Source organism: Trichosurus vulpecula, chromosome 7 (assembly GCF_011100635.1).
Source record: "Trichosurus vulpecula isolate mTriVul1 chromosome 7, mTriVul1.pri, whole genome shotgun sequence".
Taxonomy (NCBI): Eukaryota; Metazoa; Chordata; class Mammalia; order Diprotodontia; family Phalangeridae; genus Trichosurus; species Trichosurus vulpecula.
In genome coordinates, this window is record NC_050579.1 from 191,206,200 (window position 1) to 191,494,557 (window position 288,358).

At 39.1% G+C, this 288,358-nt stretch overlaps 1 protein-coding gene across 1 annotated transcript; it reads left to right on the forward strand.

Annotated features, from left to right (window-relative positions):
- Window positions 1-6,129: 6,129 nt before the first annotated feature.
- Window positions 6,130-228,432, forward strand: UBE3D (ubiquitin protein ligase E3D). The gene is made up of 10 exons (XM_036767613.1): window positions 6,130-6,291; window positions 11,478-11,674; window positions 15,817-15,907; window positions 27,677-27,905; window positions 58,798-58,867; window positions 67,020-67,089; window positions 70,100-70,208; window positions 72,413-72,582; window positions 152,749-152,887; window positions 227,698-228,432. The coding sequence occupies exons 1-10, from the start codon at window positions 6,236-6,238 to the stop codon at window positions 227,716-227,718; spliced, it is 1,152 nt and encodes a 383-aa protein (XP_036623508.1). The 5' UTR covers window positions 6,130-6,235; the 3' UTR covers window positions 227,719-228,432.
- The last annotated feature ends 59,926 nt before the right edge of the window (window positions 228,433-288,358 follow it).

Below are 288,358 nucleotides of genomic sequence, written 5' to 3' on the forward strand. Positions count from 1 at the left end.
GTTCCAGTGCCCCCTGGGGGTGGTATCACATACATTGGAAACCTATGTGTAACTGCTACCTATTAGGGTCAAATGGAAAGAGAACTGGATTTAAAACCAGAGGACCGGGTTCCAAATTCAGGTTCTGTCACTGATTCCTTATGTCACCTTAAGTCACAATTTTCTGGACCTTGGTTTCCTCATCTGTAATATAAGGGTGAATTAGATGACCTTTTAAGGCATCTTCCAGCTCTAAATCTATGAACATATTAGTAGACATAATACATAGGAGGCTTCGGAGGTTTGGACTCCAGCCTCCAACAGGTTCACTCTTGATCTGGTTAGACAGGAAAGACAGTTTCAAAGGGGTTAATAATAAGCTTTATTCTAGTCTAATTTTTTCTAACACTTTATTGCTGATAACAGAAGCACCACAAACTCCTATAGTATTCGCTCATCACCCTTCTTGCAGGGACCAGCAAGAAGGGGCGGGGCAACTATCCCTACATCTCGATGGCACCACTTGAGATGGGCACAACTTTGTGCATTCCCTAAATCTCCTCAAGCCTCAATGGGGACCGGTTGAGGCAAACACAGATTCCCCCTCCCAAGCCTCGATAGGAGCTGATCAAGGTACACAGCATTCCAGCTTGTGTATTCAACCATAAAGGTTCCCCAACTCACTGATTACTGACCACCTGTTTTATAGGGCATCATACAAAGAAGGCATATTGCCAGCAATAGCCTCACAAGTTTACATCAACTTATCCCTATATCTCACTGCACAGTCGCAGTGGATATTTACAGTTTCAGCATACATGTTTATATTATTTATCCTTATATAATGCTGCGCAAGCGTGGTGTGATGTGCTTCAACCCCAGTTCTAAAATCACATCTCTCCCCAGCTTCAAAGCATTGGCCCTAGCAGTTTCTCTCCAGTTCAAGGGAAGCATTCCTTAGCAAAATACTTATCTCTCCTCCTGATACTGTGGCCAGCTGAACCTATAGAATTTATTAGTTTGGACTCCTTGTGTATTGCTAATTGACTGTGTACTGGGACATAACAATATTTACTACTTACTGACCTTCCTGATATGTATCCCAGACATAGTCAAATATATACTCCCTTACATTCATCTTGTCTAACAAGACATTTGATGGAAACAACCTGGATATCTCCAGCCAACCCTGACCTTTGGTTGACTTAGTGCCCTTTCACAGTCAAAACCACAACCCCAGGTAGCCCCACCTTGGGCTATTTCCCAGTGAACTCTGGGTAAGATACCTGCATAGTAGATACAAAAAGTGCGTGTTCCTTTAAGAACTGACTACCCCTTAACCACTCCCTTATCCCACCCCAAAACACCTAATTGACAGGTTTCACCCCCAAATCTTCTATTTAAACTTTCACTGTAGCCCTGTAAGGTTGCAGTTTCCCTAAGAACTCTTACATAATAAATCTTTGCCACCTTGACTTAAAGAATGTTTGAGATTGTGAATTCATTCCAGATGACCCAACCCTCTCTAGTACCCGGGTCTTTGAGGCGTCTGGGAACTCCAGTCTCAGGGTTCCTGGACCTCATCTCCCCCAACCCTCAACAGCGGAGATATTTTGAACTATGAGCCTGGGAACTCATATCTAATACCTGGGAAACAAAGATTGCTATGGCCATGGATCCTGGGAAGTTGAACTCTAAGAAATAATAACAAAAATCCACTTTACATACACTAAAATCTACCTTACTTACACATATCATCACTTAAACTTCTTGTTCTCCCTATTCAAGAAGGTGCTCATTCAATGCCCATCACTGATTAGAGCTGATTGTGGGGTATAAATAGGATTTTTAAAATTCATGGCCAACTTTAAGAATTATTTCTTACATTTCAATGAACATCTATACTTTATACAACTTTATCTGTGTTTACCCTATCATCTTCCTCATCTTCACTTGTAGGCAAGGATTTATGGGAGCCAACTCAAAGAGCTGATTATTAAATTTTTCAGTCTGAGGACTTCAAAAATCAGCAAACACTACAAATCAGGGCTTGATTTATTATCTTGTTGATTGTCTAAATTTAAAAAAGTAATACTGAAAATATTAGTAGTGTAAATTAAACTTAAAAATGTGTCCTTTGTACTTTTTTTTTCAGAAAGTCAGTTGTTAAACTTTTAACCCCAACTTTTAGCTTGTTAAACCCCAACTTCACCTCCAGGCTCTTGTTCTTACCCTAAGACAAGACTTCCAAGGGATTTGAAGGGGTAAGTGTGATGGAGCAGTAGGGAATAGTTTCTGGGTCAGTAGTTATATGCCTCACCCCAGTTGAATGAAGCTGAGATTGCTTGATTTCAGGGCTTCAAATTGCCTGAGGGATACTGAACCCAGTTAAAAGTATTAACAGAATTTTACTGAGCCAGTCTCTAACCTGGGTATGATGAAACAGAGTAGGCCAGAGACAAAGTGCCAGTAATTGAGTAGTGGTTTAATTAATTAGTTTCATTACAAGGAACAGCTTTGCAATTTGGGAATTCTCCTGATCAGAATTCCACAATGCCGTAGTGAAGGCAGAGATTTTTATATATAAATCACAAGTGGGAAGGGAGAGGAGACAGTGGATTACAACCAATCATTTCCAAGGCCTGAGTGGCTTCCCACAACAAGCCCACCAGTCCACAGTACAGGTGTTCTGGAGTCCTGTGGGAAAAGTATTGTTTCAACTCTTTGGGGGGTCATTGCTTGGTGGGGCACAGGACCAGAGTTTTTTTTTGACAGGAACAGGTTCTACAGTCTTCGATTCGCTTCAGTTAAGGTACACAGGCACAAGAATGTAGTGATTGTGAGAGCACTGATTAATCATTTCAAGCTGCATTGTAAGCTTCTGACTTAAAAGCCAGGAGAGGCAGCTCTGAAAAATCTAAATTATTAGTACATTCATTATACATATCGTATCAATTAATATGAAAATCACAATTCCCTTTGCAAAAGAGAACTACAGAAACCATTAAAAAAAGAAAAGAACACCACTCCCAAGCCTCCCCCAGGCTTCCCAATGGGCTTTTGGTTGTTATACAAAACAACTTCTCTAGGCTGTGCCTCTAATGAGACTCCCTTCCTACTGAAGTATATTTAACCCTGTCCCACCTCTGCACCCTGGTTCTGCCTGGTGGCCCTGGATTGTAATTCCCTTGCCTGGGTTAGAAGACCGGAGCTTTTGCTGTTTGGGCAGTTTTCTTTATTTCAGGTTGACATTACATTCTTAAGCTTGTCTGCGTTAGAGTTACTTGCTCTTTATTCTTTCCGCTTCATTCATTTTTTTCTCTTAACTTGAGCCATTGGGATTTGGCATTTTGTACTTTATCTGTCTTGATCACTCCTTAAAAGACAAATAAAAAAAATGGCTGTGAAGGTCCTGGCATATATACACTAATGGACACCCAAATACTTTTTGATACCACTAGGTGCAAAATGAAATGAATAGTGATCTTCCAGTCAGTAGTTGATATGCATTTATTAAGCACCTACCCAGTGGCAAGTGCTGAAGATACAAATACAAACGAAAGAAAGACAATCTGTGGCCCCAGAGAATCTACAATCTAATGGGAGGTTATGGGGAAGAGAGACAGCCCACAAAAGGAAGCTGAAAAGCCAGAGGAGGAGGGAAGTTACCTGTGGTAGCACTGCGGGAGTTCCAGAGGAGTCCAAAATCAGCGTAACTCGTGGGTAACAGGGAGAAAAACTGTGCTGAGAGCCCTCTTTAAATGAAGTCCCTGTCAATGGAAACACTTGGGTAGAGGTTAGATGACCATCTGTCATAGATTTTGTCCATTGAGATGATGGAGTACAAGGGGTACCATTAGGGGAGTCATTGATTGTCAGAGCTATGAGATAACAATAGGTGACATTTTATAATGGTTTTCCAAGCAGATTAAATACATTATCTCATTTGAGCTTCACCATGGCCCTGAAAGTACTATAGATATTATCCCCATTTTTCAGATGAGGGAACAGAGACTTTTAGAAATCATATGACTTTCATGAGTTGGAGGTAGTATTTAAAGGATATTCTCTATTCCTAGTTTTGTTGTTTGTCTTTCATTCTAGGACCCATGACATCAGGAAGATGATGCCATGACTTACAAGTGAATTGGATTTAAGTGAGGGAAGGCTGTTCAAGGTTACCAGCCTTACTCTCTCCTCTGGAGCCATCTGGGTCCAGGGGCCAGATATAGATCAGGATGACTGGAGATGATCCAGTCTAGATTCCTAATCTAATGCTCATTTGGCTGTATTACAATACCTCTTCCTGATCTTAGTGGTTATCTAATCCAATCTTTCATTTGAAAGATAAAGAAATTGAAGCCTTAAATGGTTTAGCCATTTCCTAGTCAATGGACATTGTTTCCAAGTGTGTGCTATCCCAAAAAGTGTTGCTCTAAATACTTTCTTCACTACCATTAGCCTCATTGGGGTATAAACCTAATACTGGAATCTCTGGGTCAAGGGTATGCACTTTTAGTCATTTTATTTGCATAATTCTAAATTGCTTTCAAAAAATTGTTATAATCATCACAGCTCTAATAACAACTGTGAGACTCACTTGAGCCCTCATCACCAGAAGAAGCCGAAAACCTGAACTGGCCAGCCAGAGAAGATGATTTGAGTTCTTCTGGACTGACATACCAACAATCCTTTTCGATGCTCTCTGAGTGAACCCAAAAATCCTCCTGCTGTGTCAGCAACCACAAGACCAGATTAAGCTTGCATAGACATCCTGAGTCAGAGGCACTTCCTTGCTTATTGGGAACTATAATCTTGGCTGACAAAAGGCCAGACATCCTAAGTCAGGGGCACTTCCTTGCTTCATGGCTTTATAATCTGTGCAGCCTAACCCCAAAGCTCAGTTCCAACTGCAGCTCCATGTGCATGCCCGCCTGCCTGAGAGAAATAAACGTATGTATAACCTAAATCTGTTTGTCTTTCTTAGACTGAACTCTGGAGTTTGACACATTGCACTAGGGTGTACAACCCCTCCAACACGGATTCTTCCTTCTTTTTGTCATCTTTGCCAATTTGCAGGGTGCGATGCGAAGTATCAGAGTGGTTTTAATTTGTAGTTGTCATATTATTTGTGATTTGGAACACTTGAAGATGTTTGTTAATAGTATACATTTTTTCTTTTGAGAATTGTATATATCCATTTACCATTTATTTAATGGGCAATAACTTTTGGTTTTATATACTAGCTCATATATTTTTTATAACAAATTTGATACAATTTTTTTTTTCCTATTCAAATGCTTCTCTTCTTATCCTTGGTGCCCCAGAAGGTTAAGTGATTTGTCCAACAGTGAGGAAGGCTGGGGTTTTAATCCCAGCCCTGCCCCTAATTCAGAAGTTTCCAAATTTATTTGGCTTACTGCGCCATTTAAAAAAAAATTACTCAGCCCTCCCCTGGAAATCTACTTTCTTTAACCCTTCTCTCACTGACTTGCTGAGAGGAAATCATCAACCAGAACGTTTCGTATTAAATATCAGCTATTATTAACCAATTAGTAATTTTTCCAGGGGGTGGGGGTGGGGAAACATTCAGGAATCTTGGATCCTGCAACTTGTCTGGAGGTCGTCCCACTCAAAATCATTTTCTGCGCCTCATAGGATCATAGATTTTGAAATGGAAGGGACCCGAAGAGACCACCGAATAATTAATTTTACAGATGAAGAAACTGAAACTCGCTTAGTCCAAAGCGGAATGACTCCTTGATGGCAGGGATCAAGTTTTTGCCTTTCTAGGTATCCTCGGGGCTTACCACAATCCCTACCTAGCACGCAGGGATCAATAAATGTTTTTGATTGACTTTAAATCTATTGCCCTAGCCACCACGTCATCACGCTGCCTCAGTTTCCTCATCTCCGAAATGAAGGGTTTTGATTAGATGTCTCAACAACTTTGAATCCTATGTGCCTAAGAAAACCCCGCCCCCTGGACACTCGCTCCTCTAACCCCGACCCTCCCGCCCGGGCTGGGCAGCGCAGTACCCAGTCCAGGCAGCAGTGAGCAGTCGTAGCCTGCGGTGCTAGAAGCTGCTCCGGATAGGGCGGAGCGCCCGGCGCGCTCCTCCTACTGCTCTGGCGGTGAAGGTTAGCCACGCCTCTCTCGAGTTGCGGTAGCGTGAGTCTCTGTACCCCTGCCTCCTTTCCCCTCCCCCCCTTCCCGTTCATTGCCGTACAGGGAGAGAGGCCGGGGACGCTGGCAATGGATGTTTTCCTGGAGATTAGGAAACGGCTGCAGAACGCACTGCTGATCATCCGGTACAGAGCTACCCGCCTCTCAGTCCCTACCCTTATGGTGGCTGGGCCAAGGAAGCGGGTGGGCGCCCGAGCGAGGGGTGGGGCGGGGAGGATTGTCTATGGCTCTCCGACCAGGGCATCCTATTCTTCCCCTAGGATGCAGATGCGACCGGGCAGGAAAAGGCTACAGATTTGCGTAAAATGACGAGCTGTGGGGAGGGAACCTAACGCGTGGTTGATGAGCCAATAGACTGTGCACTGGCTCAGGAGAGCTTCACCGCGCTTAACTCGCTGACGCCTGCGGAGGCAGGCTCCAGCCTAGCCCGGCGAAGCCGCAGGAGCGCGGGAGCAATTGTTTCTGACGTCATTCCGGCTAGGGGAACTCCGGGAGCCCGGCCACCTTTGCTCTCCCTCCCCCCTCCCTTCTCCCCTCCCATTCCTTCCCCTTACCTCTGTCATCTGAAACTCTTTAACCCTAAGCCCCTCCTCTTTGGTCGAGATCCTCCTTTGAATTTAGCTCTAAAGTCTAATACATCACGCGAATCTCTAGAATTTTTCCAGAACAGACAGATGTTTATTTTGATAGTCACGCGATTATCCTCATTTGCCCCTGTGGGTTGGTTGGTTGGTGTCCTTCGTTCTGGAAGAGGACCAAGACGACATCACTATTCTAGAGTCAAGTTACAATGTGTCCCACGACTGTGGCTGCTCAGACAAGCTCCCAGTGCTCTACCACTGGTCTGTGAAGAGATGCCTCGTTTTAGTTTAAAAAAAAAAGTGGAACTTGTCAGAGTAATGCCCTGGGCCAAGCCAATGTTTTATTGGCTTCTAAGTCCATACTGACCTGTTTGTCCGTGGGTGCTTTTCCTTTGAATGGAGGGAGTGGGATGAGTGGCTCAGGGTGTGCCTTTAACCTCTTCACCTTTGTTATTCCTCTCACCCTTGTTACCTATCCAGTCCCAGGGCGAGTCTGACTTATTAAAACAGGATTAGAAACCAGAGTGACCTTACCCCTTCTTCTTCAGCCGCCTCATTTTGTAGATGAGGAAATGGTGGAAGCAGAGGAAAAGGTTTACCCTAGGCTTCACTGGTAGTTAGACACACAGATAAAGATAGCATGACTCTCCAAATTCAGCATTCTTTCCACTATACCGTGCTGCACGGCTGGTCGTTTTGGCAGCCTACTTAAATTAACTGTATACTATTTTCCCATTACATTTTCAAATTGAATAGAAAAGAAAACACACGTTTTACATTGTTGTTCAGTTGCGTCTGACTCTTCATGACCCCATTTGGGGTTTTCTTGGCAAAGAGACTGGAGTGGTTTGCCATTTCCTTCTCCAGATCATTTTACAGATGAAGAAACTGAGGCAAACAGGATTTAGTAACTTGTCCAGGATCACAGATAGTAAGTGTCTGAGGCTGGATTTGAACTCAGGAAGATGAGTCTTCTGGACTCCAGGCCCAGAGCTCTGTCCTCTGTCCAGCCTAACTAACCGGGTTTTATTACCTCTTTTGGAGAAAAGTGTGCTCTCCTTCCTTTGTTATCTCTTGACATGGTGAGGTTGCTGTTGTACATACATGCTGTTCTTCAGTTGTCTCTTACACTGTCAATGTGACAAATCCATCTTTCAAACATATATTTCTCTGGTAACATCCTTTGCTTCTGTTTTTTAATTTCCTTTTGTTTCATGCTGTCCCCTGCTCACACCCACCAGAAGCCCTCTTGTGATATTCATTTTCATCTATTTAGAGTTAGACTTCATGCCCTGCATTCAATGATAATTAGCTATCATTAAAGAAGTTTTGTAATTTTCTGAAGGCAATTTGGCTTGCTCTTTTGTTTAATTCTGGGTTCCACTTATCCGTTGTTACTTTTGGTCCCATCCATATATATTGATGTGTAATCTACATCGATATTTATATCTACAACTGCATCCATATTTATACTAATGTATAGATATAGATCTATATGTATGTACATATTGAGGCAGCTTTCAGCCATTGAAATATACCTTCTTTTGGTTAGAGCAGGGAGAAGGAGAGGGAAGGGCCCCTCACAGGTTGTTTGTCTTTTGTTTTCAAAGGAGACCATGACATCAGGAAAATGATGACATGACTTGCAGTTGATTTTGATTTAAGTGAGGGAGGGCTGTGCAAGGTCACCAGCCTCACTTTCTCCTCCAGAGCCATCTGGGTCCAGTGGCTTAATGTTCATCAGGGCGACTGGAGATGGCCCAGGATGCATTGGGAGACCCTTGCCCTTTTAGGCTAAGGTCTTTTCAGACCTTGAGTGAGGTAATACCCATTCAGTGAATAGGCCTCTTTAAGAAGTTAATCAAGGGATGGCCTGTTTAATCAAAACTAAAAAAAAAAAAAATAAAACTGAGAGGGGAAGACCCTCAAGGTCTTAACTTCTGGTTTATTGGCTAGGTTTCTTTCTCAAAAACTAAGCCTTAAACTCAATTCATTCTGGAGCTTATAGATTGGACAATTGCAGATCTTTTATGTTTTTCTTCTGTTTGTTCTCTTAAATACTCTCTGGATAAATTTACTTGGTTAGATCTTCCCCAAACTAGTTTGGTATAAAAGTGAACCAACAGGTGTCAGAATTGGAAAGAAACATTTCTATTCTCCTAATTGAGGTTGGATTAATTGCTGTGGATACAGGGTAATTTAAATATTTTATATCAATGTAAATCTGAAATAACCCACCAATAAAATCATCAGGCAGCTTAACCTGGAAAAGGCAGCTATGTGATTTTGGAGAAGTCATTTGACTTTTCTGGATCTCATTTTCCTCATTTATAAATTGAAAGGGTTGGGTGATCTTAAAGATTTTTCTAGCTCTAACCTTCTACGACTGTTTATTATGTAATTATATTGTGACGAGTGCAGGACGCTTAAGAAAAGTCACAGACTTTGGAGAGTTTTTTCCTACTTCATAAACCTGTGTTTTTGGCTTTTTGAACTAGACATGTTACTTATAGGCTCATTAACATTATTAGCATTGGAAAACACTTTAGAGACGTCTAGTCCAGATCCCTCATTTTACAGGTGAGGAAAGTGAGGCCTAGGAAAGAGAATGAATTGTTCATGATCATAAAGATTGTAAATATTAGAGCTGGGATTTTAGCTCCGCAGATCCACTGAGATTTCTACTAGGAGACTGCAAGTTTTTGCCATATTGCAGTTTTTTTACAATAAGTAATTTTCTCATCTGTAAAATGAGGCAGTAGGATTAAGATGTTTTCCAGGTTAGGATACTCAGTGACTTTGTCTCTGGATTTGAATGCGTGATACAGCTGTTTTGTTAGCAGGATCCATGTTTTCTTTATAAGAAGGGCCAGCCTGGTGGTACAGTTGGTAGAGCACTGGCTGTGGAGTCTGGAGAACCTGAGTTTCAAATTTGGCCTCAAGACACTTACTAGCTGTGTGACCCTGTTCAAGTTGCTTAACCCTGTTTGCCTTAGTTTCCTCATCTGTAAAATGAGCTGGAGAGGAAATGACAAACCAATCCAGTCTCTTTGCCAAGAAAACCTCAAATGAGGTCATGGGGAGTTGGACATGACTGACAACTAAAACAACTCAAAAACAACAACGTGAAAAGTTGTGTTAATTACATTCTTTTTGGCCAAAGAATTTTATTTGCTCAGAATTAGAGAATAGGGAAGAAGTACATATATAATTTGTTTTTTTTTTTTTAGAAATTCCACTGTAAGTGAGGGTAAAAACCAAATCCAAACAAATTTAAGTTGTTAAAATCATCCTTCCCCTTTCAAGCATCATCAAATGACCTAGATGCAAGTCTTAACTCTGCTCCCTAGATGCTGTTTTACTTCAAGAAAGCTAACTACTCAACCTTTTCGACCCCAGTTTCTTCTGTAAAATAACATTGCTGGACTAGATGACCTCTGAAATGCCTTCTCTCTCCAGATCTATGATCCCCTGCACCACATATATTTAAGTTGGCTCACAACAATGACATGCAACTTGTGAGATTTTCTAAAGCCTTTTCTATTGCATATTCAAAATGATTTTTGTTAAAATATTGCCTAATGAATCATCTGAATTATTATCAGCAAAACAAAATTGTAATGGTCCTGCCCCTACCTAGACACATTCCTCTCCCATTTCTTATAGGTGAAAGTGATCTCTTCTTTCCAAAATCTCTCAGTATTTTGCCTAGATCTTTCCCTTTGTACTTATCTCATCCTCCCTGTATCAGCATTATTTGTATATTCATCCTTCCCCTGTATCAGACTGTAAGCTCCTTGAAAACAGAGTCTGTGTCCCTAGGATGAAACAGATACTTAATAAATGTTTGTTGAATTAAACTCCCTTTATTGCTATATAAGTAAGCCATTATAGATAATAATAAGCATTATGGTACAGTGGTATAGAGAGCCAATCTCAAAATCAGGAAGACCTAGGTTTGTATCTTGCCTCTGACACATAACTTGTGACCATGTTCATGTCATTTAAGCCCTGAGTACTTCAGGCAACTACTGCATACCACAAGTTGCAAAGCAAGTACCCATCTGCATTGGTAGAAGTAGTTGCCTCACCTGGGAGAGTTCGTTATATCAATGAAATTACAGGTCCAGTTCAAAACTAAAACCAAAACACACATTATGATGCTGGTGTCAGTTGTTGTTCAGTCATTTCAGTCACATCTGAGTCTTTGTGACCCCATTTGGGGTTTTCTTGGCAAAGAGACTGGTTTGCCATTTTCTTCTCCAGCTCATTTTACAGATGAGGAAACTGAGACAAACAGGGTTAAGTGACTTGCCCCAGGGTTGCACAGCTAAGTGTCCCAGGCTGGATTTGAATTCAGGTCTTCCAGGCCCCAGATACTTTATCCACCACGTTATCTAACTGCCTTATATATGAATAAAACCTATATTAGAGGCTTTCTTTGTTATGAGAATAGAAGATACTTCAGGGGTTGAATACGTAGTTGATTTTGAGATAGAAAGAAACTCATAGAACGGTATTCTTAGAGGATTTTACTGTTGGCATGGACCAGAGTTGGATGAGGTGAAAAGATATGTGTGGACCAAGATAAGACATTGATAAGATTGTAGAAGTATGGTATGATTTGGTACTTTATAATCAATTTAGCTGCACTTAATGTTGGATTTTCTTAATCAGTATTCTGAAAGTTGAGCTAATGGGAAAAAAAAGTTTTATTTTTCACTCAACAGAGAGCCAAAACAAGGAAGTTTGCCCATGAATATTTCTATAACTCCATCAGTACTGAAGATGAAAACTCTCGAACAGTGCAGAGAAATCAACTTTCCACCAGAGGTCAGGCTTGTCCCTTCTTCCCTTCGCGGGCTGCAGTATGTGTCTGGAGATGGGATCCATATGAGACTTCTCGTTCAGGCTGATTCAAACAAGAGTGAGTAAAATGAACACTAATTACTGGGATAGTATTGACTTACTTGTCATGAGTTAAAGATCATGTCTGTCCTGAAAAGTTAAACTTCATCCATCAGATGATAACTTCCAAAACACCTGATTATTTATTCTGAAGAAAATATATTTGGTTCTTAAGAATGGATCGAACAAGGGGATAGGATGACTTCAAAGACAGCTGTGAAGGGCCACCTGGCTGGTCATTAAGAGGGGATTGCTCTTTAGGAGGGGATGGACAAAAACACTCAGATGTTGTGCTGAGTCTGTAAACAGGCTGAGACACTAACAGTCCCATTTCCTAACAACAGGTAAAAGGTTTCTAGGTGAGCCCCAGGAATATAGACCCAGATTGGAAAAAGTTCTGGACATGCTAGTACAGATTCCTTTAGCAGTGACTTATTAGATGCATAATGCTACGAGCTTCAATCAGAATATGTCTTAGGAGGTGATTTTTGGAAACACTGACATTTAACCCTATTCTAAAGTTTCAAAAAATCTGAGTATTCAGTTCTGGGAAACCTCTGTTTGGATTTGAATAGACCACAGATCAAATCATTGATTCATAGATTTTAGAGCTAAAAGAGACCCTCGAGGCCATCAAGTCCCACACTCTCATTTTACAAATGAAGAAACTGAAGCTCAAAGAGGTTAAGTGACTTGCCGAAGGTGACACAGCTAGGGTCTGAGGCAGGATTTGAAACCAGGTCCAAGCCCTGTGCTTGATCCACTATACCACACCTATCAATTTGTAGCTTTTAGAATTTGGTTATTGATAAGATTGTGTTTTGAAGCAAATTTTATACTTTTATTATAACTAGTTGCTACCATCACTCAATTATTTTTTATTTTCTGAAAATGGAGTTTCACCTACAGTGAAAGAATAATAAATTACGTGTTAGTATAAAACATAGGCATCAGACCTGTCCCCAGGCACCAGTTATTGAAGCTCTCCATTGTTTCTTAAAGCCCTTCTCTAGGTGGGCAAACAAGGGTTTTCCCTCCTTACCCCCCCAAAAAGGACAAAGTATGAAGTTTTGCTTGTTTCACCAGCAGATGGTACTGCTATACTGGCAATTGACCTTTGGGTCTTGGACAGCTCTTTACAGCACATAACTGGAACAGCCTACTCTGGTCCCTTCTAGCTGCTTGCAGCTCAGTAATACTGTTTGTTTCCATGATCGCTTAGCACCGTTAAGCTGTGTTTCCATCTTTGTAATTTGTCAATTTATTTCATTGGAGAGAAACGTGCAACTAGATTTCCTTCAGTCCTAAGTTTCTTAAATGCTTTTATCTGTGTGGGCACTCCCAGTTCTTATGCAGGTTGCAAATTCCTCTTCTGTGCCCAATTTTATTCAATTTTTTCACCATTATCTGTTGTATCTGGAACAACTCTTTCACTTTGTAAGAAGTTCCAGGAAAAAGGGATGATGTAAACCAAACTGCTGCATTCTACTGGTCTGGGGCCGGGAAAAGAGTGGGAGTGGGGAATAGAGAAAGTCATTTCTCTAGAGAATTTAAATAAACAATTGTACACTTATCCTTTGTTCTATTGCTGATGATTGAGAAACTGAAATTAAGAAATGGACTGACTGTGTTCAGATAATCTTGCAAATGGCTTGGCAAAAATAATACGAATCACTGAAATTTTCACCAGAATTGATTTTTGCTTCTGAGAATGAGAAATGCTCACTAGGAGCTAGCTATTTCCATTCTTAGGCACATGCTGAAATATAATGATACTTTTTTATTGTCAGTAAATAATATTCTAGAGCAAACCGAAGCTTTTTTTGAATTCTGTGGATCTGAATTAAAATGGATATTATTATTTTTTTAAACTAAATCACTTCAGAAGTGATACAGATCTACTGGTCTGGCCACATTGTTTTAGGTCCTTGGTGTTTGGAGAGGAAGGGAGAGGAGAAAGGAGGAGGGGAGAAGAGGGAAGAGGAGAAACATTCTGGGTCTATGGCATGTGGGGACCTGCATATTTACAAGATATGTAATGTGGGCCAAATGAGACAGACTGCGTTGAGAGAAATCTAACATCCTGCCCTGATTAAGCCACATTTGGAGTCTGGTGTTCAGTTCTGGGTACCATATTTCAGGAAGGACATTGATAAGCTGATGAGCATCCAACGGAAGGCAAGCAGTGTAACTTGAGTCCATGACTTACAAAGATTGTTCCAAGGGCTGTTCAGTTGGGGGAAGAGAAAATTTAGTGGGGAGGAGCTTTTCCCATGGGAAGAGGAGTGAAAGAAGAGAGTTATATTTCAAGGGCTGTTATGTGGAAGAGTGATTCACCATGTTTTGCCTGACCCCTGAAGGCAGCACCAGTAGTAATAGGTAGAATTTGCATAAAGGCAAATTTGATTTTGATGTCAGGAAGAACTTTCTGATAGAGCTGTTCAAATGTGTAATACAAAGATGTCACACTCGTGGCCCATGACTGTCCTGAGTGCTCCTGAACCAGATTAAAATGTAATTGGGAAATATTTAGCAAAATAAATAAAAATACAGTAGAGCATAGATAATGTGAGGTTTTGTAAGTCAATATTCAAGGGGCAGCTAGGTGGCACAGTGGATAGAGCACAGGCTTAGGACTCAGGAGGACCTGAGTTCAAATTTGACTTCAGACACTCAATAGCTGTGTGACCCTACGCAAGCCACTTAACACTGATTACCTCAAAAAAAAAGTCAATATTCAGTTTTCCAGTAGTTTCTGACTCTTCATGACCCAATTTGGAGTTTGCTCGGTAAGAATACTGGAGTGGCTTGCCATTTCCTTCTCCAGCTCATTTTACAAATGAAGAACTAAGGCAAATAGGTTAAGTGACTTGGCCAAGGTCACTCAATTAGTAAGTATCTGAGGCAGGATTTGAATTTATGAAAATGAGTCATCCTGCACCACCTAGCTGCCCCTATGTGTGCCCTTATTTTATCCTTATGTAATGTTTAGTGGCCTCCATTTCTCTTTGAGTTTGATACCACTGGTGTAATGGGCTGCCTTGGGAGGGGAAGGTTCCCATTCCCAGGAGGTTTTCAGCCCAAGGCTGAATCGCCACTTGTTGGAGATATTGTAGAAGGAATTGTTGTTCAGGTAGAAAAGATGGTGTCTGAAATGCTGTGCTTCTGTCTTAATCTCTTTTTGTTAGACTCATTCTACAAAATAAGGGGTGACATCTTACTTCAAATAACCTGAGGAATAAATACTTAAGAAGCAGCTTGCAAAAGTTCTTTGACGTTTTTGGAGACAACGCAAAACACTTTATATTGTTTGCTTCTGGTTGAATCAACAAAAGATTATTTGTAAAATGTATCTGGGGAAGGTGTCAGCATTATTTGGTGGTAGGGGTCTAATGCTGCTGTCTGATCAGATCTAGAACTGTAAGAAACTTTAGAATCTAGAATTGTAAGGAGCCTTAGAGATCATCCAGTCAAGGGGAGCCTGAAGCTTTTTTTTTTTTTTTTAGTCATTGCTCCCTCTGGTAGTGTGTCGACCCCTTCTCAAAATCATGTTCTTAAATAATTGAAGGATGTGCTAAATTTCAGGACAGGTAGGTAAAAATAAGGATGCAATTTTTTCCTTATTCAAGTTCATGGACCTTCTGAGATTCTCAGATAAAGAACCCCAGATCCAGTGCAACCCATTTATTTTATAGATGAGAAACAAAGGCCCTGGAGGCTCAGTGATTTGTATAGAGTCACCAAGAGAATGGGGCAGGTAGGTGGTACAGTGGATAGAGTGCTGGCCTTGGAGTCAGGAAGACTCATATTTCTCAGTGCAAATACAGCCTCAGATACTTACTAGCTCTGAGACTGTGGACAAGTCACTTAACCCTGTTTGCCTCAGTTTTCTCATCTGTAAAATGAGCCAGAGGAGGAAATGGCAAACCACTTCAGTATCTCTGCCAAGAAAACTCCAAAGGGGATCAGGAAGAGTCGGACACAACTGAAATGACCAAAAGACAACAAAACACACAGAGAATAAGTGGCAGAGGCGGTATTTGAACTCTGGTCCCATGGCTCACCCCTCTGACTTCATCATGCTTTCCACTTCACTACATGGATGTAAAACATGTGTGTCCTAAAGCCAAAATGATTTGCTCTTTCTTTTCATTCCTTCAGAACTGGTTTCCACTTTGAACCAAAGCCTACAAGCCCTGAAGTGCTACGTGTTTTATTGCCAGTCCTGTGGTGAAGTCATCATCAAAGAAAGGTAAGGAGCACATTTAGTGGTGGTTGGTGAGGGCTGTGTATGCTGGGGGTTGTTGGTTCACTCTGTGGTGCCTCAGATCTTCCCAGGGTTCTACTGCAGGGCCAGCGTGTGACAGCTTAAACACGAGCGGGCTGGTGTGGTCAAATTTAGACAGGACCAATCAGGAGCCCCTTCCTACAGTCACGGCAGAGTGGTCAAATATTTCTCTTGCGAAATGGTATTCGCTTTTGTGAATCACTGCAGACCTTCAGATCAGAGGATGTGCGTGAAACCCCTAGGCAGCGTCTCTCTGTCTCCAAAGATGCAACAGCTCTTCTTTATGTACCCGGCATCATTGAGGAAGTGTAGTGTTTCACAGAAAGGGTTTTTCCAGGCAGATGGCTGGAAAATTATTCATTTCCTTGCCACTTTAAACAAAGTCTGCGTGAGAGACAGCATGATGTGTTAGAAATAGCCCTAGATTTGCAGTTGAGAGACCTCCATCTCCATCCCAAGGCCCAGGACTCACTGGCTGTGTGACCCTGGGTAAGTCACTTTGTCTCTTAGCCCCCATTCACTCATCCACATCATGAACATACCAAGATCTCCTGCACCGTCTACTTCATAAGATTCTTTCTGAGGGAAGTGCTTTGTAAACCGTACAGGACCATACAAGGGTGAGCTGCTATTCCATTTAGACTTTTCTTGATGAGTTTGAATCATCATCATGACCACTGATGTTTTTTGAACTTAATTTTTTTTTCCATTAACAAACATTTTTTTCCCCTTTCATCTTCTCTCTCTTCCATTTGGAAGAACAAAAATGAAAACAGAAATCCTTGTGACCAATATTTAGAGTGAAGCAAAGGAAATGCCTGTGTTGACCACATCCAAAAATGCGTGACTCATTGTCCGTTTCAAGTTTGCCACCTGTCTTTCGGGAGACGGGTAGTTGTGCTTCATCTTCTTTCCCTTGGAATCGTGGTTGGTCATCGCATTCATCAGGGTTTTTAATGACTTTGAGAGTTGTTTGTTTTGTGGTGTTGTTTTTGTCATACAAATTATTGAAAACTGGGAATGCCTGTAGGAACTGGTGCAGAGTGAAGAGAGCATGACCATTGGTTTGTGATTTCATAGGTGAACGTTGCCTTTCACCCTTCTAACAACCCAGATGACCAGGCTTTTTGACTTTTTGCTCCTCCTGAAGAACTAGAGCGGTGCCTTCCCTTTTCTCTACTCCGTTCTCATTTACTGCTTCTAATCTTAAATTCAAACATGTTGTTAAAATTCTGTCTGAAGTAAATAGGTCCTAAGAATGAAGTTCACAAGCCCTTTCTAAGGTCAAGAAATTTGTTCTGTTTTTTTTGGCGTTTCCCCCTTCTTGATCCTGACTTCCTTACTTCTTGGCTCTGTAGGTTAGGTTGCCAATGAGGGTCTTCAAGGTTATTGAGGAGTTATTGTTTTATTATCCACCAAATGACTACTTGATAAAGCTGTGGTGAGAATGGGGGTTCATTAAAGTCTGCGAAGATAGAGAGAAAGCACTCTAGGTGCAAATTTAATTCAACAAACATTTATTAAGTGTCCAAGGCATTATGCTTTGCATAGATAATCCAAGAATCCCAGAAAAATGAAACATTTTCTGCCCTCAAGGAATTTATATTCTTCTATATTTGGGGGTGGTGGTAGATACAAACAGGTACACAGATGAATTAACACAAGATAATTTGAGAGTAGGAACAGCTGGAGGAGATCAGAGGCGGCCTCTTAGAGGGGGTGCCACCTGAACTAAGCCTTTAATTCTGAAAAGTAGCGATGAGGGAGTACTTTGGGGGAAGGGAAAGGGTCGGAGAAGAATGCATGGTGGCAGGTGATGGAAAATTATTAGCCCACCTGTTAGAATTTTGACTAGCTTTATTTAATTTGGGACTATGTCTAGTCTGTGGCCATTATGACAAGCTTTGGATTCTGGGTCCCCACATCTGTGAGAATGTGTGAAAATGAGGCTTTCCCTTTTCTCAGCTTAAGTTTTGTTGTAGTCTTGTGTGTCACCTGATGGCTGGAGGTTTCCTTTCTTATTTTGAGTTCATTAAATATTCTTCCCCTTGGAGCTTACCTAGCCTTTATACCTGCTGTCAAGTTCAATGGCATCTTATCCAAATACAATTGATAGTATTGTTGGTATTTGAATGGAGAAGGAATGGGGAGAATAAAATCTTGTTATGAAACCTGAATCTCTTGGTCCCATTTTGCCTCTTTAGGAATCTTGTAGGATTGTAGCGCTAGAGCTGGAATGGACCTTAAAGGCCATCTAGTCCAGCCTCCTCATTTCACAGATGGGGAAGCTGAGGCCCAGAGAGGTTAAATAATTTGCCCAATGTCACACAGTTGGTAAAAGTGGCACAACAGTGATTTGAACCCAGGTCCTCCAACCCCAAATCCAACTCATGCTGCCTCACAAATTTTGCTCTTATCCCTCTTCTAGAATGATCTGGAATCATCTACTAGTTAGAGCTAAAATAAATCTTCTTAGCTAGGGAACAGAAGGGAGGAAGAAGACTTTGTAGGACTTTTCCTCCTTTTTCCACAAGTTCTTCAAATGACGTCAAGATACAAAGTGAGAAGAAATTAATTTCTTTGGAGCGGGTCATTTTCTGGCTTAGTGTTTCCTAAGCTTTTGTTATTTAAGGCTGGCCTTATTTCTGACTTCTTTCATGTTTGTATGCCATGGAAATTAATCATCTCTGTCTCTGTCTCTCTGTGTCTCTGTCTTTTTCTCTTTGGCTATCTCTCTTCCTCTCTTCCTCTCTCTGCTCTGTTTCTTCTTCTCTCCCTTTCTCCCTCCTTCCCTCTCTTTCTTCCTCCCTTTCTCCCCCTCCCACTCTCCCTTCATTTTTTCCTCTCTCTCTTTTCTTTCTCTACCCCCTCCCTTTCTCTTTACCTCTCTCTCTCTGTGTCTTCTTTCTTTCTCTCTCTCTCTCTCTCTTTCCTTTCCCTTTCTCTTTCCCCCTCTTTCCCTTCCTCCCTTTTTGTCTCTCCTGGGAAGTAAACAGTATGGTTTATTTAGTGTCTGCCTCACTTAGGCAAGTCCTACCTGGCCTGCCTATGTCACACCTGCTGTATTGAGCTTCTTCTGGCTTTTGTTACAGAGGTCATCGTCATTAAGTGCTTACAGTAATTAGTTTGTGTTCAGATGGCTGCCTCTGAGGCTTTGCACTATCACCCTGCGGTTCCTTTTCCCGCCCTGTTACAGATGCTTTCCCCAAGATGTGTGAATTTGTGTACACGGTTTTTGTGTTTACTGACTATATTAAATAACCCAGTAGCTTTCTACTTAAGCTTCCTGCCCAAGGGGGAAAGGGACAGCAGTGGTAGGAGAGGAAAACCCAGCATCTGTGCTTATTAAGGAGGTCTTTCAAAGATTTGCTTATGGCAGCCACACATTCAGGACTGCTTTACCTGGGCAGGTGCCATAGACTTATCTGGTTCTCTTTGCTGGAAACTACTGCCCTAAAACCTTACGTATTTGCATCCCATTGATTGGGAACTCACACTCTCATTTGAACAAGTCCAGATTAATGGCTGAGTTTTTTTCAGTGCAATGGAAAAATAGTCTTGCTAAGTAAATTGTGTAATTAAAATTTTAAGGGCGCAATGTTTAACCTACTTTGGGAGCCACCTGTTTTCAAGCCTTTGGCAGACACTTGCATGTAATATTGCCAATTACATGCATCCATCTTCGAGTGCTATAATAATAGCTCGAGTTTATATAGCACTTTAGAGTTTGTAAGGGTCTTTACATATGTTATCCCTTCTGGTCCTCACAACAATCCCCATACAGATGATAAAACAGGCGCAGAGAATTAGTGACCAGGCCAGCTAGTAAGTGTATGAGACTGGATTTGAACCCACATCTTCTTGACTTCAAAGGGAACGCCCTAACTACTATTCGGTGCTGCTGATCCATATTCAGGGTGCTGTGTTAGACTCTGTGTGAGGTTGGGATGCAGAGGAGCACGGCATAAGAGTGTACAGAACTAAGGATCAGAATGCTTGGGTTTTGCTAATTTTGTGACCTTGGGCATGCCATTTAACTTCTTCATTAGTAAAATCGAGTTAATAATTCGACCTTATAGGGCTGTTGTGAGGATTAAGTGAGATAATATATAGGAAAGTATGTTGAGAATTGTAAAGCTGCTTATTAGCTGTGTGACCTTAGGCAAAGTTGCTTAACTTCTGGGGGCTCCTTGTCCAGAAAATGAGAGGGGTGGATTGGAGGGAGGCTGAGGTTCATTTTGGATCCAAAGCTCTGGTCCTGAGCCCTATACTAGTATTAGTAGTTATATTTTTATTACAGCTATTACTTTATGACCTTGTCCCCCCCACCCCGCCCCAGCCCCTAGGGTACTTGGTCTATCAACCTTAGAACTCCTTTGGTGGGACTGAAGTATTTTATTGCTGACCACCTTGGGCCATCTTGCCATCTCTCCTTCTCTCCCTGTTCCTTCTCCTGTTTCCTTTTCTGAATCCTCTTCTGGGTAGTGGAATCAAAGGGCGTATCAGTTGGCCACCCTATGAATCAGCTCACCATCTATGGGATTCCCTGACCAAAACCTCTGTATGTGCTGTCTTCCTCAATAAGAACGTAAGCTTCTTATACATCCTTTCACTTTTTTTTTTCCCTGAGGTGGTGGGGTGTGTGTCCATAAGTGTGCAACATAGCATATACTATCAAATTTTTAAAAAAAATATAGATCATTTTGCTTTTCCCCCCCTTTCTTTTCATCTTTGTTTTCTTTCTTTTCTCTTATAAAGGACCAGCTCTCTGAAAGGGGGAGGGCTAAAGAGGGGAAATTTAGGTGCTATTAAAAACAAAATATATCAATAAAAATTTATTTCTAAAAAAAAAAAAAGTATAAGCTTCCCCAGGCCCATACTGCTCTAACTTTTGTATTTATGTTCCTAGAATATAACAGAGTGCCTGCCCCATAGGAAGAGCTTAATAAATACATTTTTGTTCATTCATTGCCTTTGTCTTTGTGGAACCTTATAGCAAGTTACTTAACCTTCGTAAGTTAACCTCAGTTAACTTAAGTAACTTCAGAAAACTTCAGTTTATTAATTGACTTAATTTGTTAATTAATTTAAATTGAGAAAACCCCAGTCTCTTAATTTGTAAAAGGAAAGAGTGGACTTGGTGACTTTTAAAGTAGCTTCTAGCTCTAAATCGTACAATAATCCCTGATGATAATAGAGAAGATAATATTGATGGGCAACAACTGTCATGCAAGACAGACTTTGAAAATGCAACAAAGGGAGAACGAGGATGAGACAGCCTCTGAGGCACCTCCCCCCAGCTCTGAGGTTCTGTGATGCCGGGGGAACCCAAAGGAATAAGATTATTCCTGGCAATAATAGCTCACCACTCTACGGGTTGCAAATTTTTTCACAAATCACCGCCTTTCATTCTCACAAAGGCAGAGTAAGTGCCCTTGTCATCCCCATTTTACAGATAAAGAAACTGAGGCTCAGAGAGGTTAAGGAATTTGTCAGTGGGCTCTTAGGCATTAGCTCACTGCGTTTTTTATACTTGGAAGTATTAATTGTTGTTGAATCATGTTTGACTCTTAGTGACCCCATTTGGGGTTTTGTTGGCAAACGTTTCCTTCTCCGACTCATTTGGCGATGAGGAAACTGAGGCAAACAGGGTTAAGTGACTTGCCCAGGATCACACAGCTGGTAGGTGTCTGAGGCCGGATTTGAACTCGGGAAGATGAGTCTTCCTGACTCCAGGCCATTCATTCTGTCCATCGTGCCATCTCGCTGCCTTTCAGCAGTAGTAATAATTATCACGTTAAGGTTCATATTGTGCTGTACATACAAGAGGTCCCGAAAATCTTAGTATAGTAAACTTTAACAGCTTAAAACTACACTTAGACTTTTGGGACACCTTATACCTGATTTCATATAATCCTTATAGAAACCCTGTGAGATAAGTGCTATAGCTAGTGTTACTTTCATTTTATGGATTTTTAAACTGAGGCACAAAAAGGATAAATGACATGCCCAGATTTGTACAACCAATAAGGGTCAGAGATAGAATTTGAACCCAGATCTTTCCTAACTGGAAGATCAGTGCTCTTTCTGCTACGACACACTGCTCAGAGCAAGTGTAGTTTCCTTAATAATTTTTTTTAAACTAAGGTATTTTTTGTTTTGCTTTTTTTTTTTTTTTAACAAACTTGGACAGTTTTTCTTTTTCTTTTTTAGCGGCTTTTCTTCCAAAATCAGCCTGAATTATGGAAGTTTTGCTGTGTTTTGTGTGCTCGAGACCACAATGTAAAGCCTAGAAATGAGTACATCCTCTAAGATCTTAGTTTAATGGAATTTGATATGGATGCCATTCCTTTAAGGTCAGCTAGGTGGTACAGTGGATAGAGTGCCTGGCCTGGAGTCAGGAAGATTCATTTTCCAGAATTCAAATCTGGCCTCATACACTTATTAACCGTGTGATCCTGGGCAAAGTCGCTTAACCCTGTTTGCCTCAGTTTCCTCATCTGTCAAATGAGCTGGAGAAGGAAATGTCAAACCGCTCCAGGATCTTTGCCAAGAAAACCCCCGATGGGGTCATGAAGAGTTGGACACAACAGAAAAACCACCGATATTACTTTTAAGAAGATGTTAACTTATGATGGGGAAATCAGCCTCAGAAAACAGATCTGTATAGCACTGAGATGAAAATGACCAGGTTTGGAATTGGAGGACTCATCACACTAGGATCAAACCACAGACTCTACGGCTTTTGGGGGGTTCGATATGTAAGCAGTCACTCAGTCCTGTCCAGTGTGAGCATTGTGCTGTCAGAGATTCAGAAACACGAGGCCTGGGCAAGCATTTTTGCCCTAATTGGGTCTTTCATGAATAAATCCAAGGCCAGTTTAAGCTGTGGTGATTGACTAAACGGACCTTCTGATTCTATACCTTTTGTCAGGAGGGCCTCATTGTCAGAGGCCTTCCGAATGAGCGTGTTCTCCTGAGTTCTTTGGAGAGAGACAGTGCCCGTACCACTTTGAGTATACCTGGCAGTTCTTGGGATCAGGCCAGTCTCTCAAGGGGGCATTGTAATTCTAGAAAGAAACAAGTAGACGTGCTTTATAGAAATATGACGGATGTTGGACTCTCTAGGCGAAGACTGGCCAGCTTGGCAGATGAACTTATAATATATAGGCTTAAAATAACCACTCGCATCTGTTGAGGCCCCCCCCCCTTTTTTTTTTAAACAAAGGAGACTCAAACACTTGCATGTAAGCTAGGACCTCACTGGCAACTGACATTGTACCTAACTCTGGGTGAAGTTGTTCTAGTGTTTCCCCATTCATGCCCCAAACATTTATTAAGCACCTGCTTGGTACCAGATAGGATGGATAAGCACTCTACAAATGTTAATCTTATTTGATTCTGAAGTAGGCGCTAGTATGGTCTCCACTTTGCATTTGAGGAAATTGAATCGGCCACAAGCTAAGTGACTTGTCTGGGGTCACGCAGCTAGGAAGTGTCTGAGGGTGGATTTGAACTCAGGCCTTTATGACTTTAGGTTTGAAGGAGCTGGCTTTGGTTTAAAACGCAAAGCTCTTTTTATGGCTCTTGTGGCTTAGCATTTTTTTTTCTTTTAGACTTCAATACTAAAACTTAAATATGTAATAAGAAAGGAAAAAGAAACATGACAAACTTACATATTAAAACTTAAATATAAAATAAGAAAAGAAAAAAATGTCATGTGCGCAGCAGAATGTAAGAGAGGATTCAAAATATATAACAAAAAATTTCCACTGTGGCTCATCATTTTGATGGTGTCAGCTAGATTTGTACTCAGGCCTAGTAGTAGTTCCCAGATCTTTAAGAGATGGATATCATTTTAAAAATTGGAAATGTAGACCATGCCTAGGGGGAGGAAGTCCTCTTTCCTTACCACTGAGGGTTGGGGAGGGGGGTTGGTCAGGAGGAGATGCACCTGATGTATGGTTTATGTCAGAGTTAATAGTAATTTCATTTTTCCTTACCTTGCTTATGGTATTTCAAACATGAAGCCTTACCTGATCTGCCCTACTGCTACCAAACTATCCTTTCTCCTAAATTACCCTGCATATCACTAGATTGTATATATTTGTGTTTATTCTCTTTGTATTTATTCTGTATGTGCTTATATGTGTTCCTGTTGTCTTCCCATTAGAATGTAAGGTTCTTGTGACTATGGATTATTTTATTCTTTCTGTTCTCAGCACCTAACACAATGCCTAGCACATAGTAGGGGCTTAATACATTTTGTTGATTGATTGAAACATTATTTACCCCTCAATAATGCTAAAATAGTTCATCCTTATCACATTTTCATGAATTTTTAATTGTAATCCAATTGAAAATTGGTCAGTAATTCAAAAACTCATCTGAAATTCAGCTATATTGCTGGTTATAGGATCCTGAGATTAATCCGTTCCTTGCAGATTTTTATCTAAAAGCCACCTAGATGAATAGTTATCTACTTTCTTTTAAAAACCTCTCCAGGGAAGTAAAATCTATAACTAAATGGAGATTTTAAAAAAAGATAATATCAAGCTTTTCAGGCTTTAAACTATATTTTAAAAAATATTTTGTGTTATCTTTTGTTTTTATATCACCTACATTTCTCACTGTATTCCCCACTTCTCTGTCTTATAATAAAGAAGAAAAAGATTCTGCAAAATAACCAATATAAAAACAAAACCTTGGAGTCTTCTTTGACACTATCCTCTTCTTCACCCTCTTTCCTATAGGGAAGGAGAATAAACATTTTCTGTAACATCTATGGTGTGCCAGGTACCATGCCAAGCTCTTTACAGATATGATTTCATTTGGTTTTCACAACAACTCTATTAAAGTAGGGGGTTGTTATCATCCTTATTTTTACAGTTAGGAAACTGTGGCAAATTGAGGTTAAGTGACGTGTCCAGGGTCACACAATTAGGAAATAATTGAGGCTAGATTTGAACTCAGGTCTTTCTGACTCCAGGGCCAGTACTCTATTCATTGCACCAGCTGGCTGCATCTGTAGCTCATCAGTTGTCAAATCTTGTTAATTTTAACTTCATAAGCCTTCCTTCCTGTCTGGTCTTTCCTCTTTCCATTCCTCTTGTCTTTATTCACACTGCCATCATCTTAGTTCAGGCCCTCATCACCTTTTTCCTGAACTCTTATAATAGCTTTCTAATTGATTTCCCTGTTTTCAATCCCTCTCCTTTCCAATCCATTTTCCACCCAACTATCAAAATAATATTCCTAAAGCAGGGATTTAACCATGCCACTCCCCTGCTGAAAAGCCTGCAGTAGCTCCCTGTTGACCCTATCATAAAATATGAACTCTTTAGCCCAATGTTTAAGGCTCTCCAAAATTTGGACCTGGCCCTACTTTTACATTGGTCCTCTTCGTGTATTCTGCCATCCTGACAAGTAGAATTACTGATTATTTCCAGAATACAACATTAATGTTTCTTTTCTTTCCTTTTTTTTTTTTTTTTTGCCGTGGCACGCAAACTAGGCATTCACACAAGCTATATTTCTTGTCTAGAATGCATTCTTATCCTCAGTTTTCAGAATTTTTATTTCCCTCCATCCTTGGCTCAGCTGTCACTTCCTCCATGAAGCCTTTCTTGGTCTCTAAGTATTAGTGTCTTTCCTCAAAATTTTCCTTCATCACTGTCTGATTCTTCCCTTGCCACCTTTACTCAGCGTACCTCATGTTACATTTAAGTACATGTTGAATTTTCTGCAGGGATATTGTTCTTGTCTTTTTATCCCCAGGGTTCAGCACATAGTAGGGACTTAATACATTTTTTGTGTAAATTAAATTGAAGTGCTTATCTGCTCTTTTATGTGATAAACCATTCAAAGGATGTATCCGTCCTTTAAGTATATATGTTACTGTTTATGACTGCCTCTCTCACTTAACAAGTATTTGGTTTGATGGATGTCATTTCCTGTCTCTTTTGTTTGTCAGGGGAAGCTATAGTGCTGTCTAATTAGCTTTTCTTGGCAAGATTCTCAATGTCACCTTCTAAATATTGTGGACACCAAAATCTTCATTTCTTCCTGTCCTCATTTCTAGGCAGGACTCAGAAAAGATGGGTGTTATGACTCTGTTAAGGCAATGGCTTTCTTTTGCCCTCATGACCAAATTATTTTTTTTTCCTTTTCTTTCTTTTTTTATTGTAGCTTTTAAAAATTTTTTTAAATTATTTTCTATTTTTACTTTATAACACTCAGTTCCACAAGTTTTTGAGTTCCAATTTTCTCCCCCTCCCTCTCTATCCCTGTCCTCCAACAAGATGGCATGTAATCTTATATAGGTTCTACATATACCTCCACATTAAACTTATTTACACAAGAGTCAAGTTGTAAAGAAGAATTATAACCAAAATGACCAGATTCTTTCATTTGAAATTGGTCTTTTCCTTTTAAGGGGGTGGGTGTGGAGGCTGGGGGTGAGAATTCCCATAGTGAAGCCAATGACCATCAGATTCGAAACAGAATTGGATTGTAGGAGGTGTGATTTTTGGTTCCAACTCCCAAAGGCCTTAAAAGGATCATTGCATTTTCAGCAAACATTTGTAAAGTGCCAACTGTGCTAGGCACTAGACAAAGATAAAAATGAAACAGAACTTACCCTCAAGAATCTTAACTTCTTTGGAGAGCAGACTATAGGGATGTAGTAGAAAGGAAGGGAGATTCTGCTGCGTTCATTTACATGTGATGGGAGTAAATAAGGAGTGGAGACCGCTTCTCTGTTTTTCTCTGCCAGGCCAGTGACCAAACCACATCTCTTCTTTCTTTCTCTGTTTTTTTTTTCTTTTCATTCCTGTTTCATTCTTCCAAATGCCTGCAGCATGGAGCTTCAGTGGGGTCTGGAAGATGTACTGATTTGTTATGGAGATTCAGTCTACTATGGTGTTCCGCTGGTCAAAAGCTAAACTTCCCAGGAATTGCTGTTGGGAAAAAGGGAGTTGAAGTGAACCTCAAATCCCTTTCTGAAACAGTACTGTCCCTAGGGATAAACTACAAGTCCAGAGGGCTGAAGATAAAACATACCATCCACCTACTGCCAAAGACTTAAGATACAGAATAATAAATATCTTTTGGGACATGGCTAATATGGGAATTTGTTTTGTTGGACTATATATATTTGTTCTGAGGATTTTTTTTTCTTTTAGTATTTAATCGGGAGGAGGGCAATAGGAGGGAGAAATAATAAATGCTTATAAAAATAAATAAATAGCATCGTAGCCCTCAACCCCTATGTGTACTTAGAAAAATACTTTTAAAAAGAAAGTAGATATAATGAAAACTCTTTTGTACAGGAACATACATTTTCTTTTTTTAAATTTATTTTTATTCTGAACTTAATCACTAAATTATTTCTATAAACATGGTAGACCAGGAAAAGAGGATTGCACCTGGCAATAAGGCTGTTTCGAAGAAGAGGCATTTTAATATGATAGAGCTCCAATTTTTTTTTCAGCACTGTATAGATGCTTTATTATGCATTTGCCTAGCCACATTATGGGAAAAAAATAGTAGAAAGAAACAGCAGTGGGTGCTGCTTGAAAAAGACGATTAATACAGAATGTAGGTTTAAAAGACAAAATGAAGCAGATCTAGCCTTTCCATCTTTTTCATTGTTTCATTTACGTAAATGTTAAAGACCCCTGTTGAGATGTGGGGGTGGTGGGGAAACTCTTAACATTTTTCTCTTTTAACTAGGAAGCTCCTCAGAGTTCTCCCTCTGCCAAGTGGAAACTGGAATGCCTTAGTTGAAGAATGGTGTTGCCACCCAGATCCCTTTGCTAATAAACCACTTAATCCTGGAGAGAACGACTGTTTCATCGGAGACACTCACTTGCTGGTGAATTTAAGAAGTGACTCATGTGTGCCAGGACCTGAAATAGCCCAAGTGGAGACTCACCAGCCTTCAGAGAGCCATTTGGAATCGGTAAACTCCTGTCTCAAAAATAAATGTTAATTTAGATGTTGTCTTTGACACTGGTTTCTCCAACCTTTCTTAATTCAAGGCTTGTTATGGAGATCGTCCTATCAAATGAAATCCTTTATTTTTAGCTGTTTTTGTTCTTCTAGGCTATGTTTAAATGCTACAGAATGCATATATGGTCTTTAAAAGCTAAAACTGCTTTGGAGGTAGGAGGAAGAGGAAGAGATGGTGAATACAAATATCATATCTCCGAATGCAGGGGTGGGGAACCTGCAGCCTTGAGGCCACATGTGGCCTTCTAGGTCCTCGGGTGAGGCCTTTTGACTGAGTTCAAGTTTTACAGAACAAATCCGTTTATTAAGGGGATTTGTTCTGTGAAGTTTGGATTCAGTCAAAGGGCCGAACTTGAGGACCTAGAGGGCCACATGTGGCCTTGAGGCTGCAGGTTCCCCACCCCTGTCCTAATGGATAGGCATAGACTGGAGTACTCTCTGTGACCCTGCAATGTGATGCTGGCCAAATATTGCAGGCTGCATTAGGGAGGCATGCAATCCAGGAACCAAGGATTGATGGTCTCACTGTATTTTGCCCGTCAGACCACAGCATTCAATCAACAAGCATTTATTAAGTGTTTACTGTATGCTATCCACTCTACTGAGGGCTGAGGATACAAGGAAGCAAAAACAGTTCCTGCCCTCAATGAGCTTAAATTCTAGCGGGGGAGACATTTTATACACACATACATACAAAAAATATAAATATATATTTATATTATATAATATTATATATAGTATGAACATAATAAAAACAATATATTCATAAATCTAACTATATACCATTTATAGAATTATACACATCTTATATAAAATATGTGTCTATATGTATATATAACACAATATATGTGTGCATACTTGTATGTATATGTGTATGTGTATACACACTGTATGTGCAATATGTAGATAAGCATATATACAAGTACGCATAAATATGCACATTACATATGTAATATAGAAGCAATAGATTCATATATATGTGTATATAGACTTAACATATATGTATATGCATAATATATAACACATGTGTATGCATATATAAATATATTATATAAATATATGTATTATATAGATATATAATATATACATGTATATATAAATATATTATATAAACATGGAATACAAATATACATATATTATAAATATAGAATATAAATATACACATATATATTATAAATATAGAACTATATTATGGAAATATGCATATATATATATATATATATATATATATATATATATATATATATATATATATATATATATATATATATATATATATATATATAAATTATGTGTGTGTATAGATTCATACAGAGTTGCTGTAAGGTAACCCTTGAAGCGAAGGCTGCAGTATCTGTGGGGAATGGGACAGGCTTCCTGCAGAGGATAGCTTTTCAGCTGAGTGTCAGAGGAAATGAAGGGTTTCTAAAAGGCAAAGGTGAGGACGAGAAGGGAGAAAATCCAGGAGTGGGGACTAACCGCTGGGAGGGGGAGCATCATGAGTGAAGAAGGGCAAGCAGAGAAGGATGGCTAGGCTGGAGAGTTTGTGGAGAAGAAGGATGTATAAGACTAGAGTACTGTATTCAGTTTAGAGGAAGGGCAGTGATCAAGCTGGGGAACATCATAGTCAGCATGATGAAAGGACTTTAGATAATAATAAGAACTAACTGTACCTCATTTGATCCTCAGCAACAACCCTGGAAGGTAGGTGAGTTATTGTCTCTGTTTTTACAGGTGAGGAAACCGAGGCAGACAGGTTAAGTGACTTGCCCAGAGTCATGCCGATGGTCAATGTCTGAGGCTGGATTTGAACTCAGGTCTGCCTGACTCCAGATCTAGCTCTCTAACCACCACTCTACCTAGCTGGGATACTATATGAGTCACCCTGGACAAGTCACATAACCTCTTTTCGCCTCATTTTCCTTATCTATAAAATGAGGGAGTCGTTCTTAATGGTACCTTCTAGCTCCAAGTCTATGATCCTGTGACTCTGTGACTTGATGTGTGATCTCTCCAAATCCAAATGGGTTTCTCGTACTTAAAAAATCAGGTTTAGTTGTTTGTTTTTTGAAACTTTAGCATAGGATTAAATGTTAGTGTTTCCAAAAACTGACTCCTCAAACACATTCTGATTCAGACTTGTAGCATTTTGCATCTATCGAGCAAGTCCTGAGCAACTCGTTCTACTTCTCTCCCTCCCCTCAAAAATCCAAAAACAAAAACTTCCTAGAGATGCATGCATTTTCAAAGAGACAAATTTGGGCCTTAATATCAAGAAAATTTCCTAACAATTAGACCTATCCTAAAAGTAGTGGTGAGTTCTCTGTCACTGGAGGTTGTCACACACAAATAAATAAAAACTTTGAGATGTGTGATAGAGCAGGGATTCCTTTTCAGGTACAGGTTAGACAAGATGGCTACTGGGGCCCATTCCAACTCTGAAATTCCATGGCCCATTTTTCAAACCACAGAAAGTCACGCTTTCTCATTTTCTCACATCAGTTGGCTGTCCAGGTGTGTGTTACATTTTGCCCTCAGGGTCTGATTTAAATTAAGGTAGTGTTTCGTTGCTCTAGGATATATATTACATGAGTAGGTTTGGGTAATTTCCTCTGTCTGCCCAACGTCTAGACTTCTGATGTGATAAAGACAGATGCCATTTAAGGAACAAGCAAAGGAAGCACTAAAATAGAAGGCTCTAACATGCAAAATTTCTATTTTTTAAAAAATTCATTTCTGGACTATGTCAAGCTAAGTTGGCTCTTGCTCGAAGTTCTTTAAGAAAAAGGGGTAGCTTCCTCCTCTCCCCAGAAAGAAGAGATTGATTTGATTTTAAAGACTAATCAATGCCATTGGATTAAATCATAGTATCACAGATAGCAAGAGAGGGATTTTAAGGGTTATCTAGTCCAATACCCTCATTTTATAGGTGAAGAAACTGAAGCCCTCACGTGGGTAAAGTGACTTTCCCAGATCCACAGGTAATAAATGCCAAAGTTGGGATTTGAACCCAGATACTCTGACTTCAGATTAGACTGTGAGCTCCTTGAGAATGAGGAATTTTTTTTTTTTGCCTTTCTTTGTATCCTTAGTACTTAGCACAGTCCCTGACACATAGTAGGCACTTAGTAAATGCCTGTTGATTATTGTTGACTTCAATTCAGCACTCTACTCTGTAGCATTCTGCCATTCCATGAAACCAAACTGTTATAGCTAAAATAGACATAGCTAAAATGGTGGCTCTGAATTGTTGCTAAAATTTATTCTAAGTTCTAAACCATAGTCGTCAATAGAAATAAAAGTAATTCTGACTTTGTAATTTTTTTTAGAGTAGGGACTAATTACCATTAATGTTCAATAAATACCAGTCAATCAACAATTGTTTATTAAGCCTCTTCTATGTACCAGGCACTCTGCTAGTGGCTGGGGACCCCAAACCAAAAATCGGACAGTTCTTTGCCCTCAAGAAATTTATTTTCTATCAGGAGAGACGAGATGTACATACGGCACATAATAGAATAAATACAGAATTAATACAAGGTAGTTTGGAGGGGATCTCTCTAGCAGCTATTTGGGGAATGGCTAGATAAGATATAAACGGATCAGGAAGTAGAGAGGAGCAAACATTTATTAATAATAATTATTAATAATTTATTATTAAGTGCCTACTATGTGTCAAGCATGGTGCTAAGTGCTTTACAGATATTCCTTATAGATATTATCTCAGTTGATTCTCGTAATAGTCCTGGGAGGTAGGTTTTTATTATTTTTTTTCCATTTTAGAGTTGTGGAAACTGAGGCAGACAGAAGTTAAGTAATTTGCCCTGGGTCACATAGTAAGTGTCTGAGGTCACATTAGAACTCAATTCTTCCTGACTCCAGGCCCAGTATTCCACCCACTTTGCCATTTAGCTGCCTCCAGGAAAGGCTTCATGTAGGAAGTGGAGCTTCAGTTGAATCTTTTGAAGGAAGGCAGATAGTGGGGAGGAGGAGGTGTATTCCAGGTAAGAGGGAACATTGTAAGTGAGGAACAGTAGGGAGGACCATGGAGAACAGAAAGGTCAGTGATGTATAATGAGGCAGAGAAGTAGGTTGAGGAGATAATGCGGTAGAGTTGGGCCCACGTCTTACTTAGTAAATAGGTTTATGAAATCTCTTTATGTGTAGAAAGAGATTTCAGAATAAGGGATTTCTTTGAGAGTATCAGTCAAATTGTTATCAGTGAGAATTATTTAGGTACCTCATCCATCATGTTGAGCCTAAGTCCCTTTGCCCAGATAGAGTACATTATCAGTGATGACACTTTAGTAGCTTGCATTGGTAAGAGATAAAGGGTAGGATCCAGCCCAAGGCTATTGACAATAACTTTGAGGTTGTTTCAGACACTCTACCTTTTCATCATTGTCATTGGATTTCAAATTAGTAATCATTCAAATATCTTTATTGTGCTGGTGGTGGGGGGTTGGTGTCAAGGTAGGGGGAGGGTTGTTTAAGTAAAGAGGAACTGTGGCAGATGCCCTATTTAAAAAAAGAAAAAATTATAGATAGTCTGAGACTTAAAATAACTGTCCCTCTCCCTTCCTCCTAAACTTCCAGAGGTTCCATGTCACTGCCCGGGGAACTCTTGTGAAAAACCTTGGGATCTTGTAGAGATTCAGTGAGTTCAGAAGTTGAAGAAGGGAGCAAGCTGTGAAAAGCAGGAATGACAGAGGGCATCTGACCCAGGGGTAGAGTCCCAGGCAGGGTTAGGCTGTCTGTGTTTGGCCTCCCTGCCCAAATATGTCTCCCTCCCCTGAATCCCTCATTCTGCCTTAATTCTTTTCTCATCTTCCAGTTGGAGATTCATTGGGATTACCAATTATCTTCTTTTAAAAATCATTTTAAATATTTCAGTTGATGCCTTTTATTTTAACATCACCTTCAGATGCATCCTTCTTCCTCCTATCCAGTGAGCCATCCCTTGACACAGAAGTTGGAGAGGGAAAAAAAAGGCAGTTCGGCAAAACTAACCAACACCTCAGTCAGGTCTGATAGAATATACAATATTTCATGTGCATAGGCCCCCTCCTCCGCCAGGAAGAGGCAGAGGTGCATTTTCTCATCACTTCTTTGGAGTCAAGTTTAGTCACTCTTGATAGAAAGTGTTTAGTATCAGAGTTATTGTTTTTGTGGGGTGGAGGTAAAGGTATTGTTCTTTTCATTTGCCTTGTTGTCATTTGTATAAATTGTTTTTCTGGTTCTGTTTTTTTCTGTTCATTCATGGAATCGAAAAGTCACTCTATTTTCAAAGGTCCTGGAGTTTGGGGGAGATTGGGAGGGTAGGTGGTTTAGGAACATTTGGAAGGTAGGACAAGTTTGAATGTGGAGAAGGGATGATTGGTGGTGGTAAAGTTATATAGAAAAGGATGTTGGACGAACTTCATACGTTTCAAGTTTTTATCTAGGACTGTAGCTTTTCCCAGCAGAGGAGAAACAGCTAAGTGTCTCAGTGTATAGTCAGTCAGCAAGCATTTGTTCAGTGCTTATTTTGTGCCAGGCAGTGTGCTGAGGGCTGGGTGGCTTTCCCAGGCAAGGATCGGGGTTACCATGTCAATTGCGGAAGACCCGAGTTCAGTCCTGCCTTAGACACTACTTGTGTGACCCTGGTCTCCCTCAAGTTCTTCGTCTCTAAAAATGGGACAATGATAGCACCTACCTCCAGAGTTGTTGTGAGGATAAGTACTTTGCAAACCTTAAAAATGTGATGATGATGATATTTTAAAGGGCATTTAAAAAAATATCCTTCTCTTACTCTTTCCCCCTCATCCCCTTCCTTCTACCTATTTCCCTTCCGTCCTTATAACTCATTGGTTTCAGAGTCAAGGACTCAGCATTCCAGCTGCAGTCGGGGCTTTTGGAAGGCTTATCTGAGAACCCAACCCCCATTTATAACCTTCCTATGGGGAAATGTATCCCCGAGTTCTAAGCAGTCAGTGTCTAAGAAAACTTTTGGAATGGAAACAACCCATTTGTAAATTGCAGACTTGGCTGTGCTTGTCTTCTGAAAGCCATGCTTCATTTGTATCTTTAGTAACTGTGGCGCATCACTGCCATAGCGTCCCATTGATTTTAAAACCCTCCCCTGCCATGCCATTAAAGAAAAGAGCCTGCATTTAGGCATGATCTTTCATCATAGCAAGCAGAATATCGGAAGCTAGTAGCAAGACAAACCGATATTGGCAACACCATTCTTGAAGTTTTGAAGCCTGCCTTGATCAGTTTCCCCTCTAATTACATAGTGTAACTGTTGTAAGACTGTGCTTGTGACCAAAATAGTAACATAAATTTAGGAGGGACATATTTAAACACTGATCTTGCAGCTCCTGGGGGAACCAGGCAGCTCTCTGCTATTGAAAACCTATTTCTCATCTCACCTCGTTTAGCCATATAGCAGTACTTTGAAATGTCACATGGTGACATAGCATCCTAATGGTATCTCTTGGGAAACATTTTCTTGGCGAGACGATATCAAGGGTCCTTTGGAGCTGAAACGGAACAAAGGAAAATAAAAACGAAGACTGGGAGGTAATCCACCTTTGTGTGCAGAACCCTGGCAGCAGTGTTTCCTCTCAGATATATTGATTTAATTAGTCCCTGCAAAGGTGTCATTCTCAGAGGTTGCTCCAGAAAGTTCCCAGAATGTTCAGCTACTTCCTTACACAGCTTGTTTTTAGGATTTTCTGTAAGTCGTAGGTCAAGAAAATGAAATTTGGAAGGACTGTTTCTCTTTAAACATAATTGCAATCTGTAAGACCCTTTTTATTAAAACATGTCTCTGACCAAAGTATCGGAAGGCCTCGCCCCTGTCCCCCCACAATCCTTTTCAGTTTCTTAATTCCTTCAGTCCCTCTGTCTGCTCGATGTAGACGATCTTGCTTCTTATTCTGAAGGGGTGCCCACTCATGCTTTTCCTTATGCTTGAATCCGTTTTTCCCCTCTTTCGATTATGGTGGCAGTCACCAAAAATAGGACGAGGCTCTGCATCTTATACAAGGACAGCAGAGAGGGGACCTCGACCTTCTGTAAGATTCATAAATATTCATGTAGACACAGTCTATCTAGACACAGGAGTGGCTTTATTCCACCTCAGTGAGAGCAAATGGAATCAAACATGTTGAATTTACATGATCCCATTATAAGTAAACATAACTGGAGCGGTTGTTTTGTTATCTCTTTCTTTTCTAAGGGATGGGGATGGGACATCTGTTTGGTTTGGTTATTTGCAGTTTAAGTTATGAGATATTATAGTTCAGGTGAGAGACAGTGGTTTTTCCCTATACAAAACATATTGGTGACTTCATTAAAAGAGAAACATTCTTTGAGAGTGATTATGATTGAAAAAAAAATCATTGAAAGGCAGCATGCTATAGTTTATAAAATGCTGGACTTGGCACCCGAAAGACCTGCTTTCAATGCCTGTTCCACATACTTACTAGCTATGAAACTCTAGGCAAGTCACTTAATTTCTTGGAGCTTTAGCTTCCTGGTCTGCAAAATAAGAGGGGAAATAAAAAAAAGTAAAGAAAAAAATAAAATAAGAATATTTTGAGAAGATAATGGTACTTTACCTATTTGTAGAGGTGGGGGGGGGCTGCAGGTTGGGTTTGGAAGGATCTGATGGGTGTGAAACATTGCATGTGTTATCAGATTATTTTAATGTATTGATTAGTTTTACTGATTTTAATTTAAAATATTCAAAAATTTTAAATTAAAAAAATATTCATTATATGAGATGGCTCTCTAGGAATTGGTAGGGGGATGTATACATGGGGAAATCTAAGTAATATGAAAACAAAAGATATAAGTAATTGCTTTTATTTTTAAAAATCGTATGTAGCACCTAGCTTTGGTGAAATTCCTTCTTTGAATAAATAAGGTCCTTTTTTGTCTAGGATTGCTAGTCTAACCCCATGATTTTAGGTCAGATTTTACTAATGAAATTTTCAGTCTTCAGTAGGAAAATCCAGGGGTAAGTTTGTGCATACTTACTGAGATCTTTATCTTTACACAGGCTTGAGCCCATGCAGCTGTGTCTCACTGTAAGAGATGAAGTACTATTAAAAATCTATTTTTAAGAAAAATTTATCAGAGTGTGCCTAGTTCTTGCAAAGAGATTCCCTTTCCAATTCACTATGCCTTCAGTCTGAATCCAGGACAGAGGTCCTTATGTTACCCCAGACCAGCTGTAGGTACTTGATCCAATCTGCAAGGATCACTTGCCTTGGCCAGCCTGTGAGCTTCAGTGATTGGCTGGGGCTAATGTAGCTACAGACCTCAGGGAGCGTAGGAACTCCTTTCTCTGATGTCCCTGTTCATTCAGGTTTCTGAAGCTTATATCATCAGTCTGCTATGCTGAGCTTTTTTTTCTTGTGTTTGATGCTGTTCTAATCTGGCTCTCCAATGGTGTTGGGTTTCCCCCAAGAGAGGAGGTCTTAGGGGTTATTAGAAAAGCCTTTCTGCAACCGTGACCCAAAGGACAGATGGGGAAGGATTAGTTGTATTACCAAAGGGCACTTTGATTTTTCAGAGTTTTACTTTGACGGACTCTTAAAAGAACAAGGTTCATTAAAACATTTATTTCCAGGTCACTAACTATTTAATAGATACTCAGTGTGGCATGATAATAATAATAAAAACAGCAACAATCACCAGTATTTATATAGTACTCTAAGGTTTGCAAAGCACTTTACAAATATTTTTTTTTGCTTTTTTTTATTTTAAATTTATTTATTTAACATATTTAGTTTTCAGCATTGATTTTCACAAGAGTTTGAATTACAAATTTTCTCCCCATTTCTACCCTCCCCCCAACTCCAAGATGGTGTATATTCTGGTTGCCCTGTTCCCCAGTCAGCCCTCCCTTCTGTCATCCCGTTCCTCTCCCATCCCCTTTTCCCTTCCTTTCTTGTAGGGCAAGATAAATTTCTACACCCCATTGCCTGTGTATCTTATTTTCTAGTTGCATGCAAAACTTTTTTTTTGTTTTTGAACATCTGTTTTTAAAACTTTGAGTTCCAAATTCTCTCCCCTCTTCCCTTCCCACCCACCCTCCCTAAGGAGTCAAGCAATTCAACATACGCCACATGTGTATCATTATGTATAACCCTTCCACAGTACTCATGTTGTGAAAGACTAACTATATTTTGCTCCTTCCCAACCCATCCCCTTTTATTGAAATTTCTCCCTTGACCCTGTCCCCTTTTCAAAGTGTTTGTTTTCGATTACCTCCACCCCCATCTGCCCTCCTTTCTATCATCCTCCCTTTTTTATCTTCTTCCTCCTTCTTTCCTGTGGGGTAAGATACCCAATTGAGTATGTATGGTATTCCCTCCTCAGGACAAATCTGATGAGAGCAAGATTCACTCATTCCCCCCTCACCTGCTCTCTCCCCTCCTCCCACAGAACTGCTTCCTCTTTCCACCTTTATTTGAGATAGTCCACCCCATTCTATCTCTCCCTTCTCCTTCTCTCAATATATTCCTCTTTCATCCCTTAATTTGATTTTATTTCTTTTAGATATCTTCCCTTCATCTTCAACTCACCCTGTGTCCTCTCTCTCTCTCTCTCTCTCTTTATATATATATACACATACATATATACATACATACACATTCACTTATATACATATATACATAAACATATATCTATATCTATATATATCTATATATCTATATCTATATCTATATCTATCTATCTATATATATATATATGCATATTCCCTTCAGCTACCCTAATACTGAGGTCTCATGAATCATACACATCATCTTTCCATGTAGGAATGTAAACAAAACAGTTCAACTTTAGTAAGTCCCTTGCAATTTCTTTTTCTTTTTCTTGTTCTTGATTACCTTTTCATGCTTCTCTTGATTCTTGTGTTTGAAAGTCAAATTTTCTATTCAGGTCTGGTCTTTTCACTGAGAAAGCTTGAAAGTCCTCTATTTTATTGAAAATCCATATTTTACCTTGGAGCATGATACTCAGTTTTGCTGGGTAGGTGATTCTAGGTTTTAATCCTAGCTCCATTGACCTCTGGAATATCGTATTCCAAGCCCTTCGATCTCTTAATGTAGAAGCTGCCAGATCTTGGGTTATTCTGATTATGTTTCCACAATACTCAAATTGTTTCTTTCTGGATACTTGAAGTATTTTCTCCTTGATCTGGGAGCTCTGGAATTTGGTGACAATATTCCTAGGAGATTTCTTTTTGGGATCTGTTTGAGGAGGTGATCGATGGATTCTTTCAATTTCTATTTTGCCCTGTGGCTCTAGAATATCAGGGCAGTTCTCCTTGATAATTTCTTGAAAGATGATATCTAGGCTCTTTTTTTGATCATGGCTTTCAGGTAGTCCAATAATTTTTAAATTCTCTCTCCTGGATCTATTTTCCAGGTCATTGGTTTTTCCAATGACATATTTCACATTGTCTTCCATTTTTTCATTCCTTTGGTTCTGTTTTATAATATCCTGATTTCTCATCAAGTCACTAGCTTCCACTTGCTCCAATCTAATTTTTAAAGTACTATTTTCTTCAGTGGTCTTTTGGACCTCCTTTTCCATTTGGCTAATTCTGCCTTTCAAGGCATTCTTCTCCTCATTGGCTTTTTGGAGCTCTTTTGCCATTTGAGTTAGTCTATTTTTTAAGGTGTTGTTTTCTTCAGTGTATTTTTCAGTATTTTTTTGGGTCTCCTTTAGCAAGTCATTGACTTGTTTTTCATGGTTTTCTCACATCCTTCTCATTTCTCTTCCCAATTTTTCCTCTACTTCTCTAACTTGCTTTTCCAAATCCTTTTTGAGCTCTTCCATGGCCTGGGGCCAGTTCATGTTTTTCTTGGAGGCTTTTGTTGTAGGCTCTTTGACTTTGTTGACTTCTTTAGGCTGTATGTTTTGGTCTTCTTTGTCACCAAAGAAAGAATCCAAAGTCTGAGACTGAATCTGGGTGCGTTTTTGCTGCCTGGCCATATTCCCAACCAGCTAACTTGACCCTTGAGATTTTTAGCGGAGTATGACTGCTTGTAGACTAGAGAGTTCTATGTTCTACGTTTGGGGGGGATGCGCCAGCTCTGCCACACCAGCACTCCTCCTTCCCCAAGAACCCCCAACTCGGACTGGGCTTAGATCTTCAGCAGGCTGTGCACTCCTGCTCTGATCCGCCACTTAATTCCTCCCTCCCATCAGGTGGGCCTGGGGCCAGAAGCAACTGCAGCTGTAGCTGCCCCACCTCCGCTGCCCCGGGGTGGTGGCCGAACCTCAAACTCCTTCCACTCCCGCAGCTTTTCCCACTAACCTTCTCCGCAGTCTTTGGTGTTTGTGGGTTGAGAAGTCTGGTAACTGCCGCAGCTCACTGATTCAGGGCGCTAGGGCCTGTTCCACCCAGCTCCTGGTCTGGTTGGTCCGAGCGGCTCATGCTGGGCTCTGCTCTGCTCCCAGCTCCCAGCTCCCAGCTCCGTGTGGGATAGACCTCACCCAGAGACCATCCAGGCTGTCCTGGGCTGGAGCCCTGCTTCCCTCTGCTGTTCTGTGGGTTCTCAGCACTTTACAAATATAATTCCATTTTACTCCAACAACACTGGGAGGGAGGTGCTATTATTACATCCATTTTATAGATGAGGAAATTAAGGAATTACGGCAGCTGGAAGTTAAGGAGATTCCCCAGGGTCACATAGCTAGTAAAGTATTTGACGTTGGATTTGAACTTGGGTCTTCCTGACTGCAAGGTCTAGGACTCTATTCAATAGGATACCTTTTAGCTGCTTCAGAGTCAGGAAGACCTGGGTTCAGATTCTACTTGGTACACCTACTGGCTGTGTGATCATGGGAAATTTATTTACACAGCTAGATGGTGCAGTGGAATAGAATGTTAGACTTGGGGTTCGAAGATCTGAATTCATATCCTACCGTAGACACTTACAGGCTCTGTAACCCTGGGCAAATCTCTTTACCTCTCTCATCCTCAGTTTTCCTTATCTGTAAAATGGGAATATAATAGCACCTGCCTCACAGGATTATTATGAGGTTGAAATGTGATACTACGTGTAAAGAAATTGGGAAATTCAGAATAGGGTTGGTTTTGCAAGAGAAGGAAGGGAGATGATGAGTTCTGTTTTGGACATGCTGGGTGATATTTTTTTATGGAACCTCTAGTTTGAAATGTCCAGGAGCAGTCAGAGATGTAGTGCTGGAGTTGATGAGAGAGCGTAGGTCTGTATATAGATAGGGGAGTCATCTGTGTGAAAATGAATATTGAACCCGTCCATGATAGCTGATGAGTCAAAGGCCCTGGACAAAACAGAGTCTTGGGGTATGCCTGTAGCTAGGGTGCAGGACATAGATGATGATTCTGCAAAGGTCAGACAGGCAAGAGGAGAACCAAACTACAGCAATGTTATGAAAATCTAGGGAAGATGATCCAGGATGAGAGGGTAGTCTACAGTGTCATATGCTGCACAGTGTTAGACCGAGAAAGGGACGTCAGAGTTGGCATTTAAGAGATCACTGGTAACTTTGGAGAGAGCAGTTCAAGTGGGTAGGAAGCCAGATTTCAAGGGGTTGGGAAATAAATGACAGAGGATGCACCTCTTTCTGATAGTTTGGCTGTGAAAGAGAGGTGATATGTAGGATGATAGTTTGAAGGGATGGTAGGGCCAAGAGAGGGTTTTTTTAAGAGTAGGGGAGATATAGGCATGTTTGTGGGCAGTAGGAAACAAACTAGATAAGGAGAGATTGAAGATGAGAGAGAGAGAAGGGATGCTTATTATTATTATTATGTAATGTTATATAACATGTAAGTATAATATATTGTGTAACATATATGCATTGGTAACTAAGGTGGGACTTTCTTACTGTTTTAGAATGATAAATTAAGTCTCTTTGATTGAGCCTTACTAGGTGCAAAGCTCCAGGCCCAAATCCCTATCTACTAGGTGCTGAACCTATGTGGGTGTGAAGCCCTCAGGGTCCGAAGGGGAGTTGCTAGGACCAGAGCCAATAGTAGGAGCCTGAGTTCTGGTCACTCAGATGACCGTTTGATGATGGCTAAAGAGTGTATAAAAAGAGAGAACAGAGCTATTTGCTTGGGGCTCTCACTCTTGGAGGAGTGTTGATGTGGAGACTCTGGGCAGCTGTAGTTAAGAGCCCTCCGGCTTGTGAATCCAGATGTTGATGCCTTCTTGGTAACCATGAATTGTATTTGGTCTGTTTATAATGTATGTTTGTAATTTGTTTTTATTTGCTCTGAAGTTCAGGGTGCTGGCTTTTTCCCCTGAACTAAGTGAATGATATATGTATATGTTGGTTTAAAGTAAAATTGTTAGCCCTTTAATGTTACTTTCCTTAGTAAAGCAGATCAAAGAACCTGTGCTGGCAGTGTTCTTGTTGTTGGGCTTGTGTTGGTCTTTCACCCCCACAACAGCTGCTAGCTGAATTGTTGCAACAATATAATACATGATGTAAAATATATGATTATATATTCATTATGATATATCGTTACAATATATCATATTATATATCGTATCATATGAGGGAGAGAGGGAGAAAAAGAGGGAGAAAGAGAGAGAGAGAGAGAGAGAGAGACAGAGAGAGAGAGAGAGAGAAAGTGAGAGAGGCAATAGCTTATAAAAGACAGCAGAAGATGCATTTAAGGATACAATAGAGTGGTTGGCCTTGATAAGGATAAGGGCCTTGGTAAGGAGGATAAGGGCCACATTTTCGTTAGTGACTGGAGTGAAGGAGTCGAGAATGGAGGATGATATCAAGGGGTTTTGAGAGTCAGGGACCTCATAGAAAATGGTTTATTTTCTCAGAGTCATGGATCTAGAGTTTGAAGAGACCTCACAGGCTGTCTACTCCAATTTCATTTTATAGCTGAGAAAATTAAGACCTGTGTAGGTTAAGTGACCTAGTCAAGGTCACACAGAGTAAGTGGCAGAGGTGGGATTTGAACCTAGGTCTTTTGACTATAGTGCCAGTGTTTTTTTCACTGTATAATAGGACTTCTCAGTAAGGTATGAGAGTGGGTCATTGTTGATTTGAGGGTGGTGTGGGAGGCTTGAGCAGGTTTAGAATGGCTGCTGTGGGAATGGTGATTGAGAATCATTTGAAGAGGAATAAAAGGGTGGCCTTGCTACAGTGAGGGCCCAGTTGACATTAGATAACAAATCTGCATTTAGTACCTTATGTGACTTTTAGCACCCTTCAGCAGTAGAGAGTGTCCTGGCAAAGGAAGATGAGGGGTTGGAGTTTTGGCAAGGTGAGAATAATGATAAGACAAGGTGCGAAGGAGAAAAGTTAAGGACTTTATTGAATACTTTGGTCTAAATAGTTTATGTTCTTTTTTTCAAATTTAATTTCATTTTAAAAATTTTAGTTTACAACATTTAGTTCCACAAGTTTTTGAGTTTCAAATTTTCTTCCCCTTCCCCTCCCTCCCCCCTTCCCCCAAGATGGCATGAAATCCAATATATGTTCTACATATGCCTTCGCATTAAACATATTTACACAATAGTCAAGTTGTAAAGAAGAGCCATGATCAGTGGAGTGAATCATGAGAAAGAAGAAACAAAACCAAAAAAAAGATATAGAAAAAAAAAGAGAGCAGATAGTTTCCTTCAATCCGCAGTTATACTCCACAGTTCTTTATCTGGATGTAGATAGCTCCTTCCACCATGAGACCTTTGGGGCTGTCTTTGAACCTTGTATTGCTGAGAAGAGCCAAGACTATCAAAGTTAGTCATCACAGAATCAATATGTCTGTGGCTGTGCACAATGTTCTCCTGGTTCTGCTTCTCTCACTCAGCATCATATCATGTTCTTTCCAGGTTATTATGAATTTTGTATCTTCCCCATTTCTTATAGCACAATAACATTCCATTACATTCATATACCACAACTTGTTTTAGCCATTCCCCAATTGATGTAATAGTTTATGTTCTAATATTATCTTTTTATTGTAACATCTTCTACTAATTATAAACTCCTTTGGATTAAGCCTTTGCACATTGTGTATTGATATATGTGTTTATTTATTTTTTCTCAACAATTATTTTATTATTTAATATTTTAGTTTTCAACATTGATTTCCATAAGATTCTGAGTTACAAATTTTCTCCCCGTTTTTACCCTCCCCCCCCACTCCAAGATGCCATATATTCTGTCACCCCACTCCTCCTCCCACATCCCCTTTCCCCTTACTTTCTTGTAGGGAAGGATAGATTTCTATGCCCCATTCCCTATATATCTTATTTCTCAGTTGCATGCAAAAGCAACTTTTTTTTTTGAGCATCTGCTTTTAAAACTTTGAGTTCCAAATTCTCTCCCCTCTCCCCTTCCCACCCACCCTCCCTAAGAAGGCAAGCAATTCAACATAGGCCACACATGTATCATTATGTAAAACATTTCCACAGTACTCATGTTGTGAAAAACTAACTATATTTCCCTCCATCGTATCCTGGCCCCCTTTATTCAATTTTCTCCCTTGACCCTGTCCCTTTTCAAAAGTGTTTGCTAAGATACCCAGTTGAGTGTGTATATTATTCCCTCCTCAAGTCAAATCCAATGAGAGCAAGATTCACTCATTCCCCCTCACCTCTCCCTCTTCCCTTCCAACAGAATGGCTTTTTCTTGCCACTTTTATGTAAGATAATTTACCCCATTCTCTCTCTCCCTTTCTCCCTATCTCAATATATTCCTCTCTCATCCCTTAATTTGATTTTTTTTTAGATATCATCCCTTCATATTCAACTCACCCTGTGCCCTCTGTGTGTATGTATATATATATATATATATATATATATGTTTATATATATATATATATATACACACACACACACACACACACACATATATATATATGTATATTCCCTTCAGCTACCCTGACACTGAGGTCTCATGAATTATACACATCATCTTTCCATGTAGGAATGTAAACAAAACAGTTCAACTTTAGGAAGTCCCTTATGATTTTTCTTTCTTGTTTACCTTTTCATGCTTCTCTTGATTCTTGTGTTTGAAAGTAAAATTTTCTATTCAGCCCTGGTCTTTTCACTGAGAAAGCTTGAAAGTCCTCTATTTTATTGAAAGTCCATATTTTGCCTTGGAGCATGATACTCAGTTTTGCTGGGTAGGTGATTCTTGGGTTCTGCAGCTCTAGAATTTGTTCAGAGCCATTTTTTACAGGTGTTTGGAGGGATTTGGGGGACAGCTTAAGCAAGTCCCTGCTTTCTAGCTGCCATCTTGGCTCCGCCCCCCCATATTGATATATTTATAAGGAGCAGTGTGACTCTGGGCCTTAGTTTCTTCATACATGTAATGAGGGGATTAAACTAGATGACTTTTCTTTTTATTTTCTTTTTTTATTCAGTATTTTTTTTCCCTAATTACATATAAGAATAATTTTTTACATTTAAAAAAAATTTTGAGTTCCAAATTCTCTCCCTCCCAACCCTCCCTCCTCATTGGAAAGGCAAGCGATAGATGACTTCTAAGGTCATTTCCAGCTTTAACTCTATGGACCTTTGATTGTCTAAAGCCCACCCCTCCCCCCGCTTGATGTACAAATTTCTATAAATTGGTGGTGGTTTTTGTTCAGTTGTTGTGGCCACCTCTTCGTGACCCTATTTGGGGTTTTTTGGGCAAAGATATGGGAATGGTTTGCCATTTCCTTCTCCTGCTCATTTGACAGATGAGGAGATGAGGCAAATAAGGTTAAGTGACTTGCCCAGGGACATACTGCTAGTAAATGTCTGAGGCCAGACTTGAATTCAGGAAGATGAATCTTCCTGACTCCAGGTCTGGCACTCTATCCACTGCACCACCTATCTGCCCTCAAATTGGTGGTTATCTATTCTCAATTTGAACAGTTTTAGTGATGGAGAATTCATTATCTCATTAGGCATCTAGTTTTCATTTTTAGGACACTTCAACTGTTGAAAAATTATTCCTTCTGTTGAGCTATATATCTTCCTTATAGCTTTATCCAACTGGTGCTAAGTTTCCCCTCTGGAATCATACAACATAAGTTTAAGCCCTTTTTTGTAAGATAGTCCTTCAAATTATTTGGAAATAGATATCATCTTTCTCTTAAGTTTTTCTAAGCTAAACATCACAACTTTTGCCTACTGATTGTCATCTCTCATGGTTTTAGGACCTCTTACCATTCTGGCTGCCCTCTTCTTGGCGTAATCTGGTGTACCTCAAAAGTGGTGTCCGATACAGAACATAGTAATACTCATTTGCCCAGAACAGAGAACTGTCACTCCCCTTCTCTATGCTGTACTTGTTTATTTTGGCATTCAAATCATAGTTGCCTCACTGAACTTGTTCTCACCTAAAATCTCTCACTCTGTCTTTTTCACATGAAAATGCTAGTTGTTTTCTGCCCATCCAGCACTTATTTGTTGTTGTTCATTTATTCAGTTTTGTCTGATTCTTTGTGACCCTGTGGACCATAGCACACCAGGCTTCCGTCTTCCATTATCTCCTAAAGTGTGTCCAAGCTCACGTTCATTTCTTCCATGACTCTATCTGTCCATCTTGTCCTCTGCCATCCCTTTCTCCTATTGCCTTCAATCTTTCTCAGCATCAGAGTCTTTTCCAATAATTCCTGTCTTCTCCTTATTCGGCCAAAGTATTTAAACTTCAGCTTCAGTGTTTGTCCTTCCGAAGAATAGTCAGAGTTGATTTCTTGTGCTTATGCAGATGAGTGTTTTAAGTCTAATTGCAGGATTTTTATTACCAAATTTTATTACCAAAAAGAAATGACTACTGAACCATAAGCCTACTTCCCCATCTCTACAAATTCTTTATGAGAAGTCTTATACGTATATTTAGGGTATACTTGATGAAGCTATGAATAAGAACACTTTTGAAAATGTTATTCTATGATGGATTACATCTTTATGTTCATATATTTAGCTAAAAGATATAGGGCAGTTGTGTTAAACTGAAATAGAAAGAGACCATTAAACCATACCTAAGGATCTCTGCAGGCCACGTATTGACTTAGAAAACCATATATTAACATCATGTTCTATTATTTTTTATTTATTTTGTTTAATATTTCCCAATTACATTTTAATCTGCTTGGATGCACTGGGGAGTATTGCAGTCCTTAATTCCTCCGTTGTAGAGGATACCAGATCCTACTGTGATTATTTTTTGTTGACAATAAAAAATTGATGAATAAAATGCTGCCTTCATATTAAAATCATACAAGATTTCTTTGAAATTGTACCAACAGATATGACTTTGTTCAAATGACCTCTCATTATTATCCTCAAACAGAATAAAAGAGGGAGACATGCTGAATAAATGGTATTTGCCACCATTGTGGAGGACGGAGTCCAAATGAAACAGGGAGTCACTGGAGATGGTGAGATCCTCCAGAAGGACCTCCTGTTTGTAGATGACATTGTAATGATTCCTGCAAGCCCTGATACATTGCTCTGTCTCCTTAGTGAAATGAAAAATATTCATCCTAACTATCCTCACAGGGAAAATCAAGTGGGCGAATAATACTTTTTGGGCAGACCATGATATGCAATTGATGTATTGCCCATAGCTCTGGTCAGTCAGTGTATGTATCTTGGAAAGATACCGTTGGATGGACAGTGAGCTCTGGCCCTGCATTGAATGGGAGGATAGCAGGATGGATTTCTTTTGTGAAATCTTTGATTGTCCAAGCTTCTCTATGGAATAGAGGCCCATTTTTTAGCATCAGTATTCTCCTGGTCTTATTAGCTGGGATTCATGTATTGCCACAGTCTTCAAAGATTTTAAGTTTAGGGTCATCCCAAGGGCAATGAAAAGGCACTTATTAATCATGAATTATGAAAAGATATTCTTGATGAACAATCACTCTGAAGTGATGTGAAGTATGTCATCACAGAAAGATAAGACTGGAAGCGGAGGAGTAGTAAAATAGATGGCTAACCAATGGACATCCTTCATGTTCCATGATCTATGTAGTACCAAAAGAAGTAGAAGAAGGTGCCTAGTGCATCAATTGGAACTCCTATAGAGAATTTATGGGAAGAAATAGACAGAAGTTGCACAGGATATGAATAGGTTGTGATCTATGTTATTAGAAGGAGTGAATTTTGATGATATTAGTCTATTGAAGTAATGTAAAACTAGACATTTATCCCTATTACATCTGTTCTTGTTAGATTGAAGGGAAGGACCAAATGTAGGAAGATTCTTTCAGCCGACATGTAATAGATCCCTCCCCATACCCTGTCATCCTTCTACCTGGTAAACCCCTCATTTGTCTTAATCCAACTTAATGATGAAACTTTTGAACAGAAAAGAGCCATGGATAGATCCCTGGGGTGTTCCCCTAAAGACCTGCTGGTTGACATCTGTCCTTTAATTAATAATATTTTGGTTTGGTTTTTCAACCAGTTATGAATCCACTTAACTTACCATTTGTCTGGTTCCTGTCACTCTAGTCTTGTTCACAAGGATGTCATGAGGCACTTTGTCACATGCTACAAAAAACATCTAGATGTACTGTATGTAGTATTCCTCAATTCTACTAGTATAGCAATCATGTGTATTAGCAAGGCAATAATCACAATATAGATGATAATTGTCAATATGTATATGTGGTTCTGTATCGCAAAATATAAGGGACTCTCCATATAGAAGGTAGAAGAAGTGAACCATTCATTCAGACACCAGACAAAGAGATCTCAAAACCAATAAGCCCAATCCACCACAGTAGCAAAGAATTCAATGCACAACATCACAGCAGAGAACCACTCCATCCCATAACCTTCCACCCTGCTGCTGGGGCCTTGCCACCAACATACACACTCATGGTACAGCCAGCGCATCTGCTCTCTCCCTTAGTTCTAACTGCTTTCTCTCTCCATTTCCTGTGGCACGCTTTCCTTTTCCTCTCAGCAAGCTTCTACCCCTACATGTGACTTAGGCTTCCTGTGATGTAAGTAGGTCATATGGCCTATTAATGGGTGGAAAAGATCTTCAAATTTAAAATACCATTATACCATGTCAAAAAAGAAAATGAGGTTAGCCTGACATGATTTGTTCTTAATGATCCTGTGTTAGCTTGTAGTGATCACTGTTTTTCTTTCTAAGTGCTCACGAATTCATCCATGTAATAATCTGTTCTAGAATTTTGCCAGGGATAGACATAAAACTCACCAATTTTCACAATTTACCTTCTTTCTCTTTTTTGGAAAATTGGGACAGTCTTTGCCCATTTCTTGTCCTATATCACTTCTTTAATTCTCCACTCTTTTTCCAAGAACACAGATGGTATTTCAGTAGCCTCAGCTGCAGGTACTTTTTAATTTGTATCTTGGCATGTAATTCATTGGGCCCAAGTGACTTGAACTCATTTAGAGCAGCTAGGTTCCCTCTTACTCTCACCTCACTCACTCATCTTGGCTTTCTCTTCCCTCATAACCATTTTTATTCTCCACACCCCCCTTCAGACTGAAGATCATTCTTTTTGACAAGGAAGGTGAAAGCACAATAGAAATTGAATTATTTTCTGCTTTTGCTTCCACCTAGAGCAGAGCTTTTCTCCCTTTCTTGTTCTTCTTCATTCAATGATAACATTAAAATAATATTAAATTAAAAAAAAACAACCCTTTTTGTTGTCTTAATAAGTGTTGACTCCTTCTGGCCTTTAACTTTCCTGACATGATTCTTAATAGAATTGGGCCAATCTATGGCTTCATTTCCTTGGTTACATTCATGCAAACACTTGTTTAAGGGAATTCTGTTTGCAAGACATCGTGCCAGTTGTTGGGAGAAATACAAACTTAGGCATTGTCCTCTTTTTCTTGGAGTTTATCATCTAGCGGAGGTGATAAATTATGTATAATGATAAGTAGAAAACAAATTAAAATGTTTGTGCATAGGGATGGGGACTGGACCTTTGAATTTAATTGGTACAAGGAGCTCCTGGTTAAGGAAACACTCTCCACCAATGTAGGTTGGTACCTACTATGCAATTTACAGTCTTCAAGAGTGAGAGATTAAATGACTTGTGCAGAGTCACACAACCATTATGAGTCAGATGCAGGGCTTCAGCTCATGTCTTCCTGGCTCTATCTGTTATGCCATGGTGTTTGTATAAGAGCACTAAAATAACATAAAGAGCTTTGAGACCTACTGAGGAATAACTTACTTTCAGGTGGAGGGATCAGGGAAAACTTCATGGAGGAAGTAGCATTTGAGCTAAGCCTTGAAGGACGAATAGGATGTCAGTAGGCAGCAAGAGAGGAGAATACATAAAAGGCTCAAGATATGGTGTGACTCTGCCATCCCTTTGGTTTAATAATGATGATAACTCACATTTTTATAGCATTTTACTATGTACCAGGCACTGCGCTAAGCCCCTTAACATTTGAATCTCACAACAGTCTTGTGAGGTAAGGGCTATTATTATTTCCATTTGATAAATGAAGAAATTGAGTTAAACAGAGGTTAAGTGATTTGTCCAGGGTCACACAGCTAGTGAGTGTCTCAGGCCAAATCCGAGCTCAAGTCTTCCTAACTCTCAGCCTGGTGCTCCAGCTTCCCTTGTATCTTGTCTTTAAAAAAATATAATAATAACTCAGGTTTATATAGCACTTTGTAATTTACAAAGTGTTTTATCATAGTGATTCTGTAAGGTGGCCAGTGTACCCAGTATTATACCTAATTTTTATTTTATTATTGTTTTTTTAAATAGTAAGCATTTATTTTTCTCTAGTTCCCTCACTCCCATTAAGAAAAAAAGAAAACAGAGTGCTGGTAATGAATCTGCATTGTTAAACAAGACTAATTCCCAATTTGGCAATGTTAAAAAATGTGTGTCTCATTCTGTATCTTGTGTCGTTCACCTCCCTTTTAGGAAGCAGGTTGCATGCTTTATCATTGGTCCTTGGGAATCATGGCTGGCTTTTATTTTGCTCACAGTTCTTAAGTCTTTCAAAGTCCTTTGTCTTTACAGCATTGTTGTTTTTGTATATATCATACTCCTGGTTCTGCTTACTTCACTCTGCATCAGTTCGTACAGGTCTTCCCAGGATTCTCTGAAACTGTGCCTTTTATTATTTGGCATTATTTTCATTGATTCTTCCCTATGCCTGGAATTCTCTTTTTTTTCTCATCTCTGTCTTCTGGCTTCTTTGACTTTCTTCATGTTTCAGCTAAGGTCCTGCAAGAAACCTCTCCCAGTCACCTTTAATAGTAGTGCTTTCCTTTTTTTTTTATTAGTTACATTATATTCTGCATATTCCTTGCTTGTACGTAATTGTATGCATGTTGTCTTATTCACTTAGATTGGGCAAATGAGCTCTTTGAGAACAGAGACTTTTTGCCTTCCTTTGAATCCCCAGTGCATAGCACAATGCTTAGCACAAAATAGTTGCTTAATAAATTCTTATTGCTCTAACTTCCTAAAGTATTGTAGTATTCTATTTTTTTTTATACATAATTTGTTCAGACATTCCCCAAGTATTGGGCACCCCCTTAGTTTCTTGTTTTTTGTCATTACCAAAAAGACTGGCTGTACATATTTTTGTACATATGGATCCTTTTTCTTTTTTTTTTTTTGATCTCTTGAGTATTATCCCTCTTCTACAAATGAGGCTTAGAACTTAACAGACTTTCCCCATCATCACATACCTAGTGAATAATACAGCTAAGATTAGAACCCAGGTTTTTTGACTTCCAAGTCTTGTATTCTTTCATTATAACACATTCTGTCTTAAAAGCATGCCCTTCCTTTACCATATTCTTACCGTAAGTGGCATACCACCAAATCTCAGAGATAGAGGTAAGCCTCTATTTTCCTACTTGTGGTCAAGATATCCATTTCATTTTTGTTCATTTTGCATTATTTTGTGTATTGGTATATGAACATTTGAGGCTAATAGTAGTATTTTTGGTTTTCTCATTAGTTTCCGCTGGCACTTCTGTCTTTCTTTGTCAGATATTGTATTTTGCTTTGGATCTGGTTTGACATGTGCACCTTGGCATTTTCTCCCTCTCCTTTCATTTCAGCTTAAAGCCCTCTACATAGGAACATAAATTTATTATTGGCTGTTCCAAATATCTATATACTTGATAGATCCCATTAAGAGATCTTAAAATGGCCTTTAGAGGTCATGAATTCCAACTCCTTCATTTTACAGATGAGGAAATGGGAACCTAGAGAGATTGTGATTTGCCCAGGATTGGTGTTTACTCATCTCTCTTGCCTTAGTTTCTCATCTAGATCTTTGTTTGAGGGTCAGATTCTTCCCCTTGCTACATTTTTAAGTGAGATAGTTGGCCCAGCTTGGTCTTGCTCTGGGTCACCTAAGTTCCTGTACTGACTTACATGATTGGATGAGAGCACTTTGGATCTTTAGGTTCAGAGTGCTAGCTCTTCAAGGTCTTGTATAGAACCTTAGGACAATAATACTGTGGACCTCCTAGACTCTGGCCTATCTATCTGGGTCAGAGTACTGACGTGCCTTTGCTGCTTGCTTTCACTCTTCCTGGCTTCCAAAGTCTCTACTGAGGATTTCCAACCACCTTGAACCATCATTCAATCAATAAGCTTTTATAAATGCCTACTGCTGTGGTAAGTGCTGGGGATATAAATACAAATAAAAACAAAGACAGTCCCTGCCCTCCAGGAGCTTACAGTCTAATAGAGGAAGTTGTTGAGTTGTTTAAGTCATGTCTGACTCTTCATGACCCCATCTTTGGGGTTTTCTTGGCAAAGATACTAGAGTGGTTTGCCATTTTCCTTCTCCAGCTCATTTTACACATGAGGAACTGAGGCAAATAGGGTTAAGTGACTTGTCCAGGGTCATACAGCTAGTGTCTGGAGCCAGATTTGAACTCATGAAGGTGAATCTTCCTGATCCCAAGTCCAGTCCTCCATCCACTGCATCACCTAGTTCCCAATAGGGGAAGACCAGATACCAAAAGAAACAGAAAAGTGGGGAGGAAGAAGAAGGTATCTGATGCCAGGGCATGATGGAGAGTCCCAAAGAAGTGCAAAAGCAGTGTAGCTGGTGGGAAATGAAGAGAAAAACTGCTGAGTTCCCTCATTAAAGCCCCATCCAGTTTAAAAAACTGGAGCCCATGGACCTGTTCTCCAGTCAGTGGGTCCAAACATAGGGTCCCGATGAAATGGGAGTACCAGGCTGATTCAGTTTTGGAGGATAATGAGATTTCCCAGTGATGAGTTTCCTGGAGAAGGAAGGCATGATAGAGACTTTTGGATAAATTCAAAAGCAGAATAGTTAGTGGGAAATGTGGAAACCCTGGGAATGTTCACCAGAGCCTTGCTGTTCCTGAAGTTGGACACAGATTTCTGTAGGCTGTAGTGTCTCTGGCCTACCTCTGGTCCATCTGAGATCTTGTTGACTTGTCTGCCTGTGGTGGCACTGGCTTTGTTAATGGCCCCCTTTCTAGTTGCCACAGTCTGACTTGTGCAGTTCTGGGTAGAAAAATCCACTTACTGTATGTAGTTTCCCATTGGAATTCTTAATCATTTATTCAACCTCCTGTGATTTTTAGTTTTTTGTTGGACTAAGTCTTGGGGGAGCTGATCCGTCTGTCTCGGTTCAGACAGGCATTTGTCCAGAACCCCTCTCATGATAAGTTTTAACTTGTACTGGAATTGTATATTTGTTATAGAGGTAAGAATTTCCCCTATAGTCTGTATACTTGATATAATTAAATCTTTCTCTTGATATCATTAAATCTCTCTCTCTCTCTAGCAAAATTGTATTTTTATTTTGTGGGATTTGGTAGGCATCTGTTGACCAATGCCAAGAAAATACTGGGATTTCTAGCCACCAAAGGATTGTGCTGCAGACAAGCTTGTAACATACCTTTCTTGCCCTTCTGATCTTTCATGCTTCAGTTGGAAAGTATGATGAAAATACCAACCTATGCCCCTAGTATCTTTACTTGTATGCCTAGGACTGCCGAGTCCCTTGCGAGTTTCTGCAGGTTTCTTCTGGGAGTATGTCACTTGAATCTCCATAATTTTCACTTGAATCTCCACGACTGAAGAACAGTCTCAGCTGTATCTTCATCATGCTAGCATTTCTCCAGAACACAGCGCACCGTTGGATTGGCTGTGTCAGATGTATGTACAACCACCTTCTATCTCCTCAGCTAACAGACTGCCACGATTCGTTTCTCTTTCTCAAGCCAGCCAGTTATGAATTGGTTGATATGTCAGTTCTCTGTCACAGTAATAATAATATGCCTGGAATGTTCCCCCTCCTCTGCTCCAACAACTGATCTCCCTGACTTCCTTTATGTCTCCATTAAAATCCCACCTTCTACAGGACCCTTTCCGCACCCCTCTTAATTCCAGTGCCTTCCTCCTGTTAATTATTTCTTACTTCTCTTGAATATAGCTTGCCCTGTATATATTTGTTTGCAGGTTGTCTCCCCATTAGCTTGTAAGCTCCCTGAGGGCAGGGATTGTCTTTTGCTTCTTTTCTATCATTAATGCTTAGCACAGTGCCTGGCACATTTTAAGTGCTTAATAAATGTTTATTGATTGATTGATTAATAAGAATAATCATACACACATATGTATACAGGTTGAAGTTTTGCAAAGCTCCTTACATTGCTTGTCTCATTTGATCCTTATAACAACCCTTTAAGGTAGGTGATGTTTACAGATGAGGAAACTGAGGCAGAAAGCGATTACATGATTTGTCCAGGGTCCTACAGCTAGTAAGGGTCTAAGGCAGGTTTAATACTCTGGTCTTCATGATTTCCAAGCCCAGCATTCTATCCACTGCATCACCTAGCTGTCTTTTTAATCTTTTCTATGGAGTTTGGTAAATCACTTGTTCCTCCAAAGGTCCCAATCCATAATTTATTTTAAATATTTCCTGCCTATTTTATAATAACAACTCCAGTAGTTGTCTCTTCTCTTTCCCTCTCTACTTTGTACTACGTTCTTCTTTCCACCAGCCTATCAGCCCTTCTTTTACTTCTCTTCCACCTCCTTGAGATGTTGTTTCTTATTTCCTTCTTGGATCAGTCATTCCCGTGTTCCAAACTCCACTTCCCCCCCGTAACAGGGAGACCAATTTTCTCTTGACACAGACAAAGTTGTCAGTCATCTTGCACAGAAATGCAGACACAGCACAAACCTTTCAAGTTCCTAGATCAATTTTCTGGATTTTGATACATCTGAGATTTCATCCTTTAGGTCTTTGGGCCCGCCTGTGGTAAATGTGGTGTTACCGATAATCAATCAGTAAGCATTTATTAATGCCTTACCGTGTCTCACTGTGGTAAGTGCTGGGGATACAAAGAAGGAGTAAAAGTTGTCCCTGCCTTCAAGGAGCTTATATTTGAGTGGGGGAGACAATATGTACATAAAATAAGTATGTAGGATATACATATAGAGTGTATATGATGTAACCTGGGCAAAGGAAGGAACTAGTAGCCTGGGGCACTAGGAAAGGCTTCCTGTAGAGGGTGGCATTTGAGCTGAATCTTGAAGGATTCTTGGGTTTCTAAGAGGTGGGCAAGAGAGGTGAGAACATTCTAGTCTTGGGAGATGGCCCATGAATGAGCAGAGATGGATGCTGCAAGTAGACTGGAATGGTTAGATTGCAGATTGCATGAAGGGAATAATGTAAGAAGACTGGAAAGGTAGGTAGGGATGAAGTTGTAAAGAGCTTTAAATGCCAAACAAGAGTTTATATTTGATTCTAGAAGTAATAGAGAACTGTTGAGGTTTCATGGTGTGTCTCAAAGAATTCAGAGTCAGACCACCTCTAATCCAAGTACAGGTATTTATTGAAGATTGATGTCCCTCAGAAGCAGGCTAGGTTCCAAGAGGAACCGGCAACTTAGTAAGACAGGACAGGCAATTTTATACTGTATTGATGCTGATTACACAATGAGAATTATGAATATTAAAAAGGCAGGAGAGGTTTGTTAAGTGATCAGTAATAGGGGAGGTGTCCATTCTGTGGTTCGGGTGGTCAAACATCCTGGTCATGCTGCTTTCTGATTGGCTAGCTATTGTGGTCCTGTCCAGTCAAGATGGATAGTTAGGTATTGTGGTCCTGTCTTGGGCTAAATGGGTGATGTGATTGTGGTTGAATACAAGGACACACCTGTTCAAATATGTGAATTGGATCTGGGGGCAGTGGCTAGCTAGGGGCAGTGGCTGTATTGAGGCCGGGGGCCTGAGGTGTGGTTAAAGCCAGATTATGTGGTTAAATCAGGATGTGCCTGCTGTACAGTGGGGCCCATAAGGAAGTTAGAATGTTGGGTCTGGGGGCAGCTTTATTAGGATTCCATCAGAACCGCTAGAGTTTATTTAGTAGGGGATGTGTGTGACGTGGTGTTCTGGGGCAGAGCCTGACTCAGTCCAATCCTCTGATAGTTTAGTTTTGATAAAGGAACAAAATGAGATGCTTTGTAAGTCATTTAATAGTTAACAAAAAAGAGATTTACTTAACCATAGTGGGAGAAGGTTATTCCATGAAGATAGGTGTTGAGGATACCTCCAGGTGAATAAAGCTCCTTGTCTGATTCACCAGCCAAGAATCAGAGAAAGGACTTGGAACCCCTTTTGACTGCTTTGTACTCAGGTGAACAGGGAGTGATCTCAACAGCCCGACCTTTAGTTTTCTGAACCAACCAAGTCTCAAGGATGGTCTCAGTATTGTTTAAAGAAAAATTGGCCGAACTTGCAACCTGACCTCACATAGATAACTCCCAACGCTGCCAATTAGTCTCAGCAATAAATAATACCTTACATTCATATAGAGCTTTATGGTTTTCAAGGAATCACCATATATATTTTGCTGATTCTCATATAAACTTTATGAGGCAGTCAAGGCAGGTCCCCATTTTATAGACCTAGGAAACTGAGGCATAGGCAGGTTTAGTGGCCTGCCTAGGGTTAAGCTATTGCCTCTACCACATGCGGTCAGACCTGAACTTTATGTTATAGTGTAAAGAACACTGGATTGGAGCTACGATCTAGGTTCAAATCCTGATTCTGCTACTTATTATCATTGTGATCTTGAAATAGTAATTTCACCTCTTGGTACCTTTTTATTGTCTCTAAAATGAGAGAGTCGGACTAGATGTTCTCTGTTGTTCGATCTTTTTTTAGTCATGTCCCACTCTTTGTGACCCCATTTCGGGTTTTCTTGGCAGAGATACCGGAGTGTTTTGCCATTTCCTTCTTCAGCTCATTTTACAGATGGGGAAACGGAGGCAAACAGGGTTAGATGACTTGCCCAGGGTCACACAGCTAGTAAGTATCTGAGGCCAGATTTGGACTCATGAAGATGAGTCTTCCTGACTCTAGGCCTGGAACTCTGTGCACTATGGCCCTGCCTGCCTGCCTCAGATGTTCTCTAAGTTTCCTCTAAGTCTATGAACCCATGAAGTTTGTTCAAAACTGGTGTCTTTTGAACTGATGTTGCTCATTAGTGGCTCTTACCTGTTTGCTGCTCCAGATCTCTGTTCATCTGAGGGTCTCTCAGGTAGTTCCTTCTCAAAATTTCTTAGGTTTTCTTATTCTTGTTTGACTGGGCGTCAGGAATCTGTTAAATACAAGCATACAAGATGTCTTTATAGAATAATTTTCAGTTTTAGTATTGAACATAATCATTATTCTTTATTCTGTTAGAGAAGGATCTCAATAGGAACCTATATGGGATTTTCTCAACTTTTTTTTAAACAGTCACTAACAAATAGTTCAACATACAAAGAATAAAGGGTTTGTATAAGTGAACTTTACGATTTTAATTTTTTAAAAAAAATATATATTAAATTTGCTAGATAGTAACAAAAGTGTTCCGTTTGTATCCCTGTCTGGTCTTTTTTGTTTTCTTCTCTCTCTGTTTATTGATATTCTTTTTTCCTTTTATTTTTTGCATCTCTGTTCCTAGCCACCAAATCCCATCTCACTCCTTCTATCCCCAAATCTCTTCCTTATAAAAGATAAGTATATGTAGCTAGGTGATATAGTGGGTAAACCACTGGTCTTGGAGTCAGGAAGACCCGAGTTCAAATTCAGCCTCAGATAACTTACTAGTAATATGACCCTGGGCAAGTCACTTAACCCTCATCTGCCTCAGTTTCCTCAACTGGGGATGAAAATAGTACCCACCTCGTAGGGTTGTTGTGAGGATCCAATGAGGAAATATTTGTCAGAGTGCAGTTCCTGACACTTAGTAAATGCTTAACAAATGCTTATCCCCTTCCCTAGTCAAGGAAAACAAATCAACACTTTGGCCACATCTGAAAATGTTTGTCTTGTTCCAGACCTCTAGTCTCTTTTCTTTGCTTTTTCACCAATCTTCTGAAGTCAGGATTGGCTCTTTGCTTTCATCGGAGCTCTGAAGTCTTTCAAACCTGTTTTCTTTTATTGTGGTGATCGTGTAACTTGTTTTGCTTGTTCTCCTTATTTGTCTCTGTATCAGTTGATACAAGCCTTCCCATTTTTCTCTGAATCTGTCATAGGGCTTCCTTTACATCTATGTTGGACCAGCAGATGTTTTTCCATGTACCAGTCATTCCAGCTTTTTTCACCTGGACTGATACAAACTAGTCCATTGATTTCCAGATGGGCTCCACCATTAAGAACCATTAACCACAGGCTACTTTCCCTCAGCCCACTTTTTATTTGCCTCCTACCCCTTCCGTGTGGAGTTCATTGTGTCACTAATAATGTTTTTGTGCTGTAGATGTGAAGAGGAAGGCTCTCATAACTAATTTCGTTGATATCTTGTTCTTTAGGTTAATAGTCCAATAGCAAAAGATGGCCTCTTTTAGAATATGTATTTTTTAATATTAAAAAAATAATTAAGCATACTCTTAAGGTTTATTTTAGGATACTTACCATCCCTGTATATTAGCAACGTGTGTAAGCACTGGGTGCAAACATTATTCTGGAAGACTAATAATAGGGTGAATTTGAACGAGGCAACTAGGTGGTGCAGTAGGTGGGCCTAGAGTCAGGAAGATCTGTGTTCGAATCTGGCCTCAGACACTTACTGGTTGTGTCACCTTGGGAAGTCACTTAACCATATTTGTCTCAGTTTCCTCATGTGTAAAATGAGCTGGAGCAGGAAATGGCAAACCAAGAAAACTCATGAAGAGTTGAACCTGACTGAAATGACAGAACAGCAACAAAGTTGAATGAACATCTGTCAGAAATCTGAGTAATGGGCTGTTTCAAGCGATAAGCAGCTCATGGCAGAGGCAGTGTGATACGATATAAGGAGCGCTGTACTCTAGGTGACAGAAGGTCAGGCTTCTAGTCTTTTATATGCCTCTTACTAGCCGTGTCAGGATGGGAAGGGACCGACTCTTACTAGCTTATATGATTGTCCAGAAGAGGGAAGGTCACTAAATCTGCCCGTGCCTGTTTCCTCAGTCTATAAAACGGGGACAGTAATACCTGTCTTGACTACCTCATAGAGTTGATATGGAGATCAAGTGACAGACCGTATACTGTGATTCTTTGAAAACCATAAAGTCTCTCCAAATGTAAGGTACTATTTATTGTTCAGAAAGATGGCAATGTTGGGAGTTATCTATGAAAGGTTAGGTTGAGGGAAGTTAATCTATATATTGATGAGTCTTTGGAATGTTGTACTTGATGTGGAAAAAAAAGTTCTATCTTTATGTAAATTTTATATACACATCCAAAGTAATCTCAGTGTTTGAAGGGCAGATAGAACCATAAAGTTCAATCAGTACTCCGGAGAATAGGTTAAAATTATACATTCCTTTTAGGAAAAGCTGAATGACATTTAAATGACATTTTTTTTCCTCTTCCACAGAAACCAAAGGCAAATACCAAGATAATTTGCAAGCGTTGCAAAGCAATGCTAGGAGAAACTGGATCATCAGGTAAGAATTTCATAGAAAATACCAAAATGGTTTCCCTCATTTGCAAAAATTTCTCTTAGGGAAAAATGAGGAAAAAAAAACACATGAAAAAGATCTGAGGGTTTTAGTGGACTGCAAGCATTATGTGATTTAAGTGATTTGCACCAACTTTTTTGACTACCGTCTTAGACAGCAGTAAGAAAGTCAAAGTGTCTAGGACAGAGGCTGTAATATTCCAAAGGTGTGGTCCTACTATACCCAGAGGACTGTGTTTAGTTCTGGGCATCACAGCTTAGGAAGAGCCTGGATAACTTGACAGGAAACCAGAGGAGGGTAGCCAGGATGGTGAGAGGATTTGAGACCAGGCTGTGTGAGGATTGATTGAAGGAACTGGAAATATTTAGCCTGGAGAAGAGAGGATATGGGAATGAGGGCATGATGAAGAATCTGAAAATGAATCATATGGAAGAGGGACCATTTCTTGTTGGCCCCAGAGGGCAGAAGTAGACGCACTGGGTAGAAGATGTGGAGAGGGAGACTAAGCCCAATACAAGGGGAAAGACTTCAGAACAATGAGAGCTTTCTAGGAGTCATACGGGCAGCCATGGGGTGGGGGGCAGTGGTTATCCCTTCACGTAAGGACTTCAAACAAAGACTGAATGACTAATTATTGGAGAGGTTGTAGAGAAGATTCCTGTGCAAGTATGAATTGGACTAGATGGTCCCTTCCAACTCTGAGATTCTGTAAGGAAAGATTTGTATGTGTTATAGAAATGTTTGTTCAACATACAAATTTTATATTATCAAACAGTTTTATATATAGTGTAACAATATCAGAAGTTGGTGGTGGGGGAGCTATGGAAAAGAATAAGCATTTATATAACGCCTACTGTATGCAAAGCACTGTCCTAAGTACTGTACAAATATTATCATAACTAATCATCCTCGTTGTGTCATTAATAATGTTTTTGTGCTGTAGATGTGAAGAGGAAGACTCTCATAACTAATTTCATTGATATCTTGTTCTTCAGGTTAATAGTCCAATAGCAAAAGATGGCCTCTTTCAGAATATGTATTTTTAATATAAAAAAAATTGAACATACTTACAACACATCCTCACAACAATGCATTTTACAGTTGAGGAAACTGAGGCAGATGGAGTTAAATGACTTGCTTAGGGTTATACAGCTAGGTCCAGCACTCTATCCACTGTGCCCCACAACGACTTCATTTGTTTTTGTTGTTTTTATTTTGACCCTTGGAAATGCACTGTAGGATGTTTTTAGCATTTAGAAATACGGAAAAGGGCCCCTTTCAGAGAGTGCACCATAAGGTTGATAGAGAGCTTGCATCAGAATCAGGAAGTCCAGGGTTCAAGTCCTGTCTCTGACACATACTTTCTGTATAACCCTGGGAAGGTCTCTTAGGTTCTTAGAGCTCTAGGCAACTCTCGGAAATATTAAGTCGAAGAGCATTTGCTCATCTATGGTCAGTAGAGGGAAAGAACTCCTCCAAAGAAATTCCTTACACCGGTGATCTTGTTCCACTCCCTCTGTACTCTTTGAAGAGTCAAAGAAGCTCTAGGATATAGGATTCAGTCTTAAAAATATCCTTCTTATTCCTAGATTCCTTCCAATTCAACATCCATCTAGTGTCAACTCTGTGCCTCTCTCACTGGGAATGCAAAGATTTACATTCTATTGAGAAAGCATTAACAACCTGGTACAATGTATGGAAGGATCAGAAAATATCCCAGCGTGTATAGTGTATAGCAAATGTTTACCTGGATCGATCTAGTCTGTAACAGTATCATCTGTGGTGCTCTTACTTCCTTCTCTTACTGGCCCCCAGCATTTAGTCTTTACCTCTCTGGCTCTTTTCCCTTTAACCTGCCTTCATATTATCAGGAAAACGGGCTACTATGTCTCCCTACTTCTAGGTGTAACCCATGTGGGTGACTGTTCCTGTTAACACTGTAGCTCATGAGCCCCCATTGGTGTACTTCCCTCTAATAAATAAGTCACTTATTCTCAGTTAACATTAATCAAAACATTTACCGAAAATACAAAACAAACATAAAATGCTTATATAACATACCACACGTGAATCTCCCACCATCGCACATACTGCCTTTGGCGAGAGTGAATATACCCTTTAAGTCCCAGGGTGGTATTGTACATGTACATAGGTAGGGAATATGTGTGCTAGGGCACCTTACAACTCTAGAATTATAGAATTCAGTACTCTTTTTTTGGAATATTGATATACTTCAATAGCCTCCTTCCTATCCAATTTTAGGAACTGTCCATAAGAATTCCTTGATCAAGTGTAGCTTCTGTGTCACAAATGCTTCTACTGCTAAGCTGAATTGATCCACTCTGTGCCAGCCTAACACCTCACTAGACACAGGCTCTCAGTTGGATGAGTCGATTTGCTTGGCTGCTTCTTTGATGTTCCACTTCTAAGTCTTTCCTCTCCTCAGCTGGGCTTGCTCATCAGAAGCAGCTTTAATATCTGCCACTTCTAGCTTCATGCCTTCAGCTGACATAATGTTATGTTCTTTTGGGAAAAGGCAGTGACCTTTATCATAAGATTAGCAAAAGCCTCTTCATCTTTGTTCCTTTGGCAGGATTCTTCTCTGTCTCTCAGCAGTAACAGGTGGTTATACAATAAATATCTCCTGTCTCCTTTTTTCTCTTCCTTCTCAGCAACAAGTGGCAGTATAGAGCATGGTATCTTCTCTTCTTTCCTCTCTTCTTCTTTTTCCTACTCTTCCTTCTCCCCTCTATTTCACTTTTCTTTTCCTTCTCTTTCTTTTCCTTCTTTTCTTTCTGGTCTTCTTCCTGGCAGTGGATGGCAGTTAAGAGAGCAAAATTTATCCTTTCTACTTCTTCCCAGCAGGTCATTATTATATATAGATGATGAGTAAGTCCCCTGTAATATGCAGGTTGGTCATTTTTTTTAAACATCGAGGAACTACTTTTCTCATAACAGTTAAAGAGATGTATGCCCCAGATAAGTGAATTGTCATAGGTCACGCAGCTCAAAAGTGGAAAGATACTTGGGTCTGGACTCAGAGGACTGGATTCAAATCTTAACCTCTGAAGCATGTTGCTTATATGTTCCAAGGCAAATCATTTTATCACTATCGGCCTCAATTTCCTCTTTATAAAAAAAAGAGGGAGAGAGAAAACTGGAACTTGAAGGTTCTTGAGGCCCTTTCTAATTCTGGATCTGTCATTCTGTGATCCTTAAAAACCTTTCTTCCATATCCCCCGCACCCCTGACATGGATTGACAAAATAGTTTTTCTGAACTGCTCTGGTCTAATTTTATATGTAGTTTTTTTATGGGACATTATGCGATTAAAGAGACCTAAACAAAGTCTGCTCTGTGTCCCTCATTTGTTGTTTTAGTGTTAATTGAATTTCATTTAAAATCTCTGTTAAACCATTTTAAAGTCTAGTAATGAAAATTCTCATAATTGAAATGAATATCATTATTTCAGTGTGTGCTTTTAAAACATCTCAAGTGCTATAACATGCTGTGCTCACGCTGGGTGTGATGACTAATAGCTTTTAATATCATTAATTATGAAAAGTTTGAGTTTAAATGAAACATAGTTTCAGTTACGCATAAAGGCTGAAGGTATTTGCTCCTGAATATGGCAGTAATCTTGAAAATAGTTACTGAACCACTTGCTAGGATTAATGATGACTTGTTCTGAACAAGTATTAATGAATGCTACAGTTAATGCCTCATTTATCCAGTATTGTCAGGACATAGAGTATGCACCCTAAGTGAATTTTTCCAATTACTGAAATTTTTCCCTGCAAGCAGCAAAACTTTATTAACTTTACAAAAAAAATCCCACTTCATAAAACATTTTTTTAGTGATTAACTTTTTCTTAATCTTAATTTTTTAAGAGTCTTTTTATTTTTGTCCAGATCTGTGCTTGATATATATATAAGGAGCTCACAGTGAGGAAAGTTAACCAATTAACTTTTGTTAACAAATATTCTAGAATTTATAGTCTTAGAGAAGCAGATTAACAAATGTTCTATAGCTTATGGTCTTAGAGAGTTCTCTGGAGCATTGAGACAGGTGGTATATATCAGAAATAGGACTTGAACCCAGCTTTTTCTGGTTCTGAGAGCAGCTCTCATTCCATTATGCACTACATATGAATACAAGTTAAACTTCATGGTGTAGGGATATCAATCAACAAGCACTTATAATGTTCTAGATACTGCAGCTACAGAACATTTTAAAATGTTTTAAGAACAAAACCAAAACAAAACAGGCAAAAAAAAAACCCAGCCTCTACTCTCAAGGTGGCTCACAGTCTAATAGGGGAGACAATAAGCAAACGACTCTGCACAAGCAACATATATACAGGAAAAAGTTAGAGATAATATCGGAAGGAAGGCACCAAGAGGAAGGAGGACCGGGAAAGGCTTCTTCAAGGAGGTAGGATTTCGGGTGAGACCTGGAGGAGGCCAGGAAAACCAGGTGGTGGAGATGAGGAGGGAAAGAGTCTCAGGAATAAGGGGGAAGACAGTGAAAATGTTTGGAGTTGGGAGATGGAGGGGCATGTGTGAGGAACAGCAAGGAGGCCGGTGTCACTGAAGGAGACCGAGGTGTTAGAAAATTGTAAAGGTTGGAAGGGGCCAGGTGATAAAGGGCTTTAAAAGCCAATTTTGTATTTGATCCTACAGTTAATAGGGACCTGTAGAGGAGAGAGGGTGGCATGGTCAGTTCTGTGCTTTAGGAAGATCAGTTGGACAGCTGAGTGGAGGATCAAGTGGAGTAGGGAGGGACTTGAGAAAGCACCCCAACCAGCAGGTTATTGCAATAACGAGGCACGAGGTGTTGAAGGTATGCACCAGGGTGGTGGCAATGAGGGATGGTGGGGAGTATGCCAGAGGGGTTATGAAGGTAGAGACAACAGTACTTCACAACTGATTAGATAAGGAGAGGCCAGGTGAGATTGAGGATGACATTAGAATGAGCGTTTGTTGTTGTGCCGTGCAGTTATACCATTCTCTGTGCATTTTTTAGCTCTTTTGTCCCTTATCCTGATGATAGAATGTCAGCTGCTCCTTGTCCACTCTCATTGTGCCTGCTTGTGACAGCCTGACTCCCATTTCTGCAGATTCAGAGTCTCAGAGTTTGAAGGGAAATCAGAAGGCATTCAGGAATCCTCTTTCCCAGTATTTCAGTCCCTTCAAGGTCATTCACCACTGTAGCACCTTTCCTCTTTTGTCAACATACCTCTTAAAGAGTGATATCCATAATTCTATGTCAGACTTTCGATTGTTGTTGCCTGGCCAGGGAAGAAGTCAGTACACTTATTATTTCCCTTATCTTGGCCCTGTACTTTGATTAAGGCAGCCTAGATTGTGTTATTTTTTTAAGCTGCCATGGCATATTTCTGGCTCATTTAAGTTGCTACTGGGTCCTTTTCACATGTCAGAGAAGGTCTCTCCCAAAAGGACTGGACCTGTAATTGTATTGGTATAAGGAACTCCAGGATGAGGAAACCCCCTTAGCCTATTCAGATTAACACCTTCTCTGCAATCTGCAAATGTCTAATAATACTGATAATTTAAGTGACTTTGCCCAGGGTCACATGGCCAGTGTTTGTTAGAGGCAAGGCTTGAACCCAGGTCTTCACTAATCAAGATGGTCTGGCTTTTTTTAAGGATATCATGGTGGTTTCTGAAGTGACTCCTATCAGCAACTGGTCATTTCCCTTCTGGTAGGATGGAGCCAATTCCACATTTTGTGATTTTGTTTGCTGCTTGCAGTGTTTTATGACTCTCCTGTTGGAAAAAAAAATTCTTGTTAAAGAAGCATCAGGCTCCTGAGTCCTTGATGCCTTTGAACATTTTCATTCCTACTTTGGGCAGCTAGGTGGCTCAGTGGATAGAATTTCAGGCCTAGAGTCAGGAAGACTCATCTTCCTGGGTTTCATTCTGGCTTTAGACACTTAATGTTGTTTGCCCCAGCTTCCTCATCTGTAAAATGAGAAAAGGAAATGGCACACCACTCCAGTATCTTTACCAAGATTACCTCAAATGGGGTCCTGAAGAGTTGGACACACCTGAAAAATTCTTAATATTCCAACAAACTTTTTGCCATCCTCTCCTGCCCAACTCTATATGGCAATCATAGAGTATTAATATATATATGTATGCATACATATATATTTTAACTTTGAAGGATCTGAGTTTTTGTTTGCTATCCAGATGTTGGCATATAAGCTGCCATTGTTATTAGAGAACTCTTTTTGCTTATGTTTATAAGTGCAGCACAGTGAGATGAGTGAGCATCCCATGAAGTTCTTTTTTATTGCATTGATAATTAGCTTTGCCCCAACTTCTCTACTTTCCTCTCCAAGGAGATCCTAAGGAAGAGGTACAACTTCACCTTGTCTTCCGATTTTGCAAGGATAGTCTTGTGAATTTTGCAATAATCAGCTTTTGAAATTGATGTAGTTTATTTGCTCCAGTGGCATATCAATTCAATCTTTGTCATTGGACAAAGATTTCACGTTTAGAATCCCAGTATTTAAACTGATGTTTATTGATGGTCTGAAAACTGGTATTTTCTTTAATATCCTCTACCCTTTTTTCTATCTTTTCACTGCAGTGTTCTGTGGAAACTGAATTAAGAGAGCTACCAGGACTAACATCCCATTTTGTATTTGTCTTTGCTTCATTGGCTACCATTGATAAAGAATTTTCCATCTGGTATTCTACCAGCTGCTGATGAGCTTCTTCAAATTTAGCCACACTGGTCCTCTGATAACAGGTTTAGTCCGTCACTGATGCTCCACTGAAAGCCTTTCCAACATGGCAGAGTGTGCCAGAACTTATAGTCCACTGGTATAGCCTCTGATAATACAGTGTTACCTCTGTGCTGTGATAGGACATTGAAATAGGACGTGGTAGATGTTATGGAAGGCCCCCTCCCCCATCATGTTGGGTAGATCCTTTGTGGAGGAACTTTGGAAGAACATGGAAAGAGTCTTGTAGGAAAAAAAAGGCCCGGAGGAGTTATACAGTCTGTAGGATCCACATCTGTAAGGTCATAGATCCATTTCAGTCAATCAGTAAACATATATCAAGCACCTACTGTGTGCCAGGCACTATGCTGACCCATGGAGATACAAAAAGAGGCAAAAGACAGTTTCCTGCCAAATATGGAGGATTCAGGTATATTGGTGGGAGCACGAACTCTGGTAGATCTTACCCTGATGGAAAACTTCAGATATGGGCTGGTGAGGGATATGTTTCTGTTCTTGGATGACCAGTCTAATTAATTAGGAAGGCTTATTATCAGAGCTTTGGCTACCAGATGACAAATTCAAAGGATCATAGATTTGGAGGTGGAAGGGATTTTAGAGGTTATTGGGTCCAGCTCCCTAATTTCACCGATGATGAAATTGAGATAACAGGTTAAGTGACTTTCCTGGGGTCACACAGTGAGCATTTGAGGCAAGATTTGAACTCAGCTCTTCCTGACTCCAAGTTCAACCATCTAGTTGTCTCTAATTCTTTGGGCCAGTAATAAGTTATCTAAATGGGAGGAGAGGAGAGAGTTCCCATAGGGATGAAATCTGCATTCCTTAGGGACAATATATCTATGAGTGTAGCTCTTTAAATAGCAAATATATATATGTGTGTGTGTATATATATATATATATACACATATATATACACACATATATATTTTTTTTATGCAGGTGGCTACACTATGTACCTGTTGGGTCAGAATGGTTCTGTGGAATTGTATGATCATAGATTTAGAGCTAGACAGGATATCAGAGGCCATATAATCCAAACCATTTTTTACAGATGAATTCAAGACAAGTCAAGTGACCTCCCTAATGTCACACCTACAGGTAGTATGCAGCAGAGACAAAATTCAAACCCAGATCCACCACGGCAAATCCCATACATTTTCCACTGAAGCCCCATAGAAAACTGATCACTGGTTTTGACTAAGGAATTCTGAAAAGATTTACAGTAATGTTATTTCATTAGGGCTTTAAATATTTAACTTGAAAATGTTACGATTTGGTTTTGGGATGTATGAAATGAAAGTTTTATGTTTTAGTATTATTGTGGGAATTGCTTCCTCTTAAATTTTCTTCTTCCTGTTTTAGGGACCACAAAGTTTTATATCACAGAGATAATTATCCAGCCATCTGGGAGAGATTTTGACATGATACCAAGGTACAAATAGCAAATTGAGTTTCTTTTCTAGTCTCAAATGATGCAGGGAATTGCAGAGAGAATTTATTCTATCCTGGAATTTGTTTTGGTTATATAATGTAATGGATAAAAGTGTATGGATCCAGATTTATTCACACTTTTTGTAGCATTGAAATAATAACAGTGCCTTACATTTATAGAACATTTTACAATTTTCAAAACTTATTTCATACCATATTTGGTCCTTACAACTAACTGGTGAAGTTGGTTAGGGCTGGTTTTATAACAAATGAGGATACAAAGGCTCAGAGATGTTATGACTTACCCAAGGTCACACAGCTAGTAAATGACAGAGCTAGGATCAGAACCCAGGTCTTCTGATCACAGTCTCCATGCTCTTTGGACTGTTTCACAATGAAAGAAAAGGTGTCCAGAGCCTATATTATGGATAGCATTATGCTAGGCCAGCCATTATTCCTGTGAATCTGTGATCTCATTGATGTGAGTACAGTCTGTTCTGCTATGACAAAGCATATAAATTCCTCAAATGCGCCTTATTACTCAGAATTGCTTAATAAAAATCAGGGAGCTTATGGAAAAAATAGGGCTAAGGTTATAATGCTTAAATACTTTGTCAGTGATACCTAAAGAAAAGATAGGAGACTGATAACAATGCTACCACTCTTCTATATATGTTAAATGGTTAAGAAATACATAAATATTCTAATAAATATATAAATACTGCAACAGTGGTGTCCGTGGCTTTAGGTTGCTGCTTGGCCTGGGCCCCAGGTGAGTAGGCTGTGGCAGATGGTTATAGAGGGAGTAGGGGAAAGTGTGTGGACCCATCCTTCTCTGCCCATAGGTCCTACTGTACCCTGAAGATATACCATAAATATGGCACTTTACCTTGAAAAAGACCTGAAGTTTTCTTGTGGAAGTGGGTGTTAGAAGGGTTGCAATTTATGAGTTACTGAAATGGTAAAGTTTTCTATGTTCTCACTGTTTCCCATGGAAGAATTCATACATAAGCAAATTGAAATTCATGTTAGGCTCAAAATTTTACCTAATATGTCCCATTGCACTGGGATAAATTTGAGGTTTTGAAAGAAACATTATAGCAGAACCGACTGTATTTTCTTCACTATGCCAGATTATCACCCATTCATGCGTGTCCATCCTGTGCCTTTTTCCCATGAGACTAGGTCTTCCCATCTCACCCAGGCTGGAAATGCCACAGCCTCTCATGGGCCTGATCACAGTACTGATTGGCATGGAAGCCTTAACTTGATCTATTTTTCCAACCTGGCTCCGTTTGCCCTTTTTGAGGTGACCTGGTGGCCCCATCTTGCTGTTGGGGTTCACCATATTGGTACCAGACTTAGTGTGGGCACCCATTGGCTTTAGTCCTCTTGCAGCTCAGAACTCCCATACTCAAGCGTTCCACCAACCTCAGCCTTCCCAGCTCCAGGGACTACAAGTGAGTGCTGCCCCATGCTAGGCCATCGATATTCTTTTACAAATTTGCCACAGATGGTCTGCCTGACATACTAGACTTCTTCTCTTGACGTTGGGTGGCTACTGAGAGAGAGTGGAAACTCTCCGTCAATTATTTCTTGATGTGCAACTGACCCGTGTTTTTCCCTAGTCATAGGTTTCCCTGCAGACATGTTTTACTCTTTTTAGATACCAAGTATTCAGGGGGATTTATTTTGTGAGGGTCTGGACTTGTATTTTCATTGGTATGGGACGTATCCAGTGAGGAAAGCCCCTTCACTAGTATAAATCAGCTCCTTACAGACTCTGTCTTAGAGAATTGTTTGAGGACAAAGAGTTTGGAGACTTTCCCAGAGTTAGTATCAAAGGTGGGACCTATGTCCTCCTGATTCAAGTTGGCTGTCTTTACCCTAATTCCACTATACCTTGATGCCTTTCTGTGTGTCACAAAAGAAATATATGATATGGTTTCTGCTCTCCAGAAACTTAGAACCTGTTCCCCCTTGTGTTCTTAGTAATTAACCATTGGCTATTTCATCTAACTTATTTAAAATTAAAGAGATATTATGGGTTAACTTCTTAGTAATTAACCATTGGCTATTTCATCTGACTTATTTAAAATTCAAGAGATATTATGGATTAACTTCCCAGTGGTTCCTTCTATTTACATATCATTGGAAGATCCATTATGGCAAAATAATACTTCTGTTGCATCCTAGAAGGTTCAGTCTTTCAAGTCTTTCTGTTCTTATAGTGAAATTTACTGTAACATTTCTATATCTTGGTCTTGTTGGTATCTGAAGCTATGGTCATCTGACCATATTCAGCCTTGAGTAGGTTGTAAGTATCTTCACCTCAGAATTCACATTCTGTGTAAACTAAAAGAAAGCCTACACCATGACAAGATTAATAATAATAATAATAATAACGTCAGCTACGATTATTATAGACATTTGCACAATGCAATGTCTATGTGATTCATAAGAAACCTGTGAGGTAAGTCTGACAGATACCTTCTTTCCCGTTTAACAAATGAGGAAATTAAGGCTGAGAAAGTTTAAGTGACTCGCTCATATTTACCCAATTCCCAAGTGTCAGAGGCCAGGCGTAAATGAAGGTCTTCCTGACTTTTCAGGTACGACACCCTGTCCTTTATGTCATGCTACCTTTCAGATATATAGATGGCAACGCCTAATTTCCTTTGAAACTTCACAGTTCAGAATTGCCCGCTAGTGGAGCTGTTCTTTTGGCTTGGTCTGCTGGGGCATTTTCTTCGATTTTCAATTAGCGGTTAGGTTCCTGGGCTAAGGAATGGGTCATCGTAAAAACTGGGAGAAGAAAGCAAACATGTTACCACATTAAAATGTATTAAATCCACATCTGCTCCAGATTGTGAGAAAACCAGCAGTAGGCAGAGAAGTATGGCATCCAGATGTCTCTGACTTTCAGGCACCCTGTGGGTATTTTTGGCTCATCTTGCCAGTTACAGTTATTATGAGAAACACGCTGTGAAAATGGATTTCTGTTCAAACAGGTCTCAGTTTGTACAGAGCGTTGTTGCTCAGTGTCTGGTGGAACTGTCCTCTACTAGAAGCACGTTTAGATTCACTATTCAAGGACATGATGGAAAAACCTACATCTTGGTAAGAAATTCTCTTTTCTATGAGGGTGGGCCCTCCCTTCCTTCTTTGCCAAGGTGGGGGCCTGTGGGTGTGGAACACTGCATATAATGTCAGATTTGGTTGATGAATTGGTAAGTTTTGCTAAACTGATTTTTTTCACCCCACTTTTTTTTTTTTGGAGGGGGAAGGCAGGGCAATTGGGGTTAAGTGACTTACCCAAGGTCACACAGCTAGTAAGTGTGTCAAGAGTCTGAGACTGGATTTGAACTCAGGTCCTCCTGACTCTAGGGCTGGTGTTCTACTCAGTGCACCACCTAGCTGCCCCTCACTTCACTTTTGTGCATGGCTCTTCAGGTGGTGAAACGGAGGGAAATAGTGGGAAATGAAGATGATATAAAAGGATAGCTAATTAAAAAAAGTTATCGTTTCTAGTTATTGGACTTGGTTTCTTTTAAATCGTAAGCTCCTTAAGGGCAGAGACCTTGTCTTGCTTGTCCCTCTCTCTCTCTCTCCTACCATACCCAGGACCTAATACTTTTGTATTGTATTTAAATAGGCACACAATAGATATTTGTTAAATTTATTTGAGCTGTAGTCTTCTGTAATAAATTCTCCATGGGAGATATGTTTAGATCACAGATTATGAGCTTTTATTGAACATTTCTGTTTGACTTGTCATGTTGATGGATCCTCAGAGATGTATCTAGTAATTAGGTGGTGCAGTGGGTAGAGCACTATTCCTGGAGTCAGGAAGATACTTACTGTCTGTGTGACCCTGGGCAAGTCATATAATCCGTCTGCCTTAATTTTCTCAACTGTAATGGAAGTGTTAATAGCACCTACCTCCCAGGGTGGTTCTGGGGATTGAATGAGATAATATTTATATAGAGCTTTGCATAGTGCCTAGCACGTAGTGAATGCTTAATAAATGCTTTTTTCCTCCCTTCCTTCCTTCCTTCCTAGATAGTGCCCTTCCTTCACCTCCATTGAGTTGGAAAGGCTCGGTAGTTGAACAGGATCTTGCTCTGTGGGTATCCCTGGGTTATATGGATTAAGTTTTGCAGAGGCCTGCCAATAGTCCGGTCATCCTGCAAAGAGGATTCTGAGGTGCCATTCAGCAGCCCTGAGTGGAGTGTCCTCACATCACTTTTGAACTTCTCCCAGGACACAGCTTCCATACTTCCAAAAGGCCTTTCTATGAAATGCTGAAACCTTGACTTAAAACAATCTTCAAGGAAATCTCACAGATTGTGAAATCAGAGTTTTGATTTGTTTTTGCTAGATTTTCTTAAAGACCTACTTGTCAATCATTTTTTGAAATTAAATTTTATTTTTTTAAACAAATTTATTTTCTCTCCCTTCTATCCCCTACCTTATTGAAAAAAGAAAAAAAGACAAACAAGATCCTTGTAGCAAATATTCATAGTCAAGCAAAACAAATTCCATCATTGGCCATCTCTCTCTCTCTCTCTTTTTCTCCATATACATACATACATATACACATATTCACAATACACATATACCCATACATGCACACATAAATATATACATATACACACATATATGTTTTATTCTTTATCTGTTTACTATATGTAAGGCGCTGTGCTAAATACTGGGGAAAAAAAGAAAAATCAAAATTAGCCCCTGCCCTCAAGGAGCTTCTATTCTAATGAGGGAGATAAAATGTACATGAATAGATATATATGAAGTATACAGAGAATAGGTGGATGGTAGCCTTATAGAGGAAGGCACTAGCAGCAGGATGAACTAGGCCAGGCATCCTGCAGATTGAGGACTTGAGTTGAGTCTTGAAAGAAGCCAGGGATTATTATCCACGAAGTAGGGATGAAGAAGGAGAGCATCCCGGGGATGTCGGGAAAACCGACAGAGTCATGGAGATAGGAGATGGAGCTTTTCTGTCCGTTGCCCTTCATCATTCATTCCCGTGAACCATGCCCATATAAGACTGAGAACTTAAATCACTAAATGTTGTGTATGTTCTGACACCCACTGGCCCTTCTCCATCTTTCTCTCACCCTCTCCTTGGGCCTCCCTATTATTCCCTGAGACACATTGCCTTGCGCATAGTAGTTACTCACTCACTCAGTTTGTTCATCGATTGGTTGGTTGGTTGATTTCAGGTTTTAGAAGAGCATAAGGAGAACCATTGCAGCTCTTCATTTCAGTTTTGGTGGTTTTTTTTCTTTCCTTGCTATCATCTACAGGTGTGGCTTTTAAACTCAGACAGTTTACTGATTGAATCTCTGGGAAATTCAGAGAGCTTCCAAGCATTCTCATTATTCGGAGACATGGAGAGGTTGGATTCCAACTCTGTAGGCATCTGGAATGCTGTCAAGGTTCTTTACCATCCGTGTGTCAAAAATAGAAACAATGAGTAAGTTACAGTTCTTTGTTTAATTATATTATGCTTTGGTTTCTGTTTGCGTGTTTGCAGTTCAAGGGATTACTATTTCAATATTTCAGTAATGAGTTCCATAAGAAATTTGAGTTGTTATTTTTGCTAGATAAAAATATTAAATGAGTCTTTGGTCCTTCTTCTCTTTTGAAAACCTAAGAACCTGACTGTGAAATTCCATATTTTAAGATTGAGGGGAGAAAGTTGACCTATCAACTTAGATAAAATATTTGTTGTTCAGTCTCCTTTAGTCATGTTCAATTCTTTTCTTGGCAGAGATACTGGGATGGTTTGCCGTTTCCTTCTCCAGCTCATTTTACAGATGAGGAAACTGAGGCAAACAGGGCTAAGTGACTTGCTCAGGGTCAGGCAACTAGTAATTGTCTGAGGCCAGATTCAAACTCAGGAAGATCAGTCTTCTTGATTCCAGTCCCAGTGCTCTATTCACTGTGCCACCTAGCTGCCCTTGAATTATGCACATATTTAATTAAATTAAAACAAATTATCATTTTTTTTACTTAACATTTAAAAAAACTTCCTCTTCCCACCACTTCTTGCAGATTTGTTTTATGGTTGTTTCAGCTTCATGCAGCAAAGCCTTCCTGTGTAAATTGGGATTTCATCATTGTCAGAGCTATCCCAGTTTATAATGTACCTCTGTTCTCAAATAGGCTTTAGCTTAACATTATGTTCTTTATAAATGTTCTAAGAAGAAAGGGCTCCAGGCTTAGACCATGGAGCACATCCAACAGATAAAGATGCTGTTGACATCGTTAATACTACGTGGTCATGCAGTCAGATTCCAAAAGAATAGAAAAGAAAGGACAAAAAGTTGTAAATAGAGTATTAAAAAATGGAATTCTTTTATGCTTTTCTGCCACCATATGCCTTTTGAAAACAAGGGAAGTGTTGTAGATGCAAGAAACTTTGACTGTCTTAGGAAAAAGTGATGGTTTGTGGAGTTGTTGGTAATAGGGGTGATTATCATGCCTCTTCCTTATGTAGCCCGTCTTCCAAAGGGTTTTAGGCAATTCATCCATTTATCCCATCTTATTACACTTATTCTGTCAGAGTAGTAAGAATCATATTGAAAGTGTTAGCTTATAATGAACTGAGGCTGATGAGAAAAGTGAAGGCAATGCAATTTTTTTTAAGGGAGGAAAAAAAAGGATTAAAGGATGGATTCTGCTTTGAGTAGATGGGATGATAATTAACAACAACGCTCCTTCATTCTTAGTTTGCAGCTGCCTTCTCTTCCAGAGTATGACTCTTGGACTGGAAAGGACAGGAAAACAAATGGCTAATAGAGACTAATATGAAGGTAAATAAGGAGATGGATAGTAAGAGAAATACGTAGCTGTACTTGATGAATTCAGGTCGTCTAGCTCAGGTGAACTCGGTCCTCAGGTACAGAAAGAATGGGTGAATGTGATGAAGCCATTTTCAGTGATACTCTGAAAGGTTGGAGAGAATAAGAGATAATGGAGAAAGTTGTTGAATCATTTCAATTGTGTCCAAATCTTCGTGACCCTTTTTAGGAGTTTCTTGGCAAGGTTACTGGAGTGGTTTGCCATTTCCTTCTCCAGCTCACTTGACAGGTGAGGAAACTGAAGCAAACAGGGTTAAGTGACTTGCCTAGGGTCACGCAGCTAGTTTCTGAGGCTGGATTTGAACTCAGTTCTTCCTGATTCCAGCCGTGGCACTCTATCCGCTGAGCCACCCAGTTGCCTTAGTGGGGAAGTAGAGAAGGCAGATGTTTTGATTTGCAAATATAGGACCAGAATGGAGTCAGGGAGCTTGACTTCAATCTTAGCCAAATCCTAGACCATAGCTTTAGAGGGGTGATTCAGGTGGCAGAGTGGATAGAATGCCAGGCCTGGAGTCGGGAGGATTTGAGTTCAAATCCGGACTCAGATACTTGCTAGCTGTGTGACCTTGGGCAAGTCACTTAACTTTGTTTGCCTTGATTTCCTCATCTGTCAAATGAGCTGGAGAAGGAAATGGCAAATCACTCCAGTATCCATACCTTTCCCACCTATTACTTAATCCACCCCACCTCCAAGGATCCCTCCCTTATCTTCCCTGCAGTACAACTCTCTAATAGTGTATGGGCTAGTCCTAGAGAATTGCCTACCAGCAAGAGAAGTTTAAAAGAGGAACAAATAGATTGCTACTCATTTACTCTGAAATTGCTACAGCTTACTTCTTTCTAACTTTCCTTGCTTTAAATGTTGCCCAACACTCCAATAACCTTCCCCCTACTCCCCATAACTGATTTCTTCCATACTCACAACCAACCTTATTATTCATCTTTGGTCTTAAATATATACAGAGTGTTTCTGCTGGCTGGGAAGCCAGAATTGATTTTTAATTAGATTATGCAACATACAAACATGTAAATGTTTTCTTTATTCATTTTATTTGTTTAATCTCCTTTAGTTTTTGTGATCTGTAGGTTTTTTGCTTTGTTTTGGTTGTTTTGTTGTCGTGGTGGTGTTTCAAACTTCCTCAGGACATAGAGCAATTCAGTGTTACTCATTAATAGAATTTCTGGGCCCCTCTGGTCTTTTTCATATTTAATTTATTTTGATTTAAACTATTCATTGGAAGGAACAAATACTGAAGCTTAAATATTTTGGCCATACACTGAAAAGACAGGACTCATTTGAAAAGGCCCTGATGTTGGGAAAGATTGAAGACAAAAGGAGAAGGAACGGCAGCGGATGAGATGGATAGATAGTGTCATGGGAACAGTGAACTTGGACAGGCTTCGCGAGATTGTGGAGGACAGAAGGGCCTGGCATGTTATGGTGCACGGGGTCACGAAGCATCGGACAGAACTGAACCACTGAACAACAACAACAAAGAATGGTCTTTTTTTCCTTGAAAGCCCTTTTTTTTTCTTTTTAAAAAACAAAGATATTCTCTTGATGCCTTTTGTTTTTCAGTTATTTTGTTTTTCAGTTATTTTTGAATATGATTTCCCTCTAGCAAGAACTTAACCCTCTCACATAAAAAAGAGCTCAATCCAGTGACAGTCTGACCGAAGGGAAGTATGTTTCATTATCTTTTCTCTAGGACCATGATTGTTTTTTCACATACTTAAGAGTTTTACTTCCTTTTGGTGATTTACGGTCTTGCCGTAGCTGTATATTATTCCCCTGGTTATTCCTATTTCTTTCTGCATCAGTTCATACAAGTCTCCCCCGGTTTCTCTGAATTCTTCATAGTTGTTATTTCTCGAGGCATTATAATATCCCACGACACTCTTTTATCAAGATTTATTTCGCCTCCTACTAGCTAAGGGTAACTCACTTTGTTTCTAATTCTTTGCTGCCACAAAAAGGGATATTACAAATATTTTGTTGTTTGAAGAACCATTAACATTCAGAATTTGTTCATCATGAATTAATTAAGATAGGCTGGTCTTGTGACAAGAGTGAGGTATGACTGGTGGATAGCCTCTGGACTCCATTGCCAAGAGACCTAAAGGAAGGCATCTAACACATGAGGTGGACCCCCTGTGGAATATTTACAGGAGGTCATGGACAGGAGTCAGATACAATGAGATGACACGAATGGGTCAAGATCTGAAATGTGGAGAAGGAATAACCATATGGATGGGTCACAGATCCATTGACATATTCATTAATCTTTATATTAGAATCTAGTTTTTCTACTCATCTAAAATGTCAGTTTTTCTCCCAGTTCTTTACACTTGTGTAACTTAAATTTCAACATCGTGTCTCTTCGATTCTGTCAGTTTTTCAATAACTTTTTCATGTCCCTTAGTGATGCTAACAGAAGCAATTTGATGAGTCTTTTTCCAGGGTCCTGTTGCTCACCCTTTTCTGGGAATTGTTCTTGTCTTTGGGGCAGCAAATGTGAGAGAGAATATTATGACGTGAATCAAACTATCCATAATTACACATGCTGCATATCTTAGAATAAACAGGATAAATGGTGAGGTACAGTGTAAATGTTTAATGTTATCTTTTCCTCTCTACTTTAAATAAACATGAGAAATAGATATATTTTCATTAAATCCTACAGAGGGATTTTATAAACATCTGACACCTTGTTCTGCAATTTTTTACAGAAACAGGAAATTAGAAAAATGAGACCATTCACTCTAAATATTTTGGAAAGTGAAGAAAAAGTTTTTTTAACTGCTTAAGTTAGGTAAGGCCCAAGTCTATAATTTGTTGGGTATTTTTTCCCTAAGGAAACATCTGATTTTTAGCATTCTGGGGAGTTTGGATTAAGAACCAAAATAAAAGCTATAATCATGCTTTTAATAGCACCATTTCCTACTAAAGTCTATTAGGGATTCAGAGGGAAAGATCCTGAAAGGTGATATTCACCAACACTTTCAGTGTTAGCCCAACTGAGGAAAAAAAAAATTATGAACTAAGTAGATTTGAATTTTTTGCCTGCATTGTGATAAATATAATATATGTAATATATTATAATATAGAAATGTTTCTGCCACAAATGCCAGGTCATTGTTTTTCTGAGAAATAATAGATAGAAATTTTTTTTGGAAAAAAAAAACCCAACATGCAATAAAATTTAACAAAAAATTTTAAATTAAATTTTAATTAACTAAATTGAAATGAATATTCAATTAATTTAAAATGTAATTAAAATTAAAAATAATTCTGTAATGACATTTAAATACAGAAAATGTAGGCAAAGTTCTCTAGAAAGAAATAACAATGTGATATAGTATGATAACAGCATAGACATCTGTTAGCATTTCCTATCACACTTTATGAAAACACTAATACTTTTTTATGTGTGGTCAGATCTTGTGTGATTTAGTTATTTCTCACACTTTTTTTCAGTGACTTCGCTAGAGTAGGTAAATTTGGGACATAAAGAAATATAAATTCATAAAATATTCTTATGCAATTTGCCCAAAGTGCAACATTTCTGGTGTTAAGATTTTTCTGGCTGAGAGAGATGATTTAATCAGGGTTGGGTGAAATGTAAACCAAGATTCCAAATGCCTTCAATTCCATAATTTGAGTCAGCACTAAAAATTAAATTTTTTTTAAAAAGTTTTAAGACTTCACCGTTTAGGTAGAGATCATAGATTTACCCTTGCATGTTGGATGCTGGTACAACACTTTGAAATGCATATGTGTGTGTGTGTGTGTCTGTGTCTGTGTGTGTGTGTGTGTGTCTGTGTCTGTGTGTGTGTGTGTATGTGTATTTGTAATTTTACAAACTACTTTAGTATAATAAATTGCATGCTAGGTATAGAGGAAAATCAAAACTAATTGTATGTAATGTGCAATACATACATATATTTATATCACAACATAAACAATTATAATAGGTTTTTGGCACTTACAAATAATATACAGACTGATAATTAGAATATTACTGGGTTGAAGGATCTGAATTTTGAAAGGAGCAATGTAACTTTATCCACCTATTTATTCAGAGACAAGATGGAAAAAGCTTTTTTGTCTTTTTGTGAAAAGAGCAGGTTGAGTGTGTGCACAGCTAAAAGCCAGGAGCTACATAGGAGACGTGTCTGCCTTCCAGACTAGTCTATCTCCATTGTACATATTAATATATTGAAATTTTCTATTTTTCAGATTAAGGATCAAAATATTTTTAAAGCTACATTATTTTTAAAAGTGTTGGTATTTTCTTAGTTGACTTAGAAACTTTGTTTCAATTCATCTTTGTTGAGTTAGAAACTTTAACAGACCCATTGAAATATATGTAGTAGATATATTTGTCTACTATATATGTATTTGTGTCTCATTTTTAGGGGATGAGACTGTGTGCATTCTATTAAAGATGATTTTTTTTGAAAGATAGAAATTAAAAATTTAAGAATTTTATCTGAAAAAAATTGCATGCTTGAGCAATGAGTTTATTAATTTCTGTATTGTTTCTGCATTTTTTGCCTTGCTTCTGCAGAATTTCTGCATTTTTCCCTTGAGAGACATTCAGTGGAAAAAGAATGGGGGTTTGCAGCTGGAGGACCTAGGTTCATGCCTTGGCTCTGCCACTTTGTGTGTTATATGAACCCCTTTGGTCTCAGTTCCCTCCCTTGTAAAATGAGAATATTGAACTAGATATCCTCTGAAATTTCTTCCAGTTCTAAATCTTTGAAATTGTTTTTTTTTGAGATTTTTTATTTTTAGTTTACAACACTCAGTTCCACCTAATTTTGAGTTCTAGATTTTCTTCCCCTCTTCCCCCCTCCCTCCCCAAGACGGCATGGAATCCGATATATCTGCTACATAAAACTTTGCATTGAACTTATTTACACAATAGTCAAGTTGTAAAGAAGAATTATGACCAATGGAATGAATCATGAGAAAGAAGAAGCATAACCCAGAAAACCAAACCAAACCAAAAACAAAAACAAAAGAGAAAAAAAACAAAGGGAAAAAAAAAGCAAACATAAAGTGTGCCTCAATCTTCATTCAGACTCCATAGTTCTTTCTCTGGAAGTAGACCATCATGAGTCCTTTGGAATTGTGTTTGCACCTTGTGTTGCTGAGAAGAGCAAAGTCTATCACGGTTAGTCATCACAGAATCCATATGTCTGTGGTTGTGTATAATGTTTTCCTGGTTCTGCTCCGCTCACTCAGCATTATATCGTGTAGGATTTTCTAGGTTATTATGAAGTCCGTATCTTCCCCATTTCTTATAGCACAATAGTATTCCATCACATTCATATACCACAACTTGTTGAGCCATTCCCCAATTGATGGGCATCCCCTTGATTTCCAATTCTTTGCTACTACAAAAAGAGCCATTATAAATATTTTTGTACATATGGGTCTTTTTCCCACTTGTGTGATCTCTTTGGTATACAACCCTAGAAGTGGTATTGCTGGATCAAAGGGTATGAATATTTTTATAGCCCTTTGAGCATAGTTCCAAATTGCTCTCCAGAATGGCTGGATCAGTTCACAACTCCACCAGCAATGTAACAATGTTCCAATTTTCCCATATCCTCTCCAGCATTTGTCGTTTTCCTGTTTTGTTATTTTAGGCAATCTTACAGGAGAGATGTGGTACCTAAGAGTTGTTTTGATTTGCATTTCTCTAATCAGTAGTGATTTTGAGCGTTTTTTCATATGCCTATAGATATCTTTGATTTCTTCCTCTGAAAACTGCCTGTTCATATCCTTTGACCACTTCTCAATGGGGGAATGACATTTATTCCTATAAATTTGGCTCAGTTCCCTGTATATTTTAGAGATGAGGCCTTTATCAGAGACACTAGTTGTAAAGATTTTCTCCCAATTTTCTGCTTCCCTCCTAATCTTTGTTGCATTGGCTTTTTTAAATACAAAAACATTTCAATTTAACATAATCAAAATTATCCATTTTGCATTTTGTAATGCTCTCTGTCTCTTGTTGTGTCATGAATTCTTTACTTTTCCATGAAGGTGATAGGTAAACTGTTCCTTGCTCTCCCAAATTGCTTATAGTATCAGCCTTTATTCCTAAATTATGAACCCATTTTGACTTTATTTTGGTATATAGTGTAAGATATTGGTCTATGCCCAATATCTGCCCTACCATTTTCAAATTTTCCCAGTAGTTTTTGTGAAATAGTGATTCTTAGCCCAGAAACTGGATTCTTTGGGTTTCTCAAAGAGTAGATTGCTGTAGTCATTGACTACTGCATCTTGTGTGCCTATCCTATTCCACTGATCCATGACTCTGTTTCTTAACCAGGTAGTTTTGATGACTGCTGCTTTGTAGTACAGTTTAATATCTGGTATGGCTAGGCCACCTTTCCTAGCATTTCTTTTATTAATTCCTTAGATATTCTAGACCTCTTGTTCTTCCAAATGAATTTTGTTATTATTTTATCCAGCTCTGTAAAATAAATTTTTGGTACTTCGATTGGCATGGCACTGAATAGATAAATTAATTTAGGTAAAATTGTCATTTTTATTATATTAGCTCGGGCTAACCATGAGCAACTGATGTTTTTCCATTTATTTAGATCTGACTTTATTTGCGTGAAAAGTGTTTCATAATTATGTTCATGTAGGCCCTGGGTTTGTCTTGGCAGATAGACTCCCAAATATTTTATAGTGTCTACAGTAACTTTGAATGGAATTTCTCTTTCTATCTCTTGGTGTTGGGCTTTGTTAGTACTGTACAGGAATGCCGAGGATTTATGTGGGTTTATTTTATATCCTGCAACTTTGCTAATGTTGTTTATTATTTCAAGTAGTTTTTTACTTGATTCTGTCGGATTCTCTAAGTAAATCATCATATCATCTGCAAAAAGTGATAATTTAGTTTCTTCTCTGCCTATTCTAATTCCTTCAATTTCTTTTTCTTATTGCTACAGCTAACATTTCTTGTGCTAAATTGAATAGTAAGGGTGATGATGGACATCCTTGTTTCACCCCTGATCTTATTGGGAATGCATCTAGCTTATCCCCATTACAAATAATGCTTGTTGATGGTTTTAGGTAGATGTTATTTATGATTTTAGGCTCCATTTATTCCTATGCTTTCTAGTGTTTTTAATAGGAATGGGTGTTGTATTTTGTCAAAGGCTTTTTCTGCATCTATTGAGATGATCATATAGTTTCTGCTAGTTTTGTTGTTGATATGATCAATTATACTCATAGTTTTCCTAATATTGAACCAGCCTTGCATTCCTGGAATAAATCCTACCTGGTTGTAGTGTATTATTCTAGTGATAAGTTGCTGCAATCTTTTTGATAATATTTTATTTACAATTTTTGCATCGATATTTATTAGGGAAATTGGTCTATATTTTTTTTCTCTCTGTTTGACTCTTTCTGGTTTAGGTATTAGTACCATATTTTTGTCATAAAAAGAATTTGGTAGAACTTCTTCACCTATTTTTCCAAATAAAATATGGGAATTAATTGTTCTTTAAATGTTTGATGGAATTCACATGTAAAACCATCTGGCCCTGGAGATATTTTTCCTAGGGAGTTCATTGATGGCTTGCTCAATTTCTTTTTCTGAGATGGGGTTATTTAGGAATTTTACTTCCTCTTCCGTTAACCTGGGCAATTTATATTTTTGTAAATATTCATCAATTTCCATAAGGTTGTTAAATTTATGGGCATACAATTGGGCAAAATAATTCATAATTATTGTTTTAATTTCCTCTTCATTGGAGGTGAATTCACCCTTTTCACTTTGATACTGGTAATTTGGTTTTCTTCTTTCTTTTTCTTAATCTAATTGACCAAAAGTTTATCAATTTTATTGGTTTTTTCGTAAAACCAGCTCTTGGTTTTATTTATTAATTTGATAGTTTTCTTGATTTTAATTTTATTAATCTCTCCTTTGGTTTTCAGTATTTCTAACATGGTATTTAATTGGGATTTTCAATTTGTTCTTTTTCTAGCTTTTTCAGTTGCATACCCAATTCTTTGATCTTTTTACCTATTTTATTCATGTAAGCATTTAAAGATAAAAACATCCCCTAAGAACTGCTTTTGCTGCATCCCATAAGTTTTGGTATGTTGTCTCATTATTGTCATTCTCATGAATGAAGTTATTAATTGTTTCTATGATTTGTTCTTTGGCCCACTCATTCTTTAGAATTAGATTATTTAGTTTCTAATTAATTTTTAGCTTATTTTTTCATGATTCTGTATTACAAATAATTTTTATTGCATCGTGATCCGAAAAGTGTGCTTTGACTACTTCTGCCTTTCTTCACTGGATTGTGAGGTTTTTATGCCCTAGTACATGGTCAATTTTTGAGTATGTTCCATGTACCACTGAGAAAAAAGTATATTCATTTTTATCCCCATTCAGTTTTCTCCAGAGGTCTATCATACCTGCCTTTTCCAAAATTCTGTTCACCTCCTTAACTTCTTTCTTATTTATTTTGAGGTTAGATTTATTAAGTTCAGAGAGGGGGATGTTGAGGTCTCCCATTATTAGAGTTTTGCTGTCTATTTCTTCCTGTAACTGCCTTAACCTCTCCTCTAGGAATTTGCATGCCATACCACTTGGTGTGTATATGTTAAACAATGATATTGCTTCATTGTTTATGATGCCTTTTAGCAGGATGTAGTGTCCTTCCTTATCTCTTTTAATTAGATCTATCTTTACTTTTGCTTTGTCTGAGATTAGGATTGCTATCCCTGCTTTTTTTACTTTAGCTGAAGCGCAATCTATTTTACTCCGGCCTTTTACCTTTACCCTGTGTGTATCCCCCTGTTTCAAATGTGTTTCTTGTAAACAGCATATTGTAGGATTATGGTTTTTAATCCATTCTGCTACCCGCTTCTGTTTTATGGGAGAGTTCATCCCATTCACATTCACAGTTACGATTACTATCTGTGTCTTTTTCTCCATCCTATTTCCCCCCGTTTATGCTTTTATTTCTCCCTTTCCCCTTCCACTCCTCAGCAAAGTTTTGCTTTTGAATGCTGCCTTAGTCAGTGTACCTTCCCTCTTGATTCCCCTCCCTTATCTTACCGTTTTCCACTTGCTACTTCTTTCCTCCCTTCTGACCACCCCTTCCCTTTTTTTTTTCTCCTTTCCCCTCTTACTGCCTGTAGGACAAGTTAGATTTCTATACTTATCAGGGTGTGTTATTCCCTTCTTCAACCAAATCCAATGAGAGTAAGCTCAAATACTGCTCTTCTCCCTCCCTTCTTTCCCTCTACTATGATGTATTTTTGTGCCTCTTCATTTGATGTAATTTACCCTTTTCTACTACCTCCTTACCTCTTCTCCCAGAACGCTCCCTTTATATCTCTTAATTATGTTTTTATCCTTATTTCAGTTATTTTGTACAGACATCCACAGTCTATGTGTATCCCTTTCAATTTTCGTAATAACTGTACTATTCTCAAGATTGACATATATATCATATGTAAGATAATATAGTCCTGTATAAAGATGTAAATAATTTTCCCTTATTGATTAATAACGTTTGTGGGGGTTTTTCCCCCTGTTTACCTTTTTATGTCTCTCTTGAGTTTTGTATTTGAAGATCAAATTTTCTATTGAGTTCTGGCCTTTTCGTCAGGAAGGTCTGGAGTTTCCTTATTTTGTTGAATGTCCATCTCGTTGCCTGAAAAATTATGCTCAATTTTGCTGGGTAGTTGATCCTTGGTTGTAGTCCCAGCTTCTTTGCCCTTTCGGAATATCATACTCCAATTTCTCTTGTCATTTAATGTAGAAGCTGAAAGATCCTGCATTATCCTGACTATAGTTCCATGATATTTGAATTGTTTTTTTTTGGTTGCTTGCAGTGTTTTCTCCTTGACTTTGTAATTCTGAAATTTGGCTATAATATTTCTTGGAGTTTTCAGTTTGGGATCTCTTTCAGGGGGTGATCGGTGGATTCTTTCAATGACTATTTTACCCTCTGGTTCTAGGACCTCTGGGCAGTTATCTTTGATAATTTCTTGAAGATACTGTCAAGGTTCTTTTTTTTCATTGTGGATTTCCGGTAGATCAATAATTCTTAAAATTTCTCTCTTGGATCTGTTTTCCAGGTCAGTTGTTTTTCCAATCAGATATTTCACATTTTCTTCTATTGTTTCATTCTTTACATGTTGCTTGTCTACTTCTTGATGCCTCATAGAGTCATTAGCTTCCACTTGCTCAATTCTAATTTTTAATGAGTTGCTGTCTTCATTTTACTTTTGAGTCTCCTTTTCCAATTGGTTGATTTTATCTTTCAGGGTGTCATTTTCTCTGTTTTGATTCTGAATCTCCGTAGCCATTTCACCAATCTTATTTTTTAAAGACTTGATTTCATCAGTGTTTTTTTTTTTCCATTTTTTCTTTTACCTCCCTAATTTGGTTTTTAAAATCCTCCTTTAGCTCTTCCAGTAATGCTTTTTGGACTTGAGACCAGTTCACATTCCCTTTTGAGGTATCAGATGTGGGTATAGTGTCAGTGCTATCCTCTTCTGAATTGGTATTTTGATCATCCCTGTCTCCATAAAAAGAATCAATGGTCCTTGGTTTTTTCATGTTCTTCTTCCTGTTGGTTAGCTTTTTCCTGGATTTACAGTGGATTTCTGCTTTTGGGATTCAGGGGTCTCTGTCCCAGGTTTCTTGTTCTGGGGATTGTGAGTCTAGTTACTGGCTTTGTGTATGATAGCATTCAGTTTCCTGAGGTATGGGGGAGAGTTCTGGCTGCCTGAAGTCTCGTTTTCCCCTGGGGCTGCTCTCCAGCAATGGTCTCAGCTGTTTGTTGTCTGTGCTGGTGTCTGCCGTTTCTCCTGGCTGTGCAAAGGTACGTCTGGGCTCCTGGTGTTGACCCCTGCTGGCTCTGCCCCTCTGGGACTCAGGAACTCCCTCTGCTCGGCCGCTGAAGCCCCACTTCTATCTCCTCTATTCCAGCGTTTTTCCTGAGGAATTCTCTGGGTCAGGGAGGGAGGGATTAGAGTCGTTTTCCTGGCCATTATGTCTCCCAGAAGTTCAAGAAGGTGAGTTTCAAACCTTTGGGCTGCAAGCTTTAGGAGTAGATGTCTCACAGCAGGAGGTGTTGCACTGCTGCCTGTCATCACGTCGACAGACTGCCGTCCTGTGTTGAGAGGCCTGGGGATCTCTGCCGGTTTCTGAAATTATTTATTGATGAGTAGCAGCATGATGTAGTAGATGAAGAGTGGCTCTTGGAATCAGGCTGACTTGGGTTCAAGTTCTGATTCTGATACATATTAGCTTTGTGGTCCTGGATAAGTCATTTGACTTGTAAGGGCTCCAGATAACTTTCTAACACACTTAAGTTACTGAAAATCTGTATCTGTGGAGGGAGCTTCCTCATTGGGATTACTGTAGACTGATGAAATCATAGGTTTAGACCCTCTCCTTCCCCAACCTACTTCTCACCTCAGATTCATTATATTTAAGCCTAACTTTAAGAAAAAATCTCAAGAGCTCATAAGTCTAACCCAAGTTTTGTTCAATCCCTTTAATTTTCTAATTTCAGCATTTGTTACAATAATGCATTATTCAAAGCAGGATTCTATTATATGCATCTGGAAATGAAGAAGGTGTCCTTTGGATAAACTGTAATAAAAGTCCTTTACATATATGGATTTTCTTTATATCAGATGGTTATAAATGTTGTACCTCAAATTTCTTTGTCATCTTTACCCTGATGATGTCCTAGTGACATTATAAAAAGTAAAACTGGTAAAAGAACAGGTAAACAGGTGTTTGTTTTAGAGTTTAAACCCCTTGCTCAAGCTCATTCTTATTTCTGCTAAGTGAAATTTCTGAAGCTTACTGTTTATTTTCTACCCTATAAGTTTCAGTTGGAAGAATACCCTGGTAGAACATTGAAGAAATAAATGACTAAAGTGTCAGGATAAATTAAACGATTGTTAGTATTGATTTGTGAAGCTTCATTACCTTATGCTTTTTAAAAACAAAAAAAGGTTGAATTACTTATTTCTGAGTGCTCTGTACCTGCAATGAAAAAGATAATCTTTTCCCGAAATATTTTAGAGAGAAATTTAGATAAAAGAATGTCATTAAGTTGCTTTGGAGAGGATTTCAAAGAATTATTTATTTATTTATTTTTAGTTGATGACATTCAATTCCACAAGCTTTGAGCTTTAAATTTTCTCACCCTCCCTCCCCCCTCCCCAATTGGGATGGCGTGCAATCTGATATAGGCTCTACATATACATTCACATTAAACATTTTCACATTAATTATGTTGCAAAGAAGAATTATAACCAATGGAATGAACCACAAGAAAGAAGGAACAACACAAAACAAAAAAGAGAAAGAGCAAATGGTATGCTTTGATCTGTATTCAGACAGTAATTCTTTCTCTGGATGTGGATAGCATTTTCCACCATGAGCTTTTTGGAGCTGTCTTAGAACTTTGCATTGCTGAGAAGAGCCAAATCTATCAGAAGTTAGTTGTGGCACAACTATAACTGTACAATGTTCTCCTGGTTCTGCTCCCCTCACTCAGCATCAGTTCATATGAGTCTTTCCAGGTTTTTCTGAAGTCGGCCTGCTCATCATTTCTTATAGCACAATAGTATTCCGTTACATTCATATACCACAACTTGTTCAGCTGTTCCCCAGTTGATAGGCATTTGGAGGAGATTTAAAGGACTTTTTCCTTTTGAGTTACAAAGTAGTAAAATATCAATATGTTACTTATGCTAATTTAAAATAGAATAGAATATTTAAGGCTAGAGGTATTTATTTAATGATTTTATATAATTTTAAAATAGTACAAATTAGTTTTAAAAAGAATTTGATAATGTGGCATTAGAACAGTTAAGTTACTTCAAGTTGGACAGAGGGTGAGGTATAGATATATTGATAAAACTAGATAAAGTATTTCTTAAGTACTTGCTCTGTGCCAGACACTGTGCCTGGAAGAAAGAATCCTAGTACCATGAGTCATTAGTGCTGGTTTCAGATCGTGGTGTTGCTACTAACTAGCTGGGTAACCATCAGCAAAGTAAGTCATTTAACTTCCCTAGTTAAACTTCAGTTTACCATTTGTAAGGTGTGGGAGTTAATATAGATCCTTTCTGACATCTTTTCCAGCTCTGACATTTTAGGAGTCTAAGGTATTTATTCTTTAGACACAGGTGAGTAGCTCAGTAAATATACATACATGTCAGAGTGATTGTCAGTACAAATGTATTTTCCAGTTGTGGACACTGTTTTTTTTTCTGTAAAGGCAGAAATGGCTTCTGAACAGGAGCATCCCTGAGAACTAACTTAAACTTAAGATTTTCTGCAAAATTTCAACTCTGAAATAGAACCATAGCATTTTAGAGCTGGAAGGGGACTCTGGGGAATTTACTTAATCCAATGATTTCACTTTGCAATTGAGGAAAGTGAGAACCCTCAAGTCATACATTTAGTAAGTGGCAAGGCTGAGACCAGAACCTAGGTATTTTGATTTCTGTTTTTGTATTTTTTCTCCCTAGTACAGGATTCTGTTGCCTTATTATGAAAATTTGGAAGACCTGAAAACTCTATGAAAAATTGATTCTTCTTTCAAAAAATACCTAGGATGGCTTAGAATAATTCTGTGTTTCGATCAGCCTCTTAAAATGCAATGTTCGCAATACTATTATGAACCATTTAACATTGCTAAATGTCATCTTATTCGAGAGTCTCATGTCTGAGCTTCTTCAAACGGGAGTCTGTTGAATGGAAATTAATCTAACAACATGGGAAGGTAGCCAGACACCTATGGGAAATGTAATGATTCTTTGGATGCCACTTTATACTCATTCATCTCCTAGCACCTTTTCATCTAGTAAGGCTCATCCATCCAAATCCTAGATTGTGTTTCTGGGGAACATTCTTCATCGTTAAGCAAGTTGAGCACATAACTCCTTTGAATGTAATTGGAAAAATAACTCCTTTGAATTGACTGCAGTATGAGGACCCAAACCCCAATCCATTTTAATTGGAATGTCTCTTTGTAGCCATAGAGAACAGTATCTCCAATGATCAAAGAAGATATAGAAAGCAATACCATAGTCTTGATAAAAATGTGTTCCTTTTCTTGGGGAATCCGGCGTAAAAGCAGACTTTATCTCAAGAGAGATAAATCTCTTAGGATGCTTCCTAGAGTAAGGTCTGTTTTCTTTCTTCCCATGAGAAGTGTTAGAGATGAATGTAGCCATAAACTGTGAGGAAAGGAAGGGTGGGAGAATGTATATACAAAATGTCATCCTGCTTCCTCACAGGCTTTCCCTGAGCTAATTTCAGGTATTATTATTAGTCAGTGTAAATTGCCCGAAGGAAACAGCCCCCTGGGAGAGAATTCATTCATCAAGCATGTATTACACTTCATATGAGTGTAATATGTTACTAATATATGCATGAGAAGCAGTGTTTGTGGCAAATGGACTGCTAACCTTGGAGTCAAGAAGGGCCCTGTTCAGGTCCTGCCTTTGACATTTAGTAGCTTGGTGCCCCCAGTAATTCTCAAAGACTAAATTATAGATAAGCTTGCCAACCTGCCGATCTGTGTAGATGGAGGGAGTTTTCACATTTTGAGTTCTCAGGTCTGGACCACGACAATATGAATGACACTTTTAGAAAAATTTGCAGTTTAGAGACATCAAGCAGAACTTGGTAGTCAGTAGTGAGGGAGGGAGGAAAGAAGGAAAGAAGCAAGGAAGGAAGGAAACACATTTATTAAGCTCCTACTATGTGCTAGGCATTGTGCTAAGCGCTTTATACATACTATGTCATTTGATCCTCAAAACCACACCAGGTGGTAGGTGCTATTGTCATCTTTTTATAGTGGAGGAAACTGAAGCAAACAGAGGTTAAGTGACTTGCCCAGGGTTACACAAATAATAAGTACCTGATGCTGGATTTGAATTTGGGTCTTCCTAACTTTAAGGGGGCCATCTCCAGTTGTCCTGATCTGTATCTTACCACGGATCCTGGATGGTTTTGGAAGAAAAAGTGAGGCTGGTGACTTTGCACAGCCCTCCCTCGCTTAAATCCAAGTCACTTGCAAGTCATGACATCACCTTCCTGATGTCATGGTCCTCTTTGAGAATGAAGGGCAAACAACAGCAACAACCAAAGCCTTGGATATTTCAGATAGCATTAATGACAATGCAGAACTGGGAAAGATAGGGGCTGATTTGTCAGGGAGGATGAGGTTAGTTTTTATTATTCTTAACTGTAAAATTTCTGAAAATGTCATTAAAAATTCACAAAATTCTGTGAAAGCAGAGTTAACAACTGGAAAGTTTTCTATAAGACTGGTGTCTGGAAACTGTATGTTTAAAATATATTTAAATAAGGAAACCACTAATCCCTTAATGGAGTTTTAGTACTCAGTGGAGTGTGTGACCTTGATTTGCCCGTATGGTTGATTTTTTTTTTTTTGTCACTCCTCCATGTAAAACTAGATTGTTGTCTTTCAGTTGGAAAAAATGAGACTAGGAAGAAGGTTACTAATCTCTCAGGTCTGCTATAGCATTAACTTCATGCCTGCGATAGAAAGCAGCTGCAGTGTCATTGGTTAATTCCACTTTTATACTAGAGGCTTAGAGTGACAAATGAACCTTGGAGACAAACATTCGTTGGTGTAGAACGAGACAGCCAAGTTCTTTGAACGTTAGATGGAAGAGGACTCTCGTCCAGATGGCTAGAAGAGCTGTGAAGGTATTTGAGTCATTTTTGAGATCAGAAGAAAATTGATTGTTACATAAGTAGTCCTATCATTGAGGTTGGGTATTATTGTAATTTCAGATGATACCGAAGAGCTATGACGTTCATTTTGTTTGTCTTTTAACGTCAACTAGATTTATCCTTATACTCCTCTCCTCCCCCTTCCAGAGAGCCATCCTTCATAATTTTTTTTAAAAAGGAAAAAAAAGAGAAAAGGAAGAAGAGAAAACTCAGTAAATGATTAGCCCATCAAAAAAAATATGATTTTATGTGCTGTGTTCCGTATCTGTGGGCCTCTGTAAAGGAGATGCGGGAGGCATCTTCTCATGTCTTCTTTGGGGCCAGGCTCTTTATAATTTTGTAGCAGTTTGGATGGTTGTATGCTTATTGTTCTTTTCGATTACATTATCGTTACTGGGTATATTTTCATGGCTCTGTCGACTTCACTCTGCATTAGTGCAGGTAGGTCTTTCCACACTTCTCTGTATTCATCACATACATCATTTATTTCATCACAGTAATATTCCATTACATTAATGTAGCACAATTTTTTTTAGCTCTTGCCCAATCAATAGGCATCTATTTTGTTTCCAGCTTATTTGCTACCATGAAAAGTGCTTCTATAAATATTTTGTTGGGTGTGTAATCTTCAGGGAAGCCGTGTGGCACAGTGGATAGAGTGCGAGATGTCAGGAAGACTCATCTGCCTGAGGTCAGATCAGGCCTCAAACATTTACTAGCTGTGTGACCTTGGGCAAGTCACTTAACCCTGTTTGCCTCGGTTTCCTCATCTGTAAGATGAGCTGGAGAAGGAAATGGCAAACCATTCTAGTATCTCTGCCAAGAAATCCTCAAATAGGGTCACAGAGAGTCAGATGTGATTGAAAAATGACTGAACAGCAAATAGGGAATTTTTTTTTTCACTAAATGACCTCTTTGGAATATGTACTAAGCAGTGGAATTTCTGGGTTTAAGGACATTTAGCCACTTTATTTTTCATTAATTGAATTTTTTTTCCAGAATGATTTTTGCCAATCCACAGTTCCATCAACAATGCATTAGTGTGTCTATCTCTCCACAATCCCTTCCAACATTAACTATTTTTGTCTTTTGTCAATTTTGTCAGTTTTGTTGGGTGTGATATGAAACCTTAAGGTTGTTCTGATTTATATTTATCTTACTGGTAATGACTTGGAACATTCTCTTATATCATTGCTTATAGTATGCAGTTCTTGCAAAGAGCTATTACATAGAGAGGGATTGTTTGTAATCATACTGATCCTACCTTCTTTCTGAGAATGACTGTAGTCAGCAAGTATTTTTTATCGTACTATATTTTAGAGTGTAACAGAGACATGAGAGCCTGCGCTCTGGCACTGCTTTACAGAAACAGAGGAATCATAGTATAATAGATAAAATGCTCCATGTGGAGTCAGGGATATCCAGGTTTGGATCTTGCCTGGAACACTACCTGTCTGACCTGTCCTCTCTGAGCCTTAAATTCCTCTCGCAAAAAGGGAATAACAAACACATCTAGGGAATTTATTTAAAATAGAATGGTGGTGATAAACTGTGAGAACAATAAGGGATCCAGGCCCTGATGATAATGAGCAAATTTGGGAGGAGTTAAGACAAGGAAGAGGTAGAAAGTGAGGTTGTGATTAGAGATGAGAATTTCAGAGTTTTAAAACTTTGAAGTGGAATAGTTGGGGGTGGTGGTAAGGTCCATGCTGGGGACATGTTTGTGGGTAGCTGAAATACAGTGGAGATGAAAGTTATTGAAATTTGTTAATTTCTTCAAATCAAGGCACTATACTTGGCACTGGGGACATAAGCTTACAGTCCACCAGGGGAGACAAGTCATACATATTTTAGTATATACAGTTAAATGCTTGGTAAAATGTGGGCAGGCGGGCACTGTGGCAGATAAGGAAAGACATCATGAGAGTAGTGTTTGAGCTTAATTTTAAATTTAATTTATTTAATATATTTAGTTTTCAGCATTGATTTTCACAAGAGTTTGAATTATGAATTTTCTCCCCATTTCTACCCTCCCGCCCACTCCAAGATGGTGTATATTCTGGTTGCCCCGTTCCCCAGTCAGCCCTCCCTTCTGTCACCCCACTCCCCTCCCATCCCCTTTTCCCTTCCTTTATTGTAGGGCAAGATAAATTTCTATGCCCCGTTGCCTGTGTATCTTATTTCCTAGTTGCATACAAAATTTTTTTTTTTGTTTTTGAACATCTGTTTTTAAAACTTTGAGTTCCAAATTCTCTCCCCTCTTCCCTTCCCACCCACCCTCCCTAAGAAGGCAAGCAATTCAACATAGGCCACGTGCGTATTATTATGTAAAACCCTTCCACAATACTCATGTTGTGAAAGGTTAACTATGTTTTGCTCCTTCCTAACCTATCCCCCTTTATTGAATTTTCTCTCTTGACCTTGTCCCTTTTTGAAAGTGTTTGTTTTCAATTACCTCCTCCCCCATCTGCCCTCCCTTCTATCATCCCCCCTTTTTTATCTTCTTCCTCCTTCTTTCCTGTGGGGTAAGATACCCAATTGAGTGTGTATGGTATTCCCTCCTCAGGTCAAATCCGATAAGAGCAAGATTCACTCATTCCCCCTCACCTGCCCCCTCTTCCCTTCCTATAGAACTGCTTTTTCATTTGAGCTTAATTTTAAAGGAAAAAGGGATTCTAAGGGAACAATGGAGAGGAGATATTGCTCCTCAGGTATAGAGTATAACCAGTGAGAAGCACAGTGTGATGGTAAATGAAGTATTGTCTCTGAAGAACAACAGGAAGGCCAGTTTGACTGGACCATAGGGTACAAGAAGGGGAGTAATATTTAACAAGGCTGGAAAGGTAAGCCGGGGCCAGGTTGTGAAGGGCTTTAAATGTTTGATAGAGGAGCTCACATTTTGTTCTAGAGGTATTAGGAACCACTGGAGTTTATTGAGTAGGGTAGAAACGTGATCAGATCTGCACATTGGCAGCCATTTGGAGGAAGGACTAGAGTCAATCAAGAATCCATTGCAGTAACGTAAGCAAAAGGTGATGAAGGACTGAACTAGGGTTGTAGCTTCTTGAATCGACCGAGGTGGGAGATGTTACAGAGTAGGCCTGCACAACATACGGCCACCAAAGGATTTTGGGTGGCCCGTGAAAAATGTAGAGGATGTAAAAGAAAGTAAAGATGGAATGAGTGCTTTTGTCAGTGCCCCACTTAACCCGCTTTCCACTAGTCATCATGTAACTTGGTGGGTGGGTTGCTGCTGCTCACTCTCCTGCTTGTCATGTGACCCACAACAAACCACCATTGTCGGTCTGTCTCTAGTCTGAGAGGAGCAATTTCATGAGAAATAAAAATCTTAAGCAATAAGTGTGATTAATTGGTATTAATTAAAATTTCCCTTTTTAAAAAATATGGTTTATTTGCAAAATAGTTTAATCTTTGATTATACCTTTACTTGGAAAGTGAGCCGCTAAAAACCTCTCTGCATCTGCATCCCGAAGAAGTTTAGCCTATTTTAATTTTGGTCCCTACCTACTGCCAAGTTGTGCAGGTCTGTTATGGAGGTTGGAAAATCACTTCAGAGACTATATGGAAGATGTGGTTGAAGGGAGAAGAGGCTTGAGGCAGGGAGACCAGTTAGGAGCGTATTGCTATAGACTGCCTAGAATGTTCCTCCTTCCTCTCCTTTTGCATTTCTATTTTCCAGAAGCTTACATATCCTTCAAGACCCATTTTCCCCCACTTGCCAAATGGGATTTGACCTTTTCTTCCTCGGAACTCCCATAATACTTTGTACTTCTGTTAAAGTACTTATCATTGTCTACCTTGACATCCAGATTTTATTTTGCTCCTGTTTGTGTCTTTCTTCCCTTTGTGGTGCCGTGTTATTGGCTTCGGTACAGTAGGTGTTCAATAAATATTTGTTGAATTGAAGTCAGAAGAGAAGAGGCTTTTAAGTGGGTGGTAGGACAGTGCCCTGGAGGTGGTGTGGGAAGCAGAGAGAAGGCTGATTTTTCTCCTTCCTTGCCTGTCTTGATTAGAGGTGGTGCTAGGGAAGTGGAACTGGAAGACATTTTAAAGGAGTTGTGGTTTCTTCATGGGAAAGCTAGGTTTTATTTATGGTGAGGAAGTAGAAGGAGCACCCGTGAGAAAGGTAGAGAATGTAAGGGAATTTGCTAATTGCTCAGGGCTTCCTCAGTGGAAGGAACCAATGGAAGGAAGCATCTGCCTGAGAGAAGAGGATAGAGTGGAACATGGGCCCCGTGACAGTAATAACTCACATGTACGTAAAAGCTTGAAGGTCTGCAAAGCACTCGGTTACATTTCTGTATACTACAGGTCTCTTTTGTCGGTCACACTTTGTGAAATTTTTTCCACTTGGGAAACACTGTTGTTATCTCATGCCCTATACAGCCTCCAGATAGAGCATTTATTTATTTGACTGCACATAAAGAAGTATCCAGTTCAAGTTCAGGCACTCCCTGCTTATTTGGGTTTTCTTGGCGGTGTACTATAATCCTGCAGTGATTACTATTCTGAGTTACAGCTGCAATCTTTGCTCAAATCCGAATCAGAGCAGGTGACAAGGACAATTTATTTATTTGGAGGGGGGAGGCGGGGCGATTGGGGTTAAGTGACTTGCCCAAGGTCATACAGCTAGTAAATGTTAAATGTCGGAGGCCAAATTCGAATTCAGGTCCTTCTGACTCTAGGGCCAGTGCTTTATTCACTGCGCCACCTAGCTGCTCTGACAATTTATTTTTTGAAGCTATTATAACTAGTGGAAAGAGCACAATCAGCCTAGTCAGGGGTGGGGAATCTGCGGCCCTCTAGGTCCTTAAGGGCAGCCCTTTGACTGAATCTAAAGTTCACAGAACAAATAAAAGAATTTTATCAGCCAGCATTTGTTAAGCATTTGCTCTGTGCTAAACTCTGTGGAAACAGAGACATGACTAAATAGCCCTTACCCTGGAAGAACTTATGTTTTAATGGGGGAGATATGTACATGTGTAAGTATATAGAATATATACAAAGTAGTTTTGGGAAGACTCTGGGGTGGGGAATCTAGAAAAGCTCCATGTAGGAGATGGTGTTTGAGTTGAGTTTTGAAGGAGACAAGGGATACTGAGGTAGAATTGAGCAATCTCCCATTTAAAACAAGCTATGCAAAGGACAGAGGTGAGAGATGGAGCGTCGTGTGTGAGGAACAGCAAATAGGCCGGTTTGGTTGCTGCTGCTGTTCGTCCCGCATTCTCAAAGAGGACCAATGCCATCACCGGGGTGATATCTTGACTTTTGAGTGAATCGGATTTAAGTGAGGCAGAGTTGAGCTATCAACCTCACTGTCTCCTCCAGTCATCAAAATCCAGGGGTAAGCCAAAAGTCAGGACAACTGGCCGTGGCCCAGGATGCAGTGAGTCACCTTGGCCATTCTAAATTAAGGTCCTTCTTGGGTCTCAATTTGTCTGAGGCCATGCCCATTCATTGAGTAAGGGCTAGATGAGAACTGAGTCAAAAGATTGCCTTGTAGAGAGTGTAGAAGAAGTAATATGTAAGGAGACTGAAAATGTAGGAAAGGGTCAGGTTGTAAAGAGCTTTAGATATCATACACAAGAATATATTTGATCTTAGAAGTAATAGGGAGCCATAGAATTTGGATACAGAAGGCCTGGGTTCAAATCCTGATTCTGTCAATTATTACTTTTGTGATCTTGAGCAATTCACTTAATGATCTGAAACCTCAGTAGAATAAGGGAATTGCTTTAGGTGATCTCCAAGGTCCCTTCCAACTGGAAATCCTATGGCATGTAGAAATACAAATTGATCTCAGAATGCTGCTCAAATGGTTATGTTGTCCCTTAACTAAATATGGTAATTAAGAACCATCTGGAAAGAACTATAAGAATAAGAATGCATTGCAATGGGTTGGATAATTCTTGTAACATTTCATTCGTGGTTGAGAAGAAAGACAGATAATAGAGCTGCTTAAACATCACCTCGTTTATTGAACCTGAAACAGTATTCTCTAATTTACTCAGTATTGTTAATTCCACCATTTTCCTCCTTTAAGCATCAGAAACTAATGATACCTCTTTTGGCGAAGTGACTTTAACCTTGCTAATTTTATCTTGCACTTTGTTTCTAAATCAATAAGGACAAAAGAGGGAATTGGAAGACACAGCTGACATTTCAGATGCTGGGGTGATCAAGTTAACTTTAAAAGTTATCCAGGCATAATTTTGTTTTCTAAATAGACTACGCCACGTGTTTTCAGCAGTGAAATTAGTGAAACCGAGGGCTTCAGTTTGCTATTTCTTCATTGATGCAAGGAGTCATATTCCTGTTTCCCCCTGCTCCCCCTCCCTTCATTTATTCATGTAATTGGATAATTAGCTATCATAGAGGTGGGGAACATCAGTTGTAAAGTTTAATATAGTTCATACCTTTTGCTCTAAAGCCTTAAAGAATGGATCATTTGGATATCATTATGTGTTTCTCATGACCCACTTGTATAAATTTCACAAACCTTGATCAAACATGCTTGGCTTTTTTTTTTTAACTATTTCCTCTTAGTGAATTAGTGATAGAGGAAGGAAGGAAAGAAAAAAGGAAGGAGTATAGGAATGAAGGAAGTGCATTTATTAAGCGCCTAGTGTGTGCTAGGCACCGTGCTAAACACTTTACAAATATTATCTCATTTCAACCTCACAACAACCCTAGGAGATAGGTGCCATATCATCTCCATTTTACAGTTGAGAAAGCTGAGGCAGGCAGCGTTTAAGTGTCATGCCCAGGGTCGTACAGCCAGTAAGTATCTGAGGCCAAATTTAAACCCAGGGCTTCTTGACTACAGGCTCAGAGTGCTCTCCACTGTACCACTCTAGTGCTAGAAATATACTTCTAAGTCTGTGCTCTGTATGAGGGGTAACTGAAAGTTCACCCTAAACCCGGCTGAGCCGTTGGTCAGAGTGGAGATTGGAAGCTTGGAGCAAGATTAAAATGTGTGAAAAACTTGATTGGAAAATTTAGGTGTAGGAGTTCATGCTGTTAATCAATGCCCTGAATAGCTTCACTTTGGTCCCTTTGAAAAAGAAAAAAAACCAACTCTTTGAAAAAGCCACATACAAAATACCCATCCTAATAGTGTAAACAAGTCTGGCTCAGCAAAGAAATGGAATGCTGCAAATCCAAGATTCTGTCCATGAAAACAATGATGGTGCATCTTTAATACAAAAAATTTCGGAGCCATAGAAAAAAAGTGTTCATTCTCAAAGCCATTTTTCCAAAGCTTATTTGTGCTCCTTTGTTGGCGCATAATAAAGTTCCATGGGTTTGTTCACTTGCCAATAATGGAAATATCTTTTAGAAAAAAGCTGTAATTTCTCTCATTGGCTGGTTGGTGGTTTTCTATTTTTTTTTTTTTTTTTTTGTGGAGAGACAAAAAAAAAATCTGAAAGAGAAGGGAGTTAAAATTGGTAGGGAATTGCTTTAGTATCAGGCCATGGAAGAGGCTAGTCACCAGAAATTATTCTTTAGCTGATGATAGTCATCAAGAAAGGGCTTTTTAAGGTCAACAAGCTCAAATTTAACAAATCACTGTTTAGCACAGAGTATTCTGCTATATGCTAGGGGAGAGATAAAGTTTAGGTAAGAACCTAAACCTTACTTTATGGATACTCCATGAGGCCTAGATGAGAATCAGGATGAGTTACAAAGAAACCTTCTAATCCAGAATTGGAATAGAATTCATGAAAAAGTTACCAAATTATACCCAGTTCATTTCTTTAGATGTTTATTTATTTAAATCTTGATTATTAATTCTTTCTAAACATAAAATGAGGCCTTTATAAATAGGCCATATCCTAAACAGTTATTTGGAATTGAGAATAACATTTTTTATATAAACAATGTGGTAACTGATAGCAAATTTGATAGGCAAAGCTCATTTGAACCATTGTGTAGCTACAATATTGTACATCTGCCATAAAAAATAATACAAAATAATACTTATCACAGTGTTGATTTTTTTTTTAATTTAGCACTCTGTCTTATGGTGGGTGTGGTGGGAAAAAGCTAAATGGACACAGACCCTGCTTTCTTAAGCTTTCATTAAAGGGACAACTGTGATGTAGACCCTGCATAAAAGGACATGTGCCCACAGACAAGTACGTAAATAAACTAAATGAAAGTCAGCGAGATTTTCTTTGTGCCTTTGCTATTTTCTGACAGTGGGGTTCTTTTGAGGAAAGGATCTACTTTTTCTTTCAGATCAGAAAAGTATTATTTAGTTCTTACCTTAACTTCCTTCTTAAAAAAATGCATTGATACTTTTTTTTTTGTTTTTTAAAACATTTATTTATTTTAAAACATTCCTGGGGGCGGAGCCAAGATGGCGGCTGGTAAGCACGGACTAGAGTGAGCTCCGTACCCGAGTCCCTCCAAACACCTATAAAAATGGCTCTGAACCAATTCTAGAACGGCAGAACCCACAGAACAGCAGAGGGAAGCAGGGCTCCAGCCCAGGACAGCCTGGATGGTCTCTGGGTGAGCTCTATTCCACACGGAGCTGGGAGCTGGGAGCTGGGAACGGAGTGGAGCAGAGCCCAGCCTGAGCGGCGTGGACGATCCAGTCCAGAAGCCGGGCGGAGGGGGCCCTAGCGCCCTGAATACGTGAGCAGTTACCAGACCCCTCGACCCACAAACACCAAAGACTGCGGAGAAGGTTAGTGGGAAAAGCTGCGGGAGTGGAAGGAGTTCGAGGTTCGGCTTCCAGCCCCGGGGGCAGCGGAGGTGGGGCAGCTACAGCTGTTGTTACTTCCCGCTCCAGGCCCACCTGGTGGGGGGAATTAAGTGGCAGATCACAGCAGGGGTGCACAGCCTGCCGAAGATCTGAGCCCAGTCTGGACTGGGGGTCCTTGGGGAAGGAGGAGTGCGGCTCTGACAGAGCTGGCACCTCCCCCCCAAACGTAGAACATAGAACTTTGTAATCTACAAGCAGTCATACCCCACTGAAAAACTCAAGGGTCAAGTTAGTTGGTTGGGAATATGGCCAGGACGCGAAAACGCGCCCAGATTCAGTCTCAGACTTTGGATTCTTTCTTTGGTGACAAAGAAGACCAAAACATACAGCCTAAAGAAGACAGCAAAGTCATAGAGCCTACAACCAAAGCCTCCAAGAAAAACATGAACTGGCCCCAGACCATAGAAGAACTCAAAAAGGATTTGGAAAAGCAAGTTAGAGAAGTAGAGGAAAAATTGGGAAGAGAAATAAGAAGGATGCGAGAAAACCATGAAAAACAAGTCAATGACTTGCTAAAGGAGACCCAAAAAAATACTGAAAAATACACTGAAGAAAACAACACCTTAAAAAACAGACTAACTCAAATGGCAAAAGAGCTCCAAAAAGCCAATGAGGAGAAGAATTCCTTGAAAGGCAGAATTAGCCAAATGGAAAAGGAGGTCCAAAAGACCACTGAAGAAAATACTACTTTAAAAATTAGATTGGAGCAAGTGGAAGCTAGTGACTTTATGAGAAATCAGGATATTATAAAACAGAACCAGAGGAATGAAAAAATGGAAGACAATGTGAAATATCTCCTTGGAAAAACCACTGACCTGGAAAATAGATCCAGGAGAGATAATTTAAAAATTATTGGACTACCTGAAAGCCATGATCAAAAAAAGAGCCTAGATACCATCTTTCAGGAAATTATCAAGGAGAACTGCCCTGATATTCTAGAGCCACAGGGCAAAATAGAAATTGAAAGAATCCATCGATCGCCTCCGCAAATAGATCCCAAAAAGAAATCTCCTAGGAATATTGTTGCCAAATTCCAGAGCTCCCAGATCAAGGAGAAAATACTGCAAGCAGCCAGAAAGAAACAATTTGAATATTGTGGAAACCCAATCAGAATAACCCAAGATCTGGCAGCTTCTACATTAAGAGATCGAAGGGCTTGGAATGCGATATTCCGGAGGTCAATGGAGCTAGGATTAAAACCTAGAATCACCTACCCAGCAAAACTAAGTATCATGTTCCAAGGCAAAATATGGACTTTCAATAAAATGGAGGACTTTCAAGCTTTCTCAGTGAAAAGACCAGAACTGAATAGAAAATTTGACTTTCAAACACAAGAATCAAGAGAAGCATGAAAAGGTAATCAAGAAACGGAAATTGCAAGGGACTTACTAAAGTTGAACTGTTTTGTTTACATTCCTACATGGAAAGATGATGAGTATGATTCATGAGACCTCAGTATTAGGGTAGTTGAAGGGAATATGCATATATATATATGCATATATATATGTTTATGTATATATATAAGTGAATGTGTATGTATGCATGTATCTATGTGTATATGTATGTATGTGTATGTATATATATATATATATATATATATATATATATATATATGTAAAAGAGAGAGAGCAGACACAGGGTGAATTGAGGATGAAGGGAAGATAGCTAAAAGAAATAAAATGAAATTAAGGGATGAGAGAGTAACTTACTGAGAGAGGGAGATAGGGAGAGATAGAATGGGGTGGATTATCTCCCATAAAGGTGGCAAGAGGAAGCAGTTCTAGGAGAGGAGGGGAGTGGGCAGGTGAGGGGGGAATGAGTGAACCTTGCTCTCATCAGATTTGGCCTGAGGGGGAATACCATACATACTCAGTTGGGTATCTTACCCCACAGGAAAGAAGAGGGAGGAAGATAAAAAAAAAAATAAAAGGCAGGGGGATGATGGAGTGGAGGGCAGACGGGGGTGGAGGTAATCAAAACAAACACTTTGGAAAGGGGACAGGGTCAAGGGAGAAAATTCAATAAAGCGGGATGGGTTGGGAAGGAGCAAAATGTAGTTAGCCTTTCACAACATGAATATTGTGGAAGGGTTATACATAATAATACATGTGTGGCCTAGGTTGAATTGCTCAACTTCCTAGGGAGGGTGGGTGGGAAGGGAAGAGGGAAGGGAATTTGGAACTCAAAGTTTTAAAATCAGATGTTCAAAAACAAAAAAACTTTTTGTATGCAACTAAAAAATAAGATACACAGGCAATGGGGCGTAGAAATTTATCTTGCCCTACAAGAAAGGAAGGGAAAAGGGGATGAGAGGGGAGGGGGGTGATAGAGGGGAGGGCTGACTGGGGAACAGGGCAACCAGAATATACGCCATCTTGGAGTGGGGGGGGGAGGGCAGAAATGGGGAGAAAATTTGTAATCCAAACTGTTGTGAAAATCAATGCTGAAAACCAAATATGTTAAATAAATAAATTGCATTAAAAAAAAAAAAACATTCCTGACATTTAACTTTTTACATCTGTAGTCATTTTCAAGTTACCACCATACCTGCCTTGTGCCTTTTTTATAAAAAGAAAACAAATTAGTTAAGTAGGTCTGTAGCAGCTGAGACTGGTATAATATCTAACATTCCACTTAGTCTGCCTCCTCACTACTATAATATTGTTAATTTTAAAAAAATCTGAAGCAGGAAACATGAAGATTGAATTAGAAGTAGTCTTATTTTTATTGAATACTAATACTTTGTTGAGGAACAGAACAGGATGAGGACTTAAATGAATACTTGTAGAGATTCCGAAGAGATTTTCTGGGCAATTTTAAAGAATTTTGAGGTTGAAGGAAATGATTCTTCTTTTAAATTCTACTTCAAAACTTAGAGTTCTTTCTGTTCCTTTACCAGCATCACTTTTATCCTTATTATCCCATTAGGATCTTTTTTTTTTTTTTTTGAAGTTTGTAGTGGAATGAAGGAAGAAGGTGGTAGGAAAGAAGACAGAGAAAGTTACCAGTATAAATTGGAACAAGCTGGAATAAAGGGCAAGGAAGAAGCCATATTGAAGAGGTATCTACACATGTGGGAGAGATTGTGCAAGGCAGAATTAACTTAGTTGTGAATGATGAAAAAAGAGCAAATGAAAGACCCAAATCTTTGGGCTAGCCATTAGCTTGGGCTGCTGGCCCAGAATGGATTTGCTGCGGAGCAGAGATACCCAGGAGGAGGTTCTGTGTAATTAGCAATTCATATATTAAGACTGTTTGCAAGTCAGATGCTTGGGGGGCTGGGGGGGTAAGAGGATGCTCTGCAGTGACAAGCAATAAATTATTGTGTTTGTACTGCAGCACGTTGGTGGCTGTCACATTTGTCTGTTCTTCATCCAGCAATGCAAGTTACCATCCATTCTTATCCTTCTTATATTTCTCTGATTCTCTTCCATGGCCTTTCCTAGATCCTCGCCAGGGAGTTCATCAGATATGCTGAGGGCATTTTCTTTGGCTCTCTTAAAATTATGTGGGTTACAGGGAAGCACGCAGAATGTCTACCTTCTATCTCTTCTTTATTTCTGATCATGCATCTCTCGCTTGACATCTTTTCCACTACTTTGTGCATGCAAATCGTTGTTGCTAATATGACATAGCCTATTTATGCCCATCCTTTGTATGGCCCATAATTTTGATTCCTTAGATATTACAGTATTTTGTGATTAATGACTATATTGCATCACCAGAAGAATATCAGAATGAAAAAGATGTCATTTTTTCCCAGAGAAATGAGGTTGTTGGAAGTACTGTTCAATTTCCCAAACTCAATTCAGCTTATCACTATCTCCCTCTTATTCAGTTCTTTTTTTTTTTTTGGCTATACATGTACAGTCGTATTAGACATATTTCCACATTAGTCATATTGTGAAAGAAGAATCAGAACAAAAGAGAAAAACCATGAGGAAGATAAAACAAAAAAAAACACCAAAAAGGGAAAATAGTAGGCTTCGATCTGCATTCAGACTCCAGAGTTCTTTCTCTGGATGTGCATAGAATTTTCAATCACGAGTTTTTTGGAATTGTCTTAGATCATTGTATTGCTGAGAAGAGCGAAGTCTATGATAGTTGATCATCTCACAATGTTGCTGTTACTGTGTACAATGTTCTAGTGGTTCTGCTCAGTTCACTCAGCATCAGTTCATGTAAGACTTTACAGGTTTTTCTAGCTCATCTTCTCTTATTCAGTTCTGAGCCTAGTTTATTGCCCATCTGTTAATTATCCAGCATCTCAATGGTTTATCTATCTAAAGTCTTTTTTTTCCTTTTTTTCTTTTATTTTTTATTATTTATTTAATATTTTTAGTTTTCAGCATTGATTTCCACAAGATTTTGAATTACAAATTTTCTCCCCATTTCTACCCCCCCCCCCCCAAGATGGCATATATTCTGATTGGCCCATTCCCCAGTCAGCCCTCCCTTCTGTCACCACTCCCCTCCATCCCCTTTTCCCTTACTTTCTTGTAGGGCATGATAGAGTTCTATGCCCCATTGCCTGTATATCTGTTATCCATTTGCATGCAAAAACAACTTTTTTTTTGAACATCTGCTTTTAAAACTTTGAGTTCCAAATTCTCTCCCCTCTTCCCTTCCCACCTACCCTCTCCCTAAGAAGGCAAGCAATTCAATATAGGTCACATGTGTATCATTATGCAAAACCCTTCCACAATACTCATGTTGTGAAAGACTAACTATATTTTGCTCCTTCCTATCCTGTCCCCCTTTATTCATTTTTCTCCCTTGACACTGTCCCTTTTTGAAAGTGTTTGCTTTTGATTACCTCCACCCCCTATCTGCCCTCCCTTCTATCGTCCCCCCTTTTTTGCCCCCTTCCTCCTTCTTTCCTGTGGGGTAAGATACCCAATTGAGTATGTATGTTATTCCCTCCTCAAGTCAAATCCAGTGAGAGCAAGATTCACTCATTCCCCCTCCTCTGCCTTCTCTTCTCTTCCAGCAGAACTGCTTTTTCTTGCCACTTTTATGTGAGATAATTTACCCCATTCTATTTCTCCCTTTCTCCCTCTCTCTCTCTCTTTATATATATATATATATATATATATATATATTCCCTTCAGCTACCCTAATACTGAGATCTCATGAATTACACACATCATCTTTCCACGTAGGAATGTAAACAAAACAGTTCAACTTTAGTAAGTCTTTTATGATTTCCCTTTCTTGTTTACCTTTTCATGCTTCTCTTGATTCTTGTGTTTGAAAGTCACATTTTCTATTCGGCTCTGCTCTTTTCACTGAGAAAGCTTGAAAGTCCTCTATTTTCTTGAAAGTCTGTATTTTGCCTTGGAGCATGATACTCAGTTTTGCTGGGTAGGTGATTTTTGGTTTTAATCCTAGCTCCATTGACCTCTGAAATATCATATTCTAAGCCCTTTGATCCCTTAATGTAGAAGCTGCTAGATCTTGTGTTATCCTGATTATGTTTCCACAATACTCAAATTGTTTCTTTCTGGCTACTTGCAGCATTTTCTCCTTGATCTGGGAGCTCTGGAATTAGGTGACAATATTCCTAGGAGTTTTCTTTCTGGGATCTTTTTTAGGAGGCGATCTGTGGATTCTTTCAATTTCTATTTTGCCCTGTGGCTCTAGAATATCAGGGCAGTTCTCTTTGATAATTTCTTGAAAGATGATATCTAGGCTCTTTTTTTGATCATGGCTTTCAGGTAGTCCAATAATTTTTAAATTCTCTCTCCTGGATCTATTTTCTAGGTCAGTGGTTTATCCAATGAGATATTTCACATTGTCTTCCATTTTTGCATTCTTTTGGTTCTGTTTTATAGTATCTTGATTTCCACTTGCTCCAGTCTAATTTTTAAGGTAGTATTTTCTTCAGTGGTCTTTTGGACCTCCTTTTCCATATGGCTGATTCTGCCTTTCAAGTCATTCTTCTCCTCATTGGCTTTTTGGAGCTCTTTTGCCATTTGAGTTACTCTATTTCTTAAGGTGTTACTTTCTTCAGTATTTTTTTGAGTCTCCTTTAGCAAGTCATTGACTTGTTTTTCATGGTTTTCTCGTATCATTCTCATTTCTCTTCCCAATTTTTCCTCTACTTCTCTTACTTGCTTTTCCAAATCATTTTTGAGCTCTTCTTGGAGGCTTTTGATGTAGGCTCTTTGACTTTGTTGACTTCTTCTGGCTGTATGTTTTGGTCTTCTTTGTCACCAAAAAAAGATTCCAAAGTCTGAGTCTGAATCTGAGAGTGTTTTTGCTGCCTGTTCATGTTCCCAGCCAACTACTTGACCCTTGAGCTTTTTGTCAGGGTATGACTGCTTGTAAAGTAGAGAGTACTTTGTCCCAAGCTTGAGGGCCTGTGCTGCTGTTTTCAGTGCTACTTCTACACAGCAGTCTCAGCCACACCAGCTCTTCTTCTCCTCCAAGAACTGCCAACTACGATTGTGGCCCAGATCCAGGTAAGGCAAAGCAGGCTTTGCACTCCTGCTCTGATCTGCCACTTAATTCCTCCCACCTGGTGGGCCTGGGGCCAGGAGCAACTGCAGCTGTAGCTCTGGAAGCAGCCTCAGAGCTGCACCACCTCTGCTGCCCCTGGGGCAGTGGCCAACTGAACACTCCTTTCGCTCTGTCCCAGAAGTTTTTCCCACTAACCTGCTCTGTTGTCTTTGGCGTTTGTGGGTTAAGAAGTTGGGTAACTGCCACAGCTCAATGATTCAGGGCCCTACGGCCTGTTCCGCCCGGTTTCCGGTCTGGTTAGTCCTGGCGCGGCCCATGTTGGGCTGTGCTCTGCTCCCAGCACCGTCCAGTAGACCCTTCCCAGCGACCATTCAGGCTGTCCTGGGCTGGAGCCCTGCTTCCTTCTGCTATTTTGTAGGTTCTGCAGCTCTAGAATTTGTTCAGAGCCATTTGTTATAGGTGTTTGGAGGGACCTGGGGAAGAGCTTAAGCAAGTCCCTGCTTTCCAGCCACCATCTTGGCTCTGCCCCACCATCTATCTAAAGTCTTGTAGTCTGTGCAGAAACTTTTCTTCATCCATTTGGTTTTGTCTTTGTAGATTGCTAGATTGAACTCCTTTTAGTGGTTATAGATCTCATTAAGGAGGTCCTGTAGTATTTTGGGGCTGGGTGTGTTCAATGGAGTGTCATCCCCAAAAACCATGTGATGTAGAATCCCTTTTCTGCTTGGACCCTGTGTTGGACATCATCCATGACATGATAGACACCTTTGGTGAGTATGTCTCTCCTTGTTTTATTCCTTACTTGATATTAATAGTCAGAATTTTTGACCAAAGTTACTTCTGTGACAGCTTTCAAAGAATGCTGCATGAACTTAACATATTTGTGGAAGACAACTTGTTGAAGAACCTTAAAAAGTTGTTTTTGGTTCTACTGATAAAAAAAAAAGAAACATAGGGAGATTCTATTTTATGTACCATTAAGTCTCTTAGGTGAAAGTGAATATGTGATCTGCTGTAGAAGACTGTTTGTCAAAGGCTTTGTGTTAACTTCCAGTTTTCATAAAGAATACTTTTGCTATGGGTGGAGATCATTGCTGTACCTGAAGTCAGGAAGACCTGAGTTCAGATTTGGCCTCAGTCTCATACCGGTTGTATGACCCTGGACAAATCACTTAATCTCTGTCTGCCTCGGTTTCCTCAACTGTAAAAAATAGGGATAATAATAGCACCTACCTCTCAGGGTTGTGAAGATTGAGATATTTGTAAAGCATTTAGCATAGTGTCTGTCACATAGTCGATGTGTTAACGTTTGTTTCTTTCTCCCTCCAAACTTAACACAGGAGCACCTTGGAGATAGTGTGGGTTTGATTCCAGACCGCTGTGATAAAGTGAATATTGCAATAAAGCGAGTCACATGCATCCTCTTGTTTTCCAGAGTATATAAAAGTTATGTTCACACCGTACTGTAGTCTGTTAAGTGTTCATTGCCCATCTGTTAAATGTGAAATAATATTATGTCTAAAGAACCAATGTATATACCTTAATTACAAATACTTTATTGCTAAAAAATGCTAACTATCATGAGGGCCTTCTGCAAGTCATAATCTTTTTGTTGGTGTAGGGTCTTGCCTTGATGTTTATGCCCGCTTGCTGGTCAGGGTGATGATTGCTGAAGGTTGGGGTGGCAGTGGCAATTTCTTAAAATAAGACAAGAACGAAGTTTGTCGCATAGATTGCTTCTCTCTTTCACTTAAATACCTAGAGGCCATTGTACAGTTATTAATTGGCCTAATTTTAATATTGCTGTGTCACAGGGAGTAGGAAAGGGAGAGAGCCCGGGCAGGTCAGGGGCGCAGTCAGAACACACACAACATTTATTAAGTTCACCCTCTTATATAGGTGATCACATCAAAGATCACTGATCACAGATCATCATAACAGGTCTCATAAGAATGAAAAAGTGGGAAATATTGTGATAATTGCCAAAATGTGACAAAGAGACATGATGTGAGCACATGTGGTTGAAAAAATGGCGCCCATATACTTGCTCAACACAGGGTTGCCACAAACCTTCAGTTTGTAAAAAACATAGTATCTGCAAAGCACAGTAAAGTGAGGGATGCCTGTAAGCACCAGTTCAACTAAACATCTTTTGCAGCTATACATTCGAATGAATTCATTTCAATTTGGGAAGGTCAAGATTGATGTGATTAGGTTCTTCCAGGGGGTATATTCACTAATAGATTGTTGTAAAGAGATCTCACATTTAGAGTGCTAACAGCCAAGTTAACGTTTAGATCATCTCACAGCTATGTGAGTCTGGCATCTTCTGCTACCTCTTCCAGTCTTCCTGCTACCATTACTATAAAAGTGGGAAGGGCCATGTGGCATTGAGGGCAGTTCTCTACTTTTCTTTGAGTTTCTATTCAGTCACTTTTTCCAAGGTTCCATCAGGATCCCAGTCCATTCTCCTTCACTTTTCCTCATATGTGGTCATTGTTAATACATAGTCTGGTTGTTCAGTTCTGCTTTTATTGCTTTGCATTATTTGACAGAGTTCTTCAGATTTCTTTATATTCCTCGTAGTTGCCCATGTGGATTGAGTTATAATACTGCATTATATCTGTGTACCACAATTTTTCAACAGTTCTTCAATTACTGGACATTAAGAATGCCTCCCTTTTTTGTAATTATGAATAAATGCACTGTGAAAATCTTTGAACAGATAACTATTTAAAAAATTTTTTTAATAACATTTTCATGGAATATTCCACATGAGCCAGGTCACTCTACCAAAAACTTTGCAAATTTTTTTAACCAACAATGTAATGAGCCCTAACAATGAATATATATGTATTTTTCACTACCCCACCGGCATTGAGTTGCTTTTAATTGTTTTTTTCCAGTTTGATAGGTGTCAGGTGGTACTTCAAAGTAGTTTTAATTTTTAATCCTTTATTAATAAGCTTGAGCATTTTGGAATAATTATTAACCATTTATTTCCTCTTTTAAAAATTGTCTCCTTTGATCACTTATCCATTGTGGATTGTGAATTGCCTTTGTAAATTTTCAGCAGTTTCTCATATGTTTTAGAAATTATGTTTTTGTCTGTTATTTTTCTAAAAATATTATTGCAATCCATTATTACTCCTTTCTTTTAATTGTTTCTTTTATATGGAAAATTTTTATTTCAGTGTTTTAGTAAGCACATCTGTCCCTAGTTTTAAAGTAATTCCATCTCCTTATTGGTTAGAAAAAAATGTCATTTTCTTTTCATTACTGAGATAAGCATCATATTCCATTTTCTTTGTTATAGTTGCTTTCCACTCATTAGAATGCAAACTCCTTGAAGGCAGGGCTTTCTTCATTTTTTTGTCTTTGTATGCCTAACACCTACCACAATGCCTGGCACATAGGCCCTTAGTGAATGCACGTTGAATTGAATTATATTTAACACTATTATCATTTAGCTCAAACCTGTTGGTGTGAAATGTGGACCCACCAATATATGAATAATATTTTTTTCCCAATTGCATGTAAAAACAATTTTTAACATTTTTTTTTAATTTTGAGTTTTAAATTCTCTCCCTGCCTGTAAGGTAAGCAATTTGATGTAGGTTATACTTGTCTTACACAGTTTTCTCAAGTACTTTTGTTATTTGACTCTTTTACCTAGAATTTATTTCCTATAGATTTATTTATTTTAAAAAACCAGTCTTTTGTAAGTCTTTTTTTTGTAAAAAACTTAGTCTTTATTGCTAATAAATAGGAATACAAATGATTTTTATTGGTAAAGTATAGTTTGCTTTATTCATTTATTTTCACCATTAATTTTTTCACTGAAACAGTTGAATTTTCTTTTTTTTTCCTTTTAAATAGTATTTTTTTCCAATTACATGTAAAGATCGTTTTCAACATTCACTTTTGTAAGATTTTGATCTCCAAACTTTTTTCTCCCTTCCCCCACCAAGACAGCAAGTAATCTGATATAGGTTATACATGTACAATCATATTAAACATATTTCCACTTTAATCATGTTGTAAAAGGAGCATTAGAACAAAAAGGAAAAACCAAGAGAAAGAAAAAACAGCAACAACCAAAGGTAAAAATAGTATGCCCTGATCTTCATTCAGACTCTATAGTTCTTTCTCTGGATGTGGATAATATTTTCCATCATGAGTCTTTTGGAATTGTCTTAAAGCTGAGAAGAGCCAAGTATATCAAAGTTGCTCATCGCATAATGTTGCTGTTACTGTGTACAGTGTTCTGCTGGTTCTTCTCACTTCACTCAGTATCAATTCGTGTAAGTTTTTCCAGGTTTTTCTGAAATCTGCAGCAGTTGAAATTTTCTAAATTCATTTGCAAGTAAATATTTTGACTTATTCATTTTAGTTGTTAGTCCCATTTACCATCTTCTTTCCTGTTTTATTTATATGACTAGCATTTCCGGAATTATGCCAGGTAAAAATGGTATGGGTAGGAATCTCTGCTTTGAACCCGTTTTTAGGGGGAGTGTTTCTAGTATTTCTCTGTTGAATGTTATATTGGCTGTTGTCATAAGGAAGATAATTTTTATAGTGTTGAGGCAAAAATTTCTCTTTCCCCCTGTTTTTAAGTGAATGCTGAGTTTTAATTAAAAGTTTTTTGATGCATCTGTTGATATAGTCAAGAGAGGCATTGTGGGATTATTGACGAGAGAGCTGGCCAGAGAAGCCAGAAGGTTTTAGGTCCTGTCCGTGTGATCCTGGGCAAGTTACAGCTTTTCAGAGCTTCCAGTTAGTTATCTAATACTGTACCTTGATGAGCACTTGCTGATTTGCCACCTTACTGAAAATGTTTCCTCCCTAGGAAACCTGCGTGAAATCCCAGGTGCAATAAACCAAACAAAACAGCCTAATAAGTGCATAGGTAGCTAATTTGAATTTATGTAGTGCTTATCAAGCACTTTATAAATATTGTCTATATATAATTATGTCTATAATTATTTTTAAAAAATTTTGAATTTATTTATTTTCACTTTCCAACATTCATTTCCGTAAGTTTTAAGTTTTCTCCCCTTCTCTCCCCGCTCCCTCCCCAAGATCATACACAATCCGATATGGGCTCTACACATACATTCATATTAAACACATTTTCACATTAGTCATGTTGCATAGAAGAATTATAACGAATGGGAGAAACCAAGAGAAAGAAAACAAAACAAAAGAGAAAAGAGTCTGCTTTACTCTACATTCTGACTCCATAGTTCTTTCTCTGGATGTGGATGGCATTTTCCATCATGAGTCCTTTGGAAAAGGTTTAGGTCCTTGAGTTGCTGAGAAGGGGTAAGTCCATCAAAATCAGTCCTTGCATAGTGTGGCTGTTACTGTGTACGATGTTCTCCTGGTTCTGCTCACTTCACTCAGCATCAGTTTGTTTAAGTCATTCCAGGTTTTTCTGAAGTCCGCCTGTTCATCATTTCTTATATCACAGTAGTATTTCAGTACATTTATATACCACAACTTGTTGAACCATTTCCGAATTGATAGGCATCCCCTCGATTTCTGGTTCTTGGCCACCACAAAAAGAGCTGCTATAAATATTTTCGTACATGTGGAACCTTTTCTCATTTTTATGATCTCTTTGGGATATAGTCCTAGAGGCGCTATTGCTGGGTCAAAGGGTATGCATATTTTTATAGCCCTTTGGGAATAGTTCCAAATTGCTCTCCAGAATGGCTGGATCAGTTCACAGCTCCACCAACAATGAATTAGTGTTCCAACTTGCCCACATTTTCTCCAGCATTTACTGCTTTCCTATTTTGTCATGTTAGCCAATCTGGTAGGTGTGATGTGGTACCTAAGAGTTGTTTTGATTTGCATCTCTCTAATCAATCGTGATGTAGAGCATTTTTTTCCATATGACTATCTGTAATTATTTTTGCAATAATCTTGGGATGTAGGGTCTATTATTATCGCCATTTTACAAATGAGGAAACCAAGGCTGATGGAAGTTAAGTGACTTGCCCAGGTTCATACAGCTACTAAGTCTCTGAGGCTGTTTATATACTTGTGGCTAGACAAAGGGTCAAAAGTGTGGTGTAGCAGCAGTGGTGGGGCAAACCAGCAATAGTGAAGCAAAGTTGTCTAGTGACAAAAAGTCTGTTCATAGCGTGGCTTCACGTCTGGGCCTTTTGGTGCTTGCCCGAGCTCAGGGATCATCAGTTCTAGAAGGTGAGTGCAAAGGATTGTTGTCATGCCTGGACCTTAGCTCTGGAAAACAGAGTGTCTTCTAATAGTATCTCGACAACAGAAAACCAACAGTATTTTATTACTTCTATATTTCAGTGGCTTATTAAAATGGACACTCCAACTTTTGGTGTTGATCATAACCCAACCATACTTTTAAAAAGTTTAAAAAAAGTTATATATATTTTTTACATCATTCCCATTTTCCAGTGTATCTTCCCCATCTCTCACTCCCTGGAATCCTTCCTTGTAACAAGGTGGTATAGTTAAGCAGTACATTGACAATACACCTCTGATAGCATATAACTTACTTGGGACATGTTGTTCATCATCTCTCTTCTAAGAGATAGAAGCCATGTTTCCTTGTCAGTCCTCTGAAATCACAACTGGCTATTGCATTGTTTGGAGTTCTGAAGTTTGTCAACATAGTAGTCATTGTGTAATTCCTCTCCAGGTTCTGTTTACTTCACTGTGTAATAGTTCACACAAATCTTCCTCAGATTCTCAAAATTCCCCAAATTATCTCAAGTGAAATATTCATGAAGCACTTAGCACAGTCGCTAGCACATAATAGGTGCTACGTAAACATTAGCTATTCTTATTATTAGCTATTATTCTCTGAGTTCTTCATATTTGTCATTTTTAATGGCACAATAATATCCATTATATTCCCATACCACAGTTTGTTCAGCCATTCCCTCATCAATGGGCACTCACTTTTAGTTTTTAGTTCTTTGCTACTACAAAAAGTGCTGCTATGAAAAATGGGACCTTTCCCTTTTTCTTTGATGCCCTTGAGGCATTCGCTTTGTAATGGTATCGCTGAGTCAAAAGATATGTACAGTTTAGTGACTTTTTTCGGGGGGGGGGGAAGGGTATAATTCGAAATTGTTTACCAGACTCCATCCATACTGTCTTATCCTATGAAATCCTTATTGGTCATGCTAATTTGGACCTTGCTGTTTAGACCATGAACAGCATGACAAAAAACATGCTGCTAGAAACCTGCTAGAAGCTTGTTTCCACTGGTACGTTGCCCACAAAGTAACCTAGGTGCTGAATCTCTTCTTTGCACAGGTGCAAATAGACAACTAAGTAAAGTAGGCTTTTATTGTTGTCTACCCCTGGGGTCTGCAGAATTGTCACAGAAGTTAACAGTTAGGGGTGTGCTGGAGGGCAAACTGGCTAGTGAGAGCTGATTGTTAAATTTTCATCATGAGCATTTACACTTTGAAAATGGACAAATGTTATTACTGTTTTAAAATTATTGTCTGTTCAATATTTAATATTTAAATACTAAATGTAATTATTGACACATTATTGTTTTGTTGATTGTCTAAGCTTAGTAATGGAGAAAATAATGCAGATTAAACTTAAGTGTGTCCTGTGTATATTCTTCCCCTCCACCCTCCCACCCTCCTCCACAGAGAGCTAGGTGCTAAACATTTACCAGCACATCCTTGTTGACAGAAGAGGCAAAGAGGCAACCAATTCAGACACAAGTGGCCATCCATACTCTTACTCACCCTTATCCCTTCTGTAAGTTTTGGCTTCTCCTACGCTTATCTTCACTCCTCTTTAAAAATTTAACAAAATCTTACGGAGACAGTCTGATCATAAACTTAATCTGGTTAAAAAGTAGTGATGACAGTTTTAGTCTGAAAGTCCCTGCTGAAGAATTTGATGTAATGTGGTGGAGTGGATCTTATGTTGATTGTACTTGGAATCTGGAAAACCTGGGTTCAAATCCAGCCTCAGACATTCAGTAACTGTGTGACCCTGAATAAGTCATTTATCTTCTCTGACCTTCAGTTTCCTCTTTTATAAAATGAGTTACACTCAGTGAACTCTGAGATCCTTTGTAGCTTTAAATCTCTGACCTTATGACTTGAAATGTTGTTTAAATCCTATACACATACACCTAAAATTTTAAAGCAAAGAAAAATACAACATTAAAAATTTACAACTGTTCTTTTCCTTATAGAAAGATCTTAATCTTCCACTGATGCACATGGGGCTTTTTGCAGGTGACACTAATTAATGGTGATGTGATTTGTGCATCTAATTCTCTACTGCCATATTGATTATGCCCTACAGCTGTACCTCCTGAGGATGTGTACTTGGCAGGCTTAAAGATAAGCAGAGCCTGGATGTGAAGTCTTTGGGGAAAATTCCAAAGCCTGGTAATTCAGAAAATATTCAAGGGGAGGACAACTAAGCTTGAAGACCCATTTTTTATTGTCATTCCTATTGGTGAGGCTGCCATCTTTTATAAGTGAGGTCTTAACTTTATACTTTAGAAACCACAACAAAAAGTACAGCCTGAGCTCTAATCTCATCCTTTAAACAGAATTCCATGAATTTCACTCCTTTGATAAGGTCTGTCTTTGCTAAAATGCCTTGGAAGGTGATTTGCTCCTGAGCAAGCAGAAGCTGGATTGGGATCTGTTCTTGTTCTTGCTGTCAGCTTGGAGAACTCACTTGTACAACAGTCAAATAAGCAGAGAGTGTTCGAGGCCATGTAATGAAATTTACATGGTTGTTGTAGGGTTTAATAGCTATGCCATCGACTAACTCAGCATGTCAATTAATCAGCAAATATTTATTGAGCTACAGTGTATTGGGCATCATGGGAGAGGCAGGGAAGTGGTCTCTGCCTTCATGGAATCTGCCAGCTAGTTGGAGAGACTAGACTCATGTAACATTAGAAAGTACATAATTAAGTGCTGAATCACTTGGGACAGGCTCTGGGCTTTTTCACTTGCTGTTCCTTATGCCTAGTACTCTCTTCCTCCTCATCTCTGCCTCCTAATTTTCCTGGAGGTTTGCACGTCTCAGTTAAAATCATACCTTTTGCAAGATGTCTTTACCAATTCCCGCTTAATGCTTTCCCTCCATTGATTATCTCCATGTTAACTTGTATATGTCTGGTTTCTCTGTAGTTGTTTGGATGTTGTCTCCCTATTAGAATGACTTTTAAGTGTTTAGCACAGTGTCCAGCACATAGTAGGTACTTAATAAATGCTTGTTTACTTGTCAATAAATCAGTAGACTGTTGACTGAAGTTAGAGGAGACAATGATCAGTGGTTATAGGAATTGAATGGGAATGAGGAAACTTGGAGAACACATACAATAGGCAACTGACAAATATTTATTGGTGGTAATGTGGCAATTGGGCTTGAGCTGATCCTTAATGTAGGATTTGATTTGGTAAAGAAGTCAAATGAAGAATGAAATGAACAGATGTGTTTGCGAGATGGTGAAAGGGTAGTCAGGCCAGTAAGATCATTTCCTTTAAGACTCAGGTCATGTACATGCTGCATATGCGATTTGGGATTGAATTCCCATATTCTAACAGTCAGATGAATATTGAATGATTTATAGTCACTTGATTGAAAACTAGTTTCCTGGTTGTATAGATGTAGACCGGGAAAGGACCTCAGAGATCATGGAATCCATCCCCGTCATTTTGTAAATGAAGAAAATGAGGTCTAACAAGTTTTGCTTAATCATTTTTCTTTATCAGTGTCCATCTGTTTTGTTCATTTTACTAACCAAACCAAATGTAGTCTAGTTTCTTGTTAGGAAAATACAATCAGATTAACCTGTAAAATGATGGTCTAGCATATCTGTAATGAAAAACTGTCTGGGTTAATGCCAAATGGTAGACAGGAATTTTGGAGGGTCATATAATTTTAAAGCCAGAAAGGAACCTTAGAGATCATCTCATCTATAAATGGGAAATTAAGATCCCCAAAACTTAAATGACCTGAAGGGTATCTAGTCTCTTTTTTTTTTTTGTAACTTAAAAATGTTTAAACTTAAATGCAAAATAAGAAAAGAAATAAACTTAAATACAAAAGAAGAAAAGAAAAAAAATGCCATGTGCGCACCAGAATATGAGAGTATTCAAAATATAAAGCAATAAATTTCCATTTCAAGAAAGCTATATAATAAGTAATACATATTGTGTTCAGAGCTGTCCTTCTTTTCTTTGCTTCCTTGTAGGTTTCCTTTTGTTCTCTGCTGTGTACTTTTTACTTTGTTCTTTTTTCTCTCCTTCCTCCCTTCCCTCCCCCAAGAAGGCTACAATTAAGCACAGATATATTTATGCGCATATATACATATACACACAAATATATACATATACACATACATATATACATTCATATATATACCTATATACACAAATATATACATACATACACTTATACACACATATACATATATATCTATATACATACACATATACACATGTACATTCATATGCATCTGTGTAAAATGTACTATACCTCTTTGTCCTTTTAATCTGAAGGTGGTTAACATCTTCCTTCCTAAGTCCAAGTCTTTCCACATTTTTCTAAATCCATCAATTCATCATTTCCTACACCACAGCAACATTCCAACCTTATACTGTCTAGTTATTTTAAGTAGTCTGTATTGATTAATATTGCTGGACATATAGTGTAGTTTCCCTATTTTTCTCTTTTGATTAAATTTATTTTAGCTTTCATTTTGAGATCATGATTACTATCCCTGCTTTTTTTTCTTAATAAATTTTAGTGCTGATCTTTATCTTATGTTTGTGTATATCTTATTTCCTATCTCTCCTGACTCCTCTGCTTTACTTCTAACCACTACCTTGCCCTCCTATTACTTAATATACCCCCCTTCCCTCTAAGGACCCCTCCTTTATCCTGTCTCCCCCACCCTTTCCCCCTGCCCTCTTGTTGCTGAATTTAGAAGATTTTTATAGCCTTCCAGATATATATGTTGTTCCCTCTTTATCCCATTCCTGGAAATCTAAACACCCTTCTATACATGCCCTTATCCTATTTCCTCACTATCCTCCCCGCACCCCCCACCTTAGTCTTTATTTCTTTCTGAATTTAGAAGACTTTTATACTCTCCTTGATATATATATGTATTACTCCCTCTTTAACCCATTTCTGATGAGAGCAGGGTTTCAGAACTACCAGCCCTCCTCTCCCATCTAATTCCTCTGTGTCAGTTCTTCCTCTTGCACCTTATTTGTATAAAATAATTACTTTTTTTTTACCGTTTCCTAGATGGTATTACCTTTTAGAATCATATACTCAACTCTACCCCAGTCTTTCTTTCAAACTACCTAATTACTAATTACAGTCTAAGACATACAGATTACATTTCCGCATATAAAAAGTAAACGATCTCTCCTTATGGAGTCCCTTGTAATTAGTCTTTGATGTTTACGTTAATTTCTCTTGGCTCTCTTGGATATGTCAATAATAGGAATAGGAAATAGGAAACTATTAAGGTCAGATCTTTTTGCAGTAAAATCCTGAAAGTCTAGCAATTCATTGAATGTCCATTTTTTTCAATTAGGATTATGCTTAATTTTGCTGGATGTGATATTTTTGGCCACAACCCCAGTTCTTTTGCTTTTTGGTATATGGTGTTCTAAGACCTGTGGTCTTTTAGTGTAGCTGCTGCTAGGTCTTGTGTGATTCTAGTTGTGGCACCACTATATTTGAATTTTTTTCTTGTTTCTGATAACATTTTCTCCTTGAGCTGGGGGTTTTGGAATCTAGTTATGATATTCCTGTAGGTTTTCCTTGTAGGATTTCTTTCAGGTGGTGATCAGTGGATTTTTTCCATTTCTACTTACTCCTCTTGTTTTAACTTGTCTGGACATTTTTCTTTAATTATGTCTTGTATTATTATATCAAGGTTCTTTTTCTGATTTTAGCTTTCAGGAAGTCCAATTATTCTTTCTTTTTTTCTTCTTGATCTTTTCTCCAGATCAGTTGTTTTTCTTATGAGATGTTTCACATTCTCTTCCATTTTTTCATTCTTTATGTTTTGTTTTATTATTTCTTGGTCTCTTATAACTTTGCTGGCTTCCCATTGCTCAATTCTAATTTTCAAGGAGTCCTTTTCTTTTCTTCCTTTTTTTTTTTTGCAGGGGAGAAGGCAGGGCAATTAGGGGTTAAGTGACTTGCCCAAGGACACACAGCTAGTAAGTGTGTCAAGTGTCTGAGGGCAGATTTGAACTCAGGTCTTCCTGACTCCAGGGCCAGTGCTCTACTCATTGCGCCACCTAGCCACCCCTTTTCTTTTCTTCCTTAAGATTCTGGATCTCCTTTTCCAGTTGGTTGACTTTCTTTTCATAATCTTCTTGTTTTTCTTGGATTGTTCTTATTTTTTTAAAAACATTTTCCTCAGTGTTTCTCATTTGATTTTTAAAATCTTTTTAAAGTTTTTCTGTGAATTCTTTTGGGGCAGGTGACCATTTGATGTTACTCTTTGGGGCTAGAAAGACTTGTTTTGCTTCAGTATCCTCCTTTGAAGATTAACCATGGTCTTCTATATTCCCATAGTAACTTTCTATGGTTGGTTTCGATGTCTAGTTTCAAAGTTGGTACTAGAACCTAGATTTCCCGACTTTTGTCCAGTGCCTATTTTACTCTCATGTTGCCTCACCTAGAATGGACAGATTTCTAAAATAATGTGACCTGTTAAGAAGAAAGATAATCTAAGCATGCATAAATGGTGGATAGTTGGAGAGTAGAGGTCTTGGACATTCTCGCTAGAAATGCAAAATAGCAAAATCTTGGGCAGTATTAGGATTTTTTCCATATCTTGTGAGAGAACTCTCTTTCAGAAAAGTTACTTATCTATATGGCTTCTGCAGCTTACATAGCTTGGCCTAGAAGCATTAATTGAAGTATACCTTGATAACTGTCATCATAGGTAAGTGTAGTACAGATAACTGAGCAGCCTGTTCTGCATATGGGAAGTAATATCAGCCTTTACTCTCAAACTCCAAAATGACTAAAAAGTCCCTGGCTAAAGGATGTTAACTCCAGGTACTGTAGCAAGTGGGATTTTTAGATTTAATTTACTAATCTTTGCAATAATAGCTGGTGATTATGTAATTTCCTCCCCCCCCTTTTTACGTATCTATATCTATATGTAATATCTATCTATAGATAGATATAGATATATAGATACAGATACATAGGACAGGATAGGTGGCACAGTGGGTAGAGTGCTGGGCCTGGAGTTAGGAAGACTCATCTTCATGAGTTCACATCTGGCCTCAGACCCTTATTAGCTGTGTGACCCTGGGGAAGTCACTTAACCCTGTTTGCTTCAGTTTCCTCAGCTGTAAAATGAACTGGAGAAGGAAATGGTGAACCACTGTAGTATCTTTGTTGTAAACTGAGGCTCAGAGAGATTGAATGACTTGCCCAAAGTCAAAACAGTCAGAAATGAGATTAGAACTAAGGTCTTGCTGACTTGAAGGCCAGCACTCTATCCATTAGCCCATGATGCAGCACCTAGTGTATTTGCCTTGTATTCATCAGGTACTCAATAACCAATCAATCAACATGCATTTATTAAGTGATTACATTTATTAAGTGTCAGACCCTGTGTGAAGCATGCTACAAATTTCTTGAATTGGATTTAGATCAAAGGGATTCAGGAGCATGATGTTAGATCAAGCCTTCCACATTCAGTAGCCGTAAGCTTGTGCTTCAGCAATGGAGAACTTTGACCCGTGTCCATTTTCTACTTTTTGATATCCCTCAGAATGCTCAAAGTGCCTTGCACACATTATTTCTTTCCCATGATTCCCTCTTTAGAATAGACTATAGAAAATTCACTCCCTTTCTTGTGGTCTGTGTTATTAATGTATTTTTGCTTAGTTTGAAGATCTTCCCATCCATTAATAGGCCCATGTGACCTGCTTAAAGTCACATGGAAACCTGAGTCACATGAAGCCTGTGGTGGGCGGAGTTTGCTGAATGGGTGGAGCCGGAAGGGGTGGAGCAGAGCCGGGAGGAAGTTGAGGAAGAGCAGTTAGAGCTGAGGGAGAGAGAGGAAGCAGGCAAGCACAGGGCTCTGTGAGTGTTGGTTTGTGGGAAGGCTTTGGGATGGTGTTGCTCCCTAACTTCTTTGTTGCTGTGATGGGTTTGGTTTACTGGTGTTGGGATTTGGCTTTCTGGTATCTGAATAAATGTCCTCCATATAGAGAGTCTTATATTTTGCGACTCAGAACTGCGCCAGCATATTCATAGTCGCTGTTGGCGCTGTGAATGTCGCGTTGGCGACGCATGGGCCGTCCCATTAGTTTTAATTCTTCCTAACCTCATGATTAATGTGAAAATATGTTTAATGTGAATGCATAAGCAAAGCCTATATCAGATTGCATGCCGTCTTGGGGAGGGGGAAGGAGGGGATGGGGGAGAAAATTCAAAACTCAAAATCTTATGTAAGTGAATGTTGAAAACTAAAATAAATAATTTTTAGAAAAGAAAATTCATTCTTAGCAACAAGGTCATTGAAGGCAAAATTTTTTTAAAAAGAATTCCTTGCAATGTTCAATATAGTATATGCACAGTTGATGTTGAAAATCACTAATTGCTCAAATTATGAACACTATTTGCAGTCACAGTTCTAGGATTTCACCTTTAGTTCATTTTTTCTTGTTATATGTTAATTATCTAATACTTATTGCTTTGTTCTGATATGAGAAAGCTTTAAAAAACTAAATCCATGTCACCTTTAGAAGTCCAGACCTGTCTGGTTTCATAGAATCAGAGAACTTCAGAGATGGAAAGGGACTTAGTCATTTAGCCCAATTCCTCCCCCTTAACATAAGAGAAATTGGGGAGGGGGTGGGAGCAGAGAAATTGTGCCTTGCCCAAGGACAGACAGTCAATTTAGTGGAGGTCTAGGATTTGAAACCCAACCTTTCTGATTTCCAGCTCTTTCTAACGTGCCACAATAAATTCAGACAGACCTCTGAGAAAAACCGGCATACAGACATGAGTGTGCTACATGGAGTTCCTTATAATATTGCAATTTACTGTAAATGGCTATGTAAATACTCTGCCTCAAGACTGAGATCTCTGTATCATCCACTGAACACAGGCTAATGTCCCCAGCAGGAAAGAACAATTAGCAGATTCTATTTCCAAAGTTAATTGTCCAAGAGTTTCTCTCTTGATTACTGCTTCAGAGTAAGTGAAAGCGTATTTGCATTTTTCATAGCTTTCTCTTCACACCAGGAATCCAGGCTCACCAAAGGCTTTGATTGGCTAACACTTCTAATCAGATGGAAAGGTTTTACTTAATAATTACTTAAATAATTTTGAGAATATAAGGAGAACCATAATTGATTGTGGTTTGGCTTATCATCCCTTCCTGCACGGGATTTTTAACAATGTGTGTTTCAAGAAAGAAATGAGAGGGAAAAAAATGAAGTCTTCTTGTCTCTTATTAAGGATCTCCACAAGACTTTCTAAGTCTCCACTCATGATGTGGATATCTACAATAAATAGTAGTTTTTTCTCCTTGTCTGAAACCATTTTCATAAAAAGTTTAAAATGAAAGTAAGAGGCCTGCTCCTGTGCTTTGTATAGCCATTAAATTATTTTTAACATAACTCTGGGAGCTCTTTGTCACAAACAGGACAGACCATTCTCAATTTGCTAATAGGTTGCATTAAAAATTTGCATATAAAGCAGGTATTTGGAACTGAGAATTTATCTCCCCATAAGAACTCTATTGTAAATGATGGTTAAATTCCCAGGCTAACCCACAAAAGTCTATCTAACTCATAATGCAACTGAAGAATAGTACTAATAATATTTCAGCTTTGGCAAACTTCCATTTATAAAATTATTTCCACGAAGGAACTGTATTCTGAGATTTGATTTGCTGCTGAAGACACGGAAGATGGGATGGTGCAGGGGAAAGGGTGTAGTGCTTGAATCCTCTGGACCGGGGTTTGAATCCTGACTTGTTTAACCGTAGACAAATTGCTGTCCCTTTCTGGCCTTCACTTTTCTCCTCTGCAAAATGAAGGGGTTGGACTAGATGATGTCGAAGTTCTCTTCCAGCTTCGTATTGTTGATTTACCTTATTTATTCAAAGGGTTCTATGTAAATTAGAAAGTACTTCTATGTAATCGATATACTTTTTGGTCTGGGAACCTTCAATAAATAAGCCACCAAGTTGAAATGTAATGATTTTGCACGAGGAGGAAAAGGCTTTATGGTCTGGTTAAGTATAAGAACAGCTATTGTAATATGAGAGTATGAGAGACGGCATGATGTAGGGGAATGGAGGCTGGCATTGAAGTCAGGAAGACCTGAGTTCAAGCCCTACCCTAGGCATTTACTGGATGCTCGACCATGGGCAGAGTACTCAGAGCTGGGTCACAAAAGTTGTCTATCTTCAAAAGAAAATGAATTTCTGATCTGCACTGATGAAGAGATTTGCCAAGCTAGGAGTTCTTCACCCAGCTGAAATAAGTCTCTGGACCCCTAATTTAGTCAAAGGAATTCACATTTCTGTAGCACCATAGGGTTTGCAAAGTGTTTTCTTTTGGGTGGCTCGCTTAGGTTATGTTAATGTTATGTTAAATCATTTTCTTTGCACCTTCTCTAGTGTCCCTTTATCAATAGGTAGGGATCCATGGTCACTCTCACGTTATCCACTTACCTCTTCAATAGACTGTACAAGATTTGGGATGAAAGGGTTTCCCTGGGATAGGGTGCCGTGGTAATGTTGTTCCTTAGCTTTGGTGGTTCCTAGGATCTCTTTCTGTGACAGTAGCTTATGTCTTTTTTACATCAACACTGTCTGCTCCTCTACCCTTTTAGCCAGGATGTAAATTGGAGTGGGGTAAAAAAAAAAACACAACCAAAAACTAGGTGTGGATAAAGTGACCTCTTGAAGAGGAGGGGGGTGGGGGGAAAGGTTGAATACAGATTAGAAATTACCCTATAAGTATTTGCACATTGGCTAAAATAGCTCCATAGGCATAAACTATGTTCTTACCAGAGTAATGTATTTGAAACTTATTATTTAAACCTATGGATGTATGCTTTGTGTTCGTGAGTGTATGTATGTATTTTGTGTATTTAAAATGAGATTTTTGTTTGAATAGTGTCTTTCATTTGGCACGCTTCCCCGTGATTTATCATAATAGGCTGTTTTAAATCATTTCAAATAGCTAGACACATGAATTTCAACAATAACTTCCCCAAGGCAATAGAAGTCAGCAGGAGCTCAAACTGCTAGGTAGACATTTTTTTTTCCTCCAAACTCATATGCAAGTGTAAAACTTTTATGAGGCTGCTTTAACGAGGCCCTTTGGGATTTAGGATTATTTATCCGAGCCCTTATTAAAAATGAAAACTTTTCTATGTTTAGTTCTGTAAAAGCAAAACTCATTCTAACAATACAGTAAGCGAGAAGGATGGATCGAATTTTAGAGACTGATGCAAAAATAAAGTGAAAAAAGAGTTTGGTGGGGGAGAGGTTTGAAGAGCAGCATCTTTTACATTCGTCATTATGGTAAAGGTATTTCATTGGTAGCAACTGATTTATTTTAAAAGTCTTCTTTAATTAAGAAAAACTTAGCAGTCACTGAACTTATAATGTAGTGTTCTCTGATATGGAATTCATTTAATTAATAAAGAGATTTCTAGCCCTGGATCTAGCCTATACTGTTTTCAGAAAAGCCCCATGAAGTTTTTTTTAGGGTCTCTGAGGGAGACCCACCAACTTACAATCTGGACTTCACTCCGTCACTTTGTAGGGAGTAGGATTCACTCAAGTCTCCCATTCATCCCTGCTGCTAGCCCTAGCTTGAAAAAGAGGTCATTCTGGAGATTAATGTACCAGTTTCACTAACTGAGGAGCTAGAGCCGAGTCAGAAGTTGTGCTCACTTCTCTGTATGTGCTGGCTTGATGAGTCTTATATCCAGCAGTAAATCTGTTCTCCACCTTGCCCTGCCAGCCAGAGTTCTGAGAAATCTATAGTGCTCAACAGTCTCTAGAAGTAAAACCATTAAGGGGGAAAAAGGCAAGCGTTACAGTCAGTGGCAAAGTCTTCTGCTGGACCTTGAGGGTGTCAGAAACGATTCATCATCTTGGCTAGTTGTAAAGATTCCCAAGTTTAGCTTTTCTAAAGGGCTTGGCACTTAGTACCTGTTCCCATCAGGAGGGTTGTGGAGAATTGGACAAATAGGCACATCTGAGTGATATCATAGTGATCAGGAAAATGATTCTGAAGGTTTTTTCTGAGGACAGAAAAAAAATGAGAAACCTACTGGGAAGCGATTTAGGAAGGGCAAAGATTCTTTTCTCAAAAGTTAGACAGTGCATTTGTCATAAAAGAAAATTTTGCTGGAAAGTGTTTTCCCTAAATGGAATTTAGCTATCTCAACAGTAGATTGTGTATCTCACAAGGACAAGAAAGTTACTTCCAAGGCAGCAAAGCAAAATAATGAGGAAGGAAAGCCCACAGTGCCTATTCTTGGGGGAGGTGGCAAAGAACCACCTAGGTGATCACTTTTAGGCAGACAATAGCTAATGCTGTTTAGTGGTTCCATAGAAACCCTTGTTTGGTGAAACCGTGTCAATGAGGGTAATTGGTTCCTTAAGAACAGTGGCATAAATATGTGAGGGTGACTGGCCAAACACTTTGTGGCCAGCTTTCACAACTTTATGTTGGTTTTTGATTATAATTTATTAATAATATTATGGTGGAAAAACCTTGGTTGGGGAGCAACCTTATGAAGAGAGTGTGTCTCTACTTTGGAGGGTGGAGGAGAAAATGAACAGAGAATAAAGGTTCTGGGTAGAAGTGAAACTAGGATTAAAAATTTAAACAGGTGCCATGAATTAGCAAGAATGGCAAAGTAGAAAGTTTGGGAACTTCTATTCTGAAAGAATCTCCAAGCAGCTGCACATGGGGATGCAGACTGTATTTGGGATTGGTTTTAACTTGTAGAGTGGAGCAGCTGTTTAACAGTTGAGTTGCTAGGCACTGTCAAGAATAGAATATTATAATTTCATAGCAACCCAACTGTTAAAACAGCTGTTTTGTGTGATTAGACTTAAAATGACTTTGCTTAGGTTGCTGGATCTAATGTGGTCAGAGTGCAAGATGGAATGGCTGTAGAGGGTGTGAAGAATAAAATCCTCAGTGGAACTTTTGTATCATTGAGGATAGTGGTATATCAAGGCACTGACCCTTTAAGTGCTTAGTTCTTTTTAAAGAAAGTACATGAGCAAAAATAATAGGTTTTCCTTGACTCCTACTTCATTGGAAAAAATCTGAAGCCATTTTGCCCAACGTAGAGTGTGAGACAATAAGAAAACCATTGGTCTTTAAAATAATGTCTGATTAGTTCTATTTAGACTTGTTAATCTGTTTCTTAGACTAGAATAGACTGCACGATCTCTGCTGAAATCATACAAATCTTAAGCAGTCAGTGATTTTTATTCATCAGCCAAGAAGAGACCACTTTTAACAGCAGTTATTGAGTACTCTCAATTTGAGGCCAACACATTTTTAATATCCGGAATGACTTGATTGATAGTGGTACTGGAGATGTTGAATTTCAAGGTTATAATCTTTAAATATGCCCCCAGGGGATCTACTTTGCTATTTCCTAGGCTTCAGAGATAGCTGGGCAGGTGGATTCGATGTAAATCAGATTAATTCAGACCTCTGATTAAGGTAACTTGTTTTTCGGGGGATGGGGAGCCAAAGGGAGAAAGACTCTTAAAAAATGAAATTTTATTTGATATAAGCTTGAGAAGCAACCTGGTGTCGTCAGTAGGGAGGTGATTTCTAAGTGAGAAAAGCCTAGGTTTAATCCCTGCTTCTGACACATGTTGGCTGTGTGGCCCTGGGCAAATCACTTAACCTCTCAGTGCCACAGGCAACTCCAAGGCTATAAGTTAAAGAGAAATTGCTGATCTACGTTGGTAGATGGAGTTTCCTATCTGGGAGTTCCCTACACTGATGAGGTCATCAATACCCAAACCAAATAACCAAAAACCTTCAGAGAGAGAGAGAGACAGAGTAAGTGTGTGTGTGTGTTCGCGTGCGCGTGAGACAATTCAAAATGTAAACTGTCTTAAAAACAATTCATTGATGCCCTTTGTTTTTATAATATAATCATTTCTGAATATATCTATCCTACTATCCCTTGTAGCAAAGGTTTTAAAAGAGAGGTGGGGGTGGGGTGGGGATTCTGAAGGGATTTTGATAAAAAATTCTATCTTCCTCCAGAGAAAGAACTGATGGAGTCTGAATGGAAACCTAAGCATACTTTTAAAACTTTCTTCATTTTTCCTGGTTTTTTTTTTTGGTCTGTGTTTTCTTCTAAAACATGGCTAAGATGGAAATACGTTTTGCATGACTGCACATGTATAGTCTGTATCAAATTGCTTGCCTCCTCAGGGAGGGAGGAGAGGAAAGGAGGGAGAAAATTTGGAATGCAAAATTTAAAAAAAAAGGATGTTAAAATTGTTTTTGCATGTAATTGGAAAAAAAATTTTTAAAGAGGGGAGTAAGCAGTCAACACATTGACTGTGTCTGACAGTTTGTTCAATATTCCACACCCATAGTCCCCACTTGCTTTGTACCAAAAGGAGGGAGTGTATGTCTTTAACTCTTTTCATGGGTCATGCTTGGCCATTATAATTGCACTGTACTCAATTTTATTTTTTTGTTGTTTTGTTTGTTTGTGTGATTGTAGTTATTCTGTATATATTGTTTTCCTCCTGGTACTATTTACTCTTTATTAGTTCACATCATTTTTTTAAATCCTTCTCTGAATTCTTCATATTTGTTGTTCCTATGCCTTAATAATATGTTCTTACAGTCATATTTCACATTTTGCATAGCTGTTTCACATTTGATGGGTACCCACTTTGTTTTCGAGTCTTTTAAAATAGAAAAGTGCTGCAGTGGATATTTTGATCTATGTTCCTTTCTGCCTTTGACCTCCTTAGAAGACCTCATAGTGGTAGAATCTCTGGGCCAACAAATATTGATATTTTTGTTTCTATTGTTAGCAAAATTCCAAATTGCTTTCCATAACAAATGGAAATGGTCAGAACCAATTTACAGCTCCGCCAACTGTGTATCAGTGTGCTCGTGTTTTCCGTAGCCCCTCCGAGATTGAATCTTCTAGGCTTTTTCCATCTTTGCTAGTTTTCTGGGTGTGAGGTGAAGCCTCAAAGTTGTTTAGACTTGTACCTTCAATACAGTTTTCAAAAATTGATTTTTTTTGTTTTAAAATTATAGTCATTTTTAGATATATTACTACCATCCTCTCCGTTTCTCTCCATTCTTCTCTTAACCTCTGATGCTGTGACTCTAAATGAAAAGAGGGAATCATACTCCCTGTGAAGTAATGGAGTGAAGTCCAGCTTGCAAGTTGGTGGTTCTCTCTCAGAGACCCCAAGAAAACTTCATGGGGCTTTTCTGAAGGAGGGGATAGGATAGATGCAGGGCTGGAAATCTCTTTATTAAATGACTGTATATCAGAGAATGCTACATTATAAGTTCAGTGGCTGCTAAATTTTTCTTAATTAAAGAAGAGTTTTAAAATAAAGTAAATCACCTGGTACCAATGGAATACCTTTACCATAATGACAGGTGTAAAAAGATGCTGTTTTTCAAACAACCTTTCTTTGTCACAAAGTCACCAAATTCACTGTCCCACACCCCTAGTTCTCTTAAGAAAGGAAGAAGGTACATTTCTTCGTTTCTTCTTTGGTTCTAGATTGGCCAATATAAGTACAGAGCCTTTTTTCCCCCCTACATACTACATTTTAAGGCATTAACTTGGTGTTCTCAAGTGAATTACACAACTACATAAAAGGGTGGAATAGATAACTTGGTTATTTTATTTACCAAAGTTAACTGAAACAGATAATTTGTTTTTTTTTTTAAATTTATTTATTTAATATATTTAGTTTTTAGCATTGATTTTCACAAGAGTTTGAATTATGAATTTTTCTCCCCATTTCTACCCTCCCCCTCACTCCAAGATGGCATATATTCTGGTTGCCCTGTTCCCCAGTCAGCCCTCCCTTCTGTCACCCCACTCCCCTCCCATCTCCTTTTCCCTTCCTTTCTTGTAGGGCAAGATAAATTTCTATGCCCCATTGCCTGTGTATCTTATTTCCTAGTTGCGTGCACAACCTTTTTTTTTTTGTTTTTCAACATCTATTTTTAAAACTTTGAGTTCCAAATCGTCTCCCCTCTTCCCTCCCCACCCACCCTCACAAAGAAGGCAAGCAATTCAACATAGGCCACATGCATATCATTATGTAAAACCCTTCCACAATACTCATGTTGTGAAAGACTAACTATATTTTGCCCCTTCCTAACCTATAACCCTTTATTGAATTTTCTCTCTTGACCCTGTCCCTTTTTGAAAGTGTTTGCTTTTGATTACCTCCTCCCCTGTCTGCCTTCCCTTCTATTGTCCCCCCTTTTTTATCTTCTTCCTCCTTCTTTCCTGTGGGGTAAGATACCCAATTGAGTGTGTATGGTATTCCCTCCTCAGGCCAGATCCAATGAGAGCAAGATTCACTCATTCCCCCTCACCTGCCACCTCTTCCCTCCCTACAGAACTGCTTTTTCTTGCCACTTTTATGTGAGATAATTTACCCCATTCTATCTCTCCCTTTCTCCCTCTCTCAATATATTCCTCTCTCATCCCTTAATTTGATTTTATTTTTTTAGATATCTTCCCTTCATCTTCAACTCACCCTGTGCCCGCTCTGTCTCTCTACATATATACATATACACACACACACACACACACACACACACACAAATATACGTATATTCCCTTCAGCTCCCCTAATACTGAGATCTCATGAATCGTACACATCATCTTTCCATGTAGGAATGTAAACAGAAGAGTTCAACTTTAGTAAGTCGCTTGTGATTTCTCTTTCTTGTTTACCTTTTCATGATTCTCTTGATTCTTGTGTTTGAAAATCAAATTTTCTATTCAGCTCTGGTCTTTTCACTGAGAAACCTTGAAAATCCTCTATTTTATTGAAATTCCATATTTTGCCTTGGAGCATGATACTCAGCTTTGCTGGGTAGGTGATTCTAGCTTTTAATCCTAGCTCCATTGACCTCTGGAATATCATATTCCAAGCCCTTTGATCCCTTAATGTAGAAGCTGCTAGATGTTGTGTTATCCTGATTGTGTTTCCACAATCCTCAAATTTTTTCTTTCTGGCTGCTTGCAGTATTTTCTCCTTGATCTGGGAGCTCTGGAATTTGGCAACAGTATTTCTAGGAGATTTCTTTTTGGGATCTTTTTTAGGAGGCGATCTGTGGATTCTTTCAATTTCTATTTTACCCTCTGTCTCTAGAATATCAGGGCAGTTCTCCTTGATAATTTCTTGAAAGATGATCTCTAGGTTCTTTTTTTGATCATGGCTTTCAGGTAGTCCAATAATTTTTAAATTCTCTCTCCTGGATCTATTTTCCAGGTCAGTGGTTTTTCCAATGAGATATTTCACATTGTCTTCCACTTTTTCATTCCTTTGGTTCTGTTTTATAATATCTTGATTTCTCATAAAGTCATTAGCTTCCACTTGGTCTAGTCTAATTTTTAAGGTAGTGTTTTCTTCAGTGGTCTTTTGGACCTCCTTTTCCATTTGGCTAATTCTGCCTTTCAAGGCATTCTTCTCCTCCTTGGCTTTTTGGAGCTCTTTTGCCATTTGAGTTAGTCTATTTTTTAAGGTTTTGTTTTCTTCAGTATTTTTTTCAGTATTTTTTGGGGTCTCCTTTAGCAAGTTGTTGACTTGTTGTTCATGGTTTTCTCGCATTCTTCTCATTTCTCTTCCTGATTTTTCCTCTACTTCTCTAACTTACTTTTCCAAATCCTTTTTGAGCTCTTCCATGGCCTGAGACCAGTTCAAAACAGATAATTTGTAAAGTTAATAAGGGGTGGGAAATGGCAGTTGAATTAGATTGCAAAGTCCTGCAGGGTAGGGAATAACATCTTATTTTTGTAACTTTAGCATTGTGCTCTGTATGCTGTGAACAGTTAATACATGTTTATTCAGTAATAAGGGAAAAATTACTCTCATATTTGGAAGATATTTTTATCACCCTGTATTACTTTAGAAACATTGCCAAAAGAGATTTTATACTTTTATGTAAGCCTCCTAATTGGTCTTGCATCCAGTATCTCCCCTCTCTAATCTATTTTGCACATAACTTCCAAATTCATGTTCCTAAAACACAAATCTGACCATGTCAACTACCTGCTAAAAATCTTCAGTAGCTCCCTATTGCCTCGAGGGCAGTGGTGGGATTCAAATAAATTAACCAGTTTTCCAGGGAACCAAGCTGAGGTGTCTCTGCTGTTGTTGATGTGGTGGGCGCAGGCCCCACCCCCGCTTACAATTGGTTGGCCGAATTCAATCTAAAATTAGGTACAACTTCTGCCAAACCTGTGCAAACCAACTGAATCCCACCACCGCTCTAGGTTCTGTGAACTTAAAAAGTGATAACTATATTTGAATATAATTGGTTTCCTTTGAGAGCCTAGGTATTTTATGCATTTAACAACATGATTCTGAGAAAGGGTCTGTCCATAGGTTTCATCAGAGTACCAAAAGAGTCTGTGATACACACACACACACACACACACACACACACACACACACACAGAGCTTCATGGATAAACCTTCAGTTTAGCATTTAAAGCTCTTCATCTATCTTTCCAGCTTTATTTTATCCCCTTTCCCGTATTTTGCCTGCTAGTTAAACTGGCCTGCTGTTTCTGGCAATGGCATTTCTTTACCTAACCTAAATGTTGTTACACAGATGGTTTCCTGAGTCTAGAATTCACTCCCTGGTTACCTCTGCCTCACAGAATTACTAACTTAATTCAAATCACTGGTGCCCCCTGCCCTAGGAAGCTTTTCCTGATCCTTCTCCCCAAGTTCCTCCAGTTGTTAGCAGTCTTTACCTTTTGAAATTACTTTGTATATACTTTTTCCTCCCTTATTTCCATACATGTTATGTCTCTCAGTGGGAAGAAATGTGAGTTCCTTGAGGCAGGATTTGTTTCATTTTTGCCCTTGTATCTCCAGGGCTCAACACAGTGCTTGCCAAGGAGGCATTTAATAAATGTTTGTTGTTGAATTGAACTAAACCAGATATTTTATGTAGCCTGGATGTTTTATTAATAAAATGTAATTTTTCGCAAAGATTTTTTTTTAAAGCTTACTCATTTGATTTTTAAAGTTTTAATTTTATGCGCAAATTTAAAGTTGCTTTACCCGGGTCATCATGAGAAATTTAAAACAGATATTCATCCATCATCTTCAGAAAGGGAATTTTTCCTGCTTTTCATTCCCAGTTTATATAGAATGAATTAGTGTAAAGAAGAAAACATTTTTACACTTGCAGCAGATATCAGCCGTTAACAAACCAACAAAACAAAATAAAAAACTTCTTGATAATCACTAGTCTCTGTTTGGTTTGAGTCTGAACTTGCGATTTCATCCATGTGTAGAAACTGCCCTTTGATGGATGACTTCTCTGTAATTTCTAGTCTTGGAGAATTTCAGGGAATACTGATTTTTGTGCATTAGAAGGCAAGACTTGAACCCAGATCTTCTGGACTCCAACTTGTGGTTTAGTTGTGTCTTTCCCTTTGTGATCCTGTTTGGGCAAAGATATTGAAGTGGTTTGCCATTTCTTTCTCCAGCTCATTTTGCAGATGACGAAATTGAGGCAAACAAGATTAAGTAACATGCCCATGGTCATACAGCTAGTAAGTATCTGAGGCTGGACTTCAACTCAGGTCCTCTTGACTCTAGGCCTGGCACTCTATCCACTTCACCACCTCAATACCCTGGACTTTAATGCTGCCCTTTATTCATTTCATCATTCAGATGAAATGTTGATAAGAAAGAATTGATACGGTTTTCGTTTGCCAATACTTTATTTGAAAGATATCCTGTTAGCCCTGAAATTTATAATTAATACTATGTAGGAAAGATTACTCAGGTCCTCCCTATTTTTTCTTCAAACCCTCATGCCAGATATTGAGGATACTGACCCCCTTGTGAGCTTGAGGTAATTCATAGTCAGTTTTTACTATTTATAAGAGGCACATACGCTAATATGTTATGTCAAACAATTTAAAAATGCTTTTAAAAACTAGACCTGTGATTTTATTAATGTAGGGTATTCCTGGTCAGGCACTTCTGCCATTAGAGACCAACATCTTATAGTCTTATAGTAGCATGGAAGCACTGAGAGTTTAAGGGATTTGACCAGTGTGGTACATCTTCTTTGTGTCCAGGGTAGGCTTTGAACCCATATTTTTCTAACTAGGAAGTCAGCTTTTCCCCATTCTTCTGTGCTGCTGCCTCTCCATACGAATCACTCAACATGGGGACTTGAACCCAGGACCCTGCGATTAAGAGCCTCATGCTCTACCGTGAATCAGTACTTTTTATCATCTCCAAACTCTGATTGCTGCACGCTTTCATGTGATGGTGGGCACTGGTTTGAATCAATATTATTTGAGGTTGTGCTGTTAGCTGTGCCTTGGTGTTTGTAAACATGGTGCTGTCAGGTCTCAGGCCTTTCTTATATCCTTCAAGTACAAAAGACCTTAATTTAGAAAGGCCAAGGTCACCCACTGTGTCCTGGGCCATCCAGTCATCTTACATCTAGACTTCGATGACTCTAGAGGAGAGAGTAAAGCTGACAACTTTGCTCAGCTCTGAGCTACTTAAATCCAATTTATTCAAAAGTCAAGACATCGCTCCTATAATGTCCTCTTCGAGAACGAGGTACGAACAACACCAAGAAGCCTCTTCGTGTGATTTAGATGGAATTTCAAGTTAATGTTTCTAAAATTTAAATTATCTTGCTAATTTTTTTTGAAAAAGTAAAAAATTTGATAAATGCTAACCAGAGCTAATGTCAAAGCTCATTTTACTTTTTGGTCTTTTTTTTTTTTTGAATGGGAGGAGATTTAAAAAATATCCATTACAAAAACAGCTAACAAGTATTAAAGTTAGACAGATAATTTGATGTTTACTTCTTTTCTCTATCATTCTCCTACTGAATGATGGAGGTGCTAGTGAGGAATGGAATGGTCCAGGAGCAAGTATCAGGAATGAAAAGGAAAAAGGTTTTACAGTCTCCAAACTGGATAATTAGCGCATGGATAATTGACAGTAGCCTCTGTTTCTTTACCTGGCAGGAAACCGCCTGACTTTTAGTTAATGCAGCCGGAGGTCATATGGGTCCTTTCATCTCCCCCCTCCCCCGGTAGTATTTAAGGACCTCTCAGAGTTCACTCTAACTGATAGACAACAAAGCCTAAAATCAGAACAAGGCATGGAGGATGGGGTGTGGGGAGGATGGGGTGTGGGAAGGATTGGCAGTTGAATTAAATGGCAGGAAAACAAAGAGTTAAGTGAAGTCTGGTTCATCTTTTTGCCGCAGTTCTCCCTTCAGATTTCCAGGTTCATCCAGTGAGTTTTTTTTAGCTCAGGGCTAGGCTGAAGGAGCTCAATTTGGTTTTCTTCTATTAAGCCAGTTTCTAGCATTAGAGTGCCTTCTGTCCTAATCATCCCAATAATAAATGATCCCTTGTTTTCAGTAGCACTTGTTGCCCTCAGGCCCATAATGCTTTCTAGAGAGGGTCTTATGAATCTTTCACACATGCCTGTGAGAGAGTGAAAAGGATGGTAGTACTTTATTTACCCGGGTGTTTTCTTCCTTTGAAAATCTTCCCCTTCTGCCTTCTGGTAGTGATGAGAAAATAAACCATCCTCCTCTGGCCTCCCCCTTTGTTTCTGGAGCAGTCTAAAGAGCTTGAATGACCCTATTAAGCCTTCAGAAGGAAAATTATGTTCTTGGTTATAGCATCTTTGAGCCTGGAGCGATTTGACCATAATTCCCCTTCTCCCTTTAGTGGTAAAATATCTTCTAATAAAAAAGGGGTGGGAGTAGAGAATGTTGTGAGTAAATATAGTGATACCTTAATGAATGAATTATTTGGTAGCAAAGCTCCTTTATGACCAAGTTTACCTTACGGTTTTTTAAAAATTACATTAAACCTGTCTAATATGTGGTGCAGTAGAAAAATCATTATGTTTGGAGTCAAACGTGAAGTCATGGTATCTGCATTCCAATCCTTGATCAGCAACACAATATGGGTATTATCCTGGGCAAGGCACTGTTCACCTCAATGGACCTCAGTGGTTTTATCTGTAAAATGGTAGAGCAGGACTGGGTGACTCTACGGCCCCTTCCAACTATAAAATGATGATCTCATTGTGATAAAAATACATACTTTTCATATTCCGAATCTGCTTGTTCCCGTCTAGGTGAAGTTAATCAAAATTCTCTTTGCGTCCTCTTCCTCTTCAGTAATATTGTTCTCTTACCTCATCCCCAGTCTGTGTAAGGTCCTTGAGGAGGGTATTCACCATCTCATTTTTGGTATTTGTATTAACAGTGCTTAACAGTGCTTGGCAAAAAAGGTATTTAATAAATGCATACTGGTTGATTAAAGAAGATAGAGTTTTATATCAGTCATGTATGTTTGACTGTGAATACATTTTACTTGGCTTTTTTTCCTCAAGCCAAGCTAGCATATTTTAAAAAAGTCTTATCTTGAACTGTGGAATCAGAGGTGGTATTCAGTTGAAAAGAATTTCAGGCAGCAGCAAAAAAAAAAAATAGGGGAGAAATTTGGGTGAGCAAGAGAGTACTTAGTTTATTCTTCATTCCTGAAGTTAAATCTGATTTAGATAATTGAGGTTAGCTTCATTGGGAAGGTGGGATAGGGAGGCAGAGGAAAGAAGGAAAGGGTAGTTTAGAAGGGAGCTTTCCCTTCTACTCACCTCAAAAGTTTCTTTTTCTTTGGAGGATGATCAGCTCCAAGAAATGTGGGGCTATGGCCTATTCCCAGAACCAGTATTGGAGGTAGAAAAGCTTGTAATTTTCAAATACCTAGATCTCAGCTCTTGTCATGTTGAGCATTGAACAGTTTTCCCCCCAAATGAAATATCTTAACAGACAAAAAAAACACCAACAAAACCTGGCAATTGATGTGTCATGTGACAGATCTAATACCTTTGCTCAAGCAGACCATTGACTAGGCATAGCAAAAGTCAAAATTAACACCAAATTAGACAAAAGGATAAGGACAAGAACAAGATTCCGTGTACTGTTAGAACAGTTTTAACCCAAGCTATTTAAATAAGTTATTGACTTTGAGATGCATAAAAATAAAGCTGTTGTATCTGGTTATACTTTTTAGAGAAACTTAACCAATATATAACACTCACTTCAAGGAGTCTGGGAGAACCAAGAAACAACTCCAGTTTTATCACCTGGCCAAGTGGAGAGACGGGGTGATGAAGGGCATTAGAGGTTTAAAGCACAAGCTTGTTTGCAAAATATTACAGATTGGGCAGTATCGCTGATGATGCTATGTTGAGCTGAGCTAGTTGGGTTTGGTAACAGTGTGTGTGTTTAGGGAGTAGTATGAAACAAGACTAAAAAGGTAAGTGGGAGCCAGATTGGGGAGAGTAAGAGAGGAATATGAAAGAGGTTGTGGAGCTAAGTAGAGTCAACAAAACTTAGCAATGTGTTTATTGTGGCCTCGAGGAAGAGTTGAGGGTTATGATGAGGGTGTAAACCTGAATAACTGGAAAGTCTATGATGTCATCAAAAGAGGTGGGGAACTTTGGAGGAGAGATAGGTTTTGGAAAAATGAATTCTGTGTTGGGCATTTTGAGTTTGTCTCGTTGGAGATGCGCAGCAAGTAATTGTTAGTATAGTAATGGAATTCAGTAGTAGTAGTAATAGTGACAGCATGTAATCATAGTAATGGAATTCAGGAAAGAGATTAGGAATCGAAGTAAAGAGTTGGAAGCCATCCGTGTAGGATTGCTAACTGTTTTACAAATATGATCTCATTTGACGATGTTTTTCTGAATTCTTCATATTTTTTATGGGAATGTGTTCCATTCCATTATCTTTATAACATCTTGAAGACGGTATGCTTGTATTGACAGTATCCTTGATGAAGATATAAAAAGGTATGTTTTCCCAGATTATTTTCTCCAGCAGACTGCATCTTCACAGTCACACACGATTGTTTGACAGGCACAGAGGATACAAAATCCTGCCCTGTTTCTCGTTTGTTGATTACAGAACATTTGAAAACTAGGAGTGAATCGCGCATGCCTTAAGATCATACAACCACAGTAATCCTTTTGTTCAATAGTCTTCTAGTTACTGATATCAAGCAAGGCATAAGACAATACTGTTCAGCACTGATGTGGAAGATATTCCATGCAAAATCCAGGTGGAAGAGATTGCCTGTGGAAAGTGAAGTCCTCCAAATATGTCTATTTGCAAATGACACGATGGATTCTTTAAGACCCAGAATGGTAGTAGGACTCCTCATTGAGATTGGTAGTCATTCAAAAGAAATCTGCCTAGGAATCCACATGGAAAAGAAGGACATGAAAAAGACTGCAAACCACCTTGATTACAATAATAATAACTAGCATTTATATAGAACTTTAAGGTTTGCAAAAGTACTTTACTAATATTTTTTTTTATCCTCACAACAAACCAGGGAGGTGGATGTTATTATCATCCACATTTTTACAGATGAAGGAACTGAGGCAGACAGATTAAATGACTTGCCCAGGGTAACACAGCTAGTAAGTGCTTAAGGCATAATTTGAACTTGGGTCTTTCTGACTGCAGGGGTGTAGAGCTTTATGTGCTGCCCTACTTAGCTGCCTCTGCTTGAAGACAAGAGATGGACTGCCATATATGACGAACAGAAAGAAGTTCGGTTTTGCTGTACCACAGAACATGAGAAGGGGAGTAATGTCTAATGAGGCCAGAGCAAAGTTGTGAAGGACAGGAATTACACAGGATGCAAAGGTGTGGATGGGTTGCAGCCTATAGCAGTGCAGGTATTACCATGTCAATCTGTCCTTCTCTTATCCTCCCAGTTATTAGTGCTCTTCCTCCCCACCCCCTGAATGTGCCTTGTATTTACTCTGTACAGATTTTGCATTATTTTTTTTTCCTCTCGGTAGAATGTAAGATCCTTGAGGGCAGGGACTGTTTCATTTTTGTCTTTGTATCCACAGCGCCTGGTGCAGGGCTTGGCATATAATAAGTGCTAAGGAACTGATTATTCAAATCGAACTGAATCTTTGAGGTCAGAGGTCCATTGGAGTGGAAAATGGAGAGATAGCATGGGTACACATTAGATTGAGAATCAGGAGACTAGGACAAGGTGAACCTCTGGGTCCCTCCCATGTCTGACATACTGTGGGACCTGTGTTTAAGCTTGGGCGCTAACTAGTACTGTGACCTTGGACAAGTTACTTTGCCTGCTTCCTCATCTGTAAAATGATGAGGCTGTGGAATATAATCTCTAAGGTGTCGTCTGGCTCTAAAATGCATGATACTTAGGATAGATAAGTTTGTAATTGTTTCACATCCTCTTAAAAATTCAAAATAAATCTTTTTTGACATCTTTTGTTTTTGCATCACCATTTCCTCCCCCTCCCAGAGAATTATCTTCTTTACTGAGGAATTAAAAAATGTCAGTAAAACGAACTGAGATATCAAAAAAGTTTGACATTTATGCAACGTTCCACAACCATAGTCTGTCACCTCTGCAGAGAAGGGGAAAGATATGTCTTCTATCTCATCTTTGGGAGCAAGTTTCATCGTTATAATTTTGCAGCATCCACTTTCACTTCTTTCATTGTTTCTCTCCCTTCTGTGTTCCTTGATGTAGCCCTGTGTACATTGTCTTCCTGGTTCTACTTGCTTCACTTTGTAGCAGTTCATAAAAGTCTTTTCATGATTCTTTGTATTCATCATATTCTTCTAGGCCAGTAATGTTCAATTACATCCATATACCACAGTTTGTTTAGTGACATTTCCCAATTAATGGTTATCTACCTTGCCTTCAGTTCTTTGGTAGGTAGATAGACAGATAGAGAAATAATGCAAGTATTTGTTAAGTACTTATTCTTTGCCAGCCACTATGGGAAGAACTAGAAACACAAATGAAGCAAAAACAAAAACATAAAATGGTCTTTATCCTCTAGGAACTTACATTTTAATGGGGAAAGATAATAGATAATAGCAGCTGGAAAATAGGGAGGGGAGGGGAAAGGTTATTTATACAAGAGCAAAGTGGAAAAAACTACCGAGTAGCAGAGAGGGGAGAGATGTAAGCATGGGCACTTCCTGAAATGGTGGTCCTGGATAGGAACTCAGCAGTTAGAGGAGGGGGGGTCATGGGGTAGAGACATCTGCAGTGGGAGAAGTCTGATGGTGTGAGTTGGAAAAGTCCAGAGACTGAGGTGCAGTAATCACAAAAAGTGCTGCTGTATTCTTGTGTGTATGGGTGGTGCTTTGGAGTGGGTGGATTGGGGCTGAGGGGATTATGTGCTTAACAGCAGAACCTCTGGGTATGGACATTTTAGTCACTCTCTTTGAATAGTTACAGATCATCCTCTGCAATGGTTGGACCATTCCACTCCTGGCTTTGCTCTTTCTTAAGAGAGATGTTACTATGTACTGTTCTCTGATGGTCTGTGATGATCATTTTCATGGGCTGGGCTTTTATGTTATTAATATTTTACAATATGACAATATCTGTATTCGTGTTCTGACTCCAATAATCCTTCTCACCTCACCGATGTCCCATCAGTCACCAAGTCCCATCAGTTTGCCCATCCGTTCATTCTTGGTCCTTCCCAGTTGTTATTATTGCTATTCTTATTATTACATAAATAAATAAATTAATAATAGAATAAATTAATAAATTTAGTATAATAAAATATAGAAATAAATGATAATTTTTAAAATTAATAAATAATATGGTAAGCATATTATAATTATTATCATCCTAGTTATTCTCTTTGCTTTGCTGAAATGATCCATATAAGATAAGTTGGAAAGTCATTGCTAGAGGATGTTAATCTCAGGCTATATGAGATTGAATTCCCTCTCTAAAAATCCCACCAATTCAATGGATGACTTAAAGAGGGGGATCAGCAAAATATTGTCCACAGGCCATACTTTGCCAACCCCTGACTTAAATGTTTCAATTTCTCTTCTCCTTGAGTCTTTAGAAAAGAAAAATTTCTTTTTTAAAAAAATTTTCTTAAGGAATAAATTATGCCACTTAACAGACCTGTTGATAGATCACTCTCAAATTTAGAGGTAGAAATTGAGTAATTCATTTGTCTTTGCTAATTAGTTTAAAAAATGGCTATTATTCAGATATGGTTTGAAATCCTCTGTGTTTCAAATTCCACTTAACTTTTCCTAGCATACCTGATAGCTAGCTGTAAGGAGCTCTTTTATACAGTCAGCGAACCTGAATTTTATGGAGTCCTAACTGCTACTTATTGCTAAAATTCAGCAGAGTATCCATTAGAGTAGTGCACAGGTACTGCTTCAGTATATCAAATTATGGTTGTACTTTTTATGATAAGCCCTACTATTTGAAGATAATTCCTTTAATTTAAATTTAATTTCAGTGGAATTAAGTTACTATAACTTATCTCCAATAAGGTACTGTAGCTATTGGTTATATTGAGAATTCTGGGTAGAATAATTTTTTTGGTTTGTTTTTATTTCTTGGCCAAAATCCCCGTATGAAAGAAATTTTTCCCCTTTGTTTATAGATGTTGATGCTTAGTCAAGGTCAGTAAACCTTTTTTAATGGTTTGAGCACATAAAAACATTTATATTAAATTTAAGAGCTTGGCTCATTTTAACTTTGAAATTAAATTTTAAAAATTACTTGCCTGTAAAATATTTAAATTTAAAACATAAAGCTATGTCAGGCAAGAATTAATTTTTTAATGTGTAGTATCATAGCTATATTTTCTGAGCCTCTAGAGTCATTAAATAATGCTTCTCTCTGTACCTCTCTCCATCTGAATATTGAGCTTGCTTACTTTCTTCCCTTTATATTCATTCATTCATTGATTTATTCATATTCAATAAGTACTCTCTGAGGTAGTGAATAGAATACTGGACTCGGAATTGAGAAGTCCTGGATTCAAATCCTTTTCTTTTAAAAATACTTACTTAATATTTTGTTTTTTCCCCAATTACATGTAAAAATAATTTTAAATATATTCATTTCTAAAAATTTTGAGTTCCAAATTTTCTCCCTCCCTCTTCCCCTCCCTCATTGAGAAGGCAAGCATCAAATCCTATTTCTAATGCTTACTGACTATATGATTGTAGGCAAGTCACCAAATCTCTTATCAGCTTCTATTTCTTCATCTGTAAAATGGTGATAATCCTTATAGTTAGGGTGTTGTGAGTCATATGTGAGATAATGTATGTAAAGCTCTTTGCAAGCCATAACAAACTGCAAACCCTCTTTGCCTCAGTTTCCTCCTCTGTAAAATGAACTGGAGAAGGAGATGGCAAACAGCTCTAGTATCTTTGCCAAGAAAACCCCAGATGGGTCAAGAAGAGTCAGACACGGCTGAAATGACCGTACAACCACTTTCTCCATATAGCTCTGTCTAATGCCTCCAAATGAAAGTGATTTCTCCTTCCCATGAACTTTGATAGTACTTTGTTAGTATTTAATGCATATGCCATATTCTATTTAGTATTACATTTATTTGTGAACACATCGTATTTCACCCAAAATATTTTAAACTCCTAAATTGAGGGCAGGGATTGTGTATTCTATAGGTCTGCGGCTCATCCAGCCGAATGTACTGACTTTCATAGAACCATAATAATAATGATAATAATAATACTTCTAACAGTAATAGTTGAAAGTATATGAGGATTTGAACTCAGATCTTCCTGACTTTTCCTGACTAGGGTGGCTAGGTGGCGTAGTGGGTAAAGTGCCAGGGCTAGAGTCAGAAAACCTCATCATCCTGAGTTCAAATCTGGCCTCACACATTTACTATCTGTGTGACACCTGGGCAAGTCACTTCATCCTGTTTTCCTCAGTTTCCTCCTCTGTAAAATGAGTTAGAGAAGAAAATGGCAAACCATTCCAGTATCTTTGCCAAGAAGACCCCAAATGGGGTCGTGAAGAGTCAAACACGACTGAAAACAACTGAACAACAACTTCCTAAACCTGAACCTGGTGCTCTATCCACTGCACTGCCTAGCTGCTTCTAAATTTAGGATACTGGGTACAGAAGTATTAGAGGTTAAATGAGGTAGTACCATTATTATTCTCAATGAGAATATATTCTAATATCATATTTATTGATTGAGTTTATTGATTTAGAACTGGAAACAACCTCAGAGGTAATTTAGTTTTTATTTTATAGATGAAGAAAGTGAAGTTCAGATTACTTAGATAGTTTGCTCAAGATTGTACAGGTACTAGGCAGCAAACTTTGACCTCTTCTCTTATGGTCTAAAAGTGGCTGCTGCTGTTTGTCCTTCATTCTCGAAGAGGACCGTGACATCAGGAAGGTGATGCTATGACTGGCAAGTGAATTGGATTTAAGTGAGGGAGAACTGTGCAAAGTCACCAGCCTCACTTTCTCCTCTGGAGCCATCTAGGTCTAGTGGCCAGACATAGATCAGAATGACTGAAAATGGCCCCAGTCTAAAAGTACACAAGTCTGGAACATCCATTATATCTGTAACTATTCTAATTGTTTAAATAGGCTTGATTTAATTTTTGTAGTGGTGGTTGGTGCTCACTTTGTCCAGCACTTACATACTCTTCTTAAAGAAAGTATTTATGGTTTTTACTGAGTCAAGGCTTCTATCTGGTATACAAACTTTTAGCCACTTTCAGTCCTCAGTCATGAACCATATTTTCTAGTGTAGTTTTTGCCGTATTCTCTCCTGCCAACGTTCTTGTTGAAGTTATAGTGTCTCAAAGTATGGGTGAACTTAATTGAAAATCCTTCATCAAATTTTTCTATGCTCTCCACAACACTTATTATTATATAAACTGTAATTGTCTTCATAGTAGTCTGTTAGCTTATATTTACCTTGAAGAGAGGAAAGGCAAGGTAACCAAGTATTCCATAAAATTTTGTTTATGTTACCATGTATAATGAAATCAACCTCACCAAATCCTTTATTTATATCTCTAATGAGGGCCTAGAAGTTGGCTTTCAAATGCAAATGCCAACAGGGGTATGGTTCAGTTTCTCCAGTATTGCATCAATCCCTTGATTGTTGGGTAGAGATGACATATTGAAAGTATCAACAACCAAATTAATAGTAGTTGGCAGATGCATGATGCTTAGCACTCTCTTCCCCCCTTGTCTACTGCTCTGTCACTGCAAAAGTAGAAATGAGCCCCACAGGAGAGAAGGCCATTTTGTATATTTAATGAGTTACCATCTCCAAACAAAATTCAGCATTTGGTAGTCAATCCTCTGATGATGCACTTCTCTACACTTGGCAAAGCTATTCCTCAATACAACAGAGACAATCCATTTCTGGGCTCATCTTAGAAGACTTTTTGGCTTGGTAGAATCTACCAAAATTATTGCTTTACTAATGAAGGCTTTAGTACAACAATTCAGTCACCTCTATGCCATTAGGAGGCATCAGAATAGATTTTATTAGAGACTGACAACTTACAAGATGTGATGGAACAGTGGTCCTTTGTCTATATTTTGGTCTTTCAGTACTGGTCTCATCTAATAGTATTTTCATTCTAAGACTTTTGAAAATCATTGAAGCAGGTCTCAATCAAGGTATAGCACTTTCCTCCTTTTATAACATGTCTTTTTTTCCTCAAAAAGGTAGTGATTCAACCCCAACAATCTCTCATTTTATTATTTTTCTACATAGATAATTCTAGAAAATACTTTGGATCTGCCCCCTACATTTTTAGAAATGTCAGGGTTGTTAGTGAAGTTTGTGTTAATCGTCCACAGCCCAGATAATTGTAAGAGTATGAACATGGTGTGGTGGGAATGCATAGCAGAGATCCATCAGTGATCCATAACATGCATGAGAGTCACACAACATAATTTATTTTAAAACACTCTCAGTTAAAAGATGCTGCAGAGCCAGTATGGTGTAGTGTATAGAGAGTTGGCCTTGAAACTAGGAAGACCTGGGTTGAAGTCTCACTTCTGACACATATAGGTCATATGACTCTGGACAAGTCTCTTAACCTCTTAGCATTCTAGAAAACTTTCTCAGTCTATAAATTGCAGATAAAATGCTGACCCACATTGGTGGAAAGAATTTCTTTATCTGAGCATTCTCTATGCCAATAAAGTCACAGGTTCAATCGCTATCTATGTTCTTAGGAAAAAAATTCCAAGTCTTAACTTTTGGGAAAACAGGCCTTGTAGTTCACAGAGGAAAAAAATGCCCTGGGTAGTGGAATAGGAAACATTAATATTTATGAAATGGGAGAGGCAGGATTCATTCACTGTCAAGAATTTTTTATAAGTTCTATTGGTTGGCATATATCTGTTTTAAAAATAAATGCCAGTTACTCAGAATGAGTAGAGAATCATGTTTTCTGCATAACTGGATTTTCTGGATAGCTGAATTAATTTTATAAATCCATTTAAACCTTTGACTTTATTTTTTGAAATAAATACTTCCACAATATCATACTTTATCCTTTTTTTTGGTACACAGGATATTTAGTATTTTTGGTTTTCACCATTGATTTTCACAAGATTTTGAATTACAGATTTTCTCCCCATTTCTACCCTCTCCCTCACTCCAAGATGGCATATATTCTGATTGCCCCATTCCCTAGTTAGCCCTTCCTTCTGTCACCACTCCCCCCCATCCCCTTTTCCCTTCCTTTCTTGTAGAGCAAGATAGATTTCTATGCCCCATTGCCTGTGTATCTTATTTCCTAGTTGCATGCAAAAACTTGTTTTTTGAATATCTGCTTTTAAAACTTTGAGTTCCAAATTCTCTCCCCTCTTCCCTCTCCACCAGAAGGCAAGCAATTCAACATAGGCCACATGTGTATCATTATGTAAAACCCTTCCATAGTACTCATGTTGTGAAAGACTAACTATATTTTGCTCCTTCCTATCCCATCCCCCTTTGTTCAGTTTTCTCCCTTGACCCTGTCCCTTTTCAAAAGTGTTTGCTTTTGATTACCTCCTCCCCCTATCTGCCCTCCCTTCTATCGTCCCCCCTTTTTTTAATCTCCTTCCTTCTTCTTTCCTGTGGGGTAAGATTCCCAATTGAGTGTGTATGTTATTCCCTCCTCAGGTCAAATCTGATGAGAGCAAGATTCACTCATTCCCCCTCACCTGCTCCCTCTTCCCTTCCTAGGGAACTGCTTTTTCTTGCCATTTTTATGTGAGATAATTTACCCCATTCTATCTCTCCCTTTCTCCCTCTCTCAATATATTCCTCTCTCATCCCTTAATTTGATTTGATTTTTTAGATATCATCCCTTCATATTCAACTCACCTTGTGCCCTCTGTCTATATATATGTATATTCACTTCAGCTACCCTAATACTGAGGTCTCATGAATCATACACATCGTCTTTCCATGTAGGATTGTAAACAAAACAGTTCAGCTTTAGTAAGTGCCTTGTGATTTCTCTTTCTTGTTTACCTTTTCATGCTTCTCTTGATTCTTGTGTTTGAACGTCAGATTTTCTATTCAGCTCTGGTCTCTTCACTGAGAAAGCTTGAAAGTCCTCTATTTTATTGAAAATCCATATTTTGCCTTGGAGCATGATACTCAGCTTTGCTGGGTAGGTGATTCTTGGTTTTAATTCTAGCTCCATTGACCTCTGGAATATCATATTCCAAGCCCTTTGATCCCTTAATGTAGAAGCTGCTAGATGTTGTGTTATCCTGATTGTGTTTCCACAATACTCAAATTGTTTCTTTCTGGCTGCTTGCAGTATTTTCTCCTTGATCTGGGAGCTCTGGAATTTGGCGACAATATTCCTAGGAGTTTTCTTTTTGGGGTCTTTTTTAGGAGGTGATCGGTGGATTCTTTCAATTTCTATTTTACCCTGTGGCTCTAGAATATCAGGGCAGTTCTCCTTGATAATTTCTTGAAAGATGATCTCTAGGCTCTTTTTTTGATCATGGCTTTCAGGTAGTCCAGTAATTTTTAAATTCTCTCTTCTGGATCTATTCTCCAGGTCAGTGGTTTTTCCAATGAGATATTTGACATTGTCTTCCACTTTTTCATTCCTTTGGTTCTGTTTTATAATATCTTGATTTCTAATAAAGTCACTAACTTCCACTTGGTCCAGTCTGATTTTTAAGGTAGTATTTTCTTCAGTGGTCTTTTGAATCTCCTTTTCCATTTGGCTAATTCTGCCTTTCAAGGCATTCTTCTCCTCCTTGGCTTTTTGGAGCTCTTTTGCCATTTGAGTTAGTCTATTTTTTAAGGTGTTATTTTCTTCAGTATTTTTTGGGGTCTCCTTTAGCAAGTCATTGACTTATTTTTCATGGTTTTATCGCATCCTTCTCATTTCTCTTCCCAATTTTTCCTCTACTTCTCTAATTTACTTTTCCAAATCCTTTTTGAGCTCTTCCATGACCTGAGACCAGTTCATGTTTTTCTTGGAGGCTTTTGATGTAGGCTCTTTGACTTTGTTGACTTCTTCTGGCTGTATGTTTTGGTCTTCTTTGTCACCAAAGAAAGATTCCAAAGTCTGAGTCTGAATCTGAGACCATTTTTGCTGCCTGTTCATGTTTGCAGCTGACTACTTGACCCTTGAGTTTTTCGTTGGGATATGACTGCTTGTAGAGAGTACTTTGTCCTGAGCTTGAGGGGCTGCGCTGTTGTTTTCAGAGCTTTTTCTACACAGCAAGCTCTGCCACACCAGCACTCCTCCTCCCTGAAGAACCCCCAACCTGGACTGCGACTCAGATCTTAGCAGGCAGTGCACTCCTGCTCTGATCTGCCACTTAATTCCTCCCACTAGGTGGGCCTGGGGCCAGAAGCAACTGCAGCTGTAGGTCTGTACCTGCATCACCTCCGCTGCCGCCAGGGTGGTGGCTGAACTGCAAACTCCTTTCACTCTGTCCCCGCAGTTTTTTCCCACTAACCTTTTCTGTTGTCTTTGGTGTTTGTGGGTTGAGAAGTCTGGTAACTGCCACAGCTCACTGATTCAGTGCGCTAGGGCCTGTTCCACCCAGCTCCAATGTCTGCTTGGTCTGGATGCAGCCCACGCTGGGCTCTGCTCCGCTCTGCCTCCAGTTCTGTGTGATAGACCTTATCCAGCGACCATCCAGACTGTCCTGGGCTGGAGCCCTGCTTCCCTGTGCTATTTTGCAGGTTCTGCAGTTCTAGAATTTGTTCAGAGCTATTTTCATGGGTGTTTGGAGGGTCCTGGGTGAGAGCTCACGCAAGTCCCTGCTTTCCAGCTGCCATCTTGGTTCTGCCCCCCCCCATACTCTATCATTTTAAAAAAATCTTAAACCTTCTGTGATCTTGGCTCTTTCATAAGTTACAATTATTATGACTAATTATTGTGTTGTGATATAAATGTGTATGTTTGGATTAATATGTTGATCCTTGAACATACCCTGGAATTTACTTTCCTAAATAAATCCTTAATATCTTGTTTTCTTGTCATCCTTCATTGCCATAGAAGTGTTGCACAGATCCAGCACCTAGGACAGTGCCTTTTACTTTGTAGGTACCTAAATGTTTTAATGAATTTTGCAACTGCATGACCTTTTAGAATAAAACATTTATTCATTCAGCAAGCATTTATTAAGTGCCTACTGTGTTTAAGGTCCTGGGGATACAGAGACAAAATGAGAAACAGCCCTTGCCCTCAAGGAGATTACATTAGTGTGTGTGTGTATGGGAGGGTGGGGGCGGCATTTGGGATTAAGTGACTTTCCCAGGGTCATACAGCTAGTAAGTGTCAGGTGTCTGAGGCTGGATTTATATACTTAGGTCCTCTTGACTCCAGGGCCTGTCCTCTATCCACTGCACCACCTAGCTGCACCAAGGAGGTTATATTCTTCTGGGCTATCAGTCTGCAAAAAATATTGAATCTGAGACTGATGCAGCCTCCTCTTATTGTGTTGTTGTTTTTTGTAACCTTAATAATATAGTTGTCTTCATTGTAAACACACAAACTCACACACACACACACACACACACACGCATGTGTGTGTAGCCAGAATGGACTTTGTTTTCTTTGAATGACTCAGCTCGCCTCGTTGAGCTTCCCTGGACGCTGGGGCTTGCTCTTCCGGGGCAGGACCAGAGCTTCCTGTGTGATGAGTCGTGGGGCTGGCTGAGGGGAGGTGTGTTAACGTGGTCTACGCTGGGGGAGAGGCCAAGTCAAGAACAAATCGGCCCTGGTCGTTCAGGCGGCGCTTGATGATGTCAAAAACTCTATAAGAGGGGAGAGGACAGCTTGAAGATCCTCCTTTCCTTTTCCGGTTGGAGCCAGAGACGCCTACAGCCGAAGCTGAGCTGCCGGTAGCAGAGCTGACTAGAGGCTAGTGGGTAATCTTCTTACCGTAGAGGGGAAGCATGTATACGATTTTGCCTTATACCATCTCGCTTCTCTGTGGCCTCCTAGTTACTCTTGTGAGGCGGACTTATTGGGCCTGGAAACTTTTGATGAAAATATCAAAATGGGGACGCTGGTTTGTGGGCTTGTTACTGTGGAGTGTAAATACATACTTTAGTTCTCCTGCCTTCTGCCTAGAGAATTCCTTATATCTTGCGGTTCTGGACCTTTTAGGCACATATGAGATTCTCTTTGAAATCATAAATTCTGCCTTCCTAATATAGCGTGCACGCACATGCAGGCACGCATGCACAGAAGATGCCTGTCCAGCATCACAAGAAATACGTGTTAGTGCAGTAACTCAGACCTAGCTCTTCCGACTCTAAGGACTGCCCTACATTTCTATGTCATTTTATGATTTTCAAAACAACTGCACTCCTACGATCTCATTTGAGTCTCATAACAAAGGCAGCATGTTGTAGTAGAAAGAACAGCAGATTGGGAGTCAGGACAGTAAGTTTCCTGTTCTAACTGTGGCACCAACTAGCTGTTTTATCACAGTTCTCATCTTCTCCCTGAGCCTGAGTTATCTCATCAGAAATGATGGGGCTGGACTGGATGGCTGCCTTCAGCTTTAAATTTTTTTTTTTGCAGGGGGGAAGCAGGGCAATTGGGGTTAAGCGACTTGCCCAAGGTCACACAGCTAGTTAGTGTGTCAAGTGTCTGAGGTTCTCCTGACTCCAGGACTGGTGCTCTACTTACTGCGCCTCCTAGCTGCCCCTACCTTCAGCTTTTAAAGCTGTGTTCTAACAGCCTGTGAGATGGCAGGGAAGGAGTTATCTTCCACTATCAAAGATGAGAGAGCTGGGCTTAGGGAGGTTAAATGACTTGTTCCAGATCACATGACTGATCAGTGGCAGAACTCTAACTAGAACCCAGGTCTTTTCACTCCTTTTTCAGTGCTTTGCAAAATGCTAAGATGCCTGTATTTATCAGTGAAGTTTGACCTTTCAGCAACTTTGCAGACATTCTGTCATTTCAACTTCACTAGTGATAGCAGCCTCCCAGTCAGGCTTAACTCTATTCTCATAATTCATTTTTATTAACTTCTTGGAGAAACATTTCCATCTTGTAAAATTTTAGAATAGTGATGCTAAATGTCATTGGGGCCAAGTTGCATTGTAACAACTGTAGACATGAATAAGACAGTATCTGTCGGTAGACTATAAAGAAAGAGTCAGTGGCAGGGGGAAAGAATGAGAGAGAAAGGGGGAGAGAGGGAGAGGGAGAGGGAGAGGGAGAGGGAGACGGAGGAATAGAGGAGAGAAGGTGAGAGAGGTGGGAGAAGGAGAGAGAAAATCCAAAGGCAAAATTACTAAAGGGAATCAAGGGCAACGGTAGAGGGGTTACCTTTGGTGAAGGCGAGCACCTCCTTCCCCCCTCACCCCAATACTGGAGCAAAGGAAGGGAGAATGGGAAATGTTGATGGGGTTAGTTAGTAGCAAAGCATTAAGGGGAAGAAGGTGATAACAGCAAATGGCCTCCATTTCCTCGTGACTTGAATGGTGGCTTGAAGAGAGAAGAGACTTGGGAAGTACAGTAGAAAGCTAATCAGGACAAAGGGGCTGTTTGTCCGTTGGGAAATGGCTAAATAAACTGTGGTACAGGAATGTAATGGACTATTGTTGTACTGTAACAGCAAGCATGGTGAATACAGAGAACCATGAATTCAAAGCAAAGTCAATAAGAGGCAGGAAAATAATATACACTATAGCTCCAATGATGTAAATGGGAAGAACCACCACCACGAAATAATCAAAACTGAGTATTGGGACACTATAAAGAAAAAACTAGATCCCAAGAAAGAGATATGAGAAGATCCCTTCCCCCCACCCCCCAGTCCTTCTCAGGGGTTGGGTTCCATTGCTGCGAAACTTCCTATTAACAGTAGACTTTTTTTATATGTCGATCGGCCTTTTTGAATTTTTCTTTCTCTTTAAAAAAATCCTTTATTATAAGGGATAGTTCTCTGGGAAAGACAGGCGGAAGGATATAGGGTAGGCATTGTAAAAACAAAAGATAGCAATAAAAATCTATTTGAAAAAGTAAGTCTTAGGTATGCATTGAAACCTTTTTTTCCCTCTCTATTTTTTTTTAGGGGGGAACATGGCTAATGTGGAAATTTGTTTTGTATGACTTCATATTTGTAATGAGTTTGTATTTCTTGCCTTCTCAGTGGTTTCAAGAAGGGGTCAGAGAAGGAAACAATTTGGATATGAAAATCAAATGAAATTGGATAAAAAAAGAAAGAATAAAGAAAGCTTATACTCAGAGTATTAAAAAAAAGCTTTTGGAATTTATGCTAACAAGCTACTGCTTGACTATTACTTCAGGTTTGAGGAAGAAAAAAGCCCTGAGATACAAGAAAATAGAATCAGAAAGTTGGAACTGGCAGGGACTTTGGTCATTAACTAGTCAGATGAGGAAACTGAAACCTAGAAACCTTCAGTGACTTACCCAAGATTACAGTGAGAAAGTGTCAGGTCAGAAACTGGCATCTAAGTCTTTTGACTCCAACTCCAGGGCCATTTCTGTTAAACCCCACTGAAAAAGAAGCATTTTAAAATGCATTTAAAGAGTAGGTATTTTAAAAATAGACTTTCCTTCACCTTGAACCCCATAGGTCTCTATTCAGGGAGAAGAAGTTAAGTACTTGCCTTTCAATCCCATCTTTCTCTTCTACCCCATCCTCCTTCTGCCATTAACACTACCTGTTTTTAAAAGTGCTATTTGATTTTTCCTTCCCATCTTTCTTATCCCACTTTTCAAAGTCATTCTTTTAAGTTGTAGCCAAAAGTTTATAAAAGAATTTGTAGCAGCCAAAAAACCCAAAACAAAACCCAAAACACTCAGAACAGAAGGTTCACATCACAGCTCAAGACTAAACATAAACATGCAGTAGCTATTAGCCAATTCATTAAACTTCTTGTTCTTGATTTCTTTATGTAAGGTAAGCATTTCTTAGCTTTTAAGTAAAACTCCTACCCTCCAGGGAGCCGTCATTCTGTAGAGTTGTTGATGGGAGGGTGGTTCCTTTGTAGGAAAACTTAGGTACATATAATTCACACATACTTGCAAAATACTACTACTTTCTTCTGGAGACCTCTGTTTTTTAACAATTGGTACTTAATATTGAAACCATCTCTGTAAAATTCAGCTCAAGTGCATACTTCCCCCTCCCAAACTGGAAATGGTCTTTTTTTTTCCCCGGCGCTTCTGTTATGTAGGCACTTTATTATGCCTACATTATTCTTTTACAGTCATTCTGTGTTGTGGTTATTGTTTTTGTTGGTCCTTCCTTCCTGAAGAGGACCAGCGATATCACAAGGGTAATATCCTGACTTGCTCTTGAATTGGATTTAAGTGAGGCTGAGCTGGGCAAAAATCACCAGCCTCACCTTCTCCTCCGGAGTCATCGGAGTCTGGTGGCGAGATAGGTCAAGATGATCGGCAGCGGCCCAGGATGCAGTGGGTGACTTTGGCCTTTTTAAATTAAAGTCTTTTCCAGGTCTCAGTTTCTCTGAGGCCATGCCCCTTCAGTGACTAAGCGTTAGGTTAGAACTGAGACACAAGATGGCCTAGTTTACCATCACAAAATTATCAATTTGGGAGGGACCCTCTAAGTTTCTGGCCACAACAGAAAACAACTTCTATCTGCACTTACTCTAAGCCATCAAAACCCAAATAATAAGCAGCCGAGGCTTGGGCCAGGGCCTATTATTAGCCATTCAATGAAAGCCAGAGTGACTTGAACAAAATCTAGTAGGAAGAAATAAATAGAAAGACAAATTCAACTGAAAATAATTGCAGACAGCATAAAATACTTGAGAGCATACCCAGCAGGACACACACAGGAACCATATGAACACACTCATTCTACCTTATAGTTACTTGTTATGGTGGGGGGGAGGAAGGGGAGCCACTAGATTGTAAGCCATCCAAGGACAAGGACTGTTTCTCATTTCAATTTTTGTATCTGCTCCAGGATTTAGCATTGATTTGTACACCATAATGCTTAATAAATGGTGGTGGTTGTTGAAATTTTCTTGCATATACAGAACCCCACATAGCTCCTCCAGGATTCAAAATAACTGTTTGGGTGGATAACTATTTAAACCATGGCCCAAACCCCCATCTGATGTATCATTTTATTGCCAGACTTGCCAGAAACATATAAATCCAGTTGTAAAAACATTTAATTAAGTTAGACATGATGTGGAAAATAATAAGAAATAAATCAAGCAGTGAAATATTCTCTATACCCTTACACAAAGAGATGTACATCACCTATACCTTTAGGAGAAGTATAATTGAATTCTCCTGTAGCCCCCATAAATCCCCAGAACAGCAGGAGGCAAATCACTTTGTGCACCGAGAGGGGAATGCACAGGGTGTAGTGAGGCCTGTTTCCTTGCCCCAAGTGGTCTTCTTCTCTTGCCCTCCCCCAGACACAGCTTCATGGTTTGCCTCTGTCATTCTCTCAACCCCTCTTTTCTTGCTTTTAAAGCTGAGTGTGCCATGTTCTTGCCTCATTCCTGGCTGAAGTATTGTGGGAAATGAAGTCTGCCGGAGATACCTCCTTTTAGCTATTTCTTTTGCTATCATTTTTAGACATGGGCAAAGGAGGTTTGTGCAGTAAGATTCTCTAAAAGTTCTCCTGTTCCCTTCTTTACTTTCTTATCTATCAGTATTAGCAATCATCTGCCAAAATTAAGTTTAATTGATTTTAGCTATCAGGTATGTATATTAAAAGGATCAATGATGATTAGAGGTTCTTATAATAATTTCAAATTATGGTGATAGTCATTTAAATGGAGAAGGATCGCATTTTTCTATTCTAGTTAGACTATTGTGGAAAAGGTATTTCATCCCTCTAGTCCAGAATTCTATCATTCAGTAAAGATTTTATTTTCAGTCTTAGAAACACAGCAGATCACCCCCCCAGCTATGCTTTTATTGCAATGTGAACTTTTTAAAAAAGCCAAAAACAAAACCAAAACCCAACCCAAACACAGAGAAACACAAAAAAAGTCCTTCAAAAATCCCTTTAGGTCAGGAGTTCTTAGCCTCTATTGTGTCATGGACCCCTTTGGGAGTCTGGTGAAGCCTATGGACCCTATCTTGGAATAATATTTTTACATGCATAATAAAAAATAGAAAATGTAAAAATACTCAGGATTGATAATAATTATGATAATAAATAGCATTTATCTAACACTTTAAGGCTTGGAAAGCACTTTCTGATTATTTTCATCTTATTCTCCAACAACCCTGGGATTTAGGAGCTATTTTTATCCCCATTTTACATATGAGAAAACTTGTGCCTAATACTTGCCCTGGTTCACATAGCTAGTAAACATGTAAGGCAAGATTTGAACTCAGGTCTTTCTGACTTAAGCTGTCTCTATTTGTTGCACCTCATACTTGCCTATGGATTAGAATAGAAAATAACTATATTGAAATACAATTATCAAAAATTTTAAAAAAGTTCACAGATTTCAAGTGAAGAACCCTTGCACTAAAGCTGTGAGATCCCCACCCTGGGGTGAAAGAAAAGAAAAGAAAGATAAAGGAAATCTTGTATTTTTGTTTTAGAATTTGGGGTATTGGTGAAGAGGAAGATACAGGGTAGGTGTTGGGTGTGAAGACAATATTGAGTCAATATGATAGTTAACAATACAGAGTTAACATGACTCTAATAAGTGAGTTTGGGGGCAAATATTACCTGCTTAGATTTTAGCTTGGTTTCTATCTCTCTGTGTCACATATGTAAAGCGTAACTAGAAGTAATGAGGCCATTTCCACCAGCTGCACACAGAATCACTCTTATTACTTTATAGTCACCCTTCATATACTTTTGAAAACGAACTGATGATTTGGAAAAAATTGCTTAAACCCTGTCTTCTACCAGCAGTACAGGGAGTGTACCTTGGGCAGCTGCTCCCTCATTTGTACTCCTATCTATTGATTTTTTTTTGATACTGCCATTGAGTTTTTGTCTTGCTTTGAAAATTTTGACCCTTATTTAGCTCTGACCCTTTTCTTCTTGCATATCAGATTGTGTGTTTCCCTCATCAGAAAACATTCACGAAAATGTGAATATTGGTGTGTTCCAGGCTGGCCAGTTCATGGGAAAATGATATTGGAGTCCATTCCCTTGTCCTGCCTTCCCAAACCTGCTTGGAGCTACTGTTGATATTATCAAGGAGTAATGATTCTTTGCCACCTTCTCTTCAATATATGAACTCCTTTCAGGTGAGAAACTGACTTACCAGTAGTATGTTTGGTTTTTGGTTTTCGGGTATGTTTTGATAAGGGGGAGAAATGCTTTGTGTGTGCATGCTTGTGTGTGTGTGTTTTCTGCGTCCCTTTCTGAGCTCCCTTTTATTGTCTTCTGTTTCTTAAATGATTCGCTGATGTTCTTTTCTTTCTTTTCCTCTTTTTTTTTAGTAGTAGCGTCACGACACCCATAAAGAATTTGGAATATTGTCATTGTCGCGATTTAGTACGTTTCTGTGAAAGAGTCATAACTAGATCCCTAGCTTGGCTCATTCTCTAGCCCATATGTATATTCAAAAGCACCGTCGTGTAGTGAACAAAATGTTGGATTTGTAAGCATTTAGATTTAGGTTCAAATCATGCCTCAGATGCTGAGGAACCGTGTTACCCTGCACGAGTCATTTAATTTGTCCAAGCTTCAGTCCTTTCTGTGAAATGGAGATGGTAAAAGCACCTGCTTTACACGATAGTTATAAGGCTCAGTGAATTTAATGTACATAAAGTGTTTTTTAAAATTTTATTATAAATTTAATAAATATCGATTAACATGAACATTTGTGCAGAGAAAAACAAAAAGGGGGATTTTATATGTGAAATTGTAGGGTTTTTTCCTATGTGGAGCTTTTTTTTTAATATCAGATTTGACATACTAGATCTAACACTACCCTGCTTTTCTGTGTCCCTTTCTGAACTTCCTCCTATTCTCCTGTTTTTTTAAATGATTCATTGATGGTCTTTTCCTCCTTTTTTTGCATCAGTGTCACTATCCCCATAAGCACTTTATATTGTTGTTATTACATATAAATTATATATATTACATATATGATTATATGATTATATATTATTATTATTACTACTACTACGGTTATTATTACTACTTTTTGATACTACTGTTATTATTATTACCATCACCGCTGCCACCGCTATCACTACAATTACCACTAATGCTGCTGCTGCTACTACTACTACTACTACTACTACTGCTACAGGGCCCTCTGTGTGGGAGCTCTGCAGCATTAAGCATTTCCCACCACTTTGGTTCCTTCTGAAATCTTCAAGAGGGAAGGCCAAGAGGAATTGTCTTGAGCAACTGTGTCTCATGTTGAGTCCCCAGTCTTCTTTCACCTTTGTCCCGAGCAGAATTCCTGGAACAGAAATGGGTGACTGATTTTCATGCAGACTTAGGCGTGATCCTGGTTAAAACTGCGGTGTAGTCAAAGACCATCTTTTGCCCAATGTCCCTGCCTTCAGCACCCTTGTCCTCCTCCTTGGATACTCCCCTCCTCTAATTCTTCTGTCTTCCAGCCCGTTCTTCATTCTATGTTTGTTGCCATCTGGCTCACTTAATTCTTGCTAATTTGCCGTGGTATTCTGCTTTGTTACCCTTCCTCTCTCCTGCCCCCAAAACTCACCATCTTCTTTCTTCCTTCCTGATTCTTGCCACTGGGGAGTAAGTAACAAAAGCATGCTGACTGGTTTCACTACAAATTCTCAATTCCTCTGGGGTCTTTTTGCTTCAGTTGGTCCTTTTCTTAATTTCTTTTTTGACTCCTTCACCTATTCCTGACAGCAGCACTTCCAAATCTTTCTTCCTTTCCTTTTCTTTCCTCCTCCCCTCCCACCCCCAATACAAATTTAGCCTCTACTCTTTTAAAAAATAACTATTCCTGATATTTTACTGAAGAAATTGAAGCTATATGTCCTTAGGTCTCTTGCCTTTTCCAGTCCTCCTTATTCTTAGTGTCTCCCCTCTGAGATTATCTTTAATATACCCTGAATATATGTTGTTTATATGTTAGACTATGAGCACCTATAGAGCAGGGTCTGGTTTTTGCCTTTCTTTGTATCCCTGGTGTTTAGCACAGTGCATAGCATATGTATATATGTGTGTGTGTGTGTGTATATATATATATATATATATGTATAGTGTATATATATAGGCACTTAATAAATGCTAATTGACAGGCACATAGAAACCAAATTCAAAACAATTACAGAGCAAATGTATAATACATTTATTCTATATATGCTTATATATAGAATATATATATTCTGTTTGTCTCCCCAGTTGCAATTATTATAACATGAACTTCTTGAGGATAGGGTTTGTTTTCGTTCTTTTTATTTGTACTTGTTGTTCAGTCGTGTCTGACTCTTCATGGCCCCATTTTGGGTTTTTCTTGGCAGAGATATTATAGTGATTTGCCATTTCCTTCTCCAGCTGATTTTACAAATGAGGAAACTGAGGCGAACAGAATTAAGTGACTTGTCTAGGGTCACACAGCTAGTATGCATCTGGGGATCAGATTTGAACTCAGGTCCTTCAGACTCCCAGGGCTGGTGCTCTAACCACAGTGCCACCTGGCTCCTCTTTTATGTGTATCCCCAGAAGCTAACGTGGTGCCTGACACAGAGCAGGTACGTTATAAATGCTTTTTGATTGATGTTAAGGAATGAAGAGTTAAAAAGAGATGATTAATAGAGAAGGGCAGCTCCATTTGTTTCCCTTGGGCGGCAGAAGAAGACTTGTCCTCTTTAAAGTTATTTTCTTTTAAAAATGGTTTTATTGATGCCTTTCATCTTTATATCATAGTCATTTCTCAAGCAAAAATAAAAACTCTCTCTCACCCCCCCGGATTGAATCCTTCCTCGTGACTAAGAAAACAGTGGAGCAAACACATCTTATATGGTGATGCTACCAGATAGCATTCTGCCCTAGTAGTCCCCCACGTCTTTGCTCTTAGAAGAGATTTGTTATCTAGTATTTCTCTGGTTTTTCAATTACTCAGTTTAGAAAGTTTAGCTTCCTTTTATTGGGCAGGCAGGTGACACGGTGGTTAGAGTGCTCAGTCTGGAGTCAGAAAGGCCCAAGTTCAAATCCAGCCTCAGACACTTACTAGGGATGTGACTCTGGGCAAGCCAGTTTGCCTCAGTTTCCTCATCTGTAAAATGAACTGGAGAAGGAAATGGCAAACTACTCCAGTATCTTTGCCAAGAAAAACCCAAATGGAGGAGTCATGAAGAGTCAGACATGACTGAAAAACAAGCTTCCTTTTATTATCTTGTCATTTACGTCTTTGAAATGATCCTTATGGGTTGTTCTTTTGGATCAATTCGTATAAATCCTAAATTTTTTTTTTTGCCAGACGTAGAATTTAATGTCTCATTAATCTCAGCCTATTGTCACTTAAATATTTCTGCATGAGAACTCTGCTCTGTTAAGCATTGGTAATGGCGCTTCCACTTAGCACCTTTAATCAAGGAAGCTCTTAGTGCTGCCTAGTGAGTAATTGCAGAAATGGCTATTTCTGTCTTAAAGAGTTGCCTGGGACATTGAGAGGTTAAGTCACTTGCATGGAGAGTGTGTGTATGTACCTACTCTCATTTCAGTCCATTTGCCAAATCCTGTCACGTGCGAATTGTTTCATGGTTTGTGAGCCGTTGCTACAGACCTTGGAAGAAGTGCTCTGGTAGTTTCTACCTAAGGCCTTTTGTCCCTCTTTCCTAGGGGTGAGGGTGGGAAGCTTCCTTATTAGAGAAAGTACCAGGTCACTTTTCATCCTAGATAAAGGATAAGGGAAAAGAGAGAATGTCTCTTTGCAAATATCAGATAGAGTTGTCTCTCTTTTATTTTCTTAACAAGTACTTAATTATTTCTATCCAGAATGAGGAAAGGGCTATTAAATTTTAGAAATGCTTAGGATTTCTCATAGGTCACATCATTTAATGCTAGGTGGTATAGTAGACAGAGTGTCAGGCCTGGAGTAAGGGAGACCTGAGTTTAAATGCGACCTCTGACACTTATTCACTGTGTGACTCTGGGTAAGTCATTTAACCTCTGTTAGTCTCAGTTTTCTGATCTGTAAAATGGGGATAATGATTGCACCTACTTTTTGGGATTGTTGTGGGGATAATTGTGAAGCACATAGCACAATGCCTAGCACATAGTAAGCACTGTATAAATGTTAGTTATTTTTAGTGAGCAGCATCTGTGAGGAATGTTGGTAAATATTCCAGTAGGGCCAGAAGATCCAGATACCATCCCTACATTTCCAGTTCTCTGACTAAAAGCCACGTAGTGAGGAATATTTCTTTTTCTGCAAAGAGGATTATTCTAGATTTCCTCCCATTTTAATGTTGCCTCTGTTAAGAGCCTTTAATGTTGCTGACAGAGCCTGGAAGGAAGAGTGTTTTTCTTGAGTTAGAGCTATAAAAGTGTTCAATATTTAACTACTTAACTTAAACTAAAGAGAGGCAGTATGGTGTAGTGGGTACAGAGCCAGCCCAGGAGCCAGAAAGAACTGGGTCCAAATCCCACCTTCCTCATTGACTGGCTGTGTGACCCCCAGGCAAGTGACTTAACCTTTCAATGTCCCAGGCAACTCTTTAAGACTGAAATTTGCTGAGGAGGTGCTGACCTGCCTCGGTAGAGGGATTTTCCTCATTCTGGAGGATGCCACATGGATGAAACCACAGATTTGGTTTCTAATCTTAACTTAAGGCCATTTTGGCAAAATGGTGCAATCGGGATATCCTCCATTTTTCACCTTCTTGAGAATGTACAGAACTGGGAGAAGAGTTTGGAGGGATCCTAAGCACAGATTTTTTGTTTTGTTTTCTCTTTAAGGGCATCTGTTTCCACTGCTCTCTAAATTGAAATTCTCAATTGTGCATTTTGTAATTTGGTATCAGCATGGCAAAGAGGTCGATTAGTAGATGGCTCCATCTGTGTTATATCCCTTCCCCCGCTGACAGCACCCAACGGGAACCTTCTTTGGAAACTTCTTTGCAGCTACAATGTAGGAATAGAATACTCTGTGATCTGGGCCACTCAACTGAAGAGACCTTTTGAGTGTCTTCTATTTCTGATTATATTTAGATTCCTGATGCCACCCAGAGTGTATGGAGTTCTCCATAGGAGAATAAAATATTGTAGTGGAAAGAATGCTAGATTTGGAGTCAGAGGACCTGGATTCAAATCCTACCTCTTTTATTAACTACCTGTGTGACCTTGGGCAAGTCATTGCCTCTTGGACTTCAGTTTTCTCTCTTTAAAATGAGGAGGTTGGATCTGATGACTTTTGAGGAGCCTTTCAGTTCTAGACTTACCCTATGATCACAGTCAGCTTCCTGGCACCAGTCATTATATATGGGCTTCTCCAAAGGAAAACAGGATGCTGCAATTGAGAGAGTGCTAGATATGGTTTTTGAGGACCTGGATTCAAATTCTGACTCAACACCTTCCCGTGTGACCTTGGACAAAGTCATTATATCACCTCTGGTATGGATTTCCTTTATGTTTGGTAGAGGATGGCTAGTCATTTTCCATTACTGTGTCAGATCTTGCTGATTCCAAGTTAGTTTTATTTTTTGTGATGTTCACTGCTTGCAGGGACGATGTCTTCTTACCCTTTTAATGAAAGAAGTGCTTCTGATACGGCGCCTTCTGCCTAACCAACAAGAGCTTGGCTTCTTTCGTTTCCTAATGCAAAAACCATGCTTTCCACCAGACTTTTCACCAGCTGCCCTATAGTAACCTGTAGGTTGATTTGTGTTGGAGGGTCTTGTCAAGTTCTTTTTGTAATTTCTCCTCTTGAACATCTGGAACAGATATTTTCATCTAGGCTGCTAAAACTGCTGTGGGGGACTCCTTATCTAAAGCTCATCAGGAAGACCGGAAGGCAAGTGTAATAGCCATTTAGATTTGAAGATCTTCCCCGCCCATTAATAGGCCGTGTGACCTGTCACAGGAAGCCTAAGTCACATGTGGTGGGAGGAGCTTCCTGACAGGAAAAGGAAGTTGTGTCACAGGAAATGCTGAGAGAGCAGTTATGGCCGTTAATGACAGTTAGAGCTGAGGGAAGAGAGTTGACCTGGGATACAACTTCCTTTTCCTGTCAGGAAGCTCCTCCCAGCACGTGTGACCCAGGCTTCCTGTGACATAAGCAGGTCACGTGGCCCATTATGGGAAAGATCTTCAAATCTAAATTTCTATTATAGCAAGTGACCAGACATCCTCTGAAAGCATTTTCCTTATCGCCCTCTGGCACAAAAATGAAACTAATTTGCTGCTGAGTGTTGCCAACTTCTTTTTTTCAACTGAACAAATAAATAACGTCATTAAAAGCATTTACAAATAAACATTTACATAGCACTTAGTATGTGCCAGGCACTGTGCTAAGCCCCACATAAATATTAATCTCCTTTGATCCAGTAATCTTGGGAGGTGCGATTATTATCCCCATTTTACAGTTGAGGAAACCGAGGCAAACAGGTTAAGTGACTTGCCCAGGGTCACACAGCTAGTAAGTGTCCGAGGCCAGATTTGGATTCAGGTCTTCCTGACTCCAGACTCAGTGTTTTATCCATTGTACCACCTAGATGCCTCTAAGGAACCTCAGAGGCCATCCAGTCCTGCCCATTCAGTTTACAGATGAGGCAGTTGAGGCTCACGCAGATAGTAAGCATCAAAGGAAGGGCAGGTACTCTGCCTCCAAAATTCATTGCTCTTTCAACTGTACTACCTCTCCAGAGAGAACATTCCTCCAGCCACATGTAGCTTTTTTCACATCTTTGAGGGGTTTTTTGTTTGTTTGGTTGGTTTTTTTGTCATCTAGTGAGCCTCAGTATCAGTGTGGTCTGCTTCCTCCAACAGCCTGTCAACTTTTTAGTCATGTTCTAAAGGTCTCACATTGAGTTCCTATGGTTAAATTAACACGTGTAGACCATATAAAAATTGTATGATTCTTAGAATTGTCAATGTGCATCAATGAGAAGCGTTTTCACACTTGTTCCCAAAGCTGGGAACACCCTCTGTTGGCTCTCTGTGGGGGCTATTTAAAATCATCAGAAGAGTCAAGGCTTTGCCTCTTAACATCAGATGTTGTAAGAGCTTTGACAAATGCATTAGAAGAGAAGACTATCAGACTTTTGCTGGGAATGAAAGACCTAGGTGATTGACAGTTATGGCAGCTGCTCCCAAGGAATAGCATTCTGTATGACATTCCAATATAACCATGTCTATATCCTTGCATATATCTCTCTGTAGCAAGAATGAAGAAGGGAGTTGTGTTGATGCATGTGGGTCCAGAGAGATACTGCTGCTTCTTCCTCTGCTTCCAATATCCCTTTCCTCTGTTAAGATAAAGAATCACAATTAGAATGCTGTTGTAATATTGGGGAATAAATTCTCAAGAGGAAGTGATTGCTGATCTTGTCATTTTAGGATATTTTTTTAAAGAAAATTATTTTTTTAAATTAGTAAACATTTTCTTTCCCTCCTAGCTTTTACACCCATTACCCATTAAGAAAAGAAAATCCTCTTAACCAATGAACAAAGTCAAGCAAAAGATATTTCCATATTGACCGTGTTCAAAAATATATACCTCATTCTGCATCTTGAGTCTGGTGCCCCAGTGGGTGGCATGCTCATCATCTGTCCCACTGGAATTGTGGTTCGCCATTACTTTGATCTTGTCTTTTAAAATTATTTTTATTTAGAATGTTGCTGTTATTATATAATTTCTTCTCTTGGTTCTACTTATTTCACTCCACGTGATTTCATAAAATGTTTTCAGCTTTCTCTGAAACTTCTCATCATTTCTTATGACACAGCAGTCTTCCATTGATTTCATATGCTATCATTTGTTTAGCTGTTCTTCAGTTCATGGGTACTTAATTAGTTTCCATTTCTACCACTACAAAAAGAGCTGTTATAAATATTTTATACATATAGGTCCGTTTTTCTCTTTCTTTGTATTGGTGGATCAAATAATTTGCACAGTTTAGTGACTTTTGGGACATAGTTCCAAATTGCTTTCCATTATGGCTAGATCTAGTAATTTTAAATGCCTTTTCTCAAAAAGGATTTCTAGGGCTTATTTCAGTCTTGGACAATTTGGATGTGAAAAGGATAACATCCAGTTCTAAAGTCATGTGGCCTCAAGGCCGCAGGTTCCCCACTCCTGACACAGAAAATTCTGCAGAATCAGAGAGCATAGCACAGGTCATAAATACAGCAACTAGAAGGGATTGTAGAAATCTAGGAATCATCGGTCCAGCCCCCTCCTTTTATAAATGAGGAAAGGGAAGTGATAGCCATTTTTTGCTTTTGTTTCCTACATGATTATCCTTAGGGCTGCTGCCTTTGACTGAGTTCACCACCACATAAGCTGCATTTCTTCTATGGTATGCTTTGTTCAGAGAAAGGATAGATGAGGATCAAGACCTAAAAGTTCTATAGGGGCGAGCCAGCTGAGGAGAGATGGACAGTTCTCAAGAATGAAATATGGAAAACCTAAAGAGAAGCAGTTCTGAAGGAAGAGGAAAAGGGAGTATTGTCTAAAGAGACCTATGTGAATGTTTAGGGAATTCATCAGCTTATCATGCTTTAGAAAGACATGTACAGAAGATGGCAACAAGGTTAGTGAATGGAATGAATATAAAAATGTGTCAGGGTCCAGTAAAAATAGTGTCAGGTGTGCTAAAGCTTAGAATGGACTGAGGCATGGGAGGAAAGCTAAGGACAATGAAAGGTTTTTTCGTTTGTTTTGTTCTGCTTTGTTATTAGCTATATTGGAGAAAAGAGGAGAGGATGAAAGAGAAGCTGGTGGTCACAGTGTGGGTGGTGTGGTAGGCCAGACTTGACCCTTGGGATGAAATAAGACATTTGTGGACTTCTTGTCAGTTAAGCTTTATGTATTACCAGTAAACAGATATTTGTCAGTATTTGTCTTGGAAGGAAGTTTGCTTAGCTGTAGCAAGGGAAAAAATATTCAGAGCTGGGAAAAAATACTCATTGGAGATGCAGCCTTGATTTAATTGAGCACAGCTTCTCTCCCTTTGTGTTGCCCATATTGATCAGACTGAGGGAACAGCTGGAGTTCCTTGTATCCAGACTTGTTTGTGCTCCTGCCACTAGGATATTTTGTCATTGACCTGGCATTTAGTCCCCTGAGACAGTTAGTTTTAATTACTTTTTACGGAAAAGAACTAGCCTGGCCACATGGTGGGGCACCCTAGTAGACTTTCCTTCCGCCACAGGTAGAATGAAATAACTGAATATGGAAAGAAGGCAGAACTACTCAACTCTTTTTTAAAAATTATATTTTTATTTATTGCATTAAATATTTCCCAGTTATTTAAAAATTTTTTAACGCTCATTTAAAATTTTTTTTAATTCCAAATTTTCTCCTTCCCTCCTGCCCCTCCACCACTTTTTAAGGAGGCAGGCAATATGATATTGATTATACTGTGAAGTCATGCAAAACACTTCTATATTGGCTGTGTTACAAAAGAAAACACACACACACACACACACACACACACACAAACAAACCTAAGAAAAATGAAGTGAAAGAAGTATGCCGCAGTCTATATTCACAGTTCATGAATTTTCTCTCTGGAGGTAGATAGTATTTTTCAATTGTGGGTCCTTTGGAATTTTCTTGGATCATTGTCTTGTCTGTCACAGTTGATCATCTATACAATGCTGCTGTTACTGTGTTTAATGTTCTGGTTCTGCTCATGTCACTTTGTGTCAGTTCATGTAAATCTTCCCAGGTTTTTCTGAAAACATCCTCTTTGTCCTTTTTTATAGCATGATAGTATTCCATCGCAATCATGTACCACAACTTGTTCAGTTATTTCCCAGTTGATGGGTATCCCCTCAATTTCCGATTGTTTTCCACCATAGAAGGAGCTGCTATGAATATTTTTGTGCATATAGATCCTTTTCTTTTTTCTTTGATCTCTTTGGGATACAGATAGTAAGCACTAAATAAATCCTTCCTTCCTCTCTCCCTCTCCCACTAAATCTATTATCCAAAACCATAAAATGCCTTGTTCATCCATTCCCTGATATTGATGAGCATTCCTTTAATTTCCAATTCTTTGCCACCACAAAAAGAGCTGCTATAAATATTTTTGTACATATAAATCCTTTTCCCTTTTCTTTGATCCTTGGGATACAGACCTAGTAGTGGTATTGCTGAGTCAAAGGGTATGCACAGTTTTATAGCCTTCTGGGCATAATTTCAAATGGTTCTCTGGAATGATGATACCAGTTCATAAATCTACCAACAGTGCATTAGGGTCCCAATTTTTCCATATCCCCTCCAGCATTTGTCATTTTTCTTTTCACATTAGCCAATCTGATAGGTGGTATCTCAGAGTGAGAACTACTCAACTTTTAATTTACTTTTGTTTTCTCTATCAGAAAGAATAATCTTTGGACTAGAAAAAACCAGAATGGCTAACAGGGAATTGATTCCTAGGATATTGAAAGAATATCTTAGGATTTTAGATGTAGACCTGAGACCTTGGAGGACACAACTCCCTAATTTAACAGATAAGGAAACTTGAGATCGAGGGGAAGTTAAGAGATTTGCCCAAAGCCAGACAGGTAATAACCACACAGAAACAGGATTTGAATCCAGGTCTTCTGGTTCTGTGGATGGAACACCCGGCCTGGAGTCAGGCAGACTCATCTTCCTGAGTTCAAATCCACCCTTCACTATCTTTGCCAAGAAAATCCCAAATGGAATCACAAAGAATCGGACACAACTGAGCAACAAAATCTTTGGTTCCAGAGCCATTGTTCTTTTTACGGTAACACATTACCTGCTAGCCGCCCTTGTTGAGTTCTAGTTAACTAGGTCTAGACTTAGAGTATAAAGATCCTAGAAGAATTGGGGGATGTTCATACTTCTTCAGAAAGATCTTTGGGAGATCTTGAAGAATGGGAGAGGTGCTATAGGACTAATTGGACCTTCAGATCCTCCTATTACTTTGGGCCATGGAGTGTGGGCTAATACCAGAAGAGGAAGAAGCAGTAAACAAACCCAGGGCTTGGGCTAGGGATTGTGGGAGAGGAGGAATAAGAAAACGTTTTGTTTCTCCTGTAATCTGTCCTGCTTGATGCCCTATTCTTCACCCCCTCAATCTTCTGTACCCTTTTTGGTTTACTTTTAGCCTCTGAATCTTTTTTAATATTTCAGGATGACCACACAAGCCTAGTAGGTTATAAGATTTCAGGTGGTCTGAATGTGGATACTTGTTTCCAAACATGGATACTTATGCAAAAAGTCAATTAAAAAAAAAAAGAAATTGAATATCTTTCATTGCCTACGGCTATGAAGTAAGAGATAATTTTATGCAAATTGAATGCAAATTTGAATGTGTTTAGTCAAAGTCTAGGTTCCAACTCTAGGGCTTTTATTTATAAAGGGGAACTTTCTGTTTGCTACTTTTAGGGAGAAAAGAAAGATTTATCATGATGGAGATAACTAAAAGAGAGCTTCTCTTGGTCCAGTGTAGAAAGCCCATTTAGGGAAAGTACCATCCTTCAAGTAAGATATTAGGTAGGAAGTGATAATGGTCCTAGATCTTCTCCCCAGGATTACTGGTAGCTTCTCATGAGTAATTAGATAGACAATGGAAAGGGCATTTGAAGAGTTTGAACTTTGAGGGACAACTGTGAAATGTTTATTTTATCAGTTCAGTTCTAAATCTTGATGGCATCGATAGGAAGTATCAGGTATCCACAGCTGGGAGTCTGGTAAGTATTGAAAATGCTAAAAGTACCTCATATTTGTATAATGAATTACAACTTTATTTTCATTCATTGTTCATAGATTTAGAGCTAGAAGGAATATTTGTTGTTTAGTTGTTTTTCAGTCATGTCCGACTCTTCACGACCTTATTTGAAGTCTTGGCAGAGATACTGGAGTGCTTTGCCACCTCTTTCTCCAGCTCATTGTGCAGATGAAGAAACTGAGGCAAACAGGGTCATACAGCTAGTAAGTGTCTGAGGCCTAATTTGAACTCAATTTTTCCTGACTCTAGGCTCAGTGCTCTATCCATTGCACTGGCTAGCTGCCCAGGGGCCATGTAATCAAAACTCCTCATTTTACAGATGGGGAAACTGAGTCCCAGTAAGGTTAAGAGACTTCTCCAAGTTCATAAGGTGGTGAGTGGTAGAGTTGAGACTTGAACCCAGACCTTCTGACTCTAAATCTAGCCACTGAACTGTGCTTATTTCCATCTCTATGATTTCATCCAGGCCTCACAGTAGCCCCATCAAGCCATGCAGGTGGTACTATTAGCCCATTTTTCAAGTAAAGAAACAGAGACTCAGAGCTTCCCCAACACACTCATTAAATGCCACAGGTGGGACTTGAACCCAGGTCTTCTTAAACCCAGGCTGGGCGTCGTCTAAATTTCTGCCATTTCCTCATCCTTGGGTGTGGAACTCTCTCCCAGGTAGAGTTCAGAGTCTTGGTACCAGAGGAATGCATAGATTTTGATAGAAGAGAGAGAAAGTTTTTGCACCACCCAGAGGCAGAGCCTGGTGCAGTGGCTAGAGAATGATCTGGAGTCAGGAGCACCCAAGTTCTACTATGGTCTCAAATTCTGCCTGTATGACCGTGGGCAAATCCTTTAACCTCAGTCTGCTTCAGTTTCTTCAACTATAAAATAAAGTTAATAATAGCATCTGTCTCCCAAGGTTGTTGTGTGGATCAAATGAGATGATATTAATAAACCACTTAGCACAATGCCTGGCACATAGTAAGTGCTTAATAAGTGCATGTTCCCTTCCTTCCTTTCCTTGCCCCTGGATTTTGCTACAGCTTTACCAGAGGACTTGAAGAGTTGGTGAGGGAGGGGCAGCTAGCTGGTGCAGTGGATAAAGCACCAGCTTTGGAGTCAGGAGGACCAGCCTCAGACACTTAACACTTAAAACTGTGTGACCCTGGTCAAGTCACTTAACCCTCATTGCTTGGCCGAAAAAAAGAGCTGGTGAGGGAAACTGAGTGGTTCTGTGGGCCGTGTGCTAGAGGATACTTCTCCCGAATCTCAGTTTACCCGTTGGCTCAGAGAGGTTTCTTAGGCGATCTCTTCCGATGAGCATGAGGCTTTCTCGCGCTGTTTTCAAAGTTAATCATGACCAAACAGTCATAGGGTAGCAGAGGCGAGAAATCAGGAGTTAAAAGAGGATTACAGGCAGAAGCTGCATCGATAGCTGATCAGAGTGCATGTCTAATGCCTAATGGTGAGAACAGTAGCTAATATTTATATAGGCTCTAAGTGTTGCAGAGTGCTTTACATATATTATATCATTTGATCTTCACAACAACCTTGTGAACTGAGACCAGGAGGAAAACTACGAGCGACAATATGGGTTTTTGTGTGTTTTGTACTTTAGCCATTTTATTCTCATTTAACAGATGAGGGAACTGAGGCTGGGAAAGGTTATGTGAATGACCAAGGGTCACAGCTACGGATTCGAACCCAGTTCTTCCCAGTTCTTCTTTGTGTGTCATCATGGCATATTGGTTTATGTATCTTCATGAGAAAAATCCCACCTTCTCTGGTTAAGGTCAGCATTTGCCCTGATTAGTTTTTAGCAGCTTTAGGCCTATTGATGTAGAGTATTTGTGGCACCCAAGGGATATAGATGATGGCCCATCAGAAAAGGTGAAACCCAAATTCAGACCTAGTTATAATAATTGGTTATTCTTTGGGTCTCAGTACTTTTGGGTCTATATAGAACTACCGTGGCCTCTCAATCCTGCTCTCTCTCTCTGCTCCTTTTATTTTCTGCTCTCAGATAGAACCTCCCTCAGTTTAACATTTATAAAAGTGGTAAGCACTCATGGCGGGTATCCATTCAAGACAGCTTGTACAGTGTGACTGCCCCATTCATCTGCTGCTTTTTAACTAAAGACACCAAAAATGTTAGTATTCTCAGCACAAGGGAGCTAATGTGAGGAAATGTTTTTAGGCATCAAGTCATCTCTGCCATGTTTTGCCATCCATGTCTCTCTTAGAATCCAAATATGTGGTAGACACGGTGTTTTCAATGGTCATAAAAATTCAATATCCATGGACCACTTAACACATTCCCCCATATTGTTCCCTCATGGAAACACCCAAGATTTTTTGTTTTAACTTTACAGTCAAGATGTTAGCTATTTAGGTCACAAACTGCACAGTGGTTTCTAGAAGTAAATGGATTGTGGTTTTGTTTTGACTTTTAGAGCTGCATGAAATAGAAAGGAAATTGGGCTCAATGAAGGCACAGCTCCCTCAATGTCTTACTGGAAATATTCATACCGTTTTGTTGCCCTTTAATTTCTATGGAGCACGTCTGTGCTTATTCTTCATAGGTTCAGAGAGCTAGAGCTAAAATGGACCCTACAGGCCATCAGATTCAACCCCCTATTTTCACAAATGAGGAGATGGAGGCACAGTGATCCATCCAGGATTCCTCAGCTAATAAATATCTGAAGCATCATTTGAAATCAGGACCTCCAGACTCCCAGCCAGGCAGCCTGCCTGCTGTGACATGCAAAGGCTCTTCTAGGCCAGAACCATGGATTTGATTGCTGTATGAAGGACTGACTTTCTTTGGCTTTCTCTTGTTGATTACTTTAGTTCCATGAGGATGAAGGATGGCATCATTACCAGCATGCAGAGAGAGGCTCTTCTTTAGTGGCCTTCCAAAGCCAATTAATAGTGTTTCAGGCCATTATGTTTGGCTTTTTTTTTTTTTGTTGTTGTTGTCCTTAGAGCTATAGTAAATAATAATGCAGCCAGTTCTGCACTTAAGGTGATTTGCATCTACTGGGCTCAGCCACTTACTGCAGGCTTGGCTAGCAGGTAAATAAACTTACATCAATCTTGCTCCTCTTTCTGCTTCTAGACTCAGTCAGACCTCATGGCCAGCCCTTCTTCTTGATCTTAGGCCTGGTCCAGGTCCAGGTCCAGATCTAGCCCCAGCCCCAGGCCCAAGCCCCAGCAGCCTCTTTATAAAGCTCTTTGAGTCTCAAAGGCAGACTCTCCAAGGGAAATAGGAGCAAATAGGAGCAGAAACAAAGCAAGGGCGCTGGAGGAAAGGGTAGCAGACCAAGAGAGGGTATTCTGTGATTTTTGTGTGTGCATGAGTTTGTTTCCCCAGTGCCAAATAGAGTTCTTGGCATATAATAGGGGCTTAATAAATACTTATTGATTGATTCATTTAAAATAATGGGGCTGCTTTTCTTTTATAGCCAGCAAATTGGCTCTAAACAACATGATACTACAAGTCTACGTAGACTCCTGTGAGTCATGGGGAGAGAGTGGAAGGAGAGTGACAAAGGAGAAGGAGTCTATGGTTAACCCTAAGACTGGTAGCTCCTAAGAGTGAGTTATTCAGCCACTGATTGAGGGAAAGCCAACTCCCCTTGGTGGGTGAACTCAGTGGACACTGACCTATCTTGCTGACCTCCACATTATTGTCGCTTTGCAGCCTGAATCTGCTTTAGCCTTGGTCATTCTCACTCTCCTGTGATCCACTTGCCAGCTTGTACCTCCCCCTTACCCCCCCCCCCCAAAAAAAAGGAAAAAAGAAAAAAGACCAAAAAAAACCCCTTCTCTCCTTCCATTTAGGGCATTTGTTAGCCCCTGGTGGTTGAACAATTTTCCTTGCTCTCAGATATATTTTCAAATATTGTACATGATCTAAGGATGCCTGATTAGGGTCAGCCTAATTGATTTCCTTACCTTCAGTGTCTTCTTTCTCCAACACATCCTCTATATAGCTACTATATATTTTCCTTAAAGTACGAACTGTTTGATTCTTTGTCCTTGTTTCCTTTGAGCTAGCACAGTGCTTGGCACATAGGTGCTTAAAAAGTGCTTTTTGATCGACTGTGTTACTTCCATACTCAATAAACTTTAGTGGCTACCTGTTACCGGTAGGGTCAGATATATACACTTCTATTCAGCATTGAAAACATTCACAATCTGGCCCCAACCCACCTTTCTAGCCTTATACATTGCTTCCTTTCATATGCTCTGTGGTCCAACTTTTTTGCTGTTCTTCACATATACAACACTTCATCTCCAATGACTGTAGTGCCAATGCGATACCCGCAGCAGATGCTATGAATATGCTGGTGTAGTTCTGAATTGCAAAGTATAACAGACTTTCTCCATGGAAGACAGAACTAAAACATTTATTCGAACACCGGAAAGGCAAATCCATCACAGCAACAAAGAAATCTGTACACATTATCAGTGCAAGGGGCACTGCCACCCCCAAGCTTTCCCTCGTCAGGCCTTCCCCCAAATGAACACCCTCAAGCAAAATCACTCCCTGTCTCGCTCATGCTAGCTGCTGCTCTGTGTCTCTCTCTGTCCCAGCTCTGACTGCCCTGTCACTTCCTCTCAGCTCTGCTCCACCCACTTGGCAAGCTCCTCCCACCACAGGCTTATGTGACTCAGGCTTCCATGTGACTCAGACTGGTCATATGGGCCTATTAGTGGAAGATCTTCAAATTGTATTACCATTACGCTGTCCTCTTCCCTCTGCCTTAAAATCTCTGGTTTCCTTTAAAAGTCTGCTTAAGTACCACCTTCTAATGAGGCTTTTTCTGATCCCCTGTTGTCACCACATTCCCCCAAACCCCCAACTACTATTGTTCCTCCTTTAAATTACCTTATATTTATTTTGTATATATTTTGAATATACATAATTATATTCATATGTTTATTTATACACCTCCCCTGAAAGAATATAACCTCCTTGAGGGCAGGATCAGTTTCATTTTTGTGTTTGTATCCCTAGCACCTAACCACATTAACACAGCACCTGGCACATAGTAGGTGCTTAATACATTTGTTGATTGACTGAGTCTGTACTCTGCTCCCAATCCGACAGAATCACAAAATTGTGCTGTATTACAACCGATGCTTGCAATTGGAAAACGAGTCCTTAAACAAAGGGTATACATTAATGAAATACCCCTCCCACTCAAAAAAATATTAATCGAAGCCAAGGTTTGGCCTAGCCAATTTGTATAATATCAGGGTGCAAGGTGAAGCTCCTTGTTGAGTTGTTTTTCAGTCGTGTAAGACTCTTGATGACCCCATTTGGGGTTTTCTTGGCAAAGGTGCTGGAATGGTTCACCATTTCCTTCTCCAGCTCATTTTACAGATAAGGAAATGGAGGCAAACAAGGTTAAGTGACTTGCCCAGGGTCACACAGCTAGTAAGTGTCTTGACAGGAAGATGAGTCTTCTAGACTTCAGGCCCAGCACCCTATCCAATGTGACACCTGGCTGCCAGAAGTGATTTGTGCTGTGGAGTAAACGTACCTTCTCTTTTGGCGTCATAGTAGATAGAATGCTGGGCCTGTATTCAGGAGGACCTAAGTTCAAATCCTATCTTAGAGAGACTAGCTGTAGTGAGTCACATAGCCTTTATATGCCTCAATTTCTTGAATTGTAAAATGGGGATAATAATAGCCCTCACTTCCCAAGGTTGTTGTGGGAATCTAATGAGATAATATTTATAAATCCCTTCCCCTTATTCTTCTTCCTCTCCCCCTTTTCTCCCTTCTTCCTCTTTTTCTTGTTTCCCTTCTTCCTTCTCTCCTTCCTTTCTTCCCTCCCTCCCCATCTCCCCTTCTCTTCTTTCCTTCCTTCCTTCCTTCCTCCCTTCCTTCTCTCTCTCACTCCCTTTCTCTCCCTCTGTCCTTCACTCCCTCCCTCCCTTTCTCCCCCTCTCTCCTTTCCTGCTCTTTCTCTCTCTCCCTCCCTCCCTCTCTTCCTTCCTTCCTTCCTTTGCCTATGCTCATACAGAGGAATTTACAGTAAGAATAAGAAAGTTTCAAAGCAGGTATCTTTGGAACAAATTATCAACATCATATCCTCATTATATAAGAACTGACTTTAAGGTTTTTAAAGTATTTTACACACATTATCTTATTTTATCTCCATAAAATCCTCACAAAGTAGTAATTTACAGGTATTATCCCCATTTTACAGAGCAAGAAATTGAGATGTGAATTGTGACATCTTTCAGAAGTGAGATTGAAACCTACCTCTCTTCTGACTTTAAATCCTATGTTTTTCCCATCATACCAAATTACCTTCTAGCCCAAAGTAGCTTAAAGTCTCCTCCAAAGATTTCCGTCCAAAATCTTTCCAAAGAAACCCTTTGGAATCCTACGGCCTCTGTGTGTCAACTAATCGCTCACTTTTGTGTGAGGTTCTGTGCTTTGTGTAGGGGATACAAAGAAAAAATTGAAATGATCCCTGCCCTCATTTTCTGATTTAGCATTCAGCCAATAAAACCTTTTAAAATGCCTACTCAGTGCCAGATAATGCTAAGTGCTAGGGCTACAAAAAGATGAAAAAGACAATCCCTGTCCCAAAGGAGCTCACAGACTAATGGGGGAGATGATAAGCATACAAATGTATACAAACAGGCTATATACAGAATAAATAGGAAATAATTAACAGAGAAAAGGCATTTGAATTAAGAAGCGTTATAGTAAAAACTAAAGTGGATAGGCAGTATGATGTAGTAGATGGAGACTTTAAATTACAGATGAGTTCATAGGATTTAGAGTTGGAAGACACCTGAGGCCATCTAAGACCAAGCCTGTCATTTGACAGATGTGGAAACTGAGATTCAAGGAGCTTGCTGAGTTGCCAATCTGTGTCAGTGGAAGAATTTCCCAAACCAAGATTCCCTATACCAGTGGAATCATAGGTCTTCCTTTCTTCCTCCCCCTAAAATTAAGGTGGAATTATGAAAAGCATGAGGCATGGTGGCATGGTTGATAGAAAACTGATCTCAAAGTCAGGAAGACCTGAGTTCAAGTGTGACTTTTGAAACATACTGACTTTGTGACCCTGGGCAAGTCACTTAACCTCTAGGTGCTCTGGGCAGTTCTCCAAGACTTTAAGTTGATAAGGAGGTACCAGCCTGCATTGTAGGAGCAGTTTCCTCACCTGGGAATTCCTTATACCAATAAAATCACAGGTCCAGACTCTATTTCTACCTCTAATTCTGAGAAATAAAATAAGAAATCATGTGGTATATTTATGCCGTATACCATTACATATAATTGTATGTGATTGATTACTGTTTTGTATTGTATGGTCTCTATATACTCCAGAAAGCATTATATTGTATACTATGAAGCTATATAAAGATCAGAGAGACCGTAGACTTTCAGAGCAGATCAGAGACCTCAGTGATTATTTAAATTAGATTCAGTATAATCTGATTTTATGTATGTAAATATATACATGTATGTAGGTATGTATTTTGTTGTTGTTTAGTCATTTTTTTAGTCACGTCTGACTCTTCTGTGATCCTATTTAGGGTTTTCTTGGCAAAGGTTCTGGAGTGGTTTGCCATTTCCTTCTCCAGTTCATTGTACAAACAGTTAAGTGACTCGCCCAGGGTCACACAGCTGGTGTCTGAGTTCAGATTTGAGCTCAAGAAGAGGAGGCTTCTTGACTCCAGGCCAGGCACTGTATTCACTGTGTGCTAGACTGCTCTGTCTAGAAACACATCCATCCATCCATCCATCCATATATACATACATACATACAAATATATATTTATATACACACATTGTGTATATAAACACATACGCAATGTACATATGTATTTTTAGTGGGCATCACTCCCTCCATCAGGAATATCACCCCACTATTTTAACGATTGTTTATTCAGATTCAGTGTACGTCATTCTCAATTTATAATTCCTTTTTCCAGGAACATCTCCTGTCAGAGCATTGACTGTGTTCCATGGATCCTTTTATCTAGTATTCTGTCAGAGGAGGAAAAGGATGTTTTTATGCATAATTAGAAGATAATGATATCAGTAATGAGAGTGGCCATTTGTATAATGATTTGTGGCTTCCAAAATGCTTCCTATACAGTCTTTCATTTTGAGCCTTTTAACAGCCCTGTGAGGTAGGTAGGTCAAGGAACATTACTCCTCCCGTCGGAAAGATGAGGAAACCAGAGCTCAGCAAGGTGGAGGTAATTGACCCAAGGTCATATGTACAGCATTGGACCTAGGACTTTTGATTGCAAATCTAGTCCCTGTTCCACTTGTACCCCAACCTTCTCCTAGATAATCAAAATAATTGGAAGCATAATGAGAGCTTACATTTGAAAATTCCTGTGTACTTCTTTAAAATAAAGTTGTTACTGAATCCGTTTGTATTTTAACATTTTCAGAAGACGTGGTAAATGATTCTGACTTTCCGAGGATGCTAAGGGGCTAGTGTCAGGTGGTTGGACCTGCCTAGAAGCAGGTGTTGAGGATTTTTAATAACCTTACCAGCGGCATTCGTAAATTTCTCGTGATGAAGTGGCAATCTGGGATGTAGAATTGATTGCAGAAATCAGGATATATTTGAACCATATTTTTAAAAGTTTCCATGTTCTAGACATCATCTTAAACCCTCTTGATTTCATTTATGCAACGAAGTAGAGTGGGAGATAGAGGCCTAGAGTTGGAGTCAGGAAGAATTAAGTTGAAGCCTGCCCCAGACACTAGCTGTGTGACCTTGGGCAAGTCCCAAGTCTCTGCCTCAGTTTCCTCAAATGTAAAATTATATATATAAATATAATAATAGCACCTGCCTCCTAGGGGGTTGTCGTGAGGGTCAAACAAGATAATATATATTTGAAAAGCACTTAACACAGTGCCTGGCACCCACCTCACCAGGGTTATGATGAGAATCAGGTGACATATGTCCAGTGCAAAAAAAGGCTAGAGGAATGTTAGTGATCATTATGTCATGTACACACAAAAAAGGTTAAGGCTGTACACGAAACAGGTGTTCTTGTGCAGTGTTCATTCCTTTAAGTTTCTTTTTGGAAGGAGAATTTGACCAGTGACCCCTAAAAAACTTTCCATTGTCTCCCTCCTCTCCTTTATATGGGGTTTTGTACGCGCAGGTTTCCTTTCGAGAAGGGTAATGGCGACTCTTTTTCTTCATTTTTTCCTATTTTAAAATACCAGGTATGCTGAGGCTGGCATATCTGCGTGAATTTGATTGTATCTTGTGGGGATATCATTGTCCAACAGAGAATGTTATAAAGCTTAAATTTAAATTTGTACATTTGGCCCCAGGCTTTCTCAGGACATAAATATTTAATAAGGATACTTTATCTATTCAAAGGATGTAGTCGACTCCAAGGTTTCTCTGAGAGAGATTTTACCCGGCTAATTTCTATGGTATAATTTCTTATTTAGCAGACTCTAGTTTCTAGTAAGAGTTATTTAAGCTTACACAAACCCATGATAGTGCTCACCCAATCACTGTCCAAGTACTTTTAATCTTTTTGTTGTATAACTACTATTATTATCTCAAATGAGATATTTATAAAGCATAGGGTACATAGTAGGTATGTAATAAATTAAATGCTTGTTCCCTTCCCCACCCTGCCCCCAACCCTATTGTGCCTAAGAGCAGCAGCATCTCACTTCTTGAGAATTAGAACTCTCCTAGGATGGAATAAGGACATTTGGGTGGCACAGTGAATAGAGTGCAGGGTCTAGAGTCAGGAAGACTCCTCTTCATGAGTTCAAATCCTGCCTCAGATACTTGCTAGCTGTGTGACCCTGGGCATGTCACTTAACCCTATTTGCCTCAGTTCTTCATCTGTAAAATGAGCTGGAGAAGGAAATGGCAAACCGCTCCAGAATCTCTGCCAGGAAAACCCCAAACAGGGTCATGAAACTGAAAAAATGACTCAGTAACAAAAAAGGATAGAATAGGATACCTTGGGAGGGTGTGACTTCTCTCATCACTAGAGGTATTCAAGCTAAGGATGGTTGGCTCCTCGTTGGGGATGGTGTGTAGCAGAGGGGTTAAGCAGCCCAAAGTGGAGCCAAAACCAGATTAAAAATAATTAAAATGTAATTAGAAAATATCTAACAATTTAAAAATACAATAGAACATGAGTAATCTTAATATGTGGTTTTCTAAGTCAGTATACATTCCACTGGGATTCTCACATATGATTTAGTGGCCCCATTTCTATTTGAGTTTGACCCACCTGGTGTAGAGGGACCGTTCAGGTGCATCTTGGATGAGGTGACCTTTGGATACTTTCTAATTCTGACTGTCAGCGTTTTGGTAATGAGATTTTTTAACCACGCGAGAGGGGATTATCAGGAAATTTACTTTTGTAGAACATTTTGTTTCCTGGTAACAACAAATAACTAAGATATTACTATATTCGGAAATAAACACAGCAAAGATATATACGAGGAGGCCACTTAGCCCCCCAACCCAGTTGTTAAACATTTACCAACACCCTCATATTGCTTTGTAAGCGTAGCTTTAGCTTGGCAGGAAGCTCAATAGGAATGCAATAGAAAGGTCAAGGAATGAAGTCGTAATTAGACTGGTAGCCTGGTGACTATAGGCTAATAATAAAAGTGATAATAAGTCTGGCATTTATGTCATTCTTTAAGGTTTGCAAAGTCCTTTACATCCATTATCTCATTTGAACCAGCATCCCAGTCTCTATAGTTTAGAGCTATAAGGTCTAAATCTTAACCTGATACAAGTAAATTGGTATTTGATCAGCCCTAAAGAAGTCTTTATTATAATCTTAAAAAATTATTTAATGCAAAATTTTCACTTCACTATTATCTATCCTAGTCCCTCAAAGGACCCTCTCATAATAATACAATCATAAAAAAATGGGCCTGTTGACCATTTCTGACAGCATATGCCTTATTCTGCACTAATCTACCACCTTTCTATTCAGAACAGAGAAGTATACTTTATCATCAGTCCTGTTAGGTAAAGATTATCTGAGTTGTGATGCCTTTTAGTGTTTTTCCCCCTTTATATTATTTTGGTCATTGGTCTTACTTTCCCTTGCATCAGTTCATACAACTCTTCCCATATTTCTCTGAATTATTCGTATTCATCATTTCTTATAGCACTCAAATATAGCAATCAACATTACTTAAAAATAAATCAGTAAGCAAATAAATAAATATGACCGGCTGGCCTCAGGGAGCTGCCAACTACACTCAAATATGACGTGTCAGATTCCCACTTTAAGAGTTAGCTTGTCTGTTGCCACCTACATTCATGGGATCATAGGATTGTAGATTTAGAGATGCAAGGAATCTTGGAGGCTGCTGAGTCTAACGCCTTCGTTTTACAGATGAAGAAACTGAAGCACAGGGAGTTTAATGACTTGCCAGGGTCACACAGCTTTTAAGTGTATGAAGTGGGATTTGAACTCAGATCTTCCTGACTCAAAGTTCAGTGCCCTTTCTACTATTCCACTTCATTTGAGGATGGTTTTGGAAATTTTTTTTTTTTGGAAATTTTGGAACTTTGGAATCTATTGCATGACGTGAGAGACTGGCAGACGACCTCCCAGAGTCTCCTTTCTTGCTACCACAAAAAAATACTGCTATAAATATTTAGTTATATATGGTTAACTTCCATCTGTCTTTGACCTCTTGGGTTATATGTGCAGTAGTGATATCTCTGGGTCATTCAGTCAGTCAGCAAGCATTTATTGAGTGCCTACTATGTGCTAGAATAAAATGGTTGCTACTGTCATAGAGCTTAATATATTTGTGATCATCAATTCTAAGCAGTCGCCAGAAAATCTCCATCAGTCACTTGAAGCACTGTCTTGCTTGGACAATTTCAGACTATCATTTTTAGTTCAGTGATTCTCTGGACAGTAAGTGTATTTCCTGACCTTTAGATTTCAGTATGAGAGGCAGCATGCCATGGTGAAGCCAGTGAAGCCATAGGCTGTGAAGCCAGTAAGACTTAGCTTAAGTGCTAACTTTTTCATATACTAACTGTGTGATCCTGGGCAAATTACTTAATCTCTGAATGTTCTAAATAGCAAAGAAAGTTGCCTACCTGCATTGGCAGAGAGTTTTCTCACTAGGAGGTCCTTATACCAGTGAAAGAAGTTTCAGTCCCTATGACTATCAATTTAAGTAGAGTAATTTAATTATCTAGACAAAACCCAGCAGATGATCTGGAATGTTCTTTAGTATTCTTCCATAGCTCTGCCATTGTGTCACCTTGGGTATATTTATTTTTTAGCATCCCTAGTGCCTTTGCTTTCCCATCTGTAAGCTGGGTATTTAAAAATGCATGCCATATGGCCAACTCACTGTGAAGATAAAGGCTTAGTTAGATAATGTCCATGATTCAGGAAGCTGAATAGGGTGTAATTTCTCCTTTCTTTTTGTGTTGAAAGTGTAAATGGGTATCCTTTGTTCAAAGATGAAAAGAGATAATGGAAAAGAAAATATAAATCTGTCCTTTCATGATAAAAAAAATGGTCTGTTTCCTTCCTCTGTCCCTTTCATTACTATTTATACTAGTGGGAGGGTTTAAAAATAATTTGAGTGTTTGTTTTGTTTTCTCTTCTGGTACAACTTCTGTGATCTCTATAGATTAGCTCAGGAAATAGAATGAAAAGACATTTCTTTAAAGGAATTTATCTTTCCATATCATTTCAAACTCATATGGTTTGATTGTGTATCCTGTGAAAAAGATGAAGAATGTGTGAAGAGAAGCTGAGAGCTTCTTTCCTTCTTCATGTGCCCCTTCTCCCACAAACCTTATCTCTTTTAGAGTCACCTTGGCCTGCTTTTCTGACTCAGTAGGTTGAAGCTGCCTTTTAATATTGGCAATGCCAGTTTGAGTCCCCATCCTAGAAGCCAAAAGAAAGCGAGACTATCCAAGGAGATGGAAGAGATGGTACCCTCTCAAATGTAGCAATCAACATTACTTAAAACTAAATACGTAAGCAAGTAAATAATTAGATAAACAAACAAGGCTGGCTGGCATCAGGAAGCTGCTGAATATACTCAAATGTGATGTGCCAACTTTCCATTTAAGAAATACCTTTTCCACTGCCGTATCCCGCAGTAAATGCGTGCTTAGCTTCTTTTTATAGAATGGTTACAAGCACTGAGCTAGATTAATCACAAGTGCACAATCCTTATGAGTGTCCTGGGGATATTTTCCATTGGTAGCTGTTTTTCCTATTTAAAGGTGATGCTTGAAATGGACCTACGTGTTAAGATTTTTGGATTACAGTATTGCCAAGATTTAGCCAGGTCCAGTTTTCCCCTCTAAACCTCTGTGCTGATTTGCCTATCCCACTCCCACACAAATGTTAGATTTGGAACTTTTAAGCCCATTAAACCTGGGAAAATAAAATAAAAATCCTTAGTGTTCCATTCACTGTAGGATTTTCAGATGGGCCAGCCCACGACATGTACATTCAGAAGCTAAACCTTAAGGATGGAGAGGTGCGTGGTGGGTGTGAGCAGGCTAGAACATATCCACAAGGGAAAGAGCAGTAAGTAATAAAGGACATCATCAGGGAAATGTTTGATAGGAAAAGAAGATGGATTAGTTACATATATACACAAAAGAGAGATGACAGATGCATCTCCAGAATGCTTCACTTGGTTACCCACTTGATGTTAGGAGAAAGCAAGGAAGTCTTCAGCATGTTAGGTGGACCTTCTGTGGGGAAGTTAAGAGAGAGTATAGACAGGAATCACACAGGATGGCCAGAGATGGTTGGGTCGTGATGTGCATATTGGAAGGAAATCCTGAATCTAGGGGAATCACAGATCCATTTGAATATTGTTTCATCCCCCTGCAGATTTCATCTGGGTTCCTCTGAGGCTAAGCTTTCTCAGCCAGTAAAGGCGTTATAGTTACTGATGAAGGCTCTTCATCTCTGTCGTCTCCTGATACCTCACCCTGGCATGGAGGTGAATACAGATTCTCAAAGGTTTTTTTTTTTCCCAGCTGGAACTCAAGCCCTGGAAGATTCTGCCAAGCTTTGGGTATGGCATGACTCCAGGAGGAGACTTCATGTCTCCCTCACAAACCAATCTAGTGTGGAGATGGGCCATCAGGCGAGACATTTTTTGACCTTTGTAATTCATAAAAAAGTCTATTAAAAGGTGAAGGACTGAAATACCCACATCAGTGAAATCAGAGTTTTGGAGTATTTGCATTGGCCAGTGCTCCAGAGGATAGAATGTCTATTTACTTGGCTACTTTGAAAAATCCATGATTTCATCATTGTGAGAATTGCTAGGGTAAATATGGTATGAAAAATAAAAGATTATAAGAAGATCCTTGCAGGAAAGTCAATTCTGAATTATATAGGCTTGCTATATTTCCTACTGAAATGCTATGTTAATGTGTTTCTTTACTAAATATGTAGTTTCTCTTTCTTTTCTTTTTTAATACCTTCTGGCTTCCTTGACTGCCTTCAAGTCTCAGCTTGAGTCCTTTCTTCTTCAAGAAGCCTTTCTCAATAGTCCGCAACTTCAGTGCCTTCCCTCTGAGATTATCTCCAAGTTATCCTCTATATATCTTATTTACACATTGTTTGTTGTCTTTCAGTTGTTTTTCAGCCTTGTCCAACTCTTTGTGACCCCATTTTGGATTTTCCTGGCAAAGATACTGTGTGGTTTGCTATTTCCTTCTCCAGCTCATTGTATAGATAAGGAAACTGAGGCAAACAGGGTTAAGGGACTTGGCCAGGGTCACACTGCTAATAGATGTCTGAGGCCAGATTAGAAATCAGGAAGATAAGTCTTCCTTACTCTGGACACATCACTCTGTCCAGTGTGCCACCTAGCAACATGTCCCTAGGCACTGTGCTAAAGTGCTTTACAAACATCTAATTTGATCCTCACGACACCACTAGGTAATAGGTGCTGTTATTATCCGTATTTTACAGTTGAAGAAACTGAGGTGGGCAGAAGTTGTGTACCCAAGGTCACACAGCTAGTAAGTGGAAAAATGTCTTCCGAGTTTATGCGGTCAAGAAAATCTACCCCCTGTCAGTTGCCGATACTTGAATAACAAGTCTTTTCAAGCTTAGCAGACTGGATATACAGTTTGTCACCAAGGCGCATTGTTATGGTGACAAATCAGAATGGGGCTTAGGTGAAAAGATCACATACTGTTTATATAGTGTCTGAACTTGTTTTCGTGGGATTTATACTTTCCTGTAGAGTGGTTATGAGAGAATGAAATACATATAAAGTGCATGGTAACCTCATTGTATTATGTAAATACCAGTATAAATACCCATTGGGGGAAAAAAAACGTTATATTTGGAAGTGGAGGACCTGAGTTTGAATCCTGGCTGTGCCGCTTCCTAATTGTGTGACCTTAGACAAGTCACTTCCTGAGTGCCTTAGTTTCCTTCTTTGTAAAGTGAAACTTTTATTTAACTAAATAACCTGCAAGATCCCTATAGCTCTGAATCTCTGATCTTGTAATACTAAATCATATTTATAATAACAGTTTATAAAAATAATAACATTTATAATAACAGCTTATAAGAACAGAAAGTTTTTATTATTTATCTTTTCAAGTAGGACCTGGGTTTGAATCCTGGCCCTGCCACTTACTCCATCTATGACCTCATTTCTCTCCGGGCTTCTGTTTTCTCATCTGTAAAATGAAGAGATTGTACTTAAGTCTCTTAGGTCCCTCCCAGATGTAAAACTATGAGTCTTTTCTTTGTTACTTAGGGTCTTTGTAACCCACAACTCAGCCTCTCTGGTTCTTAGTGTTATCATTTGTAAAATGAAAGGGTTGCATTAGCTGTCCTCTCAGGTTTCTTTCCGTTATAAATTTGAGTGTCTGGGCTTTGCCACTTGCCACATGTGTGACCTCAAGTGGGCCTCGGTTTCCCTACCTGTAAAATGAAAGAGTTGGACTATATTGCTTTTAGTAGTTTCTGGCTCAGAGTCTTTGATCCTGTGATTCTTTATGGTGGGCAGAACTATAAGCAGTGGTTTCAAGTTGCATGTTTAATCATTAGGTTAAAAAAAAATCAAAACAAAGCCTAAAAACAACCCACTGGAGACCTGGGAGACCACTTGTCAGGTATGTGGGAGAATTCTTTTTCAGGTATGAATTGGACTAGGTGGCTACTGATGTCGCTACCAAACTTGAGATTCTATGTCTTGTGACTTCGTGGTTTTTTATTCCACAGTCAAAAGGAGGATCCTGTCGACATGCCTGCCCCCAAATTCATTATTTCCTGCTGGTACAGCATAAAGAGACTTGTCAGAGAAGGTTGGATGGAATGCTTGAGTTCACACCCTTGTACCCCCAGATGCTTACTGGAATTTACCTTTTCAGGTTCCTGTTATATGCTCCTCCTTTGATCTCTTTGCCCCAGTGATTTTGATGCTGCTGTGGCAACAAAGAAGGCCCCAGGTGCATTACCACCATTTTGCATTTTCTATGCAAAATGCTTCATTCTTCCCTCTCACCCCCTTACTTAGCTGACAGTTGAGAATTGATTATATTTTTAGAAGCTAGAAATTTTAAGTTTTATGAAATGTTATATATAGCTTGGGATGGGGGGGGGATGAGAACTGGCAAAAAAAAATAAACAAAGAAAGCAATAAAGCATAGAAAGCAATATATTTGGTCATTTTTACCCAGAAGTAGGACTTCATGCCTGGAAGACACCAGCCTAAATAATGTTGTTTTTGTTGCATTAACCTAGAGCAATAATATGGTAAAAGTGGATTATAAGAGATCACAAACAACAGTTATAACATTAGAAGCAGCCAGCAGGAATAGTTTGGTGAGTAATCACTCTTACAGATTTCTGTTAAGAAACTCTAGATAGATGTCCTCCATTGGGGTCCTGAAGGTTAAATGTATACATGCAGCAAATTTGTAAAAAAAAAAAAAAAAGGGTGGGGGGAGGGGGGGAGAAAGAGAGAGAGAGAGAGAGAGAGAGAGAGAGAGAGAGAGAGAGAGAGAGAGAGAGAGAGAAAGAATGAGAATTCTCAAAAATTACCAGACTATTCCAAATTTGTGTCTTTCTGGCTCGTGATCATACGAAATAATATGAAGAAAGACACTTACCAGCTGTGTAACCCTGGGCAAGTCACTTAAACAGTCTGCCTCAGTTTCTTCATCAGTGTAAAAGAGATAGTGATAGCATCTACCTTATAAAAGTCTTGTGGGGATCAAAATTGAGATATTTGCAAAATGCTTAGTACAGTGCCTGACACATAGGAAGTGTTCGATAAGAGTTTGTTTCCTTTCCCTTCCCCTTCCCAAACCTTAAAATGCTATGTAAATGTTATTATTATTTTAAGCTTTCCTCAGACTTTTTACATATGCACCTATACATACATATATATGTATATATAATGTAATCTGTACCACACTTTCACCTGTCTATCATAGACTTAGTGCCTTGGAATAATTATCTAGTTTTATGTTTTTAATTCAATTAATATGAAATCATATAAAAACTTTTACACACACACACACACACACACACACACACACACACACACACGCATTCATTACTACTCAGAGACCCAAGACAAGTAGCAGGAGATGCTGTTGGGAATGCAAGTGTAGAATAAGGCTTGGCCTGTATCTTTAGGGAATTTGCAATCTCACTGGAGAGATAGGTGTGAAGCTCAGAGAGCAGCTTTTACAGGACAGCTTAGCATTGGAGATGAGATCTGGGTTCAAATCCTGCTTCAGTTAATTCTTGCCCATGGTGCTGGACAAGTCACTTAAATTCCTTGAGCCTCATTTTCTTCCTCTGTAAAATATGAATAATTGCACCTGCTGTGTCCCCCTCACAGGGTCAGTTGCTACGAGGATCACACGAGATAATATTATTTAAAGCACTTTGTAAATGTAAAAGCATTATATTTGTATCAGTTATGATTATAATCGTTACTACTAAGTATCAAAATGAGTAATCCTGATTCACAGCTAGATTTCAGCTTCCTCCAGACAGAGACCGTATTCTCCATGTTTTTTGGTTTCATAGTACCTAACACAGAGCATGTAATAGGGACTAAGTAAATGCTTTAAAAAATTTAAGTAGGGGCAGCTACGTGGCACAGTGGATCGAATGTCAGGTCTGGAGTCAAGAAAAGCCAAGTTCAAATCTGGCCTCAGATGCTTGCTAGTTGTATGACCCTGGGCAAGTCGCTTAGCCCTGTTTGCCCTAGTTTACTCATCTGTAAAATGTACTGGAGAAAGAAATGGCAAACTACTCCAGAATCTTTGCCAAGAAAACCCCAAAAGGGGTCACGAAGGGTCAGACACGACTGAAAAATGACTAAATCACAAAAATAAATGCTTTACAAACTGAACTGGATTGCAGGGAACAAGTGAAATCGATATTATTTTCTACTTGACCAGCATACCTTGTAACTTGCCCACCCATCCATTAATGTCACTTATGAATGAATGTCTTTTTCCACGGCTGCTGTAAAGTTATAGATATTTTAGATTTGCTGTGGTGAGGGTCAAGTTATTGTGCTATGGATCTAGAGAGAGGGTGCAACTCAGTCAGTTTAGGTCAGCGATTGTCACTTTTTCACATTGGGGGAACATCTTTATTGCATCCCTTCACATTCCCTGTATTCCTATATTCCTCTCTAAAAATGAAAAAATTTCTGGCATTTCAAAAGTATGTGTAACACCTTTTTCTCCCCTCTCCTCACCCCAGCATGTAGCAAAAATGGTCCAGATTCACCTCAGGACAATGGTGGGGAGAAAAAGACAGTGTGGCAAATGGAACAGACTCTAGGATTTGTAGTCAAAAGACCCAAGTTCAAATCCCAGTTCAACCACTTACTACTGTGATGTATAAAAAGTTCAAGGGATGTATTTTTTGTGTAATTAACCATTTTGTTAATCATGCTAGCAGATAATCAATAAAAGGGGTCAATGGCACTCTTGAATGCCAAAGAGCCCTCGTGTAACCCACTTAACACTTATATGCCCTTGGAGTAGTGGATGTTCTAGAGCATGGCAATCCACTCTGGTTAACAATGAGAAGAATAAATATTATAATGAGAGGTGGACCTATTCTAATGAGGGACTGGGGTAGGGGTGGGGGGATGAGACCCAGATCACTCTCCTCCCAGACCACCCCCCAGAGACAAAAGATTTGTCTGTACTCAGATGAGGTGAATGGAACACAATGGCGTGGAATTCACTTTAGATTAAATTCTTGATGAGGTTCTTGTTGTGTGGGGTAACAACTCTAAGATTTCAGCTCCTCATCTGCTCTGCCCTTCAGAAAATTAATCTTTGACCTTATCCTGGATCTCCTCAATATTTGGTTATTTATTAGTCCTTTCTCTCACTACCATTGTTACCTTGGGCAAATAACTTTACTCCCCACCCCTCAGTTTCCTCATCTGTAAATTAAGTAGCTGGAAAAAAATGACATCTCTGAGCTCCTTTCCAGCTTCAAATCTAAGCTTCCACAATCTTATGATAAAGAAGGGTATAAGGGATGAGGTCTTAACAGAAAGGAGTGGTTATATGAGTTGACAGCATATTGAGATGGGGTACACCAGGGCACAACTAAAAATCAACCAATCAACTAACAAGCATTTATTAAGTATCAAACTGTGTCCTAGGTGCTAGAGATTCAAAATAAAAAATGAAAAAAATCCCTGGCTTCAAGGAGCTTAAATTAATTCTATCCAAGAATATACTATATATGCACATACATAGATATATAATAAATACAAGGTAATTTTAAGGAGAAGGAATTAGTAGCTGTGACAGTCAGGTAAGGTCTAATGTAGGGTTGCATTTGGACTGAGCCCTAAGGGAGATTATGAAATTCTAAGAGGTGATGATAGTCAATGAGAAAGGAATTGCATGCCAGGCACTGTAGCCAGGCTATACAAAGGAAGTAGAATGTTGTTTGTGAGGATCTGTTTAGGTCAGTTTGGCTAGACTGTAGAGTGCATTAAAGGAACGTGTGATTATGCTTTAAAAGACATCCTAGGCTGGAGCCAGTTGGCGAAGGAAATACAATAGTTTTTATTTGATCTTAAAGGCAGTGGGGAGATTGCTGGGGCAGGGAATGATATGGCCAGACATTTATTTTAGAAAAGAAATGTAGGAAAAGGACCTATATGTACAAAAATATTAATAGCAACTCTTTTTGTAGTGGTAACGAAATTGAGGGGATGCCCATCAATTGGGGAATGGCTGAATGAATTGGAGAAGAAGCTGTAGTATATAATTATGGTGGGATACTACTGTGATATAAGAAATAACTGGGAGGAGGGAAGAAGGTTTCAGAAAAACTTGGGAATACTTACGTGAACTGATACAAAGTGAAATGAACAGAACCAGGAGAACATTGTATACAGTAACAGCCACATTGTACTATGATCAACTGTGAATGACTTAGCTATTCCTAGCAATTCAGTGATCCCAAACAGTTCTGAAGGACTTGTCACAAAAAATTGTCCACTTCCAGAGAAAGAATTGATGGCATCTGAATGCAGATTGGAAGATACCTTTTTGCTTTCTTTGTTTATTCTTGGTTTTTTTGGTCTGAGTTTTCTTTTGCAACATGGCTAATATAGAAATATTTTGCATTACTACATATGAAAAATCCACGTCAAATTGCTTGCCTTCTCAAGGGAGGGAGGGAGAGAATTTGGAACTTAAAATTTTAAAAATTCTTAATGTTAAAAAATGTTAGATTTTAAAATTTTTGTTGATTTCTAATGGAGAAAAAAATTAAAATAAAAATTAAAAGTTAAGTAAAAAGAAAAGAAAGGCTGTGGATGATAAGAGTTGACTAGAGAAGAGGTAATAATGAAAAGACAAACCTCTTAATATTGAAGCTCAACACCTTCTTAGAACTCACTTGTCACCCCTAGTTTGAGAAACAAATGATCTAATACATTTACTTCTATTAATTTGGTTTGATTGCTAGTTAGGAAAGTTATAACCTAATGGTGTTATACCATGTGTGTCCAGTGAATAAGATCTTGTAAACTTAGTGTCCCTACATTTTTGCTTTTCCATCAATCTTTGCTTCTACCAGTACAGCTAAATCCAGCTAGCATTTATTGATTTTTTTTTTTTTGGTGAGGCAATCGGGATTAAGTGACTTGCCCAGGGTCACATAGCTAGTAAGCATCAATTGTCTGAGGCTGGATTTGGACTCCTGATTCCAAGGCTTGTGCTCTATCTACTGTGCTACCTAGCTGCACCCCCCACCCCCAGCATTTATTGAGCACCTGCTATGTGCCAAGAACTGGGAATACAAAGACATAACAAGTTCTTGCTCTCAAAGAGCATACATTCATATTTCGCATTTAAAAACAAACAAACAACCCTAAGCTATACTGGGAAGACCTTTATGGACTAAAACCAAAAGAGTAAGCAGATGCAGACAATGATGTGCACAGTGACTCCCATGATATAAATGAAAGAACAGAAACAAAAATTGAATGCTTTGCAGTTATAATGACCTCACTTGACTCCAAATAAGGAATGAGAAGATGTACCTCTTTCTCTCCTTTGCAGAATTGGAGGACTAAAGGTACATGTCTTCTCCATCAGAATATAAACTCCTTGCAAACAGGAATTATTTTGTTTTTTGAAACTTGTATGCCTAGTGAATACTACATCCATTGATGTATTGATTGGACTGCATTATGTTTACTTTTCTATATTCTTTGCTCCAGTGGGTGGCTGGGGGAAAAGTGATGATTTATTTGGAAATGAAAAATTTAAAAAAAACAAAAGATATCAATGAAACCTTTTTTTTTTTAAAAATAGCTTATGACTCGACCAAGGTTATAGGTTTGATGGCCATATTTTTCAAACTCAGAACACACGGTCTGATGAAGGATATTTCTTCCTTTGCAAAGCCTTAGTAAAAGGCTTTATTTTCTTGAAATTGGTACTCTCTTGGAAAATCTAGGACATGAGTAGGTGTTAGGTTAGCTGGAATTAAGAAAGTCAATTACTGAATGCTACTTCTACCCTTTAAATCCAAAAAGAGACAACATGATCTATTACAAAACCACTGGACACAGTATCTGGCACTTAGTAAGTGCTTTGTAAATGCTTATTGATTGGTTGGACAGACAGTCAAGATTTGGGTTCTAGGCCCTTTTGTTAATTAGCAGCATGATCTCGGTCAAGTTACTCAAATACAGTTTCTTTGACTTTAAAGTAGGGGTCAGGGTAGGGGATTTGGGCTCAATGATCTGTATGCTTTTCTATAGCCCTGAAAGCCTGTGATTCTAAGTTTAATTTGGTGCAGGGGTTATTATTTGTACATACAGTTTAGTTTTTCAAAAGTTTCTCCTTCAGCGTTTCAGTGAACTGATACAGCAAATGGAAAAAGAAAACCAAAGCATTTCAGAACAGAACTCAGACATTGAGTTCAATGTCTCAACACTCTAGAGATGCAATATTCCTTCCCCTCTTCCTATAACTCTAGTTTTGACGTCCCTAATTGGATTCTTTGTGTCCCAATTGCGGAATCCTTTTGTGTGGTTACAGGTAAAACATTATACTGCTTTCATAGGAAAAAGGCTAATTTTATATCATCATTATTATACCTACTCTGTGACAAAGCCTTAGTGTATGTGTGTGTATGTGTGTGTGTGTGTGTGTGTGTGTGTGTGTGTGTGTGTGTGTACTATTTTCCAGTTTAATAGCTCAAGGAAGAACGCTGTCCCAGGAGAACCAGGGCCATGGCATAACAATTTACTCATTGTACAATTGTCCTTCAGTGCTTGAGTGGAAAAGGGAAAAATAGAAAATAAGAATGAATATGGAAGGGGAGAGCTTAGCAGGGCTGACTGAGCCCGAAGGTCATTAATGACACTAAAAGGAATAAAGATAATAAAGTAGACACAGAAAATCCTTTTTAAAAAAAAATACATTTTTATAGCACCTAACTAGGCATTGTGGTGCAGGGTAAAAAATGGTTGCAGAACAGTGAGACATAAACTTTGAATGTGAAAGTCAGATAGAATAAAAGGGGTAGTTAAAGGGAAAAAATGATAGGAGGGTAGAAATCTTCTGAACACAGTTGAGGAGGTGGAGGGTGAATAACTTGGATGTGGAAACTGAAGAATGGATTCCAGCCCTTATCAGAATGTCAAAGCAAAGAAGAAAAAAAAATGTAGGGCAATGAGAGCAGGTAGTTAGACTAGAAACATCATTTCTCAGAGACATTTTGCCTGTCTTGAGGAAAGGAGAGAGTTGCTCTAATGAATCCAAGCATCTGGGTTTTCAGAGTTAGAACATTAATTGGAGAAATGGATTGGGAAAAGAATAGTTCTGTGAAGAAGAAGGAGGAGGGGGAGGAGAGGAGAAGAGGAAGAAGGATAAAGAGGAAGAAGAAAAAGGAAGAAAAATGTTTCAGATGTCACCTTTATGGACTTTTTCCTTCTGCAGGTTGTTTAAAAGTTAGATGATTACTAATTTGAATTTAGCTCTGTAAACATATACCGAATAGCTGCTCGATGCAAAGCATTGTGCTGTATACAGTTGGTACTGCAGGGAATACATGCCCTCTGCCCTCGGGGTGCTAATGTTCTATCAACAAATATTTATTACATACCTACTATGTGCCAGGCACTGGGCATAACAAAGACAAAAATGTAACAGCTTATTATAACAGCACTAACATAGACATAGTCATCAATTCAACAAACATTTATTAAATGCCTACTATATTCCTGGCATTATACTAAGGACTGGGCATACAAATGTACAAAATGAAACTAGCCCTGCTCGTAGGGAGCTTATGTGCTGATGGGAGAAACAAATATATATGCAAATAAATACAAATGTGAATAAATATGCATATATGCAAAATATTTTGGGAGATAGGGGGATGAACTAGCAGTTGTGGAGCCCAGGAAACGCTGCATGCAGAAGATAGTACTTGAACTTCATCTTAAAGGAAAAGATATAAGGAGGGAATGCATTTCAAATATATGGTTAAAACAAACAAAAAGCAAAACCAAAAAACTGCAGGAGGGTCATAGCAGAGAGCTTAGGAGCAGAAAGTAAGGAGAAGACTTTTAGAGTCTGGCCCTGGATTTTGGTTGGTGGGAAACTGGGTCTAGGGAAGATCATGATGGGAAAGGAAAAGAATTCCAGGCAACAGAAAGAAATTGTATGAGCAGAGGCAGGGAAGCTCTGTGTGTGTGTGTGTGTGTGTGCAGAGGATGGTTGGTAATGCAGCTTAATGAGGACCGAGGGCACACCAAGAGGAATTTGGTGGAGCTAGGTTAGGATCAGGAAAGGAAGGTTTCAGTTGGGTTGTGGAGGGTCATGAATGCCATGCTGAAGAGTTTGACTTTTAGCTTATAGGTATTGAAGAACTTTTCAGAGCTTTTTAGCAGAGGGAGTGATGTTGCATTTGTATGTTTCCCACCATGGCACAATACATGTTTCCTCACTTATCTTTTAGCATATGAGCAGGGATGAGGGTGACAAGGGACAGTGATGTTGAAAAACGCTTAACTCCAGGTTTCTTCCTTTAGTCTCCTTTTGTGAATGGTTTTTAGGAGTCTGGCTATATTAATGTACACATTTTGCTAATTAAATAAGATAGACCTTCACATGTGGGCCAGATGTCTGACTTAGGATTGTTTTGTTGAGAGGGATCATTATACACATACTTTGTTTAGTTTAGGCTTTTAATAAGGGTGCTCATTCTGGCTCTATATGTCGCTCAAGAGAATGGCATTAGAAAAAGAACTGAGACAACCAATTGGTTGTTGTTACTGAGCCATGTCCAATTCTTGGTGACCCCCTGGACCATAGGTATCCATAGGGTTTCGTTGACAAAGATACTGGAGTGGTATAGCAACATTTCTTTCTCCAGTGGATCCTTTTGTCGAACAGTCAGAGGTTAAGTGACTTGCCCAGGGTCACACAGCCAGGACATGTCTGAGGCTGGATTTGGACTCAGGTCTTCCTGACTTCAGTCCCAGTGAGCTCTCCACTGAGCCACCAGCTGCCTCCCAATCAACTGGTACCCTTTGAGAATATTGACTTGGAGGCAGGAAGACCTGACTTTGAATCCCACTTCAAGACATTTAATGAATTATATGAACTTGGGCAAGTCAGTTTTTTTCAGCCTTGGTTTTCCACATATGTAAAATGGGGGTGATAACATCTGTAGCATTTACCTTCATTGGGTTGTTATGAAGAGAAAATGAGCTAAGGTATGTAAATTACTTTGTAAACCTGAGGAGGGGAGGGAAAGAACCTGGATCTATGATTTCATTTGTATAGGCAATTCCTAGAAGGGAGAACTCCCTCTGCCAATGCAGATCATAACTTTTTCTGCAACTTATAGAACAACAGAGTTGCCTGGGGCACTGAGAGATGAAGTGCCTGGAGTGAGTTCCAGTGTGTCAGAGGTAGAACTTGAACTCAGGTCTTCCTGCCTCTGAGACCAGCTCTCTGCCACTACACCATGCTGACTCATGAAAAATTTAATGTGTTCTATAAATGTCAGCTGTTATTTACTACCATTATCTCAAAGCCTTGGGTTATTGGGATTTGGAAATGAAGGATTTTTCTCTTCTATTTTGTATTCTTTCACTAAGTGGTTTTCAGATGGACTGTGTTTTATAAGCCACGAGATAATTTACTTTTTGGCCATCTCCTACATTCAGACTGTGGGTGTCGTCATGCAGAAAGAGGGATGACTAGGGAGCACCAAATGAGTCAATGATCAAGTCTTACACCACGGTGATAAATGAATAGATAGTGTCACAAAATCCATTTGTGCTCCTTCTGATTTTTTTTTTTGCCAAATGTTCTTGCTGTGACCTACTTCTATGGATGTGAAAAATGATTTTGCCATCCTTCTGTGACATTATGGCTGTAGTAAACTGTTCCCAAGTCTCTTGGTGTAGGTGGCATTACTGGGATAAGCATTAATTATTTTCAGACTGCTGATGCATCACCTCTGCGGGGTCTATATTTGTCTTCCAAGTGTGCATCAGTGCTCTCTAATTATAGGTGATCTTGTGGGATTAGATTTTTCTGAGTTAAACAAACCAGGGTGACATGTGATATACGTTGAAGGATACAATTGAAGAATGTAAGTGAGCCATGCACGGCCCTCGTCAGACCCGAACTGTGCCTCAGTGGTGTTTCTCTTATAGGTATTTCTCCTATTGGACTGCCCTTGCTGCCACCCTCTTTGACTCTTGTATATTAATGCTACATCTATAGGTGGCCCTTTATCAACGAATATTTGAGCTTGAAAATTGTTGCTGGGACCTGTACTTTTGTGATTTTGTCAACATTATTTCGCTTGTGTCTTTTTCCAAAGAAATAATCGTCACAAATAAAACATGCATTGTTGGAGGAGCTGTGGGAAGTCAGGCACACATTTTGTTGGTGGAATTGGAAATGGATCTGGTCTTTCTGGAAAACAGTTTGAAGTTTTATGGGAAAAGTTACTAAATTGTTTGTAACCACTGATGCAGTGATTAGCATAATACATGGTAGTACTTAATAAATGCTTGCTGATGGACTGTCATTTGATAGATTGATTCTATTAATAGGCAAATCGCAAAAGAACAGTCCCACATACCAAAATATTTAGAGCAGCTCTTTGTACAGTAACAAAAACCAGGAAATAAATGGAGTGCCCATGATTGGGGAATGACTGAAAAAGTTGTGGCATATGACTATAGGGGGAATATTATTGAGCCTTAAGAAATGACCAGTATTAGGAATTCAGAGAAAAAAAATACTGAAGATTTGTATACACTGATAAGAGAGCATAGAAATAGACTATGAAGAACAATATACACGATGACTCCAATAATACAAATGAAAACAGCGCTAAAAGCATATGAATTCAGTTTAAATGCAGTAACCAGTCTTGGTTCCAGTGGACGCGTGGTGAAAGACAAATCTCTACCAGGAGTGGGAGGACTAGAGGCATGGAATGTTGCAGATGCTGTTAGATGTGTGGTTCCTATGTCATTCAGTCTTCTTTAAAACTATTTTTATTTGTTATGAGGGAAAGTTCTGGGGAGTAGGGAAGAGATAAGATTTAGTGGAAAGTGAACATAGTACTTAAAAAAAACACACCAACAAAACCTTAAAAAAAAGTCACTGGAACTATAGATTGTACTTTGTCTCCTAAATACACTCTGTACCAGAGAAAAGTAGGTTAGTGAAAGATGTGTTGGATTTGAAGGGCCTTGAGATGTCTGTGGTTCTGGAGAGTGACCCTCTTGATTCCTGTCTTCTTGTGATAAGAGCTTTGTGTTATAATGGTGAAACAAGCCCGTGAGTGAGAAAGACTCTATGGTCTGGCTTTTGTACATTGAAAGGTAATGGGGAGAACAAAGCAGAATTTTCCTCCGTGCTATGGGAATAAAAGTGTTAGAGATCAGGCCATCTTCTAACATTGTGTGTTTGGTTACTTAATAGTAACCAAAATAATATACTATGGTGCTGAAGTTGGAGTCTAAAGAAACTGGTTTGAGTCCTCACTGAGCAGCTTCCTATGGTAACTTGGGCCAGTTCATTGCTTAATCTGTTCTCTATATCATACTGATATTGAATTATTTCTTCCTTGATAATAGATTTTCTTTTATTAAATTTTCCCCAATTATCAAGCATTCATATTTTTTTTTCCGTTTTCCCTCCTCTTATACACATACAATTAAAAAGAAAAAAAGAAAAACAAAACACGTGTAACAAATGAGCATAGTCAAGCAAAACAAATTCCCGTATTGGCCGTGTCTCAAAAATGTGTCTCATTCTGCATATTAATCCATAACTAGATAGCCTATTTTAGTGTGTACTGTATGCCGTTCCTAAACCTCAAGACCATCATTTTAATACCATTTTTAAAATGCCATTTAAAATTTAAAATGACCATTTAAAAAAGCCTTTAAAAAAGTTGGTAGAATGCATCAAATCTCCACCACCTCCTGGCCACCAAAACACACACCCTGCTGTGTAGCAGATGTTTTCCCAAAGGTACAACTGCACAGTCTGGTGTTGCCGAGTTTCCAAATAGAGTTTCATTAATGGGCTTCATTGCGCTTAGTCCTGAAATCCTGGAAAAGCTGCTCAAAGGGAGGAGGCAGGAATAAAATTTTGGAGTGAAGGCAGAGAAGTAGACATTCATCCATTGCTTGATATAAGAGCAATATTTTGGGGGAACTGAGGTTTCTAGTTTGTCCCATCATAAGTTAAAAACAAATGGTAGTGAACAGAACAAGGAAAAAAAATGAGCTTAACAACATGGCTGTGATTTAGACACGTGGGAGAATTCCATAGTGCAGTAGATAGAGCACTGAGCCTGCAGTCAAATGAGTTCAAATCCAGCCTCAGGCACTTACTAGCCGTGCCACCTTGGGCCCTGTTTGCCTCCATTTCCTCATATTTCCTCATCTGTCAAATGAATTGGAGAAGGAAATGGCAAACCAGTGTTTTGTCAAGAAAATCCCAAATGGGTTCACAAAGAGTGGGAAATGACTATAAACAACTCAGCAACAACAAAGAGTTTCATGGCTGGCTTAGAGAGTGGTGGGGAGTATGGAAAGAGGAAATAGTTTCTCGTTTTCTGGTGAATTTTCACAACAGACTATTAACAGCCATCTCGATTAGGTGATATCAGACATCAGTGCAGTACCTCTTTAAAAGGGCCACTCTTGGGGGGCAGCTAGATGGCTCAGTGAGTAAAGCAAGAGCCCTGGAGTCAGGAGGACCTGAGTTCAAATCCGGCCTCAGACACTTGACACACTAGCTGTGTGACCTTGGGCAAGTCACTTAACCCCAATTGCCCTGCCTCCCCATTCCAAAAAGAAATTTAAAAAAAAGGGCAACTCAAGATTCAGGTGAGACATTTTGTTTCTGGACATATCAGTAAATATTGGGAATGGACTACAAGTCATTTGTAGAAAGGCCCTGTCTGTGTGAAGGGCTCTGTCTTTGTGACCTTGGGGAAATCACCTCTGTGGGCTGCAATTCCTCATCTGTAAAGTGACCTCTGACATCCCTTCCAACTCTAGATTTATGATCTTTACCCACAGTGGTATGAGGGGATGGTGTTGTGTAGCTCAAAATCCTCAAAAGAAGAAATATTGAATTAATTAAATTAATGTGTTACACATTGAATTAATTATATGAATGTGTTACAAGTTATAATAAATGTGTTATAACACATTAATTAAGCATCTACTATGAGTCAGACTCTGTGCTAAGCCCTGGGAAACAAAGAAAGATAGAAATTCTCCAGTTTCAGGAATCCCACAGTCATGCAAATTACTATCTACAAATAAGGTAGATACAGGATAAATGGGAGATAATTACAGAAGGAGTTCACCTGTTTTTGGCCAACTTCCAAGTTCTAAAGTTAAAATGGATGCCCATCAATTGGGGAATACCTAAATAATGTACATGAATGTAATGGAATATTGCTATGCTGTAAAAAATGACAAATCCTGAGCAGCATGGGGAGACTTAAATGAACTGATGCAGAGCAAAGCAAGCAAAGCCAGGAAACAATGTTCTTAGTGACTGCAGTCCCATAAATGGAAAGAGCTACAACAAAACAACTGAGAAGTGAACATCAAAATTACAAAGGGTAAACACTGCCCTAAAAAAGACAGGAGAAAACTTCCCTTCCCTCTTCCCCACTGCAGAGGTAGGAGGTTATGGGTGTGGAACACTGCATATTTTTTCAGTGTATTGATTGGTTTTGCTAGTTTTTTTCTTTGTAAAAATATTATTTGTGTTATGACATAGTTTCTTGTAGGAGACAGGGAGGAGACAGGAATTTAGGTGAAGTAAAAACAAAAGTTATTAATAAATGTCTATTTTTTATAAAAAACTAATGTTGTTAGCAGGCTTCTGCTTTCCATGGAGGTGGCCCAGTGGACAGAATATTGGGCTTGGGGTTAGAAAGTCCTGAGTTTGAACCTTGCCTCAGGTGCTTACTAGCCGTACTACCCAGGACAAGTCATTTAAGCCCTCTCAGCCTCAGTTTCCTTTTCTATAAAATGGGGATGATAATAACACCAAACTTACAGAGTTGTTTTGAGGATCAAATGAGATAACATATGTAAAGCACTTTGCAAATTTAAAAGCAATACATAAATGTTAGTCACTACCACTACTACCACCACTACCTTGGTGAAAAAATTTTTTTTCTATGTTAGGAATATAGTTGCTGGCATCCTACTGTCTGCCAGAGTAACTTAAGGGAAAGGGTTAAGAGTATATGCCTGGTTCCATGCTAGCTGAACCTGTGTCTGTGTCTCTTCCTGTCCTCCATGGTATCAGAGGAGCCAGGGTGGAGATATTCCCCAACTAGTTCTCAGTGACTGTTGTCATATGCTGGAAGACAAGAGCGAGCCTTCATGTTTTCCTTTCCCTAATAGACTGTTCCATATTGTACTTCATCAGACTCATCCCTGATTTTTCCAGTGGTTGTTTGAACACTACCCTGAGGCCAAGGTTAAATATCTAGGGTAAATTAAAAACATACTAAACCAAAGTTGGGTTCTAAGAGAAGAAGGAAAGGAGATATGGACAGAATGATTCTTAGAAAGAAGAGCAAGGTGTTTAAGATATTTTTTTAAAAATTTTATTTCAAATAGCTTTTTTTCCTTCCCTTGACTTACTATATTTCTCAGAGACAAATGTCTTTTTCTTAGGAAGCAATTTGGTTCTAAATGATAAAAGGGTTAGGCAAATATGTTCTTTTGTTTTTTCTCTCATTTCCAAACACATTCTGAAGCCTATAGAGTGTTTTTCCCCAGAGAGTCCAGAAATAACTCTACCTAATTAACTCGACAAGGGTATAAAACCACTTTGATTCTTTTTGAGGTGACTTGGAACCCCCACAGCCTCCTAACAACATGTAGTCCTGCATCCTCCTCCTGCCATGGTGAGGTGAGCATATTAGCAGCAAGAATTGGTTGTCACAACACAAGGCAGTGAGTCACCTGTACCATTCCATGCCCAAGGGAGTTTCTTGGACCTTTATTCTGAAGCAGATACTTCTCTCTTCCCCTTTTCATTTTCCCCTTACTTACAGAGGATTGTTCTTGCCTGATTAAAAAAGTTTGCTAGCTGAAAAGATCACTTTTCCCATCGTTATTTGCTGATGGCAGAATTTAACTTTTTTCCTTTGAACTCCAGTAGGAAAGAAAAGGACACACAGGGCTGCTTTAGGACATGTCTTTTAGCTTTATCTTTTCCTGTCTCTAGAAGACAAAAAGGTTCATCTGGGAAAAGTTTTAGGGTACTGTTTTTTAAGGTAATAGTTAAGAAAGCTCTTTGACTTAGTAAGATACATACATACATACGTATATATATATATATATACACACATACACACACATATATACACACACACACACACACGTGTGTATATATATGTGTATATATATATATATGCTGGGATAACTTAATTACTTCAATCCTATTGGCCAGTTTTTGACATGGATGGAGAGTAAAATCCTAGCATTATAGGAATTAGGACAGAAAGGACCTTCAAGATCATCTAGCCCATGGATTCTTAACCTTTTTTAGTGTCACAAACAGACCCTTTGGCAGTCTGGGGAAGTCTCTACACTCTTTGGAATGATGTCTTTGAAAGCATAAATAAAATCCATAGAATTACAAAGAAAGCCAGTTACTGTGAAATACAGTTATCAAAATATTTTTTAAAAAGCTTATAGACTCCAGCTTGAGAACCCCTGATCTAGTCCAACTGCCCTGATTTTGTAGTTTAACTTGCCCAAAATCGTACTGCTAGCTAGTGGTAGAGCTGTGAACTGAACTCTTTATGTTCAGTCATTTTCAGTCATATCTGGCCCTTTGTGACCCCATTTGGGGTTTTCTTGGCAAAGATACTGGATTGGTTTCCCATTTCCTTTCTCTGGCCTCTTTTACAGATGAGGAAACTGAGGCAAACAGTGATAAGTGACTTGCCCAGGGTCACATAGTAAGTATCTGAGGCCAGATTTGAAACTCAAGAAAATAGTCTTCCTGACTCACGTATGCTGTGTTACCACCTTGCTGACCCTAAACTCTTTGTATGTGACCCTAAATCCAGCTTTCTCTCTACTGTGCCACACTAGTGGTGGTGATCATTCTGGAGATTAATGGGAAGGTGATGTTTGGGGTATGTATGTGTGCCTACATGAGAGCAGATAGATGGCATAGGGTCCAAAGTGCTGGACCTAGAGTCAGGAAGACTTGAGTTCAAACTGGGCCTCCTCAGCAGTAGGTGATGTTTAAGTTGAGTCTTGAAGAAAGCCCAGAATTTTAAGAGTCTGAGCAGTTTTCAGTACTGACTGAAGGGATTTTCTGCTTCTTGATTCAATCCAAGGGGGTTGAAACATTCCTGGCTAAAAACTGTCTAATTTTGCATCCGATTGGCTTTGGACCCTTAAAGCATATGGTAAGGAGCCTTCTCTAAATGATTCCTTGTAGAAGAATATGATTGCAGAGCAGGTCAGAGCAGATTTCATTGCTCTGGGTCTTGGTGAAAAGAGAGCCACTTATTTTTCTGAGAATTGGGAGTAGAAACCTCTTGTATGATGCTCAGTAAGACAAATATTGATGATTAATCAGCTTATAGATATGGAATGGAGATTTGGAGTGACATCAAGGAGCAGTGAACTGTAGAAATTGGGAAGTTTTTTTTTTTTTTTTACAATTGAGATTCTGGGTTAAAAAAGGAAACCAGACCTAAATGCGTATATGGAGTTAACCCCTACTTCAGTTCTATAGCTTCCTGAAGGAGATGGAGTACGTGCAAGCCAGCATGGAGTGTTTCTGCTACAGGAGAAATAAGAAGGCTTGGAAGGGTATTTTTGTGGCCAGCTCTGTAGAGCTCAAGGGCTAGGGTGTTCCCAGAAAGTGCTGCAGTTCTGTACTAGAGAGCCCAACACAATCACTGCATAAACTCAACATTCTTGAAAAAACTATACCTCATATAGGCCACATCACAAATATTTGAATTGTAGCAGTCCTGCTTTTGAGAGAGGGAAAAAAATGGAGCCAGTTTGTGGTGTTCCTCCATTCCCACCTTCTAGAACCCCCATTTCTCAGATTCCAAGGGCAGCACTCAGATTGCAGAATGGCATTAACCCAAAATTAGAAAGGGGGCTCTACCATCAACATCTTGAGAGCCAGAATCTGAAATAATTTCTTAAAAAATGCATTGATTATAGTTAGAGGGTTCTAGCATATGAAATCCCATTTTAATGAGGTACCTGTATGTAAATCTAATATGTCTCCTCTTTCAAAGGCCTCTTGTTCCTTGGAGGCATTGACTCTGTTACTCCTTTTGCATTTACTCTATGATGGTTGACATCTGAGCCAGCCTTCTCAGCAGTCTTTTCCTTGGCTGTTGCCACTGAACAGAATTTTGTCTTATCGATGTGTCTGGACTCAAGAAGAGGGTTTGAAAAAACAAACAAACTGGGCCTCAGCGATTTATTTGTCCTGTGATTCTAGGCAAATAAATCATTTAGCTGAAGTCTGCCTCAGCTTCCTTATCTGTAAAATGGGGATAAGAATAGCCCCTACCTCCCTGGCTTGCTGCAAGGATAAAATGAAATAAAGCACTTTGCAAACCTTAAAGCACGGTATAAATGCTAGCTATTGTTAGTACTACTATTATTAGATATACGCCTGTGATAGAATATGGATATAATGGATAGAGTATATGCTCTTAGTGTGGTAGGGAGGCAGGGATAACGATAGAGTTCATAAACTCCTGGAGTTTAATGGCCACTGAGTTATTGATCATTATTTTCCACTCCTGCCTAGCATATGCTTTTCTTGTAGTAGGCACTTAATATTTGTTGAATTGAAATGGAAGGATCACTTAAACAGGACCCAAGTGCAACCATGCCCTGCCCCTCCCAGCAAATTCGTAGATGTGTCACGGAGCGAAAAAAACCAAAACAAACAACCAAACAAAAATTTGGGAAGTGCTGACCTGTCTCCTCATTTAGGGTAGTCTATTAATTTTTTTCTATATATTCTACATACAGTGGCAGTATTATACTAACTTTGCTAATGTAGGCTTCAGAGCAAAAGGGACAAGAATCAGCAGAGCCTAACCCTACCTCATGACCCAAGACCCCTTGACTTTGTAGAGAGTCTTACTGCAAGTCTACCATAGTACCTCCAACTTAGCTCTCCCCAATTCAGTAGATTTGCTCCAGGTCATTTTTTTCTATTGCCTATTCCACTCCTTGTAAAACTATGATAGATCTCACCTTCCCCTCCTCCCCTCCATAAACTGGAAACATTCAAAATAAGAATCTTTGTTTTTTTCCTCTAAGTCTTTTTGTTATCCTCCCAAAATTGGCGAAATTGTGTATATACATTTAAAATTATATTGTGTATATTTCAAACCCCTCCCGATTCTTCTCCACTCCAATAAAAACACAAATTAATTCAGGTTTTGTTCTTTGGCTATGATTTACTAAAAATTGTTAATATCTCCTACCCTATCCCATTAAAACTTTATAATTTCTCCTCTTCCTGAGCATTACTAGATGACTGAATTGCTAATTTGACAATATGCAATGTTATATACCTTTAGAAGGCAGTTAGGTGGTGCAGTGGGTAAGAGTGCTGGGCTTAGAAAGTCAGGAAGATCTGAGTTCAAAAGTGGCCTCAGATACTAACTTTATTCCCCTGGGTAAGTCACTTAACCTCTGTATACTTCAGTTTCCTCAGCCGTAGAGTGGGGATAATAATAGCACCTACCTCCCAGGGTTATTGTAAGGATCTAATGAGGCAAAATGCTTATTAGCACAGGGTCTGGCACATTTAAATAGGCACTTAATAAATGCTTGTTTCTTTCCTCCCTTCAGTAAACAAGAGAGGGAGGTGCATATTTTTAAATCTCTGGGACCAAAGTTGCTCATTGTAATTACACAGGGTTCAGTTTCAATTTTTGCTATCGATGTTGTACTTTTCATATATTACTGTGTTAACAATTGCTCTAGGAGTGGAGACATTCCACTAGCTCTGAATCTATCTAACTGTGTTATTGTCCTGTTCATATCTCTCCATCTTTTCCATAAGAACAGTAGAAGATATTTTATCAAATGCTTTGCTAAAATATCGGTGACCAATATTTATAGCATTTCTCTGATCTACTGGTTTATTAGCCCTGTAAATTTTTTTTTTTTAAAAAAAGAAGGAATAAGGTTAGTCTGGCATGATAAGCTTTTTAAAATTGATTTTTTCCCCCATTTTTATATCACTTTCATTTCCAAATGTCTTTCTCCTGTTTTTCCTTGTCCAGTGAGTGCTCCCTTGTGACAAAGTTTTTTTTAATCAATAAAATAAGCACTTTAACAGAACTAACCAACGTATTAAGTCACTCCATATATTTAATGTTCCATACCCATAGTTCCTCACTTTTGCAAAGATTGAAGGGGAGAAAGTTTTTTCCAGCTCTTCTCCAGGGCCTAACTTGGTCGTATTTATGTAGCACTTTGTTTCGTATTTTGGGTATTTCTATTTACATTATTATAGTCATTGTATTTATTGTTGTGCTGGTTCTTTTTACTTTGCATAACATCTGTGTCTTCCCCTAGTTTTCTAAATTCTTAATAGCCATCATTTTTTAGGGATCAGTAGTTTTCCATGTTAATTATGTGCCATGTGAATTTGTCTAGACATTCCCCAATATACTTTGCACCTATTTATGAAGGAACAAAATCTCAAGGGAAAGAATTTTAAAAAATCAGAAACGAAAGGGGAATGGCCCTTCTCTACCTCAAATTATATTACAAAGTAATAAGCATCCAACATATTTGGTACTGTTTAAAAAAAGAAAAGATCAGTGGAACAGGCTAAATAAGAAAAAATTGGAAACAGTCAAACTCAATAACTCAGTGTTCAATAAACTGGGAACATAAATTACTTGGGGAAGAATTCTCTTTACGATAACTTCTGAGAAAACTAAAATTTGGCAGAAATTAGCTTCAGAACAACGTCTTACTGCATATATCACAGTAAGTTTGAAATGGATATGCAAACCAAATATTAAAGATTGCATCATAAAAAGTAGAGAAGCTGATAAGGTGGTGGCGTCATGTTCCAGGAACAGCAAGAAGACCTGTGTTGCTGGAATGTGGGGTATGTGGAGAAGAGTAAAGTACAAGAAGACTGGAAACATAGGAAGGAACTATGCTAAGGGCTTTCAAGACCAAAGAGAGAATGTTATGTTTGTTCTTGGAGGCAGTAGGGAGCCACTGGGGTGTTTGAGTACATGGTCAGACCTGTGCTTTGGGAAGATCACTTTAGCAGATGAGTTCAGGATGGACTGGAGTGGAGAGAGAATTGAGACAGGGAGACTAACCAATAGACTATTGAAATAGTCCAGGTGTGAAGTGATGAAGGCCTATACCAGTGTGATGATTGTGTCAGAGGAGACAAGAGGACATGCAAGAATTGATGCAAAGGTAAAAGTGAGTAGATTTGCATATGTGGGATCAATGTGAGTGAGGAGTTGAGGATGACACCTCGGTTATGAACCTGATGATGCCTTCTCTAGTAGTGGGGAAGTTCAGAAGAGGGGGAAAGGCTTTTTCTTTTTCTTCAGAGGCAATCAGGGTTAAGCGACTAGCCCAGGGTCACACAGTTATTAAGTGTCTGAGGCCATATTTGAACTCAGGTCCTCCTGACTCCAGGGCTGGTGCTCTATCCACTGTGCCACTGAGCTGCCCCAAGGGGAGAGATATATTTAGAAATGAAGGTGACTATTCTAAGCACTAGGGACACCAAAGAGTGAGAAATAGAGAAAGGGAGGGCAGGGGGAGAGGGGGGGGGAGGGAGAGAGGGAGGGAGGGAGGGAGGGAAAGAGGGAGAAAGGAGGAAGGGAGAGAGAGTTGGACCTTGAACTCAAGGGGAGGGTCTTGAGGGGAAAGATAATGAGTTCTATTGTTTTGGACATGTTGAGTTTATAGACCAACCAGTTCAAGATGTACAATAGATAGTTAATGATGAGACTCTGGAGGTTCGAACAGCTATTAGTGCTGGATAATTATGTCTCAGTATCATATGCAGAGAGATGATAATGTAATCCATGAGAGCTGATGACACTACCAGATGAGATAGTATAGAGGAAGAAGAGAAGGTAGCCAAAGATAGATGCTTAGTGGGTTAGTGGGTTAAGATAGAAGATAGAATTCCCATATTCCCTAAAATATTCCTAATAACACTTTTTTTTTTTTTGGTATCAGAGAGCTAGAAACAAAGTAGGTGCCCATCCTTTTGGGGGATAGCTAAACAAATGGTGGTGCAGGATGGAAAATTATTGCTCTTTAAGAAACGATGAACATGAAGAATTTAGAGCAGCAAAAGACACAGAGGAACTCAAGCAAAGTGAAGAAAGTAGAATTAAGGAAACAAATTATACTGTAACTATAACAACATAAATGGAAAGACCAAAAAATGGTGAAATTAGCTCTTTGTAATTATTATGACCCTGGAAAAGAGGTGGAAAAATGCATCTCTATTGACTTCTTCGTAAAGCTGGGACTGTATACCATATGACTAGGTTGATGTATTGATTGGTTTGGTTGTCCTGTTTTTTTTTTTCTTTCTCTTTAAAAAAACCACAACCTTTTATAAGGGATGGCTCCCTGGGAGGAGGGGAAGGGAGAGATATATTTAGAAATGAAGGCGACTAAGCACTAGGGATACAAAAAAATAAAGAGAGATGGACCTTGGACCCAAGGAGCTTTCAGTACCCTGGGGGTGCACAACACATATTGTGGAAAGGAAGGGAATAAGCGCTTATTAAATCCCTGCTATGTGCTAGGCACTGTGTTAGCACTTTACAGATATTTCATTTGATTCTTACAACAACCCTGTGAGGTGAGTGCTATTATGATCCACATTTTACAGTTGAGGAAACTGAGGCAAACAGAGGTTAAGTGACTTGTCCAGGGTCATATACCTAGTAAGTGGCTTAGACTGGATTTGAATTCAGGAATTCTTGACTCAAAGCCTAGCCTCCATCCAGGTCACTACCTAGCTGCCTAATAGAGGGGAATGGTGTCCAGGAAAGGTGATCTTGGCTCGGCAAGTCACAGGAATGGTGGTGGGACGAGAAGTCATTTGATCTGCTTTTTCTAGAATTAGTTGTAGTATTGATTTGATTACAGTTTCTGGAGCAAGGAGTGAGAGTGGGTTGTTGTTGTTCAGTTGTTTCAATCGTATCCTGTTCTTCTTGACCCAATTTGGGGTTTTCTTGGCAAAGATACTGGAGTGGTTTGCCTTTTCCATCTCCAGCTCATTTTACAGATGAGGAAACTGAGGCAAACAAGGCTAAGCAACTTGCCCAGGGTCACACAGCTAGTAAGTGTCTGAGGCTGGATTTGAATTTAGGTCTTCCTGACTTCAGGCCTCATGCTCTATCCACTGTGCCATCCAGCTGCCCGAGAATGGGTAATGGGCTATGAAAATGACTGCAGATGGGCAGAAGAACATGCACAGATCTGGGACTGCTTAAGTATAGTGATACCTCCTCTTCCAGGAAAGCCAGGAAGGAAGTGATGGGCTCTCCGTGCTTTTACCTAGTCATACCACAACTGGAGTACTGTGTTCGGTTTTGGTGGCTACAGCTTAGAAAAGACATTGATTGAGAAGCTATGAAGTGTCTGGAGAAGGGCAGCCACTTGAATTTGTGCCACATGAATACTGATTGAAGGAACTCATGCTTGGTGTCCAGAAGAGAAGATGGCACATGATGGCTTCTGTTGAGGATTTAAAAGATTGTCTTTTGGAAGAGGGATTAGATTTGGCCTCAGAAGGTAGAAAAATTTCAGCTTAATATCAAGGGAAATACCACCAACTTCCTAACAATTAGAGCTGTCCAAAATTGGAATGGGCAGCTTCAAGAGGTGGTGGGTTCCCCCTTCTTCTAGGCCTTCAAACAGAGTCAGAATGATTCAGTCTTGGATGTGTTAGTGAGAATTTCCACTGGGTTTGGTTAGACTAGATGGCTACTGAATTCCCTCTCACCTCTCTGATTCTGTGATTGAATTGCTAATCCCCGATAAACTAATTCATCATAAATTAATTCATCCTAATATGTTAATGACTGGGTAGGACAAAACAGAAAAAGGCCCAGACCTGTGATTTCATTGTAGGGAACTCCCAGGTGAGGAAACTCCCTCTCCCAATGTACATTAACACTTTCTGTGAAGCAGTGTTAGAAAGTTTCCTTGGGCATTGAGAGTGACTTGCCCAGGGTCATAAAGCCAACATGTGTCACAGGAGGGCCTTTCTGGTTCTTGGGCCAGCTCTCTATTTACTACATTATTCTACTTCTTGTTAATGAGGTAAAATCCCACCTTGCACAAGAAACTTTCCAGGCCTCCCTCCATGCTAGTACCTTCCCTCTGTTGATTATCCTGTATTTACGTAATTGTTTGGATGTTGTCTGCTCCATTAGAACATGGGCTCTTTAAGGGCCTGGACTATCTTTTGGTTTTTCTTTGTATCCCTAGCACTTAGTACCCTGCCTAGCACATTGTGTTGTGGTTGTTCAGTCCTTTTCAGACCTGTCCAACTCTTTGTGACCCCGTTTGGGGTTTTCTCGGCAGAAATACTGAAGTGGTTTGCCAGTTCCTTCTCCAGTTCATTTTACAGATGAGGAAGCTGAGGCAAGCAGGGTTAAATGGCGTGCCTAGAATCTCACAACTATTGTCTGAGACCAGATTTGACCTCAGAAAGATGAGTTTTCCTCACTTTAGGCCTGGCACTCTATCCATTGCATCACCTAGTCACTTGGTAAATGATTATTGATTTACCTTGGAAATAGCTTAGTATGCTAGCCTATTCTTACTTTTTTTTTAAAAGGAGACTCCTAGAGAATTACTGTAACCCAAGAGAATGAATTTCAGATACACTGACAATCATGTGGGAGAAAGATTGGAGGTGGCGGGGGATGGGGAGGGATGCAGATGGGGCTTAGTGGCATCCTTTGAAATTATACCATAGAAGCAGCTACCTGCCTTCCCAATGTGAAAAGGCCGTCTCTGCCTATTAATGTGTGATGCCAAGGAGCTTAATAACAGAGTATGAATGATGTCCTGCCTAGCTTCAGTTCCTTTTGGGGAAGAGCCAGGTCTAACCAGTGACTTCCCTTGAGAGTTGGAGGCCAGTAGTTTGTAGCACAGATTGCTGGCCTTGATCAACTCTGTCATTTCCCAGGAAAATTTAATTGGACACAGGTCATCCCCAACTATTTCATGCCCCAGTCACTGGAAGAAATCATAGTACAATAGTCTAATGACTGTGAATTTATAATTATGGGCCTTGTTTATGTCCAATTCCACTCTTTTCCAAAGGGTTCTGGATACTTAATATGCAAGACTTATCTAGTTGGTGTTTTGATGTGTGTTTGGTTTAGTTGGAGAGGGTATAACTTTTGCATGAAACTAACAAAAAGGAATTATAGCAAAGGCAAAAAAGCCCACAATTCTTAATGTCATGGAGCTTATATACTGTTGCGGTAAACAGCATGTTACATATATAAGCATGTAGAGAATAAGCATTTACTCATAAATATTTATTACAAATAAATACAAGGCAGTTAAATATAGGACAGAAAATGAAGGCACTAGCAGTTGGGAGGAATCAACAGGCATATATTAAAGACCTGCTATGTGTCTGACAAGGGTAAAGTGGATAGAGTTCAAATCTGGCCTCAGACACTTATTAGCTGTATGACCCTGGGCAAGTCACTTAACCCTGTTTGCCTCAGTTTCCTGATCTATAAAATGAACTAGAGAAAGAAATGACAAACCACTCTGGTATCTTTGCCAAGAAAACTCCAAATGGGGTCACTAAGAGTTGGAAACATCTGAATGACAAATATGCCTAACACTATGCTAGGTGCAAGGAACAAGAAGACAAAGTTCCTGCCCTCAAAGAGCTTATATTCTTATTTAATGTTTTGCCTTATCCCCCAGTTTCCAATCTCACAATATTGTGTGTACCTTTATTTTAAGCCTTGTTCTCCATTTATAGTATAAAACACAATTTTTCTTGTGTGGAACAAATGAAACCTCATACACTTAATAGTTATTTGGCCCTGGACAAAATACTTAATCATTGTGCCTCAGTTTTCTCATCTATAAAATGGAGTTGGACTTGATTATGTCTAAAGTCTCTTTCATCTCTAAATTTATGATCCTTAGACCTTGTTAGAATCACAGTTACAGAATCTCAGAGCTGGATGGGACCTCAGATGGCATCTAGGAATTCCTACAGCGTACCCAATGAGTAGTCATCCAGCCTTTCTTAGAAGACCTCTCTCTAGTGCTAGGAAGCCCATCCTCCTTTGGGCCCACTCAGATTGTTAGGAAGGAATCCTATAGTAAAGTAGGCTGCTTCAGGAGGTAGTGAGCTCCCCCTCACTGGAGAGCTTGAAATGAAGGCCGACTGATCAGTTGATGAGTTGGTTGGTTGGTTGGTTTTACGTCATGATGTTGGGGTAAATTAGTGGATGATGGGTGATGTCTTGACTTGTGCATGAATTGGATTTAAGTGAGGCAGAGTTGCACAAAGTTGTCAGCCTCACTCTCTCTCTTCCTGAGTCATTTAAGTCCAGCGGCAGGACAAGAGTCAAGATGACTGGCGATGGCTCAGGATGCAGTGGATGACCTTGGCATCTTTGATGTTTGACCAGACTCTGACATTCCATCTAGAATCCATCAGAATGTCCTGATTGTGACTTTGCCCAAGGCCTCCCAAGACCTCAGAATCCATTAGATCAGGCCTCCTTTGTCTCTGCACTCCCCCAATCTTCTAGGCCTGAGTCTAGGTCCTACCCCTGTTCCAGAGTGTCCCACAATGAATGTGGGTTCCTCCCCTCCTTCCCTGATGAATAGGTTGTAGAAGGAATACTTTTTCAGATATGGATTGGACTAGATGTCCCTTCCAACTCTGAAATCCTGCGATCCTGTGATTTTTAAAATAAGGATTTTTTTAAATTATATCAATGCAAAATGTACCTCTCTTCATCTTCTACCAGTCTTCTACCTTGTCTCTTACCTGGCCATGCAGAATGAATGTAGAGTAGCCAAGTTGTACCGTGGATAGAACCTGGAATCAGGAAGACTGGAATTCAAATCTTGCTGCAGACACTTGTCAGCTGTGCTAATCAACTTAACTTCTCTGGGCCTGTTTCCTTATCTGTAAAATGAGTCTCTGGATTGTTAGGATCCACTGAATTAACATATGTAAAGCCTTTTGCAAACCGTAAAGCTGTGTAAATGCTTGCTACTGGTATTAATTCCTTTTTTCCCCCCATTCTTCAGATATTTGGAGAAAGCTATTGTGTCTTTCTACTCTCTCCAATTTCCCAACCCCTTCCCCTAGTCTCCTCTTTTCCGGATTAAAAAATCCCCAATTACTTCAGTTGTGCCTCCTATGATGTAATATCAAGACCCTTAAACATGCTGGTTGCCCTCCTCTGGATGCTATGAAGTGCCACAGTGTCCTTGACATGCAATAGCCAAGTCTATTGTGGTCAGACCCAGAATAAAGTACATCAGGACTGTCACGTCAGCTCCCTAATCCTCTACACCATTCTTCCGGAGTTATCTCGGCAACCTGTCCATCAAAACCATATGAATGGGGAGGCAGAGGACACATTTACAGCAGCTGAATTTGCTTGGGTGAAATATCATGCAGTCACTTTTACAAGTTAGCCACCCGAGCAATCAGGGCTGTTGAATTCCCCCTAAAGTGTTTTGCTTGCAATTAGGGTAAACTGCCAGTGGGTGGGAATGATGCCTTGGTTGTAAGACACAGGCTGGTTATTTCCTCCGGAGAGTTTGTGACTGTTAACTGGAAGCTGCCCCCAGATAATAATTGTATCTAGCATTTTATATAGCACTTCAAAGGTTACCAAGTGTTTCACATGTTTGATTCCTACAGTAGCCCCTGTGGTTTGTGGGTGCTGTTATTCCTATTTTATGGGTAACAAAGACCTTCTATGACTTGCTTGGAGTCACAAGTAAGTGTTGGAGGAAGGATTCAAATCCAGATCTTCCTGTCTTCCTGACTCCAAGTATAGCTTTCTGTCCACAATACCAAGTAGCTGACAGGTGACACCATGGGGTACAGGGAAAGAGAAGGTCTAAATTTTAGTTCTGGCTTTATCATGAGTTGATTGTAGAGATAATCACTTAAATTCTCAGTTTCCTCATCTATAAAACAAATGGCTTGGACTAAAACCTTTTTTTCCCCTTAGGAAGAAAAAAATAATGAAGGGAGAAGCCTTTTGTCTGGGTTTAATATTAAGATGACAGAAGACATAGAACTACTCAGATGCTACTGTATGAGTTTGAACATAGCCTCAGCGCCTCCCCCTCCCCACTCCACCACCATTTGAGTCATATTAAACATAAGGATGGGCTGTTGTCATTCCCTTAGGGTCTTTCTCTGCAAAGGGTTTCTGCTTTACTCTATGTCTCCACTTCTGACATGTAGATAGGGAAACCCCAAGCTGCTTCTGTAGGCTACAGGCACAGTTTTCATCATTGTGCACAAAAGTGAGGGACTTCATTAGAATGATTGTTCCTTGGAGGCAGGGAACAGTGTTCTTTTCTTTCTTCTTTTCTCTTTTTTCTTTTTCCTTTTCCCTCTTCCCTTCTCCCTTCTTCCCTCTCCTCTCCCCTCTTTTCCTTCTCCTTTCTCCTCTCTCCCCTCCTTCCCTTCTCCCCTCTCCCCTCCTTTCCTTCTCCTTTCTCCACTCTCCCTTTTCCCCTCCCCTCCTTCCCTTCTCTCTTTTTCCTTCTCCTCTCCCCTTCCCTTCCCTCCTTCTTTCCTCCCCTCCTTCCCTTCTCCCTTCTTCCTTCTCTTCCCTTCCCTCCTTTCCTCTCCTCCTTCCCTTCTTCCTTTCTTCCTTCTCCCTTCCCTTTTCTCCCTTCCTCTTTTTTCTGGCACAGAGTAAGTGCCTAATAAATGCTTGTTGACTAACTGAGCCAGTGGATCCTTCCCAGTTGTGGGGATTTCCAGGCTTCGCAACTGAAGGAATGGTTGCCCTAGAAAGTTAGGCAGAGAGTGGGAGAAAAACAAGTGAGAATGACTCATCCATACATTGAACATCCTGGAGTCTAACTCCTTTTTATATCCAAAATTGAGTGAGGGGGAAGGTAGAGATCTTTAATCAGCTTGAGGCCAGAAGTAAGCTGGCACCCTTTAGTCTGGCTCCTTAGAGCCTGAATCCCAGCCCAAGCTGAAGGTGGAGGATTATTGAAGAAGACAGGGAGATGTACCCTAGGAAAGAAACATTTCACCTCCCTCTGATGATATCCTCAGCACCAGAAACAAGTTCATACTTTCCCACTGCCACTTGCCTCTGCATTCATCTTATAATTATAGATTTAGAAGTCAGTGTCTGGTTTTTCACAAGATGGGTAATGACATTGGATCCTAAATTTAGAGGCAGAAGGGACCTTGTTGTGGTTGTCCAGTTGTGTCTGACTCTTCATGACCTCATGGACCGTAGTGTCCATGAGATTTTCTTGGCAAAGATACTGGAGTGGTTTGCTATTTCTTTCTCCAGCTGATTAAGGTGCACAGAGGTTAAATAACTTATGCCCAGGGTCACACAGCTAATAAGTATCTGAGGCTGGATTTGAACTCAGGTCTTCCTTACTCCAGGTGTAGCACTTTATCCACTAAATAATTTAATTAACCCTAGAAAGGATCTTAGAGAGTTGGCCCCCATATTTTTCAGATTAGGACACTGAGACACAAGCAGTCACAGAATTTGAGAATTGGAATGGAGCTTGGCAGCTATCTTGTCCAACCCATACCCAATGGGGATCACCACTGTAACACACCTGACAGGTGGTTGTCCAGTCTCTGCTTGAAGACTTCCAAGGAGGTCACCTCTCCAGGCAGCCTGTTTCTCCTTTAGACAGCTCTAATTGTTAAGAACTTTTCTTTTTTTCTCTCCCCACCCCACCCCCCTCCAACCCCAACGTTAGGAGTCTAAATTTGCCTCTTTTTCTCTTTTACTCATTACTTCTGGTTTTGTGGCCATGCAGAGCAAGTGTAAGATGGCTTTAAGTACTTGAATGTAGTTGCCTTGTTCTCTTTGAGTCTTCTCTTCTTCTGGGTAAAACATCCCTAGTTTACTCTATCAGACATCATATGGTATAACTTAATCAAGGCCCTTCACTGGTTATTCCACTCTTGACATTCTCCAGGTTCTCAGTGTCCTTCTTAAACTGTGATACGTAGAGAACTGACACAGTACTCCAGAGGAGGTCTGATCAAAGCAGAGTACAGTTTTACCATTGCCTCCCTGTTTCTGGAAGCTCCACCTCTCAATGCCTCTCAAGTTCTCATGCTTTTTGTTTTGTGTTTTGGCAGCCACAATTGCTGACCCCCTTTAAACTTGCAGTCCACTAAGACCCACCCACCCCTGCCATCTTTTTCAGTCTAGCTATGCCGCCCCTATTTTGTGCTTGTTAACTTGAGTTTTTGGTTTGCAAGTATAAGATTTCATATCTGCCCCTACTTCGTTTCATCTTACTAGATTTACCCCAGTCTTCTTTAGAATCCTAACTCTATCATCCAGCTTCCAGGCTTCTTCTCCCCTATAATTTTGATATGCATGATATCTCTACCTTTATTGAAGTCATTGATTAAAAAAATGATAAAAATGTTAAGTGGCTTGTTTAGGCTTATACAGGTAATAAGTGACAGAGCCATAATCAGAAGTCAGATTGCCTCTGACTGCAAACCTGGCACACTTTCCACGCACCAGGCTGCTCCCCTGATTTCTTGCAATATCTTTATGGATGAGATGGAGCAGTGTGGCCAAGATGATAACATAGTTGGGTGACTTCAGCACCAACTGAATAGCTATCCACAGAGTGGGTTAATGGATTCTGATCTGCCTCAAGAGAGCTCCCTAATTCTCACAAGTTTCTGTACTTATCCTTGGCCTCATCAATATTTTTACCAATAACATATATTTCTGAACCTTTTTTTTTAAAGAGTATGAATTAGCTGTAGAAAACAATTAGCTTGGTAGTTAAGTGGCTTGCCCACGGTCACACAGCTAGTAAATGTCAAGTGTCTTTCTGAGGCTGGATTTGAACTCAGGTCCTTTTGACTTTAGGGCTGGTGCTTTATACACTGGGCCACCTAGCTGGCCCTATTTGGGCTTTTTTTTTTTGGCAAAGATACTGGAGTGGTTTGCCAACTCCTTTTCCAGTTCATCTTACAGACGAGGAAACTGAGGCAAAGAGGGTTAAGTGACTTGCCCAGAGTCACACAGCTAGTAAGTATCTGAGGCCAGATTTGAACTCAGGAAGATGAGTCTTCCAGACTCCAGGCTTTTCACTCTCTCCATTGTGCCACCTAACAGTTGTTTACCAAGTATTTAATCTCTGCTGGCTAGGTACACAAAGGAGGGCAAAAATAGTCCCTTCCCTCATGGAGCATTACTAGGGACATTAATGCCAGTTATCACTTTAAGATTTGCAAAAAACAGTTCACCCCTCTGATCCCATTGGCTCTTCAGAACCCTGTGAGTTGGGTTCTGTTATTATCCTCTTGTTACGGATTGAGGAAACTGAGACCGAGAGGTTAAGTGACTTATGTCGGGTCACAAAACTAGTAAGTATCTGAGACAGGATTCACACTCAAGTCTTCCTGATTCCAAAACCAACACTTGATGCTTCCTACCTGCTGCCTCTTCTGTATGTGAAAAAGAGACTATGGTCTTGAATGCTTAAAATAAATATTGGGAGCATCAAAGGAAAAACCCTTTATGTAATTATAGGATTATACTGTAAAATAGGATATAGAATGTGTAGTCACTGCAGCCCTCGGGTGGCTCATATAAAGGGTATAATTGCAGTTGTAGAGAGAGATATTTGGCATTGTAAGTGTTCTTCCACCCGGAGCTAAAAGATCAGTCTCAGGAAAGAAAGGCAGACACCTGCCGTTCATACCCCCAACACTTGAAAAATGTGTTGTCCCCTGGGAGCACAATATTTTAAGAGTCCCCTGGACGGATATTAGAATTAGAAGATTCAATTTCATTGTCCATTTACCTTTGCAATGTCTGACTTGTTTTTTGGGGGAATTCTGCTCCTATAACCGGAGCTTAATTTTCCCTGATTCAGATTTTATTTTGAAAGTGAGATTTATACTTGGCCAAGATTCCAACTAGAATGTATCGAGGTCAGTCAATCTGTGTTTTAGGTAATAGCAGTTCTCCAGGCTCCTACTCTCTCTTGACCTAACTTTGCTGCTTTCCTTAGAGTGAAAGTGAAGTATAGTTGAAAAGTTAGTCTGATACTTTTTCAGTAGGCAATGAAATTTGTTATTTCTGTAGTTTCAAGGATTATATTAAAAAAAAAAACACTTTTAGCTGGCTGGACACCTACTTGCAAAAGTGAGGCAACTCACATCTGAGATAAATTTATACAGTTCAGATTTTGAAGTCAGCTGTGACCTTCCCTGGATTTCTTCTTGAAAGAGGGTGGTGAGTCACCTTGGCTGTATGCCCTGTGTCATTCTTCCTACTTCAAAGAGTTCTGTTCTTACTTGGCTGAATTGCAGTGGCCTCTGAATCACTAGAGTTAGCATGCTATTATGTACTTAACATTTTTGGAGAGCTCTGCCAGCCTTTACAGAAGCCGAGTTGGCAAGACCTTTGTGCCCATCTAGTCTAATTTCTACCTGGATAGGAATCTTCTCTACTTTATTCCTGGAAATTGTTTATACAGCCTCTTCTTTGACGTTCTCTTGTGGCTGGCTACTTACTAACTCCAGAAGAAGCCCATTTCACATTTGGACAGCTCAGATTGTGACTAGGTTTTTTCTTTATTATGTTGTGCTGAAATGTGCCTCCCTGTAATCCACTCTCTCCTCCCCCAGCCATCATTACTACTAGATCACATTACCTTTCACAGAATAGATACTGGAGAAATGCCGGATTACATTGAATTAAAATTCTGGGTCCTAGAAAAACACATGCCATTTTTCTTCAATATAATAGCCTTCAGATAATATGGTCATAGATTTAGAGCTGTAAGGGACCTTAGAAGTCATTAAGTCTAACTCTATAATTTTATGGATGAGAAACCTGAGGCTCAGAGAATTTAAGGAAGTTACTTCCAGGGTTACACAGTCACTGTCTGAGGTAACATTTGAACCCAGATCTTCCTGAGATCAACCTGGGGCATTATCTGCCCTTTCTCTGAATTCTTTAAAAAGTTGTAGTCTGAAGCTTTTCAACTGTATGTCCTCTTTTCTCCAGGCTAACCTCCCACACCTTTCAGCTGCTCTAAATTTAGTGCTATGTTTACCAGGTCTTACATCATTTAATCAATCAATCAGTGATCGATAAGCATTTATCGAGTGCTTCCTATGTGACTCAGTTCTATGCTAAGCACTGAGTACAAAGAAAAACACTCTCTTTTCTGCTTTCAGCTGAGAAAATACCGGCAGACATACAGATAGATGAAGTCCCCTATCCATATCGTATCTTGTCATAGTGCCAGGCTTGTGACCTGTTTCTTTAGTTCATCATCCATTTCTTTCTTTTGGCCTGGTGGTCTATAGTCTACTCCACCCACAGTGTCACTTTTCTTTCTCCATTTATCCTCATCCAAATACTGTTCACTGTGTATCTTTCTTCAAGTTCAGGGATTTTCTCTCTTCTTTTTATATATGATTATAACCTGCCCCCCTTTCTTTTTAGTGATTTTATTCCTTTTGAATAAGATAACCTAGTTTTGTTCCAGTCACGAGTTGCATCCCATCCGGTCTTGATGAATACCTATGAGGTTGAATTTACTTCCTTGTATAAGATTTCTAGTTTACCCTCTCCGTTTGCATATAAACATAGCAGATCACAAGTTATTATTACTGCCCCTCTTCTCAGATAGTCTCACGTGAATTGCCGGTCCTTTTCGTGGACCTTCTTCTTCCTGTGTTTTATGTGCTATTGTCCTGATACTCTAGCATCAGACTTCGTGAATATGTATGGGAAGTTTTCTCCTTCTTTCTCCATTTTTAGTTGAAAACTCCCATAACCACATCTTTAAAATTTCGGGCAAATGCATATTTTACTAGTCCTCATTAGGTCTGCTCTTTTAAGGATTGGTCCAGAAATGCAAATCCCATTCTCAAGCACTATCTTAACCAGCAGTTTACTTCCAAAACCAGCCGTTCTCTTTCCTTTTGAGCATAGACCCTCAGCTTCTACCCTGATGATAACTACCATTCTTGCAACATTCTTTGCAACAAATGTTCAGAAACTATTTTACCTAGTTGAAGCAGTCTCGGTTACTTTTCTGATAAGCAACCACAATTAGAAAGAGCTGGATAATGAAGAAAAGAAATGGTAAGAAAAATCAACTGAAATACCAGAATTCTGTTATGTCTATTGCAGAAAGCTGCCTTTTGCCCCTAGTGGGGTTCATACCACTTGCATTATTCCATTGACCTGGAATTTATAATTCTGTTCAAGTCTTAAAAAGTAACTTCTGAATTTCAATTTTTTTTCCTGTATGTATGCTCCTGAGCAAAAGACTTAAGTAAAAATGGAGCTGTATAAAAGTGCAAGTGTTAAATGCCTTCCCCAAACCATGTATTATTTATTAAAACTTTTTCTAAGCTAAATGCATATCTTTCCAGAGAGATAAAAAGATTTATTTGATGATGTAGCTAACTTGCCACTACATTTCTCCTCTCATCCGTTATTGGCTGTCTTAATAATTTTCTTCTTAACTTTGGTTAGGCAGAAGCGTACTACTAATATAGAAGCAAAACAGCCACTTTAGAAATAACATCCAAGATAATCCAAGAGAGGAGGGATATCTCTTTTATATGTTTACTTCTGGTCTATCTTAAGCAAAAGCTCCACATATTCCTTAAAAGTACTAAATTGAAAGAATCTCTTGAGTCACAAGTGATAATATAGTCTTCGTTCCTGGAATATATTAAATCTTACACTGTAACTCTCACCATCCGTGCTGAGTTTATAAGAATATTCCCATACAAGGAGGTTTTATCAAAAGGCAATATATTTTGAGGTACACCCTCCCCAAGCTTACCACTATATAAGTCTTTGATCTTGTGAGTTTGAAAGCTTGGAAGATTTAATTTAAAAACTTGCTTGCTTTGCCTTATAATAACACCATTGATGTTTTTATCAGCTGGGAAAAGATGGATGGTGAGAATATGTTCAAGACTTACTTCCATTCTTGTCTGTGAACCTGCCTTATGTATATGGTACCTCTTCCTAAATAGGCTGTCAGAAAATACCCACTTCCATTGTCTCCCCCCCGCCCAAGCATCATAGGTGTCTCACATACAGTGAGTGACATACCTAGCTTGGTTGTCACAGCTACGTTTACCTGGGCTATTTCCCAGGGAGAAGACAAAAAAGTTTTTAAAAAAATTATGTTTTTATGTAAATTAGCATATCTATTGGTGCAGTAGATAGAGTGCTGGGCTTTAGTCAGGAAGACTCATTTTCCTAAGTTCAAATCTGGCCTCAGACATTTACTAGCTTTATGACCTTAGGCAAGTCGCCTAACCCCGTTTGTTTCCTCATCTCTAAAATGGGTTGGAGGAGGAAATGGCAAACCACTCCAATATCTGCCAAGAAAACCCCAAATAGGGTCACAAAGAGTGGGACGTGATTGAAAACACCTGAACAATAATAACAAAAAGAATATATTACAGCTTATAGGAAATCAGGAAGACAGATTAAAATGAAATTATAATAATAACTAATTTTCATTTACATAAATGAACTCATTTGAGCTTCATGATAACCTCATGAAGTAGAAGGAACTACAGGTATTACCATCATAGAATCACAAAATTTCTGTGTTGGAAGGGACCTTATTAGTATCATAGAGTGTAGAGAGGGGGACTGTGTTTTCACCTTTCTTTGTCTCCTTAGTGGTTAGTGCAATGCCTGGTACATAATAAGTATTTAAGCTTGTTTACTGACTGACTATGAAACCAAAGGACCTGAGTTCAAATATGAGTTCTTTTACTTATGACCTGTATGATTGTGGGCAGGTCACTCCATATATCTGGGCTTCGATTTACTCATCTGTAAAATGATAGAGGTTGAACTAGGTGGCCTCTAAATTCCCTTTTAGCTCTAAATCTGTGATGTTTTGATCAAGGCCTCCCCTCCTCGAAGAGAAATCCACACTAGGACATATCCATCAAGTGGTCATCTAGCCTTTGCTTGAAGGCTTCCAGATGAGGAGCCAGAATTGGAGAGAAGTTAGATGACTTACCTGTGTTCACTTACACAGGGTCACGCAGCTAATCAGTGTAAAAAATGGGATTTGAACTCAGGTCTTCTTCATTCAGCATCCAGCAACATTCTATTCATAGATAGGACTGAATAGATCCTATTCCATCCATAAATAGAATAGCCATGGCCACCTGTCAGTAAAATGAGTCTTCCTTTCCTTTCCTTTCCTTTCCCTTTCCCTTTCCCTTTCCCTTTCCCTTTCCCTTTCCCTTTCCCTTTCCCTTTCCCTTTCCCTTTCCCTTTCCCTTTCCCTTTCCCTTTCCCTTTCCCTTTCCCTTTCCTTTCCTTTCCTTTCCTTTCCTTTCCTTTCCTTTCCTTTCCTTTCCTTTCCTTTCCTTTCCTTTCCTTTCCTTTCCTTTCCTTTCCTTTCCTTTCCTTTCCTTTCCTTTCCTTTCCTTTCCTCCCCTTCCCCCTTCCCTTCTTTCTCTCTTTTTCTTTCTTTTCCTTCCTTCTTCCCTTCCTTCCTCTCTCTCTTACTCTTTCTTTTACTCTCTCAGTTCCTTTCTTTTTCTTCTTTCTGCCCTTTTTTTCTCTCTTTTTCTCTTTCCTTCCTTCATTCCTCTTTGCTTCCTTCCTTGCTTCCTTCTTCCTTTCTTCCTTTTCTGGAATTCATGGTGAAGCCATGTATTCAATTAGGGGCAAACACTTGATGTTCTTTTAGGCCAGTTTTTTTCCTCAGAATTGGAGAGAAAGGGAGGGCTCTCGACACTAGAGAACTGCTCCTCATCATTATTGTGGTACTCATATGTTTTCCTACTTTTCTTGGCAAAATCTGCCTCAGTTGTCTCTTTTGATCCCTTTCCTCATCCTTCCCTTTTGTGGGTAGGAGGTTTTCCATATACTGGTCATCTTTATTGGGTACAATCTGCATCCAGAAGGCTATGATATATTAGAGTCCATTACCTTTCCCTTATAAATGTTATAATAAAAATATCAGAAATTACCCCTTAGTCAGTCAACAAGCATTTATTAAGTGCCTACTATGTGCCAGTCACTATGCTGATCACTGGGTAAAGGCAAGGAACTTGCCCTCAGGAAACTCATATTCTAATGGGAGAGCCAATCTGCATACAATTAGGTACAGACAGGGCATAGACAGGAAAAGTGAGAGATAATCAATCAACAGAGGAAAGACATTAGCATTAAGGGGGATCAGGAAGGATTTCTTGCAGAAGGTGGGATTTTAGCTTGGACTTGAAGGAAGCCAATGATGCTGGGCTCATGGTCATGGCCTGGTAATTTTTTCTGTCCCTAACAAAGGAAATATTTGATCTCTTCTCCACAGAATTAAAAGCGTGTGTTTTCATCATAACTCCCGTTTCTATAACGTCTCGAGTTTGCAAAGTGCTTTACTTACAACAGCCCTGTGATTAAGATGAGAAACGCCGGCTTAGAGAGGAGAAGTGATTTGCCTAGGGTCATACAGCTAGTAGGTGTCAGAGTTGGAATTAGAAGGCAGGTCTGGCAGTCCTAGCAAGTCCTAACTCCCAACATATATTCCGATGATGAATGGAAATCCTTGTGGAGGGAGTGCATAAAGTGGAGGAAGGTGCCTGCTTTGTGTCATGAGAGGAGAGAGCCTCAAAAAAAAAATAGAAGAGGTTCCCTATTGACGTTAGGATAAAATACAAACTCCTCAGTGTATGCATTCTTGATCCCATATACATTTGCAGACTTCTTTCATTTTTATTTATGACTTTTAATTTTTTCACGCAGTCATTTCTTTATCTAAACCACAACAGACTCACAACCTCATGACTGCATACATGATTAAATCCTCCCATATAGCAAAGAAACACAACAAAGAAAACTGTTGCAGCTGATAGTGTATGTCACATTATAACTTTCCTTCCCTTTTCTCCATCCAGGAAAAGGAGGGAGGTGTGTTCTATCACCTGTGCTCCAAACCGAGATTGGACATTGCACTGAGTCTGGCTCCCTTTTTGTGATGTTTCATTTACATCGTGGTCATTGTGTGTGCGTGTTGTGTTTTTATTTGGCTTACTTTATTCTGTATTAGTCCTTTTGTACTTTGGAAAATTTCTTGCTTTATTATGAACTTAAATACCAAAAAAGAGCATTTTCATATACATAGCAAAAGGAAAAAAAAAGGACTCTATATGAAATAAGGAGTTTCTATTCCATACAGTTTGTTTTTTTTTAAAGTAAAATGAATGCTACATGACACTTAAAAATTTATTCTAAAATTAAACCCCCAAAACATTTCCATATATAGAGCAGAAAACAAAAAAGAGCATTCTATATGAAACCATGAATTTTCATACTTTTTGGTGGTTTTTTTTTGAGTTATGTAATCAACTCTATATGTTACTTTCAAAACTGTCCTGTTTGTGCTTCCTTCTGAATGTCCTTCTGTTCTCCTCTTGTTCATTTTGAAAAATATTACAGTGACTTTTTTAATATAGCATCATTTCTCTTAAAAATTCCTATGTAGTCCTTATGAAAAATCCATTTTTTTCTTTTGAGTATTTGCTTTCAGTTGTTACAGTTACTCATTCTTATCTTTAGGAGTTAATAACTTAGTACCCCTGGGCCTGGGATGTCCTGGTCTGAACCAGCTGGTCAGCACAGTCTCTTGTTCCCTGGGGCTTCCAAGTTCCTTACCTTGTTGCTCTCTGACCACCCTGAGGAATTTTTGGTCACCCTGTAGCTTTGTTGGGAGATGTTTCTGGACACAGAGCCTTGTAGGCTAAACACATCCCTGGCCATCTCTGTTCACTGTGGAAGCCCCAGCATTGGTGCTAATTTTATTGGCAAATAAAACCTTCATTCCTATTGATTGTGTATTTCTGGCTGACTTTTGGTGTAGTTGAAAAAATGGTGGAAAAAATAATTTACTGTGGTTCCTCATTGGATTTCTTGATCATTAATGGGTCTGGTATGAACTTCAAGGTTTTACTAAAATAGGTTTATGGGAGCTTGATGGCTTGCCTTCTGTTTAAGCTGCCATCTTAGCCGGAAGCTGACTTCTTACATTTTAGTCCAGTTTATACTTGTTTCAGCCAAACTGTCTTACTTGCTCATCATCCCATCTTGTGTCTTTATGCCTTTGCATTCCATATAGTTTTTAAAGTTTTAGAGATTTTTTTCATCACTATAATTTTCCAATACCCTTCCTCTTGGGCCCTTCCACCAAAACCAAATTATAATTAAGCAGAACCAACACAGTGACTATGTCGTATAAGTATGTGCTTTATTCCATAGTTAGGCCCTGACATTTCTACCAAGAATAAAGAGATAGTCAGTGCAAGAATCTGTTTGATTTTGTCTTCAAATACTACTGCCTTGCACAGTGCCAGGCACATAGCAGTCATGCAAAAAATTCTTGTTGAATTAAATTGACAATTTTTTTGATAATAATAAAAAAGCTGATGTTTTTATGGTACCGAAGCACCTTACATACATTATCTCTCTTAGTCCTCACTACCATCCTTTAAAGTATGTAGTCCTTTGGGTGGGACCAAACATGTGATTTTATTGGCAAAAAAATGGAATTCTCAATGAGGAAACTCCAATGTAGATTAGTGCCTGGTTTCCTCAGGGCAGTGAGAGTGACTTACCCAGGTTCACAGTCAGTCCCTGTTAAAGAAAGAATTTGAATCCAGGTTCTCATTACTCTGAAGATGGCCCTTTGTCCACTATGCCTTGCTTTCTTTTTCTGGAACTGGGGGAATAGAAGTTGTTAGTACAGGTATTATTATCCCTGTTTGACAGATGTGGAAACTGAGACTCCAAAAGTTTAAGTCACTATCCTTTGTAACACACAATTAAGTGTCAGGGATGGGAATTGAACGCGTCTCCCTGTCTCCAAGCCTAACACTCTCTCTACTATGATATACCATCTCTCAGTTTCATTTGTTTCCAATACTTTTTTATATCAGTATTGTCATGGCAGTCATTCCATAGTGTATACCTGCAAAGTTATTTTTTTAAAAAAAAGACAAATGGAGAGCACTGTTTTGGATGTGAAATCTTGGCTCCTGAACTAGATTTTCAGGCAGGTGCACTGCAGTTTTTTCTTAGAAAAAGGCAATCTGATTCCAAGTTAGATCAATCTTCATATGTAATTTGGAATTGCCTTCAGTGGATGAATATGAATATCACAACATGGTCGTTTTTTATAAAGATTTTTAAGTACACAATGCCTGTCTATCTCTAAAATACCCTTTCCATCCACCCCTGATACTTATAAAACTCATATTTTTCAATGCATTATAATTTTATCTGGTTTGTATAGCACATACTGAGGTGTTTCTGCGCCTTTGCAGAAGATGCTAATGTTATCTGGTGCAGCTGACTTTGGCAGCAAAGGAGTTCTTTCCATTGAAATTTCAAAAGATTATTAAATAGAAGTTAATCATGCAAGTTTATGACTATTGATATTAAAAAGACTTTCAGGGTGTTTCAAATGTTGAGTGTATATACTGGAATTTTCTAAGCACAGCTTTCAGTTCGACCGTATACGTCAGCCTATTATTGTTTGCCAGATGTTAGAAAGTAAAAAAAAAATAAAGCATTTTGCAGAATTTTAGGTACAAATATATCAACGCCATCATCACCATTATTGTTATTATTATTTGTATATGCTGTGATAGAAGAGGGCTGCTTTTAATGATGACTTAAACTGGAGACTTTTTTTAGTCAACTTTGGGGCAATGTGAAAAGCACTGGACTTGGAGTCATTTAAGATTTGACTACCTTAGAGACTTACTAGCTATGGAACCCTGGGCAAGTCATTTAACTTCTCTCATACTCAGTTTCCTCACCTGTAAAATGGGGATACTAAACAGCCCCTCACTCACAAAGTTGTTGTAAGGATCAAATGAAATCACAGCACTTTGCAGAACTTTAAAGCGCCATGGAAATGCCAATGACTATTGTTAGTAATTCTTTTATTTGACCACAAAAAGGAGTCATTTTCTCCATCCATGCAAATAGTCCATTGTGGTGGTGGTTTTTCAGTCATGTCCAACTCTCTGTGATCCCATTTAGGGTTTTCTTGGTGGAAGTCCTAGAATGGTTTGTTTGCCATTTTACAGATAAAGAAACTGAGGCAAACAGGGTTAAGTGACTTGGCCAGGGTCACACAGCTAGTACTTATCTGAGGCTGAATTTGATGAGTCTTCCTCGCTGAGGCCCAGCTTTCTATATGCTGTACCATACCTAGCTGCCCCCAAATAGTCTGTCGAACATTAAAAATGTTGGACAGATACTAACCAGTTCCAGGTCTGTTCCTATCTGAATCCCATTAAAGTGATAAGAAGGATATGATGCTGATGCTAGTAGTTATAATAAATGTCTAATAACTTCTGGACTATGCAGAAATGAAGAATTCTCGGAATATAGAGACCTAGCTTAAGGAACCAAAACAACATGGGAACAAGATGGCACTCATTCTGTCCATATCCTTCCTGTCTTCTTGTCTGCTATTGTGTCTGTCCTGAAGATGCTTTCAGCATTTCCATTCAGTTATAAAAACCAGTCACTTTATCTACCTGTACCCCTGTCCAGACGGTTTCTATCTGAATTCCCTTGATTATTAGATGGGAAGAAACAAGAATAATCCTAAAGTACAGCAGTGCATGTTTATATAGCGCTTTAAGGTTTGCCAAGCATTTGACATATGCTTTGTCTCATCTGCTCCTCACAAACAACAATGCTGTCAGGTAGATGGTGCTTATATTCCTATTTGACAGATGAAGAAACTGAGGTTCAGAGAGTCTGAATGAATGACTTACCCAAGGTCACCTGGGGTCTGAGGTGGAATTGGAATCCAGATATTTCTGACTTTTCACTTTGGCACTCCAGCTGCCCTGTCAGGTTGCTTCATATGGCATCTCTGCAGATCTTGGTGACTATATTTTTCAGCAGCAACAAAGCCTAAAAATCTACTGCCATATTCTTACATTTTCAAGTGCCTTGAAACATTTACTTTTGAGGGTAAAACTGGAAAGATGAAATGCAGAGATTTTTCTCAGTGCAGTGGAACAAAATCAAATTATCTTCTCTTAAAATAAATGGCAGTCAGGGCAGGCAATTTTTCCTGTCATGGATAAGAGCTAGGGAATACGAAATCAGCATTTAAAATGTGTTAACTCATAGCGTTTTAAATAAAAGAAGCCCAGATGCAATGGATGGTTACCTGTTCTCAGGGATGACTACAGTTTCTTGTTATAACATTCTAAAAAAACATACACACATACCCAATGTACTGGGATTGCTGAATCATAGAAATTAGAAGTGAGAAAAGACTTGTTGGACCAACTTTTCAAAGAGTTCTTTCTGGAGCCTGTATTTTTTCTTATTCATAGTTATGTAATTAAATCACAGCCAGCTTTTTGCAGCTTTGGAATGGAGGCTGTTTGACTGTTTTCACCTCTAGGGTTGAGCTCACAGCAAGGTTTGTTCAAAAGAAAAAAAAAATTCTCATGGTAGGTCACAAACCAAGACCAAAGATCCCTCAGTTTCTAGAATATTATCTGCTTTTTCTAACTTTTCTCTTAGGAATAGAAATTCTATAATATCCCTCCTAGCACTTCTCCCTTTTCAGCTCCACTTTGTGCTTTGCCTTCCCCTAAAAGAATGTTAGCCTCTTGAGGGCAGAAATTGCCTTTTTGTTTGTTTTGTATTCCCACAGAGCCTGGCACATAGTAAATGCTTAATAATCCCTCCCTCCCTCCCTCCCTTCGTTCCTTCCTTCCTTCCTTCCCTTCTTTCCTTCCTTGCTCCCTTCCTCCCTCCCTTCCTTCCTTCCTTCCTTCCTTCCTTCCTTCCTTCCTTCCTTCCTTCCTTCCTTCCTTCCTTCCTTCCTTCCTTCCTTCCTTCCTCCCTCCCTCCCTCCCTCCCTCCCTCCTTCCCTTCCTCCCTTCTTTCCTCCCTCCCTTCTTTCCTCCCTCCCTCCCTCCCCCCTTCCCTCCTCCCTGCCCCCTTGTAGCTGTGAGACTCAAATTAGATAGGTAGGAAATACGCAGGAAATTGCAAAGCGCGATACCATTGTGAGGTGGTGTTATTCTTCAGTAATGTAATGATTTTCAGCATGCCTTGGGAGCAGTGAACCGCATGCTTGAAATGCTCTCCTTCCTGCCTCACCTCCACCTCCTGAATCTCTGGCTTCCCTGGAGGCTCAGCTCTAGTGCTGCCTGCCACAGAAAGCCTATCTTGAGCCTTTTCCTTCTCCCCACTTGTGTGTATATCCTTCCACCTCCCCCAGAATTACACCCCAGAATTATAGAAATTCCCAAATGGAGACTGACTTGTAGTACGGCTATACTAAAATCCTGTTAATAGCGGCAGCACTAAGACCTCACAGTTATATAGCATTTTACAATTTACAAGAGACTGTCTTTCTCAAAAATCTCGTGGTATCGTAGGTATTGGTGTTCCCCTTTTGAAGCTGAAGGATCCCAAGTATTTTAAACATTCTGCAGTCATTTTCAATGGAATTTTTCTGTCTCTTCCTGCAGAGTTTTATTGGTATTGTTCAGAAATGCCGATCATTTATTTTATATGCTGGAATTTTTGCTAAAGTTATTGTTTCAATTAAATTTTTAGTTGACTCTTTACTCGTGGTTATTCCTTTGATTTCTTGTTTTATTGCTGTAGCCATCACTTCTAGTACTATGTTAAATAGAAGTGGTGACAATGGACATCTTGGTTTCACCTTTTAATTTGTTAGAAAAGATTCTAGTTAATTTCCATTACAAGTAGTGCTAGCTCTTGGTTTTAGATATGTACTACTTATCATCTTACAGAAATGCCTGTTTATTCCTATGTTTTCTAGGGTTTTTACCCTCACAACCATCAAGTAGAAAAATGACAAAAAAGGAAAGCTATCAGTGACAGGGAAGCTATAAGGAAACAGGCTCTTTGATGTACTTTGGGTCAGCCTGTGAATGGCTCACCAACTATTCTGGAAAACACTTTGGAATTATGCACAAAAAGTTATTAACAGTGTGTGTGTGCCCTTTGATTCAGGTATGCCCCTGCTAGGCCTATATCCAAAAGAGAGCAAAGAAAGTGGAAAAGGCCCTTTATGTGCATATAGATATTCATAGCAGCTCTTTTCATGGTGACAAAAAAACTGGAAACTAACAGGAAGTCCATGAATTGAGGAATAGATAAACAAATTATAGTATATAATTATGTAGTATATAATATAGTACATACTATAGGTGATAAATTGCTATTATATAGAAGAACATGAAGAAATGGATGGTTTTGAAAAGACATTGAAACACTTATATGAACTGATGTAGCATGTAATAAACAGAACCAGAAGAACAATTTATATCTATAAAATCAATATTATAAAAATGAACAATTTTGAGGACTCTTGTAAATGGATGAATTTAATGAATGGACAGAATCAGGAGAACAATTTATACAGTACAACAACACTGAAAAACAAACAACTTTAAAAACTATAAGAACCCTGATCAATACAGTGGCCATTCATGATTCTAGAGGACCAGTGATGAAATATGCTGTTCATATCAGTGATGGATTTAGGGTGCAGATTGAGGGATATATCATTTTTTATATAGGCATTAAGGATTTTTTTTACTTAGTTATGCATATTTGTTGCAAGAAATTTTGTTTTTTGTTTTTTCTTTTCCATTTTTTTATGAGGTTGGAGACAGAAAATAGATTTCTGTTAATTTAAATTCTATTTGTGTGTGTGTGTGTGTGTGTGTGTGTGTGTGTGTGTGTGTGTGTGTGTGTGTAGAGAGAGAGAGAGAGAGGGAGGGAGGGAAATGGGAGTGTTTAAAAGTTGTATGCCCTTTCAAAAGAGGTTGCTATAGTATTAGTTTTGCTTAACTATTTTACTTTGTTCATGAAGTAGTGGTGGTTTGTAAATGTTTGTAATGCAAATGGAAAACAGCAATAAAACTTTTAAAAAAAATAGGAAAAAAGGATCTTCATCTAGGTCATGCCACTTACAGTGGATATCTCTTCTATCCTGCTTGGTGATGTCATCTGCTTCCATGGATTTAATTATCTCTATGTGGATGCTATTTCCTGTTCACCAACTATCTTGTGAATATCTCATATTCAAAATGTCCAAAAGAGAACTTAGTATCTCTCCCCTGCCTCAACCCCTACCCTCAGCATCTGTGCGGGTATAGTGGACAGAGTGCTTGTTCTGGAGTCAGGAAGACCTGAATTCAGATTTGGCTTCAGATACTTACTAGCTGTGTGACCTTGGGTAAATCACTTAACTCTGCCTAAATTTCCTCATTTGTAAAGTAAGTTGGAGGAGGAAATGGCAAATGACTCCAGTATCTTTGCCAAGAAAGCCCCAAATGGGATCATGTGAAGAGTTGGATACCATTGAAATGACTGAATAACAAATAACCAAACCATCCCTTTTTTTAAACTTCCTATCATTTTCTAGGGCACCACCATCCTCCCAGGCACCCAGACTCCCTACCTAGGTGTCATCCTAGACCCTTCACTCTTTGTCACTCCCCCATATCCAATCTGTTGGTAAATCCTATTGACTTTTTATCTTGGCAACTTCTTTTGTCTATGCTCTCTTCTCTTCTCTGGTCCTGCCGGCACCCTGGTGTAGTCCCTCATCACATCTGGACTATGACAACAACCTGCTGGTTGGTCTCCCTGCCTTAAGTCTCTGCCTACTCCAGTCCATCCTTCTCTTAGCTGCCACAGGTTTGACTCTCTCACGGTATTACTCAGTAACTTTCAGTGACTCCCTATTACCTTCATGGCTTTTAAAATCCTTCAGAACCTCTCCCTTTCCTGCCTTTCCAGTTTTCTTTTGTTCTTCTCCCTTCCATGTATTCTACAGTCCAGTGTCACTGCCTTCTTGCTGTCCCTTGAACACAGTACTCCACTTCTTCATTCTTTGCCTTTTCAGTAGCTTTCTCCCACCCCTGGAATGCAATTCTTTCCCTTCCCTCCCGGCTTCCCTGACTTTCTTCAAGACTTAGCTCGACTCTCTCCTTCTACTAGGTGCCTTTCCCATTGCTAGTGCCAGCTTGTTTTCCTATTGTCTACCCCTGTTAGAATGTAAGGCCCTTGAGGGCAGGGATTACTTTTGCTTTTCTTTGTTTCCTTAGGCGCCTCACACATAATTACTTACATAATTAATGCTTACTGATTTACTGACTGGGGTAGAGCTGGGCCGAATCAGCTATTAAATTAATACACGCATTGCCTCCTTCACAAGGTTGTTGTGGAGCCATGGACTTCTCAGAACTTAAAGTGATATTGTAAATGTGAATTATCATTAAATTGTGTCTTTGGGCTTCATATTTTGTCATTTATTTTGTGAGTTTCCTTTTGGCTTTAATAGGTTTTCCAGGTTTCTTCATCAATTGAATAGTTTTTATTTCTGTCCCCACCTTAAACCTTACATGTCTGACTGTTTCCCATGCCTCGAGTGCGCTCCTCCCTCATCTCTTCTTCGTGTAATCCCTTCTTCCTTCAGGATGCAGCACCACCTTTTATACTATGCCTTTCCTGATCGCCCCAATTCCAGTGCTTGCTCTCCCTAATTACTTTTACATAACTATTGGATATTTTTTTCTACATATACTTAGATGTCGTCCCTCTTGATAAAATGTACACTCTTTGAGAGCAGGGATTATTTCTCATTGCTTCACTTTTTGCCTCTGTATCCTGTGCCTAGCAGAGTGCCTGGTGTATAGTAGGCACTTAGTGCTTCTTCACTGATTGGTTGATCATGCCTTGAATCCACATTTCTGTAAGTATTCAGTTGGTATGCCTTCTGAATTTGCAGCATGGCATCATGGGTAAAGAACCTTGGAGTCAAGGAGGCCTAGATTTAAGTCCTGTGTCTCAATTCATATTGGCTGTGTGACCATGGGCAAGTAACTTAACCTCTCTGTTCTAGGCAACTCTCTAAGTCTGTGTTTTATTCTCGATAACTCTCTCAAGTCTGTGTTTTGTTCTAGACAACTCTCTTAAGGCTATGTTTTTGTTTTAGGCAACTCTCTTAAGGCTGTGTTTTGCAAAGAAGGCAGCAGCCTGCATTGGCAAAGGTAGTTTCCTCACTGGAAGCTTACTGTAGCAATGAAATCATAGTTCCAGGTTCTATCTCCATCTGAATTTATAGCCTAATTCATGTTTTCCCATAAATCTGTGTGGCTGAGTGGATTATGTTTACAGTTCTGTTTCTGTGCTATGGCAGGTTGTTAACACTATTAGAAATTCAGAAAGTATCCTACCTGATCCTCGTTAAATAGCTTGAAAATGGCCCTGTGTAGAGGCCTTAAATGAAATAAAAATTTAATAAACACTTGATTTTAAGATGTTCTTGTTGACAAGCGCAATAAACATGATTAAAAACATTAGGGTGACCTGAGTTAGGTGGATATAATTTACTGGTGAGGAGGACCAGAAATTGCCTCATGCATTTCTACAGCTGTGGATATTTCCAAAAGATTCAGAAGAATCCTATGAGTCAGTAGAAAAATTTGATTTGGTGGGAGCACAATTTTAATGTCAATAAAAACTCCACCTCTTCTTTAAAGGATATGTTAATCATTTTTAATTACTTTGTGGTTCATTAATTAAGCTCTACCTAATTTGTACTGTAAAAAGCTACTGTAAAACCGCAGTATTTAGCTGAGCTTAAAGTGTAGGGTTGTTTTTTTTTCCTTCTTTAGATTAGTGCGGACCTTTGCTGACCAGATGGAGCTGACTTTGATTAAATATTCATTCAAACATTGTCAAATTCATCAGTAAAACATTTTGTGGTTTGTTTCTGTCTTTTACAGGTGGCCTTTTTGAAGATGTGATTGTTGGAGGCCGGGCATTCCCCTCTCTGCAAAACAACTTTCCAACATAATGCATTTCAAAGGGGCCAGGTGTCTCTGTGGCAGGCAGCTATTTTGAAGAAAGGGGTTAAGTTATAAAAGGAGAGAGTCTCGTCTAATTCTTCCTGTGTATTTGTTTGCATTTGGCAATATGCCCCCCGTGGGAATAGTTCTCATTTGGGCCCTTTGAAAAGCGAGGCTCTGAAGAAACCCATAGTTGTGGGTTGTCAGAAGTTGGAGATGGATACAGAAGTGACCTCCCTAACCCCTGCAGAGAAGGACGTTCGGCTCTGTGCTGCGTCAGCACCACCTGGAAGGAACAGGGCTGGTTGCTGGGATATTAGCTAATGGGGACCCATCTGTCCTGTGTGGAAGCTTAAGAGACAGCCAGTGAGGACATCAATCAGGGGTTGCTGAGTGTTGAGTGCCACAAATTCTGAGAAGCATCATAGATGTAGTTTTGTTTTGAAAGGAGAAAAGAAAATAGGTTATTTCTAGCTATTGCCATCAGATTAAAAAGTAAATCGAATATATTATTAAACCATTTTTCATGATGCCTAATCTGTTTGTTTCCTTCCTGTATTACTTTTTTTTTTTTGGTACTATCGCAGTAACTTTTTTATAACATTGCCCCTACTCTCATAGTTTTAAAATATATTGTTTTAAAAATTATGATCATAAACATTTTGATATGCGATAAAGAATTAAAAAGGAGGATCATATATGAAGCTGTTAACTTTCATTATGTACAATTTGGTTTTTAAAGTGAATTTTCAATTTAATGAAGCAGAAAAAAATTACACACTCTCTGTCTCTTTCAGAACTGCTCTTTTCCTTCTGTGTATTTTTTAAAAGGTTCATTGCCCACTTTTCTTCCTTTTTTATTTTTATATCTCTATTACTACCCACTAACTTTCCCCCCACATTGAAACTTTCTCCTCTTAGCATAACTGAACTATAATTATGTTTTATGCAATAGTTATAAATATATAAATGTAACTGAGCAATAACTATACTTGAGTAATTGAGTCATAAGTATAATTGAGCAAAACAAATCAACATACTCGTCCCCCTGTAATTTCACAATAATCTTGTTAAAACCTTATAACCAGAGTCTACAAAAAGCCACAGCAATGTTGTGACCAGAGAGAGTAAGCCAGGTCATTCCCTGTTCCTTTTCCCCTATCCTTCAGCTTCTTTTTCAGGACAGTCCCCGTATGGGACGTTCTGGCCCTGCTCTTCTCTATTAGGGAACTAATTGCCCCTAAATGTTGATTCTTTCTATATCATACTTTTGTTGAACCGGTTAATGATATGAGCTGAAGCGTGCCTGTATTACCCTCTAACAACAGCATGGTCCAGACGACCCAATATATACATACATGTGTATCTCATCCTTCTTCCTGTATAAAAATAATTGTTATTCATGCATTCCAGGGCAAGTGACAGGATCTTATTTCAGTTCTCTAGGATGCATAATTTCATCCATATGGATCCTAGATCTAGAATTTACCACAATATGGCAAGGCAGTCCTTTTCCATCTCCCTAATTAACTCGCTATCCCACTCACCCAGCGATTTCCACACTTTCTCATCCCTCTTCAAACCTCCTGTGGCTGCCCTGCCCCTGGCCTCTCTGCTTAGAACTTTGCCTTGTATTTTATTGAAAAAATGGAGGCCATTTGCCAAGAATTCCCTCTTCTCCTCTCCGTGTCTCATATCTCCCAGATGCCTTACGACACTTTCTTTCACCTTTGTCTCTTATGATGAGACTTCTCCTTGCCAAGATGACCTCCTGTACGTGTACGAGTAATCCCATCCCATCCTGTCCCGCCCCATCCCATCCCGTCCTGTCGTCTTGTCCCGTCCCATCTTCTCCGGCAGACTGGCTTCTTGACCTCCTCTGCTCTCTCATTTAGCTTCAATCTCTCCTTGTCTACCGGCCGACTCTCCTGCCTTGAGAAGTAGCTAGGTGGGTCAGTGGATAGAGCCCTGGCTGGAGTTTGGGCCTTTCTTGGCAGGGATACTGGAGTGGTTTGCCATTTCCTTCTCCAGTTCATTTTACAGATGAAAAACCAAGGCAGATAGGGTTTAAGTGACTTGCCCAGGGTCAGAGACTGGATTTGAACTCAGAAAGATAGGACTTCCTGATTCTAGACCTGTCACTCTATCCACTGAGCCACCTAGGTGCCTTATTCTCTTTTTAACTCTGTGCAATCTGACTAATGGTTTTGTCATTCACCCAAAATGGCTCTTTCCAAAGTAACCACTGGTTTCTTAGTTGCCAAATCTGATGGTGTTTTTCCACTTCTTATTCTTCTTGACCTTTGCAGCCGTGGACACTGTCAATCATCTTCTTCTCTCTAAGCTTCCATGACAGTACTCTGATTCTTTTCCAAGCTGTCTGTCTGACCTCTCACTCCTCAGTCTCCTTCCCTGCATCTTCATCCAGGTCCCACCCAGCAGAGGTGGATGTCCCCCAGGGCTCGGTACTGGGCCTCTTTCTCCATCTATACTGTTTTGCTAAGTGGTCTCATCAGCTCTCCTGGATTCAATGATCATCTCTATGCTGATGATTCTCAGATTGACTTATCCAGCCCTAGCCTTCCTGTCTTCCAATCACTCATCTCTGACTGCTTATTAGACATCTCAAACTGGATGCCCCATCTTAAACTCAACATGTCCAAGTCTGAACTCATTATCTTACCCCCCAAACCTTCCTTCTCTTCCAGACTTCTCTGTTACCGTTAAGGGCACACCATCATCCTTCCAGTTACCTAGGCTCACAAACTAAGTGTCCCTCAACTCCTTACTCTCCATAGCCAATCTATGAGAAAGCCCAGATAGGTTATGTAAATTACCCAAGGTCATCCAGGTATTAAGTATCAGGCAAGATTTTGACCCGTGTCTTCTTCACTGAGAGCCAGTGTTCTCTCCACTGTAACCATAGGCCTTCCTCTACTGACATGACTTGTATTCCCCCTCCATGCCTAAGCACAATGTTTTATAAGTTGTGGTGGCTAAGAAAATTCATCATCCGGTGGTGACATACTCAATGCCTTTTAAAGCTTAAGTTGGCTGGTCTTCAGGCAATAGATAAATAGTTTGTCATCCAGCCACATCTCAGAAATTAGATTAGAATTTAAGTGGAGAAGACCATAAATGATTCATCATATTATTCCTTGAACTTTGGTCCTTATGGGTTTATACTTCTTTCTCCATAGGGTAGTTGTGGGTATCAAATGTCACATGTATGCTTTATAGCCTCAAAGCACAATATAAAGGGGCAGCTAGGTAGAGCAGTGAGTAGAGCACTAGCCCTGGAGTCAGGAGGGACCTGAGTTCAAATTTGACCTCAGACACTTGACACACTAGCTGTGTGACCTTGGGCAAGTCACTTAGTCCCAATTGCTCTGCCTTCCCCCCTCCAAAAAACCAAAAGCACCTTATAAATTCAAGCATGGTGTGGGGAATTAGATGCTAGATTTCGAGTCAGAGGTCCTGGGTTTAAATCCTGGCTGTGCAGCTACCTCTGGGACCATGCTCAAATCACATCATCCTTGTGTGCCTCAATTGAATGAGGGGGGGAGATTGACTACATGACTTTCAAGGTCTTTTCCAGCTTTAAATCTGTGATCCCGTAGCCGATGAATCTGAAGATTTTAGACTTAGAAAGGGATCATTTAGCTGGGCCCCTTCATTTTACAAATGAAGAAACTGAAGTCCGGAGTGGCTAAGACATTTGTCTAAGCTCATATTCAGTGACAGAGCCAGACTAGAAACCTGGTTTTCTGATTCCTGGTTTTTCAATCCTGGGAAATGAAGTTAATGGCAAATACAGAGTCCACATAAATGGATGGAGGTGAAGAGAGGACTGGGCTTCTCTACCTTCTTGAACATCCCTTCCCTCTCCCCCAATGAGGCAGCATGAAAGAGTGGAAAGAACCCTACCACTAGCCAGGATCACCACCTTGGATGAATCCATCTACCAGGCTGGACCTCAGTTTCCCTGCCTGTAAAATGTTCTGTAAAGTCCGTTCCAACTGTGTGATTCTATGATTAGTTAGGTCCTGTCTAGGCTTCTTTCTATTTTTTCTTCTGCTAATGTTTAGTTCCTTGTGTTGGTTTGAGATGGGGTTTCTAGAAGAAGCAGAGGGAAATTTTCTGGTGAGTATATGCGGTGGAAATCTGGCTTAAAATTGGATTCGGATTATCTGTGGTTTCTAACAATTTCTGTTTTCCCAGACTGTAGGCTAATTCATTTAAAGTCTTTCCTTATGGGCCCCTTTGAATTATTGCTTGTTTATATGTTTTCCCATGGAGAATAAGTAGCCATTACAAACATCCATAAAGGATAGAAGGAAAAAAACCACACTTCTTCGTTACCAAGTTCATTACTAAATCTCTCCATACTACAGAATTTAATTTTCCAAATGTTGTAAATTCTTATTTCTTTTTCATTGTTACTGACTCTCAGGAAAGCAGAATTTATTCATTGAATTTGATTCTCATTCTGCCCTTACATTTCTTACTCATTTGCTCTCAAGTGCCCCATTTCTATTGCTTTCTGTCCCTACCCCTACTTCTCTAATACTTTTTTTAAATAAAATTTTTAACATGCAAATCTCCCCCTGTATTCTTTCCTTTTAACCTTCCCTGAGAGGGATCCCTTATAACTAATAATATTTTTTAAAAGGAAAAAAAAACCAATATATTGAAAAAAATCTGACAATGTATACAGTGTTTCAAAACCATTTATTTCACACCTCTGCAAAGGGGCGTGTGTATGTATGTATGTATGTTCGTACATGTGTGTGGAGGGGGTGGGTAGGGAATGGAGATGTATCTTCTCATGTCTCTTTTTAACTATGCTTATTCTTGGTCATTTTGTAACATACCTTTTTTTTTTTGAGGCAATTGAGGTTAAGTGACTTGTCCAGGGTCACATAGCTAGTAAGTGTCTGAGGCTGGACTTGAACTCAGATCCTCTTGACTCCAGGGCAGTCTCTATTTACTGCACATCCTAATTTCAGTTGTTTTGTGGTGACTTTCCATTTGCATTGCTGTGATCATTGTATACATTGTTTTCTTGGCTCTGCTTACTTTACTTTGTATTAGGTCATGTAAGTCTTTTCATACTTCTCTATATTCATCCATTACTTGCCTTTCTGACCTCGGTTTTCCTTAAAATGAAGAAAGCAGTACTTAGACCCCTGAAGTGAAGCATTTCAAGGATCTGTCATTTTGTCAGTGTAGAAGTTCATCCACTCCATCGTAGTTGAGGGTTTTCAAGAGTTGCTGTGAACCACAAGTTCACTCTGTGACCCAATAATGAGCTTCTGAGAATTTAGCTAAGCTGGTCTTCAAGCAGCAGACCTACAGTGTGTCCTATATCCCAAGCCTTCCCAGTTTAGAAAGACTTGCCAGAGGTTTTGCTTTGCTGGCATAATCTTCAAGAACCCACGGTAACCCAAGTACCTTAAGGAAGCATCAAATGAGGATTTTGGTGAAATGAAGGATTGTCAGAGGAATCTGGGATCTTATGTGTTTGAGTGTTCCTTCCAACAGTACAAATTGTATTCCATCTCTGTCTGCCTATCCCGTATTATTATACACATATACACATAATATATATGCATATATATTATACATATATATACACATATATTGTATACTTATAATACACAAGTATTACATAGATTTCAGAAAGAGGATCCTCCAGTGGTCTGGGGTCATCTTTCATTGTCTTCTGACATCACAGAGACACCAGTGGAGTACTCGAACTGTCCACCTATCACCCATTGCTTTTACCAGGTGACTAGCCCAAGTCCAAAAGTTGAGTTAAATATTTAATGTTTCATGATTTGATTCTATACAGTCCAACTCCTTATAACCAATCAACAATCATTAATAGCCTAGGGACTGCTATGTTAAAATTTTAGATTGATCTCTCTGTTGTTCAGTCATTTTTTAGTCATGTCTAACTCTTTGTGACCCCATTTGAAGTTTTCTTAGCAGAAATGCTGGAGTGGATTACCATTTCCTTCTCCAATTCATTTTAAAAATAAGTAAACTGAGGCAAACAGGGTTAAATGACTTGTCCAGGGTCACACAGCTAGTAAGCATCTAAGGCCAGATTCGAACTCAGGAAGATGGGTCATCCTGACTTCAGGCCTGATACTCTATTCACTGTGCCACCTAGCTGCCCCAAAAGAATAGGTGAAGGGATTTGAAGATCACTTCTCTACATTTCAGGGTTGTTTTTTGTTTTTAAATAAATTTTATTGATATCTTTTTCACACCACCTACATTTCCTAATGTATTCTTCGCCCCTTGTAATAAATAATTAAAAGGGGGAAAATTAAACAGTTCGGGGAAACTAAGCAACATATCAAAAAACAACCTGATACTCTATGTAGTTCCACACCATAATCCTACACCATTGCAAAGAAGTGGGGGAAGGTGTTTTCTCCTATCTCTTCTTTACTGCTGAACTTGGTCATTATAATTTCACAGCACTCATTTTCCATTCACACTCTTTGCAATCACTGTTTCATTTTCTGGACATTCACTAACTACTTCACAAATTCATTCTAGCATTTGCCCAGGATCCAAAGTCAGGTTCACTGGCCTGTACCTCATAGTCCCTATTCTCATCTCTTTTTTGAAAATTGGGAGATGTCGCCTTCTCCAATGTCGTGATATTACTCTCATTCAAATATCACCGTTGGTGAATGTAGCCAGAATGGCCTTTGTTTTCTTTGAATGACTCAGCTTACCTCATTGAGCCTCTGGACACTGTGGCTTGCTCTTCCGGGGCAGGAGGCCCGGGGAGCATGCCGGGAAGCAGACAACTTCCTGTGTGATGAGTCATGGGGCTGGCTGAGGGGAGGTGTTAACGGCTATGCTAGGGGGAGGGGCCAACTCAGGAACCAATCGGCCCTGGTCATTCGGGCGGAGCTTGATGATGTCAGAGACCCTATAAGAGGGGAGAGGACAGCTCGAAGAGATTCTTCTCTTTCCTTTTCCGGTTGGAGCCAGCGACAGTTACGACAGTTACGTCAGTTACAGCGACCGTTACATCGTCAGTTTCAGTTGCAGCTTCAGTTACAGACACAGACACAGCTGAGGCAGGAGCTGCCAGTAGCAGAGCTGATCTACGGGAGGAAGCTGAACAAAGACTTCAGGCCAGTGGGTAATCTTATTACCATCGAGGGGGAAGCATGATTTTGCTTTACGCAATCATGCTTCTCTGTAGCCTCCTGGTTACTCTTGCAAGGCGTACTTATTGGGCCTGGAAGATTTTGATCAACATATCAAAATGGGGCTTCTGGTTCATGGGTTGGTTACTGTGGAGCCTAAATAAATGTTTTGATTCTTCTGCCTTCTACTTTGAGAGTTTCTTATATCCGGCGGTTCCGAACCTTTCAGACATGTTTATGATCCTCTTTGAGATTATAAACTCGGCCCTCCTAATACATTTGGCGCCCGAACAGGGACTTGAACCCTGGTAGCAGCAGCTACCAGTTCTTCCATTACTCTAGGATATAGTTCATCTGAGCCAAGAAGATGTCATCTCCATATTTGTCATTTTTGTTCTGTACTTTCTTCTTCATTGATTAATGAATTCGTTTTTAATTTTCAACATTCGCCTCCATAAGATTTTGAGTTCTAAATTTTCTCTTCCTCCCTCTCTGCTCCCCCACCCCCCAAAATGTGTTCTGTACTTTCTAGTCTACAGGTCTCCTTGACAATGAAAACAGAAGCAAAATAAAAAGTGAGCAGCCCTACCTTCTCTCTGTCATCATCCCCATCAATAAATCAAAAAGCATTTATTAAGCGCCATGCTAAATGGAGGTCCTATGCCTTCTGTGAGCCTCCTATTTTCCCCAACATAGCTAAAAATCTCTTTTGTTTGTTCTTAGCTTCAGCCCATATTGAGCTTTATCATTGTTGACATTATCCTCATAGAAGACGGTATTTATCTTCTTTACCTGTGCTGGTTTTCATCTTCTGTACTGTATATGTCTTTTGAAAGTCTAACTAGTTGGTGAACACTCTGTGCTAGATATTGGTCTCCTCAGACAATTCCTTTCTTTCCTAATTGTTGGAATTTTTTCCCTTTGTTTCTTCATAATTTTATTATTGAGAGTTTCCAATCCCTCCTGGCCTGAGTCCCTCTGTAGTTTTTTATTCCATGAGATTCTAACTATCCTTCCTCTTAACCCTTCAAAATCCCTTTTAAAATCTAATGTGCCCATGACAATGCCCAGTTTTCCTTTATACTTGGAAGAAATGGTTATTTTTTCCCAAAGTTCAGATTATTTCTACCCCACTCATTGAATTTTCCCTTGTTCATTCTTTTACCTTTTAAAAGAAAGTCATCACTGTCAGGTCAAGAGTTATTAGTTGTTTGGCTTTTGGCGGAAAGAAAGTTCCACTAGATGTCTGGATAATTGAAGCGTGCCCCCTCCCCCCATGATTGCTATATGATGCTTCTGTGGTCTGTTTCATCTATTTCTGTTCAGTTGATTTAATGACAAAATGGCTTCTATTTGTCTTTATCCGAATGCTCTCCATTGTGCTTCCTCACTCCTAGATTTCTTCATGAGCGTACCTTCTTAATATACAATAAAGGACAATGTGTTATTGTAAGTAGAAAGCTGGCTCTGTAATCGGGAAGTCCTTGGTTCAGCTTCACATTTACTGCTTGTGTGACCCTAGACAAGTCACTTAACCTCTCCATGCATCAGGCAAATACAAATTTCAGAGTAGGTACTGATCTGCATTGATAGATGGAGTTCCTAACTAGGAGCTCCCTACACCAAAGAAATCTTCTCAGTACACACACACACACACACACACACACACACACACAATGCTGTCCCATTCCCCAATTTTGCCTATTTTAAAAAATCTACCGTAAATGTTTGTTTGTATTTCAGTGAAAGCAATGACTAACAAGATGAAATTTTGTAGTGAGGACCGTGATGTACTTAATAATCATCCTTATACTTGCGTTTCACATGTGAATTGTTTAACAACTGTAGGATATCACAAATGAACATATTTCAAGATCTTTCAGGTCTTTTTTTCTGATTATATTCTTCTAGACAAATAAATAAGATATACCAATCCAGAGCTACCTTCTAGTCATCGATTCATCCCATCAATTTTTAGTGATAGTTGAGTCCAAGGATGTCAAATTTATCTCCTTGTTTGGGATGAATAATTCATTCATCTTGTTTTTTGCCTATATGTTTGATGCCATGGATTTTTCCTACTGGTTTCTTTCTGATATTTTTTTTTCTCCTGAGAACTTCTGGGTATTTTAACTGATATCTTTCTTTCATTCTTGTAGCTACTTTCTTTGTTATCTAGTGTGTGTGTGTGTGTGTGTATGTATGTATATATGTACACACATATACATATGTATATTATATATATATCTGGTATGTATATGTGTGTATATAATGTATGTATGTGTGTGTACATAAATGTGTGTGTATATAAACATATCTATATATAGTGTGTGTGTGTGTGTGTGTGTGTGTGTGTGTGTGTGTGTGTGAGAGAGAGAGAGAGAGAGAGAGAGAGCGAGAGAGAGAGAGGTTGGTTGGTTGGTTGGTTGGTTGGTTGGTTGTTGTACTTCAGTCTTGAAGAGGACCAAAATGACATCGCTATGCTAGAGTGAAGTTTCAATGTGCCTAACTGTGGCTGATGAGACCAATACAAACTCAGAATTCTCTACCACATGTTGGGTACAAATAGTCTGTGTGAACGTTAGGAGTGGATACTCTAAACTTGTGCATCCTGTGTTTCCTTTGAGCGGTTTCAGTTCTGCTTTGCTCATAGAACACAGCACCTTCTCTGGTGTGAGCACACCATGCTGAGTGGTCCTCTGCCAGTGTCTCTCATGTCACACAATCAATTCCAAAGTTCTTAAGAGAGACCTTGAGAGTGTCCTTGTATCTCTTCTTCTGACCACGATGCGAATGCTTGCTCTGTGTGAGTTCTCCATAAAATAGTCTTTTTGGCACGCATACATTTTGCATTCGAACAACGTGGCCAGCCCATTGGAGTTGCACTCTCTGAAGCAGAATTTGAATGCTTGGCAGTTTAGTTTGAGCAAGGACCTCAGTGTCTGGTACCTTATCCTGCCAGGTGATCTTCAGAATCTTCCTAAGACAATTCAAATGGAAGCAATTCAGTTTCCTGGCGTGGTCCTGGTATACTGTTCAGGTTTCACAGGCATGCAACAGTGAGGTCAGCACCACAGCGCTGTAGACCTTCGGCTTGGTAGGCAGTCTAATACCTCTTTTCTCCCATACTTTCCTTTGGAGCCTCCCAAACACTGAGCTAATTCTGGCAATAGAGTGAAGCAAGGCTGTGTGCTTGTTCCCCTGCTTTTTAGTGTGATGTTTTCAGCGATGTCAAATGCTTTCAATGAGGGTGAACACGGCATCAAGGTCAGCTACTGCACTAATGTTAAGTTCTTCAACTTGAAAGGGCTACAAGCCAAGACCAAAGTGGAGGGAGTGTTGGTGCGTGATTCTCTGTTGGTAGATGATTGTGCACTCAGTGCAGTCTCTGAAGGTGAGATGCAACAAAGGATGGATCAACTCTCTGCTGCTTGTGCTAATTTTGGCCTAACAATTAACATCAAGAAAACTCAGGTGCTCCATCAGCCACCACCACACCATCGCTATGTGGAACCATCAGTTACAGCAAATGGAGAAGTTTTTAATGCTGTGGATAAGTTCACCAACCTTGGTAATGTACTTTCCAGGGATGCACGTGCACGCACACACACACACACACGTATATGTATATATAGACATATAATATATACACACACACACACATACACACATACATACATACATACATACATGCAGATATGTAGCCCTCTCCTTCTTTCATGCTCTTTATTGTAAATCCATTTTGATTAGACTCGTAAGCCACTAGGTAAATATATTCTTACCAGCCTTTGTTAAGTATACTCCTTCCCTGAACAGCAGCTTGTCATTCCTGTATTTTAAAACATGGTCCAAAAATCCCAATCCAAACTTAGATACCATTTTCTCAGCCAGATGTTCACTTTCCAAATAGGATTTTTTTCCTTTTGCGTTCACTGTGTTCAAAGGGGAGCAGTGAGAAAAACTCTACCCATGCTCCTTTGGTCTCTAATTTTTTATCCAAGACTTCATAATCTCCAGCAATATTTTCTGGGGTCCTTATTGAAGTGTCATTTGTACCTTTACGAATCACCAAAAGTGGGTAGTAATCATCAAATCACTGTTATGTCCTGGACGCATGATTTGAGAAGACAGCTTTCTCTAATGCATTATCAAGATGACAAAGAGCTGTTCTGCTATCTCTGAACAGGGAGGGAATTGCTAACCACCGCCGTTCTTCACTTCTTTCTCCGATCCTTACTGGATGACCTCTCACTTAACATCACCTATAGATCTACATTATCATTCCTTGAAGGATAAACAGTTGTTCATTCCTTAGACAACCCAGCTCCCTCTTCAGCAGCGTCTCAAATTTATTTTTAGCTCCAAGTGTGCAACTTTTTCCATTTTCTTTCTCCCCTGTGTGACAGTCTTCTACTCTCTAAGCTTCTGACAGGTCAACTTTTTCCTGTCTCTTCATATTCTTCTCCGTCACCCTTTAGCGGCTCATTTCTATTTTTCTTGGAACGTTTCATTGTGCTTGTTAACCTGGGCTTCATCAAGAATATTATCATGCAAGACTAATCTTCTTTCTCTTTTTGGAGGGAGCCTAAACTGGTGGACCAGGGTAATCCTGTAGATAGTTTACCTAGATTTTAGAAAAGCATGTCATAAAAATTTATATGCCATTCTTCTGGAAAAGTTAGAATAATGTCGCCTGGGTATAATTAGGTACATTTGAGAGTGGTTGAAAAAAACAATATTCAGAGTAATTGTTAATGGTTAATGGTCTGATGACAACTTAGCAGAATTTGCCAGAGAAATGCCCTAGGCATCTGTGGTTGATCCTCTGCTCTTTCATATTGAAACCAGCAGGTGGTGATGTGCAGCAAGGTTTGGCAGATGTTTGCCCTTTTTTCCTCTTGCTCTTCTCTCCTCCCAACAAATAATTTGAAGAATTGGTTCTTTTCAGACCATGCTTCTCTCCTTCCACAGCTGACCCTAATCCTAACCCTTCCCTTGATCAGTGTCTCTGTCCTGCTGTTTGTTTTGAGCCCAGATTCCACCCCCCTCCCCCACCCCAGGAAACTACATTCTAACGACCTGAATCTGGTTCAAACCATGATTACATTAATCTAGGGATGATTTGTGTTAATCAACTCTCTCTTCCTCTGCTACTGAGAAGCTAATAAAATTATTAATAAAATCATAACCATAGGAATCCTCTCCTAATAGGGCTAGCCCTGAAGTCAGGATAAATTCCTCACTATCTTAGACCAAGGTTCAGCTCTCCATCATATTTTGATCCTGTAAATGCCACGCTAGTTGCTGGCATCCTTCATTTGAAATCCCACTCCTGCCTCCCACCGCGTGTACCCACACACGCACACACACACACACACACACACACATATTTACATAGAGACACAAACATGCAGCATAAAGCTATATTATGGTCAGTCTGAGATTTGTACGTGAAACAAAAATCAGGAACTAGAAATAGTTTAATGAAAGAGAAAATCATATGCAAACATCTATCAGCAAATAGGCACTAGAGAGGGGGAACTGAAAGGAAGCAACCTTTTTTTCAGTCACTCAAAAGGATGGGAAATTGGAACCAATCTTTAATCTCTGAATCTGTGTTGCCAACATTCAGAGGCTTTTCCTTCTCTGATCACCCATTGTGGTTGCCCCTTGGCTGCTGTCCACTACTTTCCCTCCTTCCACTGATTTGTTCAAACTCCCTTCACTACTCTGGTCTACTTCTCAGCTTAGAGCTCAGGATAGTCCTGATCTCTTTCAGGCAAGTATGAAACACTTGGTTTCAATTACAAATCCCAGAATTTATAGTTAAATGGTAGACTTTCCCCCTTTCTCATAGAGAATTCAGTCCAAAGATTTCCAAGTAGAATCGGCACTAACAAGTCCAAATGCCTAGTTTACAATATTTTTTTAATCAAGTCACTTAAAGATGTAGATGGTGTGCCTCTCAAATTTTCAGATGACAAAGCTAGGAGAGATAGCTGACACATGGGATGAATCAGGATCCAACAAAGTCCTGACAAGCTAGAACATCAGTCTGAATCTTGTAAGATGACATCTAATAGGGATAAATATACATTTTTACACATGGGATAAGTTTGCTGGAAAAAAAAGATCTGTGAATTTTAGTGGGCTGCAGCTTCAATACTAGTGATCAGTGTGATGTGGCAACCAAAAAAGGCAATGTGAACTTGGACTACATTGAGAGAAGGCTACAGAAGCTTCAAGGATCCAGGGGATGATGGTCTCACTATACTTTGTCCTGATCAGATCTTGTCTGCAGTGTTATATTCTGTTCTGCGAACCATACTTTAAGAAGGACATTGACTGGATGGAGAGTGTAGAGGAGGGTAATCAGGATGGTTAAGTACCTTGAGTTCATGCCATATAGAATTGTTTGAAAGAACTGGGATTGTTCAGCTTGAAGTAAATAATACTTGGGGACCATAATAGCTGTCTTTACACATTTGAAGGGCTTTCGTGTGAAATAGGGATTAGGTTTATTCTATTTAATCTCTGAGGATGGAACCAGCAACAATAGGTGGGAGTTGAAAAGAGGCAATTTAAGCCTGATGTCAAGAACAAGTTTCTCAAAATTGGAGTTGTACAAATGTGGAATGGCTGCCTTAGCAGATAGAAAGCTTCTCCTCACTTCAGGGCTCCAGAAAGAACTTGGATAACCATTTTCCAGGTGTATAATAAAATATTCTAGTCCTAGGTGGGACCTTAGTGGCCATCTTATGCAACCCTCGTATTTTACACGTGGAAAAAGAGGCCCGGAGGGGTTAAATCTCTTGTTGAGGTCATTGGTAGTAAGCATCAGAAGTGGGTTTGGAACCTAGGTCCTCTGACTCCAGAGTCATTGCTCTTTCCACTCGACCATACTGTCTCCTTGTTGCCTTAGTGATATTACATAGATTGGACTAGATGTCCACTGAGCTCCTTTCCAACTCTAAAATTGTGTGATTCTGAGATTTTATGAGCTTAGCAGTCAGCTTAGTGCATTGGGGATACATGTGTATTTAGGGTGATGCCTGTTCTCAAAAAGCTTACCTTATAGTTGTGCTAGATTTTTAGAGATTTGACCATGAACATGGTGCTTATCCTTAATCTGCTTTAGTGTTCATGGACAGCAAGGATGAGGAGACAAGAAAGGTAATTCTGGCATTTAGTTGATGACTGAGCCCACCTTCACCTTGAACAAACATAAAAGGCCATGTTTAATGTCAGATGGCTCAGAGTAGGTTTTGGATTGGTCAAATTTATGAGACTCTTGGGGGAGAAGATGTATTCAATATTCACTTATTGTGGGGAAGTGATCGACATTGGTACCAGATGTCTCAGTTATTATGGTATCAGTCTTTTCCCTGTGAGATGGGTATCCCAGTATAGATCTATCCTCTACTTATCAATCAAACTTTTAGAAAATAAGGTATTTACTTATGTCTGGGTACAGATGGTTATCACTCAGCCAGCTAGTATCTACAAGTCATCAAGTTTTTATTAAGTGCCTACTATGTGCCAGGCTCTATAGTAAGAATACTGGTGATGCAAAGAAAGGTGGAAACAGTCTCTGCCCTTAAGGGACTCATCATCTATTTACTGAGAGTCAACACATTTTATTTAATAGAGAAAAGGGAAGGGGGGGCAGTAATAATTCTGTCATAGCTCAGCTTCTTCTAAAGTCATTGCAACCTGGTACACCTACCCAGCCTAGCTCTTAGCCTTACATCCTTAACTTGGGGATAAAGTCATTCCATTCAATGAATGAATAAAAGTTATGTACTTCAGGATTTTTAAAATGTGCAGTGGCCACACCTGGGTAAATCATCTTGGCAGATGGTTAAACCAAGTTGAGGGTAACCAACAGGCCTCAAACCACTTGATGAATTAGGGGCATGTCTACCCCAAGCACATGAAGAATTCCCCCCACGGAACAGGCAGATGAGAACCATTTGTTCCAATGGCCACGAAGGTGGCTGAAGCAGGTGCTGTGTAGTACTTAGAGCTTGGTCAGACATCAAAGATGTCAAGGTCATCCACTGCATCCCAAGGCCACCGCCAGCTGTACTGACTTTTGTCTTGTACTGGACTTTGATGACTCTGGAAGAGAGTGAGGCTGATGACTTTGTGCGACTCTGCCTCACTTAAATCCAATTCACACACAAGTTAAGCTATCTCCCATGATGTCATTGGTTCTCTTCAAAAACAAAGGACAAATAACATCAATTCTTGTAGAAGAAAAGTAATTTAACTTTGAACCTATTCTAAGGGGACTAGACTTAATTCTTATATATATCCCATTCACCTTTACTGCTAAATTAGAAATTGTAAGTCAGGTTATGTAGAAATGCTTAAATAATATTGGAAGTTTTGGACTAGAGTTTGGTGAAAGTTACTTTGGATTCTGTTGGCCTTTTTGAGTCTATTCAATACTGGAAAGGGCGTCTCCATCCATCTTTGCTTAGTCGATGGGATCTGATTTCACTGAGGATATTGCTGTGAGGCAAACCCTTTTTTAGTGGAAGACTTGCTATTGGAAAGTTCCATTCCCTTCCGTTTTAAGATCAGTTTTATAAGGATTTAGTTGTTTTATTTTTCACAATGAACAACAGTTTCATATTTATTTGTTCTGCTTTGACAAAAATGTGGTCCTAAAACTTGAATGTTAAAAGAATGCAAGTCACCAGGGCAATGTGATGAGAAGACCTGAGTTTTCACCCAATTCTGCCTTGACCTCATTGAATGGCTAGTTTCCCCAGATGAAAAATTAGAAAGGGAAATTAGATCATTCAGTTCAATTCAACAAATATTTGTCAAATTTTATTTTCTAGGTATTTTGCTAGGCACTGAAGGTACAAAGATGAAAAGCAAACAATAGTTATTGCCCTCAAGGAGCTTACATTTTAATTCTCCAAGAACCATTCCAGTTCTCTTCCCCAAACTACAACATTTTATTTTATCTTTCACATATTATTGTGTCTCATAGTATATTGTGGCACAGGAACTAGAGAGCTGGACCTGGATTTGTGAAAACCTGGGTTCAAATCCCATCCTTGACACTTCCTAACTGTGTGGCCAAAGGCAATTGGCTCTCTGAGCCTTGGTTTCACCCTTTGTAAGATGGGGATAATAACTATACAGGCTCTTTGTAAATGAGAGAATGTCAGTGAGGTGATTTGTAAACTATTAAGTAACATATACATGTGTATATATATATAAGTAACATATATAAAGTATAAAATAATACAATATAATATAATATGATAAGATATGATACAATACAATACAATATAATACAATATAATAGTATAGTATAGTATAATATATAACGTAACATAATATAAAATAATATAACATAACACAATGTAATATAATATATGATTGATATGATATAAATAATTAATATAATATAATATATATTAAGTAACATATGTACAGACATAGATACATACATTTTATATACATACATACATACTATATCTACATATACATACACACATATGCTGATTGTTATAATTGTAGTTATCTGTGTAGGAATCTTTTCCCTCATCTGGATCACAAGCTCTATGACGGGAAGAAGCAGGAGTGTACTGGTGCCACCTTTAACTGGCTTTGAGAACCAATGATTAAATTCCCAGTGTGAGCATTTACATCTCAGAAATGTCAAGCAGTATGAATCAAGGCTTCATTTATTGTTTCATTGATGGTTTAGACTTAAGAATGGGTTAGTAATGGAGATTAAACTGCATACATTCTCTACCCGCCCCCCCCCCCCTTGATGTTTACCATCATACCATAAATATTGTTTAATCTCAGCAGGAATGCAGGAGAAGGCTCAGGGAATGAAGTTGTCACCAAACTGGAGGCCTGGCGATGGTAGACTAATAAACGGTAATAACAACTAGCACTTCTAGAGTAGTATAAAGTTTGCAAAGTGCTTTATTTACATCTATTATCTCATTTAAGCCTCACAACACCCTGGGAGAAATGGTGCCTCACCCAAACTTTGTACCTTCTCTGGTGCCTAGCCCGGTGCCCTGAATATAGCAGTCGCTTAATAAAAGTTTGAGATAAATACTACTGCTGCTGCTGCTACTACTACTACTACCACCACCATCACCACCACCACCTACTACTACTACTACAACAACTACTACTACTACTACTATTACTACCAGCTAACATTTAGACGGTGCTTCTACGTGCTGAGCACTTCACAGTTATTATCTCATTTGGTCTTCACAACAATCCTGGGAGGTAGGGGCTATTATTATTATCCCCACTTTACAGATGAGGAAACTGAGGCAAATGGGGTTGCGTGACTTGTCCGGGGTCACATAGCTATTGTCTGAGGTCGAATTCGAGCTCAGGTCTTTTCAACTCCAAGTCCAGCACTCTACCTCTTTGTCACCTATAATGTCTATGAGTTTGTATATGTGCTTGACTTTATTGGCATCACTATAGACCATACGGAAGAAATTGCTTTCAAATTCAACTTCATTGTTGAGCCCTCTCTTTAACACTTTCCATATAAGAGTCATTTAAAAATCCAGGCAAAGGTTATCATGCATCATTAGGAGTCCGTATGATATAGTGGAAGGAGGACTGAACTTGGATTAGAATATTGGCTTTGCTTTTTACTACCTGTAAGAGCTCAGTCAAATTGCTTAACCTCTGGGCCTCAGTTTCTAAATCTGTAAAATAAGGGTGAGGGAGAGAGGAGGGGTGGATTAGATGGATTCAGGTCCCTCACTGCTCTAGATCTATGCTCCTATAATTATGCTGAGAATGTTCTTCTCCCTCCCTGCTTGGAGCCAAGTTAAAAAAAATGTTCAAGATCTCTATTCCCCTTTGGAAATTCTTTTAAAAGCATTTTAACCGTAACTGTGAAAGTGGAGGAAAGAATATAATTTTTATCCGACAATATAGCGGTGGATGAGTAGGATGGGCCAGTTTATAAGTCTGCTCTCTGTCATGACTCTTTCCTGACCTGCTTGGGTACTTCCTGTAAAGTGGCACTTTATCTGTCCCTAATATGGAAAATGACAAGCGAAAGGACCTCATTGTCTTGTTAGTGGAAGCTGCGTTCTCCGATTAGCAGCTTTGCCCTTTGCCGGGCTTTGATTTATTTAGGCAGAGCATGCACCGGCTTTTGTGTGCACAGAAAGGAAACCAGGGCAGGGAATAATTTACACTTCTCTCTGGTTGCCGGAAAAGCAACACTAATTTCATTAAATCGCTGGAGCAAATGTACCAAGACAGGAGGAACAGCTGAAAACAAAGCCTCTCTCTAGTAAGTGAAAAGCGAAAGAAGGCTATGAAGCTTATTGTTTCTGGTAACCTAGAATAATGGTTAACATCATTTTAAGAGCCGGTGCTGGGCAAACAGGGACTGCCTCTTCTAAACTCTTTTATCTTCGTTTAACAAAGAGCAATGTGTCTTTCTGGCAAACACATCTGGGTGAGAGCAGCATTTCAGCAGTTCTGGCAAAGCTTTGTTGCCAAAACAAGATGGTAGGAGTGGACAGAGGAAGGTTGGCCAATAGTCTTTTTCACCTGGAAAACAACAACAAAAGCATAGGAACAAAGAAAAAAATACATTACTAACCATTAAAAAAAAGGAGCAGAAATTGTGAGACATTTCCAAATCCTTTCCTTCCTGAAATTCTCCTTCTCCCTCTCCTTCCCTCCCTACTTCCCTCGCTCCCTCTCCCTCTGTCTCCTCTGTGTCTCTCTCTGTGTCTCTGTCCCTGAGTTTCTATCCTTCTGTGTCTGTCTCTCTCTCTCCCTCCTCCCTACTTCCATTCTTCTCTCTCTCTCTCTCTCTCTCTCTCTCTCTCTCTCTCTCGCTCTCGCTCTCGCTCTCCCTCTCCCCATGATGTTAAGGTTAATGCTCTAAGGTCAATACACTGAGGCAAACAAAGTGTCCTGATGTGTGATTGCTATCTTTAAAGCCAATGGAAAAATCCACAAGCTGCAAGTTTTCCATAAAAGGGTGTTATTTCTGGATTTCCCTTTATTGTTTAGGCCTATGTTCATCTTCATAGTGAGAGTGAGTTAAAATGGACTTTGGCCTGAAATTAATATAGGTATGACCAAGTGCTAGCTCATCACCCCCAAAGAATCAAGATTTCCTCGTTATTCCAGGATATACTTAAAATAGATTTAGATTCAGAAGGAACATTTGAGATTTTCTATCCATCCCCTTCATTTTATAGATGGGCCATTCGATAGCATTTTTAGAACTAGAGGGGTCTTTGGAATTTGCCTAGTTATTAGAAATTTGGTGCAAATAATTTCCCTTAGTTAGTTACCTGTTTCCCTTCTCATTTAGTTGCCCTAGTTTATGGTTGTTGTTATTATTCAGTTGTTTCAGACTCTTTGTGACTCTATATGGGGTTTTCTTGGCAAGGATACTAGAGTGGTTTGCCATTTCTTCCTCCAGCTCATTTTACAGATGAGAAACTGAGGCAAACAGGGCTAAATGACTTGCCCAGGGTCACACAGCTAGTAAGTGTCTGAGGCCAGATTTGAACTCAGGAAGATGAGTCTTCCTGACTCCAGTCCTGGTGCTCTCTACCACCTAGCTACCCTGCCCTGGTTTAGTTTGTGCAAAACCTTTTTAATTTTATGTAATCAGGATTTTCCATTTTAACTTCTGTGATCTCTAGCCCCTTGTTCGGTCATCAATTCGTCTCCTAGTCATAGAGCCAACAGGAAATGCCTTTCTTGTTCCTTTAATTTTTTTCAATGACAGGACATTTTATGTCTAAGTACTGTAACCACTCAGTCGGCGGTAATTTATGAAGTATTTACCATGTTCCTCCCTCCACCCCACTCCCACCTGTGTGGAGATACAAAGGCAAAAAAACCCCAAAACAACAACAACAACCATATAACCAAGTCCCTGACCTCAAGGACTTGCAGCATAATGGGGGCTACAACACGCAAACAACTATGCACATGTATATAGACAATGCAAAAAGATAGTAATATCAGAGGGAAAGCATTGCTGGAGAATAGAGGGGGCAGGGAGGGGATAGAGTGGGAACAGGGGATAGAGTGGGAATGTGAGAGACTGGGGAAAGTGGAAGGTAGGATTTGAGCTGAGACTTGAAGGAGGCTAGAGAAACCTAGAGAGAAGGTAGAAGGTGGAAGGTGGTAGAAGGAGAAGGTGGAAGGTGGTAGAAGGTAGAAGGTGGTAGAAGGAGAAGGTGGAAGGTGGTAGAAGGTAGAAGGTGGTAGAAGGCAGAAGGTGGTAGAAGAAGAAGGTGGAAGGTAGAAGGTAGAAGGTAGAAGGTGGAAGGTGGTAGAAGGTAGAAGGTGGTAGAAGGTAGAAGGTGGTAGAAGAAGGTAGAAGGTGGTAGAAGGTAGAAGGTGGTAGAAGGTAGTAGAAGGTAGAAGGTGGAAGGTGGTAGAAAGTAGAAGGTGGTAGAAGGTAGAAGATAGAAGGTAGAAAGTGGTAGAAGATAGAGGGTAGAAAGTAGAAGGTGGTAGAAGGTAGAAGGTAGAAGGTAGAAGGTGGTAGAAGGTAAAAGGTGGAAGGTGGTAGAAAATAAAGGTGGTAAAAGATAGAAGGTGGAAGGAAGGAGACTATGCCATAGGAGACAGCAAGTAAAGATACTGTGGATTGGTAAATGAAGCTGATCTCATTATTTTATATGAGGTATTCTAAATCTAATTTTTGCCAGACAACTTTCCAGTTTTCCTAGAAGTTTCTGTTAACTTGGGAGTCTTTACACCAGTAGTTGGCATCTTTTGATCACTAGATTACTAAGATAGTTTCCCTTTCTATGTTGTATATCCGTTCCACTGATTGACCTCTCTATTTTTTTTAACCGTTTCAGTAAATTACTGTTTGAGATTTGCTATTGCTAGGCCCCCTTCGTTCCTTTTTTTCAACATTTTGCCTGAGATTCTTGACCTTTTGTTCCTCCAGATGAATTTTTTTTTTTAGCTCTATAAAATAATCCTGTGGTAATTTAATTGGTACGGCCCTGAATCAATACATTTAAGTAGTATTGACATTTTTATCATATTGGATTGGCCTACTCATGAGCAATTAACATTTCTGTAATCATTTTGGTTTGTTTTTATTTCAATAAATAGCATTTTATATTTGTATTCATATAGTTCTTGTATTTATCTTGGTAGGTAGACTCCCAAGTATTTTATGTATTCTCTAGTTATATTCTTCTTCTTGGCTCTTCCTGCTGGGTTTTGTTGGTAATTACAGGTATACTGATAATTTATTTAGTTTCATTTTATATTCTGCAACTTTGCAGTTATTTTTTCAATTAATTTTTATTTGACTCTTTAAGGGTCTTCAAGTGAGCCATCATATCATCTGCAAAAAGCATACTTTCATTTCTTCTTTGTCTAAGCTTGTTAACCTCAATTTCTTTTTCTTGTTTTATCACTGTAGTTGGAATTTCTTGTTCTATACCATATAGTAGTGGTGATAATGGACCTCCTTATTTTATCCTGATCTTATTGGAAAGGACTTTAGTTTATCTCTATTAAATATAGTGTTAGTTCTTGGTTTTAGAAAGATACTACTTCTCATATTAAGGAAAAATTCATTTATTCTTATGTTTCAAAGTGATTTTTCTAAAGCACAAGTTTGAGCATGTATCAAGTACTCAATGAATTCCAGTGGCTTCATATTGACTTTAAGGTTAAAAATGATTTCATTTTTAGCTCATTATTTTAAAACTGCTATTTATTGGGAAGTTATTATGTCTAATTAGTACATCATATAATTTTAAAATAAATAAATATACATGTATTGGAGGTTCATGATCAAAAAGTGTGCTATCAAAAAGTCTAGAAAGCACTGCTTTAAGGCCTTATGTTCAGAGGGATATCTGATCTGTGTCAGTGGAGGAAATTTCCGCATCAGGAGAGCCTTACTCCAATGAAATCAAAAGTCCAGACCATACATTTTGAAAATGAATAGTTCCATTAGCTTGACAAACCTAATTAGTCCAGTTTAGCCAAAATATTAGTTATATGCTTGGATTCTTTCAGAATAGTTGAACCAATTGCCCAATGGTAAGAAAATACCCTCTTTCTTTGCAGTATAACTATTCACTCACAAACTATAGCAAGGTTTCTGGCAAAGTTTTCAGGTCCTAGAACCAGGATGAGTAACTCTGTGCTTGTGAAAGATGAGTTATCATTGGATTCCTCCTTTTGTAGGGTCAAACACTTTGAGATTAGTAATATTTTGCTCCCTTCTCTTGTGCTTGTTTTAGTGAAGGGGTCATCCCCTATGAGTGCAGTAAATTAGTGTTTTTTTCCTTAGCTGGGCAAATACCAGAAACTACGTCCTCCAGGAAGTATTTGTTGAACGGTATGTGAGTAAAGATGGCTGAGGCAACAATAAAGGTCAAAAGCAGTTTCTCTTGTGTTTTTGAATGTGTGGATGTAGAATTTGAGGATCTTGTAGAATGTCCACATTTACATTTCTGTGACCTAGTGCCATTTTAAAAATGGATAAATACGGATGTGCCTCTCAAAAACCTATATTCTTCCCTTTATAATTGAGATAGATGATAGATAGATGTATAGACAGGTAGATGGATGGATGGATGGATGGATGGATGGGTAGATGTATAGATAGATGGATGGATGGATGGATGGATGGATGGATGGATAGATGTATAGATGGATGGATGGATGGATGGATAGATAGATAGATAGATAGAATTATTAAATATCAGGTGCTGTGCTAAGCACTGGAGATATGAATACAAGAAAACAAGACAGGTTCCCTCAAGGAACCTACCTTTTAATAGACATAAAAGGGATCTAGAAAGCATGGGTGGGAAGTTAAGTACCATGAATAGAAATACAAGAAAATGAGATGACCCCTACTCTCAAAAAGTTTACATTCTAATAGGGGAAGACACAACATAAAAGGGAACTGAAAATAGAACCTGGGTTGGGTAGATGATGCTGGTGAGGAGGTGGTGCAGATAGGAGAATGAGTTGAGCCAGAAATAAAGTGAGTGAGTATGGTGACTAGACTTTAAAATACTTGTTGATGCATCTCAAGCACAGCTTTCCAGTTCATCAACTTTTTCAACTCCTGTGACCTACGTCTTCACTACCTATCAGCCACTGCAAAGTTGGTCATATCTTACTCTCACCATCACTGCCAATACCACCACCTCCATGACATTGGGCTCTGAAATTCCCCAGTTCTTATCTTTGTCTCTTTTTGCCCCACTCCTTCTAAACTTATTCTTCATCCTTTTTGTGACTTCCAGTTACTCCATCCATCTCTGTTTTTGCCATTCATCACTCCTACCCTGGCCTCATTTTCCTAAAATAATAGGCTTAACCCTATAGTTAACCAGATCAACTGTAAACTGCCTTCTACCTTTGAATCCCTCTCCTCTTTGTCCTACTGCCATTCATGCCCTACTTATCCTAACCCTCTATCACCATCAGTCTTTCAAACTCAGACCCCCCGAAAGTCATGCATTGGTTTCCATTACGATTTTCTTCCTGTTATTTAATCTCAACTGGGCTACCACTGCCTTACAGCAATCATTTTATGCTACCCTGATTGACTCCCTAGCCTGATACTCATAGTGGTTGTTTCAAATCTTCACCTGTTTCCTAAGGCCTCCAACTCCTCTCTCAGCAGACAACATCGTTTCCTACTTTGAGGAAATATGTCCTGAGATCTCTTACCTCCCTTGCTCAACACTTCAAAACACCTCTGGATTTTCATTTGCCCTTTCTGTCTTTACTCCAGGGAGTCTCTGAGGGAGAGGTGGGCCTTCTCCATAAGGTGGCAAATCCTTCTGCCTGTGTACTGGATCCCATACTCTCCTTTTTCCTCCGTGGAAGTTTGCCCCAAAGATCATTCCCCGCCCCGGTCTTTCATATTCAATATCTCATTAGTTCCTGTTTCCTTCCCTACTAACTACAAATGTGTCTAGGTCTGACCTGCCACTCCCCTGCTCAAAAGTCTGAAATGATTTACTGTTGCCCTTAGGATGGGGTAAAGATACAAACTTCTCAGTCTGATTTTTAAGGTCCTCTACAATCTAATACCAAACTATCTTTCCAGGTTTATTTCACATTCCTCCCCTAAATGCATTCTATACTCTAGTCAAACTTGAACTATTCTCCTCAACTAGTCAGCTGCATTTGCACAAACTGTACCCCATGTCTGGAATGCACTGCCTCCTTCCTCCCTTTTATCTTTTTCAAGACTTGGCTGAAGTACTTCCTCCGGCTCAATGCCTTCTTTTCCTAATTGTTAATGCTGGTTCTCTCCTTGTTGTTCAGTTGTTTCAGTCATGTCTTATTCTTTATGACCCCATTTTGGAATTTTCTTGGCAAAGAAACTGGAGAGGTTTGCTGTGTCCTTTTCCAGCTCATTTGACAGATGAGGAAACTGAGGCAAACAGAATTAAGTGACTTGCCCAGGGTCACAAAGCTAGTATCTGAGGCCAAATTTGAAGTCATGAAGATGAGTCTTCCTGATTCCAAGTCCAGTGCTCTCTCTACTGGGCCACCCAAAATGTGTCAAATGATCAACTGAGATAATATTTGTAAAGTTCTTAGCATAATGCCTGGCATATGTTCCCTCCCATCTACTTAAACATACCTGTATGTATTCTCTCCCTCAAATGCAGTGCAAGCAACATCTTTGAGTACAGGGGCTATTTAATTTTTATCTTTTTATCCTTAATACCAAGCACAGCACTTTGTACATAGTTAGTGCCTAATAAATGTTTGTTAGAAAGAATATGGAGGGGCAGCTTGGTGGCATAGTGGAGAGAGCACCAGCACTGGAGTCAGGAGGACCTGAGTTTAAATCCAGCCTCAGATATTTGACACTTACTATCTATGTGACCCTAGGCAAGTCACTTTAACCCTGATTACCTTAAAAAAGGAATATGGAAATCCTAACTTACAAAAAGGATCAATTTACAGGATGATTATTCACTTTACAAAAGGATACGATAGAGTCCTTTTTTAATGTAGCGAGTTCTTCCACTTTCAAGAGTATTAATGAGACCAGCTTTTTGTCCTTATTAAGAAACATATATCAGTGCAGTCCTGTTCAGACCCTAGTTAAATTATTCTGCCTTAAAAACTGTCCAGTCAGTCGATAAGCATATATTAAGTACAACTGTGTGCCAGGCACTGTGGTATGTGCTGGAGGTAAAAAGACAAAAGATAGTGCTTGTGATCAAGGAGCTTACCATCTAATGGGGGTAGAGAAACAAATATAGACAAACAAGCTATAGATAGAATAAATAGGAAATAATTAACAGAGGGAAGGCGCTAGGATTGAGAGAGATTGGCAAAGGCTTCCTGTAAAAGGTAAGATTTTAGGCAGGATCTGGAGGAAGCCAAGAGGCAGAGATGAGGAGAGGAAGCATTGCAGGCATGGTGGACAGCCAGAGAAAATGCCCAGAGCTGAGATGGAGCATCTTGTTTGTGGAACAGTAAGGAGGTCAATGCCCAGGAAGACGATCCAACTTTGATTATAAGAAAGTATGGCATGAGGGAGAGTGCAAGAATGAGAGTTAAAAAACCTGCATTTGAGTCCTGAATCTGATCATTACTAGCGATTTAACTATGGGAATGTCACTTGATCTTTCTGAGCCTCGATTTTGTCAACTGTAAAATGGGAGTGAAACATAATAATGCTCATAGTATCAACCTCCTTGGATTGTCATGAGTTAAATGCTTTGCAAACCATAAAGCTCTCCAAGTTGAATTATTATTGTTTCAGCTAAAGCCCTTTCCCTTTCCCCCCTTCTTCCTCCTCTCTAAATATTTATCAAGCACCTTTTGTGTCCATAGTGTTCTCAATAACAATTGAAAACAGCTGGTTACCCTTCTCTATATAACACCTCTTCAAATACACAAAGGCTATTATTACATTATCTCTCCTCTCATTCTTTTCCAAGTTAAATAAATCAACATCATTAAACTTTTCTCCTAGGCTGTTTTCCAACCTTAGGTTCTTCTTCAATTGTTAAGTCTTAAGCTGGAAAGTAGATTAGAAAGTTCTGACTAATGCTAATATAATTAGATGGTTGCTTTGTGGTTGTTGCCTATGCACAAGAGTTTTCTACCTTTTTCTTTTTTAAAAAAATCTTGTTCTATTGCCTAGGCGTATTCCATTTGCAGGACCCCACCTTAAAGCCCCTAGACCAGAGGTTCTGAACCTGAGGTCCACAGACCTCTAAGGGATCCATGGATCGATTTCAAAAGGTTTGTGGATTTTTTTAAATGTGGAATACTATATTTCAGTGTAATCTTATATATTTTATTTTATTCATTTTAAAATATAATTCTGTCCTTTGGCTTCACTAGACTTCCAAAGGGGTCTGTAATAACAAAGAGGTTAAGATCCCCTTCCCTAGACTGTCTTCGTCAGATTTACAAATTTACTCTTTGCCTTTCAGTTTTTTTTTTCATTGCACTATTCTGTATCAGTTGTCTTAGATCTCTTTTTCTGTATTCTTCCTCAAGTTGTCAAGGTTATGTTGGATTCCAAAACTTTCCTTCTGGGCTTGGGAGGAGATGAAGCTTCTCCCAGCTTGGTTCCATCTGCAAACTTAATGAACACTCTCTCTAGGTATTGATGTGGTTAGCAGTAACATGAAGGGGGAAGCATGCTGGATTGAATATTATATTACCGTTGGGGTCTGTTCAGTCTTACCAACATGGGAGGGAGATAAAAGTTCAGTCTTGAATAAGATATGTTGCAGCATGGGGGAACCAGAAAGAATACTGGCTCAGAAGTTTAGAAACGGGGTGAGGTTGGGGTGGGAAGGGTACTAGCCCAAGACCTGCTACTTATTAACTGTATAACCCTGATCAAGTAATTTGCTTCTCTGGTACTCGCTTTTCTCATCTGAAAAATGAAGGCGTTGGAGAGATCTCTACAGATCCTTCCAACTCTACCACTTTGGAAAAATTTAGTGTTTTCCAGCTTTAATAGTAAGGCAATCAACATGCATTTATTAAGTACTGTTTGCTGATTACTGTGCTAAGCATTGGGAATACAAATTGGAGAAGGAATTAGCATTTATTAAGCACCTACTATATGCCAGGCACTGTACTAAAATGCTTTACAAATACTATCTCTGGTCTTTGCCTTCAAGGAGCTCACATTCTAATCAAAGAAGACAACACAGAAACAACTATGTGTGTGTATGCATATATAGTATATATGTAAACACACACACACATATATTATTATATAACATTAATAATTTATTATTTTATATATAAATATTATATATATATACACACATATATACATAATAGCTAACGTTTATATGGGCAGCTAGGTGGCGCAGGGGATAAAGTGCTGGCGCTGGAGTCAAGGAAGATTCATCTTTCTGAGTTGAAATCTGGCCTCTGATACTAGCTGTGTGACCCTGGGCAAGTCACTTAAATTTGTTTGCCTCAGTTTGCTCATCTGCAAAATGAGCTGAAGAAGGAAATGGCAAACCATTCCAGTATCTTTGCCAAGAAAACCCCAAAATGGGTCATGAAAAGTCAGACACAACTTAACAACAATAGCTGGATGAAGAAAGCATGATGAGGAATAAAATAGTAGAAACCTGGAAAGGTAGGAAGGAGCCAGGCTATGAAGAACTTTAAATGGCAAAACAGAATTTTATATTTGATCTTGGAGATAATAGGGAGCCAGTGAAGTTTAATGAATAGGGAGCTGACATAGTCAGACTTAAACTTTGGAAAAGTTTGGCGGCTGAGTAGAGGATGGATTGGAGTGCGGAGAGATGAGGTAAAGACACCAATTAGGAGGTTATTGCAATAGTCCAGTTGGAATGTGATAAGGATCTGAAATAGGGTGGTGACTGTATGAATAGAGAGAAGGAGATGTTGGGATAGGATGTGAAATATGCACATAGAAACGTACATACATTATATAGGCATAGATAGGTATATACCTATATGTGTGTGTATATGTGTATAAGATGTGATAAAAGTTATCATTTGGGAAACATATGATGGCTAAAGAAGGTGGTGTGATCACAACCGGGCTCCAACCTACCTACCTTTCCATACTTATAACATATTAATCCTCTTCAAGGACTTGGTGGTTTAGTCAAACAGGCCCTCTTGCTGTTCCTCACATAGAACATTTTACTTCCTGTCTCTGTGGCTTTGTACAGGCTTCCACATGCTTGGAATTACTTCCTCTTCACTTCTGCCTCTTAGAATACCTTAATTTTCATAGAAGGTCATTCTTCATGTTACATCCTACAGGAGGCCTTTCTTGATCTCCTCAATGTCTAGTATTGCCTCTCCACCCTGAAAATTACCTTGTATTTACATATATTTTGCATATATGTATATGAATTGATTCCCCTAATAGATTGTGATTGCCTCCTTGAGTACAGCATGTGCATTTATATAATACTCACTATGTGCCAGGCACTATGCTAAACACTTTTTTTTACAAATATTATCTCATTTGATCCTCACAACAACTCTGTGAGAGAAATGCTATTATTATCCACATTTTGCAGTTGAGGAAACTCAGACACACAGAAGTTAAGTGACTTGTTTATGGTCACCCAGCTAAGAAGTGTCTGAAGCTAGATTTGAATTCAAGTCTTCCTCACTCCAGGCTTCATGCTTTCTTTTTTGTTGCTTTGTATTCCCAATTTCTAGCACAGGTGCTTGCGACATAGCAGGTACTTAATGAGTGCTTTTTGATGGATGGATTAAGATAAAGGCAGCTCGAGCTCTATCCTACCCCCTAAATGTTAAAGAACTTAGAGGAAGGTCTGAACTATTTTGGGTAGGTCTTCTATGGAGGACAAGGAGGTAATGCTTCCATGGAAGATTTATGTGAGGATGTTCATGAGAGCTACAGAATATGACAAGGCATAGGTAGGAGTACCCACAGAGACCAGATCACAGATCCATTGCAGTGGTGAAGTGTTGGAGTAACTTGATGTAACAACAATGTTGTTAGCTACTGCGGCAGTGAAAGACCAGTAACACCAGCATACAGAAGGGCTGCTAACAAAAGGTTTTTTGATCTGCTTTTCTAAGGAAAGCAACTTTAAGAGGTTAACAATTTCACTTTAGTTAAACATACATTTATCATTCACTTAGTTCAGGTGAAAAAGATCAGCCCCTTGAACTTCAGGGAAAATATAAACAGAAATTATAAGTATACATTATAAACAGATCAACAGACAAATTTCTGTCTGGCCAAATCACAACAGTTACCAGAGAAGCACCAACATCTGGGTTTTTCAAAGCCAGGGGTGGGGTGCTGCTTCAACAGCTTGGCCAGAGTCTTGTCACTAGCACTCTTTCAATGAGTGTAACCCCAAAAGTCAAATGCTAACCTTCCAGTACATATACACTGTTCAGGACCCTGAGGGCTCCGGGCTCAACCATCCAGGGTGTGGGAAAGTTCCTCAATCCCTAGCACCACGTGATATACATTGTTTCCAATCAATGACTCCTGATTGCCTTAGTACTGAGAAACACTCCAAAACAAAAAGGGGTCCACTTGACCTGCCCCATTCAAACAAAGGCAAGACTTAAAGGCACTTGATAGCCTTAGCATCCCCAAAGAGAAGAACAGCAAAAAAAAGTCCTTGCCTGATTACCATTACACCTGACCAGTCCTTTCAACCAAAATAGAAATTAGGAGGTGATATGATGCAATGGAGAAAGCATTGCATTTGGAGTCATTGGACCTGGGTTTAAATTATGACTTTATTATTGACCATCTCTGACTCCCTTAACCTCTCTAGGACTCAGTTACCTCACCTATAAAATAGGAAATTAGATAAAATGATTTCTAAATTTCCTTCTACCTCTAAAACTCAGTTGTCAATTCTGGTATTCGGTGGATATTCCTTTAGGTATTATGAAACTGAATGAAAGAACCACTGTATTAGTTTAGATTTCCAGAAGACTATTTTGAAAAGAAAAATCCCCCAAATTTATTAAGTTTATGAAGTTATGGGTAATTACTAAAATTTCCCTTTGGGATAAAAAACAAAAACAAAAGCCCATCCTATTCACAGTAAATGCCTCTGAGTGTAACAGGGCATGGTGAGGCAAATAAAAAAAAGATCCCCACTCAGTGCAGCAATTACAGTTTTGATGAAGCTACAACCCTGCCTTCTCTGCAGATACTGAACACTAGAAGCAGCTTCTTCCACCGTACACACGGCTTTGCCTATTCCTCCAATGTGCCGACCCCTGGGTGAAATCCGCCAGCTGTCGTACAATGTAAGCAACATTACACAGAGGTGAGAACTGCTTGGGGACTTTAGGTAGGCAGAAATGAAATTACCCCAGGTGGTGTTTAGAGATAAGAGACTAGCCAAGAGCTTAAGCCCACTTCCGTGAAGTGCTGAGGGTCCCTTAATGGAGTGGGTCACGCCACCAGCTGTGGGCTGCAAAGCAATCCCCTTTACAGTTGTAAAAATCTCATACTGACACCATCCCCAAGCCCTCTTTTTGAACCGAGGGAGAGATCCTGAGCTACTGCAGTCATTAGGTATGTTTGAACTTATTCAGCCTGGTTCCGATGTGAGATGTAGCCAGATCATCATTTTCTTTCTCCTCCTCCTTCTCATTGAGATAAGGGGACTTGGTCACCTCCTCCAAGACATTCAGGATGGAAGCGGAAGGGACCTTCAGGGAATTCTAGCCCAACTCTTTCCTCCTCTTCTCATTTTTCAGATAAGTAAACTGAGACCCAGAGAGGTTAATTTGACATGCCCAGGGTAATTAAGTGACAGAATTTCTTTTATATGGTAATTTAGGGATGAAGACCTCTGATTTCATGAATATGGAGGACTTCCAGATGAGGAAAATCCCTCTACTAGTGCAGGTCAGCACCTATGGCACTTTATAACTTAGGGTTTTAGAGAACTTTCTACACTCAGAGCCTTGGGAGGTTAAATGATTTGCTTAAGCTCATATAGCCAGTAAGTGCCAGAGGCAGAATTTGCATCCGTCTTCCTGGCTCAGAGGCCAGTTTTCTACTCACTATGCTATCCTGCTTCTCCCCACAAAATTCCTCCTCCTCCTCCCCTTTCCCCTCTTCTTCCTCCTTCTCCTCTTTCTGGATCTATTATTTCATAGATGTGGGGAACTCTTGGACTGGTTGCAATTTATATTAGAGCACAGAGGTTAAGTAACTTGACATGATCACAAAGATATTTCTCTGAGTCAGAATTTGAACCCAGGTCTTCTTCAGCCAGTCAATAAACTTTTTTTTTTTGGAGGGTAGAAGGCAGGGCAATTGGGGTTAAGTTACTTGCCCAAGGTCACACAGCTAGTAAGTGTGTCGAATGTTAGAGGCTGGATTTGAACTCAGGTCCTCCTGACTCCAGGGCTGGTGCTCTACTCACTGCACCACCTAGCTACCCCCTAATAAACTTTTTTAAAATAATTTTTTATTATTTTTATAATTTAATATAAACACACTATAGAATACATAATTTTATAATTTTTATAGATTTTTATAAACATTTCCTATTCTCTAAGGGATTGCTAGGTGACAGAGTAGATAGAATGCTGGGCCCGGAGTCAGAAAGATGAGTCTTCCTGAGTTCGAATTTGGCCCCAGACACTTACTAGCGGTGTGACCCTGGACAAGTCACTTAGCCCTGTTTGTCTCAGTTTCCTCATCTGTAAAATGAGCTGGAGAAGGAAATGGCAAACCACCCCAGTATCTTTGCCAAGAAAACCTCAAATGGTGTTATGGAGAGTTGGACACAACTGAAATGACTGAACAACAATGATAAAACACAGAAAATAAGTGGCAAAGCCAGTCTTGGAACTCTGGTCCTGCGGCTCACCCCTCTGAGTTCATCATGCTTTCCACTGCACTACATGGATGCTAACGTGTATGTCCTAAAGCCAGGATCATTTATTCTTTCCTTTCATTCCTTCAGGAACAACTGAACAACCACTACCACCACCTATTCTCTAAAACAGAGACTGGTCCCTTAACCTCACCACTCCTTAATCTGGAAGAGTTATAACTCTCCATGACTTGTTGCTATCCTGACCTGGCTGTGAAGTCAATTTGTGAAAGGGCTAACTTCCCACTCACCATTAAGAGCTTGGGGGAAAACTCTCCTGTAAAGTGGTAGCTTTCTGTGAGAGCAGCTGTAGGCTTTTGCTAAATGAATTACGTTATTTCTGTTTGGGAGTGAGTGTGGAGAGGGTGGGAATGGGTTTTGGATGATACCCAAATAAGACAGGTGTTTATTATATATTAAAGTAGGATAATTTATTTGGAGTGGTCCTAGAACACAATGCAATGACCTTGAATTAGCTGGAAAATCAAATATTTGTGATTTGAAATAATTGGTAAAGATCATAATAACATCTGGCACTTTCCTGGATACATTTTCCTTTTCTTCATGATCTTGGCGGAGGTGTGTGAGGTTGGTTGTAAGGAGTAGTTGTCTTTCCCACATGGTAAAAGGGGAAACTCAGTTTGAAAGAGACTATTACTTGAATTTCCTCTTAATTGCTTGACCAAAATCAGTGACTTCGTTGGGAGGTGGGGAGAGAATTAGAGAACCAGTCTCTTAACTTTGTCTGAGGAGGTCACATTTAGATCTAATTTACCTACCATGTGGCTGAAGTTACATTGCAAATGATAACCATGTTTGCAAGCTAGCTTATTCTGTTACATGATGCAGGATAAGGAACAACTAGGACATTAAAGAAATGATTTGGTTTTCATAGAGTTTAGTTACCTGGGCATTTATTTACCTAGTCACAGGTAGCTGTATGAAGGCCAGTGTTGATGAACGTGGCTTGTAAGGTGGATGGACAGCATGGAGTCACGGAAAGAGGAGGGGATGTGAAGACAATGACTTAGGTTTAGGTACTGTCATATTAGCATTAGGTTTGTGTGACCTTAGGCAAGTCACTTAACTGTTTTGAAACTCAGCGCACTCATTTGTGGAGTGAAGAGAATACCAAAGTAAAGCTACTTACATCCCAGGATCATTGTTATAAAAGAAATGCTATGGAAGCCTTAAAGCATTATAAGCATATGAGTTATTCTTCGGTGATTTGGGTAGGGGGGGATGGGAGGACGATTGGGGTGATCCAGCCCCGTGATTTCATCAGCACAGAGAGCCCTGTGTGAGGAAACATCTTCCACCAATGCAGATCAGCACCTTCTCTGAACCTTAAAAAAATCTCAGGCAAGGATTCTTCACCTCTGTGTGGTATGGACCCATTGGCAGTCTGGTGAAACCTATAAGTCCTCTTCAGCTTGGCACAGTGAAGAGAGGCTGGGCCTGGAGTCAGGAGGACCAAGTTCAAATTTATGCAAGTCACTTACTAGCTGTGTGAATCCATGAAAATCACTTACCAGCTGTCTGCCTCAATTTCTGCAGCTGTAAAATGGGGATCATAATAATACTTACCTCATAGGTTTGTTGTAAGGATCAAATGAAATAATATTTGCAAAGGACTTAGCACAGTGCCTGGAACAGTGGAGATGCTTAATAAATGTTTCTTTCTTTCTCTCCCCTCTCTCCCCTCTCTCCCCTCTCCCTCCCTCTTTCTTCCCTCCCTCCTTTTTCTCTCCTTCCTTCCTTCCTTCCTTCCTTCCTTCCTTCCTTCCTTTCCTTCTCAGAATAATGTCTTTAAATGCATAAAATACATAGGATTTCAAAATAAAGCAATTATATTCAAATACTAAAAAACAAAGCAAGTTCATGTACCTCAGTTTAAGAACTCCTAGTACAGAGTTACCTCTGGATACTGAAAGGTTGTGACTTGCTCAAGAGGTCACACAGCCAAGTCTGTGTCAGAGGTGGGACCCAGTTGAACCAAGGTTATCTTGACACCAAAGCACTCTGTAGCCAAGAAGCCCCGCTGCTTCTCTGGGGATTGCAGGGAGTGTACAAACTATTCTTTTAAAATTTTAGCGTATGCAATGACACAAGAGTCAAGTAGACTATGATGAACAGGACCAGGGGGCCCTGTGCACTTGTGTTGAAGGTGGCTTATGGCAAGACCACGGAGACTTTTGAATGCATCTCTAATGACGCCTTCTAATACACAAGAGGAGAACGAATGATTCTAACTAGGAAGGGTGCAAGATAGAAGAACTTGTGAAGAGAACTGATTTTTCCTTTGGAATGGAGGGGAAAAGGGGGAATTGACTGTTGGAGATTGAAGGATGTGAGAGAGATGTGAGCATGTGGGAAATCTGCATCCTAAAATGTTTTCCTGAGCCTTTTACAGCATGGGGGCCTCACTTCCTTCCCTTATCCCCTTCCTAAAGTAAAGCTGCGCACTTTTCCACACTCATTGGTAATTCTGTTCTAACGGCAACACATAAAGAAAATTGTTGGCAAAACACCACACTGGGGTGTTTTGTTAGAAAAATGCGGGCCATCTGCGCTGGATTCTCTAGGTAGCCTCCCTCGCTTCTCCTGCCTTTGTTCTGCAGAATGGTATTGCTTTTGTGCTCTCTTCACATCAGCCAAAAGCAATTTTGTAAATGGCATACTCAAATGCTCTGACGAAGTTAGAAGTGCTTGATAAAGGCTTGGAGACGGAGATGCTGCAGTGAAAAATGGGCCGTGTCAAAGAGAACTGATTTGTAATCATAAAATGCCGACAAAGTGGCAGGTTTCTGGGTGCCCACTTTCAGGTATAGGCATGGGCCTAAGGGAGCTATCACTTGTCAGATGGGTTTTAGATCCTGAGCTGTCTCTTCTTGCTCAATGTCAACCGTATCCCTGTGTTCTATCGCCTCTTGGACCTCAGTGGTTCCTTCCCCCAGAGGTTCTATCTCCTTTGGCTTTATATGCAGGTGTACTGTATATGTGTGTGTATATATACACGTGTATACATGTACATACCTGCACACACACAGGCATACATTTAGGGGTATACACACATGTATATGTGTGTGTACATATATGTATATAATACATGTATGTGTGCATATTATATACATGCATATATACACATACAGGTATGTCTGTATATACACACATACATTATATAGACATACCCCATGTATGATATATCTTTATTTAAATTATTTTTTATTCTTAACATTATTTTCTTTTTAAATTTTGAATTCCAAATTCTCTCCCTTCTTCCCAGTCCTCCCGACCCACTGAGAAGGTAAGCAAATGATGTCAATTAATTATCTGTGTGAACTCATGCAAAACATATTTCCATATTAGGCACATCACAAAAATAGCCAAAAAAGTGAGAAAATTATGCATTGATTTTTACTCAGAGGTCATGGTGGCATTTCCATCATGAGTTCTTCAGAATTGTCAGAACGATGAAGAATTCACGAGGAGAGGAAAGTGCATTACTGAAACAGCTGAAGGCTATAAATCAAGTCATGATGAATTGTGAGGATGAGGAAGGCTTAAGAAGCTCCTGGAGGTTGTTATAAGAGTGAAAAAAAAATGATCGAGAGAGGGAAGAGTGTTGCAAAGGTGTAAGGACTGAAGATTGTGCTCAGAGAGGTGAGTTAATTCAGGATCTTGAAGCAAGAGTAGTTATGACTGATGGAGAAGTCTTAGGTGTGACCACTGCTTGGGCAGGTGAGGTAGAGTGGAGATTAAGGTCAAGGTTGTTGAGCAGGTTTAAGAACTTAAGAAACCACGAAGAAACCTAATGAAGGATAATCAGCATAAACACTGAAGTCTCCAAGGATGTGATTAGAGTCAAGATAAGAAAGCCCTAGTTCCCTGAGTCCACGACCATCACCTCTTACCAGGTGGCTGACCTGGGAGTTGGATCCATGGTTACCCTGGAACCAGGATTCTGGACAGGATGTTGCAGTTAGCTAGCCTGGGAGGGGATCTCTGAGAAGCCAGGAACTCAAGTCCCAAGGGAAGGGTTTTGGACTTGGGACTGGAATGGTGCTCTATAGGAGGGAACCAAGCTAAGCCATTTGTATATTTGTTTTTATAGTTTATTTTGTACCATATAAATCAGTTCCATTTTGTAATTTCGCAAACTTCATTTGTTGATTGTTTGACTTCTACTTTTTGTATTATTGAATTCTGTATATAAGTATTCATGTACTGATACATTCTGTATTACTGAGTCCTGCACAAATACTGGAAGCACTTTTAATGTGAGTAATCTGGCATCATTAGATTGCTACTATCTAGTAGATATGTTCAGATTGTTCTTTGGCATTCAGACCAACCTAGACTGCTTGCTTTTAGGAACTGGACTAAAATGTTTGAACATTTACTTTATACCTTTGGAGTAAATATTTCTTTGTCAAAGCTAGAATAAATGAATGAATGAATAAATAAATAAATATTTGTACATTTACTTTATACTTTTGGAGTAGATATTTGTCAAAGCTAGAATGAATGAATGATTAAATAAATAAATATTTATACATTTACTTTATACTTTTGGAGTAAATATTTGTCAAAGCTAGAATGAATGAATGAATGATTAAATAAATAGATATTTATACATTTACTTTATACTTTTGGAGTAAATATTTCTTTGTCAAAGCTAGAATAAATGGATGAATGAATGAATAAATATATAAATAAAGAGGGACAAACTAAACTGTCCTCCTTGCCTAAAGGCCTCCTTTCTTACCTAGCCTTAATCACTGAATAGGCATTGCCTCAGTCAAACTGAGACCTATTAGAGACCTTAGCTTAAAAAGGCCAAGGCCTCCCACTGCATCAGAGACCATCTCCAGTCATCCTGATCTATGTTTTGCCACTGGACCCAGATGGCTCTGGAGGAGAAAGTGAGGCTGGTGACTTTGCCCGTCCCTCCCTCACTTAAATCCAGTTCACTTGTATCTCATGGCATCACCTCCCTGAGGACATGGTCCTCTTCCAGAACAAAGGATAAACAAACAACAACTGGCCAGCACTGGAGAGGATAGCCAAGAGTATAGTTTCCTCAGAAGAAAGCCAGGTCTCAGTTAGTCCCCAGAAGATAATGACAAGAAATCAAGGTTTAACGGAGAGGAAGCTTGATTTGGGGTCAGAAGACATGGGAGTGAATCCCAGTTCTGCTACTTTACTGCCTATGTGACCTTAGACAAGGCCCTTAACCTCTCACTGAGACCTCTGGGTCTCAGTTTCTTCATCTGAAAATGGGAGGGTTGGATTCCATGGTTCTAGTCAGGACTAAATCTGTGAACCTTTGACAAGGAGGAAGAGAGTATATTTGCAACTAGTTCCCACATTTGCTACTGTCTCCTTCCATAAGGTTGCCTTGTATCTATTTTGTATTTACCTTTATATAAGCATGCTGTCTTTCCTATTCGACTATAAACTCTCTGAGGGCAGGGACTGTTTTGTTTTTGTGTATACCCAGTGCCTAACATAATACCCGGCGCAAAGTATATGTTTAATAAATGTTTATTGGATATATTTATTGGGTATTATTGATTGAATTTAGTATTGGTTGCAATGAAAGCAGTGGCAGAGGAGAAAATTGACTAGGAAGGGGTACTGCTGAGCTGTATAGAGAGGAGAGGATGGGGACTAGCAGCAGGTATAAGTGTTATGCTTGGGAAAGCTGTGATTCTGGCTGACTGGGAGCAAAACATGGAGAGGTGAACTGGCAGAATTTGCTAGCTATACAGCAAAGGAACATTCTGAGTCAGCCTAGTGTCGGTAGTTGTACACATGTCTGATTCCTGCTGTCACAAAGTGAAACTATATCAATACTATTGCTTGTCCCAAGTGATTAGCATATTGTACATCACTGACCATTCTTTTTCTCAGTCTCTTTCATTATATCCTTCTTCTTCTCCCTTCCTTTAAGCATGGACATATTATAAGGGTACTCTTACCTCTTTCTACACTTTTTTTTTTCAGTCTTGTGGCTGAAATTACTATTTTTAGGCAGATCAACCCCAAATCTAAACATCCAGTCCCAACCTCACCATGAACCTCATTTCTGTATTTCCAACTGGTGGTTCTGCCAACAACTCAAATTTATTTTAAAAACTGAACTCTTCATGTTCTCCCCTAAATCTGCTCCTTCTCATAACCTCCTTACTGCTGTTAATGGCATCGACCATCTCCCGAGTCAGCCAAGCTGGAAATGTTGGAGTAATCTTTGACCATTTCCTCTCAATCTCCCTTACTCTTCATATCTGGTCAGTTGCCAAGTCTATAATTCAACTCTACAGATGTTTACTAAGAAACTACTATTTGCCAGACTATGCTGGGAACTCGGGCGGCAAAGACAAAAATGAGACAGTCTCTGCCTTCAATGAGTTTACATTCTACTGGGAATACAGCATGTACGTAGATAGACACATACATAGAAAGTAGAACTCACCTGAGAAGTGTGAAGGGGAGAGCGTGAGCTTGCATTCTACTGGGAATACAACATGCACATAGATAGACGCATAAACAGAAAGTAGAACTCACCTGAGAAGTGTGAAGGGGAGAGCGTGAGCTTGCATTCTACTGGGAATACAGCATGTGCATAGATAGACGCACAAACAGAAAGTAGAACTCACCTGAGAAGTGTGAAGGGGGAGAGCATGCATTTGTGTGCTTGCTTTAGGAAAGGAAAGAAGTTCTGAAACAGCTGTTGGGGACAGTTTGATAATCCATAGGAGAAGGACAGAAAGATTTTTGTGCAGTAGTAAGGCCTAGTTGAGGCTTTAAATAACACAGGTTTGTAGTAGACCTTGTTAGCATGATTTTGTGATTCCTCCAGCAGTTCTCAGCACATTGGAAATAGATGAAACAGATGATTGGAGTTGCCCAGGATAGAGTCAGAATAAAAATAATAACAATAATGGTAATGATGAGGATATAGTACATTTATATAGTACATATACATTTATATAGTACTTTAAAGTTTGCAAAGTGCTATGTAAGATATATAATATGTATAATATATAATCTCATTTGATCTTCATAACAATCCTGTGAAGTAGGTGCTATTATTATCCCCATTTTACAGATGAAGAAACTGAGGTTTAGAGGTTAAGTGACTTGCTCGGCATCACACATCTAGTGAGTGTCTGAGGCAGGATTGTGAATGCAGATCTTTCTGAGTTAAAGACAGTATTTTATTTACTGAACCACCACGTTGCTTCAACCCTGCAGTCAAGTCCAATACTGCAAACTCAGTTCTACCGCAAATCAAATCCCTTTATCTCTGTAGATGATAAGCCATATTTGTACCCATCCGACATTGGCATTATTCTTGTCTCCAACTCCATCGAACCTAATGTTTTCTATGTACTGTGTTGATTGCTGGGGATAGAAAAAGAGGCAAAAGATAATCCCCGTCCTCAAGGAGCTCACAATCTAATGGGGAAGACAATAAGCAAAGAAATATGTACAGGCCAGATATAGGAAAAAAAGAAAATAATCAAAAGAGGGAAGGCACCAGAATTAATAGAGGTTGGGAAAGGTTTCATGTGGAAGATGGGATTTTAGTTGGATTTGAAGGAAGACGCTAGGGCCAGTAAGCAGAGATGAGGAGGAAGAATACGCCGAGCATGGGGAACAGCGAGAGAGAATGCTCAGAGCTGAGGGATGGAGAGTACTGATCAAGGAACAGCAAGGAAACCAGTGTCACTGGATCAGAGGGTACCTGGTGCAGAGTAAGGTACGCTTATGCCCCATCAGAACACGAAGCAATATAACACTGACTGCTGTGGTTCCTACTCCCTGAAGGCCTGGGGATAGATTTCACTCCTCCCCCAGGGTTCTCTGGTACCTTTAAGGGAAGTGGGAGTAGTCAGGTTCTTTGCAGAGGGCTTTAGGGCCTACAGATGCCATTCTTCCAAATATAGCGGAGAGGAGTTCTCTGCATGCCAGTTCCATTTAACCACTAGTAATTAGTTTAGCTTTTAAGAAGAACTATTTATTTTAAAAGCTATAATCACAAATATACTTAGTCTCCCAACAGGTGGAAGACATAATCCCCCTTGCTCCTTATACCTCAGTCTCTGGGGAGAGGAAGGGCATTAGGTTCACAATTCAGTTCCTACACAGTCCTAGTCCCAAGTTCAAAACCTTCCTTGGGCTCCAATCCCAGGCTCATTGGCTTCTCTGGGCTCCCTTGCTGGGCTGGCTGTCATCACTATCCTGCACGGAATCTTGGCTCCAAAGTCACCATGACTTGAACTCCTAGGTCCAGTGGGAGTCACCATCACTGGCACCTAAAACTGAGAAGAGCAAATGACAGAGAACAGAGACAAATACCCTCTAGGTCTAGGGCCTAGAATCTAGGCCCATTTCTCAGAATAAAGGAGGAGAGCAGGAGAGCGAAGTCCTTCCCCTCTCACTAGTTCAGCTCGTTGTGCCCAAACCGTAGAGACAACAGGCAAGCATATTAGCCAGAAAGAGAAACAAAGAGTCTTGCCTATCAAATATTTAATAACCAACTCTCTGAAAAAAGAGTATAGCAACACATTTTTAATACTAACGGTTTCTTAAGTCTAGACAATTGACAAAACAATAAATTTTCCAATTTCTAAGGTAACTAATTCTGAAAATTTAACAATTAGTTTCAGTACACTCCTGCTAAGAGCAGAAAGGAGAGGCTGGTGGGACAGGTGATTCCTGCAGAGAGGGCATTCTCAGTGTAAGACATCAAGCGGCGCTGTGAGCTCAAGTTGCTCTAGGTTCCAGGTCCCTTCATCTCTTTCTCTCTTCATATGGGAAAGGATGGGACTTATTCGCTCCCTTTCCAATATTTTTTTGGGGGCAAGGTAATCCAGTTAAGTGACTTGACCAGGGTCACACGTCCCAACCTTCTTTTTAGTGAATGTCCAAATTCTATTTCATCTTCTCTAGTTGAAAGTAAACAATAGGAAAATTACGATGACTTATTTGACTTTGTTCCAATTAAGATTATCCCTTCCCCAACTCTTTGTGATGACAAAAATACTATACCTTCACATTATGGATTAGGATATTATTATTATTATTATAATTGTTATTTTACCAGACCTCTCATTTCATTGACATATAGGGCTCCAATCAGGAATTTCCTGTACTAGTGCTCCTGGAGGGCAGGGAATTACTTTCTTTCTGCTTGCATTCTCAGCATTTAGCACAGTGCCTGGCAAATAGTAAGTGTTTAGTAAATGCTAGTTAACTTAACTTTCTTGTTGACATCATAATATTCTGTTATGTTCATATCCCATAAATTGTTCATTGTATTATTCACTTCTTCTTCTGAACGTCTAAGGGCCAATATAAGGCATAGTTCTCTCTCCACCCTCCTTAGATCCTAGTTCTTTTTTTCCTTGCTTTTAACCTCCTTTCAGTATCAGGAAGTTTGGCTTGCCTGTGACTATCCCCTCCTTGATATTATCCTCCATGTTAACAGTCTCTCTCCCTATCCTCATGTTTCTCGGTTGAATTTGATATGTCTACAACAAACTATCTCTCTGTCTCTCTTGTCTCTGTTACTATCTCCCTCTCTATTTCTTTGTTTCTTTGTCTCTTCATCTCTCTCTCCCTTCCCCTCATCTTCCAACTCTCTGTTCAAACTTCCTTTATCCATTTCAGATAAAAGTGAGGTTTAGCTGATGTCCACTTTCCCCAACCTTTTCTTTCATGTTTGTATATTCTTCTAGCACATACCAATTATGGAAAAACATGAAGTTCCTTTCTCTTCCTTTTACTCTCTCTTCTCTTCCCCATCTTAAAACAGAATCAATCCATCCCTAGGACCTCTGTTATTATTATTTAACTACTTCAATATGCTTTGAAGAAATTAAGGTTCACTTATTTCTTCTTCTCTTATTACAATGTTAGCACTGAATTTTCATTCAGTTCCTTCCAATTGTTCAAATAAATTCACCTTTCTAGGTTTCACTGGACTCTCGTTTCTGTATTTCAAAGTTCCCATTCAGCTCTAATCTTTTCATCAGAAATGCTTGAAAGTTACTACTTTTTTCCCTTCCTCTTGTAAGATTATACTCTGCTTTTTTCAGGGTAATTTATTCTTGGTTGTAAGCCTTTCTCATTTGCCTTTTGGAATATTGTATTCTAAGATTTTCTTTGATTTTTAGGAGAAGCTGCCAAGTCCAGTGTAATCCTGACTGTAGTTCTTAATATTTGAACTGCTTCTTCCTGGATGCTTGCAGTATTTTTTCTTTGATGTGGGAATTCTTGATTTTTTCTATAATGTTCCTGGGACTTTTCTTTTTTGGGTTCCTTTCAGGGGGTGAATGGCATATTGTTTCTCTCCTCATTTTGCCCTCTGGTTCAAATAGGAGTGGGCAGTTTACATTCATAATTTTGTAAGATATTATAACCATGCTTTTTTTTTTTTAAAAAGAAATCATTGTTTTTAGGGAATCTGGTGATTTTTAGATCTCCATTTTTCTTTTTCTTTTTTCTCATCTTGTTTATTTGTTGTACTCATTCATTATCTTACCCTCTTGTTTCCTCCCTCTCCATTTAAGCAAAAAAAAAATTGAAAACCTCAAAACTAACATGCATAATCCAGGAAAAAATCCCACATTCATTTGTATCTCTCTAATTATTGGTTATTAGAAGCATTTTTTTCATAGAGTTGGTCTTAGCTTGTATTTCTTCCTTTGAAAACTTCTTGTTCTTATCTTGTAAATTTGAATAATGTCCGCATATGTCTTGGATATGAGACCTTTATGACAGAAATTTGCTGCAAAGATTTTTCCCCCGGTTGTTTCCTTTATAATTTTAGATGCATTTTGGTTGAAAAACATTTAATTTTGCCTTGTACAATCTACTCTATTGCTTGTTTGTTCATTAACTCTTATTCTCTTTATAGATCTGAAAGGTAATTCCTTCCTTACTCTCTAATTTGCTTATGATGTCACTTTTGATGTCTAAGTTTTGTATCCATTTGGAGTTTGTCTTGTTATGAAGAGCAATGTATTGATCTATACCTAATTTCTTTCTAGTTTTCCATGCAGTTTTTGTCAAATAGTAAACCCTTACTCTAATAATTGTGGTTTGGGGGTTTATCAGACACTATACTATTGTGCTTATTTGCTTCTCTGTGTTGTATCCCTGATCTGTTCCAATTGCATTGCCAATCTGTTGACCTCTTTATTTCTTAGCCAGAGCCAAATTATTTTAATAATTATTACTTTGTGTTATAGATTAAGATCTTCTACTGCTAGGTTTCCTTCTTTCCCACTTTTTTTTTCCATTTCCCTTGAACTTGTTGTTATTCTAACAGAGTAATTTTATTATTTTGTTTGGCTCTACAAAACAATCCTTTGGTAGCTTTATTAGTATGGTATTGAATAAATAAGTGGATTTAAGTAGTATTGTCATTTTGATTATGTTAACTTGGCTTAGTCATGACTAATTAATATTTTTGCAATTATCTAATTCTATCTTTATTTCTGGAAAAAGGGTTTCGTAGTTGTCCATATAGTTCCTGGTTGTGTCTTTGTACAAAAACTTCAAGATATTTTACACATTCTGTAGTTATTTTGAATTGAATTTCTCTTTCTAGTTCTCTCTTCTGGGTTTTGTTGAAAATATATAGAAATGATGACAATTCTTGTGGATTTATTATGTATACTGAAAATTTGCTGAATTTTTGTTTCCATTAATTTTTGCTTGACTCTTGGGGATTTTCTTTTATAAATCATATCTTCTGCAAAATGTTATAATTTTGTTTCCTCTTCCTAGGATTATATCTTCAACTTTCCTTTCTTATCTTACTGCTATAGCTACCATTTCTAGCATTATATTAAATAGAATTGATGATAATAGGCACCCTTAATTTACCTTGATTTTGTTGGAAAAATCTCTAATTTTTTTTATTGAATATAATGTTTGCTATTGCTTTAGATAGAATAATTATATTAAGGAAAGGCCCATTTATTCCTATGCTTTCCAGTTGTTGCTTTTAAGAGAAATAGGTGTTGGATTGTGTCAGCCTTTTTAGCCTTTCGATATAATCATGTGATTTTTATTGTTAAGGTAGTTACTGTGTTTATAGTATTCCTTATATTGAACCAACCGTTAATTCCTAGAATAAATCAAACCTGGTCAAAATATATAGTCTTTATATGTATTGTTGCAATATATCTATTAATATTTTATTTAAAGTGTTTCCCTCAATATTCATTAGGGATATTAGTCTCTAAATTTCTTTCTTTGTTTTGTGGTTTAGGTATTAAGATCATATTTGTATCACAGAAAGAGATTGGAAGTGTCTTTTTTCTGTTTTTGTAAATAGCTTATGTAATACTTGAATTGTTATATGAATGTTTAATAGTATTGACTTGTAAATTTATCTATTCCTAGAGTTTTTTCCTTAATCTTTTTTCTAGGTTAGTTGTTTTTTAATGTCAGATATCTTATATTTTCTTCTATTTTTCAATCTTTTGATTTTATTCTAGTATTTCTTACTGTCGTGTGGAGTCAATGATTTCTTTTTGTTCTATCCTAATTTTTATGGAGTCTATTTTTTGGATGAACTTTACCTCTTTATCATCTAAGCTATTTATTCTCTCTCCAATTCTCCAGAGTTTATTTATTTATTAATCTCTTGCTTTATTTATTTTTTTAAAAAGGTATTCATGTAGTCCTTGTGAAAAATCCTTCTGTTTTTTCCCTTTGAGTTTCTGATTACGGTTTTTATAGAGGTACTTACTCTTCTTTTGGGTGGGAGAATTTCTAGATTTGTAATAATTTTTGATACTGGTCTTTCTAGCTTTGGTTTCTGAATTTGGACTTCGTGCTAGGGCCAGGCTGTGCCCCCACTACAATTTTGGGTAAGGTTCTCAGCCTTGTTTTGTCTTGCCCTGGGTCTGTTGGGTTCTTGCCTTGACCTTCACCTCCTGGGGTTAAGTTCCTCCCTCAGGTTCCCAAGGTCCCCACTGTGGGATTTTCTGACTTCTCTGGTCCTTTCTCAGGGAATGCCTCTGCTCCTGTTGCCTCAGGACATAAAGCCTTGCAGATTACAAATGTCCCATTTCTGGTTTGGCTTTTCCTAACTTTCCTGGAGGGATCCTGTTTCCTATTGCTTGTGGATTTGACTGACTCTGTGTAGTTTTGGAGTTGAAGAAGTTAATCACTGTAGTTTTTCATTATGTTCATTGATCATTATTTGGTCAGGATTTTGCTGGAGCAGGTATGGAGAAACTAGGTGGTCTATCTCCTTTTCAGGCAGTTGTCTCGTTAGGAAGTTTCATTCTTCCCCATTCGCCATGTTACTTTTTTTCTTATTTCCATTGCATTCATATTCATAGTCCATTCTCTCTTTTTATTTTTTTGCTCCATAAAGGAATTTGGTTTCTTTATTTTTAGTTGTTTGTCATTAATTTATAAATTTAGGAGAGAGAAACGAGATAGCTACTTTGCAGTTAGTAAGGATTGTTGCTGGTCCAAGGGAGTGATGGGTAGAGAATGACACTTCGTTTTTGCCTACTGCCTACTTTCTTGGTTGTATTACTTTGTTCTTCCTGTATTTTCCCTTTGCTTTATGTTTGGATGGCTAAATTGCCTCCCTGGTCATCTCCCTTTGAATCTGAATTATGTCCTGCATTATCTCCCCTCCTTCTGAACTCTGTTCAGAAATCAAAGAAAACACTGTGACTCAATTAGCCATAATGAGAACCTGTCCACTTCAAAAGAGCTAAGAGATGTTCAAATCCCAAGTACATCAAAGTCTTCAAGGAAAGTAGCTGAAGGCTTTTAAAATTTCTTTAGTATTGCCAAGTAGGTTAGACTCAGTTCTCTAGTGAGTTGTAGAGGTTAGTGCAAGGGAGATGAGCTAGCTACATGAAAAGTTTTGACCTTGGGGGAAGAAGCAGAGATCACTGGCCCTATCAATTGTAGGACTCCTATATAGCCAATCCAGCCCAAAGGGGTATAGAAATGAACCATGAACTTTCATATTTCATAAATGTGCCTCAGAGGTGGTATGCATACCACCTTAGTTACTATGATGATACCAACACTCTACACATTGGCTGACTTTAGTCAAGTGATTCATATATTTCAATTATTAAAGGATCATTATAGTATTACGGATTTAAAGGCTTTTCCTCCTAGAAGAATGCCTTATACAGAATAAAAAGTCTAATATAATTTTCTTTTGAACTAGAATCATAGGATCTGGGTTGATATAGCCTTAGAGATCATTTAATTCCATCCAATCAAGGAAGTATTTATTAAGCCCCTAGAACCTCCAAGATACTATCTTAAGTTGCCAGGTGGCAGTAAGTAAAAGAAAAGGTTAAGTGAAACTCCTTCTAAGTCCAAGGCATTGTATTAAGTACTGGGGATACAAAGAAAGGCAGATCACAGTCTCTGACCTCAGGGAGCTCATAATCTAATGGGGGAGGCAATGTGTACACAACTATGTACAAACAAGATATATTCAAGATAAATTAGAAATAATTAAAAGAGGGAAGGCACTAGCAGTAAGGAAGATCCTGAAAGATTTCTTATAGAAGGTGAGATTTTAGTTGGAGCTTGAAAGAAGCCCAGGAAGCCAAGAGATTAATATAAAGAAGGAAAGAATTCTAGGCAAGGGGAATAGCCAGTGAAAATGCCCAGAGTTGGGTGATGGCATGTCTTGTGAGAGGGACAGCAATTACTGTATTGCAGAGTACATGCCAATGAGTAAGGTGTAATAACGGCACACTAAATTGAGTTCCAGCCTTGGAATCAGAAAGACTTAAGCTCAAATTGTATCTCAGACATTAATTAGTCTTAATTAATTAATTAATTAGTCACTTACCCTCTCTCAGCCTAGTTTCTTCATCTAGAAAACAGGGACAATAAATGGCACATATCTTGAAGAGTTTTTGGGCAATGAGTTCTTTGAAAACTTTAAAGCACTATCTATATAAATGCAAGCTATCATCATTATTATTATAGGTCTGGGGATGCAAAGATAAAAATGAAGTAGCTCCTGTTCTGAAGTACCTTGCATTCTATTGGTTATATATAATATGTAAGCAGATACATACATGCATATATGGACACACATATTATATATAATAAAAATTTATGTAATACAACGTAACATAACCTAACATAATATTTAGCATCATTAGACCTGGGTTCACTTCCCAAGTGCTCACTTTTGACTGCTTAAGTTCTAAGTTACTTGTGTAATATAACATAATATGATATATCATATTTTATATGATATATGACAAAATATAACATAATCAAAATTTATCTCTATATACAAACACACATCATATACATTTAGGTGTATATATTATATATAATAATATATGTGATATTATTGTATGAGCTGGACTTATACATTATGACATACATTACATATTATGTCATAACATATAATATGTATACATAGGGGATGGAGAGAGAGAGGACTTCCTAATGAACCAGTCTTCAAAGTACCTGTAAGGGGCTCTACCTGTAGTGAACCCACATGGGGGGCTTGATGGGGTTACTTTTGGAAATGCACGATGACATGTAGTCGAGGGACCTTGTCCTCAATTTAGAGCATACGCCTCACTGCACATATTACAATTTGGGAAGGAGTGAGGTGACGCTAGCAATTAAAGGCATAAGGAAAGGAGCTGTATCTTGAAGGAAGCAAAGGTTTCTAAGAGGTAAAGAAAAGCAAGAGACAATTCTTGGCACAGAGGAGGGAGACTTGGTACCTTGTAAGAGGAAGAGCAAGTAGACCGATTTGTATGGAATGCCTAGGGCAGAAACAAAAATAATGTGCAAATGTCCTGGAAAGTAAGGCTGGATCTAGATTGTCTATCTTCCCACCCTACTTGCCATTTCAGAGGTTTGGAAGCTGAAGCCCAGAGAATTTAATTGACGTGCAAGATCGAGCAGCTAATAATTAACAGTTGAAATGTGAACCCAGGTTACAATGCTGCTTTAATGATCTTTCATTCTATGTTTGAATCCTTCCTTCCTGTTGCTAATATAGGTGCATACTCGCTTAGTATTTTTGTTAGTTGTTAGTTGAGCTAGTTGAGATCAATGTGTTCTGAGAATATATTTAGACTAATATGGGGTAGTTTTTCTTCTACAGCTCATGAACTAATACTCTGGCATCTTAATGACATTTTTTACAGGAATTGGTTTGGAGAAATAATTTCAACATGAGAAGAGTGTATCTCTCCCCACTGCCATTGCCAATAGTGTGCCCAATATATGAGAGAAGAAATGATGGCCCAAATTCATGTTTGGTGAAGAAGTTTGCCTCCAAACCAAAACAAAACTATAGCAAAGGCATCAATAATATCAAGGCAGTTTGAGGGATGCATGTTATATGTAGTCACAGAAAGGTGGTGCTTTCCTGATTCTGTTCATTTCCTACTGCATCCACTTACATACATCTTCTCATGTTTCTCTGAATTTCTCATGTTGTTTCTTATTGTGCAGTAAAATTTCATTACATGCATGTACCACAGTTTGTTTTCCCTTTCCCCAATGAAGGGGTATCTCCTTTGTTTCCAGCTCTTTGCTACCATACAAGTGGTGCTATCTCATAAAAATTTGACAGAGATGACAAAAGAGGTGTGTGAACTCATTCAATAGGGCCTCATGTTCTCTTCTCCTTTCTTTTTTTTGTAATCACACTACTTTCGATTTTTCTAAGTGTTTGGTGTCTCTTAGTGCTTTAAAAATCATATTGCCTCTAGTATAGATTTCTTCTTCTTATTCTTTATCTGGTCCAGGGGCTCTACCTGACTTCTTCCTAAGTTCCATTTCTACTTTCCCATTTAGCACATCAAATACTGAGGTGTTAAAGTCCAGATGTAGTGGTTCCATTATGATTGGTGATAAGAATAATCAATATACAGAAGTGCTGACAAATAGGATCCACTCTCTGTCTTTTTTCCACCTTCATCTCTGAGTGCCCCTGGGATGATTTAGTGAGGTTTCATGTCAAGATTTTTGCAAACTCATTCAACTCTCCACTGCCTTTCACTGTTTTGCAAAGAAATTTTGATTGCTGTCCTTTGCCTCCACAATGTTATGTATACGTGTTTATCTTCTCCAGGGCTTCTTAAACTTTTTCCACTCATGACCCCTCTTCATGTTTAGGCAGCATTAATTGGTGTTGTGTGGCCTGAGGGCATGCACAGTGGAAAGTTCTACATGCTTTGTGTTCAGAACCAAGGCTGTGGTGAAGTTGCCCAATGCAACTCAGGCAAGTGCTGCTAGAAACACCTCGGATTCATTACACATTTGATTTTGAATTAATTTTTGGTCATTGTGTGTTCAGAGATCTTTTACTGTTGCCAAATTTTTCTGCAACCCCATGTGGGGTTGAGACCCACAGTTTAAGAAGCATTGCTCCAGTGTTGCTCTTGGCTGCCATGGTTTGCTGTTTGGCAAGAAGATCAAACTTTGGGCAAGGTTTCTTGGCTCTTTTGCCCTCCTTGTTCTGGCAACTTTTGTTGAACTTCTGTAGCACATAGTAATATTCCAAGTCAGTATTTATCCAGTTTCTATTTTTCAGCAATAGCAACTTACTTGAATAGATCAGCTATTGCTATTGCATGCAGCATTTTCTCATCTTTATCTTTCTATTGTGGTATGGATTTTGATCTTTGCTGTCACTGTGTCTTCAAGCTGAAGGTCTAAGTCTCCACAGGTAGCTGATGCAGAAATGACTTTGACATCTTCTTACTTCTTCTTAAGATATAGTGAATTTCCTATTTTGTGAATTCTTTTGATTGGTGTTTTGTTCTTATATGTTCAGAAGTTCTGGGAAGTTTTTTGTGCTTTATTTTTTTTCTTGCATTATGGCATTCAGGGTTTTTGACTTGATGCTCATCTGGAAGGTCTATGATCTTCACATTGTCTATGCACCATGTTTTTGAGATCAATGTGTTTTGTTTGTGTGGAGATGTGTTCTTTTAATGTTATTGCTTTTTCCTCCTCTTCTTTCTAGATTGTCCTTTAATTCTACATATTTATATTATCAATCTCTTGCTTTCACTTTGTTGGACAGACTACTGTGGATTCCAGTTTTGCTATTTTGGTAATTATTTCAGTTGTGTAGGATATAATTTTTTGCCATTTGTTCCCTTCTAACTTCTTCCCTCAAGTTTCTCATGTCTCTCTTGAACCATTCTCAAATCCACAGAGTTTTCTGTTTTATCAGGTTTTGGCTCAATTTCCTTTGTCTTGCAATATTTACTTAGAGATAGTGTAACCTTTTAGATGTCTTGGTGCCCATCTTCCTTGTTTATTTTATTACCTTTCTTGCTAATTCATCTGCTTGTGTTCTAGGTTTTTAACTGAATCTTCTTTTTCCTGAGATCTTTGGTAGTTTTTTTTGTTTCTCCTTATATTCCCCTGTCACTTACTTTCTGACATTTTCCTCTTTGCTGTTGGGTTTGCTTCCAGGGTTGGGTCTTAAAGCTGTCTTAACCTTTTCGCAAGTAGGAGAATTCATTTTTCAATGGCTTTGATTCACATCCCCAAATATTTCTGAGGGAAAAGAATTGGACCCAGCTGGATTCCAGTTTCCCTTTCTTCAGGTCCAATGCAATCCTATATGTTAGCTCTCTGTTCTTTAGTTCCCTGGCTAGGCTTAGTCTTTTCTGATGCTTTTTGGAAAGTAGGTGTTCTGGCAGAGTTTCTGTTGCCTTGGGGTTCTGTAACCTGAGGGCCATCCAAGGCAAAAGAGAAATGAGATAACTCCACCCCCCCATACCTCTCCCTCCTCTTAATGTGGCTAGAATGAGTTGAGTGAGGTCCATTGCTTATCATAACAGGATTCTGTGGAGGGTGGGGGTTTGAAGGCAGGGATGATATGTGCTGGCAGAGATGGTGGCAAGAGGAAAATCCTTGAGTGAATCCCAAAGCACAAGCCCGTGGGTTGGTTTATGTGCCCTGCCAGAGGCTGCAGGGAGAAGGGGTGTTGAGTGATCCAATTAAGGTTACCATTATCCATTGTTAATTCGTAAAGCGGTTACCTTGTTGAGTTCCTTATTTTCCTATTTTATAGAAGCATGTGATTGCTCTAACTCTGGTGCATAATTCCTCTATTTTTAAGAGTTAGTGAGGACTTCCATCTCATTCTCATGACCCCTTTCCAATATCCTTTTTGGTTATTTTGTGAGGCTATGTTGTACTATTTGTGTGCAGTACTTAGCTGACTTTCTTCTAGAAGGAAGTATTAATGACATACAGGTATGAGGCTCAGTCTCTCCATGATGTTGCTATTGCTCAGTTCTTCTAGAATGCCTTCTACTGAAGCATTGGTTGTCAGACAAAACTGTCAGTTTTAACCAACAGTTAAATTAATGTTTATGGATACTTTAAGAACTGTGTGATTTTTAATAAACCCCATTTACCATCACTCTCCCACCATTCTGTAGAAGTAGGAGGGGCTTATAGAGGACTGGTAACCATTTTCTATTTTTCTTTGTATGATGGATTGCCTTGGACAAAACATTTATTATTTACTGACCAACCTGCTGGTGATGATCCTCCTGGTCCTCAGACAATAGACCCCAGATTGTCAAAAGGACTATATTCAAAGCCTTTTTAGCATTATAGAACCTTTTCCTAGCAGATGAGCTGACATATATGGCTTTCACAAAACAAGGGTCATCTCCGTGTGTATTTCTGTTTAGGCTAAGATTAAATAGGATAGAGACTATAACTATTATTTCACCTACATAGGGAGATCCACAGGTGAGGAAATTTCCTTTACCAATCCAGGTCAATATCTTCTTTGCAATTCATTGTCTTAGAGCAGGGGTGGGGAACCTGCAATCTAGAGGCCACATATGGCCTTCTAGGTCCTTGGGTGTGGCCTTTTGACTGAGTCCAAAGGACAAATCCTTTTGTTAAGGGGATTTATTCTGTGAAGTTTGGATTCAGTCAAAGGGTCACACTTGAGGACCTAGAGGGCCACATGTGGCCTCAAGGTCTCAGGTTCCCCACTCCTGTCTTAGAGGGTTGTCCAGAACAGTGAGAGGTTAAATGGCTTACCTAGGACCACATAGTCTATATGTGTAGGAGAAAGGGCTTGAACTCTCATCTTCCTGACCTCATGGTGGTATTTCTATCCATTATGCCACTCTTCCTCCATTGGGTAAATATTGAACCTCTGTACTTCTAATGAAAGTCTTTCTATATACCATACTTTCTTTCAGTAACCAATTCAGACAGTTAACTGAGGAGAGACATTTCAGGCCTTGTGAAACAGCATCAGGTTGTTAGATGGATTTATAGCTTGGCCACAAATAGTTGAAGCTCCTAAAGTCATCTTAGGTTTGTGTCCATAGTAGTATCATAGAATTATAGAATTGGAAAGGAGTTCTCTGATCATTGAGTCCAGCCCAAACACAAAAGGAATAGTCTATCTCACATTTATACTGGATATCCCCAAAGTCTTAGTGCAACTTGAAGCTATTAAAACTTCGATTTAAGCTATTAAGAGTAAAAGCTGCACAAAGACCTTTGGGAAATCCTTTGGAATGTTTGAAGATTTATGGAGTGTTTTACGCATATTACCCCATTTTGTCTTCATAACAACCTTATAAGATAGATGTTATTATTTTACTTATTTTAGAGATAGGGAAACAGAGGCCCAGAGAGATTAAGTTAAACTGAGGCTAAGAAATGCTGCCCAGGGTCACACAGCTGGTGACAGAGACAGGATTTGAACTCAGGTCTTCTTAACTCCAAGCCTGGGTCACACTTTTGTTTTTAAGATAGAGATCAGCAACTAATTAAGATTCTCTCTCTCTCTCTCTCTCTCTCTCTCTCTCTCTCTCTCTCTCTCTCTCTCTCTTTCCCTCCTACTCCCCATCCATCCCCCATACAATACAGAGGATTTGAAGGCAAATTGAAAAAGAGATATTTAGACAAACATGTGAGCATCAGGTGAAGCCTTTTGTGTTGGGAACGAATGAGCATAGAGTTTTCTATATCAGTGGATCTTAAGAATTCTTTTATTTTTGTTTTTTTGATCTGACTTGTGATTTTATTGCTTTAGGGGATTCTTGATAAGGAAAATCTCTGTACTAATGCATATTGGTCCCTGCAGCAAATTAATAATTTCAAAGAGCTACCTGGGAATTCTGTAAGGTTGTGACTTCCCCAAGGTCTCACAACCAGAATCTGTCACAAATGGCTTTAAATCCAGGTCTTCCTGATTGCAGGGCTGGTTTGTTTTATGCTACATCTACTCAAAACCTTATCCATAACACATGGGGGAGGAGAGCCTGTATTTCCTTGCTGATCATCAACATATATAAATTTTTTCCCATTTCTAACCTGAATCTCTCATGCTTCAGCTTAACGTAATTTATTCTTATTCTATCCTTGGCAGAGATATAGAACAGCTGGTCACATTTTCTGCAATAACCTTCATCAGGTTTTCCCTTGATTCTTTTTTCTCTAACACAATCATTTTCTACTTGTGCAAGCCAAAGGCCTGTTTCTTAGGAATATTGAGCATGTGAGAACATCAGAATGCCATAGAAACAGTCTCCTTTGTCTTCACCAATCTCGTCATACCCTTTGGTCACTGAGTTCTTCAAATGGTACCTTCATAATTAATGTCAATCTTTTTGACATGTAAACAAACAAATGTACTTGGGCTTTCCTGATGGAGTGATTGACATCCCTGATGTCAATTAATCTGGGAAGTAACCGTTAGGAAATGGGGAGGAAGGGAAGGGAGTGGTTACGAATGTACCTCCCAAATTTCCTTCAGAAATTCTAACTCTGCAAATAAAAAGGAAAAGAGAACTGCCTAGGTAGAATCTGTGGCTTCTACTGATTTAGAATTTACAGAATCAGGCCCTTTCTATATACAACCTGGTCCCTTGAGTACAGCTATGACATGTTAGAGAAGGCACTTAGAATAACGAACTCTATAAAATAAGCCAGTTCATTGTACACATAACTATGAATGGGAAACAACTATTTGCCACAATTATAGACTGCTACTATCTATAATTTGAAATTCTTTGAAATCGTGTTATTTTCTTATAGCTCTACAAATTTTCTTATGTGTAAAGATAACGGCGTCCTTTTGTAAAACTGATGCTGGGTGACAGCCTTATGGGCTGTGTCCTGTCAAATTTTTGCTGTATGTAGTTTTGTTTTGGAAGACATGATGTGACCCACAAAATGCCTGAACCTATGTATTGTAATAGCTTTCTACTCTAAATATCATAATTTTTCTTTATGGAAATGTGTGGTTTGATATTGACTTATAATTGTGCTGTCATTTCTTTGGAGCAATTTTACATAGAAACTTAGAGATGAAGCAAGTTACTCTGTAGAGAAATTGAACTGCATTAGGTATCTAAGGCCATATATAGAGGATGTAATATGTAACCTATATAATGTTTGTAAAGCATGTTGTGAACCTTAAAGAACAATATAAATGCCAGTTATCATCATCATCATCGTTATTATTATTAGCCTCTATACATCAGGCTTCCTGTCTGCTGCTAACTTCATTCCCTGAGCCTTCTACTGTATTCCTGTTGAGCTCAAACAATGTATATAGAGCAATATGGGGCCTAGTGATAAATGTTTGACAACCAGGCTCTCTGGGGAGAAAAAGGATCGACACACTTTTAAGTTTAATCTGCATTAATGTCACTTCCATTGTTCTAGATAATCAATAATAAATCAACCCTGATTTCTAGCTATTGCTGATTTTCTGAGGTGTAAATGCCTAAATTGAAAATTTAACAATCGTCTCTGCAGTCCTGTTCCAGCTGACTTCAGCACACCTCTGGCTAGAAGAGAAATATGTCTTAAGAGATATGTATTCTAGACCTAGCTGTCCAATGCTCTCCCTTTCTGTTTTTTTCTATTCCTATCATAACTAATTTTTTTATTTCCTAGAATTGTTTCATTTATTTCTAAAGTGGTAAATAAAATAATCAAATTAGCTCCCTCAAATTCCACTCTCATCCTTAAAATCAAATTCATCAGAGATTACCATCCTGCTAACCTCAGGATATACAACATGGAGTAGTTATATGAGAGTTCAGGGTTTGGCAGGCCTTACATAGCCACTCTTTAAATTATAATATAGAAGTAATTTACAATGCAATTCAAAAAATATTTGCTTAGATTTTCTTTCCTGATGGCAGGGAAATTTGCATTCAAGTAGGAGATACTTTGTGCTGAAGGGGTACATCCCTTTGTTTACTTATTGAATCTTGGCAAAGAAAAGATTTTATTTTGCTTTGAGTATTTTTGTTTATAAGACTTTCAGGAAATTGATATGATTCTCATTCAAGTAGTTAGAAAATATAATCAGCAATCAGCAGACTATGAAGGCTTAAAGTAACCTCCTTTCTCTCTTCTACGCTCTGCTCATCCCATTTCTCATTCTGTAATCACCTTTCCCCATTTCCTTTCTATCTTACGTCCCTTCTCCTTCCTTTTCTGTCTTATATTAGAGTTTATATTCTCCCAGGGACATGGTCATAGTTACAAGTAGTGGAAAAATGTGACTGCCAGAAAATCTACCTTTATTTTTAAAACTAAATAACCTGACAGCCCCTTTATTTACACCATTGTCAGAGATGGCATGGAACATATAAGCCCCTGTTATTTATTTCTGACATTTAATTCTGTTGAACAGTGTGCAAGATGAAAACCAGAAACTGCATGTTGCTAAAAAGACAAATTAATTTCTCTGCAATGTATGGTCCTTTCTTCCCCACTGCTGGAACCCTTGACAATGACCTCCCCAAAATGAGTTCTTTGAAAATTGTAAAAATGTGACCAGTCTATGTGAAAAATGACCTACTTCTGTGTAGTTGGTCACTTACAGAAAGTTTTTCAGATATGTTACTTATGACTGTGACCTTCAAGTCCCAATTTTTATGAACGTCTTGAGCAGTTTAGCATGATAAATGATATTATAAGAGCTAATTAAATTTGCACAACTTTTTAATAACTTGCCATTTCTGGAAGTTGGCCGCTTCTGTGGTTCATGGATCATCTTTCTCCCATGCTATGCTTGACGTGGGATAAGCATATGTTGTGTCTAATATCCGACATTAACCTGATGATGTTTCACATTCTCCCTGGGGACTATCTACAATAATACAATATGCACACTGTGATGTGTAAGCAATTGTGTAATTGTGTAAACAATTTAATGCAAAGTCAATGCAAAGAAAAAATATGATGGAAAGAGTAACAATGTAGCAATTTTCAGTTTAGTCATTACTTATTCTTCATGTATCTTCACAGTGAAGGTTAACCACCCCTTATGACATTAACTAGCAGATTCTGATGTTATTTGTAACAGAGATACATAAAAACACACGTATCCTGTTGCTACCTAAGTTGTGAGATGCTTATTCAGGGGAGGCATCACTTAAGTAGTGCTATGAAAGCCAATGAAATACACAGAATTTTTTTCCCTGCACATAGAAGATGCTCTGGAAACATATGTTGGGTGAATGAATATTTTTCAAAATTTTATTCTTGTTAACTAAAAATATTTTGTTTTGACTGAACCTGACATTTCATAGGTATAGAAAGCATCTGGTGAGAAACTTCTGCAAATGCAGCTTGTAAAATCTCTCTTTATATTTATGTCATGTATCCATTTTGACCTTATATTGGTAAATAGTGTAAGATATTGGTCTATGCCCAATTTCTGCATACTGATTTCCAGTTTTCCCAACAATTTTTTTTACTGAATAATGAATTAATACCTTCTATTTAACTGACAGTTGCCTGTACTGAGAAGTTTAATCTCTTGTCCAGGAATATGTGGCCAGAATACATCAGGGGGAGGGCTTGAACCCTGCACTCTTTCTATCTAATATGCCATATTGATTGTAGGAAAAAGAAAAAAAATTGGTTGTTGTAAGGAATAATTGGGATAGTATTTGCAAATTGCTTAGCACAGTGCCTAGCACATACTAGATGCTACAAAAATATTAGCTATTATTACCAAATGTTAATTTTTCCTTTCTTTCTCTCCTTCATTATTAAAAGGACAGTAATAATTTTATATATACTGAATTATACATAATTGGCTATGAGTGAGGATAGTCAGTGGTTCTGTATCCCCAGAACCCCACAGTACTCTGTCATGTGAAAAAATGATTCCTGACCAATCAACAACCATTTATTAAGCACCAACTACATGATGAGGCAACCAGGTGGCACAGCGGATAGAGTGCCAGGCCTGGAGTCGGGTGGATCTGAGTTCAAATCTGGTTTTAGATACTTACTAGCTGGGCAAGTTACTTAACCCTATTTGCCTCCTCTGTAAAATGATTTAGAGAAGGAAAAGGCAAACCTCTCCAATATCTTTGCCAAGAAAACCCCAAATGGGGTCATGAAGAGTCAGATACAACTGAAAAACTACTCAACACCACCAACAAAAACTACATGCCTGGCACTGTGTTGATCTTTGAGAAAACAAAGGCAGAAATGAAACACTGCTTGCCTTCAAGGAGCTTACATTTTATTGAAAGAGACAACACATACAAGGAAAAAATACTAAGTAAATATAAGGCAATGGGAAGGTGAGGATCAGGAAAGGCTCTTGTAGAAGGTGGTGCTTGAACTGAACTTCAAAGGAAATTAAGTATTCTAAGCAGAAGAGGTAAGGAGTGAGTACATGACAGGCACAGGGTACAACCTCCATGGAGATGGGGTTGTGAGGAACAGCAAGAAGGCTGGATTAATATGTATAAAGGGAGTAATGTATAACAAGACTGGAAAGGTATTTGAGAGCCAGATTGTGAAAGGCTTAAAATGCTCAACAGAATTTTATATTTAATCCTGGAGGCAGAGAATCACTAGAGTTTATTGAGCAGGGAGGGGGAGGTAGAGAGGGATATCAATGATGATCCAACAAAAGGAACTGACAGTCATAATTTCTCTGCTCATTTTCCTCTATGTCACAGAAGCATTTTCCAATAGTTTTATTAAACTAACCATATCTTAGGATGGACAGAAATATGAGTACAGATTAATCAACTGATTTGTTTTTAACCCCCAACTGTACTTTAATGCCTGAAATATGAAGGTACTTCGCTGTAGCTATATACTTCTCTTTCCTTCAGTAAGAAATCTACCTGACAAGGATCAAGAAATAAGAAACTGGTATTTCTGGCCAAGAAGGTACCTGAACAGAAGCAGACAGCGCAGCTTCCCCATAGCTATTTTAGCAAAAACCTGAAAATGGCATTGGGACAAATAATGATCAATTAATCTAATGAGAAACTATAACAAATGCCCTCTTCTACTTCTCTTTCACAAAAAGTCATTTGACCACAAAAACAATAGGAAAAAGCCTTTGCCAGAAGATCTACCCAGCACAGGCCTATAAGTTGGCAACCAGACTATGGCTAGAGGTCCTTGTAACTTGCAGAACTCGATATCCAAAAGTAGCTAGACTGGAGAGTTACCCTGAGAAAGCCCCAAGGTGGTCAGAAAACCATGAGGGGGAATGAATGCCTTCTAGGTGTTCAAGAGCGGTGACCAGTGTTTCATAGCATTGTGCAGATCAGGATACCACAAGTGTTAGGACTTCAAAAATCCTAGTACTTTATCCTTAGATACCATCGATGGGTCTGAAGATCTAGTTCTATGAACTTGAAAGATCTGGAGGGAGGGCTAACCCTGGGAGGTGGAGATCAGAGCTGGACTCAAGTGATCTGAATCAAGACCAAGATAGGTTGCCTGCCCCGCTCAAAAGCACAGCAAAAGCTGGTTCTGAAACAAAGCTCTGGTTCGTGAACTGAGGCCGGAGAGGTAAGAAAACCTACGGCAATACAAATTACTAAAAAGAAATATAGTAGATCCAGAGATACCCCAAAATCAAACCTAGAAGAAGAAATTGACTCCATTACAACTGCAAACAGAGACCCATAAGGAAAAAAGATTTTCAATAAAAACTACATGAATACCTAAAAGAAATGAAGCAAGAGGCAAAAGAAAAGAAAATAAAAGATTTGAAGGAAAGAACTAAAGTGAGATTCAGTAGTTTAGAAGACAAAGAAAATCCTTTGATAGACCAAACAGAAATCCATGAGACAATGAGAAATGTTACCTTCACTTAGGCTCCCTTTCCTGATTCCAACTCAAATTTGTGGGTCAGTTACCCAGTATGTAGCTGGCTATATCTCCCATGCAGGTTTTAGGAGTAATCCAGAGGCTTGGGGGATTCTTGTGCTATTGCTCATAAGCCACTATCCAGTGTGTAAACCACAATATCAATCTTTAGTTAATATCTCTCCAATATTCTCTAAAACTAATTAACATGAATTAGCTTTTACAAAGGGATATTTATTGAAGAGATATGATAAATGATGAGCTTGCTGATTTTAGAAAAACATGGATAGACTTGCATGAAATAAGTAGAACCAAGAGAACATTGTGTACACTAACAGCAATATTTTTTAAGAGTAACTTTGAGCGACTAAATCATTTTGACTATTATAAAATAAATGGAAAAATATCAGTTGCTCATGGTTAGGCCAAGCTAATATAATAAAAATGACAATTTTACCTAAATTAATTTATTTATTCAGTGCCATACCAATCGAACTACCAAAAAATTACTTTACAAAGCTGGATAAAATAATAACAAAATTCATCTGGAAGAACAAGAGGTCTAGAATATCTAGGGAATTAATGAAAAGAAATGCTAGGGAAGGTGGCCTAGCCATACCAGATATTAAACTGTGCTATAAATCAGCAGTCATCAAAACTACCTGATACTGGCTAAGAAACAGAGTCATGGATCAGTGGAATAGGTTAGGTACATAAGTGACTATAGCAATCTTCTCTTTGATAAACCCAAAGAATCTCGCTTCTGAGCTAAGAATTCACTATTTTACAAAAACTGCTAGGAAAGCTGGAAAATGGCAGGGGAGAAACTGGGCATAGACCAACATCTTATACCATATACCAAAATAAAGTCAAAATGGGTTCATGATTTAAGAATAAAGACTGATACTATAAGCAATTTGGGAGAGCAAGGAATAGTTTACCTATCAGTTTTATGGCAAAGCAAGGAATTCATGGTGCAACGAGATAGAGAGCATTACAAAATGCAAAATGGATAATTTTGATTATGTTAAATTGAAAAGTTTTTGTATAAAAAAAGCCAATACAACAAATATTAGGAGGGAAGCAGAAAATTGGGAGAAAATCTTTACAACTAGTGTCTCTGTTAAAGGCCTCATCTCTAAAATATACAGGAAACTGAGCCAAATTTATAGGAATAAATGTCATTCCCCAATTGAGAAATGGTCAAGGGACATGAACAGGCAGTTTTCAGAGGAAGAAATTAAAGATATCTATAGGCATATGAAAAAATGCTCGAAATTACCACTGATTGGAGAAATGCAAATCTAAACAACTCTTAGGTACCACATCTCTCCTGTCAGATTGGCTAAAAGGACAAAACAGGAAAATGATAAATGCTGGAGA

Bases quoted from the DNA above. Each gene is read 5' to 3' on its own strand.
- UBE3D (XM_036767613.1), top strand. From the start codon at position 6,236: ATGGATGTTTTCCTGGAGATTAGGAAACGGCTGCAGAACGCACTGCTG. The intron at 58,868-67,019 runs GTAAGAATTTCA...TTCCTGTTTTAG, and splicing joins AGGAGAAACTGGATCATCAG to GGACCACAAAGTTTTATATC. The intron at 70,209-72,412 runs GTAAGAAATTCT...TATCATCTACAG, and splicing joins ATGGAAAAACCTACATCTTG to GTGTGGCTTTTAAACTCAGA.